At 31.9% G+C, this 245,839-nt stretch overlaps 6 protein-coding genes and 2 long non-coding RNA genes across 21 annotated transcripts; 3 read left to right on the forward strand and 5 right to left on the reverse strand.

Moving 5' to 3' along the window:
- Positions 1 to 3,545: 3,545 nt before the first annotated feature.
- LOC148620993 (semaphorin-1A-like) lies at positions 3,546 to 56,170 on the reverse strand. Of its 6 annotated transcripts, none has more exons than XM_088574957.1 (16): positions 56,149 to 56,170; positions 41,069 to 41,100; positions 35,601 to 35,719; positions 24,584 to 24,680; positions 22,893 to 22,941; positions 21,513 to 21,575; positions 16,178 to 16,288; positions 14,545 to 14,749; positions 14,065 to 14,153; positions 13,625 to 13,766; positions 13,084 to 13,447; positions 12,812 to 12,894; positions 10,780 to 11,106; positions 10,453 to 10,602; positions 9,741 to 9,821; positions 3,546 to 8,006 (listed from the first exon to the last, which is right to left on the reverse strand). In XM_088574957.1, exons 3-16 carry the CDS (start codon positions 35,695 to 35,697, stop codon positions 7,621 to 7,623), a joined length of 2,244 nt encoding a protein of 747 aa, XP_088431083.1. In that variant the 5' UTR covers positions 35,698 to 35,719; positions 41,069 to 41,100; positions 56,149 to 56,170; the 3' UTR covers positions 3,546 to 7,620. The 6 variants fall into 6 exon arrangements, with proteins under 6 accessions (XP_088431083.1, XP_088431082.1, XP_088431087.1 ...); XM_088574956.1 differs by lacking the exon at positions 56,149 to 56,170 and adding an exon at positions 41,931 to 42,058; XM_088574961.1 differs by lacking the exons at positions 9,741 to 9,821; positions 56,149 to 56,170 and adding an exon at positions 41,931 to 42,058.
- Positions 56,171 to 90,149: 33,979 nt separating this feature from the next.
- LOC148620994 (uncharacterized) lies at positions 90,150 to 93,079 on the reverse strand. The gene is made up of 2 exons (XR_015921053.1): positions 92,830 to 93,079; positions 90,150 to 92,632 (listed from the first exon to the last, which is right to left on the reverse strand). It is a non-coding gene; the product is annotated as an uncharacterized LOC148620994 (long non-coding RNA).
- Positions 93,080 to 95,868: 2,789 nt separating this feature from the next.
- Positions 95,869 to 104,977, forward strand: LOC148620995 (NADH dehydrogenase [ubiquinone] iron-sulfur protein 4, mitochondrial-like). Its single transcript, XM_088574964.1, has 5 exons — positions 95,869 to 96,014; positions 99,740 to 99,830; positions 100,279 to 100,454; positions 100,948 to 101,021; positions 104,822 to 104,977. Exons 1-5 carry the CDS (start codon positions 95,947 to 95,949, stop codon positions 104,923 to 104,925), a joined length of 513 nt encoding a protein of 170 aa, XP_088431090.1. The 5' UTR covers positions 95,869 to 95,946; the 3' UTR covers positions 104,926 to 104,977.
- A 3,453-nt stretch (positions 104,978 to 108,430) lies between these two features.
- On the reverse strand, positions 108,431 to 116,685 carry LOC148620996 (kxDL motif-containing protein 1-like). 3 transcript variants are annotated; one of them, XM_088574966.1, is made up of 4 exons: positions 116,539 to 116,685; positions 114,173 to 114,325; positions 111,122 to 111,168; positions 108,431 to 110,438 (listed from the first exon to the last, which is right to left on the reverse strand). In XM_088574966.1, exons 1-4 carry the CDS (start codon positions 116,646 to 116,648, stop codon positions 110,098 to 110,100), a joined length of 651 nt encoding a protein of 216 aa, XP_088431092.1. In that variant the 5' UTR covers positions 116,649 to 116,685; the 3' UTR covers positions 108,431 to 110,097. The 3 variants fall into 3 exon arrangements, with proteins under 3 accessions (XP_088431092.1, XP_088431091.1, XP_088431093.1); XM_088574965.1 differs by having other exon boundaries at positions 111,035 to 111,168; XM_088574967.1 differs by lacking the exon at positions 116,539 to 116,685 and adding an exon at positions 114,674 to 114,868 and having other exon boundaries at positions 111,035 to 111,168.
- Positions 116,686 to 116,902: 217 nt separating this feature from the next.
- On the forward strand, positions 116,903 to 147,204 carry LOC148620997 (putative ATP-dependent RNA helicase DHX34). Of its 4 annotated transcripts, none has more exons than XM_088574968.1 (27): positions 116,903 to 117,004; positions 119,219 to 119,708; positions 120,073 to 120,170; positions 121,759 to 121,887; positions 122,405 to 122,496; positions 122,800 to 122,937; positions 124,749 to 124,883; positions 126,576 to 126,630; positions 127,858 to 128,075; positions 128,585 to 128,704; positions 128,923 to 129,078; positions 129,579 to 129,686; positions 130,125 to 130,221; positions 132,008 to 132,155; positions 132,533 to 132,599; positions 133,453 to 133,560; positions 133,813 to 133,974; positions 134,861 to 134,971; positions 136,038 to 136,193; positions 136,824 to 136,919; positions 138,131 to 138,277; positions 139,386 to 139,531; positions 140,346 to 140,578; positions 141,529 to 141,696; positions 142,594 to 142,702; positions 144,550 to 144,701; positions 145,726 to 147,204. In XM_088574968.1, the coding sequence occupies exons 1-27, from the start codon at positions 116,956 to 116,958 to the stop codon at positions 145,878 to 145,880; spliced, it is 3,843 nt and encodes a 1,280-aa protein (XP_088431094.1). In that variant the 5' UTR covers positions 116,903 to 116,955; the 3' UTR covers positions 145,881 to 147,204. The 4 variants fall into 4 exon arrangements, 2 of the variants coding, with proteins under 2 accessions (XP_088431094.1, XP_088431095.1); XM_088574969.1 differs by having other exon boundaries at positions 141,529 to 141,609; XR_015921054.1 differs by lacking the exon at positions 145,726 to 147,204 and having other exon boundaries at positions 142,594 to 142,875; positions 144,550 to 144,699.
- LOC148620998 (peroxidasin-like) lies at positions 146,336 to 152,639 on the reverse strand. Of its 2 annotated transcripts, XM_088574970.1 has the most exons (8): positions 152,517 to 152,573; positions 152,179 to 152,228; positions 151,606 to 151,929; positions 150,137 to 150,367; positions 149,274 to 149,354; positions 148,281 to 148,589; positions 147,498 to 147,785; positions 146,336 to 146,477 (listed from the first exon to the last, which is right to left on the reverse strand). In XM_088574970.1, the coding sequence occupies exons 1-8, from the start codon at positions 152,531 to 152,533 to the stop codon at positions 146,386 to 146,388; spliced, it is 1,392 nt and encodes a 463-aa protein (XP_088431096.1). In that variant the 5' UTR covers positions 152,534 to 152,573; the 3' UTR covers positions 146,336 to 146,385. The 2 variants fall into 2 exon arrangements, with proteins under 2 accessions (XP_088431096.1, XP_088431097.1); XM_088574971.1 differs by lacking the exon at positions 152,179 to 152,228 and having other exon boundaries at positions 152,517 to 152,639.
- A 9,733-nt stretch (positions 152,640 to 162,372) lies between these two features.
- LOC148620999 (uncharacterized) lies at positions 162,373 to 205,824 on the reverse strand. Of its 2 annotated transcripts, XR_015920835.1 has the most exons (3): positions 205,747 to 205,824; positions 163,245 to 163,358; positions 162,373 to 162,721 (listed from the first exon to the last, which is right to left on the reverse strand). It is a non-coding gene; the product is annotated as an uncharacterized LOC148620999 (long non-coding RNA). The 2 variants fall into 2 exon arrangements; XR_015920834.1 differs by lacking the exon at positions 205,747 to 205,824 and having other exon boundaries at positions 163,245 to 163,601.
- Positions 205,825 to 211,765: 5,941 nt separating this feature from the next.
- LOC148621000 (peptidoglycan recognition protein 1-like) lies at positions 211,766 to 217,471 on the forward strand. 2 transcript variants are annotated; one of them, XM_088574974.1, is made up of 3 exons: positions 211,766 to 211,923; positions 213,933 to 214,133; positions 217,083 to 217,471. In XM_088574974.1, the coding sequence occupies exons 2-3, from the start codon at positions 213,944 to 213,946 to the stop codon at positions 217,442 to 217,444; spliced, it is 552 nt and encodes a 183-aa protein (XP_088431100.1). In that variant the 5' UTR covers positions 211,766 to 211,923; positions 213,933 to 213,943; the 3' UTR covers positions 217,445 to 217,471. The 2 variants fall into 2 exon arrangements, with proteins under 2 accessions (XP_088431100.1, XP_088431099.1); XM_088574973.1 differs by lacking the exon at positions 211,766 to 211,923 and adding an exon at positions 213,547 to 213,703.
- The last annotated feature ends 28,368 nt before the right edge of the window (positions 217,472 to 245,839 follow it).

Genomic DNA, 245,839 nt, shown 5'->3' on the forward strand with positions numbered 1-245,839 from the left:
TGGTTTTCATTATATCAATAATGTATCATATATGTGTATTGTGTACAATAATCCCTATAGGGTGGAGGGAGTATAATTATATTAATAATGTATCCTATGTATAATGTGTACAATAATCCCTGTAGGATGGAGGGAGTATAATTGCCCATAGTATTTTTTTCATAAAGATTCATTCACTTAATAGTCATTAGTGTTAATGTCCGGATATCATGAAAATGCTTGTTCTGGCCACTAATCCCTGAAATCCAATCCCAGCATCCTTTTGTGGTATAATGGCATAAATATCCATACACATATACTAAAATTATTGTTCGGACGTTACGGATGACGACGTCGAAAACGACGACAACGTGATACCATTATACGAACGCAAATGTTTTGCGGTCGTATTTTTTAAAGCTTACATTTATATTAAACAAAACAACAATCAAACCAAGCTTCATGAAATTTGCTTGAAAGATATTGTGCAAATATGTATGACTTAATTAAAAAAAAACCTCGGAAACGAAAAATCAAAGTGAAATGGAAGAAAATATGAAGTTCCGAAAATTTCCCCTTTTTCATTATCGTCACCTTGAAACTGAGAAATAAGCGCCTGGAACGAGCAGATATATCGACAATATTAAAAATTAAAATAATAGTTTCCAAATATGCCTTGTTTTTTTACATCGTTTATATGCTAAAAATTAACATTCGGTTCATGTCAATGGTATTTTCTTCTAGGGTAGGGGTTGCAATTTTTCACCAAATTGGTCTTAAACAACTCAAATATTTATGACTTGGGCACATTTGAAAGCTAAAATACTATATAAATGTATTGTATCATAGAAAATCTTGTTTGAACTACGGTATTAAGAAAAAATGATAAAGAGAGAAAATATGAAATTTTGAAAATCCCCTATTACCAATTTTATAAAAATTGTAATCTAATATAAGCACCTGAATTGAATAGGCATGTTGGACACATCATTGTCTTAATTGTGAATGCTTTATTATAAGTTTTATAGTGTCTGTATGCTGTGAATGAGAATTTTGTTTGGTGTTGAGACCAGTTTTCTAGGGGTAGGGGTAATACTTTATACTTTTTCAGAAAATATTTCATGAAAATTAGTTTTTCGTGGTTTTATTATGTAGGAAATTGAATTACCCATCAAATAATACCAAATTTGAGACGTTTGGTTGAGCAAGAACTTGTAGTCGAATTTATGCGACTTTTAGTGGCCGGGAGAATCGAAAATCCCATTTTAAGCTCACCTTGGCTAAAAGGCCATGTGTCAGAGTGGTGGCCGTTGTCCTTGTTGTTTGTCGTCCTTCGTGAACTTTTTTAAATCTTCTCTGAAAGCACTGAACAGCATTAATTTGATATAACTTGGTGACAATTATCCTTGGCAAGTCTGTTCCAAAAAATTACCCGTTATGGCCATCGCCAAAAAAACACTTGGTCGCTGTTACTAAAATTAGAACATAGAGGTATCACCATATATTTTGTTTATATCTCTAAAACCACAACAGATGGAAGACATCTGTGCCGTCTTAGGCTCTTTGGTTCTATCTTCCGTCTATCTTCCCTCAAAATTTCAAGAAAATCGATTTTACTGATTTTAGAGTTATTGCCCTTTTTTGCAAATTTTACCTTTTCCAGTTTTCACCTATTATTCAGAAAACAAAAGCAGATTGATGATTGATGTACATTGATAAAATGTTCCGTACTTTAATAATTATTTTCGGTGCTAATTTCAGAAAAATCTGTTGACCCTTCTTGGACTTATTGCCCCAGAAAGTGTCATTTTGACCATTTTCCTTGTTTTTCCCTGTTCTTAATAAAAACAATAGCAGATTGATGATTAATGTAATTGTAAAATATATATATGTAAAAGTATGTAGTATCTATGATTAGTGCAAATTTGAGGAAAATCTGTTTATTGCATTTTTTAATGAGTTTTTGTTTTTTGCACTTTTAGCCTGTTATTCAATTAACATAAGTAGAATGATGGTTAATGTTTAAATGTTCAGTATCATGACAAATATCATCTGTGCAAATTTGGACAAAGATGTTTGACCAATTAACAGGGTGAGCGATTCAGGCTCTTGAGAGTCTCATGTTGCAATTTTTGATTAATTCTGACTCGCCACAAGTCATCAAAGGAACCACAGAAGTATCAACAGTGAAAATACTAAACAGAAAATGCCAAAAAGCCATTTTTTTCACTGAAGCATAAATACTGCGGGGCTTTTGACACTGAAGAATTTGTCAATTCAAGCGGTTTTTCTGTGAGGTAGGTGTGCACATTTTTCATTTTACTCCACAACCCTAAGTGTTACCGCATCCTTTTTGGTTGTGGCAGACAGATTAGATTTACAAGGCATATGGACAGAAACAAGAGGCTCACAGGAGCCTGAATCGCCCTCCTGATTATTGTTTTGCTTTTCAAGGGCAATAACTCTAATAAGGAGTTGTCCGACAATTTTGACTCAAAGACATTGGTAGGACTTATCATTAGGATCATTTCAGCAATTGAATGTTTCTCTCATATCTATTAAGGTTTTCAAGATATTGGCTGAAAACTTAAAACAATAAGCCATTTTTCACCTTTCAAGGGCAATTACTTTAACAAGGAGTCGTAAGACAACTTTGGTCCATTATAGACCTGTGAATAGAACCTCAAGAAATATCGACACACATTGTGAATAGATCTACAGGACATATCAGCAGACATTGTGAATAGATCTACAGGACATATCGGCAGACATTGTGAATAGATCTACAGGACATGTCGACATTGTGAAAAGATCTATAGAGCATATAGGCAGACAAGAGATCTAAAGGGTATATTGGAAGATAATATGATTGGATCTACAGGGATACGGGCAGACAAGGAGAATAGACCTACAAGGCACATTGACAGACATTGTGAATGGACTTACGAGGCATATGTGAAAACAATGTGAATAGATATACAGGGATATGGGCAGACAAGACGAATAGATTTACAAAGCATATTGACAGACATTGTGAATAGATCTACAAGATATATAGGCAGACAAGGTGAATAGATCTACAAGGCATACTGACAGACATTATGAATTATAGATCTACAAGGCATATAGGCAGACAAGGTGAATAGATCTACAAGGCATATGGGTAGACCAGACATTGTGAATAGATCTACAAGGCATATGGGTAGACCAGACATTGTGAATAGATCTACAAGGCATGTAGGCAGACAAGGTGAATAGATCTACAAGGCATATAGGCAGACAAGGTGAATAAATCTACAAGGCATATAGGCAGACAAGGTGAATAGATCTACAAGGCATATTGGCAGACAATGCAAATAAATCTAAAAGTCATATGGGCAGACAAGGTGAATAGATCTACATGGCACATGGGCAGACAAGGTGAATAGAACTACAAGGCATTTAAGACAGACATAAGGTGAATGGAAAGACCAATTAGCAAAACAAAAAAAAAAAAAAACAAAAAGAGAAAATGGTGGGATTTTATTCTCTGAATTAAAATTCTCATTCAAATAAATGTCAACACATTAATTTTTCTTTATTTTATTAATTTTTAAATGTACTTTTTTTCAATTTTATAATAAGATATATACAAACATACACTGTATGGGTTGATGAATTACCTATAATACTTCAGATTTAATTTCCAGCTTTGATAGCACCTTTATGCATATAAAGAATGAATTGTCATCTCTTTTTCAGACTGGCATTAAAGATATTCATCAATAATTATCATTACTGAAATATTATACCTTATATATATGAAAAATTAACCCAATAGTTATGTCTAATTAAATTGGAAACTTATTCTAGATCTTTCCCTAGATGAACTTGTGACCCCTTTTCTCACTGCATATCAGTTTCAATGTTTAAAAAAAAAGTATGATTAGATGAAATTTATATATAATTTCATTCATTATTAATAACAAGTAACCAAAAAAGTTCTAAATATTAAAATTTTATTCATAAATTTAAAAAGAAGGTAAATGGTGTAGGTTTATATAAAATGAGTACTTTGTTTACACCACATGTTGGGAGTCATTTCACACTTTATATGTGACATAAATACTGCTTATGAAACAATAAAATCTATAACAATATAACAAGCATTACACTATAAAAATAAACATATTGTCTTATAACAACAGAATGATAAGAAATGAAATGAAAATTGTAACAAAATGAAATGGTGCATTAAAAATGAAGATTTACACAATCAGAAGAATATTCTAATTTTGTGTCAATAACATGCAGATCTGTTCATAACAAATGGGCAATGAAAATGTTCACATTACATTTTAGTTTATGCCTTTTTTTAAGAAGAATAAAAAAAAGTTGAACCAAAGGTATTGATACTTACAAAAAAGTGGAATATTTAAGTACCAGTTCATATAAAATTCAGACACTACCTATGGTAAGGTGATGATTCATGGTGTAGAAAAACCCATGGATCTGACGATGTTTTTTTGGTCTACATATACTTATCTTTATGTGACAATAGTCCTTTCTGTATAAAGATCTGTACTTTTGAGAAAATTACATTTTAATCTCCCAATAAAATTAAACCAAATCAAGATAGATAACTCTTGCAAAGTGCTTATTTCATGTACAATCTATAAAAATTGTATTTCAAAAGCACAACCCTCAAATGAAAAACTAAGACTGGTTATGTGATCTAAAATGCTTTCTGAAAAAGAAATAAAACTGAATCCGGTTGGTTTTTGACATGCATGAATCACCTGCTGTCTGATTTTTATAAAGATACTACTTAAATGTATAATAACACCTTTTACAAGTTCTGTGTCACCTACTGAATTAAAATATTCAAAAAGTTTTTTTTTCAAAATGAATTAAAAAATTGTCATAAAATATTGGTCACTTATCATAGTTATGAACTATCATATATAGAGACCTGCATACTGGTTTTGATTCAGACATAATTTAATCAGAGGGGTTCAGGGCAACAACACAGTACTCCCTTTTAATATTTTCTACATTTTCTAACTTATCAATATCATTCCAAAATCGAAACTACATGGCCCTTTAAGTTACACTACAAAATAACTCTTATATAAAGGCTGAGTAGTTCCAATTCTTTATTCACTGACAAGGAATGCATGCATTGAACTGTCAATGTAGAAAAGTGGTGGCCTATTACCTACGCTATCAGAGCAAAAAAGTCAAAAAGACCCTTCTGATGACAAGAGTTCTATTTGGACAGTGATGTCTAACTATTAACACAACAAAAAACATCTTGCCTTGTGATAAAAAAGATTTGATAGTAGAACATAAACTTGTCTTTTCTGCACCAAATGTACAACTCATGCTGTAAATGTCAGTAAATACTTATACATGGAAAAAAGAAAAAAAGAAAATATTGAACAATAAATTAAACACAGAGTACCGAATTCTTGCCCAAAGTGCCTGCTGACATCAACTGCACTTCATAGTTGTCAAGGAAATTGTCGGCTACTTGCATTGTCTAAACCCCAGGTCTGAATTGTCTTGAAAATCTAAGAATGTCTTAGATAGAAATTAGGAATACCATAGTAGCATATTCTCAATTACTGATGAGAAAATTTAAAAATTAAAACATGATTTTCAACTTTTAAATGGATATCATATTCAATACATTGTGCAATAAGTTTGATTGTATTTGTGTACGTACACATTTATAAATCTACATAAGATATATATACATAAATATATATAGCAATATGAATCCTTATCAATCGGTGAAAAAAAGATGGTCATTAAAACATTCATATTGCTGACAGAATTTTCCACCAATTCATTTGATTCTTAACATCATAACGTTAAATAAAATAGTCCTTTTTTTCTAAAAAATATAAATCTGTAAGAGTAATTAAGGGAACCAAGATTCTAGCGGAAATCAAAAGAACATAAAGTAGAAATCTATGCAAAAGAATTTTTAAATCAAATTGATAAATTATAATTTAAGAAAGTAATATACACATCAACATGAATTGAATGGGAAAAATGTAGTAACATATATCTTAGATAAATCAAAAGATAAAACAAAAGGGATGGATGAAACAGGTAGTTTTTTTTTCTTTGAAAAGATGGTTTCATAAGTGATTTGCAATAAAATATTCTACATGTAGTGATTGACACAGTCTTGGTTTGGCAGTATAATCCTATAATGTACATGTATTTACAGAATGGTGACAAAATTATGGTTTTAGAATTAGTTCACCTCAATAAGAGGTACCTAGCTGACCAAGTCTATTAAGCTCTATCTTTTTTTTGTTTTGTTTTGTTTAATAATTTTATTTCAATTGAACAATATGGTTGTTGACTGTTGTGACCAAGGGACAAGGCCATTCATTTTGTTGCTATTTCAGGACCAAAATAAATCAAATCTCAATTATTTTTTTTTTGGAAATTTTCAACTACTTTACTCTCATCCAGTATTATGGTTTGCAAGTCTGTTTCTAATATAATCTTCAATTAAGGAGTTTTTAGTACTACTGACTAATTAGTATATTGTAAAAAAAAAATTATCATACAATGTATAATATTATCTTTCATTTGTTAATAATCATAATAAAATAAAAAGCTCATAATTATTTTAACTAATCATTGTCCTTTTAAGTCCCTAGTAAACAACCACATAGCACATATTACACTTTACTATTATATACTACTAAATGTATGGTCAACCAGGCACCAGTCTGTAAAGGGAAATAATTGTTCCCAAATCAGATTAAAGACACAGCATAGTCACACTTTCTGTCACCATTTTAACCAATGATTCTTCAAGCTAGGATGCCTTCAAATCAGTGAGATCATATAGAAGCACATGGGTAAATACATAAACACACTATTATATAATGTAACTTGGTTACTCATCATTTTCACATCCCTCCTTTTATTTCAGGGTAGTGGCCAGAGAAAACCATGATCCTTGCGTTAGATAGCATTTTTCAAACTTAAGAAGATTTCATTTGCAAAATTGTATTCTACATTTGAATTAAGATCACCTTTATTATACCTGGCTACTACCCTGATAACAGTTAAATGTTAGATCTCATAATATCTATTTTTAGATACAAATGATTAAGTACATAAATCATGCTGCCCTATTGTGAATTTCATTCAACATATTTTGTTTTTTTTTCTTATACTGGCATTGCTTTCAAGAAAGTCATTGCTGAAACAAAAGTTATCAAGTTTCTTTGGCTCACATGTTTTGGCAATCAGATCAAGTGTTTACCTTTTTCTGATTTTCGCTATTCATTGTTTAAAGAATTAATCAGATTTTTTAAAATCTCCAAGCCTTATAGGTTTTCCATCACTACTGCATTTCTTCCTTTGGAAAACTGCTTTTATGTACATCTATGTACAAAAGTATGTACAAATAAAATAGCACTAATAAAAAAAAACTGGCAGTAAAATTTTGGAATGTGTATGTCTGTCTTTATCACAAACATTGAACACACTTAAACAACTGGTTCCAAAAAAAAGGCCATCAGTCATTGTAGCTGGTCCTTTTACCTGGTCCCTGTAAACTTCGAACACCATTATCACAGCACTTTGTGTGCAAAACTAATAACAATTAAAAATCCTAACTTTTCTTCACTATACGTAGGTTCGGTCAGGAAGTGGATTAGTTAAATTTACAACTGTCTTTGCAGGTGCACCTCCATTTGGAAGGTTAGCGTCTTTTGGTGTATAATTAACCAGTAAGTTTAATTGTTTTTGAGAATTATTTTTCTCAAGGTCAGCATGATTGACATAGCGTGGTTCCTTGTCCACAAGTTTATTGGTATGGTTTTTTGTGAGAGTTCCATAGATTTCTCCAACATCTGGAGGCGTTTGCTCCCTCTGACGACATGAATGAACTTTATACCCAGCAATGAAACTAAATATAGATGACAGTACAATAGCACAAACAATACCAATTGCTGATTCAGCAACTGAAATGGAAGGTCCTTCTCTTTCTTTCAATGCCTCCTTTGCTGGTGCTGAAAAATAAAGAAAAATCATATGGTTATGTAACCCTTTTTATAATAGCGTGTGAAAATATTCTCTTATTAGTTCTTGCATGCCCTATTTTCTTTTAATGATTCTTGTAATTTTGTGAATTATTTGGAGATAACCAAGATAACTTCACACTGATTTTTGTCTTTATATTCCATGCTTACTTTAAGGACACTCAAAATAAAATTGAAACTCAAGAGAAAATCTTTATAATTAAATAAAGAAAAATATCAATATAAATAAATAAATAAAAAGTAGTTTATATAGACCATATTGAGATCAAAATGAAATTAAACAGATATTGAAGGAGGTAGACCTAAGATAAGGGACATAACTCTTGAAATCAGTGATATGTTGTATCATATTCAATTTCACTATAGCCTATCAAGCTTTCATCTGAAACAGAAAGAAAATCAGTCCAAAACTTTTATGCTTACATGAGATTGATGTAAGATGCTGAATACAATCATTCCAATGATTTGTAAGAGTTGTGTTTCTTACCCTAGGTCTACCTCCTTAATTCATACAATCTAAAGCTTAGTACTAATTGTTAAATTGTAAAATAAACTAAGATGTGGGGGAAATGCCCATAAGAAAGCCAACAAAGTAATGTAATCAACATGAAAGCACAGTTAAGTTTCCAACTCAACTAAAGACTAGCACTTAACAATAAGTTTTTATTGGTTTCTTTAAACTGTTTACCAACTAAGATCAGTCAATATAGAAAATTATCACCATAAAAAAAAAACAAGAACATGGAAAACAACCAGTGAGCAATGAGACCTCATCTTAACATTGTGTTTCAGCACACACTAGTTATGGGAGATGCACAGAAAATCCTAGCAATTCCAGATACACATCCTTGAAAAAATTATAAATGAAACTTGGGCATTTCATCAGGTATTAGTATCTGTATATAATTCTTGATTAAATTTGTATTTCAAACAAGAAGTTATCTTAAATGTATGCATAAGAATTGAAAAGGAGAAAAATAAATATTGTAAGGCCAACAACACATCAAATAGACCCAGAAAGTGGGGACAAAGGTTAAACTAACAATTCCATGAATATATGTTTAACACATTAATTTTTGTCTACAATTTGTAGAAGAAAACATGACGTTGCATGAATTGCCTGGCAGAGATACCCAAACTTCTACTGGAAGTATATATTGGACTGCACCCAAAATAGCTTACAATGTTTGCTCCATCTATATTAAGCAACACACCAAATTTGAAACCTATCCATCCATTGGGAGCTGAGATAATTACAACGAAATTTGGACAGATGGAAGGACAGACAAACAAGTTAAAATTCTAATATACCAACTAATGGTTGAGTGGCGGTATAATAGAAGGTTCCCTACAACTTGTATAGACGACCTAACCTTACAAGTTGTACAATACAAACCAGGCTTTATTAAAAGCTAGCTTTACTAATATATACTGCTATCTTGACAAAATATATTTGAAATAAAACAAACTGCACAATAAGTAGGAAAAAGCAAGGTGCAAACAAAACATACATCTAGCAATAACAATACAAGGTGCAAACAAAACATACATCACAGTAAGCATTAACAATACAAGTGATAATGAATGCTTTATGTAAATAAGGCAGTAGGGGTTAAATTAAAAGACAAATGGATGATGAAATGTATGATTTTTATGAATTTGGTATTGGCTAGCAGTAAATGATTTGTTGTGCAGTATCCTTACCAATAGGTTTTTTGTCCTTATCACCTTTAAAAGTATCTTCATCAGGGGAGATAATAGGGTCATCTATAGTAAGTAGATCTCCTAATAAGTAAAAAAAAGGATTTTGAAAAAATGTATTGGGAGTTAAAATTGATAAAAAGTTTGTTTTTGAACAAAATTCCTAATTCTTCCAAAAAAAAAACTTATCCTCAAGAAGAATGGAGACTTGCATGCATTAATGCATAAATAATTATATGTATCATGCTTCATAGGGATTTCCTACGAAGATTACAGTTATAAAGTATAAGATTTAACAACATAAACTGAGATATACATAAACATATAAGAAAGGGTAAAATGCCTTCAAAACAGCTTCAGGCTGCTTCTATCAATGATTTTTAATAGAAAATTAGTGTACCACTATTTTTGTTATTTCACGTGAGTTGTACATTCAGTCATATTATTTTTTATTTATTGATTGATTGATTGAATATTGTATCTTCTGTTAGAAAGAAGCAATATATGGCATTATAACCTCTAATCTTATATGTCATAAACTCTACTTTTACAGAATATAGAAGCATGTACTTCAAGACTAGAAAGAAATAAAATAGGGCTATATAACACATAACTAATTCTAAACAAATGTTTTAGAACAGAAATATATATGAATTTAGTAGCATGGAACAATAATTTATATCAGTGGCAGCCATCATTGATAATCTCCACTAACCATTTGAAACAGAGTCATCCTTGTTTCCAGATGGATTGACATCAATTACTTGGGGTTTACACTTGCAATCGCAAGGTTGAGAAGAAGAAGGAGATGGAGCTACAGTCGAAGTTGTAGTAGACATGGTGGTAGTAGTTGTTGTAGTAGTGTCTGTTCAAAAATGAAAACCAAAACAAAATAAAAACAACATAATAATAACACAATTGTACGAGTATGAAATGAAAAATAAGCAAAATAATCTGTAGGTTAACAAAAATATTTACACTTAAAATATACAAACACATTCATAGAACAGACAGAAAGAACACAAGAGTTACAAAAACCTACCCTCTGCCCCACAATTTTCATGATGACCGGTCAGAATGCTCTCAATTCCTCGATCACTGGCAACACACTCATTGTTACTCCATGAGCAATATGGATCCTGCAGAGCTATACATGATCGACAAGACTTCCTCTCATGGCAACGCTGGAGTGGGATAGAGGCAACATCAGATCTAGATAGGACAATAAGCTTCTTCAAGCCTTTTTTGTTGTAAATCTGAAGGCTAGTGACTGGAGCTTTGTTATCAAAAACTTGGATATCTTCAATGACCACAGATTCAACATTAGCTCCATGGCCTTTGTTGACAGTTTTTAGCACTCTTCCATCATCTACAAAACATTTGTTTTTACTTTATAAGAAACTTCTAATACCCAAAAGAATATTTAAACCATGAATTGTTTATCACTAACTATATTATATGGACAGAGGTGATTTATCAAATCTTCCCAGTGTTCATAAAATTTGATTTTTCACATGAAATAATTTGTTCAGAGTATGTCACCCCAAAAAAGTCACAATTATTTTCTCTTGTGAAAACATATTATTTGACCTCACTGATGGTTTGGAATATTCATATTAAGCTAACTGTTTGAAATACAACATGTATAAACCAAAGATGGTAAAAAAAATATATTATTAAAATCATTATAATCAATAAATAGTCAATGCATAACAAAAATATGATCAATTGTGCAGAGAACCCTAGAAGATTTAACTAGCATGGCATCAATTCAGCACATTCTTTAAATTTTAGCATTATTTGCATTTCTGATCATATTTTGGTTCTTCACTATTCACAATTCATAGGGACAGAGTGTCAGCGAAGTCCTTTATACAAAGACACAGTGAAACATAAATGGATCAAAATCGTTCTGCCAGAAGTGACATGTTGATATATGCAGCTCTAGACTAACAACATATGTTATAGGGAGTCTCACCAAGTCATTATAGGGAGTCTCACCAAGTCCAATTGGTAATGACATAAGTTATCAGTACATTGTAAACTAGGTCAAAAAGTTCCTTCCCTTATAGACAAAGCCTAAAATCATATTCAATACACTTGTGGACCATATTAACTAATATTTTAATATTATTTGTTTTTTTTAGTTTATCTTATTTTTTTAAGTAATTGTATAGTTTATATCTACCTATTACTGCCAATCAGTTTAATCTCAGGTAGATTGTTTTGTTTTATATCAACAGTTGTTGAAATCAAAGGATTGATTTTCTAAGTAGCCTTAAACAATAAAATTTGGCACTCATTTGGTAAGTCTGTTTAGATAAAAAATAAGGATAAAAAAATTCATTAAGTGTATTAAAATATAAACTCATTGGACACTTTCCAATAAAAAAGATTTAATAATGATTTTTACATGGCAACTGTCCAAAGTGATTTTGAATTTCCTATGGATAAGAGTAATAGAAAATCTTTTTCCTTTCACTATGATAATATATATTCAAATATTGTGGTACATCTCCTTTATGTATTGGTCTTAAATTTAATTGAAGACATTTACTGAAGCATTCAATAGGCTTCATCTCCATTAACAAATAGGTAATACTGGACCTGTATTTACATCTTGTCTTTACACTTTGAAAACACCTGCATTCATATGATAATATATGGCTTCAGAGGTAAAAAATTGACATTCCAAAAACTAACAGGAATGATATATGTAGACCATGGAAAATGACTGGAATCTTTTATTGAGCTACCAGGTAAATTCTTTCCTTCAAGGAATGTAAAATGGACACTCCTTAACAATATTTCTACTTTTTTTAGTTCTAAATAACTTGAGTGTTAAATTCATACTAATAAGCTATCCTCACTTCTGTGTTACATAATATATTCAACAAATCTGAGACAATCTTGGTTAAGTCAGTTGAGAGGGAATCTGATTACAGATAAATCATCAAGCTTAGTAGGTTTCAGAAGTGTATGAAATTCAAATGTAATGTTTAATGAATCTTTCTGACCTTTACAAAACAAAAAAAACCCTCAAAAACGTTAAGAAATGATGAGTATCTACATACCAGTTCCAACAAATATAATATCATAATATCTCCTATCAGCAGCATGAACTTGCCAATCTACAGCAATAGCTGTAAACAATGCTCTGAAAAACATAAAAATCTATCATTCAAATAAATTCAACAGGAATATAATGTTTAATTATTATAAAAATAAATTTAAATAAATTGGTTAAAAAAAAAGATTGTAGAAGGAAATATTCGGTGATATTAAGAGTATAAAAATAAATTTAAGGTCCACCATATAATTATGACTAGAAGGTATTATATCTTACTTGATGCCATGCATTGTTAACATTGGGGCTCCACCTGCAGCTGGAACTGCTTTATCCATCAATGTATGACTCTTGATGAAATTCAAAGTCTTGTCACCCAGCTGGTGTGTATCATTAGCACATTCTTCAGGATGGGGAACTGGTGTCTCTTGCTTAGGAACTGACAACCAGTTGTGTGATGGAGAAGTTTGTCCCTTGAATTTTCCTTTAAAGGTGTTTACAATGTCAGAGAAGTGGAATGCACAAACTGCTGATCCTCTAACACTGTTTGGGTGGGTTTGGAAAACAGCATAAATCATGTCTGTTCTATTGGCACTGTGTGTTGTAGACATGTGGTTCCCTTGACCAAAGTTTGATGTTGATTCTGTAAATGGTAGATTGGAGTATTGGATGGAATTTTATAACTACTAAACATAACAAAGAAAATGTTCATAAAATATTTAATCCATGTGCTCTTTATTTTTTATATTTCCATTCACTTTTAAGAATTGTTACTATATAAAAATAACATTATAAAAGATTCAGTAAGAAATTTACTTACGGATAAGATCAAAATGGAAAGGGTATTCCCCTGGTATAGAGCAGTTCAGTCTAGCCTTGAAGAAAGAGGTCCACAGATTCTTCATCAAGTAGTTGCCTCCTTTGTCATTCTTACATACTCTTGCCACCCGAGAAAACACAGCCTACAATAGAAAAGTAGAAGAATTATCTTAAGAACTTCAGTACCAGTCCATATAAAATTCAGGCACAGTACATATTAAAGTGATTCATGGTGAAGCAATATTACTTAACTATTCAATGATCATTTGAAGTTAGCATGCAGTACCTGTCAACATGCATGATTACAATTAAAAATGCTTTAAACTTGAATAGTATTTTGATACATGTGTGAAAGCAACCATTTCTTTTCCTAACATACCAAAAAATCATTTAATATTGGAGAATCACATATATAATGCATAAATAGTTCAAGATATTTACTTTTCCACAATTAATATGTTCTACTGCAGTCTCTCTAAAGAAGAAATACACCTTGTCTCCAATGTTGAAAGAACTCACAAAATCGGGGTCTGAAATATATTAAACATGTATTCAGTAACAGAGTCAAATAAAGGTAGATAAATCTTCCATTAAATACCTAAATGGGTAATTTTTCATTCAAAACAACACATCATCTTCCATTATGAAAACTCCATAATGGTTTATAATTTTTTCCCTTTAACAACATGCCTTAACGACACTATACAGGATCATTTACAATGTGCAATGATATGCATCTTCAAATATTTATGACATTAAATGTCCCTAAGTGCCATTTTACTTAAAAAAATTTTAAAATCATAGCCATCTATGAATATTTCAAGTCCATTTAAACCATAAATCTCTACTTTTAGAATTATAAATGTGATCTTTACCACATAAAAGTCCCATTTATCATTTGAGATAATAACACATCCTTACCATTTACAACTTTGGAGTCGTGTTGTACTGTCCTCACCATATCTCCTTGGTGTATTTTTAGAATTAATGGGTCTCGCTCAGAAGCATCAGCAACAGTGCCAGAGAATAGTTGTCCATTGGTATAAACAGCAGTGCTGTTGTGCATTGGATCAAAAGGACATTTTCCTACCCCATCTTCCTCTGCAACCATCTTAAAATTATTGTTCTGAAAAAGTATATAGCATTTTGGAATGTTCAGATATATAGTTATATAAAGGTCTTTTCTTCTAATTATTATATTTTGAATATTTTTGTTGACTTTTCGGAGGCTTTGCTCATAATTTACACTGTACTGACATGTAAGCTGGTCCGAGTCAATGACACCACCTATTATAGAATTAAAAATACATATATGGTATATATAACATTTCCTTGTTCCTAGAAGGAAATGATATTCTTGGTAAAAAGTGAGGGTTGAGAAACACAATAGGAAATGTTTCAACATACAATTGGAATTGCTTCCCCATACCCTAAATGTGAACTTCATTCAATAAGTGACTTCCTTATCTGAATTAGGTCAATATTTTGCCATGACAAATATTTCAACTTTTAAGTGGGCTAACCTTTATTTTTTAAGTTAAAACAAGGTCATTAGTTTTTAACCCCTGAAATTATTGCTATCAGATAAATGATTAGACAAAATTTACCATTTAACATCTCAGAAAAAACATACATCTGTCAGGTGTCAAAACAAATGTCAACAGTTATCAGTTACTACCATCTGTACACAATACATAATCATTGCAATATATTTTTGTTGTTTTCATTATTGCAACATCTGGCACAACAGCATTGATTTAAAGTAATAGAGCTGCTTGTAGTATCAAGTACACTGTACACTAGTTTGTACTATAAGGCTGCTGTATACGAATACGAAAACTGTACTTAGATTCAGTACAAAAAATAACAGACAACAGAAACTTTGGAGGGATTTTAACTCAATGAAAATACTGTATAATACAACATGTACTTGACCATCTGGTACAATGTACACTAAACTGTACAAGCCAGATTTTAAAGAAATTTACAATTAGGTATAGCATGCACTGTAAAATAGCTTGTGCAATACTAAACCATCAGGTACACTGTACATTTGTTTACACAATACAACACCAGTATAATACTAGACCTTTATGTACAATGTACATTAAATTGAACATGTCAGATTTTTAAGTAAATAATAAGGTACACCACACACTGTACAGGTACTGTTGATAAAAATCATGATCTATTAAGTCAGCATGTAACTACTAGCAATTTACCTTCAGTGCACATAAATTTGTACTTCAACAGATAAACAAACTTTTAATCATGTCACACAGACCTTCATCCATTAATTCTGTTTGTATCATTAAGCTATACCTGGGGTATTCATTTTGTGTCTGTTATATCATTATATACAACTAAGTAAGATACCACAGTTTCTCCACACACATCTAGTCTACCTCCATGATGTTTAACCAGAGAATAAAGAATGAATCTCCTTATTACAATACTTGAAAACCTGCATAATTCAATTCCCAAAATTATTGATGAAAGCAAAATCCCAAATCACTTCTTTTTTTTTTTTTTTTAATTGATATACATTACCAACCTTCTGCTTGGTATAAACTCTACACCTTGGTTTGTAAGCATTGGTACCACACACATATACATCTCCATTATCTTTCTTTCCATATAACCTTATGTAGTTCTGACATTGATCCTAAAATCAGACAAAACATTTCAATAAAACAGATTAATTATTGGGTACAAATAGAAAGAAAATGGTTCTTCAACATCTAATCTATATTAGCTATAATATTCCATGTCATTTGATATAAATATAGATTAACTGCTATTTAGTTTCTAATTGAGTAATACAAGACATAAAAAATGCTGTAAAACAAATACTCAGGATAACCCCCCAGGTCATTTATAATGATGCAATTTCTGACTTTAAATAAGTAATTTATTATAATAGTTTCAACTAGAGCAAAATATGTTTGAGATTCCGAGAGTTCAATAAGAATAATTCAAACAACTTTCTTACATGAAATGACATGTAAATTCTATAAACCTAATGAGGCAGTTTATGATATAAAACACCAAATTTCTCTCTGCCAAATGAAGCACTTCTGACTGATTAATGTATTCATCTAAAACATATATGTAACCTTACTGAGGTTACTAAGCAATTAAGTACAAAAAACACCTTGATTAAGTGTTCAGTAATATGTGCATGGTGTCCACCCAATTAAAGTCCAGATACCAGTCTAATCAATACTTTATCTGGTAAAATAAGATTGGAGATATGACCAGGTACACAGGAAAAAAACAGGTGTTCCACAGGTGTAGAAAATAATCATGGATAGTATCAGAGTACTTCTTTAACTTATTTCAACTTCTATTCTTATAGAATGAAAGTTGCACTAGAAGAAAATTCATTGTAGGGTACAGCCTGATATGACCAAAGAGAGCAAACAGTGAACTATGGACACACCATTCAATCAAGATAGTCCTGAATTTTGTTTGCAATTAAGCATTTGACACAGGATAAGAATTAAATTAGAACTAGAATGGCCACCTTTTTGCCAAATATTTTATTACTAAATGGTAACAGTCACAAACTCTAAAATTAATCCAGCACAAAATGGTACAATTTTAAAGAGATCCATATACTTCAAGACAGATTGCATTTTAATTACTTAAGAAAATGACCAATTTCTTAACAGCCTTATCCAATAATAGTAAATTACTCCACCAGGTGGAGCTATAACTAGTAATATCTAGAAGATTCATTCTATTAATTGGCCTGATCAATTATTTTGAAGTAAATAAATCAATGAGAAAAGAATAAATAAAGACATTAACAATTGAGTTCCTGTCATCTCTGTGGATATGGTATTTCCTTCCAAACCTAACAGTTAAAACCCCAAAGGAAGATTGTAATATTATCAACACCAGAAAAATTAATGAAAGTAAAGACCTTTGCCTCTGATTTAAATTAATGGACCTATCACTTTGACCACTATGACAATAAAATCAAGCAGTGAACATGTAATTGAAAGTTGCTGTAATGAAAATGGCTTTCTTGTCCAGCAAAGGTTAGGATCAATAACTTAATGCTTTTAATATGGGTGTTTATTTGTTTTATGACTTAATATAAATGGCTTAGGAAATAACTTTTGTAATAAAGATCTGTGACTATGGAAGATTGTCTAATATGACAAGCAATGTTTTGGGAAGCATGAGATCTAGAGTTTTTTTTTCCATTTTATGCAATGGCAATATTCTTCCTAACATAGATTAACAAAATGTTGCAAATGTGATTGACCAAAACAAGACCACTATCAACATGTCAATGAAATTTTAACAGTTATTGCCAAAGTGGCTGTTGCTTCAATACCAGTATTCTCGATGCCAATATTTTTTATGTTAGTTATCGAAGAGGCAATGTACCAATGTAGCTTCTATTTATCAGCAAATCAACTTGATGCAGTTGTGATTTGCATCTGAGTTAAATACCCTTGAAATTAAAATCAAAGTTACATGGGTTGCTACTTCAATTCTACTAATGAGCAAAAGTACTACAGTAGGTCCCTTAACATAGAGATTACAGCAGGTCCCTTAACATAGAGATTACATGTAGAGAATTGACTGGTTCTTGTAGGTCCCTTAACATGAAGATTACATGTAGAGAATTGACTGGTTCTTGTAGGTCCCTTAACATAGAGATTACAGCAGGTCCCTTAACATAGAGATTACAGCAGGTCCCTTAACATAGAGATTACATGTAGAGAATTGACTGGTTCTTGTAGGTCCCTTAACATAGAGATTACATGCAGAGAATTGACTGGTTCTTGTAGGTCCCTTAACATGGAGATTACATGCAGAGAATTGACTGGTTCTTGTAGGTCCCTTAACATGGAGATTACATGCAGAGAATTGACTGGTTCTTGTAGGTCCCTTAACATAGAGATTACATGCAGAGAATTGACTGGTTCTTGTAGGTCCCTTAACATGGAGATTACATGTAGAGAATTGACTGGTTCTTGTAGGTCCCTTAACATGGAGATTACATGCAGAGAATTGACTGGTTCTTGTAGGTCCCTTAACATGGAGATTACATGCAGAGAATTGACTGGTTCTTGTAGGTCCCTTAACATGAAGATTACATGCAGAGAATTGACTGGTTCTTGTAGGTCCCTTAACATAGAGATTACATGCAGAGAATTGACTGGTTCTTGTAGGTCCCTTAACATGAAGATTACATGCAGAGAATTGACTGGTTCTTGTAGGTCCCTTAACATGAAGATTACATGCAGAGAATTGACTGGTTCTTGTGGGTCCCTTAACATGAAGATTACATGCAGAGAATTGACTGGTTCTTGTGGGTCCCTTAACATAGAGATTACATGCAGAGAATTGACTGGTTCTTGTAGGTCCCTTAACATGAAGATTACATGCAGAGAATTGACTGGTTCTTGTAGGTCCCTTAACATGAAGATTACATGCAGAGAATTGACTGGTTCTTGTAGGTCCCTTAACATGAAGATTACATGCAGAGAATTGACTGGTTCTTGTAGGTCCCTTAACATAGAGATTACATGCAGAGAATTGACTGGTTCTTGTAATGCATAATCTACCACTTCATTGTATTAACGATCAAACAACAAATGCTGAAAATTTTATGAATTTTAGTTTGCTGTTGTGGGCACTTGCAATCTTTTATGCCATTTTTTGCCAGTCTGGGCCAAGAAAAAATATCACCGTACAATACATGTCATAAGGATCAGGTATCAAAGATAGTTCAGTAAGGAATTTAGTTTCCAATATATTAGTTAAATGGACTTCATTTCCACCATATGACTTATATAGACACAGGTGGGACAATATCGAGTTACAAGGTACAGATGTCACATGATTTCATGTCAATAGTTAATAACATGGACAGATCACATGATTTCTGACATTTTAATTCTACTGCTCAGGTCAGTTGACTGTAATAAATGGCATATGTATACTAGAGGAACAAGTAGTGTGCAGTAGTCTTTTCACGGTTAGATATTAATGTGAGCAAATACAATTCATGTATTTTCCTCCTAAACCTGAAACAAAATATATTACTATCAATAGTCTATGTACTGCTACTAACCAATTAATCATGAAGTAATTTCAGGTTTTGATTTAAAATTTAGCACAAAAACTTAATTGACTTGCATATAAGGCAAATGCCTAAAACTCTCGTCTGAAATCATTTCATACAACATGCAAGTAAGAGACATCAAAAACATTGTATCACGATTATTGTTATCATTTCATAGATGTCATCAACAGCTCCCTATAGTTTGAAATCCTGAGAAGGTCATTAGCTGAGTTTGTCTTACTCAATCGCCATTGAAAACTTTTATATCATAAAATCGATGAAGTTTCTTGAGTGTTATAAAATAATGGAAAAAATTATTAGTCTTAGACAAAATTGAGGCAGTCATGAAAAAAGTAATACCATACAGAAGATGAGGAAAATGGATGTTTTATGCGCACATCAAAACCAAAAATGATTCACTTAAAGGTAATTAAAAACATCAAAAATTACTCTTCCTTCAATACATTTTTATTATTTTCCTTGAAAGTTTTAGTCTGGAAAACAGTAAAACAACAAACTAATCATCTAATTCAAGTAAAATATCGGCTGACAAGGAACTTTTTATAAAAAACTTCAATTGTGTACAGACATTGTCTGTCTATATGTGAAAACCATTACTTAAGTTTGATGACAAAACCTAGAGTTTTTATTAGAAATTTTTTCACGAAAATAAGAACTGCACCTTATTAATTCTCACAAAGAAAGCCATATGATTTAATTCATTTTTATATCTTAGTCAGCATGAATCCAATTAGAGCTCTGACGTCACACTGTTACATGAAGTGAATCCTTGTAACTTTTCCTAAGAAATTTGAATTGCATCTTGACATGTGTGCCCCCATATCAAGAAAACCCTTGAAATCAAGATCATAATATCATGTAATTTGATTGTGAACAACAGCACACCTATACCTGTTTACCAGGAAAATACTTTTTGTCAAAGGTGTCATGAGTTTAGCATCAGATAACAACTGCTATCAAGCTAATGAGTTCTGTATAGACTCTGCTTTGTATATCATTACATAATTTACAGGTATACTTTAGTAAACAGCTGTGAGGTTCAAAACTGGGGTGACTATTGATTTTGGATATAACAAATTTAAATATAAGTAACTTTCACTTTTAAAGTCTTACTAATATTAATAAAAAGTACAAAAGAAATTGTTATGAAACCAAAAAGCAATTAATATAATTCACAACAAATAATATTCTCTGTCTTCTTTCTGACTCCCTAAATACCCATATAACATCAACAATAGTCTGCCCTGAATTTTGGCAGTGTACAACTCAGGCAGAATATTACATAAGAAAGAGATTCAGAATGAATGGAACCGATACAGAATTAATTGTTTCTTACATCATTATGATAATTCATTGGTAAATAAAGATATTTCCATCCAGAATAAGTGATAAATGAAACTAAATGATTTATCAGCTGTATTTGTAGCCAGTAAACATCTTTCAGAATTACTGCATATTCCCGTACAAGTTAAAACACTTCCAATTTTTAACAGTACAGACAGAGTACTTCACTTCCAATTTTTAACAGTACAGACAGAGTACTTCGTGTACACAGGAGATTTATATAAGTGGAAGCTGTGCAATAACACAGTGACTTACTGCCCTATCCAGCTAACAATATCATGAAGTTTAGCATTTCTATTTTTAATGACATCAGTATGTTTTGTCCTGTGTGTTACCTGGTAAAAGTGTAGCACTGCCACTGAATTAAATGAATATATGCCCCTTTAGAGCATCAGCAAGTGATTACTTGAGTATTGTGATCATTACCATGACTCACCTCTGACTTCTTTCTCATTAAACAATAATCTTTATCATACTGTCTTGGATCCCATTCAATGCGCTGTAAAAAAAAAAAACAAGACAATCATTACAAATCTCTGATTGATCATCTTTTGAAGTTTAATTGCGCTATTATGTGAAGTTGTTTTTATAGACTATATGTGTTTTAAGTTCCTTTTTATAAGGAACATGGTATCACCTTCAAATAAAATGTCAACAGGTTAATGCCAGGCAGGAACACAATTATAATCCCAAAAGTCACAGTGCTGAGCTACTTAGTATATCAGTCAACCATTTTACATACTAGAAAACAAGTTCAGAAAACATTTTTTGTATTCCTTACAAATTTAATAAACAAATTGTTTAAGATTCAAAATCTAAACAAGTTTATTATCATCAATAACACATAAGGTATTTTTTTTGTTGAGGCAGCTTAATAACATTTTTATAAGTCTAATGACAGATCCTGAGTATCTGAATTGAAATGTAGATATGATTCCACACAAATACAACATACATTGTATATTGTATGTATTTATTACCAGGCATTGTGACAGTAACTCAATATACAACAGTTTCCGTCTTTTAAAGACTCTCTACATTGACATCTTAAAGAAATAATAACACAAAGTAATCAATGAAAATTATTTTGTCTTCCACATCAGTTATGACATGATGAAAGCAATAAGACAGCTAATCTTAATGAAAATTATGACTGCTTATCCCTGCAGAGTGAAAATATCAGCAAATAATGTCACAAGGAAAGCATACCTTTTTGTAATTAGCTCATACAAAACCTTCCAGAGTCTGATTGATGAAAGACTTTGTGATTATGACAGGCCGCCCATCCAAAGATTTTTGTAATAATTGTTAATGTATATTCACCATTGTTTTGTTTGATGAACCTTAACAGAATGAAATTAACATCATAATGAAATGCACACAACATGTGCTTGTTATCAACCCTTCCCAGAAAATATGTTTTCTTCCCAGTGTTAGTTAGGACAAATATAAAATTTTCTCAAGGATAGAGAGTGTTCTGTTTTAATAATAACAAGGAAATCTGTAAGTTAAAAGCAAGTACAATTTCATATAGTCGCCAAAAAAACCCATTAAAAATCACTAGAACAAGGATTCACAAAATGATCTTTAAAAAAAGGCATTCTATAATATCATAATGATGACTTCTGCACCAGACATTAAATAGAAGTGATATTTTATTCTATTTAGTAATAAATACTGCATTACTTTACCTTAAGGCAAATGACCAATGAGGTGCTCATTTTCTAGGTATAATTCTAAGAAAAATCTTTAAAAAGCCTTGTATTTGAGGTTGCCCCTTTTTTTCAAGAATGTTTATTTCTATACTTGTAATTACCTGTAGCTGTTCTTCTAACGTATTCATACTCAGGTTGTATATCTTGTTTCTGAAAAAAAAAAATAATGATTTAATCAAGAACAACTTAATTTCACAGCCTAATTATGGCTTAAAAGTGTCTTTACACTATCTTAAAGAGGTAGACCTAGGGTAAGGGATACAACTCTTAAAAATCATTGGAACATTTGTATTCAGCATTTACATCAATCTTATGTAATGGTCTAATTAACTTGGATGCATTTTATGCTGCTTCAAACGAAAGCTTGAGAGGCTTTGGTGAAATTGAATATAATACAAACATATCACTGATTTCATGAGTTATGTCCCTTACCCTAGGTTTACCTCCTTAAGCCAATCCTCATATTGTTCTTTTACAAAATGCCTTGTGTTACATGCCAACTGCTTCTGTCAAGTACATGGATCATACATCACACAGATTTAAAATTTCCTCATTAACCTTTGGTCTTATTATAATCATTATAGATCTTATCTTTCCAAAATTTAAATGTTGTAATAAATCAACTGCATGGTACCTGAGATATTATAAGAAGTCTATAGAGTGTCATGTCTGCATACTGGATAATAATCTGCAACCTTTGTAGTGCTTAAACCTGCTCTCAATTTATTCTTGGATAAATGCTTAGGTTTAAGTTATTTTTGTTAGATTATACATGTACATGGGATGCCAGCTGGCACTCACTGAGAATGTCTCATGTAAAATCATTAAGGGCCAGTACAATTTTTTTTTTGGGAGGAGAATCAGTGATGTATCAGAGTTCAAACAGTTCAAATACCAACAAAGAAAAACTCCATCTGACATTAGATATCCTACATAAATAATGAAACTTTGGTTAAAATATGGTTCAGACATGTTCTTCAAATGGCACATTATCATTATTCTAGTTTTATGACTTTATTTGTTTAGTAATTATTAGGGTTGAGTACACCTTACCCATGATATATACACAGTACAAAAGACTATATGAGGTAATATTAATGACGCAATACTTGTCAGTATAAAGAATACACTTGTTTACTCTTTACTATTCAATACTTTTATTGCTTTATCACTAGTTATTTAATGGTGTCCTCGTTCCATTTAAACAAGTTAAAACTTTGAGAAGAACAAATATCTTGTGTTGAACAATATGCAACCTAGCACATTCATAGTACACAGTGTGTTTAGTAATACCTACTAAACCAGCAAGTGCTGATGTTTTTTTTTTTTTGGTGATTCCTATAATACCACATGTGCTGATGGGTTTGGTGATTCCTACCATAGCAACATGTGCTGATGGTTTTTTTGGTGATTCCTATAATACCACATGTGCTGATGGGTTTGGTGATTCCTACCATAGCATCATGTGTTCATGTTTTTTGGTGATTCCTATAATACCAGATGTGCAGATGGGTCTGGTGATTCCTATCATACCAACATGCGTGGATGTTTTTTTGGTGATCCTTACCATACCACATGTGCTTTAGTTTTTTTTTTGGTGATTCCTACCATACTAACATGTACTGACTGTGCGGATATTTTTATTTGGTGATCCCTTCCATACCAGCATGTGTGAATATTTTTTTGGTGATCCCTATTTCTTTATCCCTGTTTTCTTTTTCCAGATTTTCTAAAATATGTGAAACTACATGTACATGTATTAACATGTGCATAAACAATAGTTTTTCCATACCTTCCTCCTAACAACATCCATTCTCCATTTGTGTCCAATACTTTAAAATGGTCAACAAAGTTAGGATCTCCTTCAAATATCTGTTTATCATTTAATTCTGCAACAAAAATATGAAGTTTGTTACTACATGTGACCAAGGTTTCATTAAAAAAAAACCAACAGATCAAATTCTGAACTAAAAAAGCTTCTGAGTGTATTTATCAGTACAATGTATACAAACATCCATCTTTTACATCATATTTGGTCAAAATCTTCTTGCAGTTGTATTTAAGGAGGTAGACCTAGGGTAAGGGACACGACTCTTACAAATCATTAAAACGTTTGTATTCAGCATTTCACATCGATCTCATGTAAGCATTAAAGTAACTTGGACTGATTTCATTCTGTTCCAAATGAAAGCTTGATAGGCTTTGGTGAAATTGAATATGATACTAACATCATAGATTTCAAGAGCTATGTCCCTTACCTTTTGCCTACCTCCTTCAGTACATTAAACATGTGTTTTCAAAAGCATTTCGTTGCTATGTTGCTAATTGTTATTAAGAAATGTACTTTTACCTGTCTTCTTTGAAAATCTAAGCTAATTCAATATTATATAGTTTTTCTTTTATCAATGCAACTCTATTTGCTTCCAATTATCCAAGTTCTATATCTTTTAGTTAAATATGCCGTATTCACATTGAGGTATTCATAAATTATAAATATCTAAAACCATGACGCTCCTTTAACAATGATGTTATAAATAAAACTTATCCTGAGTACAAGAATTTTATTTCATACCATGAAAATCAAGTCATAACTCAGGTAATTCAACAGGACTTGTTAAAATGCAGATCACGTACATCACTTGATCCTTGGATCATATTCCTAACTGGCAAGGGGCCAAACCTCTACTGAATAAAACTTATTTTGACAAAAAGTTGGGTCAACCTGTTTTTCTAATGTATTATTCATGACATCTTTAGAAAATCCACTAGCATAAAATCAAATTTGGTGAAAATCACTGAAACATCTGTGGATTCTTTCAGAAAGTTTTTATACTGTTATCAAATCATGGATACTGCAAGCTCAATGTTTTGTTTAATCATCTAGACACACACATTTATATGATTTCTTCAACAGAGTAAGATTTTAATGTGGGAAAAGCAGTACTTGACAGAGAATTACAAAAGGTAACAATCTCAATCTATTCAAATATGACCTTGGACATTGTGAAAAAAGTTTAAAGTGTGAATAAAACAAATCTGTTTTCATGTCAACCTAAAAAAGTGCTCAAAAATAATGAGCATTATGTAAAGCAATAAGGGAAAGTCAACTTAAGTAGAAAATGGACTCAGAAAATTTGTATGCTTGGAAAGTTCAGTTAATTAAACAGAAAACACTGGAATCACTCGTGCCCACCACCCATCAGAATTTCTGTATCTGCCATGTCTCTTTAGTAAACAATGTATTCATTCATAACAATAACGGATCTGGGGGTTGGCACCCCCTTTCTATTGGAAAATTTGCCATTTTCATGTGTAAAATTGACAAAAAATGGAAAATAATGTCCTAGCATCCTCCCTTCTGTGAGGAACCCCAGCTAGCACCCATTCTATTCAGAGTCTGGATCTGCCTCTGCTCTTTTGGTCTATATTCTTCATTCCAATGTTTACTATACATGAACTTCCTTTTATCTTTCATGACTTATCCACATGTGGACTTATCAAAATATGTGTGGGGTTGTAATTAAAATCTAGTTACATTTATATCTCTGAGAGATAGTAGAACCTTTCAATTTTACATAAATGTATGAATAATCCTTTGAATTTCATGATGACATTGCAAAATATGAAAAGAAATTATCTTTTTCTTATTTCAGTAATTTATTTAAATTGCTATATTTAAATCCTGAAATTTGTTAGCCCATCAATGTACAGGAGACACATACACTGTGTACTGTCAACCTGTTCAGACAGAAGTTTAAAATATCTTTTAATTGTATTGAAATTCCCTCAGTTTATGTTAAATTTTTCTTTAAATTTAAAATCATGACCAATCTCAATCTGTACTCAAAATGTACCAATTCCTTTTTACTATTCACATAAATAGTACCCATACAATTGTGGTGCAATTTTAAGTCCATCTTACTTTATGGATCGTGCCAATTTTGAATTATGAAGATTTATAGATGCATAAATAGATGTAAACAGTTTAGAAGTTACGCACAGACTTGTAAATAGCCTTCACCTACGTCATTTAGATTTTTTCCTAAATGTTGACAAACTTACAATTTCCTTAGCCACGATACAATGACTTCTAATTTACTTATAACATATGATTATAATACATCACAGCACACCTATGTTAATTCTGTGCTACATATAGAACCAGATAAAGGTTAAAAACATCATATTTTTAGTCATCAAAATTACTTCATGTTTTCTAACCATGCTTAATTACTGGTAGTATCAGAAACAGTGTAAATTAACTTTGATTTTGGATCCGTTAGTAAAAAGAAAGTATGCATATAGCTTTGAGAATAGGTTGATATCTTAACATAAGTTAGCAAAACTAACCATCTTTAAGCAGCTATTAGAAAAAATGAAACATCATCTCATCTTCCAAGTCCAAAATAATTTCAGATTCCGAAATACCTTGTCATTTAATAATCATTTTGTATGCAGTCTTCCATTGTGCAAATAGCAACATAAATTATACATTTTCAGGGTTATTTAACATCAGAAACAGTCTTTCTCTCCTTTTTTTTTGTTTTTATATAGAAACAATTTTTAAGTGCTTCACTTTTAATCAATTCAGCACACTAAGAGAATAAGGATTAGGAAACAGAAATAAAATATAAAGAAAATTTGATACACCTGTTTTATTTGTAACAATCAAAATGTTCCTGCATTAACAATCCCACATTTTAATTAAAAGCACAGCAATTATAAACCATAAGAAATGGCCCTTAATGAACGGAAGCTACTCTTGCATCAAAAGTACAACTTCCTGTCAGCTGAAAAACCAACAAGTATTCAACTACTTCTATTTGAATGAAAGAAGCATTAACAACATGTTCACCAGCATTGACACAGACATCAAAAAAATATGCTGACCTCCGAGAACATATATTTTCTAATTACTAAATTGTTACGATATCCCCAGGTAAGAATCACCTACAAGAGTTATACTATACTTGAGGCATATAATACTTTTTGATGTTTTATCATCAAAATCTGAAGTCATATCTTAGATAGAATCTCTTAATTAGCAAAGCTAAAACAAAAGAAGAACCCTAATTTTCCCCAGGCTGTGTTAATTGATACCATTGTTTTTTTTAATTGTACATTCAAATCAGAGATCAGCTGTTTTGTTGGAGGTTTGGTAATAGGACAGATGTTAATATGTAATTTAATATGAACATGCAATATGTCTGTACTCAGTTATCATGTAGTGACCCAATGATGGTTATCATTGGGGATTTTAATAATCTATCCAGGCTGTAATGTGATAAACCTCATAGTCAGGACTGTATCAAAATCACCATACAAATATACCAAAATTTGGCAGTCTTGACTTGAACAGTCATGGTTTTCAAAATTAATTGTGACTCATAAGATTAACAATAAAACTTAATCAGGTCTTTTTAAGTAACACTCCATCTAAGAATCATGCAAAATGTGATTCATTGGTTGGAAAGCCTACATATTTTTATTTTTTATATATTTTTATGTTGTAGAAAACAGAAATTGAATTGTGGCTTTTCATATAACCCTTGTTCTTAAGAAATAAAAATTTTATAGAATGTACTGTAGAACTCAAAATTAAGGGAGATAACTTCGTAAATGACACTAAAATACAGTAGAGACTGTCAGATTTTCAAAGTGGATTAACTCCTAAGAGCAGGCAGATTGGAATGAATAATTATATATTTCATCATATAGACCTATAAAGGAACTTAATAACAAAAATAAAATTGTGTAGCCTTTTTTGGGATGTATCACATATTACAGAATTTGCAAGATTCTTACAAAGACTACTACTGAAGTGTCTCCAAATTACTAGTATTCTGCACCATAAAACCTTGTAAACCAAAACTCTTCAGGACAACATATCAGCAACACACTTTCTTAACAAGTCAGTACAGTAGTAGATAAATTCCATTGTAACTAACAACTACCAAACATACACAGTAGCTCTTATATTGACATAAGGAACAAACATGGAAAACTTTAAACTTTTTATCTATTTTCGATATCCATCATAAATGCACCAGTTTAGAAAGAGCTTACTTTATAAGCTTGTACTAATCAAGGCCTTTATAGAAATCTAGATTCGAGCTTATCAAAAAAAGTGTTATCTTTAAGTGCATATAACTTGTCCAACCAAATGAAAAAGAAATACATTGAGCAAACTCACAAAAAGAATACCTCATGTTCTGAGTGGTTTAGGATGATGTTCAACATGTAAAAACCTTAGCTGGATTATCTCCTTTTGAATCACCAATCACTATTTATTTTTTCTTTATTCAAACCAATGTCTGATAACTATTCACCTTATAAATTTCTTCAAAAAATATACAGCAATTTAAGAGGAGTTGTGCTTAGGAGATATAACAACAGACAGATGGACAGATGTCCACAAAAACCTTAGAATATATGTACTTGCACACTTAATTAACATGTGTTTGTGAAAATAGTTAAAATAAAAACATTGTACCAGGTTCACTTCCTATTCCTTTTATTTTTACCAATCTAACAGCAATCTTCTATCATATAAACTCTGTGTATACATATGATAACATTCAGTATTTGGTTACTCATTGGTGCCCTTTAATTGGGATCAGGCTTTTGAATGAAGATAAAAGATATCAGAGGGCTATAATCTGTGATTACCAAAAAAAAAACTACAATAGTGCAGTAGACTTGACATCCTCAACCTCAATACCAAAACAAAGAGTGTAACTTATTTAACAACACACACATATTAAAGTTCCTATCCTATTTCATAAAAATAAAAGAAATTGGTCTCATAGATAAACCTTTCAAACTCAAGCATGAAGGAAAGTTCACAATACATATACATGTACGTACATGTTACACTGCCATAACCATATACACTTACACTGAACATACAAATGTACCACTCAAGTGCAGAAAAGAACATCCAGTGAATACATTTGCAATCCTAAGAACTCAATCACTCAAGGTACATCTAGTAAAAATCTCCCTAGTAACAAAATAGATACATACAGTACCATTACTTCACAAAATTAATTGCATTTATTACATAAGAATACATAATATTAGTGCATGCTCGTGGAAATCATAGTTGGTTTTAAACTTTATTTCTTTCAAAGTCTTTTTTATTGATCTTTTATATGGATTTTGCAAACATATGCCATAAATACATTTCTATACACGCATCATACTTTGTTAACTTTAAAGACTTCCTTCTCAAGGAATACTTCAGTATCTTTCAGTGTTATGCTTTTATCTGATAATGAAGAAATCTATTTAATTCACCTTAAAACCAATGATCTAGCTGACACAGCAATAAGAAGGATATTTATACAAGTTTTTAATGTCTTCTAACTACAGGTATTCCATCCTGTAATCATTCTGCATGTTACTGTATTGAGCAATCTATAGTTTACATCAATGGCTTTCAATGCACACCATGTAGTGTTTCTGTTTTAACAGTGGCAACTGCACAAAATAGTTCAATTGTGTATTGATTTAGAAACTTCAGTGGACTGAAAGGTATGCTGAAGATACCATTTGAAGACAATCGGGTGTCTGAGTATTTAACAAAAAGGTCATAGTAAACTAAACTCTGAACAGTTAAACAGGGTTTAAATATCATTTTATCTCCAAATCTTCATACTTTTGGTCATTTATCTATTCATCTTCTTTTGAAAAAAATTAAACAAATACTATCTACAATTGTATTCATTAGATAAAATAACTTTATTTCAAAGCTATGGTCATTTAAAAAAAAAACATTCCATATGAACTGTCTCACTTTATTCATGTATACAATTCAAGATATTTAATTTACAAGTAAGATCTACATGTATGCTATTTTGTATAATTTTTAATTTATTCAAATGGAGAATATCATAATGTTGTTTGTATAAATCAAAACATCTAAAAGATTTAAGAGATACAAAAAAAAATAATAAAATCATCACTTAAATTTTAACCACAGATAAAATTACGTAGGACTTGTGCTGGTTTTTGTGTATCTTAGCTGACTAACAATCATCCAATACACAAATAAACTAATGGAATTACATGTATTTGATTTTCCACCTGAACTTTAAATACAAGAGCTTTTCAAGTAAGGAATTACGTAATTATTTCCACAAATACTCATCTTACAAGGAAAAAGCATTTTGTCAGAATAGAAATTCTGTAATTAACTCTACTTTATAGAGAGTTGATAAAAACTTTTTAATAATTGAAGTCAAATATGGCCTCAAAAGGATTTTGCTGAACTTGCCAATAATTCTGTTTTCAATCCATCGAGTTTAAGTGGAGAGTAAACATGGCTTGACAATAAAGCTATTAATATGGGAATTGATTAATCGACTGTTTACCTTCTTCAGGTGAAAAAGGCACCTGCTGCCTCTTTGCATTGCAATTTGTAGAACATTAATTGACTTCAGTAACAGTAAGCATTAGGGAGGCATAAATTAGTTTTCATATTGGTTTAATGGTCAATTTAATGAGTGAACATAATTAAAAATTAATTAAATTGAGCTACATATTTTCAAATCAATAAATTCTGCAAAGAGACCAGTATTGAAATAAAGCGTTGCCTGAATCTAATCATTTAATGCATTTACATGTACATTATCCCACAAAAATATTTTTTTAAAACATCCTAATGACTATGCATTATTTAAACCTATGCACAATTGTGGTATAAGGAGAATATATTTTTTATTTATGTTTTCATACATGTAAATATCTATGTATACATGTATCCCATGTATATTTACATGTATCCAGTGCTCCAAATGACTGGCATTTAACTGAAATATTAAATAATTTGGCATCTTACATGTACTAATATAGTAAAATGTATATACATTGTAGTTGGATCACCTATATTAAATATATACAAATTTATACACAGCATTCAGATTAATTATCCACAAATAAATCATGGCAGACACTTGTCAAACAAAATGTCAGATTTTATAATGACAATGACTACCAATAGTCCATAGACCTACCAAAGGAAGACTGGTGCCACCAATCACATGCATCACTGGCACTGGCAATAATACACAATATATTCGTTGCACTCACTTTCGTAACTGATCTTAATCAAAGTTTGAGCAAGGACACCTCTACACATCTTTTGAATGATTAAATTGGCTCGCCTTGTCAATATTTAAAATAAAATTAGTCTATACAATAGTAAAGAACTTAATTTTCTACCCCCCAAGAAAGGACAATATTTTGTATGTTTACAAAGCCTTTGCTTTCCGTCTACATGGGGCCAACTAATGGATAAAATCCACATGTGCAGGAGACAGGTGACTACGGACATATAGTTCAATGAAGTTTATGGTCATGTTAAATAAAAGAAAAGATCAAGTAAAATAAAAAGATAATAAAGGTACAATATATGTATATGGCAGGATAGTTGGTTTCATAATCACCAACATCATTCCCAATATTGAATCTTTAAGATTCAGTATGTGAAATTGCCACTTCAAATTGTTGAGACCGTTCAAAGCATAATTTACAGGTATATTGTAATCTTTAAAAGTCATGAATTGCTTGTACAAAAATGAAAATATCAGGAAGTGCAATGAACACAAAGACTAAAATTGAAAAGACACCCATCAAACTGACACTTGGACAGTAATTGAACACTGGGGGCCATTAGACACATACAATACAGAAACCTGACTATTTTGACGCCTGACAAAGACAGGTATTACAGAATGGTATTAATTTTCTCTCACTTCAACCTGAACTTGTGACCTCTGGCTTGTCCAAGATGGTGTAATATTGCTTTCTATTAAATATAGTTGACAGTTTCTCTGTGTTCAATGACATTTCTGTTTTATAATATTACTGGCCTATCCAACAGATTCAGTATCAATGTCAGGTTATTTAAGTAAAGTCATTTAACTGAAAGTTATTTGTACAAACAAAACATACTTTGTACCATACTGTGTTATCTAACTGATGTTAATGCCTTATAGGATAGAATTTTCATTTCATAGTTCATGATTATAAAGTTTTCTGATAATTTCTGCAGAATTTCTGACTTCAGATGAAAAAATATCTATCAAATGAAATAAATTATCAAAACAGATAGAAATTTTAATCAATCATTAATCCATGTACATGTAATACAGATGTCATCCTAGACCTACTTATATTAACTGGTTAATTGGTGTTAGGGAACAAGTTATCTATTAAATCCAAAGGGCTCTAACAGGCTTAGAATTTCAAAGATAAAATTATAATATATTAACACATCTGTTTTCTAAGTCTTTTGTTTCCTGTATTACAAGTAGAAGTGGAAATGAATGTTTGAAAAGCTGTCCAAATAACCCACTGAAAAAGATTTCAATCAAATACAAAAACCATACACGGACTTCGTACTTCAAAATGATTTTTATTAAACAGAATATTCATGTAACAATAAATATATTGAATAGTACTTCATCTTCCTTATTTTGTATATCATAAGACATGTCCTTTTATTGTTTTAGTTTTTAATAATAACCACAACACAAAAACGGGGGAGTTAAACATGATTCTTATTTAGTTGCTAAAAATACCCACAATAACTTGTTGCATGTACAAATTCGCATTGTTTTCTGATATTTTAGTATCTTAAATATGTTAGAAGAAGCTGAAGTCCATTGAAGACCATCAGGTGACTGGTGGGGTTGTTGTCTCTTTGATATATACACTATAACTGTTCTCTTTATAGAAGATCATTTTGAATAATGTAAATGATATTGCTACTTTTATCACTCCTTAAAACAGTATATGTGACCTTTTACTAATCCTTAGCCAGTGGTCAGACCAATATATATAAAGAAATGTAATTAATGATGATGATAATAACATACCAGCAAAAGATCCACACTCATTGATCTTATCAAAATATTTGATGGTCAGTTAGTGGTCAGTCTGAGTGGGTTATCTCCACTAAATTATAAATTACATGGTCACTTAATGGTTTCTGCTGAGTTTAATCTTTGTTTTAGTAAGTGATCTAGTCTTAATCAGGTATTGATGGTCATAAAAGCTGTTTCATAAGAGTAGTTTTCCCCGGGGTATTTACCTTAAACCTCTCTCTATCATGTCTAGTATACTACATGTACATTCAACAACTGAAATGGTACTAACAAAGGAGAAAATTTCTAAATATGGCTTACATTACCAACTTCATACATGTATATGACATTATAAGTTAACTAAGTACACACACTGCTTTACGACAGAATTATTTGCTTTATTATAATAAAGTTCTGACATAGGTATTGAATATAATTTTTTTTTTCAAATGAAAATACTTATCAACAGCAGAATGTAAATGTACATTGTACATGTTCTAGTACGATTGAGTAATCCAGTTCCTAAGAAATTACAGTAAACTGATAACAAATCTTTACACACAGTATTTTGTACATGTATATTCTAGATTTCCAATTGAATACATGTACCTGTAGTTTGAACTAATTCATTCAATGTAATATTTGTAAGACAAGAGTGTTACAAAAACTACATCTCAATAAATTGTACATTACGAAAGATTGATGCATAAAAAGATCATCTACAATGTCTCATAAATACAATCCCACAATACATAAACATCATGAATCAAAAGCTAAACAGATGCTAAAAAAACATGTCATCTTTGTTAGGGTGACAAATGGGATATTTTGTCAACATGTCAGCAAAAGAAATCCAAAAGTGGTTAGAAAAGGTGTAAAAATGGGTAATATATAATGATATGCAAATGTGTATGGCAAAAAAAATAACTAACAGATATTTATCAAACCTATCCTTGGTCTTTATGGAGGTTACTTTAAACCGTTCTGCTTTAGATGTCAAGCTTAAAATATTCATATATTACTTGAGTCCTCAATTGGGTAGCCTTCAGCTTAAGATTTATTTAAGTAGTGGTTTATTAAATATCTTCCTTTTCACCTTAAGATGAGATTGTATGTATGGGGTGATCAGATTTTCCTAGTCAGAGTTTAATTATTATGAAAGGTATCCATAGCACAGACAAGAGAGTTTTAATGAAAGGTGAGCAATGACAAATTCTCTTGTATAGGGATTTTTTTCTGATCAATGTCCTCATTTATAATGTGTATGGTACAATGTACCATACAGTCATAGCAGATTAAAAATAGTCTTTTCACTCAAATCTATTTTTGGGATCTAATCCCTAATTAAGTAAAGCTGTGAAACCATTAGCACTTATTGTGTATAATAGAAAAATTGTTAAAAAAGTGTTATAATCATGTTTACTCTATACAAATAGTAATTATAATTCATATATCCTAATTTTTATCCAGTGAAATGACACATGAGCTCTTTCCCTACTTTTGTAACTATATGTAAATCTTCAGCAATTTTTTGATGGTATTATTATTTCATAACTGTTAATTCATCAACATTCAGTCACAAGTGTTCTCTATGTTTTATTGAACTCTATGTATATCTCTAGTGGCAACTTTGGAGTGCTTTTATCAAGCTAAGTTTAAGGTAGCTTTGGCCAATGGCACACCTGTGTAATTAAACTTGGTCCTTAAACACAAATGTTAGTAACTTTAAAATTACTGACCAATGAACTTTGATGTTCGTGTTTGTTTGTTTGTTTGATAGTGTTTTCTTTTCATTTTTAGATTATTAAGTATATGTTAATCTTTACCACTGAATCCATGAACTAAACTTCCTATGATATTAAATGTAATACAAGAAATGTATATTTATATCATACCCCAATATATACTAACATAATACAATGTACTAATAATACTTACCATTTGATTTTAAGAAGGAATTCGCAGAAGTGTCAAAAAATGCCACAGACAGTCCAAAAACTGCAGGTAAAACTGTCATTAAAATTAATAAATCCATCTTCTGTTAAAACTATTACACACTGAAAAATAGAATTGTCACAGTGTCAAAATAAAAAAAAGTTACTTATCCAGTGTTTCTCACTATTTACTGACAATGTATAAAATCCAACTGTTCAATCAGTAAATCACAAGAAAACACAAGTTAGCTGAAACAGCTTGTAAATATATTCCTATAGTATAATGTAAAATACAGGTATTGTATATGTTTCAATAGGTAAATATTCACAGAATGTTAAAACACACTTTGGTAGAAATGTAAATCCACTACAGTACACATTTCTTTGGTAAATAATGTATCCTGGAGCTTCTGGTCATAATATTAGTAGAAAAAAATACACATTGTAAAGTTTACAGCCAACTTTGTTGATTAAAGTATGAGCTGTTTTCCGATTGGTTGATCCTTAATCACAGTCATGAGGCAATCAAAGGGTGTAATCAAGTGTGAAAATGAATTAAAATACAACACAATAAGACAATAGGCATTATGATAAAGCAAAATCAATAGAATTATTAATTAGGCCAGACCCTGTTAAGGAACAATTAACAATAAGATCCTTCTCTTTGATCATAAATACTCTATAAATAAACTGTAACATATCCTAAGGGAACCTCTTCCCTTTTATATGATTGACAGACTAATATGGAGTTTTGTACTTATATATAAAATTTCATCTTGAAGTAACTATCTTATGATATTTATTAAGTGAACCTAATAAAGCTGAATTTAATCAGAATGCAGGATCTTAATAGTGAATCAATACAAGCATTTATCTGGTTTCAATTTTTGAATATGAGCTTGCTAGCACAAGATTTACTAAAAATTTTCTTTAAACATTTTCTAATCCTTTACTTAAACAAATCTTTTAAGAACTTAAGTCAACATGAAACTGGTAATTCCTCAGTGCTTGAACAAAATAAAGTATATCACACTTCACAGGGGTCAAATACAACAAGGGGGTCAAATTTCACTCCAGGAGACATCACACCTTACTAATTGTTTACAAAAATAATATACACAACAGTGTGGTTCATTTCACTTTCATTGTTTCAAGTGCAGAATATAATACAAGGCAGGAGACACAGAACTTTACAACAGATCTCCTTTGAAGTACTAAGCAATGACAATAAACTAGTTTATAATTAACACCAGTATCAACTGTCACAGGAGACACTAACACCTTGGATATAAGACAGGGCAAAATAACAAATAAAAACAAAAAATATTGGTAACACATTAAAAAAAGTATTTGTTTTTAATTATCATACAGGTACAAATGATTTGGTCAAACAAATAAATACCCTTCACCATGATGAACAATACAGAGAAGTGTTACAAACAAAAATGATTACATAAAGGATCACATTTTTGCTGCATTGAATATGCAGAAGTATGGGGGAACAATCCAAGAAAACTATAGAAATATTTGGCCCCAATCTTGTCAGCTTCCCAAAACTAAGAAATATTATTGATAGATTGAGGGTCCAAATCACTGATAACATGAACACTGGATCAATATCTTCACCACAAGACAGTTGATTGATATATAAAACAGTTAACAGACAGAGAGTTACAGGACAAAAAGTAAGTTTTGCTATGACAAAAAGTCTCAGGACAGAAAGTCACAGGACAGAAAGTCTCAGGACAGAAAGTCTCAGGACAGAAAGTCACAGGACAGAAAGTCTCAGGACAGAAAGTCACAGGACAGAAAGTCACAGGACAGAAAGTCTCAGGACAGAAAGTCACAGGACAGAAAGTCACAAATAACTATTTGATTATTAGCTAGGAAAAAAATTCAACAGAGTATATTTCAAAATTAATCATATTCTGATGTTTAGCTATTAACTTAAATGAATACAAAAATCAACATAGATGTTAAATTTGATAATTTCAAGCCAAAAATATCATAATTCATATGAAACCATTTAATAACCAAGGGCTTTTGACACTTTGTTTTCATATTACCGGTATGTTTTTAAATATTTTTTCTTGCAAATTTTTATTTTTATTATTAATTCGAAGTGCTTATACATAAAGACAGAAATAAATTTGTAAAATGAATGTATTTTAATGAGATCCTTTGCAAATAATTGTAAAATTATGATTGTGACAATTTGTCATGTGACCTTTTGTCCTATGACAATTTGTCTGTGACTTTTTGTCCAGCAACTTCCTGTCCTACATTTATATAAAACAACTTACCTGAGTTTCAAAATTAATCAATGTATAATTTCCATTACTCTTTGGTCTACTCCGGACTAGACTTTATGAGCAACTCGGCAGGAGTTTCTAGAAAAACTGAGGACACACTGCACCTGGTCCATGCCCCCAGTTTTTAGTGGAGTGTGAGTTGCTCATTTACTTTTGTTACTTTGTATGTATTATTTTAGTTAAATTATGTCCTTTGTTGTGTTTGTCTGTTTTCCATGTCTGGTCTTTGTCCCTGGATTACATTCTTTTAATTTCCACTAGAATCTTGGTTTCCATGGTTGCTCTTCCAAAATGCAATGTATTTTCAGGCAGAGAAATATGTAAGATGGTAATAGAATACGTTCTTAGAATAAAAACTGAGTGATATAATGCTGTTTTTTTGTTATCATTAAAATGGTACTGAAAATTACTGTATATACTAGCGTGTAAGTCAGATTTTTGGGAGTAAATTTTGAGTTGCTAAGAGGGGTTCTGACTTATAAGCGAGATCTTGGCTGTGGGTCAGAGCAAGTGGGAGAATCAAGGTAATGACACGAAAATGACACCTACCTTTAACAGTCAGATCAGTGCCATACTTGTATTGTAAAAGTCGACCTATACGGTATTGGCATAGGTCAGTGATCAGTATTTAAAGGAAAATACTTGCTAAATGCAAGTTGAAATTCAATTTTGCTAGTAGAAATTATTTCCACTCGCTAAAATTTGCACATGGAATTCTATAGGTTATAAAGGTAAAGTCCAGAAATAATCCCAAAACCTTATATTTAGTGAGTGTAAATTTTCAGTACATGCCAATTTTAGCTAGTGGAAAAATTTCAAATCCAAATTGGTAAAAATAAGAAACTACTGTATGATGGCAGTGGGTGTAACATTTGATGTTGAGTGTGACATGCATAGACTATTGTAACAACTATTCACAATTCACTATTGAAAACCACACGGGTTTTGAACACTAAATGATTGTGAATTTAGATATTAAACTTCATTTGGCAAAATAAAACAAAATTTAGGTAAAAGTTGTTTTTTTTTGCCTACTAAAACATATGTCTCTCCTGTTTAAAAGTTCAAAGGAGCATCATACAACAAACCCTCAATGTATGAAGAAGTTATTTCCCCCCACCTTCCAACAACACATGTAAACATTGGTGCTTGGAATGTTCACACTTTGTATCAAACAAGCAAAGCAGCACTGAATAGAAATGAAATGTTATAACGAATAAGTGAATATGGATGTGTATGTTCAAACAAACAAGGAAGAGGAAGAACAAAAAGATGAATTTATCAACAGTTATAAAGGTTCATATCACAGAATTGTCTACATGATATGACAGTGATGGGTGACTTCAATGCCAAACACTGGATATAAAATGTGCATGGGATGTCAAGGACTGGGTCAAATGGATGAAAATGGAGAGCCTTTTACTGATACATATACTAGTAAAACCATAAATATATAAAAAAAAAATATATATATATATATATCCTTTCTGAGCAGCTAGTTTCTTACTTATTCTTAGAGCTTCTGATGTTTATTTACCTAAATTCCAATGGAAATTCCAGGCAGTGCATTTAAAGCAACAAGCTGGACAATACAATGTTTGACTCCACTACCATGACTTTTTAATTATGAGCTTTAAAATCTCCTTTTCAAAGTGTCTGGATCTGCCCCTGCTTATTACCATATATGAATGCAATGAAGTTTTACACTTCATTCTTGGTAGAAGTGAAATGGTTACATGCATAGAAATCACCTAACAATACATCTAAGTGACCAACTCTTCAGTTAATGCAAAAAGGTGATTTCATAGCAACAAATCAGAGGAGAATATATCTAAGCTCCTGTTTATGTGGGAGTCCTCTACTGTTACCAACAAATCAGAGGAGAATATATCTCCTGTTTATGTGGGAGTCCTCTACTGTTACCAACAAATCAGAGGAGAATATATCTAAGCTCCAGTGGGAGTCCTCTACTGTTTGCAATAGATTTCAAATTCAAATAAAAACGAGCAGAAAATAAAATCTTAAAATCCAAACACTGAGTCGTGCTATTACTTCACACTGCACTTGATATTTTTACATTTAAATCCAGTATAGCCATTTATTACACGTGTGTATAAAATGATACCATAAGTCAACAATACAGCTGATAAACTCTAAACATACACAACAGGTAAAGCGAACAGAATAGTGCGTGGATATGAGTCACAAACGCGTCTCCCGGTTCTATTAGGAGATTGTAGTCCAAATGGATCAAGGTCAGGTAGACTTTGATCGCTGAAGTACAACATGCTAGTGTATTTAAATACAATCTCAACAAAAGTAAGGAACAGAACAAAAGGTGTCAACAAAAGAGATAATGACAGTGATTTACAAAAAAGCCTCTTCTTTTGAATATTATCAGCTAAAGTCCAAAAAGGGCAATCTTAATTGGTTTTTATATAAAGGTAGAATCTTGAATTACATATCCCACAAAAGACAACTGCATTGGTATTGTGCTGATGCCCTGCAGATCATAACGACAGCATAAATAGTGCAACCATAAATGTATATTGGACTTTTTATTGGTAGTTATAATCAGTTTATTAAAGAACTATAAGGATTATACCTTAATAAGCTTGAAGACAAAATGGACTTTAGTGGTACTAAAAGTACATACATGTAAAGTAATATGGTTCTTAAAATATGCTTTTTAGTAATTAACACCCAAAAAATCATAATTTAGTAAGTGAACTTGAACAGAAAATAAAAGTTGAATTTGAAACAGTACAAGCTATCAAGCCTTTGAAGTATAACCAGAACTAAACCATCACTGTACACCCAAACTCTGCAGGTATAGGGTACAAGAAACTGTACAGAACACACTTAAGAACACACTAGCTTAGGCCCTTAAATTCTTATTGAAGTCAGAATCTTACAACTTTTTGTTTTTACACCAGTATTTCAAAATATAAATATTTCTTCTTAGTGAATAAAGTATTATGTAAAGCATACCAGTATACCCATAGCACTGTGTGACCTACAGTCAAAATGAAATATCAATTATTTCCATTAAACATTTCAAATTCTTTCAAAAGTATAGAGACTAAATTACAGTTAGTATCATTATAAAGGATATATAAATATTAAAAGATGCACAGAGATATAATAAAATGTATCTTACCTTTTACCACATCTCAGGAATGTGACTCTAACCTGCAAGATATAGATTAAACAATTGTAGCATCAATGAATTCTCACTTTTCAGCCATGACAGGTAAATTAAGAAGCATCTTGCCAATATTCTATACTAGTAAGATCACTGTTAACAGCAAATAGGTTCTAGAGCAAAAAATAATCCTTAGTTTTCCTGTGTTTCATACTAGAATCATATTATAAAATCCTATGTATACACTACAAAAACAAAATTTTTAAGCACCTGACTAACATGATGCAAGTAAGACTTCCATTAATCATTTGGAATCTTGGTTGCATCAATTGATGAATTGAAACTTATGATAGAACAGTCCAAGCTCATTTATCAGACATATCAACTGATCATAAAAAATATCAATTTGCTTCTGCCAATCTACCAATGTTGTAAAATACATGCTGCATTTATCATTCTGACATTGAATCCTAATAAAAGATCAATGCATGCAGTCAAAAAGGATCTTAAGCATGTAATAAAAGGAGTAGCGATCGGTAATCAATTTTCTCATTAGGTTGGACATGTTGTAATCAGCCTCATTTGATGCTTTGCCTAAGTCTTAGCCTGCTCTACAAGCACCATAATGGTATTTTTGCATCAATAATTAAGTATGCACCTGATGACACATCAACATGCAACAAACTTCAATTGTTTGATTTTATGTGTAAAGGTATGCATTCATGGATGCATGGATGAACATGATAGTGATCTGAATAGGACAGGTTTGGTCATGGACACCTGAGTCAATATTATAACCCTGTTCTCATTTAAGAAAATACATAGTCAAAGTTCATGGTGGATTTACATAATTACTCCCTAAATCATATATTCCTACCTGCACTAATGACAAAGAAGCACTTATAATCCAATATTTTGCTACAATTTTACGCTGCACAAATAATACATAAACAAAATAGTAAACTATATAGTAAACAACGAATGCGCCACAACAGCCAATGAAAACAACCCTATCAGAAGTATCCCAGGAGCCACTTTTTCCGACAATTTAAATAAAAGCCAATCTTTACCCTCACCTTGGTTTAACAGATTGATTTTATTTTGGCAGGTGAACAGAAGACATAGATTCAAGACTTCTACCTATTTTTAAACTGTCAAACTGTGCTTGACCACAGGGCTATTTCTATTGAATTATTTCAGCTGTGTCATTATTACAAATCATATTAAGATTTTTATTCAGTCTATCGCTTCCATCAGATGTAAATAATCCTTGATTGAATATGGTGACATCTTCTCTTATACTAATACTAACATCATGATAGAGACATGTATGGTTACAATTCTGTGGAGGGAAAGGATTACATTAAGTTCTATTAAAGTAGTCATTCATGCATATTAGTAATTGCAAGACCATAAAAGTCTTGAAAAATTCATTTGTTTGGAAAAGTTTTTCATCCATCAAAAGAACAGCATACCTAATCAACTTAACCTCAACATATACAATAAGTTATACTACAATGGAGGAGAGTTGTTGCCATTGTAATGCAGCTGTATGTTTACAACACACATATTCTAAAGAAAGATTATCATTTCATGAATATACATGTACATGCATGGGCAGCAAGAGCATGACAGAGTCAAATTTACCACAACATAAAACAAAGCACAGTGACATCTGTTTACAATCCAATATTGTGTTATGATATATACAGGAATCATGCTTATTCAGTTTTTGTGTAATCTTTCACCATTTGTGCAAAAGTGACAGATTCTCTCAAACTGTTTAAATGGTTGATTGATTATATTGATTAAAATATTTTGATCTTTCTCAGTACCTTAACTGACACCCTAATGTAAGATTTCTACCATTTTACTCTGATGGAAGTTGCTGTAAAGTAACTTGGACAACAAGTCATCCAGTTATTATCTATATTCATCCTTCATGACTACATATAATGAGAATAGTTAAGGTGAATATTTCAAATAGACAACCCCTTCCCACCCCCACCCCCCCATATAAAATTGTCAGCTGAAGGACACCCATGGATCTTCAATAAATGACGATGAAACCCTCCATCACACCACAAAGCAGGCTACAGCTGGCCTCAAAGCATCATTATACAAAGATACAGTGAAATAGTTGCCCCTTTATACTCAAGTAACATGAAAATTAACTAATGGTAAAGGCAAAAATGAAACCATACATACAAAAGCCAGAAATTCCTGATATGGGACAGGCGCAAAAAAATGTGGCGGGGTTAAAGTACTTTGGCAAGATCACAACCCTCCATCTTTAAAACCCTGCCAATGAGGAAAAAATATTACACAATTAAACACACCTAAAAATCAGTCCTTTTTTTTTTTTACCAAAAGGCTTATGTTTTTTAGTTAAATTGTCTTCTGTATAGAGTAGAATTAAATGTATTGACCCCATGAAGAGAAATGTATTGACCCCATGAAGAGAAATGTTGATTCTGACATGATTTAATTGTACCAACTGATTAGAGAGAGAATATATAATAAACAGTAATGTGTTTTGTCTATATTTTACCCTCAGTTTCACAACATCAAACCAGACAAGATCTTTCTACAGTTTCTTGTTTTGAAATCCACAGGGTATAGTTTCCAATATTGATTGTTACTAAACACCATCTAATTCCTATTATGTATCATAATAAATCCACTTCAAATCCTTTATGGTGTTGACTTCTCTTCTTTCTAGAATTTAATACAATTAAGTCTGTATACAGTGTATTGTTGTAACGTAGAAATTAGGTTAACACTGGTTGGGTTTCAGTCACTTAGGTCAATTTTGCCAACCACTGCCTGCAAATAACAAAATTCCTATACAAAATAGGAGACACAACCCCAGAATCCCACTGGTTCCCCCTGGATCAACAAATGACAATCATTTTTAATTTCATACGAACATATGAATTCTTAAGATAAATGTTATTTTAGCTTTCATGATTGAGCTTTCATGGTAGTTATATATACTGATCTGCTTAGGGTACTGTATGATACACAGTCTGAACACTGATCTTCTAGGACACTAAGTTGATTTCTGGAAATCAAAAGATGAGAAGAGTTATTTTCCCCATTTTTTCACCTAACCCTTAATGTCATAAAACAAACTATAGTCTGATCAATTCTGCATATGTTTTGAATAATAAATCTTTTTTGTCAATTTTTGTAACAATATTCATGATAAAACTTGAAAAAGACATAATATTAATGCAGAAGCACAGCTTTAAATAGAGGGATAATATTGTAATACCTCTATTGACCAGGAAGAAATAATTCATGGTAATGCACTTCCTTTTCAAATGCTGCATTTGAGAGACTTTATTTTCATCAATAAATGAATTTTGATGAGTAACAATCAATAAAAGTTTGCTTTTTAAAACTAGTTCACTTTGGTTTTGTAAAAAGGGAAATTGATGTTGCTTCAGTTTGAAATCAAATTCAACCATTTGGTATATTTATATACAGTTTTTGTCAAAATACCAAGTAGCTGTGATAAATAGTTACAGAGAAAATGTAATGAAAATGTTGTAAACATAGATAACAGACAAAATGGGGGTATAAAAATAAAAAAAAAACACTGTAAAATTTTTCCTTCATGTTATGTAATTTAATGCAATTTTAAACCCAGCCATGAATTTATGCCCTCTTACATATGGGCTTGGGACAGAAGAACATACTGTACGAGTTGTGATGACTGGATGGAGAGACAGAGGAACATGCTGTAACTGATGTGATGACTGGATGAAGAGAGAGAGGAGCATACTGTCATTGTTGTGATGAGTCAGGACAGAGAAACATACTGTAACTGTTGTGATGACAGAGGAACAGACTGTAACTGTTGTGATGACTGAATGGAGAGACAGAGAAACATACTGTATCAGTTATGATGACTGGATGGAGGGACAGAGGAACATGCTGTAACTGTTGTGATGACTGGACTAAGGAACAGAAGAACATACTGTTATTGTTGTGATGACTCAGGGCAGAGGAACATACTTATTACAGTTTGCTTTATGGTAAGGGTTTTGCCCATCATTGAAGACTATCTGGTGACCTACAGGATTTTTTTTCATTGCTTGGCTTTTGGTGGATGCCTGTCCAAATTGGCAATCATACCACATCTCCTGTCTTCATATTCAACTGTTACCAGAATGATGATTGGACAGTGAAACATACTGTAACTAGATGGAGAAACAGAAGGAAAGATTTCAGAAAGACCTATATGTGAAAATGTGTAAATGAACTAAAATTAAAGACTGCCATAAATTACCAATTCTTAATGAATTGATTTAAAAAAAAATCATGTTATATTCCCTTTCATTCATAGGGAGGAACATGAAAATCATAAAATTTCATAAATCAGCTGAGGTCTCACTAACCACTTCCGGGTCAAATGGCCACCCCCTACGTAGTACCAAAAACACACTGAACCTAGACATATGCATTGTAAGTGTATTATTTGTGGGTATTATGATTAAAAGTAGTCAAAATAAAGCTGAGAATGTGTACTTTAAAATCATATATGTAATTAACTACAAAAGTGTGTGAATATTGTTTACATGTGTGAGTAATTTGCCTCCATGCTGTCAGTTAGCAGAACAGGTAAAAATGTGGATTTTCAGTATTATTTATTCAAGTAAATTTTGTGAAGAATTTCTACAATCATCGTACCATTACCATAATGATTTTAGAAGCCTTATTTTCCAAGCTTCGCAACGGTATGCAACTTTAAGATGTCCTGGGAATTCACAGTGAGACTTTGAAAATTACTTTTTTAACATGTAAAGTAATGGAAACGTTAGAAGTGGTTAGTGAGACCTGATATATACTGCCCATTTAAAGTAGCATGTCAATGACAAATAATAAGCTGTAAGTTATTTTGAAGAAAAGTAATCTTCTAGACAAACACACAGTCATTTTCACTATTTACTTATTCAAAGCATCATAAACTAGAGAGAAATGAAAACCTAAATTATTATATTGATTGTTTTGTCAAATTTTGATGGTCTGTCTTTATTGATTTCAATCTCAATCTGTCAAATTGTGACATCCAATTTTTATGTATGGGTCAACATTGTCAGAAGGATGTTTTACCTATTATGAATATTTCTGATGGTTATCTATGGGACAGTAGTAATCATATATGAACTGACTAGGTCAATAAAAACTAGCCTAGGTGTTGTCAACCTTTAATAGGAAGTGGAAATGGTTAAATGCGTTACACACAGACATATAGTCCGAGGACAAACAAACATAACAGGTCATAAAGATATTGAATTAAACTGATAGTATTTCTTTCTGGAGGCCTAAATCTTGGTATGGGCCATGTTCCTCAGGATTTGCGTCATAAATTAGATCATTATTGATCAATTTTCACCCAACCTTGATCCTCACAGTAAATTATATTTACTTTGTAAATGTTTGACTATCCATTTCAATGCTAAGTGGAGATTCCCTTTATCAAATTTTGAAAATAATAAATCAAGTATTTATTTTCTTTAATCCAAAGCTATCTCTGCATTTATCATGGTTTTCAAATAAATTGTATAGATAACTACTGTAATTCTAATATTTCAGCACTGGGTTTGCATTACTGAGCAGTAAATCTATGTGAATGCATTGCTGTTTTTGTTCAGTTTAGAGACAATAATATCACTAAGTTAGATGTACACTAACTCAGAAGAACATAAATGATATATTTATTTTGAACCTTGAATTATTGCAATTTCGTAAAAAAATTCAGGGGAATAGTCATTGGGAAATGATGGTACAGACTGATGCATATTGTTTAAAAATGTTAAAAGATTAAGAGCTGATAAACATACTTAGGGCTACATTATTATGCAGTTCAGAGATGTACCACTGTTACACAATCTCAGTTTGCACAAGCCTCTGACTGGAAGGTATATAAGTCTTGTCACATGACTCCATGGATCTTGGTCTACCATTCAAATGCATGAAGATTTGTCATTTACAGAGTTTGTAGTTCAGCATTTACAGTTTGTAGTTCAGCATTTAACACAAAACATCTTTGTATAAAAATACCAATAAAAAATGACAAATATCTAGTTCTACATGATCTAAATGTTAAAAAAAGGATAAAATAGAAGATTTTGCATTGTAATGCAGCATTTCAAGATCCCAGAAGTAATCAATGAAATGCAGACCAGTCTTCAGACTTCAATATGTTCTACATCAGAAAGTCCAGAAAGGAAACTTAAACTAGAACAATATTTACAAACCCTATTGACTATGATAATTAGACACCAGTTATTAGTCCAAAGTAATGATACATACAATATGATATTTGACTGTTAATTTACATAACATTTCAGATGACTATATATGGTCATTGTCCTTCATTGGACATTAAAGTTGGATAAATACTTATTTACTGACTTGATAAATTTGAAGCATATTGTTGTTTTAGTGCTTCATATCAGTCATTCAATGTTGTAACAAAAAAAAAACCTACATGAAACAGACTTCAAACTGTACTTTGGTCAATATATGCATACAGATTATTTGTCATTTCATCTACTGCCTGAGGGCAAACATCTAATGATTTACACATTTAATGCATTAACTGTTACAAGGGTCAATTGACATAGATTTATAACAGTATTTTTCAATAAGGGTTCTCTGGAGAGACGAAATTTATGTTTCTCAGTAGCAAAAAAAACTGTGATTTATATGCAAATCAAATTTCAGATGTCTATTACAGTTGTATAATATGGTACCTTAACTCCTTTCTTCAACTTAAAGCTAAATTTACAAGTGTATCATAAAACATAAATGAACCATGTCACTTTATAAGTATAAACTAAAAGAAAGTTTAAGGTAATCCAATATCCTGAGATATTGAAATGTACACAATATTTTTTTTTTTCAAATGTATACTGCTAAATCCTTCAATTCTCACGTTTATAAGTGTTAACTCTTTATGCTAGCTATTGACAAATATATTGGAAATACCAATCTCCTGAGTTTATGTTTAAAAAGTGTTCAGACAAACTTACAGGCATTTCCATACTCATATACCATTACTTTGCACAATTTTATGCCCTTTCGTTAACTAACTCTGTACTGAAACTTATGTCATACAGCAGTTTGTCAAATTTAGTAAATCTTTTAAGAAATAGAATTTATCAGTTTCTCTTCTTTATTTCCTTACAATAAACAGGATAGTAATGAATCAAGCTGTCTATATAGTTTGCTCTTTGCATGCAGGCTTCGTAAATTTGATTACAATCCTCACTTCAATTAAACACGAATAGAGCTTCCGGGGCCTTTATTGAATAAAAGAGACAATAAAACCTTTTATTTATTTTACCAAGAACCAAAATCATGGGAAAATTCCAAAGAATTAGAACACAATACTGCAATTGGAAAGCTTTAATTCAACTAAGGAGTTTATTATGTTATTTTACACCAGTGAGTGGAAGGAAAAGTACCATTATGGAAACATTTTCTACATTAAATCTTGTGACAGGAAAGACTGATAAGGAAATAGCCAAATGGCACATTTTAGGCTTAAACATAAAAAACAATTACTGTACTGAGCTTGAAAACTGATTAAAGAAATCAATATTGTACAAATTGAGAATTTAAAATACATTACATAATCAAGTAAAAAGATCCAAATGGATTTGGAAGATTTTCACAGACACTTAATGTTACACATCATGTATGTTGGGTCTTATGTTCTATGGTGTAAAAGTTTTTGTTCATTTATAAATCTTTCAAATATCATGTATAGCCAATTAATATAATGGATAGAGAGGTTTTATCTGTTTTCGCCCACTATCTTATATATAAGAGGATTACATTAAACTTGTGTTTATGCTATTATTTGACACTGACAAAGCAAGCAATGTACAATATCTCACCCAGTTATTTAGGATCGTTGGAAGTTTTGATGCCTTTCAGATTTATTTTGCCATCCTAAACAATAAATCAAATTATAAAAATTTTCAATTATTGAAAGCACAGACTGTTGGGCCTAAGGTGAATTAAACTTCAAAGCTTTCAAAATTTACTACAAGACAGAGCCAATTATGGAGAGAAGTCAGATGCAATTTGCACTGTAAACTAGCAGGTGATGAGATAATATTTTTAAGTGTAAACTCAAATGTGACTATCTTACCATGATCTGTGAGAAGGTTAATAACAAAATTACTGAACTGATAACTCAAGACAATAGTTAAACAGGAAAACCTGTCTAATAATTGGCAATAACAAGGTAAAAACCAAATAGGGAGAGTTCTTCCGAGGACTGTTGCAAGGAAAGAATCAAGAGGGTTTTTCTGATCATCAAGATGCATTGCATGGAAGGACAGTTCTTCTCATCAGAGGGCTGTTGCAAGGGAAGAATCAAGAGGGTTTTTCTGATCATCATGCATTGCATGGAAGGACAGTTCTTCTCATCAGAGGACTGTTGCAAGGGAAGAATCAAGAGGGTTTTTCTGATCATCAAGATGCATTGCATGGAAGGATAGTTCTTCTGATCAGCAAGATTTACTACGATCAAATACTGGTAAGATTCTACCTCCGAGGATTTATATGGAGATATACAAGACTTCATTTAGTTATTTTGTTTTTTTTATGTGGTCCTTCATTTCTGGGTTATCTAACGTGTGATAAAGAAAACATATCTTCCACATGAAGTGTTTAACCTTTAGAATGTATATTAATTTCAGGTAATACAAGAGTAATCTTCTAATTCTAGCTGATTGCAAGGATGAAGGAACTTTCAATATTATAAGCTGGCTGATTTGATTGAAGCCAATACAAGTACAACAGTATCACATCTACCAAAAGAAAACATTTTGTAATATATTCAAGACTGTCCTTTCACCTGGTATTAATTTTTAAGATATTTGTTTTCTAAATTCAATTAAACCTCAAAGAATGAAGACTAATTATTTCACTCTTTTCTATAAAAAAAATAATTTCAAAAGGCATTGTAATCATTAATTAAGAACACTTATTACCTTCAAGAACATTTGGCAGGAAACAGTAAATTTAGAAATTACTGCATCATTTTGGTTTTGTTAAAAATGTAACAGGGTTGTAATCAGAATCTCCAAAGTGTTTTTTAAGATTGCAAAATCAAAAAAAAGGAACAAAATAATTTCGGAGGAACTGACACAACAAAATCATTGACCCATGACAATATCAACAATGGACTAAATACAGCTTAATTAATGAGTAGAGGTAGATTATAATGGACAAGTATCACCTATTTTTGTGGATTAAAATATCTTACCCAACTGTCTGTAATTATTATTATAGCCAAAAACAGGATTACTTAATCTAATGTCGTCACACTGTGGGTATAACCCATTATATGCCCATGTGTCAAGTTGGTCTTATGAACTAAAGGCCCTATTAGTGTGCTGACAGGTTTGTTTTTATTTCAGAGCTACTCCTGTGTTATATAATAAAATGTTTTATTTTGAAAAAGAAGGAAGGTTAAGGAGGCTTAAGAAGTATTACCTAGTTTTCTTGCCAAAATTTTAAGGTGACCCTAACAAAAAACAGCTTGTAAACTGATAGGTTCAACTACTGCAGAAAGAGCCTACTAACAGACAGAAGAATTATTAAGTAGTAGTCTTTGTAAGAATTTGCAAATTCTGTAATATGTGATACATCGAAAAAAAGCTACACAATTTTATTTTTGTTATTAAGTTGCTTTATATGTATGTATGTTGAAATGTATCATTTTCCATTCCAATCTGTCTGCTCTTAGGAGATGTTATCCATTGAAAAACTAACAGTTTCTATTGTATTTTAGTGTAATTTACATAGTTATCTCCCTTAATATAGAATTCTACGGTACATTCTATATAATTTTTATCTCCTAAGAACAATGGTTTAATAGGAAAAGCCACATTTTAATTTTTGTTTTAATAAAACATCTTAATCTTAAAAAAAAATATCAAAAATGAAAATAGGTAGGCTTTCCAACCATGTATCATATTTTGCATGATTCTTATCTGGAGTGCTACTTTCAATTTCCAATAGACTGAATGGTCACACTGATGCATCTTCTTACAATCATCAATCAAAAATTTCTTCAATCAAATACAGTAAAATCTCTGGACTTTAAAATTGCTTCAATTTAGACAGCTGTTCAGTAATTAAGTACCTCTAAATCCAAGAATCAGGCAAAATATGTATAAGGTGTGGCACATGAAGGAAAATCACACAGAAATTCTATTGCATTGACCAAGTATTAACACTGGATAACCACCAGAAATGACCATCGAAGTGTTTTTAAAATTTGCCTTTTTAAGATACTGATAAGTTAAATTTAGTTATGCACTATGGAAAAATGGCAGGAAAATTTTCCTGTACTTTTTCCTTACATAAACAGTCAAAACATATCTATGTCACATATGCTTCAGGATAAATTTAAATACCTTTTCAGTTGTTTTCTAGATGTATTGAATATATTTGAGGCAAAAAAGACTGAATTGAGAAAGATGATGTGCCACCCATTGCCTGATTCTTACACAGCATTGTACTTAAATAGAGACTTTCATAAGCATCTAGTTTCAACAGGGTTTCAAATTATTTAGGATCGTTTTAGACAGGTTTCACTGTACCAAACTACTGTTTTAGTTTGAAGTTTTTTTTTTTTTGATTTATGAGTGAATCATCTTTTAATTTTATACAAAAACTTTTTCTAGATAGTTGTAAATATGTTAGTTTAACATGAACAAGTTGCATACAAAATGAGAATTTAAAACAATTTATAAATCATTGATGATTTATGTAAAATCCTACACCTTCACTTATTGTGTGAAACATATCACATCATATCAATGGATTTTTTTAGGATGAACTATACTTGTAGTTCAGAATCATGGTTACAGATAGATGTAGTTCAGAATAGTAATGGTACAACATATACATGTAGACCAGAATCATGGTTACAGATACATGTAGTTCAGAATAGTAATGGTACAACATATACATGTATACCAGAATCATGGTACAGATACATGTAGTTCAGAATAGTAATGGTACAACATATACATGTATACCAGAATCATGGTACAGATACATGTAGTTCAGAATAGTAATGGTACAACATATACATGTTGTATATGTATCCCAGAATCATGGTACATATTGAAGCTATTGGTCTTATACTGCTTATTTATAAAACAATGTCTTGGAAGAGTAATCAAGGGAACCAAGGTTATAGCGGTAATCAAAGAGTAATCAAGGGAACCAAGGTTATAGCGGTAATCAAAAGAATGTAATCCAGGGACAAAGACCAGACATGGAAAAAAGACATACACAACAAAGGACATAAAGTAACTAAAATCATACATACAAAGTAACAAAAGCAAATGATCAACTTGGACTCCACTTAAAACTGGGAGCATGGACCTGGTGATTAAACTAAAATTAAGATTAAACTAATTGTTGGTAAAATACTCTTTCAATCAAGAATGTTATAATAGAGGCTGATATCATATTACAGATGAATCTGGAAATATCATAAAAACATGAATAAAAAGTCATTTATAGGAAACCAAAATCATAAAAATGTAACAATCTTTGTGCCAAGTGTCAATATTTGGTACATAGACATGAGCTATAAATAGAAAATGTGATTTTTTTTCATAACTTTATGACAAACTGGCCAATAATTGTCAGTAAAGCATGTTTTCCTCCTCCTACAACCAGTATATAATTGACAAATAACATGGGATATATCAATGTTATAGAAATAATGTATGAATGGAAAAAGACATTTAACTTTTTAAAGTTATAACCAAGGCAATTGGTATGGTAACTCAGAATGAGTTGAGTAGTCTCATGGGTCAGGAGATCACAATCTTTATTTAAAATACTGTGAAAGTACTATTGTTCGTGGGGTACCAACTATCGTGGTTTTCGTGGGTAGGTGAAACCACTAAATTTGGTTCCCGATGAAAAGGAGACTTCCATTGATATGTGTACACTGATCACCACAAAACCACGAATTCAAGAATCCAAGAAATTGTGTTTCTTCCCTAATCCATGAGAATTAAAAAAACTTTCACAGTATAATTGGTCTTAAAGTAACAATTCATAACCAATGGTAAACTTTGGTAATGTTGGTAAATTTAGGGATGCCACACCTCCCAAAAAAAAGTCTACTTGCCAGGATACTTTATATATAAAAATAAAAAAAATGGGATTGAAATTTGAAAGATCATGTACATAAAATGATCTGATATTCATAAATGAAAAATTTCTAAGGAATTGAAGGTTTTCTGTTGAAATGTTTGTATGACTTTACTACATATCTTTGATTTAATCTTTGAAAGGTTTTCTTTACCGTTCAAGAGGAAAAATGATTTCCATAATGCATGAATTGGTTGGGTAAACATATTCTGGTCTACACATCTGTATATAAAAATGTACATTTGTTATGTTGGCTTTTTTTCCTGGACAATTTCAGGCATTAATACACATAAGGAGTATATAACTTTTAGGATTCCACAGATAAGCTATATACCAACAGGAATAAAATATTATTTTCTGTTTGGGCCTATAAGTAATGAACTTTAAAGGTACAGTATGCCTATTTTTAAGTTGAAAAAGAGCTTTCATGAACATACATATAGAATATCTAAAGTAAATTACAAAGAAGAGTCAAATCCAAAACAAATATTGAATGTCTCCATCATAAAAAAAAAAAAAAAAAAAAACGCCCTTATACAATAGTTTATCTAACTTTGATCAGGGTGTATTCAAATTTGTTCACAAAAAAATAGTCTCAAATTAGATCAATTAAAGACCATCAATCTAAATACCTCAATAACAAAATAGTTCACTTGATATCACTTGATTCTAAAATGTAAAGAAAGGAGACCTCATCTATTACTAATTTGGGTCCATAGAATAAATATTATATACACCCATGCTTATCAATAACATGTCCCATCAATCTCATCAACAATCATGGTTAGAAAAACATAAATATAGTCCAAATATATACCAAGCTCTCCTTTGAATAAAGAGAAAACAAAGGGTTTTATGACATGTGGTAGATTCTGTCAACATTTAATGGTCAACCAATGCCCTGTGGTCATCTTAACAAGTGGACGAAAAATATAAAATCCAGGTGTCACATGCTAACTGTACTGTGGGGGATATTGATAAGCTCAGTAATTAGTTGTACATCACTGTTAAATGAATTGATAATGTTTTTACAAGGATGATTATAGCCATTATTATGATCATTGCAGGTATTATTACCATATATGAAGACGGTTAAATGTGTTCTCCAGATTTAACTAATGTTTTATAAGAGCTATAAAGCCTAATTGTTCTTTGTTGGGGGTGTGTTTTACCCACATCCATGACACATTTATACTGTAATTTTATATATTATTGTCATTATTGAATGTGATATTTACAATGAAAAGAAAAACAGTATTTCTTATTTCTTTGACAACATATAACCTTTAAAATCATTACATGCATTTTACTTAAAAAACAAGATCTTTCTTCATTATTGTTGTACAGTGGAATAAATTGAGAAAGAAATTTCGTTTCTTATTTTAAATGATAGAATATAAAAGAAACATGATAGAATATGTTTCTTATTTCTAACAATGTCATGACTGCTTTAGTAAGATCTAATACTTCTTATCATGATAAACATTGTTTATGCTGAAAAATCACGACTGCCAAAAAAACCTATACAATATTATGTTATCATATTTACCACAGATAATCTCATTATCAAGTATGATATATGCCTAAAAAAGAAATTATCTAAAGCAGCTGATAATGTAATAAATCAAACCATACACCCACATCATTCCAGGTAAAAATAAAATGATGGTTTGGGGGTTATTAACATCCTCAGATAAATAATTAATACTCTTACACAATGAAATCAGAATCTGGAAGGTCTCTGTTAAACATTGCATCCAATGACACATTTTAGTATAACCTTCATCCAAACAAAAACATTCCCTATTTCTCAAAATCTGAATTGCTGAGTCTATAAGCTGAATCCCACAATCCAGCTTTTTTAGGTCAACATCAAGTAAAATCATCCAAAAAAAAAGTTTGAATGAAAAATATGGACCAATGGACTGACATTTGGACAGAATTATAACAATTATAACAACCCAGACTTCACCTTATGTCATGATAAGAATTTAACCTCACTTTGTTGATGAATAATGAAGTTTAATTTTTGATATAAAAATGAATAGGTATAAATTGAACTGTAGGATGGTGTTTATTAAGGTATAAAATAGCCCCAATCAATTTATGAGCTTAATATGTCTATTAACCAACATGATATATGAATTCAGGAACCTACATGTGTTTTGGTCACTTATCATGCATTTACATCCACACAAATGACCATCAGCCATAAACACATGTCATTACAATATGTGGTTAAATGTTGTTTTTTGATGGTCATCTTAATTTGGTAACATCAAAGGCCGAAGGCCAATCTGATATGTTTACAATGCATTTTATGGTTATCAATAAATGTAACTAATTGTCACAATACTGAGATAGATGTCTCTTACCCTGATAGCTTATTAAGATAAGAAACAAATAATAAACAAACAATTCATGAAGCAATCAAAAACATGTAAATCCTTTTATGAGAAATTATCCCCCTTTGATTACATAACTGAAGCCATAAATCCTCTTTTTATTACCAATATTGATCAGATAAAATTGAAATTAAATACTGCTAACTACATAGTAAATGAGTTGATTTAGAATTTTAGCTAATAAGGTGGTATGATCTTTTGAGGGGATTTCTCTTTGATACATAACTGGCTAATTCATGTTTACAACTTCATAAAACTTGCATTTGCCCTTGTCAAAGCAATATGACATTAAACTGCTTAGTAAAATCTTTGATTTGTTTGTGAAATTTGGAGTTTTGCAAAAATTGTTGAAAAAGAAACAGAATTATTTTTTCTTGATCCCCAACTTTCTACATTCACACTTAACAGCTATTATCAATCTGTTCAAGATAATTTCTACTACTTTACAATGTGATTAAACAATTACAAAATATTTACCATTCTTATTCCTTTTTTCTAGGAGCAGCATCCACTTCTCGTTATTTTATCCACAAAAATACCATTGTCACCTTAAAGAAAAAAACACAAAATCAATCTCAGTTTCACATTTCAAAACTACATTTTCGATATTTTTGGTTTTGAGTACTTCTTGCATACAACTGGTTTTTTGAGACTGAATGTTTGGTTCTTACACTACTGTTGAGAAGTTACTCCATTTAACATGTGTACTGAATAGTAAAATTTGCAATATATATTTTTTTTGTATTTGGAAACCAATGGGTCAATGATACTGCTAATTGATCATAGGTCCTCAATATCTGACCACAAGGTCTACTTCATATATCATTTACAGAAATTCGCCTTGGCACAAATTTTGAAAAACTTGAAATATTTGATCTAATGAGTCTCCTTTGACATACTCTGGTGGAACTTATCGTGCTGGATTTAGTTTCATATTTCAGTTTTTTTTGTTTTGACTACTTCTTGTATACAATTTATTTTTTGAATCTTGAACTTCTGAAGTATTTGGTTTTAATGCTGCTGATAAGAGGTTAAAACATGTGTACAGCATACTGAAATTTTCAATACTTATATGATAGGTTTTTTTTATATTAAATTAAGTTCAAAATGTTCTTTTCGCCTTTAAAAATTGAAAGACAAATAGTTCTTTCGTGTACATGGGAAGAATTTGAGACTCATTTAAATAAATAAGAATTCTGCATTAGAGAGTTTACAGAGCATCAAAGTATCACTAACATATGGACTTTTTTTCATTATTTCTAAGTGACCCTTAAATTCAAAATATTCCTTCCTTTACATCCAGGAAAATAAAACTTGAACGGTAAGTACTAAGTACATTCGGATATCCTACAAAGTACCTCCATGTACAGATTTAATCAAATGTTTGAATGAAAATAGATTGTTCTTTTCTCCTTGAACTTTGACCTTAATTGAATCATTATGACAAAGGTACTTAATCATTTCCTTGTATGTAACGGAAATCATGCAAAAATTGTAATATTTGATGTTCAGCATGCATATGTTGTAATGGAAAACTTTATTTTGAACTTTCCATCTTGCCTTTCAATGTGCATGTTGTATTAATGAAATGAACTAAATAAAATATCAAGAGATAGAAATCAGCTGGGGCAATAAAGTAATAGATGCATGCTGAGTGCAGCTTAAAATTTTCACCAAAAAAAATGTATACAGAGGTGTTGCATAAATCAATAATATAAGTAAGCTTGACTTATTTTCCATTAAACAAAATTGGTTTCCGCATACAGTGTAAAGCCAAATATTTCCACATGACCTGTTTTCCATATAAATGGGTCGATGGAGAGAGAATCAGTAAGACAGACAGACAGACAGACAGACAGACAAAAGGACATGGAAGTATACTTCCTGAGAAATTGACTAATTTGATATACTGACTACCGCCTCAATTCCTGTTGGTACATGTATCTTAAACATGATTATAAAACCAGTAATAAACACCTGAGCCTGTATACTTCTCATCAATCACCAAAGACAGAACACTTGGTTTCAGTTTTTTTTTTCAACCTGTTATGCCAAATCATTAACATTTTACATGTTACTACTACTAATGAATCAGATAATGATAAATCAGGATATCTGACTTTGTCTGATTCTGTATACACATCCAGTCAAGATTTTCTCTCATTCTAAGCTGGTAATAAAAGTAACCGCTGGCAGTGATTCAATACCTGAGTGATGATCCCCCATTTTACATTTTCCAAAAAGAAATCATGGGAGAAACTGATTCTCCTTCAGCCAATTTTTAATGTTTCTCCACTTTCTATAGTAAAATGCTAAAAATCTTAATTTTACCATCTTGAGTAGAGTAATAATTCAGACCTGACTCATTATTGTTAGTGAAGGAGAGAAATCTATGCTCACTCTTGGGACTACAAAGCTATGGAAATGATATGTTAAAGTTTCTCTGTACTAGCTTTCTGGTGGTTATGTGCTATGTCATGTCTCCCATTTTATGACACTGTGCCTGAAGTATATATGGCAAAAAAAACTTTTAAAAATGAAACAGTTTTATTCATTAAAACAATTTAAGTACCAGTCCATATAAAATTCAGATACTTCCCATGTCACTGAACAAACAATGCTTTTCCACTCTATATAAGCTCTACGTTCACACTACGATAATCTTTGCTGTATTAAAATCTGTATTTTGGAAAAACCATACATTCATCTCCCATTAAAATCAACCAAAATCAAACCAAATCAAACCAAATCAAGAAGGATAACTCTTGCAAATTGCCATGTTCATACATAATCTATATAACTTTTACTAATTCTAAAAGGTGAAAGAACCAAATGACAAAGTAAGACTGGAACTGTGGTCTGTAACCATCAATGATTTAGAAACTTAAGTGAATATGTTGGGTTTTTAAATGCATAAATCACCTCTTGTCTTATTTTTGATAAAGACTGCTACTTAATTGTTACATTTATAAAGTTGCAGGGACTTTGATTATATATCTTTAAGCAACAATATTTTTTTCCGGGGACTTTTATAGGGCATGTGAATTTTTATGCACAGCATTAATAGTTGGAAATATGTAAATATCATTAATGAACTCTTTAAGTATAAAGCATAATCAATGATAACATCAAGCAGTATGTAATGACCTTGGTTATTACCGGTGGTCTAATCTCAGTTTAGTTTGTCTTGGCTGCTGGGCTGTCATGGAAACATTGCATCAGACTGTTATTCATTCATAAGATCTTAATCAAGCAGTATAAGGGCTCTTATTCCAGGAAACTAATATGTTTTCAGAGCTTTTTTCAGACAAGTGGCAAAAAATTTGATTACACATCACAAGCTAGACAGTTCCAATTTTGATAAGTGCTTAAACATGAAAATACCATAATCTATGAAAGCACCATAAAAGTCAGTACAAATATCAGATTACATAACATTCTTCAAAACCAAAATGAGCAAAAAACAGGATACACTGCATACGATATCAATCTATAAAGAATTGCTGCATGGCTGAATGCAAAGATTATCAATTTTCTACTTGCCAGCATCTCTGAAATTGCAGAGATTGTAAATAATCCTAGAATCTTTCATCTTGCACTGTCAGTGCTACATACAATATTCTGTCACTCTATACATTAAAAAGAAGGATGAGACCAAATAGGATTTTTTAAATAAAAAAAAATGTAGAAGTATAGTCATTTACATAAAATAATGGCAACAATTCTTCATTACAGGTACCTAACATTATACAGTTTAATAGGAAGAAATGAATTGGTATCATTATGTAGTTTTTTTTCCATAGTGGCTTAGTTACCTTAGTTACAGTGAGCAATAACAAATATGAAAAAATGACCATGTGACATGTACATGTAGTATTATAATCTTATTTTGAAAATCAGTATTTCCCAAGTTCACATTTCTGAAGCACTAAGTGATATATACACAACACTAAGAAAGATCAAATGTTAAGATTAAAAAACAAGGAGTCAAAGATCAAGTTACCATAGTACGCAACACACCATCTCATGGTGATAAATTCATATATCATATCATTAGATTAAAAATACCTTTTTTGTATATGCATTATAAGCATTTGTTTGAACCCTATATCGGAACGCATCTCTAGACTTATATCACATACCCTATATGGAATCCCTTCAAGAACCATACTTAAAGTATAGTTAAAATATATGATATAATGAACCTGACATATCATCTTAAGCCCTATATCACTCCAGAGGCTAGTGTCCCTTGGGCTGATATAGGTATATTGGGTTGATACCACATGTGATACAGATTTTGACATGTAATATACAATTTATATCATATATTTATATACCTCTTTTTGTACATTCTATGGGACTGTTTAAATCCTTTATCATTTACCCTATATCCATATCCTTTATCACACACCTTGATCTATATTGCATACCCAGTATATCACACTCCTAGACCTATATGACATTCCCTATGAAGCACCACTATACAGAACACACTTGGAGTACATGTATAGTTAAAATATATGATACAATGTACATAAAATGTCGAAATCTGTATCATATACACTGTATCAACTCATCCCATGGGACGGTGGCTCTTTGGTTGACACAGGAGTCTCACATTGTATGTGATACAGATTTTGGCATGTAATATTCAGTATATATTGAAGGCCTCGGTAAAATGACTGAAATTTTATATACCAGACCATACAACAGTATATTAAATTGACCTTGAGAAGAAAGGTCAAAATCACTTAAAAGACATCACGTTAGATAACATACTCACTTACAGTGATTCATCCATATACAGGGGTAGATCCAGGATTTTAGGTTAGGGGTGTAAACAGAATTAAAGCTGTAGCAAAGTGAGGCAAGATAATTTTTGGAGGTAAAATCTACATAAAATTAAGGTTTCATGCTACTAAAAAAATGTAACATATCTTTAGAAGGCATACACCCATCACACCTTCCTAATGATCTGTGTAGAAAGTAGAATGGAGTGTTGTTAGATCTTACATGCAGTAACTGAATGGAACAATTGATAGGTCTAAGTTTAATTGACTGGAAGGTATTTATTGTCGGAGTTAGAAATAGTAGCCTGCCCTGCAGCCAGAGACTGGCTATTTTTTGGCAGGGCTGGCTAATTTTAGCAAAAATCTTTATAGCCATATAGTAAATATATTGAATAATTGTATTTAGGACTGGCTATAATTTGAGCGAATTTCCTACCCTGTATTACTGTTTACACTACTTCACACACCAAAGATCTGAAGAACAAGTATAAAGGACACACAAATAAGGTTATTGACAAAGTTTGGTATGAGAAGAATAAGTAGGAGATATAAATATTTAAACAAAATGTTCTCTGTTTTGAAGGGTAGACATAAATATTAAGATAATTACAAATCTCTAAAAAGATTATGTTGAGATGATTCTGGATTATATCAAAACTTAAACCTGAAGCTACACATGTTGCTATGCTAGGTCATATAATACCCCACTCCAAGTAGTTAAATTAAATTTAAAAACATTCCAATCAAAGGCTGGCAAGACAATTCTCATTTTCATAATTCAATGACTAATAAATTCCAACTTCTACCTGATTTTTTATTTGGAAGCAACCAAAATTTTGTGACAGCATTTTTTTCTAACTAACCTGGAATGTGATTTGAACTATAACATTCATTTGTTGAGAAGTGAAGGAATTATCCTTAGATAAGACTGGTTATCTAGAATTTTTCTTTGAAGGAATTCTGAATTTGCCATGGACAAACTTTAGAGGTCTAAATGAAATCTGCTTGGAGGATCACGTTCTACCATACAACATACAACATGACACATTTTGGATGCATTCACAGCTATTTATCAAACATCTACTTTAAAAAATTAGGTCTAAAAACAGGTCAGACATGAATGATGTTTGTTTCATGTGTAACTTTGGGCCATTGTCTAGATCTACTACATATAACCTTTAGTAAGTTATGTAGTCAAAAGATTAAAGATTAATGGAGAACACCAGCTATGAGGTCTGCCAAGATTGGGCTCGGGTGAAACATTTTCTTACTTTACCTATGTGCAATTTTTATCCCGTCAATACTACACATTCGTGGTTGTCTTGCAACCAGAAAAAAAGGAAAATATACCTCGATAACATGCTTGTATGCTTACAAAACAACATTTACATGTAAAAACAGTGACTTTACAGCTTTTGCACTAACAAGACATGTATTTCTCATCATGCAAATACCATTTTTTAACAAAATATAGCATCTTTATGAGGCACAGGTTAAAACTCCTCATTAATTACATGTCTAGAAGGACAATCCCTCCATATCTTGTCACCAGTAAGGTTAACCAACTAAAATGAGTAAAACTGAAAGTATATGTCTTTATTAACAGTCTTTATAAAAATCAGACAGGAGGTGATTCATGCATGTCAAAAACCCACCAAATTCATTTTTATTTCATATTTATTTCTTATTTAGAACCAGTAACAGACCACATAAACAATATTAGTTCTTCATTTGGATGTTGCCCTTCTGAGATAAAATTTGTGTAGATTGTACATGAAATCAGCATTTTGAATTAGTTAGTGTTCTTGATTTTGGTTGATTTGGTTGGTTTTCTCAAAAATACAGATCTAAATACAGAAAAAACTATCATCACATAAAAATATAGCATATATGTAGACCAAAATTTCATTGTTTTTTCCATGGATTTTTCTATATCATGAATCACCTTACCATAGGCAGGGTCTGAAATTTATATGGACTGGTACTTAAGTACACTAATCTTATTACATCACTGAATACATGTAATGGAAATTATTTGTTTCTGTCATATAAATCAAGTTAAGTTCAGAATACCAGTACATATTATGGTCCTAATAATCTGGCACAAGTTCAAGAAATTTCATAGTAAAATCAATTCCTACCTTTTGTATCATTAAGTTTAGTTACAGTATTGTGGGTAGTTTCATGAGTTTTTTTCAGAAGTAATACTTTAAAAGTTTAGTTGAAGAGCAAAATAAAGGTCACTAAATTTTTGACACAAAAATGCATACATTTCGTAAATTTCACCGTGAAAATGGAAAAGAGCACTAAACTTTAGTACCCTTCTCTATAGAACAAATGCCAAATTTGGTACCTCAAGAAAATAAAAGCTCACAAAGAGAATACACCAGCTTCAAATGAAGTTAAATATATAACCCACTAGTAAAATCTCCCTTTGGAGTCCTCTGACAGCAACTATATTTCTTTATGCACATATACATATGATGCCCAACATTCCTATAAAGTTTCATAAAAAATCTCTTTAGAAGTTTTGGAGAAGTTGCACTTATGAAATTTTAAACCGTTAAAACGTTAAACCCTGAAGTTGGATTATCTCTCTTAGAAGTCCTCTCAAGTAGTTAGATTCCTTCATGCATATCTACATATGATACCAAACATTCCTAATGAATTTTTATCAAAATCCCTCAAGCAGTTTAGAAGCAGTTGTTCTTATGAGGTATTATCATGTAAAACCCTTCAGGTGAATTATCTCCCTTTGGAGTACTCCAACATTAACTATATTCCTTCATGTACATCAACATAAGATGCCCAACATTCCTATAAAGTTTCATCTAACTCAGGTCTCACTAACCACTTCTAACGTTTCCATTACTTTACATGTTAAAAAAGTAATTTTCAAAGTCTCACTGTGAATTCCAAGGACAAATGACATCTTAAAGTTGCATACCGTTGCGAAGCTTGGAAAATAAGGCTTCCAAAATCATTATGCTAATGGTACGATGATTGTAGAAATTCTTCACAAAATTTACTTGAATAAATAATACTGAAAATCCACATTTTCACCTGTTCTGCTAACTGACAGCATGGAGGCAAATTACTCACACATGTAAACAATATTCATACACTTTTGTAGTTAATTACATATATGATTTTAAAGTACACATTCTCAGCTTTATTTTGACTACTTTTAATCATAATACACACAAATAATGCACTTACAATGCATATGTCTAGGTTCAGTGTGTTTTTGGTACTACATAGGGGGGTGGCCATTTGACCCGGAAGTGGTTAGTGAGACCTCACTTGAGTGGTTTTCAATGAAATGCACTTACGAGGTTTCAACATGTAAAACCATTAAGTTTTATTATCTTCCTTTGGAGTCTTTGACAATAAATGCATTCCTTCGTGAACATCTGGGTATAATGCCCAACCATCCTATAAAGTTTTATCCCAATACCATGAGTGGTTTAGGAGGAATTGCACATCTTTTTTAACATCTAAAAATTTGGAGTTGGATTATCTCCCTTTGGAGTTCACTATCAGTAACTTTATTCCTTCATAAACATCTTCAAATGATGTCCAACTTACATGTGAAATTTCATTAAAATCTACAGAGTGGTTTAGGAGGAGTTGCCCTTACAAGAAATGTGGACATATGGGGTGATTCCTATATCTACCCCCCCCCCAAAAAAAAAAAAAAAAACTGTTTGAAGTGGGGTATATTTAGGATGTAGCCATAAAAATTGCAAAGAAAATCAGAAAACAAAGAAAATGTCCTGGGTCATATACACTTCAAAAACAAGTACATATATATACATGTAATTACACATGTACTGGTTATTTGTGCATACATGTATAACTTCAGTAAACACAAACAAGGCCTGTTGTTAAACCATATTATCTTCTATACAACCAATATAAATTTCTGTTCTATTTCCAGGACTACTTTTCTTCACCTTTGCTTACGAAATGGTTGAAGATCAGTTGGGATTAAACCCAAAGCTAATTCAATAAACTGGCATTTACATTAATCTTAATCCACAGAAAGATCATTTGAAGCAATGAAACAAAAAAATATCATTAAGTTCATTTATTTCAATTAGACCACAAAAACTTCTGTAAATAAAGATCCAAAGAAGCTTTTAATTTAATCTTGCCATCAAGTGATGATTCCATTCACAGATAAGTTCTGAACTAATCAAACTGGTCATCGTACCTTACTAAATCCTGTATATTGTTTTAGTTTTGTTTTTTGAGTTGTAAAGAACAGGGAAAAAATTGGTAGCGCATTATTACATAAATACTTTATATTTGGTTGAATGCAGTGAATTAAAATATAAGTTAATTTCTCTTTTACCAGATACTGTTGGTATGTTAGTTAAGTAAAACATTGGAAGGAGTAATAAAGTGAACCAAGATTCCAGCGGAAATCAAAAGAATGTAATCAAGGGACCAAGACCAGACACTGAAAACAGACAAACACAACAAAGAACATAAAATAACCAAAATAATACATGTACCTACAAAGAAACAAAAGTAAATGAACAATTCAGACTCCACTAAAAACTGGGACCATGGACCAGGTGCACCGGTAGGGTAAGTTTCCTCTGCTTTTCTAGAAACACACACAGAGCTGCTCATAAAAAGTCAAACCCAGGGTAGATGAAAGAGGAAAGGAAAAGTATGACATGTTGAATAAACCAGTTGTCATAGTGCAGATGGATACACTAATAATCCAGGAATTCATGATGAGGACCATAAAACTTCTGTAGTGATGACTTCAATCTTGTAGCAACGTAAGTACCTACCAATAAACCTACCAATAAACAGTGAACCATTTTCACTAAATAAAGAAGAAAATACACTGTATAGATTTCAACTTAGGCCAAAATAATTTGCTTGTTGCCTGCTACCCTCTTTTTATAGCCTTACCACTAAGTTTTTGTGCAAAATAAAAGAACATTTTCTAAATACAAAACAAAAGCATCATTAAGAGTTGAACCCAAAAAAGACAGCACGCAGGTTTCCTATATTTTGTAAAACACTCTAAATTCCTTCCCAAAATGAACGCTGTCCAAACAAAATAAAACTAAACAAGTACATTGGTATATCAAGTAATACAGTTTCGACAGTTTGGCAAAATATGGTATGATTTCTAAAGAAAATTCCAATTATCTGGACCATTATCTGATTTAGAACACAGCAATGCCAAAATAAATGACTTTTTCCAATCTCTATATTACCACATTGCTGAGACAAAGTTTCCTATCAACGAAAATAATGAAGATTTACATAGAGAGAAAATTGTATTCATTTGATTAATGGTTAAATTAGCCACACTTTAGAAATACAAATATAATGTTATCAAAAAGTGTCACTGCTTCCTACTAAGAACGCAGTAGGAATTTATCGACACTAAATCTTCAATTTGCAGCTAATTGGAACAGCAGCTGCTTTGACAACATCATTGGTCCAATGGCTGTAGGGTGACAGAGTAGACATATTGCATTCTGGGAATTAAATGATGACAGATACATCACAATCAATATGATTGATTTGTTACCATGAGGTGTTGTTCACAAAGTCTTATATTTGAAAATTAAAAAAAGAACAAAAAAATTTCAATAAGTTATACTTGGCATTATTTACAAAATACATGTTAGTGATAAGTGGTCTGTAAATGGTATTGTTTGTATTACACATGTAATTTAAGTAATGTCCAAGGCTCAAAAGTTCAAAAAAAAATTGGCAGAGGCTTTTCCAAACTTCTTAAGGAAGCTTCTTTTTATTGACTGCTTAAGTAAGTCTGTAACTAAATATAAACATTGTACAGAAGCCAAAACAAAGTTAACATCAAATATAAAGCAAATAGTATTACAATGAAATTAAATCTTCTTATTGGCTCTCTCTAAAACGAGCCAACAAACTTCAGACAAATAGAAATGCTGGATGAAAAGGTGCTTAAAAAGATTTAAAACTTGGTCTTAAATCCACTGGTTGAAAGGAAACTGACCCAAAGGCGTTGAATGGATCTATAACACTAAGCACAATATAGTTACAACTTAACCAAATAGTCTAATACAAGATTTGGTTGCTAGATTTAGTCATTATCATACAGAACATGTATGGGTATTGTTTGAAAAGGAAATTATTAACCAGCTATATAAAATACAATTGAAATTGTCCATTCAATTCTATGTAATCATGACAAATCAGAATTAAAAACAGAATCAATAAGGAAAACTAGGAAAAATATGGAAAAACAAACACAATACGGGCAAAACAGGCTTAGGCCTAGTATGTGAATCATGGCCAAATATGTAATATATATGCCAAATAAAAAAGAACCTTTTTGACCTGGATTCATAGAAACATTACAGTAACAGTAGCACAAACATTAGCACAAACATTACAGTAACAGTAGCACAAACTACAGTAATAGTAGCACAAATATTACAGTAACAGTAGCACAAACAAGCTACTTTAAAACAACTATACTTGCGAAAACAGCCTTTCTGGAAAACATGAGAATTGAGCACATATGTTGGAATGACCATAAACCACAAAATTCAGCCAACCAGTACATTATGCCAACAAACTAACATAGGGATTGAAACCATGGATTCTCTCAACATCATTCAAACATTTCAAGTTATATTTCCTTTGAAAACATATTATTGGCAAAATATAGGTCTCACTAACCACTTCTAACGTTTCCATTACTTTACATGTTAAAAAAGTAATTTTCAAAGTCTCACTGTGAATTCCAAGGACAAATGACATCTTAAAGTTGCATACTGTTGCGAAGCTTGGAAAGTAAGGCATCCAAAATCATTATGCTAATGGTACGATGATAGTAGAAATTCTTCACAAAATTTACTTGAATAAATAATACTGAAAATCCACATTTTTACCTGTTCTGCTAACTGACAGCATGGAGGCAAATTACTCACACATGTAAACAATATTCATACACTTTTGTAGTTAATTACACATATGATTTTAAAGTACACATTCTCAGCTTTATTTTGACTACTTTTAATCATAATACACACAAATAATGCACTTACAATGCATATGTCTAGGTTCAGTGTGTTTTTGGTACTACATAGGGGGGTGGCCATTTGATCTGGAAGTGGTTAGTGAGACCTTGAAAACATTTTATGAGTTTTTATGTTTTTTTTTTTTTTTACATTTTATGAAAGCTTGTGGTATTGTGAGACTAATAAGACCAAAACTATTAAAATCAGACACAGGACTACAAAGAAATGGTCATTTTTATATCATGCCCCTCAGTGATATTTCCTCTAAATTACTAAAAAATTACAATTTTAACTAACTTGTCACACCAAATTGATACCTATGATAATTCAAGAAGTTGTAATAGTAAATATCATTTATCATTATGAAAAAAGAACAGATTTCAACAATTTATATGATACCTATTTCATTACTGTGTGATTCTAAGTCTGTGCTGTGCGACTATTTGAGTACTTTGAATATCCCAAGTAGTGACGTTGTGTATTTCATGGATGACGTCAAGTTATGAGTCACTGTTACTGATAATAATCTTGTTGCTATGTTGTTTTTTAAAATACCTTGCACAATGCACCTCTTTTTATATAGCCAGATTACCAATATCACAATACTGATTTTATGGGAAAATGGAAATAATGACCAGGAAAGGCAATTTTCCTCAAATTATGCATTTCTCTGAAATATGCCGTAATTTAATTTATGGTCCCACTAACCACTTCTAACGTTTCCATTACTTTACATGTTAAAAAAGTAATTTTCAAAGTCTCACTGTGAATTCCAAGGACAAATGACATCTTAAAGTTGCATACCGTTGCGAAGCTTGGAAAGTAAGGCATCCAAAATCATTATGCTAATGGTACGATGATTGTAGAAATTCTTCACAAAATTTACTTGAATAAATAATACTGAAAATCCACATTTTTACCTGTTCTGCTAACTGACAGCATGGAGGCAAATTACTCACACATGTAAACAATATTCATACACTTTTGTAGTTAATTACATATATGATTTTAAAGTACACATTCTCTGCTTTATTTTGACTACTTTTAATCATAACACACACAAATAATGCACTTACAATGCATATGTCTAGGTTCAGTGTGTTTTTGGTACTACATAGGGGGTGGCCATTTGACCCAGAAGTGGTTAGTGAGACCATATGGAAAACATGTGTTTCTTGCCCCTTTTTGGTCCCTCAATCCCAGCCTTCTTTCTGCAGTATACAATTTGACTTATAGTCAAGTTAATGTGTGGACATCAGGAAAATGCATGTTTGGTCCTTGTTTGGCCCATCATTCCTCCACATCTCAAGTCACATCCAAAAAATCAATCCTAGCCTTCCTTTAGTTGTCTTGCATTTAATGGTACAATTTCAAAGAGATCCATTTGCCAATGACAAGATATTGTCTGAACATTAGAAAAATGCCTGTTTCTGACATATTTGACCCCTCATTCCTAAACAATTAAAGTCATAACCCCCAAAATGGATCCCAGCTTTCCATTTGTGGTATGGCACCTTTCGGCACAATGTCATAAAGATCCATACACATACAATCAAGTTAATGTCCAGACATTAAATGTCTATAGGGGATTACCAAAAATTTAAGTTGTCACATAAAAAAACAAAGAAAATTACAACTGCAAATCAATCCATGTTTTTCAGTCTCCATAGAGCTGAGAAGGAGTGAACCTCTGATCAAATATAGTTTATTAATAAAATCATAACCAATATCTACACTAATGAGTTACATCTGACAGTATCCTATACTAAATTAAACAACTTAAGATGATAAGTGCAAGTCTACAATTGATTAAGAATTTTCACACAGATTGTGATTGGATTCTTCCTTGCATGTTCTTTGAAATATGAGCCTAATTTGGTGCAAATCCTTATATGTTTACTTTAAATCAACTTTGTATTCTTGTTCTCACAAATAGGGGTGTACTAAATAGTTCAAATACTTTCACAGTTTCTTTCATAATACAATCTGTCAAAATCCATCTTTTAAACTAAACTGTGCACTCCTGGTATTTTCAAAATAGAAAATCACAATGTCACAAATTTTGTAGCCAAGTTTTACTGTGTAATATTGACACTTTTTCATTTTTTAAGGTTCAGTGAACATGTCAACTTGAAGTGCTGCCAGCTTGATGAGACCAACTGTTGATAGGGGACAATAAGGCTTTACAAACCTCCAAATTTCCCCCCTGGTGCTCCACAATGGAGGTAAATTTCCATGTATTATCATATACCCATCTTATGTAAAGTAACTGGTGAGTGAGTATTGACATCTTATTTTAGAATGAATCAGATTTCATCTTAAAAACTATGGTACATCGATCAATGTCACAACCAAGTATCAAAACATTCTTTAAAAAACATTTATAAAAATTAAAAAGAATATCAAGTTTCTTTTTTTTTTCTCCAGTGCAATGTGTAAAACACTAATTCCAAACATTTTACAATATCATCTGAGGACATATCAATATCCAGTGTACCATTTTTTATTTTCTTCTTTTTGCTTTACAGTGTTAACTATGACATCTGTTGTATCTGATGCAGTGTGAAGGATTTTTGCCCCAAAATTTTTATTCCAGATGACAAATCTATGTAGGATAAAACCCTATCACTGAAATAACAGGCAATATCATAAAATAAAATTATTTGGCAGTTGAAAAGTAATTTTTCTCTTCAGTTGGATTCTGTCTAGACTTGCTACATGTCCCTCTTTATCATATATATATGACACAGAAAATCTATGTAATTAAACCTCTCTGATAACACCTCTACTAATTTGTAGGATTTTCTTTTAAATAAATTATAGGATTATTATTCTTGTTTTAAAATCTTGAACCAACATTAGTAGATTTGCTATCTGAGGGATACATGCAATACATGCAATCAATAAACTTTTCATATATTCTTTAATATAAAGAGGGGGACTTGTAGCAAGTCTAGGGTCAGTCCTTACTTACTGTTACAAACTGTCCAAAACAAAAAACAAAAAAAAAACCAAATAGAAACTTTTTTTAAATAAAAACAAATGATCAATCAACTTGCACAACAGTTCCACTATATCCTACATCAATTGGCAATCTTTAACCCACCATGGTTCTTTCCTACAATTAACTTTTATCTCAAATACTAGAGGCAATGACCCATAATTTATCAATTAATGGTTTAAGTGCATTTTCAAAAAAGTAAAGAAAGAGGTTTTAGAAGTAAACAAAGTGACAGCAAATGAACATGAATTAGTTTACTGACTTCTTAACAAAAAAGTATTGATTATGAAATAAATGAAATAATTATAATCATTGAGGTACCTACTAAGCATGGTTGTTGGTCAATTTCAAAAGCAAAGATCATAGTGTCATACACTTATTTAAGTATTAAATTATTAAAACCACATTGCATGTCTAGGTAGATCTCCAATAAATTTCCCTTGTACAGTTTCATACCATAAAATGAAAAAAAATAAGAAAAAGGAAGTCAACAGGATGTGACACATTTAAACTCAGTGAAATATATATTCCTAAACTAAAAAAGAGAATTAAATGAGAATAGAAACTAAATCAAATTTAGTTGCAGGAAATACATATAAAAAAATAAATTATGTTATACATTCTTGTACTGAGTACTATTGGTTCAGGAAAAAAGAACTATTATCTCACTGTAAATCTCTTGTCTCCTGTCTATATATGTACAGACACTGATATACTCACATGTGTAGCAATAATGATATCTTTGATACTTTATTTAAAACTTGTACCAATATGTAAAAATCCAAATGTTTACCAAACCTTTTATTTCAATGGAGAAATCATGGATGCATTTTATGTATATTCCACAGAAGGAGGGCACATAAAGTGAGAATAAATGTTGTACTTATCATAAGAGAATACTTGCTAATGTAACATGAAGTAAATACTTCTTAAAATGGTTTGTAAGAGAATCAACCATTTACCATACCATGGTTTTGGCCTAGTTATTAGTACAATACCATGCCATAAATGACACCAAACACTTTAATATGATATGAAAATATTCCTTTTTTTCAGATTACATATCATGCAGGTTCTTGTACCAGTATTTATGCTAATTATAGTGCATTGTAAATTTTTACTTTGTATTATCAACACAAATATATCATTCCAAAAAGAACCATCATTTATTCTATCTATCACCCTTCATATAATTTAAATCAATTTGCTAAATACTTATAAAGAGCCATTAGACAATTTCTGAATCATACAATATATGGTTAAGAAGGAAAAAAAAATGTTCCTAACGAATCATCACTAGTTCAAATCTATGATTTGTTAATAACATAATTACTGATCATAGATAGATTATCCTGACACCCCATTCATAGCAATCACCCAGAACCACTATTGGCCCTGCGTAGTAGTCAAAGTGGCGGCAAACCAAGTTGGTAAAGTCATTGTCATCTGCACTTTAAACACCCAGATTGAATTTCTCACATACAGATAGGATTCCCTATATCAAATATCATGAGTGTCAAATTTTCAAAAGACCTGGTAAAATATACATCCGATTTCATTTAGTAATGAAAGGGTGACAATACCTACGAAGTGTGTCTCAGTAAAGGAAGGTAACAGAGTTATAGAGTTGCGATTGTTTGCTTTCAATTACAATCTGTCATCAATCAATCACATCTAAGTTAAACTACACGTCCAAGAATATTTTTGCTCATAAAGAGTAATGTATGATTACAGTCAATTTCAATTTTTATACTGACGATAGTATGTAAAATATCTCAACAAGCACTAGAGCGCGAGTAGAGATATTCCACATACTATTGTCAGTATCAAAATCGAAAGTAACTATTATATTCTGTTTATAGGTAATTTTATTATTGTATTTTTAGTCGTTTAATCTTTTAGCATTTATACTACAAAATGTACTTTATCAGACAAAAAAGTGTGACACACACTGTTGTTGTGTGATGTTATATCTAAAGAAGTCCTGATGACATCCCAATTTATCGATATCTTGTCATATATGAGACAGAAATATATATGTCAACAAGATCAATGAAAAAAATCACAGATTACAGATAAACAGGCAATTTTTATCTTTTCATCAACTTAACTAATTCTTTGGAATCAGTGTTTTAAATAAATAAATATATTTGGTCAATAATTTGTTTAAAATAGCTTTGTCAATGTCTTCCATTATCTATAAGTATCAGGTGGTTGAATGGGTTAACTCTGGCATTCTACAAGCTGGGGTTGTCAGGCCATAATATGGAAACAAACTACAGTAGTGCACTATGTTGGAAAAGATGCCAAGTTCCTCGCATGTCTAAGAACTTTGCGGTATTCGACCGGAGTAGGTGCCGACCCTACCCACCTCTCCCTATTACCAGTGGCAATCAAAATTTGCTGACCCTATTATTCCTGTGTCCCATCCTATTTTCCATTTCATCATCATTTATGTTCCACCAGATATAACTGAAATATTGCTGCTTGGGCATTAAACACCAATCAATCAATCAATCAATCTATTAGCAAAAACAAATCAAGGGTTTAAAGTCAGCATAAATGTAGGATTCATATGATAAGGTTTTCTCTGAAGGAAAATATTTTCAAAATGGTTCCTATTATGACGAGAGAACTTTCATAAATAACAAAGGTAAATACGCCAAAATAATATATTTCAATTAAAAAGAAGATACATTTTTTATTCAGAAATAAAATGTCATGAGCCATTTTTCAATTTGACAAATCATTTGTACATGCCATATATAACTGTGTAGTACATTTTCCATATAAGATTGTAAATGTCCTTTAAAACACCAATTTTGAACAAAGTACTCTATACACACTGAATGTCATTTACAAAGCAAACATAAAAGGACCCACAAAATGTTAAATGCCATATGTGGCATACAAAGGCCGAAACGATTAATGATACAATAGATAGCCAGCAGATACACTTTCTGCTTTCTTACATGATATTATTGTGTTAATGAAATATTGGTATTATTGTTATAGATTGGCACATTAGCATTGCTTAGTTTCCATGAAGAAAATATTTACACAAGAGACAAAAATTGGTAGAATAGGAATTAAGTGTCACATGACAAAACAAGTATAAAAGACCATAATATGGAAAACCTGAACGCAAACTATAGTAGTGCACTGTGTTGGAAAAGATGCCACGTTCCTCACATGTTTAAGAACTCTGTGGTATTCGACAGGTTACAGACCACCAATTTAACCAATATGAGCATTTGGAACGTACACAAAAATAGTCCTACACAGAAATAACTTCCTGTTCCTGATAGTGCTGAGAAAAAAGTTCCCATTTAATTTCAAAAAGTAAAACTGTTTCTCAAAAAGAAAAACATTTCTGTACATTTCATAAGTGCATCTTTCTTCTAGTGCTGTAAAGCCTAATCTACATAATGATTTCTAAATATACCCTTATCTTGTGAAAATAAAGGAATTTCCCATGCTATTTATAGACCCTTCACTTCCAGTGACCAGTGCTGCACTGCAAGTCTACTAACCCCACATGCCGTTCTGAGGATTGTGAGCTGACATATGTAGGATCATGCTGATATATAGTCCTCTGCTGATTAAAGTTCAGGAATAGTCCAGAGAAGCCATTGCATGTTGTTAACTTATGGAAAGTGGAATTAATGGTTTCTAGCCTTAAATTTTGAATATTCCAAATGTGTCAATTTTGCTTTTACTTGAAAATCAACTTACAAACATGGAGGAATTCACAGCCATGTGCAAATTTACATATACATGTATATGTACATGTTTATATACATGTATATAAAATAATTGACAAATGAACAAATATTGTCATAAAAATGGAGCTTATACATATATCAACACTACCAACATTAATTTCTATTCAGGTCATCCATCTGGCATCAGTATGCCATAATAATCAGACTTGCCAAATCAACAAATCCCAGGTATATAAATTTTAACCACATCAGAAAAAACCTTGAAAGTTTTTATCACAAATTCAGCTTTCTAAAAGGAAAAAAATTATAATGGTTTTGAAATGGATGACTTGCTTATTTCAAAATATAATGCATCTTACATAAGACTTCAAAGAGAAAAAATAAATGACAACTGTATATATTAGAGAAAGTCAAGGCCATTTTTTATTTCTTCTCTCTTTCATTCATTTCATTGTATAATATATAAAGATACATGTATTGCTATTTAGGTCTTTTTTTTCATCACATGTTGATCAGTTTTTGTATATACTAGTATATTTCAAAACCTCATTTAATCACTGATACCTGCTTCACTTCAGCAAAAGTAACAGTTTTTTTTACAATTACATGCATTATAATTCATTTTGCAAGGTGAAGGTTCAGTTCTAAACATAACCCAATCTTTTGCAAATTGAAATGATTGAAGAGGTTCTAGGTAGTGTTTTAAGGTTCTAATTATCTTGATGACGTCTTGGTTGAGCCATAAGTTTAAGAGATTGATTGATTGATCGCTGGGGTTTAACGTCCGAGCAGCAATATTTCAGCTATATTCAGACGATGAACATGAAACGGATGATAAAATGAACATGAAATGATGATGAAATGAAAAACGGGATGGGACACAAGGACAGTAGGGTTGACAAATTTTGATTGCCACTAAAAAAAGGGAGGGATGGGTAAAGTCGAGCAATTTAGCCTCCTGTGGCGGAGCGCAAAGGTTCCTACTCCTATCGAATACCACAGAAAGGTTCTTGAACGTGCGAGGAACGTGGCATCTTTCCCAACACGGTGCACCACTATGGTTTGCGGTCAGGTTTTCCGTATTATAGCCAGCATGTAACATGCCAGGGGTACCCCATTCCACCACCTGGGGCACACATCCCAGTTGCTCTGTGGGCAGAGCGCCTAGCCCCCAGCTAGGTTTCTGAGCACTATTTAGTCGCCTTTAACGACAAGCTTAGCGCAGCTGCAGGCCTTTTCTTTTAACACCCGGACCTGCACGGGGCCATAAGTTTAAGAGGAACATGAAGTTGCATGTATTGTCCATAAGGAAGTTGATATCTGAGAGCAACCAAAATCACTTATATCTATTCTATATTAAGTCACAACCCAAATTTGAAATCAATCCATTTCTTGGGAGCCATGGACTGACAGAATGATGGATGGAAGGAAAAGGTAATTCCAATATTCCACCCACTCATTGAGTTGGGGTGAAATAATTATATGATAATGAATGACATTACACCTGTTTTGCAAATAAAGTTGGAAGGAGATGCTTGACCTCTTTGAAGCAGTTATTCAGCAAGCTTGATAGTCTATTGAAACATATACAATGAAAAAAAAACATATTTGATTCTAAATAAAACTTTTGCCATTTTACAAGTAACTAACACACACAGTATTTATAAACTCCATTGAGCATTTATTAGATGAGCCTACAAAATGACATTAGACAGATGGTCGTACAGGGTGATTTCTATATACCTTAGCAAAATTTGGTTTTCAACAGGCATATAATGCTGTCCACAGGCCAATTAAGTCACACAACTAAATGGACTTAAGATTCATATGAAATGGACGTCAGAAAAATGGATAAAGTTCTTATATTCAATTAAATGATAACAAGCATTCTTAGGGTATTGAATGGCAATACACAGTCCCCTACCAGAAGAAAAATTTGTTGAAGAGAATAATTTTGCAAACCTCATGCATTATTTGTTAATGAGAGTACTGGAACAAATTCAGATTTGATCTGTAACTTTTCATTGTAAAGAATGTACCAAACTTTAAATATATTTTTAAAAAATGCAGAAGACTGAGTTTTTGCATGAAATTTCTAAGTCCAAGGGCCATAACTGAGCAAAAAATTAATGGACTGGAACAAAATTAAAAAACTTAAAAAAGAACAGACCAAGTATAAAATGAAAATTTGCGAGCATGATGAAAAAATTATGAGTTACTGCATGAATTTTTCTTAAGTTAAGGACCATAACTCAAAATAAAATTAACAAACTGGAACAAAATTCTAGCTTGATCGTAACTTGTCTTGGTAAAGCAATGTACCATATATAAATTATAATGAGATTTGGTATGGTGTATACATCAAAGAGACGACAATAAAATGTCAGCCCATCAATTGTGTATCTGAATGCTTGACGACAAAAAAAAAACAGAGAACTGAGTTTGTTCATGAATTTTTTAAGTAAAGGACCATAACTTAGCAAAAAATTAACAAATTGGAACAAACTTGATCGTAACTTGTCATGGTAAAGCAGTCAATGTACCAAATATATATCTACATGCATAACGAAAAAAAAGTGCAGAAAACTGATTTGACAAATTGATGGACAGACTGAGTACAAACCTAAAGTTCACATCAGCAAAAGTCACCATTAGGGAACTAATAAAACATTTGCACAGCTTGATAATGACTGCAGAGGTCAAACCCTGAACAGTTGGGGCTAGTATGAACATAACATTTAAACTTAATGAAGGTCTTAATTTGGAAAGTGACTAAATGTTCAACAAGATTCTGACCAGAATGGAAATGGTCAAGGAACTCCAAAGTTTGTAGTTAGACATGAGAAATAAGCAATTAATACAATGTTGAAGACAATTCCTATCTCTTATTCCTTTAAAGAAATGTAAGGGTCATCATCTATTAATTCGATCAAATATAACGAGGATGGAAATGGTGAATGTGTCAGACAACAACTCCATCAAAATGAAAAATGGTATTAGATCCTACATGATCCAAACCTTATTATTTGCATTTGTTGTTTCCCTTTTAAGCTCTCATTCCTTCATGGATTTACCTTAGTAACCACAGTAAAAATCAATCACAGCCTGATTTTGGTGGTTATGAACTTTGTGTTACAATTTCATAGAGATCCATAAACAAATAAGAATTAAATTCTATAAAAAGCTTGATACTGGCCCCAAAGCCTGTTCCTAAATAGTTACAACCACAAAAACCTATCAAAATCTTCCTCTTGTGGAACATTATGGTACAATATCATAGAAATCCATACACTTTTACTAGTTCTATTGTTTGGAAACAAGAAAAACATTTGTTTCAGGATTTTTCTGTAAAGTACTGATCATAACCCCCAAAATCAATAGTAGTCTGACTCTTTCTGTATACTATAGAGAATGGTCTGACATTATAGGCAGTCTTATTGCTGAGGACAAGTAAAATTATCATTCACTCAAGTAGAAGTTAAATTACATTTCCCCGAAAGACAACAGAATTTTTATGTACGGTACTTTTCAACACACATTCATCTGAGGACAACCTAGTTTTCAATTTGGGCAAGTTAAATTTACATCCACTTGCAGTATAGGACAACGTTCACTAAAAGTTAATGTCAAACCCTACAGAGTAATGAGATACCATAGCACAGAGATCTATACACTTACACTTGAGTTGTACAATTAAATTTTAATGAACTGCTTGTTTTAGGCCATTTTTGGCCCATAATTCAAAATTGTCCAGGAGTTGGATCACACCTAAAATCAATTCCATCTTTCTTTTTATGATGTAATAAACTTTTATCAAGATTCACACCTAATATTCAACTTATAGCATAAAAATTTAGTGTCTAAGGACAGCAACAACACAGACAATGACACAGAAAACAACACAAACAATGACACAGACAACAACACACACAATGACACAAACAATGACACAGACAATGACAATGACACAGACAACAACACAAACAATGACACAGACAACAACACAGACAATGACACAAACAACAACACAGACAATGACACAGACAATGACAATGACACAGACAACAACACAAACAATGACACAAACAACACATTCAATGACACAGACAACACATTCAATGACACAGACAACAACACAATGGCAGATAACAACACTCAAAAACACAGACACAGACAACAACACAGACAATGACAGACAACAACAGAGACAATGACACAGATAACAACAGCAACAAAGACACAGACAACAACATCGACAACAACAAAATTTTTGTGGTCACATGAAATTGAGAAGATTCCCCAACACATTTTACAGATATTACTCTGATGTTTGAACATTTATTTTATCATGAGGAAGGTTTTTGTTTGATGAGATTTATCTGAACACCATACCTGCCATATCTAAAAAATCATTGTCCAAATGTTTTTAAGAAGTTAAGCAATATGTTACATGGACAGAAGACGATGGACAACATATGACCAATACTACTAGTATATTACTGGTCTTGCAGGATCTTAGATTAAAGTTAATTTCGTTTTAATAATGTTTACCTATTATAATAACACAGACTAGATCATCTGAACTTGATGACATGACCTAAACAAAACATTTACTATCTCACGTAACACACTTGTGTATCTAGGTCACTGACTTACTACATGTATCTGTGCATGTTATATCAATGAGAGGTCAAAAGAACAGAAACTTATTCTATATTTAAATAGAATATCATAGACTAAATTGATAATTGACACTATCAATTGATAATGTTATCATGCTTAAGTCTGGACCCTTTCAACTTAAAACACCAATCATAGCATGAACAGACTTTTAACTGACAGATTCATGAAAGGAAGCATGTAGTATCAGGATAGGTCATTAAAATCAGAAATTATTCTATTTTTGAATAAGAGATAATATTTCAACTGATATCTGAAGAAGGTTAGATCAATTTATGAAATTTAAGATGAACATTCCACTTACAATACTAACTGTAACAGTTTAATTATACCTGCATGAATACATGTATCTATATAGACATAACTTCATGAGTTGACACTGTAAAATAGAGGCGATGAAGTCAGTTTTTGCTAAATGTATTCCTACATATATAATTTTTTTTTAAATGTTCAATATTGTCCCATTACATAGCTCATTAAAGCATACTAACAAATGTGTGTATATTGAAATCTTATGCAAAACCATAAATCTATATGTAGGTTATGAAATAATTATGAAATAGTAAGTTATATTCAAGGTTAAGCAATAATCTACAGAGAGAGATGTAGGATATCTGGTTAAAAGATTGGCACGATCAGTCAGGCAGAATAAGGTGTGATATATGTTGGGGCATGATTAAAGAAAAATCTGTATTTTCATTTAAAAAACGACTTTCTAGTTATGGGAGTATAACGTGTAAAAACACTCCAGTCTATAAAAAAACCTAAGAAATATGTAGAACCAAAATTGTAATCTTTTTCATAGAAATTAACATCAGATTATGTATGAACACAAAGGTACCGATAATTAGGCACATGAAAATTATTATTTTGAATTTTAATTGCCAAATGACATGTCTGTGTCACCTTCATAAATGTGCTAGCAGGTAAGTATCTTCAATATATGCATAAGCACTTATACTAAGCAAGTTAAAAAATGTAGTATGGGGTACAAATTATCTGAATATGTACTAATATACTTGTGTAAGTATATATACTGCTGAAAAGTATGTTTTTCAACAGGTAAAAGGTGATTTTCAATATCTGTTCATTAATAAATAAATGGAGGCTCATATCTTCAACATGTATAGTGCAACATTATGCTAAGTTTGACTAATATTGGTTCAATACTTAGTAACTACTATACAAAATATGTAACCTTAGCATCATAAAGTGACCAAAAAACCTATAATTTCAACCTGCTAAAAAATACAAAAACATTTATCAAATGTGTCCATTATAAAGGTGCATATCTTCAATATAGTAAAGAATAATACTGGTTTTATTTATATATAATCAAATCTAAGCTATACCCCAACTCTAGAATTGATGCAAGGTTGCAAACTTGTGATGTAAATTTGGTCGCTTCCTCAGCAGGATTCGAACCCCTTCTCTTCTCTGACATCTATGGCAACACCGCCTGCACTAAGTCCAACACTCTAGACCACTCAGCCAACTTGGCTATATAAAAATATAGCTTTCGTTAATCGAGTGATACTTCCTCGTAAAGTAAATCTAGAGTGTGAACAATAGCACATGATGTAACTGAATAGGACAACCTCTGATGGTATCAAGTATAGATACGTGTATATAGATGGTGTGACAAAAAAACAGACAGACAGACTGAGAAAGTTGAGACATAATTATATTATTCTAGTTCTGTTTCCAGAGTTAATGATGCAGATAAAACATTAATATTTCAATATTATCAATAAAAACTAGAAGAGTTTTGAGCAAAGTTTAAAAAGATAATCCTCACTCCTGCTCCTCTGACACCCTTGCAACTGTATGGTCAAATATGAAAAGGTAAATAAACAGGAAGTTGAAATTGCTCAAGTCTGAGGTCAAATCCCATGATGTGGCATACTTATATAAAGCTTCTATCAAACTATCAAGTGCTATACTTGACAGGGTAGTATAAAAACCCCCTCAGTCAATCAAGCGGCTGATATAAGTATTTGAAAAGGAAACTTTAAAAAAAAAAAAAGTTGTGGACATATGAACATATTAACTTTATATGTGCTCGCTTTCAAAGCAAGGGGTAAATTATTTTTTTTAATCCCAGCTGGTCCTAGCTAAGATAAGATGACTGTCAGCCCTTCTTTCCCTTAGAATTAATTGGTTGTCCCTAATTTAAAGTTACTTTGTTGCATATTCACCTGGAAAACAGCTAATATTCCCTGTCTTGTTAGGTCACTGTCTGTTATATTCAGCTGTTTTGTATTTTTGTAAAAAATGAAGCTCTTCATGAAGTTGAATGCCAAAGTCTGTCAAGCTGTAGACTGATTCCACTGTGTGAGACTAAGCCTCAGTGATACCTGAAATGTAGTTCTTGGAATTAGGATAGTCAGATCATCTGTAAATTTGCTTGAAACAAAATCCTGTGGAAAAGTAATTTTGATGGAGAAGTTTTAATTTGGTGCATGCTGGTAATACATGATGAATATATGAAATCAAGTTCATGATGTACACATGTATAAATTAACATTTTGTGAAGTTATCTTTTTTTTTTCAAGAAAAAAAACTTCAATAAGAACCTTTGGCTGTCCATATGAAAGAAATGCTTAAAAGTTCTTGAAAGTGAAATCATTGAAATATCAAAATTTAATGCAAAAACTCCAATGATACTTATTAGGTCATCTGCTAGATTATCCAATTTAAATCTGTGCCTGATATCAAAAATATCATCCAACTGATAAACCCAATTTCTAATGGAAATGGTGGGTTAATTCAGGTTTTATAGTGTGCTCCATTATGGTTTATTGTTTCAAGTATTTTGCAATACAAATTAGCCACAAGGTAAAGTTGGTAAAATAAGCAGTCAAAACAGTGCAGATGATATATTGATGATATTATGAAAATCTATCGTCTAAGATCTTTTGTCAGAAACAGAATACTTCTCAACAAGATCTGGATATCTGAAATAAGTTTCATTTTTCAGACATCATATAAGACATATCTTTTTATAACCCTAGTCCAAAGCACAACCTATGCAAAACCAACTCTGTAGGCCACATTTTATAAGTGAAGGAAAAAACACTTAAATAAATCAATAATTTTGCATCTGTTCTAATAAAAAAATTTGCTCTAAAAATAGTGTTTAGTCTACCCCATGGTGTTTTCATTACTACAGACTTTAAAACCAATGTATTAACTTCAAATTTGTTGACAATATAACTTTACTTCACCAGTAACTTAATACAAAACAATAACTACAATACAAATAAAAAGTTGTAATTTAAGAATTTCATGCTTGACCAATATAAGTAGGGACGTAAATCTATTCTCTCAGTGACAATACCCAGACAGTTTATCTTGAGTCTCTGCCAAAACCTACTGTGGTTTATCTGGCGTCACCCTATCTAGTCCTTTACAATCAGGTTGAAGACACAGGTCCCCTATGCAGGGTTGTAACCATACACTTTACACTACCAATACTTCCATTGTGTGACGGCTATTGAAGTATTGTCTCCAGGTCTATTAATAAATGGAAATTCAGGTCAATAAAATATAGATGATAATGACCGGATCAGAACATGATTAAAAAAAATATGAATATTTAAATTTTAAATGCATTGTCATTATAAATTTGTCAAGCAGCTAGATCAGTTCTTTACAACAAAGAAAGTGAATTTGTTAATCTGGTTGAAAAATAATTTAGATTACATCAGTACACTTAAGATACCATAATAAAATAGGCTCGTTGACAGATAATGAACATGTACTGGAATTTTAAAGATGTGAATATAATGTATACCCCACAAAATTGTGTAAACTCATGGTCCTTATGTGTTTATATATAGAGTACAAAACTGATGTATTTTCTCACATAACATCTTAAGGAACTACATGAGTTATGCAGCTATACCTTACCCCATTTCTATGTGTAGAAACCAATTTGAGTGTAAGACATGATTTCTTGTATTAAGGATGAAAAAAGTAACTTGAGGAGTTATTTTTAACAAAATTTTAATTATGATTTATTGAAAATTTTTCATATTCCTGACTTTGACTTCTATTTTTTAATAATGAGCAAAGGGAAGTAACTCTCCAACCCTGACTCCAAGACTGGTTTACTGTCCTGCTGGAGCAAGGGATAGCAGTAGACTTCAAATTCAAGTATTTAACCTATTGGACTTGGATACTTTTAGATAATTTATTCAAACCATTTAGCTACAGTACAGAAAGAGACATACATGTACCATGACTAATCACCTTGATAGTGGTGTCGACATTGAATTACTTCTTTACTATTAGAGATGTTTTTGTATTTTTCAAGCATTCAGAGTGGTAGGGCATATTGATTTGAATACGAAAAAAGTTTAATGTATCTTTAGAAAGGTAAACAAATTTTAGCATTTACTACTTCAATGGTGAATAGTCATGTATTTCTCTTTCTATAATGCACTTACTGAAGTGAAAATAGTTCAAGTTTCCAAGAAAAATGTTTACAGTTGCTTTCTTTCCCTAATGAGACTGCCAACCAATGCAGACAGTGGACGGCCAAATCAGAGAACAACACTGGACACTGAATCTCAAAAGGGATCAAAAAGTGTTTTAGTAGCTAGGTCATGAATTTTAAAGGGGTCAAACCACAGACTAGTAATGGCTGCATACTGCCATGGATCCAAGGACTGATATACCCCGCATATGCCCCCCTAAATCAGTTAGAAAAAAAATTTTCACCACAAGTTTCACCCCATAATATTTTTTGTCTTGCTTTTCACAGAATTTAATTCAATTAACCCCGCCCCCCCCCCCCCCACCATATACGCCCCTGGCATATAATATGTAAATCTTTTTTTTTCTATACCACTGCCTACCCAAATTGTAAATAGAAGAAGATGTGTATACATGTGTACATGTATTTGTCGATCTGATCAAAGTAATCCAACAATCCGAATGGAACTCGAGTATTTTGAACCTGATAGAGCAGGCATTTTCCTTTGATCTATTGTTTTAAAACTTTCGCAAAATCTCATGCATTTGCATCTTGAAAGCTTAACAGTCTTCAGTCCTGATGCATTGCAACTGCTACCAGATGCAATATCTGCAGGAAATTCCATAATTTATTTACAGATATACGGGGAATTAATCGACCGGGGACAGTAACAGGTATGATGAAGAGCTGCGCCATGAGCGCATGATACGCCCTATGACAACGGATACAAATAATATCCTATAGTTTCTTTGTATTTGCTAAAAGTGTTTTAACAGTTAAAGCGAGTATCAGAAAAACAACCATTTTTTTAAATGCAAATAGTCATATACTTTGCAACACAAAACTTGATGTTCAAATTTAATGTAAAACATGGACATGTGTGCAAGTGACACTTTATTTCCAATAATAACCACGGGCATTGAGGTTATTCCAAATAGACCGAAAAAATATAACAGTCATTCCTTATGATTTGATTTTGTATCAAAATTCAACCAGTAAATCATCTAAAAAAAGTTGATGACTTCACGGTCACATTACAAAACTTGGTCTATGAAATCTAGGATTTTATATAGCAGACTAGCTATATTTTATCTATTAATATTTAACTCCTTGAGGAAATGATGGATATTTTTTATCCAATCAGGAATCGTGTTACTTCTGAAATTACAATTTTTCATTATACTTCACAGACGTCACTTTGAAATTACTTTTTATACATTGACTTGCAACTGTAATTACTTATATCGAAATGATTGAGGATAAACCATCTGCCTCATCATAAAAAAATGTAGCAAAGGACATAGTGAACTATCACAGACCTTTTACATAAGAACCAAAACAAAATTACGTATCTACAAAAGTCGAAATTCATCATCAGAGACCTATAATTACAGATCTATGTCATCATGCAGCACTGACAATTATATCAACCGATGACGTTGCTGGTCTGTTATGTTCAATTTAGCCACGTAATTGAGATACTGAATACAATAAACCAAACGTTGACGAGAAGGAGTTAAAGATTAATTCAAACTTGTGCTTAACTCCATTTTTTTTTAGAATAATAAAAAAAATTTTTTTAATAAAAAAAAATGAAACAGACACATGAAATCTTTACGGTTAATGAACAAAGCCACAACGGGTGGCATCCATCAAATCTAGTGGTGACATAAAACTAGGAAATATTAAGGAAAAACTACTGCATGCATGCATTGAAGCTTACTGCATCTATTTCATTTTTTTTTTGTCACAGTATCACAATGAACACATTCCCATGCATGTACGTGTATGTGTTGGTTTACTTTAGTAATGCTAATGGTTGTCTGGCAAGATATGTTCTGTCTTGGTATCATCCTAATTGGGGTATGGAGGAATGGAATTCGAATCTCTTACGTGGTGGGGGTAGGGTTGGTTGGCATGCGTTACGTGTGTACATCATGCGCTTTAATCAATCGATAGTTAATTGGTTATATATTATTTTGTTCCCAAAGTTAGGAATAATGCAGTATGTGCATGCATCGCATTAACATGTTTTGAAATTGAGTTGTGCTAAACACATTCTTTCCATGACAATATCGGAACGCGTGAGAGGTTTCTGTATTGAAGTTTTGTTAAACGCCGAAACACGCTTGGCTAATATAAGACATGGACATTAAATATATCTGGTATGTGTAGTCCAGTAAAACAAATCTAAGGAATTGCCCTTCAGCAAGAAACATGACAAATCTTTCTATATTATGAGCTGACTAGACCGATAGATTATTGAATTAGCTTACGCCATGCAAAAACCTTCCGATTTCCAGATAACAAAAGTTTGAAAATGGAAACACAATACATTCAAGGTTTATAAGAGCATAAATTAGCTCCTTATTCAAAAAATATTTAGTATGTGTTTCGGTTGGTAACAACATTTACATGTTAAATGTATCGAGTTTTTAACATTAACAAATATATTTACATATTTCAGAAGAATGCTCCATAATGAGGAACGTTGGAGTTACAAGTCTTGTTACGAGTTAGGCATAACCCCAATTATAGTATATCAAGCACTCCCGTGAATATAACATCTTAAGATACCTACCTTTTAAAAGGCTCGATTCCAATCCATGGTCAAGAAGCATATATACGAAAGCGCAAATATATAACACTTAAACATGTTGACCTCTATCGTTTTTTTTTTTTCATGTTGTATATGCTGTTTCTTAATTTTTTTCCCGGTGATCGCAGAAGTAAGGTATTTTCACAGGCACTTGGACCTAGGATTTTATTTTTAATTTTTATTTTTTCCCAAAAAAAATCAAAAATTCATCCCTTTTAACCAACAACCTTATGGCCGGGATATATTTTTGAGAGGATGGAATATAAGAGATCTGTCTCTCTAATCTTGCCAAGAAGTAAGACATTGATTGGGGTATACCAAAAGGATGGTGATTCAGGTTATGTTTATCAAATATTGCATGGTTCTTCTTAATAAATGTAGTATATGATCAGAAGGTTATATAAAACAATAAAGCAAGTAAAAGAGGAATAATTCAAGAATCTTGCGTTTGTTGCATCGCATATTCCTGTGCTCAAACATGAAGGCAAAAATATAGTGCGCTTACTTTTTGCCATTTCCTGTTTTTATTTATTTATTTATTTATTTTTTTTTTTTTTGGCAAGTGATTATCATTCTTCATCCAAAATACAAGGTAGATATCAAGCTATGAAACTTAAACTTGTTTTTGAGGAAAAACAGTATTTTCATGAAAAATAATGCCTCAGAAAAGGGATATATTTTAGGAACTAAAAGAATGAAAGTAGAAACGTCTATTTTTGGTTTTACCTGTTCTTCGTGCCTTTTTTCCTAAAATGCAACTAAAAATAATTTTTGACATTTCTGCATGGAAAATATGGTAAAAAATTAGATTGAAACTCCTTGCCTATTTTTTTATTATTAAATAATGGAAATTAATGTTTACTATTAGAAGTCTATGGGGCAAACAATACAAGTTTCAAGATAAAGTCAGAAAACATAAATTATGAATTGCAATCCATATAATCTTATAATAGAATGCACCACTTCTGATTGAAACAGAATTACATTTCATTATAATGATATGCAATAGCAACCGGATAACAACCAAATAAATTTATGCAGCGTAATATTATATTTACGATAAAAGGCATATATCATCTTCACAATAAAAATGTAAATCAAGGCATTTGAAAATGAATCGATGGAATGAACTCGGCTGTTTTCTCAAAAAGCTTTTTCATAAGCCATATTTAACTAATCAACAAGACTGAACTTAGTTATCTGAGTATGAAATGTCACCCATGATATAACTTGAACCTCATACCGTTACCATAAAATTATATGCAGTTTATAAAAAACGTGATAAAGTTCAGGCAGTTATCGAAGGTATAAACGTCATTTATACAAATTAGTCAGAAAAATGAATTTATGAAACATCCTCAACATACCCTGCCCAAGTAGCACGTATTTCACGGGGCTCTATATTTAAGAAATCAGCGATATGGTTACCATTCCTAAACTTGCATATACGCTGGAGCCATAGGCTTCGTCACGTTTTTTGTTTGTTAATTTGTTTGTTTTTTGGGTTTCTAAACTGTTTATAATTATTGTTCATACATTTACCCAATTCAATGTCGACTTCATTGTGAATGTAATTTATTTACCCCTAGCTGTTGTTATTGATTGTTTGTGTTTGTATTCCGCCAATGCCCTCTTACACATGTATATGTCTGATGATTCTTCCATGCAGCTATATTATTGTAGATATTTCTACATCATTGTAGTTATATCTTCCATACGGGCGCGTCCTGGTCTAACAACATACCATTCTTTACTCCCTGATCCGCGCTCCTTTGTGGCAGATTTACGACTCTCTCGAGAGTAAATTGTACTTAACAGGCACAAATATATCTGTAAAAGGTCAGCTATTTAACTCCAAAATGAACTGTTTGTTTACAACACACAAAAAAACAGAGTGCAATTGCATAACATTTTTGGTGCACTTTTGATGTTGTAATTTTGGTCCTTCAAAACAAGAATAAATTGTTTAAATCCTGCGTTTAAGAGCTATTTCGTTGATAAGGATGTTTGCAAAACACTGTTTTTTAAAGGAACTTACGAAAGTAAATAAAAGTTGTTTCATCATTTAAAAAAATGAAATGTACTTTTAATGGGTATGCAATCTTCTCGTAATGCGCGAAGTTAAACATTATGGACACTGAATGTCAAATTAAGAGCAGCCACTAGTATGTCGCCCCAAATAAACACTAAATTTCATGGGAACTAGTAGATAAAGATGAACGTAAGGCCAAGTTCATCACTACGCTGAAAAAAAATTGCATCTAGTTACCAAAGCTATACATGAAAAATACAAAATATTCCAAAATCAACAGAGATTCAAAACATGACAGACTTTCTATACATCCATCTGGGGTAATGGTTATTTTGATTTACTAGATTAATTTCGTTTGATTTTCTACTATTCTTAAATTAATTGATCAGGTTAAAAAAAATATACATATATATTTAACACTTATCACTAGTTTACATAGTACAATAATGTATTGATTTAAAAAAAAATCAAATTATGATAATAAAAATTATAAGTATGACAGCATGTTCTGAAGATTTTAAGAGTGCTGATACTGACCATATTTTAAACATGACAAACAACTACAGCACATGTCCGTCTCCTTTTGTTACTAGTGGGTGCTTGAACACTGCTGGTAACATAAAAGAAAATCTATGACACAAGACAACTTATAACAGTGGAGGAATTAGGGTGACTATAAATCTATCTCAGCATTGGTGACATAAAGATAAAATTTCTACCTTTAATTCGAAAGACGTAACCCCGAGAAGTAATCTAAGTACTATTTACTAGATTTAATGTGTATTTTTATGTGTCATGCGACACCCACCCTTTTACACGGACCATGCACAGTCGATTCCTGAATAAGACAGCAATGTTTTATGGAGAAATTCGAGTTAAATCCTTCTTGTTTGTGACGTGAGTACGATGGAATCAGCCAATTGTTTCTGGTCAATATTACTATAATAAAATTTGGTGTCTAACTAAATCAGTTACATCGAAATGGTTATAGAATAAATGCTTCCCAAAGGAAACATCTGAAGCGTTCATGCCATGCACTACTTAAATTAATTTGAACAAATGAATATACTCAAAGATCTAGTGGTCATCATGTATATATGTAAAATAACGGATTAAAAATCCAGCTACTTGTTTTCTCATACAGGAATTTGCACGGATATCACTACGAAAAACTGGAATAATACATATAGATTAGTTCTCTGGCCACTGCCAAGGAGAGGAACGACACATGCTGCCGAGTTGGCAGTATCTCGAATTATATATTTAGAATAGAATATAACTGACCAGCCCATATGTTTTCTAGAAACAACTTGAAAATTTAAAATCATGTTAAGTATATCTGAAAGTAAAGTATGAGTCTATATTTGAAGTAGGTATATTTTGTGTACATTTTACTTATAAATCGAAGTGTCGAACAAGGGGAAACCGTGGGGAAAACGACGAAACACAATTAACACAACAAAGAAACCAAAACCTACATACAGAAAGGAGAAGCAAGAACAAGAAACCCACGAAGTCGAAGCCGGGATTAACTGAGCAGAAGAGCAAGTGAAGAGGAGATAATACACTAACCCTGTCATGTCATATACAGGAGGAAATTTTGCAGTAGAAAAATCAAAGGACCATTAGGTTAAAATTTGAGAAAAAAAATCAAATTTTCAAATAAAATTGCGATAAGCCCATTTGTAAAAGATCTGGCTGTGCTGCATGATAACTCAGTAGAATATATTTTCAATAGTTATTAAAAGATCGGGGTAGGTATGGCTCTTTTTAAGTGTTTCCATAAAGGTTCCATAAATGTACCTTACAGTGAAATTTAAATTGCACGTTATTGAACCAATTTCCTATACCAGGTAAAATACAGAAAACCAGAAAACGGCATCGATATACTCATTATATTAAAAAAATGTAAACAGTTAAAATATCCGCAAAATTGTGCAGGCGAACAATTCAATATTCATATATGTAGTACCTCCTGTGATTTACAGAATGGAGTAATATATTTGTGGTTTTAATTTTGTAAGCGAGTCCCTACTCTGAACCCCTTAGATTGGGCCGTTTGTGAAATTCGGATAAAGGCAATATAACTTAACCTTTGCAGACAAAAGAAAACACAAGGCACTCAGAGATCTGCTGATTTTAATTAGTGAAAGGCAATTAATTTAAAACAAAATCAGTACAATAAATCTCTTGGCATGTTTAATGCCATTTGATTTCGTGTATTTTTTTTAAACCGATATCATTCGAATTTTTTGCTTACAGACGGTCTTCGATCACCTTGTTATACATTATATAAAGCTTTATAATATATCTTCGGTGTGAATCAAGCACACCCCGTACGTTCTGCTTGTATCGAATTTGTTTTGTTATCAACAAATTAAAACTGTAGAAAAAAATAATAGATAGAGTTTCCTATTTCATGATTGCACACCACTAATTAAACCAATGAACCTTTGCAAAAATGGTCCTACTCAATATTTACTTGTGTTATGTAACTGTGGAAAAAGTGCACATCTAATGCAAATCTGCACAAGTGAACTTGTTTTTTTTAGGTTTGTACATAAAATAGTTCCCGTAACTGACTGAATTGAAATATTTTTATGAACTCTGCATGAAGACCAATGGAACAAGACCCCTTTTTGAGTAATGTTAGGGAATTATCGTTCTATATTTAACACATTGACCTAACTGTAAACAAATTCAGAGTTATAAATGTATACTTGCAGCATTCAGGTCATAGGTTAAACTTAAGGTAGATCCATTAGGTAATACATTGAACTTAGTGACATTAGCATTAGAGCCTATTGGAAGTGACATTGGTAGTCTGTAGCCTTACTTTCTTATTATCTAAACTTTTAAAATAGGCAACTACATGGATATACTATAGGTAGTTCAGGCTACGGGGGCGTAAATTGAATTTAATGCCAAGCGAAAGGAGGCAAAAAATGGAGGTATAATTTGTATATGTTTATTTTCCAATTTTAGGTGGGGTACGCTTGGTACACCCGTCCTTGAATCCGAACCTGATATGCTTGTGCATTATTGCTTGTTTGAAAAAAAAATGTGTAATAACATCTATAACGGGGGTATAGTGTTGTCAAGTATACATATATTACGCATCTTCTAATAACTTGCCATAATTGTTTTTAATGCATAAATGGTCATTTCAATATACATAATTACATCATATACATAATTATTTATTAACAGTTTATTATATTCAACAGCGAAGATCACATGGAATATAAAAAGGAGAACAACCATTGCACAAAAATACCTATTAAGTCGCTAAAGTTGTTATTATTCAAGGATTATTCATGATTATATTGTATATTTGGACATTTTTCTAAAATCATTTTAATCATTGTATGAAATTTTTCTACCCGAGAGGGTCCATGATTGGTGAATAAAACTTCCGTGTCTTATGTATCTTATACTATCTCATAATAATCCCAAAACCCCAGAAAGGTGGCCTACAAATGAATGACACTGATAAATCATATCATTTTTGAAAATTATACATAACAGGTTATTTCCTTCAGAGAGAATGTCTCCGTCATGCTTAGTTCCTGTACTCTGTAACCCTTGAAAACACCAGTCTTATTATCATAGATGCACCACTTATCACTTCATATTGTGCTCATTATACTACGGACTACAAATACATTATAACAGGACCAAAACAAGTGTCAAACTTTTTAGCACATTTTGCTTCATGGTATGCATATCAATATTTTTATCTACTTAATATTAAAAAAGGTCGCGATTTTAAAGTTAATATCTTTGTTAGTATCAGTTTCAAACAATGCTTGGTTTGTAACCGAACCATGGTATACTGTATAGGAGAAGACATCTGATTCAACGCCCTTGGCTTATCACTACTATCAATCTAGTATCTTGTCCTCAGAATATCTTGGGCCAATAAGTTAAACGGTCCTTCTTTTGATAAGGTCAAATTGCCAATTTTAATATTTTTGAACATATTAATTGTTTTCGACATGAATACTGTAAGATTACACATTTGGCAATCAGCTTGCAGGGGCGATTCGGGAATTCAGAAAAAGGGCATAAATAGATATAAAGGTCGAGCAAAGCGCGGCACGAACGTTCTGACTTACTTGACTAAATATAACAAGAATGGTTATCATAGTGAATATGTCAATGAACGACGAGGAAACCCTCACATCTTAGGGCAGGCTGCTACTGGCCCTGAAACATCATTATACAAAGATACAGCGTAAGAGTTGCCCCTATATACTCAAAATACACTAAATCCTCCAACAACCATCCTAATCTGATTCTGAACAATCTCATGCCAATTGTAGCCTGCTTTTATCTTCTCTGTTATTGACGTCTACCCTATTGATCTCCCCGACGTCTATCTTATTGATCTCCCCGACGTCTACCCTATTGGTCGTTTTTCCTGCATAGTCCATAGAAATATCTTGTAATTGCACATACCTGGACTTTTCTATATGAGTATGACCTATTTCTATATGAGTATGACCTATTCAGATCCACGTTCGCTACGGAATCTGCATGGGAGGGGGATTCGTTCAGTAATCTGCCAGAGGTCATAAGGCAACCGTGGTTTTCCATGTTTCAGTTCTGTAAAAGAGAACGGGTTTTACATTGTGGAGTTAAATATCGTAATCTTGGTGGATTTTGAAATTTCTCTAGCATTCCATATTTTGTTTGGCATGTTGAAGGTTGTTCTGGCTTTGTCTATTCTCACTTTTATGTATCTCTTTGTGCCTCCTAGTGTACAAAACAAATACATCAACGACAATTCTTAGTTATGTTACCTCTTCCAGTACAACATCTTCTAGAACAATGGGCTCAATGCGGCTGGTTGCTATATGCATAAACAGAATACTCCATTCCAAATTTGTGAACTATAATGGCAAGTGACATCGGTTATTTTTTCAAGAAATGGTGTAAACCAATCACCCTACACCAAACATCCACTTTTTTGTTATACCTTTCTTAACCCTAGCCAAAACTTCAAAACTAAATGATTCGGCTGAGGTTGCTAGCTAACATACAACGACAGTCTAGTTCCGGTTCGTAACAATTATTTTACGTTCGTTTGTGACGTTCCGTTTCAACGACGACAACGAGAGGCGGGTTGCTCACTTTGACAAGGTAAATATCTGTTTACTTCTTCGTTTTTGTCAAGTTCTGTGTCTATTTGAGCAGTTGACACGAGTCAGAAATAGAAGCATCCAAGCATATTGTAGCCTTCATAAGTTTTGTCACTAATTCATAAGTTATTACTAATGAATATATGCACAATTTCTTACCACCACAATAACGGTCATGAAAGATATGATATTTTAAAAAAGTGAAGCACGCTAATATTGTGTACAAGTGTTGGTGTAAATTGGAATTCCGAGGGAATTTCTTGCCATATATGATCGCAAGCGGAGTACAAATATGGTAGTAGAAAGATGTGCTTAGAACTTTGAAAAGTAACCTGTAGTCTCTTCCTAAAAACAAGTGAAACCATTGGCAAGTCATCGTGTATGTGACAGAGATCTGTGCGTCTGACATCAAGGATGATTGTCTATTTACAGAACGTGTGGAGTTAAGGGACTTTCAGAGATATTGCTTCTGCATAAAAGTGTATTTGCAAAGGTTTCTTATTTTTTTACATTTGCAAAATAGTAAAAAAATTCCTATTTAATAATAGACTTATGATTTATTCAGTTGAAAGATTTATAGTTTGTTCTAGTCATTTCAACTATAAACGGTGAGCTGAAGTCAAGTGTTAACAACAAAAAGGCACTTCCGGAAGTACAGTGTTAAGTTCAACTCTCTCCGGATATCGTTGACCAATCAAAAAAGAGATACGTACATCAAACGTTTTAAAACCTCGTATTTCAGGGTGTACCATGATAATTGTTCCTGACTGAAATGACAGGTATAAATACAACTCAGGTTCTACTAAAATTAGCCAACCCGGTTTACGGGGATATTTTGCACTTTTATTTAGCTAGGTTATTTATTTTTATTTATTTTTTATTTTTTATTTTTGAAAATTTTGAGTTCTTAAATTTAATTCTTTAATTGACGTGTGATTGATAACTATTTTAATCGTGTATTTAAAGCCAAATTGCACACCACTGAATACTGCAAGGCTTGATTGCATTGTTCGTGCTTTTAGTCAGTGCCAAGTACATGTATTTTTTTTATATTTGTCACCTTACGGCCTGCAAAACCGAAAGGAAAATCGCTCAAATTTTAACAATGAAGCATAAGAAGTTAGTGTAGTAAAGACTTGTCTAGATTGCCTGTATAAGCCCAATGACTTCTTTAAAAAGCAAGTAAAATTTAATTTCTATCAATGTGAAAGATTTCAAGGCAAAGCTATCCGGTTCTGTTTGAAACACACGGTCTGGTGGCAACATTACTTTTTAAAAGTTCAAGAAGTACCATGAACTATATTCTTTAGCAACAATTACTGATGTACTGGCTAGGTGCAGGACAGATCCAAAAGTTTACGAAAAAAATTGTAAATCAGATTTAAGACTATAATTTGCTCATTTGGCAAAAGAAATAAAAGTACAATACAAGAGGGAGGGGATCTAACTTTAGATATATCCGTCTGCTGCATTCGTCACTGTCGTGTCTTTTTTCTCTGAAAAAAAAAAAAAAAATAGGCGCACTGTTTCGTACAGAAAATTGTTCCGGTCGAATTTAATTTTTAAACTTAAAACTAAAAATTAAATTATAGTGGACTTATTGATGAAATGTAGTTACGCGTTTGTACATACATAACTAGTGTATGTGAATAAGTGTAATTTAAATTGTTTCCCTCACGTATTAGGTTCCACTCTATAGGAGAGTTCTTCGTGATGTCATCACTTACCTGTGATTTGGTTTTGGTTGGCAAAAAATCCATTGAGTGGCATGGGGCATTAAGTTTAAATCATCATAACTTTTTTTTGAAGATAATTGAAAAATTCTTTTGGTTCCCTACACTGCCGATACAATTTTTTATCCATGTAATTTTTAAATAAATATTCAGTAATTAGACTATTTGAGCATAATTTCTTAAAAATAATTTAATTTGAAAATAATGGTTTACATATAAATATAATTTCATATTTATTTTTCAAGTAAATAAGTTATAAATTCACATACAAAATATGAATTCTTTTATCTAAATGAAACATTTTGCAGAACCAAAATTTGATTTAAATCAACAAAGCTATAAAGTTTTGTAAATTGGGATTCTAATCATGATACTGTTAATTGTTTATTTAGTTGTTTATTTGCCAACCAATTTGACACTTAATGATATGCAAATTAGTGAATATGACATCACTAATGAAATTGGCGAACTCTCCTAGATAGGTAGATAGGTTACTGCAGATAATTTGATGAATAGCTATATTGAGATACTAAAACAAGCTAATCCAAGAAATGTATATATTTTTCAATCAGTACACCAGTATAGTGCCAACAGACCATACGATTGAGGATTGAGGGGACATTTGCATCCTTTCTTAAATTGAAAACAATTCAAATTAGTTATACCTTGGTCTGCATGACGATCGAGTACATTTCCGACTCAGGATATTTTTCAACTCCACTTTGATGAAATAAAATCCCGAAAATTTTTACGGTCTTTATTTTAGTACCCTCTCTTTCTCCAGATGACATTTATGAGGACGAAAAAGATACGTTTGTTTTAACAACTGAAAATATAAGTTTCGAACTGATATCAACCGACAAATACTTTTATTTCATTACATATTTTACTAAATTTTACATATATATTTTATATTATCTTCTTGATATTATTCTTCCCTTTCCACCAATTCTCTTCGTATCCTCGCTCGACATCTCTTGTCGCATATTAGCGAAGCAAACGGGAAGGGCGATAATTCATAGTTTACTTCCGATTGTTTACAAAAATGACTTCGCTTGCCCTTGGTTTTCGTTCTGGCTTGCGAAAATGCATGAAAGTACCACAAAATTATAGGTATGATACAGTTGTGAGACTAAGTTTATTTAACAAACATTTTTCAATATTATCTGGCTTCTTTCAAAGTTCTTTAGAAATGGTGCTGTGCACCTAAAACTGTAGTCTGTACTGTCAGGAGCTTCTCTGGCGAACCCGTGTAATTTTAGAGTTTCATACAGCATTGTAAGGTTTCAAGCGCAGGCAACCGTATTGCCCTTGGTGATTGCTTTAGTTTGTCTTTTAGCATATAGACAACTGCCACATACCGCTAGGTTTCACCTTCAGATATCCCAGTACAATCTACATCATGTACATGTCTACCCTAGATAGGTGTTGGTTTACTTTCATTCACTTTCATGTGCATATGTAGGAAGAGTGGTTGAAATACATGGGACTAACACTTTTTTATTATTTCTACTGTGAAGAGTTAAATTGTGAAAAGTCAAAAAAAAAAAAAATTTCACATCAAGACATAACATCTTAAACTGCTTCAAGATGAAAAAAATATGAACGCTTTCGAGGTAGATACAGCTTGTTATTTTTTGTTAAAGTGTTTGTATTCTGTATTAATCTCAAGAATTAAATCCAAATTCAACAGATTTCTGTAGTTTTATTGTTATATTTTTCCACCATTGTCCCAGGTTAGGGGAAGGGTTGAGCACTCACAAACATGTTAAACCCTGCTACATATTTTATGTGCCTGTCCCAAGCCAGGAACCTGTAGTCCAGTGGTTGTTATTGTTTTTATGTTCATTGTTAATGGTTGAACATTTTTTCTGTAGATTTGGTTGATTTTCATCATTCATGAATAGTTTCACTACATTTATTTTAGGCAATTTAAAGCTTTTTTGCTTTATGGTATGGGTTTTGCCCATCATTATATCCTTCTGAATACTGGGAGGCTCTTCTGCTCAAAGGATGACCTATCGAATTTTAGTTTGCTCAATAATGTAGGCTGAAAACTATTTAAAGATTTTGACTTAAATCCAGGCTTTTATTTGTGCAAAAATGTACAATTCTTGATCTACAATATTTAAAAAATCTTTAGATTTTTTTCCCACTATTTATCAGAGAGCATTTTCCTTTGATCTAGTTGATGGATGTTTCTCTTTCTCTTATGCATGACTATTATTGGGAAACAGATGAAAATCTGTAATAAATCAATCAGTTGTCTGTCCAGTGCAGTTATCAATTAAAATCAGACTTACTGCTGGAATATTTAGGTCTTTAATAAAGATGTTCTAAATGCATAACCCTTTGTTGGCAAATAACTTTTAACATTGTTTACAGGTGGTTTTTGATCACAACAAGTATTGCAAGGCCATCTTTGTATTTTAATAAACTTGAAATATTTCAACATGACACATTTTTATTGCGTGGGTGGTCAAACAACTTTTGTTGTTGATTCACTGCCATCTAACTGGAGTCTAATTTGTCATTGAAGTGCTTTAATTGAGGAAAGAAATGGGTAACTTACAAGATACATACTGAAATGTGTAACCCATACCCGTACCAATTTCTTTCCTATACCCATATACTGTGATATTTCCAGCTGATAATTTGTACACATTTACAAAATGATATGATGGCTAGGCTATAATCAATGATTTTTAAAATTGTTTCCTGATTTTTATTCAATTTTCAGTTTTCAAAAGTACTGAATTGTGCAACCCAAAATTCCTGTTCCAAAAATTGAAGTCTGGTATTGTCTTTGGTATAGGCCTACTCCCAGACCCCACTTGGGTCCGAGAGCATTTCCCCACTCTTAACTGTTTTGGAGTATGTCAACGTGTAGGGTGAGAATGAATTATGATGATTGGGGGTTTTTAACGACCTTTAATACCAATACAGGCCTCTCACGGTCGATGTTAGTGGGTTAGTAGAATCAACTGGTGTTGGTGGCATAGCCCAGCCTTCGGGATACCTGACCGAAGAACTCGGTCAAAATATGTCCTACTAGAGGCTGGGCTGCTGTGTTGACGCTCTGGCATACTCCCTGACCCCACATGGATCCGAGAGCGTTTCCCCATTCTAACTGTTTGGGAGTACGTCAACATGAAGAGTGAGAATGAATTACTGATTGCAATTGCTCTTGTATGCCCAGGTCACGTGACTTTACCATATGACTTGACTAGTCTATTAACTCCAAAGGGATGTTCACAAATTATTGGCCATTCTAATGTATTGAAAACATTTAGTTCAGGCTTTAAATTGTAGAATTTGATTTATTGATTGATTATGGTTTGACGTCCTATGGCAGATATTTGGTGCAGATCAGGAAGAGAATGATTCAGCAATCAAACAGTCCCTGCTCTGTACTAGCCCAACATGCTATGCTAGATTTTTCAGTGTTAGCTCACAGAGGCAAAAGCCTACAGGTACATGTACATGTATGTATCTCATCCCTCTCAAACACATTATACTGACTAAAACCCAATCAGTCATCCCTCTGTCCCCTTAAGTACCTTGTGCTTGGCAGAGAAGCAGTGACTACCAATTTTAAAGTCTTTGGTATGACTCCATCAGAATGGAACCCATAACCTTTCACACTCAAGGCAAGCATGCTACTCAGAGACCACTGATGCTGTTGTTAATGGGTGTTTTAAGAAATGATAAATATATTGTATTTTAATTTTCGGGTTTGGCAAAGAATGTATGATTCCATGAGTAAGTTTTTGGAAAATGTCTGAGGAGTTCTAAACAAATAATATGTATGTCTTTGAAATGTTTTGCATAGTGGGTGTTTTGACTACAATTTGAAGCTTCAATATATAGAGATGTAGTGTTTTGCTTTGACAAAAATGTCTCAAGTTACTAAGTCAATATATGAATTTTTGGACGAATTTTTATATATTTAAGAATGAGATTTCCTTGCTCATTAATTAAAACACAGATCTTTTAGACATGTCAAACTGGTTTGCTTCTTCCTGAAAAAAAGTAATTAAAACTGAATATAAATGTCATACGTGTATACTTGTTTTATAGATTCATATTGTAGTTTAAATGAGCAGTTGGTGCTTAAAGTAATATAGCGTTATTTCATTTAGGTGAGTATTGTCCCAAGCATAGTATATTGCACAAGCTTACTAGTGCATTATTTTATTCTGTGAAGGATACCAGTAATATTCACCAATATAAACACAAAAACCAGTTTATTGCCGTGTTATGTAGTAATGAATATTTCAGAAATCCTTGTATTTATTGGGAAGCTTATTGTTTTTCCATTATTCTTATCTGCTTGATAATTTCTAACTCCGACTACTGTCATGATACTGAAAAATATTGGCTATTTACTATACATTTCCAGTCTGACATTACAAACATGTTACAATAAAGGCTTAGTGTGATATTTCCAGTCTTACATTATACACATGTTGCAAAAAATACTCAGTGTAATGTTTCCAGTTTTACATTACACACGTTACAGTAAGGGCTCAGTGTGATATTTCCAGTCTTACATTACACAAATGTTACAATAAAGGCTCAGTGTAATATTTCCAGTCTTACATTTCACATATGTTACAATATAGGCTCAGTGTAATATTTCCAGTCTTACATTACACATATGTTACAATATAGGCTAAGTGTGATATTTTAAATCTGATATCACACAAATGTTACAATAAAGTTTAAGTGATTATTAATTAATCTGTATTTGTGTACAAACTACATGAATGTTTGATCATTTATTACATGAATATACTTCTAATTTGTGAGCTATTTTTTTTCCTCTTCTTCTCCAGGGGCATACTTGTTCAAGCAGATGCTTATGATGAACCTAGTGAAACTTTAAGGAAAAGGAAAGATGTCCGTGAAATCGAGGTTGATGAAAAAGTAAGTTTTAATTGACAAGTTTTCCTCCAACTTAAGTAACTCGCTATCAGTTTATTGTCATCTTATTCTAAATTGAAATACGTAAACATTTTAGGAAGGAAAAAACAAAATTTATTGAATGTTGAAAAGAAAAACACTTATAGTCTGCTTCTCAGTTACAAAGTAAAAAATCTTAGTTTAAGATATAGCCTTATGTCACCAAAGCTAATGACCTACAAAGTGATGAAAGTAAGTAAAAGTAAGCTTCAGACTAATAATTCTTTTGACTTATAGACTTCTAACAAATGAACTTATGAACTCTGTTGAGCAGTCCCCCTCCTTATGAGGTAATCTTGTCCAATCAAAGTTTTCCGAACAGTTTGGAATAGTACATGTACACTTGTTCATTTTTTTTGTGGTTGTAACTGTTTGTAAAAAACTTAAACTAAAATTCACAACTTTTTTGTAGACTGACATTTCTTTTTTAACTGGGGTACCAGAGGAGCATTTAAAATCTCGTAGTGCAAGGATATTTCTTCCAGCAAAAAATGCAATGCAGTCAGGAACATTTGGTCAAAGAAGGTGGAAGTTAGAATTTGATACTCTTGAAAGATGGGAGAATCCTCTCATGGGATGGTCTTCTACGTAAGTTTTTATTGTTTTCATGGTACAATAGTTTGACCTTTTACATTTCAGAGTTTTTTTCATTCTTAAAAATAAAATCCAAGTGAAGTTAAAGTGAATCATTCAAATGTACGTTATCTATAGTAGGAAAGCAGCAAAAGCACAGAAAATCATTATATACACTAACCAAAATGATACGTTGGTGAATAAACAATATTATGGAATGGTTTCCAAAAATGGGAGACAGCACTCCAGTGTTTTCTTCACAATCAATCAAACCTTTTGAGAATAGACTGTGAAATCCCTCTTGTATCTGTCTGTGTAAAAATTTTGACTTGCAGGCCATACAGGGTCACATACTTTCTTTTATTTTGACATTCTTTCTTTTCATACATTTCAATTCTTTATAATACAAAACATATTGTCATCACTCCAAACTTAAATATTCAATGTTATTGTTTGACAATACAAAATATGTGCTACATTTGTGCATATGTTTACTATATTTCTCCAGGGGTGATCCTTTGTCTAACATGACTCTGAATTTCAACTCCAAAGATGATGCCATTGCCTATGTTGAGAAAAATGGTAAGTTGAATTACTGAAATGATCTGAACAACTTTATGGACTTGTTTTTATCATAAGGGGGTAGAATTATGGTAAAACAATCAATCTTAATCACTTCACTAGTACTACATTAATGGGAGTCCTTTAGTCGGGTTTCCACCACTTCTGTGCATTACTGGGAGTCCTTTGGTTGGGTCTCCACCACTTCCCTACATTACTGGGAGTCCTTTGGTTGGGTTTCCACCACTTCCCTACATTACTGGGAGTCCTTTGGTTGGGTTTCCACCACTTCCCAACATTACCGGGAGTCCTTTAGTCTGGTTTTCACCACTTCTCTACATTACTGGGAGTCCTTTGGTTGGTGAATTTTTCATCAATTCCCTACATTACTAGGAGTCCTTTGGTTGGTGAATTTTTCATCACTTCCCTACATTACTAGGAGTCCTTTGGTTGGTTTATCCCCACTTACCTACATTACTTGGAGTCTTTTGGTTGGTGAAATTTTATGACTTTCCTACATTACTGGGAGTCTTTTAGTTGGTTTTTCTTCTCTTTCATACATTACTGGGAGTCCTTTATTTGGTTTTCACCACTTCCCTACATTACTGGGAGTTCTTTGGTTTGGTTATTATCACTTCCCTACATTACTGGGAGTCCTTTGGTTGGGTTTTCACCACTTCCCGACATTACTGGGAGTTCTTTGGTTTGGTTATCATCACTTCCTACATTACTGGGAGTTTATCCCCTTTTACCTATGTTACTGGGAGTCTTTTGGTTGGCGAATATTTCATCTCTTCCCTACATTACTAGGAGTCCTTTGGTTGGTTTATCCCCACTTACCTACATTACTGGGAGTCTTTTGGTTGGTGAATTTTTATCACTCAAAAACGCTTTCACCAACTTTAATGAAACTTTGGTGAATTGTTCATATCTATTGATGTAAGCTCCCTTTCCATTTTTATAAATTTCAGAGTTTTCGTTTCTATTGTAATGAATTTTTTTCCTTAAAAATGGGTGGATTTTCAAATTTTTGAACAATAACTCAAAAACACTTTCCCACATCTGCATGAAACTTTGGTGCATTGTTCATATCTATTGATGTAAGCTCCCTTTTGATTTTTATAAATTTCAGATTTTTTGTTTCCGTGTTGTGAATTTTTATACTAAAAAAAGGGGAGATTTTCAAGTTTTCCTACAATACTCAAAGACAATTTCACTAACTTTTAGAAAACTTTGGTGAATTGTTCATATCTATTGAAGTAAGCTTCCTTCCGATTTGTATAAATGTCAAATTTTACGTTTCCATGTTACGAAGTTTTACTCTTAAAAAAAGCTGGAAACGGCAGAAGAAATTTTATTGGTTGAAAAATCGTTTTAAACAGACCATTTGTTATGATGATTGACTAATAAATATAAAAGGTACTTGGTTACCTTGCCATGTTTTAAACAAGATCGAAATGTATGGGTGAAAAATCAAGACAACAAACTTAGTTAAACTTGAGGTAGCCTTGATAGTGCCAAATTTTTTGTGCATTTTTTATTTCCTTTTTTTTTTTTGGGGGGGGGGTGGGGAGGTAGGGTATTTGACAGGGCTCACAGTATTTTTAGTTGATCATATAAATTCATTAAAAGCATAAGGACAATATGAAAGGGCAATAGGCATATCATGCGTTTTAAGCGCAGCTCTTTATTAATACTGCCCTACATTCCGTAACTGGGAGTCCTTTGGTTGTTTTTTTTACCACTCTCCTACATAACTGGGATTTCTTTAGTTGGTTTTTCATCTTTATCCAACATAAATAGGAGTCCCTTGGTTGTTTCTTTTTTTGTTAACAATCTCTTACATTACTGGGATTTCTTTGGTTGGTTTTGAATCACATTCCTACATTAATGGGAGTCCTTTGGTACATTTTTCATCACTTTTTTACATTGCTGGGAAACTTTGGTTGACTTTGCATGACTTTCCTACTTTACTGGGAGTCTTTTGGTCAGTTTTATGTATCTAATTCTTACATTGCTGGGTTCCTTTGGTTGACTCTTTATCACTTGTTATTACACCCCCCTCCAGAGATACATTTTGTATGCCCTTGTCTCTTGCTTCCGTCTGTAACAATTTTTTCTGTCACAGTTTTCTCAGCAGCTACTCATCACAGTAGCTTGAAATTTTAACACATTCTTTTTGTAGGTATGTTATATCATGGAAATCATTTTTGGAAAAAATCAACAATAACTACCTGTTTACTGAAGACTTTGTTTATTATTTTTATATTGTGATTGAAAGCTGGTGTATCACTAAAGAGCAATTGCTCACAGATTTCTTTTGGGTCTTGTCAATTCATGCCATTTTTGGGAGATGGATATACATATATCTCACTACTTGGGAAAAAATTTAGATTGATGGTAATCACAGTATGTAACTTAATCATCTGCACAACTCCGACATATTTTGAAGATTTAAGGAACTCCCTTTACACTGTAATAATGTGTAGCTTCATTTATTTTTTTTCTAACATTTATTGGTAGTTACAGTAAACTTACAAGCCCCTCTTGAGGGTCAAATGTATAGGGTATAATTTATGATAAAGTAGAGTTATTTTTTCCAAAGTTTGAAGGTTTTTATATAGTTTAAACATATTCATAGGTACAACATAGCAATTTCATTGATATTTGTAAATGACTAGGATTTGGTTACAAGCTCAGTTGAGCTTTTTTCAATACCATCTCTTGTAGAATTGTGTAATGATTGGGGGTTTTATGGTCTTGACTATCCTTACAGATCTCGCATGACCACCCCTTAGAGGGATTCTGTTAGTAGTTGGATGTAGCGGAGCTCACCCTTCGAGACACCTGACTGAAAAGCTCAGAGTATGTCTTACTAGTGCTTGGGGCCTGAAAGCTTTCCCCACTCCTAACCATTTGGGAGTACGTCAATGTGTAGAGTGAGTGTAGAATTGGAACATTCTCTCTCATTTTAGCTCACCTAGCCCACAGGGCCATGAGAGCTATTGCAATTACTTGGCATCTGTCGTCCGCATCATCATCAGTCTTCATTAACATTTTATTCCAACACCTCCTCCTCTTAAACCATAGAACATAATTCAATGAAATTTGGCATTATTGTTCTGTAGGATGTCCTGCACAAACAGATCTTTCGGATTTTTAATCCGTCCAAAAACATTGCTGCTGTTACTAAAAATAGAAGTCAGACAGAAGTTTTTCCTATATATCTCCAAAATTGTTTGGGCTTAGCCAAATTCTTACAGAAAGACCAACTCTAATTAGTGTGTGTCTAAAAATTCATAGAAGACAAGTTTGATTTACATTCTATCATTTAGACATAGGCGAGTTGAATAAAATATTTTTTAGGGTTGATAAATCATGATAGCATCCTCTATCAAAATCATTAATTGTTTTATTACATGAATCAATGTGCTTGTGAAACTACTTTTGGATTCTACTTTTAGATCAAAACCATACACTATTAAATTCTGCATGACCGCCATTGATCTATTTTTAGCCCCACTGTGCAAGCTGAAATAACTAATTGTATTTGAGCTAATTTGAACCACTGTCAAAATTGAGCATGACATGGAAGTAGTTTTTAGACCAATCATAAAACAGAAAAAAATTTATTCACATAATAGAAGTGATTGTTTAAACCCTATAATACAGCCATAGGTCTATGTTGCACTCCTACTTACTTAGAAAACATTGAAGTATAGTCTAAATAGGTAATATTCAGTATATATTTACAAGTGCATAATCATTACATTGTCAAAGATGAGAGAACATTTTAATGTTGATCTATCATTATATTTTAGGTTGGGATTACCATGTTGAAGAAAGGAAGGAAACCAAGTTTAAGCCTAAATCCTACGGAGCAAACTTCAGTTGGGATAAGAGATGTAGAGTTTCAACAAAATGAGACAAAGACTTTGTTATATTTTTTGTTTGTAGACAATAAATATGTATTCTTATTACAGATTTATGTTAAAATTTATAGTTTTTTGAAATGACATTTTAGACAGAGACAGGCAATTGCAGTACTCTAGTCTGCAATATAACCTCACTCAAATTATGTCTATGAATTTATTAGAAATACATGTATCATGACCAATGAAAATTAAATTGGAGGAAAGTTCATGTCAGGACAATAGTATAGATCTCTTTAAAATTATACTGCAAGGTGCCATGCTACCCAAGACTAGGATTGATTTTGGGCGGATGATTTAAACCAACTACAATGTAGGAATAAGGGACCAAAACAGGTACACTTAAATTATGGTCTAAGTCACCATGGCCTAACCATGTGTCAAACATTCATAGTCCTAATTATGAGCTGTGTGAAGTGTGAATGATGTGTCCATACTTGTTCTAATTTTCCTGGACTTCATTAGTCACCTCTGTGGTTATTTCTAGTATTGCCCCTGCAAAGCTTTTGTTTACACAAAGATATTTACTATAACCGAAAAATGTTTCTACTGATTGAGATTGAGATTGTGGCCCTAATAAAGTAAATTCTTGGGGAGCTGTCCAACCATTTTGACTCCAAGAAGACTGGTAAGACTTATCATAAGGGTCATTTCAGCAATTGAAAGTTTCTTTCGATCTATTATAGTTTTCAAGATATTGGATTTTTCATCTTTCAAGGCCAACAACTCTTACAAGGAATCGCTTGATAACTCTGATCTCTGAAGACTTTTGAAGGCATTATGATCAGGATCATTTCAGGAATTTAAAGAGTTTGGCTACACCTAACAGGTTTGGAGACATGTGATAAACTACTGTCTGACCCCTGTGTTCTATTTTTAGTAATGGCAGCCATGTTTTTAACAGATCAAAAATCAAAAAGATCAGATCTATGCAAGATACCCCATGGAATATTCATACCAAATTTGGTTTCAATTGGTCATGAAGTGTCAGAGAAGAAATTTTTTTTAAAGAAACAACATTAAAAATAACCCAAAAAAACCTCAAAAAGGGCAATAACTCCAACATGGCTCAACAAATAAAAATGAAAATTTGACTGCAGATAGATCTCATCATCCTGAACACTTATCACCCATATCAGAATAGCCTAAACCTCACAGTTTTGGAGATGTATGTGAAAAACTACCGGTACTGTCTGACCCCTATATTCTATTTTTAGCAATGGCGGCCATATTTTTGACAGATAAAAAATCCCCAAGTCAGTTTTATGCAGGATACCTAAGGAACATTCATACCAAGTTTGTTTCCAATTGGTCAAGTAGTGTCAGAGAAGAAGTTTTGAAAATTGTTAACGACGGACTGATAACTTCTCTGCAACCAAAGGTACCAATATTTTGATGCTTTATTGTCATAAAAATAGGAGATGTGGTATGACTGCCAGTAAGAAGTATAAAAATAGGAGATGTGGTATGATTGCCAGTGGGATACTCTTCCACCAAATGCCATGCAATGAACTATTTAACTTCTACAGGTCACCACACAGTATTCAATGATGGGCAAAACCAATACCATAAAGCAAGCTGTAAAAAGGCTCCAAAATAAATGATGTGAAAAACAACCTAATCTATAGAAAATGAATAACAATGAACATAAAAAGTGACAACCAATGGACTACAGGTTTCTTGCTTGAAACAGGCAAATAAAGTATGTGGCAGGGTTAAACATTTTTGTGAGCGCTCAACCCTCCCCTAACCTAGCTGAGACAGTGGTGGGAAAATACAACAACAAAACAAACTGTAAAAATCTGTTGAATTTGAATAGACCTAAATATTGTCTTCTGATTACCAGTAGTTGGTTGAAGTTCAAATTCTGGATGGATCAGTTAATATTGCCATTGTTTAATTGTGCAGCAAGTGAAGTATTCGGCATTGCTTTGTGCAGTACCCTTAAAATCTTTTTTTTAATGTACATTTTAATTGTAGAGATGTAGAGATATGCTGCGAGTTTTAAAATGATCCTGCTTCTTACACAAACCACACAGGTAAATGTAGTCCTCCGACATATACAATCTTTTTTTAACTTCTTTTATTAAACAAAACCTCCTAAGTACCAGTCCATATAAAATTCAGACGCTGCTTATGGTAAAGTGATTCATGGTGTAGAAAATCCCATGGATCAGATGATTTTTTGTTTTACATATGCTGTATTTTTATATGACAATAGTCCTTTCTGTATTTGGATATGTACTTTTGAGAAAACTACACTTTTACCTTCCCCCTAAAATCAACCAAATCAAACAAAATCAAGAAGGATAACTTGCAAAGTGCTTCTATATAAATTTCATCTCAAGAGCGCAACCTCCAAATGAAAAACTAAGAGTGGTTATGTGAAGTATAACGGTTTATAAACAAGAAATAAAAGTGAGTTCGGTGGGTTTTGACATGCATGAATCACCTCCTGTCTGATTTTTATAAGACGGCTACTTAATAACACATTTTGTCTAGTATTTATTGCACAATATCAAAACAAAATAAAGCAAAGTAAAATGATTTGCATGATGTAGCTTGATTTGACTGCATAGGTCAAACATGGAACAATGGGTCAGTTATTGATACAAATGCTTGATACAATGGAATTTGAATCGCGATTAAATATTTGACAGGATTAGATTTTGGCCTCAAAAGAAGTGGTTTAACAACTTAAAACTACAATAAAATTTTAACCTTATAAGAGACAATACCCAAAATTTAAATAAAGGTGTTACTTCATCCAATTTCTACAACTTGAATGATATCAAGACCTCTTTAATATAATGAGTATATCAAAGAACTCGATGATAATAAACAAAAAGTAACTCTGACCAATTTGATCAACTCGAGCACAAGTGGGAAAAACTAATGTCGTACTTGCATCAGTAAAGAACCTTTAGAATTAGTTTTCTTAAGGTAGAACTTAAAGAATTCAATAAGTATACTGCAGCTTTCAACATGAACTAAAATTAAGTTGCATGTTGCATGGTGTGTGTTAACTGAGTGATAATATGCATGTTAGCAATAAACCTTGGGAAGTTAAAGACAAAAAGAATGTCTGTTTCCTGCTTCCCTACCTACCATCATTTTCAAGCCTAGACGAACATTTTATTGCTATTTTGGCTCAAGCAAAGTTAAAGTCTAGATTGTTCTCCCAGTAACTCAACGTAAAATGTTTTTGTTAAAAATAAAATAATTTCCCTTCCTACCTCCCCATTTTTTTTCTTACTGGTAGCAGGAAACAAGACTACTATTTTCTTTTGCCTAAATCAGTAAAGGCAACCTCATTTGTCTTGAGGTCATATAAAATTGATAAAATTGACAAATATAAGTATCCATGTAGTAGACAAAAAACTTGCTATGTAAATAGAATATTTTGTTATTATGTATTGCAAGGGAAATAACTCAAATCAATTTCAGCATAACCTAAGACAAATATTGTTGAGATAATATTTTTTGAAAGAATATCTCTGGTACTAATTTTTTTATTTTCCAGATTACTTCTGGATTTATGGATACAAATACTTGATTCTTGTTTCTGTGAGCTAAAAAAATGTATACCATCAGGAATAGTCCACATTTCTATATTTTCATCACAAATTAAATTGTGTTTCCTTAGTCATAACCCTGTGATTTTTATATCAATGAAATATTTAACAATTTCATTTAATCTATTTGTAATACATAAAAGTAATAAAACTTTGGTTTATCTGAAATTATGGAAATCTAAAATTCTTTGTTCAATGTTTGGTCATCATAGCTGAAATTGTCAAAATTGTGGTATGAAAAATATTCCTAATACTTCAGAGTAAATTTTACTTAAAAACAGAAGACTTACATGTATAAGTATGCTTCATTCCTTGTCATGTACAATGTACATTAGTGATATGTACAATGTACATTAGTGATAATAAATATAAAATCTGCTTTAATGACACCACTCCATAACTATGTTCTGTTAAGGCAATGCAATGTAATCTTCCTGTATTAAATTGGTATTTGCATGTAAATAATACAACTGACTAGAAATAAAAATATCCATTAAATTTTTAAAAGGAAAAATATGCATAACAAGCTATAACTTGCTTTCATGTCACGAATTTTACAGAACAATACAATTTGTTTTTGTACTGACACAATAATAAATGTTAGTACCATCTAAACATTAAGTAATAGACCAATAATTAATTAATTACAGGTCTATAAATTGAAACTCACAAATATTTACATGTACCAGTGTAAATGGACAGACAAAAATAAGTACTGCTTATAACAAATCTCTGGCAGTAAAGTGCTACTTGATTTTTTACATGCTTAATTAAAATGTTGAAAAAAGTTAAAGAGCTTCAGCACTTATTAAACAAAGCATGTTGCTTGTAGATATATGGTAATACCTGTACAAATTACCTGTCTCATAATGGAATTTGAGTTTGGAATTTCAAAACTACTACCTTTAGTGCAGTTGCTTTATTTCCACATGTCGCTATGCCTTGCTACATGTAAAACCTGTGGGACAGCAAGTTTGACACTGTCATACTTGTCTCATGTTTTAACAAAGAATTCTCTAACAAATTTTCAGATTTACATCATGACCAAGTCATTTCCTTACAGAACCTATAGAAAATGTACACTGAAATAGGGTAATAAAGCCTTAAGCATAATGGGGATTATGAGATAGCAGTGATCTCTCTGTTGCAATCTTTTTTTACCAGGATGCTATCTGAAAACTTCCAATAGGGTCCAATACAAATGTGATGCTACAATTTTTAGATGCAAGATTAGTTACCAGGATGCAGACTATAAATCTTGAGGAAAACACTGGACAGTTCTTATGTTTGTAAATCTACACTCTCACAACCAAAATTTTCATGTATTTTTACTTGTAGGAAAACATTTTTGTTCTAAACAATGAATTAGACAGTAAAAAGATCACAATTTTCCCAAAAATTTTTCCTAATTTTTGGTACAAGACAAATACCATTTTTCTCTTTCTTTTAAAGAAATGTGATATTGAAAAAAAATATTGACACAATTATTCAACATTTGACAAATATAAATACTCATTACTCATAAAACAATTAACATGATCATAGTAAATAACAATAACAAATTAGAGAGTAAATATCAAATAATAATATCTATCCATTATCTGTCAGTTGACCATTTATACTGTTTTGTGATGAGTCTAAATCACCAGTCTCTAAATGAGTAAGTTTGTCTAATGACTCTGATATGATATTTTCCTTTACATAGAAATCCTGGTGGTTAGCATCTTTATAACAGTCGTTTTCTTCATGATGTTCGTTAACATTGTCAATCAACAAGTCATTCATGCCATCACCTTGATCCTTATGTTGTCTTTTGTCACTAGCTACTTTCATAGAGTTATTGTCTACTAGCTTTTTATCTTTTTTTGTCTTCTGGTCTATATGCTCACCGTCTTCATCTTCACTCATCACATTATACACATCACTACATACTACAAAGACATGAAAATTTATAGAAACTACACTAAAATCATAGGCATAAACAGGTCTGGGTTGGGTGCATTGTTACAGGTTTGTCCTAGATTACATGTTTTTATTTTATTTTAACTTTTTTTATGTACCTATCTGCACATGTGATCTACTTCTTGAAAATTTTCTACCTCTTGGTACAACCTCCAATTCTACCTTTATATACAACCCAATTGGCATTGTATCGAAAGGCAAAAATGATAAAATAGTGAATGTAACTCGGTCAGTCGGTGTGTAGTGTACTTCTTAAGGATGAAACAGTTCATTGCCATATCGATGTACATTGTATCACAATACTTTTGGTCATGATAAATACAATACATTTGACCGAGGTTTTGACACAGGTCAAAATACAACTTCCTTTTTTATCAAAAAATTCATGAAATTACTATGCAAATAATAAAGTAGGACATGTCTTGTGAGGAAAAATCCATCAATCTTTGTTGAGATCTAAGTTATTGACTCTAAGAATGAAACATGGCTTCAACAAAATTCATCATTTTAAAATCTGTTGAATATTTTTTATTCCATATTGAAGACAATATAAAGGACAACATACTGTTGTGTCTTGTATCGAAATGTATTGTATCATGAGGTAGGTGTATCATTAAAGCCCTAATACTTCTAGTATTCAGATTATTATCACCTGAGAAAGCCTCTGGATACATAGTACCTAGTCTTTGCTTCATTATTCTGAAAAGAGACAAACTAAATAAGTCACAATGTATGAAAAGTATTCACATTTTAAGACAGCCATAAAAAATGTATAAGATATAAGCTTTCTCCAATAGAGGCAAATAGATTCAATAATAATGCTAAATAAACATATCAACATAAGATTTACATGGATAGCTTGATTCTTTTCAATAATGACAAGGATTTTAAGTAGCTGTCTTTGTAAGAATCATGCAAAATCTGAAAAATGTGATACACCCAAAAAAGGCTACACATTTTTATTTTTGTAATTAAGTTGTTTTATAGGTCTTTATTGTGAGATGTGTAATTATTCATTAATATCTGCCTGCTATTAGGAGATAATCAACATTGAAAATCCAATAGATTCTATTGTATTTGAGAGTCATTTACAGATTAATCTCCCTTAATTTTGAAATCTACAGTGCATTCTATATAATTTTTATCTCCTATGATCATGGGTTATATGAAAAACCACATGTTACTTTCTGTTAACTATGACATTTTAAACAATATCAAAAATAAAATAATGTAAGCTTTCCAACCATGAATCACATTTTGCATGATTCTTAATTTCTTAGATTCTTAGTGCTACTAATAACAACCAAAATACCAACACAACATATTTGACTGACATATTTTCTTAAGCATATGGCAGTTGCTTCAATGAATGATAAGTTTAGAAATAATAGAAGCAAACATCATAAGACATCACAAAGCTTTTACGATAATATCAGTTTAATAATCAATGACAAAGCTTGTCATCCTTAAGCCAAGAAAAATACAAATTACCTACAGTTGGAAACTTGTCAGTATAATTTTTCAAGATAAATCCTCACTATGGTAATATTGGTTAAGTCATATGACTTTCTTTTACATTACATGAAATTAAGTTATATTAAGAAATTAGAATCTCTGTCAAAACTTTCACTAATCCCTAAATACACATAGCCAGCACTCCTCAGTATTGTAGAGCTGCCTAATTTTGGTCTTGTAATCTGATGTTTTGTAACATTTATCACTTTAAAAAATTGTCAAGCATCTGTAAATCTATATATCTAGAAATAGCTCAAGCCAAGGCCTTCAGGATGCAGTAAAAATTTTCTGGAAAAAAATTACCCACAGCATATAGGGTTACCATAGAAACCATGCAAAAATATGCGAAAATTTGCAAAAAAGTTCATAAAATCAGGTTTAAAAATATCAAATTTCCCGCAAAATATCTGAAATTTTTATTTCAATCCCTGAAACTGTTCAAACTTTTCCCTTCAAAAACCCCTTCCTCATATGGGCATCGCCGGTTAGATTTTGAGCTATTTCACTTTGTAATCCACTTATTAAATTTAGCATGGTAAAAAATTGACTTACTTTCACTTTCACAATGAAGTCAAATTGTCATTGAAAAAAAGCCCCTTCAACATTGAAAATATATAAAACATTGCAAAATACTTTTAAAAGTCCCCTTTTTTCAGAAAATGTTTTATCAACAATAGATTCTTCATTTTTAATCACTATAGCAACCACCGGTTTCCATTTATGTCATTTTTCATCCCTAGCCAAAAGTGCGAAACTAAACTAAACTGTGGAGTGCTGGCTTAAACAGAATGCAATATTAAATATTGTAATTTTCTAGATATTTCTTGAAAGCTTACCTTCTTACGAGTAAAATGATACCAAATTTATCATAATTGGACAATTGATAACAATTTTAGAGGCATTCTCATACTAGGCTATCTCCTCGTCATTAGTGGAGAACTTTCCTTATACCTAAGTGCAGATATGCATTTCACTGTTTTGCTATAATCATCTTTTAAATGAAAATTTCCACTTAAAACATACAAAATCACAACCCATATGTACTTATAAGCCCTAAATTTGGGGTTTTGTAAGCTTTTAACACAGGTTTTATGCCAAAATAGTGCATTTGAAGCTCATCACATGAAAAATCACAGAAATCTGAATGAACTGAAAACCAAATACTAAAAAGTCCACTCCAGGTCTAAGGTTATTAAACCTTTGCTTATTGTGCACTTAAAAGTTGCCCGGTTAACTGTTTTACATGTAACCTGCGCAAATATTTAGCTTTTAAAAATATATTTCATTCTTTGTGATGGCAAGAGCCATATTCACACATGAATCAGTTCAATGATTGTTTTGTTAACTTTGCAAAAAATCTGCATACTTGGTTGCTAGGGACTTATTAGCTAACAACAACATAGGCCCATACCATAAGTTACATTGTTTTAACCCTTGTATCAAAGCATTGCATAATAACACTAGTTTCTAAGATCTTAAGCAATGTTTTAAATGTGTAGGGGTATAGGCAGCTCCCTTTAAGCCAGCACTCCACAGTATTGTAGAGCTGCCTAATTTTGGTCTTGTAATCTGATGCTTTGTAACATTTATCACTTTAAAAAATTGTCAAGCATTTGTAAATCTATATATCTAGAAATAGCTCAAGCCAAGGCCTTCAGGATGCAGTAAAAATTTTCTGGAAAAAAATTACCCACAGCATATAGGGTTACCATAGAAACCATGCAAAAATATGCGAAAATTTGCAAAAAAGTTCATAAAATCAGGTTTAAAAATATCAAATTTCCCGCAAAATATCTGAAATTTTTATTTCAATCCCTGAAACTGTTCAAACTTTTCCCTTCAAAAACCCCTTCCTCAAATGGGCATCGCCGGTTAGATTTTGAGCTATTTCACTTTGTAATCCACTTATTAAATTTAGCATGGTAAAAAATTGACTTACTTTCACTTTCACAATGAAGTCAAATTGTCATTGAAAAAAAGCCCCTTCAACATTGAAAATATATAAAACATTGCAAAATACTTTTAAAAGTCCCCTTTTTTCAGAAAATGTTTTATCAACAATAGATTCTTCATTTTTAATCACTATAGCAACCACCGGTTTCCATTTATGTCATTTTTCATCCCTAGCCAAAAGTGCGAAACTAAACTAAACTGTGGAGTGCTGGCATACATATGTATCAATACAAACCTAATTCTTCTAAAAACATTGTCTAAATCCTTTTTCATTTCATACAATACTTGAGTATGTTTCTTAAACTCTTGGCTTGTAGCTTCATACCGTGACAATGACAGTAAATTAAAGTTGATAAGCATTTCATTTGTTTTTTCATAGCGTGACAACCTGCAAAGACATAAATAAAGCATATCAGATATGAAAAGGCAAGTTGGTGATACTCTTGTCACTCTTAGGTTGGCGTAGCCATACTCACAAACAGTTGGAGTGGGGAAATGCTCTTTGAGACTAAGACTCTTGTGGGGGCTTGGAGTAGGCCAGAACACCAACACAGCAGCCCAACTGCTTGTTAGTCATACTCTGACAGAGTTCTTCAGGTATTCTGAAAGCTGGGCTCCTCAACATCCAATGTTTGGTATTACAAACCCTAACACTGACTGTGCTAGACTTGAAAGGGTAGTCAAGATCATTTATAATACCCATAATAGTATACACTTGTCAATTTAAATTGTGTACCTGCATGGTTAAAAACTCTTTCAGGATGCCTCAAAGCACTCAAGTTGATGCTTTATATGGTTCTTGGAGAAAGTGATTGGTTCATATTAGCATACATGTGAATCCAGAAGTCTACTGCAATTTCGTCTGAAAAAAAAGCCTCCTGAAAGGGAACTCTCATTTCACAGATTTTAGGCAAAAACTGTCAAAAAAATAAATTTGCAGATTTTCATAGCATAGTGTTTGCAATATTTGCTATTTTGTGACACAAGCTATTTTTAATATCAATCATGTGACCAACATGTGGTATGCAATACGGCATACAGGTATGATATTTGACATGGTCTATAGATTTTGACAGCCACAATCAGCTGATTAAGTAGTTAAAGGTATGAAATCAGGTAAAATCACCTAAGTATTGAAGTACTGGTAAGGCTAGTGGTCGGGAGTGGCATTTTTACCTCCGATGAAGTTAGGGTTGAAATGAAAGACATTCAATGTGCCAGTAATGGAAAAGATAAATTCCATACACTTACTGAATTGGCATTGATTGAATTGAGCTTGCCTCACAGCAATGCTGATGCAGAGGGGTCATTTTCCATTTTAAGGGAAATTTGAGACTGACTTCAGAGGAAATCTGTCAAAACAGACTGCGAGATCTCTGATAAACTAAAAATCCAATGAGGAATCAGAACTACAACATTCAATTATCAAAGACTCTATTGTCAAATGCTACAAAAGCAAGTAGCATGTATACCGACTCCTTGAAACATGATAGTTACATGTACATGTTGTAACATGCACATATCATTCTTAATTGTCATTTAAATAAACTGTATATGAGTTTTGAAGGTATTTTATGTATAATACGGTACTAAACCATGTCAATAAAAAATCTCCCCGCTACACCTTATCTCCCCAGTTCTTGAACAAAATCTTCCTGATCAGAATAACCTTATCACAAGTATGTATTGGTGTTTGATTGTTAATTTCATCTAGTGACAGTGAGGCTACTCGTATTACAAACTACTTGGTAAATAAATCAAGATAACGATAAATTCTTCGTTTATTTTTTTCAAAACCTATGAAACTGGTGTAATGTCAGCTATTGGAAAACTTAACTAACTTTTGGAATGTCATTGTATAATATTTATTAGGTAATTCACATTCTCCCATACACTACAATCTTGTCAATTGCTTTTCCTAAAATTTCTACTGGTCAGAGACAGGGTTGGCAAAAGACTGGATTTTGCTAGCGAAAGCCTATCTTTGACTGAAAGATCAGTTCTTGCTAGTAGGCCAACCTTGCCACTGGAATTTGTTATTTGCTTCGTGTATAATAGGTTTGAACTACTTGACTGTGACAGACTTGGCAAAATTGGTTTCTGACCTATCTGCCCAAATGGCATATTTTGACATTTTCTCATCATGTTCAACAAATAGTCTAAAAATTTCTACTGGACCAAATATATTTTTTTTTTGACAATGACTTCAGTCAGACACATCTTGTTACTAAAATACATCATGGTGAGGCATGACTGCTACCTGGTGTAACAAAAGTGTAATGTACTTACATAGAACATATTTTAATGCCAATTAAGGGCCCACAGGGGCTACAAGAGTATAGTATACATACAAATAGGAAAAGAGCATTGATTCGTTACAGTGTCATGTTTTTACCTGTTCACAATAACATACTGAATCTACAAACAGTTATTTTTAAGGAGTGATATTTCTAATGTGTGTGGGAGAGGGGCATTGTATACAAGCAAAGTTGATTTCAAGCTCCTGTGGCAGTGATTGATACTGCCAGTATTCATAAGACATAACTGGTAGAGGATTAGAGTGTAACCCTATCCAGTACTAGGACACAAACAGGTTCTTACATATCGCGTTGCACTTGAACCATCGCTTCAATATCTGTTCTGTTAACTTGGTCTACGATAGACTGGGCAAATCTGGTGGAATTAATATCACTATCGTCCTCCTCTTCCATTTTTCTACTTAGGGTGTTTTAACACCCTGATGAAGTAGGAAATGTGAATATTTTCCGGATTCTTTTCAGGATTATTTTTGCCATCTTTTTGTACTTGACAAATTGGGAAACTTCCTTTCATGTGGGAAACTGTCTAATTAGCTTTGACATGAAAATATGATGGAGTATCGAGTTTTGAAATAGAACCATCCATTTGATACATAGGAGCTGTACACGAGTAGGACATTCTTGCATTCGTTTCATATATCGGTTTCGTTTCTCAGTTTGCCAGTACCGTTGAAAAAAAACAGGGTCGACAACCATATGCATGAGAATATTTATCAAAATACATGTAGGCTTGATCAGCATGCCCAAAGGTATAATTGTTAAAAATCTGTATTACAGATATTCATGAATGAGAATTTGCTTGATTAATTACAGATATGCCGATATAACATACGTTGTACAATTGAGAAATGTCTTTGACTTTGCATTCGGTTTACAAAATATAATTACAAACACAAGCATTTGTTTCACAGACATTTAATTGTTTCATTATAAAAAATGCTAGTCACCTCTGGTCTCACTAACCACTTCTAACGTTTCCATTACTTTACATGTTAAAATAGTAACTTTCAAAGTCGCACTGAATTCCCAGGACAAATGACACCTTAAAGTTGCATACCGTTGCGAAGCTTGGAAAGTAAGGCTTCCAAAATCATTATGCTAATGGTACGATGATTGTAGAAATTCTTCACAAAATTTACTTGAATAAATAATACTGAAAATCCACATTTTTACCTGTTCTGCTAACTGACAGCATGGAGGCAAATTACTCACACATGTAAACAATATTCATACACTTTTGTAGTTAACTACATATATGATTTTAAAGTACACATTCTCAGCTTTATTTTGACTACTTTTAATCATAATACACACAAATAATGCACTTACAATGGATATGTCTAGGTTCAGTGTGTTTTTGGTACTGCATAGGGGGGTGGCCATTTGTCCCGAAAGTGGTTAGTGAAACCTCCTCTTCCTTATATAATTACCCATGAGGAGGTGACCACCATTTTTTTTTTTCGTATTATGATATGAAACAAATGCCTGTGTTTACAAACACGATTTAGTGTATTTAATTTTTTTTAAATTAATTTATGAAATCATTAACTCCACCAGCTATTAATGCAAAGAGAGTCATGATAGTGAGTAAACTGGGTCAATATAAGTATAACTTTGTTTAAAAAACATAGATTTTATAATGAAGTACCATATTTTTCAAGTATTGTCTTCCAAGAACCAATGCTGGTTATAGTTGGCTAACCCAGGGATTGTATAAAACTGTATATTGCAGGGACTGATCACTCCTAATAAAGTCTATCTAATGTATCAAAATAACTGTGCCTGCCAGGTCTTTACATTGGTTAAACTCCAAGCCTATAAAGCGATAATTTCAAAGTTTTGATGAAAATACTGAGAAAGGGTGTGTTCTCAAAAGACTAAAATAAAATAAAAATGTCAAAATTTACCTGTATAGTCTGTAATTACTTATTATTTATTAGTAATTGCCCCAGGGAATATTGATGAATTTAGTCAATTTTTAACTGTTAACTAAGTATTTCAAACTCACTATTACGTAATAAAAATTATGTAATTTTAAAGAAGTTACTTTAATCTTTTAATTGGTAGTAAATTCATATGTTTAAACAAACAGAAAGCCACATTGATTAACAGCTTACTGGGGTACAGTCAATTCAAATGAAAATTTCGATATTTCTTTCCCATGCCATAGGTATACATTCATTTAGTCATCATTTTATTGTTATTCAAAACACATTAAAGTAGCCATAGTCATTCAGCAGATTTTTCTCTTTCATTTGATATTAATTTCATTTTAATAAATACGATAGTTTTCACAGTCAATGACAAATTATCCTTTATGAACCTGTAGAAGAGTTATGCTTTTGAGAATCATTCTTGATTTGGTTGATTTTAGGGGGATGTTATAGCGTAGTTTTCTCAAAAGTACAGATCTAAATATAGAAAGGACTATTGTCACATAAAAATATATAGCAAATGTAGACAGAAAAATCAGCATCTGATCCATGGGTTTTTCTAAACCATGAATCACCTTACCATAGGCAGTGTCTGAATTTTATATGGGCTGGTACTTAATTCATTAATGCTATGCACAGATTTTTGTAAATATTACCGGCAGATGAAAATTTGGACAGTGACATCATCTTGATGTTAACTTTATTTTATGACTATTTTTTTAAATGATAAATTATTAAGGAAATCTGTATAATAAAGAGTAAAATCAACTGGTTGTAATGAATTTAAATCAAATTTTAAATACTCATGCACAGATGTACATTTTTGTAGTTTGAGGTACACCTTTCATCTTGGGAACAATGATGATATTTTAGTTGTTTGCCACTTCAATTTAATAAGTTCCTTAATTGATTTGTTACATATAGATGAAAGTTTGGGAAAAAGGCAGATTGTAGAAAAGTTAATTTCCATTTGAAGCTTTCCCAAGGAGCCTATTTTTGTTTAAAAATTAGTAGTGTTTTTATTTACAGAACACTCTGAAAAGCATTACAAACACAAGAAACATAAAAGACATTATGACAGGGATGAAGATACTGAATCAGATATGTCTTGGTCTGTTTATAAAAAGAAGAAAAAAGACAAGCAACATTGTGACAAACAGGGCTGTTCAAAACAAGAAAGATTGGACTCAGGAAGTATCAGTGAAGCTGAATGTAGATTAAAATCTATATCAGCCTCAGAAAATGAAACAGATAATGGATATGAAAGATGTAAAAAACCAACAAGTAAAACAAAAATTGAAGGAAAAGATGACATGGACAGATATTATTACTCGCATAGACATCAATCAGATGACAAGTACTCCGCTGAATCAACCAGTAGAGGTAAAAGACAAAAGAGAGAAAAAGACATTGAAATTGATGAAGAAAAAGAAGACGACAAAGACTTTTCCTTTGATTTTACACAGTACAGATCTGATCTGAACAAAATTTTCTTCAGAGATGATGAATTTGTTAAAAGGTATTTCAATGAAATCATAAAGAGCCAAGTAATCAAATGTCCAAGTATGCATGTTGCAATTTCATTGCACCAATACTTCCCATTGTTACATGACTATATGAATAACCAAGACAGATTGATTAAATCACAACCTAACCTTCCTTCAGGAATTATGTCAATGACCTCACACAAGTGCATGTAAGATATTCATCATTGTCGAAATTTCAGCTTGTACCCAAATATAACATCAAGGAATATATCCATGCGTTTTGTTTTGTTTCATTTCATTTTCATGATAAAATTTTAAGATGTCATATGGTGATTAAGAATTTAGTACAATTGTACATTTCAGTTGCTTCTTATATTTACTGACTTATTTCCACAGGCCTTCCAAAGAATATGATGATTTCTGGACATTTTTGGTAAAATATCAGCAGTTTCAAAGGAAGAAATATTACAGGGAAAAGGAGAAAGACAAACAAGGTTTGACATAATACAGCAACAAATTGTTCTAAAGCTTTCTCATTACACTCTGCCACAAGGTGCATATACATGTATATGTGTAGGAAAAAGTATTATTGATCATAATACAGTAAATTGAAAATCATGTTATTCTGTTTACTAGACCAAAATTGATCTGATGTGTAACATTAGTTTTGTCAACTTAATAAGTAGTTTTTGCAATAGCTTTTTTTCACATGCTGATGTCACTTTGCTAAATAATTACATAAACCAGTTATCAACAATTTTTGACAGAATTGATTACATAACATTGCACTGACTTGACATAAAAGTGATATGAGAAACTGATAAATTTTCTTGCCATCTTTTTTTTTTGGTGTTATCAGTATTTAATTTACTTTCACACAGTTTTGAAGTTGCAATCATTCCTCAAATCAAGTTCTGATGTTTTATGAAGAAAATATTCATTGCTGTTTATTTTAGTCTGACCATAAAAATAGCGTAAATTTTACGGTTTAAAATGATGAGGCTAAGAACAATAGGAAAATGCAAGGCTGTTTTTGTTTGTAACAGAAAATTATAAGATAATAACTATTTAATCCAGAAAAAAACGTATTTTCAATGTGAAGCTGGTGATATCTTTGCAACCTCAAAACAATGTAATATTTGTGATGTCACCAAAAACAAAATTATATTCAAATTGTATATGCATGTTCCCCTGTTAAACCTTACATGAATATGTCAGATTGTCCATCCTTCCCCTGTTATACCTTTCATGTATCTGTCAGAGTGTCCATTGTTCCCCTGTTATACCTTACATGTATCTGTCAGAGTGTCCTTTGTTCCCATTATACCTTACATGTACATGTATCTGTCAGAGTGTCCAGTGTTCCCGTTATACCTTACATGTCTCTGTCACAGTGTCCTTCATTCTCCTGTTATACCTTACATGTAACTGTCAGATTGTCCATCGTTCCCCTGTTATACCTTTCATGTATCTGTCAGAGTGTCCATTGTTCCCCTGTTATACCTTACATGTATCTGTCAGAGTGTCCAATGTTCCCCTGTTATACCTTACATGTATCTGTCAGAGTGCACATCATTCTTCTGTTATACCTAACATGTATCTGTCAGAGTGTCCTCAGTTCCGCTGTTATGCCATACATGTATCTGTCAGAGTGCCCATCATTCTCCTGTTATACCTTACATGTATCTGCCAGAGTGTCCATCGTTCTCCTGTTATACCTTACATGTATCTGTCAGAGTGTCCATCGTTCCCATGTTATACCTTACATTTAACTGTCAAAGTGTCCATCTTTCCTCTGTTAATTTATTCCTTACATGTAACTGTCAGAGTGTCCATCTTTTCTCTGTGAATTTATTCCTCACATGTAACTGTCAGAGTGTCCATCTTTTCTCTGTTAATTTATTCCTTACATGTAACTGTCAGATTGTGGAACCATTTACAGTCTAGTAGTTTCCTGAAGGGGATAAGTTAACGTATGTGTTGCTACCTTATTGTCAAAAATATTGATGAAATCAGCTGGACTCATCAAAGTGATGTATGCGCTTCTTTAAAATCATGCTATGGTTTGTTTTGTTTTGCAAGGTGCTAAAATATGTAAAGAAGCCTCAGATGAATTAAATCTACCAACTCAATATGACAACAGATATAGAATTAACTTTGCAATCAAAAGTAGAAATGTAGAAGATTTTTTGAAGAAAGGAAGACTTGTTGGTATGTATTTTTATGTTTTTCAAATGATTTATTTTAAACTAGTAAATAATAATTTGGTAATAGATATATGCTTGATGAAAGAAAATACACTATCTGCTATGTGAAGTTCTCACATTGAAATGTTTCAATGTATCAGTACTCATACAAGGCCCAAAAATGCTAGAAAGCAAATTTTGGAAAGCAATGTCTGTATGACTTGTGGTTACATGTGAAAACTGAAGATTTATGTTATGTTGTTGTTAATTATGCATTTTTCATTCCTTTTTATATGAATTTTTAAAATCCGACTTAGGATTCTTTTGTCAAGAATTATAAATGACGTGTTTTGTAAATTATATGTAAATTTGTATTGAATTTTGTACTGCAAAGTCTGTTACAATAAATTGTAATCTTTTCTTCATTCACTAAAAAAGGAGAACTCCTACTGTTGGTAAATATAATATCACAAATTCTCATATGTAAAAGAAGATAGTGGTTGCCTTTTTTTGTCTATATTGATGATTGCCTACTCTTACAGATGCTGATGTTTCACCAAATTTAACTAAACATCGAGTAAAACAGTTCAAGAATATCTTGATCCACTATGTTGATTTTTTACAGAAACAAAAGGTATATTAGAAAACTGATATTTAAAGTGAAATATGAATGAGCATAGACAAGGTCTCTTATCTTAAGGAAACTCTTCAAAAGCTGATGTACATGTGTAACAAGTATCATTGTGGTCTTGATCTGCCTTCTTAAAAAAAAGATTTTTGACAAAAAATTATCATATGCCATGATGAATAATGAAAATTTTGTAAAATATGAGTGCCAAAATTGTGATTAGACAAAATTAATTTTAATAAATTCTTTGAATATCACTGTAACTTGATGATATGTTCATATTGACAATGTTTATGATTGATTTTTAAGTTTAGTAAATTGAAGAAGATAAAGACAGATCAAGAAAATTTACCTATCTTCCAATACAAACAGATGATACAGGGAATGGTGAAGAGACACCAAGTGGTTGTTGTGGCAGGAGATACTGGATGTGGTAAATCTACACAGGTTAGTACAATAAAAACAGCTGGAGATACAGGATGTGGCAAATCTACACAGGTTGGTACAATAAAAACAGCTGGAGATATAGGATGTGGTAAATCTACACAGGTTGGTACAATAAAAACAGCTGGAGATATAGGATGTGGTAAATCTACACAGGTTGGTACCATAAAAACAGCTGGAGATATAGGATGTGGTAAATCTACACAGTTTGGTACCATAAAAACAGTTGGAGATACAGGATTAGGTAAATCTACACAGATTGGTACCATAGAAACAGCTGGAGATGCAGGATGTGGTAAATCTACACAGGTTGGTACAATAAAAACAGCTGGAGATATAGGATGTGGTAAATCTACACAGGTTGGTACAATAAAAACAGCTGGAGATATAGGATGTGGTAAATCTACACAGGTTGGTACAATAAAAACAGCTGGAGATATAGGATGTGGTAAATCTACACAGTTTGGTACCATAAAAACAGCTGGAGATACAGGATGTGGTAAATCTACACAGGTTGGTACAATAAAAACAGCTGGAGATACAGGATTAGGTAAATCTACACAGGTTGGTACAATAAAAACTGCTGGAGATATAGGATGTGGCAAATCTACACAGGTTGGTACAATAAAAGCAGCAGGAGATACAGGATGTGGTAAATCTACACAGGTTGGTACAATAAAAACAGCTGGAGATACAGGATGAGGTATATCTACTCAGGTTGGTACCATAAAAACAGCAGGAGTTACAGTCCTTGAACCGATCCGCGCAATGAATTGACGGATCAATGACCGTTGACTGATTGATCGCTGACCGATGACCGGTGACCGATCTGATCAAAATTTTGTTATGTAAAATGATGTATGGTCTGTTTTAAATAAAAGAAATGTAAAATAAAAATATACATTGATGTTTAAATCTATAACGTTATATAAATATGTGTAAAATTGACAAAGAAAACAACAAAAACCGTAAAATACATTGACCACTCTGTGGTCATATGATGCGATCACCAGTTAAATGGATCAGTTTGACGGATCAATGACTGACCAGAAACTGGTCGCTGATCGATGACCGATCACAATTTTTGTGGCACGGAGTGGTTCAGGTACTGTACAGGATGTGGTAAATCTACACAGGTTGGTATCATAAAAGCAGATATGGAGATACAGGATGAGGTAAATCTACGCTTGTTGGTATTATAAAAACAGCCGGAGATATAAGAATGCACAGGGAATGGTCATTTACACAGGTTAGTACAATAAAAGATTCTGTTTGACACATTATAAGAATACATATGTTTCCTTTTATGTGGTATTAAATCTACTTGACTAATAGTGACAAATGAGTGAAATGAATGGGAAACTATTTTAACGTTAATTGGTCAATATTCAAAGGTTAACTCCTACTGCACCTGTAAAGAATTGTCCACAGCCTTGTTCACTACTTACTAGTAGTTTTTATGTAGCTATGTCTCAGTGGTTGCTTTAGCATCTATCAGGTCTCAAAGTTGTCATTAAAATCCGAAGAAAAAACTCATTTTAGTTAAAATGTCAGAAACTTAATTATCTATTGTTCCATTAAGATACAAGATACATTCAGGAGATTAAAAATCTCTTTGGAGCCTTTAGTATAATGTATAGTCTATATGCTTCAGTAATGTGAATAAGAAAAATTACTACTCCAATTCTGGTACATCCAGTTTTGTATAAAGGCAATTATGTTACATGTATATATTTTTTGTGTGTGTTTCAAGTTAAAAAATAGATCATCATTTCAATCTTTTATCTGGTTAGTATCTGCTTTATTTGTTTTAGACTCCTCAGTATTTATTAGAAGCAGGATTCACCAAGATAGCCTGTACCCAGCCTAGGAGAATTGCCTGCATTTCTTTGTCGAAAAGAGTTGGATTTGAAACTCTGAATGAATATGGATCTGATGTAGCCTATCAGGTATTTCTGCCAATATACATTTCAAGTCAAAAGATACCAAATGCTCTTCGTTGGTTATAGGGTTAAGTGCATTTTCCTTTTGCTGACAAATTCTATAGTTATAAACAATATTGTGACACAGAATACAATATTAAAAGACATAGAATGACTAAGTTTCAGAAATATTTCAGTAAGGTCATGCTTCAGTCTTAGAAGTAGTTTGGAAAGATATTAAATTTGTTAATTGTTTGGTAACAGATAGTAGATTAATCTTTACCACTGAGTCAACACCACAAGGCAGTATATTTAGTTCATTAAAACTAGACCATTTTTAATCAGATTGAGAATATTGTTCTTCCTACAAATCATGATTACATTATGATGGTTTAGTCATACAAGAATCTGTCCAATTTAGGCCAAGTAAACTTAAACCTTCATGAAAGATATTGGGCAGGTGGAAGGATTTTATTTTTTATTTTTTGTTCCTAACCTGATATTTGCTAGTCTAATTTTAGTTACTTGAAGTATAGATATGTTCTAAATCCATAGCCACACCAGTTTCAGAAAAGAAACATTATTTTAGTCACCAAGAAATGAAAGATTAGTGTGTTATGGTTACTCTATACTGAAAACTGATATTAAAAAATTCTGATTTTGAAAATCAGCTCCAATTTTTAAAAATATTTTTGTCATTTTTTTAGGAGTGAGATTATATTATTGCATCTGAAACTGTTGATGCAGTGAAACTTTATCAAATTTTGTATATAAATGTTTTAAGGTCAATGGATGATAACTTGTTTCCGAGGTTTTACTAAGAACTTGATTTATACCCAGAGGTGTGACTTAATATTGTGATAACTATACAGTTATATTCAGACATACTGTGAAAGTAGTTTTATTCGTGGATACCAATTTTTGTGGATCAAGGAAGAAACACAAGTTCATGAATTTTTGAATTCATAGTTTTGAAGTTTTCAGTATAACATCAATGAAAATCTACTCTTCATTGGTAACCAAATTTTGTTGTTTGACCTACCCATGAAAACCACAAAAACTGATACCCTATTAACAATGGTACTTTCACAGTGTACAATGTACCTATTACCAGCACGAAAGTTATCAATTAAATTTGTATTTTTCAACATTACTAGATACAATTAAATTCTTTACTTGTTACCTGTTAAGTACTTATCAAAAACTTAGCAAAAGTAGCTTGCATGTAAAATTTTATCAGATTTGGCAAATGGAAGAGAGAAAAAAATGATTTAGCCTGTAATGTGGACTCAGTAAATTAAATGTCTTCCAGTGTCAAGATACGTCATACAATGTCCTTAGTGAAATTATTCTAAAATCTTCATGTACAGATTCCCAGGCTTTTATTGACATGAATACTTATTTTTCACATTTTCATTAATTAAGTCAACAGCAGGGTCAGAATTGTTCAGTTGATTTAAGCCCATGCTTGTATTTTTTTTTCATTAATTTAGTAATTATCATCTGGAAAATTTTGTAGTGACGCACCCAAACATTTTGGGAACAATCCTGCGGTTTATACCTTTTAATTCAGTTATTTGTTTTTTTTTTAATTATGCATTTTTCACTCCTTTTTATATAAATTTTTAAACTCAGACTTAGGATTCTTTTATCAAGAAGGACAAATGACATGTTTTGTAAATTACATGTAAATTTGTATCGATTAAATTTTTTTCACAGGTTAGATTTGAAAAGACCAAAACCAGATTTACGAAAATTCTCTTCTTAACTGAAGGTATTATTACAGCCTGTAAAAATTCAGTATGACTGGCGTGTTGTTGCGTGAAAATGAGCTGAAAACAGACATCATACCTTATGATGAATGAAACCATCCAAAGATCAAATAGATGTATAAACATGTACCATCTTTCAAAAAAAAAATAGCCGACACAGTAAATTTTTTGATTTTTACTCATAATTTTCTACATTTTATTCAGGAAATGACACATGGCACACAGTTTTTTTTTTAATGCCACTAAGATATTAGTATATCGAGAATCAGAATTGCAATCAGGTGACTTGCATTTTCCATGGAAGAGTGTCTTTTAAGGTTAAAGGGTAAAAAGCAAAACTAAACTGACTGTGTCGGAAAAATTTATGTCACAATGTGTAGTTATATAAATTCCTGGTATTCGATTGGGTTCTTTGATATTTTGATATTTGGTATGACCTATATCTGTTGTATTCAATCTTTGGATGATTTTGATTAAGTTATATGATTGATATTTGTTATAGCCTATATCTATTGTATTCAATCTTTGGATAGATCAATTTATTATGAGGTATGATGTCTCTTAGTTTCCAGTCTATGCAGCTCACTTCACACAGTCACAATGCAACTGTAATACTGAATTTTTACAGGTTGTTAAACCATATTAAGATATGGAAAAAAATGTATTGATAGAAGAATGTCACAAATTATCATCACTATATATTTATACAAAGAATATTTACAGACATAGATTTTATATTGTGTCTCAACTTCACCAACTAAAATTCCATTTTATTTATTAAAGATACTTACTGGTATCTGACTTCACAAACTAAAAATCCATTTTACTTTTTAAAGATACTTACTGGTATCTTGACTTCATGAGTGGTCTACACATATAGAAATATCTGACACTTATCAAAGAGATCTCTGATCATGTAGTAATGATGATTGGTATTAAGTCTTACAACTTGATAATTAGCTTTTGCAGTATTTATTTAATTTTTATCTGTTAAGTAAATTCACTCTATAATAGAAGAAAAGCTTGATGGAAGAAACAATGCTATACTGGTATATACTTCATAATGTTACACTAAGAAATTTTTTTTATTTGTTTTATTTTAAAGCAATTTATAACATGCCATCATTAAAAAATATGTAAACTTGATGACTAGTTTGCTCATCTGTGGTAAATATCTACCATTCTAATCATATATGATTGGTTTTAGAATTGAAGTTTTAATGTTCTAGGATTATTGTTGAGGCAAATGTCAGAAGATCAACACCTGAAACAATACAATGTGATTGTAATTGATGAAGTTCATGAAAGACACATCCACACTGATTTCCTGTTAGGAGTTATAAAATGTCTATTACAACACAGGGAAGATCTCAAACTAGTTTTAATGTCAGCTACAATTAACATTGATTTGTTTAGTGGATATTTTGATGATGCCCCAGTTATTAAGGTTTGTCTGCTTGATGACCTGAAGACTAAGCAGTCTCAAGCACTGTTATATTTAAATAATTGCAGAAAAAAATTTTATACTATAGTATTTAATTTAGGTTTCAAATCATTTTAAATTTTTTAGTTTTTTTTACTCTTTGTAAACTTATTACTTCTTTACTTATTCTTGTTTTACTTGGGCAGTAGGATGGAAAATATTTTTGAATGGCAATGAATATTGCAAGTACCCACATTCGAGTTTTGAGTCCTGTGGTCTTTTGCTATCACTTAGCCTAATCTATGTATGCCATACATATAAACGAATGACTGATTGTGTGTTTGTAACTTTTTCTGGTTAAAATTAAAAGTGAATTTGGAGTGTTTTTTACATACATGTATCCTTCTCCTCTCTGTTATTATAAAAACTGCAATTAAAGGATGAGCAATTTATATGGTTTAAATGGTTATTTTGAATTTGTAGAGTTCATCAGAGCATGGTGTTTAAATTTCCATATTTTTTTTTTAATTTAGGTTCCAGGAAGACTTTACCCAATACAGCTGGAATATAAACCTATAACAAGAGATGATTCTAAATCCCAGAGATTAGATCCATCACCATATCTCAGGATCATGCAATTGATTGATAATAAGGTAAAATAGTATAGCGGAATCATGTTTTTGTATTTTTTGTAAAAAAACAATAAAAACATATTACAAATGTGAATCTTGAGGGTTTAAAGAACAACTAGGTAAACAGTTTTACAATGTTCTACTCAATCTAATCTGGGTGATTGATGATGAATTTGCTTGATATTAAAAAAAATCATTAACAGTGATTTGATGTGATAAACATTTTTTTTTTATTTTAGTATCCAAATAATGAAAGAGGGGATTTGCTAATTTTTTTGAGTGGTATGTCAGAAATCATGGCAATAACAGATGCAGCCAGAATATATGCTTCCAACACTAAACGCTGGATTATTCTCCCCCTACATAGTGCTTTGTCAGTTGATGAGCAGGATAAGGTAAGCTGCAGGTAGTTGACAAGTGTGAGAAGATCAGATGTCTGTTGATGAGTAGGATATGGTAAGCTGCAGGTAGTTGATGAGTGTGAGAAGATCTGATCTCTGTTGATGAGTAGGATATGGTAAGCTGCAGGTAGTTGACGAGTGTGAGAAGATCTGATCACTGCTGATGTCTGTTGATGTGTAGGATACAGTCAGCAAGTGATTTTTGATGAGTAGGATAATGTCTTTGTTGTCTTTTTTCATGAATATTTACTATTAAAGCCAAAGTAATAACATTTGTTTTCCACACTTTAAATTCTGAATGGAATATAAGCAGTTCTGTAAATGATACATTGATGAACATGGCAAATCTGACAGATGGGGTATTTGTTTGTAGTAGTCTTCCCATTTGTATTGCAAAACTTTTCATACCTGTCATATCTTAAAAAATAACCTGTCTTTTTTCATATTGCTGCAGGTACATATAGATAAAACTGTCCCATATTTATACTTTTTAGGTGTTTGATATTGCCCCAGAAGGTGTGAGGAAATGTATTGTGTCTACAAACATTGCTGAGACTTCAGTCACTATTGATGGAGTGAGATTCATTGTAGATTCAGGAAAGGTAATTCATAGTAGATTCTGGCAAGATAATTCATTTTAGATTCTGGCAAGGTAATTCTTTGTAGATTCTTGCAAGGTAATTCATTGTAGGTTCTGGCAAGGTAATTCATCATTATTGTAGAATGATTATGTCATAGAATTAGAAAATTAGCACTCAGGAGAGGAAATTATTAACAGTTCATGTGTTCATGACACTACATTTACAATAACTAATAAAGGAAATCTTGTTATGGCTTTGAATGCTATGAATCTTCTTATTTTTGTATACTTAAGTATTTATTTCATCCATAGGGATCATTTGTTTCCTAGGTTCTTGAATTTGTGGATCTCACTACTCACAAAATTAGGAAATTTGGAACTCCAGGAATAATAATGAAACCACAGTACATACAATGTAATTTGTTACAGATGCCTTCTTATACTTCCTCTACAATTTCAGGTAAAAGAAATGAGTTTTGATCCAAAGTATAAAATGCAGAGGTTACAGGAATTCTGGATTAGTAGAGCTAGTGCTGAGCAAAGGAAAGGCAGAGCAGGTTTGACATGGTTAAAATAGATAAACATTTTTTCAAAAAAAAATGAAGACATTTTAGGTTTCCAAGGTCAAATGACTTTTCTCCCCTGGTAGTGACAGTTGGGACCCTCCTCTTTTAGACATGATTTTTTTCTGCTTTTTAAGTGGAATGTTAACCTTGTAAAATCATCCTTGCTCTCTTCTCATTCAGCCTGAACAATTTGGGCCTCCCTTTCTTTTAAAATAAGTTTTATTTGTATTTTATTTGTACTAAGTTTTAGTTTAACTTTTTGACTGGCTTCTTTTAAATTATTTCTTAGTTATAAGATAGGGCTGTAAGGATACGCCTACCTCAGGATACAATACGTGTTGTGATACAAGAGTGATGATACGATACATTTGGATAAGATACACAACAGCATGTTACCGTTTATATTTTTTTTAAATTTTGACTAAAGAATATTCAACAGATTTCAAATTGATGAATCAAAACCTCAGTCAAATATATTGTATTGTATCATGACCAAAAGTATAGAGAAACATTGATATCACAATAAATCGTTTCATCCTTATCATAAAATTTGATGAACTGTTAGTCATGATAATGTTTTATTTTTTCAACTTTTGATAGGACATTGTAACTTGGAAAAAATCAATCTGGTTTTTTTTTTCACTGCGACAATGTATTTCCCTCTAGAATCAACATATTTAAATGGATTTTTATGAAACTTTAAATAAAGTGCTCAGGAAACATGACAGCATATTACTTGAACGAATTTTGACAAGAGAATGCTTAGCTATTGTGGCCCTTGTTTTCTCTTAAGATAATTGTACATCTAGCCTGTTGTGGCCCTTGTTTTCTCTTAAGATAATTGTACATGTAGCCTGTTAATGCCCTTGTTTTCTCTTAAGATAATTGTACATCTAGCCTGTTAATGCCCTTGTTTTCTCTTAAGATAATTGTACATCTAGCCTGTTGTGGCCCTTGTTTTCTCTTAAGTTAATTGTACATCTAGCCTGTTGTGGCCCTTGTTTTCTCTTAAGTTAATTGTACATCTAGCCTTTTAATGCCCTTGTTTTCTCTTAAGTTAATTGTACATCTAGCCTGTTGTGGCCCTTGTTTTCTCTTAAGATAATTGTACATCTAGCCTGTTGTGGCCCTTGTTTTCTCTTAAGATAATTGTACATCTAGCCTGTTGTGGCCCTTGTTTTCTCTTAAGATAATTGTACATCTAGCCTGTTGTGGCCCTTGTTTTCTCTTAAGATAATTGTACATCTAGCCTGTTGTGGCCCTTGTTTTCTCTTAAGATAATTGTACATCTAGCCTGTTGTGGCCCTTGTTTTCTCTTAAGTTAATTGTACATCTAGCCTGTTGTGGCCCTTGTTTTCTCTTAAGTTAATTGTACATCTAGCCTGTTGTGGCCCTTGTTTTCTCTTAAGTTAATTGTACATCTAGCCTTTTAATGCCCTTGTTTTCTCTTAAGTTAATTGTACATCTAGCCTGTTGTGGCCCTTGTTTTCTCTTAAGATAATTGTACACCTAGGCTGTTGTGGCCCTTGTTTTTTTTTGAGTGTAAGGGTCCTGATCTTCTTAATAGATGCCAGGCCCCCAATAAGCACACATACAGCCTTCCCTAAATTATGCAGCCTGAGGGTCCTAACCTTTATAATAGGTGTTTGGCCAACTGAATCATGTGTCTGTAACTGACTGAATGTCTAGAGCTGCACTTGTCCAGTTTTGTATTTATAAAAATGTGATATGCTTGAAAGACTTTACATGTATGAAAAGCAGCAATGCTATTTTGTAGGTAGAACAGGACCAGGTGTTTGTTACAGATTATATGACAGTTCTGATTATGATGCCTTCCAGGAATATGCCACGCCAGAGATACAGAGAGTTCCTTTAGATTCCCTCATACTTCAGATGGTATCGATGGGACTACCTGATGCCAGGAAGTAAGTTTTTCACAGTCTGTTGTTAGTTTCATTTAGGAAATGAAAGTTATATTTATGTTTTTACTAATTAAAGTAATGAATTTCTGCTTTTTTTTACTATCATGTGTTGCCGATGAGTTGTGAAAGGGGTGGGTCATATTATAAAATAGTTCTTTATACTTTTTAAGTTTATCTGTACATTTAGTTAAGTACATGAACAAATAACAACAACTTAATTTTATTGCAGAAACAAATTTTGATGGATAATTTAATAAATGACATTTTTTAAACTTCATAAATGCATTGCAATAGAAGTAAAAAAGTATTTTTTTCTTTGGCCATATGATATTTATTTTTTGAAGACATAGAACTTAGTGCTCATAAATGTTTGATTTCAGATTCCCATTTTTAGAATCACCAGATATAACAAGTATCGAAAATGCAATTATTTTCCTGAAAGAACAGGTATGTTTTTATTAATTTTTACTTAAAAATGTATTTTTAGATTTTAATTAATTTCCTATCATTACCTCTGTAGTGTTAAATGTTTTACTGATTTTGTACAAGTACTTCATAATCTCACCTTTATGTTTTACAAATGAATTTAATACATATACCTAGTAAGTTTCAAAATAAAGCTTCCAAAGGGAAAACATTGGTTATTAGTTAGTAGCTGAAGAGGGGTCCATACAATTACTTGTAAAGATTCTGTTCAAGTTTGGATGTTGTTTTGTGCAACAAAATAAGGTCAAGTTTGATTTTTACAAATATTGTTTTTATCATTTCCAAGTGGTGCCGTATTTGTTGCAAATAGAGGGACTTTGACCTTTGTCCATGCAATATCGAAAAGTATTTGGCAGTTACTTCTCAAGTTTGGATGTGTTGTTTTGTGCAACAAAATGAAGATCAAGTTTGATTTTAACAAATAGCGTTTTAGTTGTTTCCAAATGGTGCCATTTTTGTTGAGAAAAAGCGACTTTGATATTTTCGTGTTTCCATTGCAACCATTGCAAGTTATTTTTTGACTGGATAAAATGTTGTTTCTTTTTAATAATTATTAAAATTCCATTTCCAAAATAAAGACAAAAGGATGTGGGAAAATGAAACAAATGAATCAGCATCTACTACAAAAAGTTATTTTTGTTTTTGTTCAGACTTGTTTTCTTTGTACATGTATCTTCACAAGAACACTCAATAAAACTTCCTGCAGTTTTAATTTTAGTGTGGGAAAATCCGTTTTTTTGTCAATTCTCCATGTTATGGTTGTCATGCATTCAACTATGGAATGGTATAAAATACCAGTACTTTGAATATTTAGGGAGCTATGAAGGATGATGAAACCCTTACTCCAATAGGGCAGATGTTATCCAGGTTACCAGTGGATGTTGTCATTGGTAAAATGTTGATCATGGGAACCATATTTCATGTAAGCACAGTCATTTATTGAAACTGACTTAATTTCATTTTAAACAAATTTTTCTTAAATGACTAATCCTGTTAATCTTGTTTCATGAAACTTTCTATAAAAATATTTTTTGACTTTACTGATTTTTAAAGCTCATTTTTCACAGAGTTAATGAGTTACCTTAATGTAAATTATATGTAGGTATATTACTGGTGACAATACTGACAGGTGTGGTGCTTGGAAAGTTGGTTAATTTGTTTATCAATATTACAGATGATAGATGCTGTTCTATCAATTGCCGCAGCTATGAGTGTCCAGTCTCCCTTTACTAGCAGAGCTCACATAGACAGAGATGCCATGGAAGCAAGAAAACCTTTGGAATCTGATCATGGAGATCCGTTTACTCTACTTGAAACCTTTGATGAATGGATACAGGTAGGGTCAAAGAATATTTTATCCATTCATTACCAAATATATCAAACAAAAAATTAGATAAAGAAGATTTTATAGACAATCTCAATATTATTAAATTTTAAAATTCACATATGTGTAATTTGAATTATTATTTTAGGTTTCCTTTTTAATACTGCAGCAGTGTAGAATTTTTGGGACTTTGTTATTTTTTGTAAAATGAATTTGAATTCACCCTCCACACCATTGATACTTAAGATCACTTTCCATGGAAAACTAATAATTTTTTATTTACTCCATATTAGAGGTTAGTTCAAGCCCAATTGTATTGTTTTTACATCCATTCTATTCTCAATTTAGAGTTGTCTTTCTTTTTATTTGTTTTGCCTTTAATTTTTTTTTTTATTCTATGATGACAAAAAATATAAATTTTCATTATTGGAAAATAAACATTTGGTAGGAACAATATTAAACATTCAAAAGAATAATAAACTTAGAAATTTGGTTGTACATTAGGTTTTTGGTCAAATCTCTAAAAATCAAATATTGATTGTTAACAGAATCATGACCAATTTGACAGTGTAAACATTGAGATGCTAAGTTACTATGTCATCAGATTTGAATGATACAATTTTTAGGTAGAAGCTGTTTTATGATACAATCAAGGAGGTAGTTCTTAATAATTTTAAAATTGGTATGTTGCATTTGACTTATGATTGAGTTTTGTTTTTACTTCAAATTTTAATGGTCTAGACAAAATCTGAATTTTGAAACATCTGATACACTATATTAGGATTGATGTAAAACATACTTTTTTCCTATGTAGGTCACATATGTATTTGAAATATTGAAGTGTAAATGTATCAATTTGACCTATTTTATGTAATCATTTGCTATTTCTCTTATTTAGGTAAAAGCAGAAGGCAGAGGAACTAAGAAATGGTGTAAGAGAAGGGGACTAGAAGAACAACGATTTTATGAAATGATGAAACTAAGAAATCAGTTCAAGGAGTTGTTACAGGTTTGTATATTAAGTAGTACTCCAGCTAAGAATCATGCAACCTCTGTAATATGTGAAATACATGTAACTTAGGGAAGTTGTACTTAAAACCAACTCATAGAACTTTGGCAGTAGTGTCTTTCCATCTTCACCCCAAAAAAGGCTACACATTTTTATTTTTGTTATTATGTTTTATAGGGCCAATGTGATGCAATGTATAATCATTCATTCCAATCGGTCTGCTCTTGGGTGATAATTTACTTTAACAATCCAATGGTTTCTACCGTATTTAAGCATCATTTACAATTATCTCTCTTTATTTTGAATTCTACAGTACATTCTATATAGTTTATATCTCTTATGAACAAGGGTTCTATGAAAATCCACATGTTATTTTCTGTTTACTGAAGCATTTTTAACAAAAAATGTTAAAAATAGAAATATGTAGGTTTTCGAACCATCTATCACATTTTGAATGATTATTAGCTGGAGTACTTCTTAATACAACAGCAGCTTTGTTACTAGATGAAATGTAAATAAAGTCCTTAAAAAGTCTATCAAATAGTGTGTAATTAAGTTGATGACTTAATTCCAAGAGTACAATTATTTTTCTTTTGCTGCACAATTATGCAGGAGTGGATGCAGACACTTTGAAAAGGAGGGGTGCTAGCTGGGGTTCCTCAGAAAAAGAGTTGGTGCTACAACATTGTTTACTTTTTTTTGTGAATTTTACTTAGGAAAATGACAAATTTTTTAATAAGAAGATTTCCACCCCTACACCCCATGGATCTGCCACTGAATTATGTGTATGAATACATTTGTATCTTATAAAGTATTTTAAAAATAATTCCCAATTAAAATCCCTGATGAGGACCATTTCCTTTGTATTGAAGTATTGAAGGTGATCTCTATAGATTCCAAATTTGATACAGTAGAGTGAAGAGAGGATCTTACATGATCAAATCAAACTCACAGTTTGGAAATTTGGAGAATATTTCTCTTTAGGAATGTGGTTGCAACTTGGACCTAAAAGAAGGCTTCTAAATGCTGGGGTTTGAAATTAGAATTTGAATTTTTTATTATTAAGGACCATCACTTACTAGAAAAAGGTTCAGATCAGGAGAAAGTATTAACGAGTGATGAAAGAAGACAACAACATGGGGACAGAAGAAGACTTGGAGAACTGAAGAAAGAACAAAGGAAAGAGTCAAAGAAACGGAAAGTTCTTAAATTAGAAGATTCTGTGAGTTTTAATCATTATTTTCTATATAAAGATTTGAGTTGTAGAGAAATAAATTAGGGAACTTGTACTTATAACCAGCTCATAGAATTTTGAAAATAGTGTCATTCTGATTGGTTAAACTCTTCTGATATTGTAAACATAATAATTTCCGTGGTCGCTTATTTTTCCAGGATTTAATGTCAAGGAAACATGTTCACAGGTATCAATTTTTTTTAAGTACAATTAGTGTTATACATGGTGTTTGAAATCAATTTTGAGAGTACTATTTTTTGCCGTTATCTGTGTGCAGCAAAAATAGCGAAAAAATCTGTACACTGTGATTTTTGGTTTAAGTTATGGTCTTATGGTTAGGAAATTTGGTAAACATCATTACTACATGTAGGTCATTTTAAAGATTTATCATGTTTATTACATTCATATTGAGTAATAGAACACTTAATACTCCAACTTAACTCATCTATGATTTGGTACCTTTTATTAATATGTATACTATGAAATTCTTGATAATGAATCTGTCTTTGAAATGAAAAAAATATAATTGGAAACAAAGAGTATTTGAAATCTGACCGATCATTGTAAGTACACTTACATCTTATGTAGGTGACTTGTTTCATATCTCTGTTTATATAGGAATACAGATTGAGTGAAGGAGAAGAGGAAGATGATGAAGGAACAGATATCAAAGATTTAGAATTTAGGTTGTCACATGATCTCAACAAACTTCAGGTAAATATTGACAACCTTTAAAGGTTTCATCTACATTATTATGTAGTTGTCATAATTCTAGCAACACTGAAGTGACTGGTAGGAATATTACCCTAACTATATAATAACTTATAGACTACAAGATGAAATGACTGAGGGTTTTTTTTTAATGTCCTTGACTACACTGTCCGGTCTTGCACGGACGGACATTTGATGAATGTTCTTTATTATATAAATACATTATTTTCTGTAGATATGCTAGTGTGTAATAGATCATCAATGTAAAATTATTACATTGAATCTAAACATTGAAATGATTTTAAATTTGATGTATATATTTGACATGATGAATTGTAGGTTTTCTTGACACTGTTGATCATGGACATTTAGGAACAAATTTTTCTGGCTTCTACATGGCTGGAAGCATTTAGATTAAATACAAAGTTTTGACGTGATGACTTTTTTGATATTTTTTAATTTTTACATCACTTTCCAGATTGATGTATTAAATTATATGTGGAACAGCAGGGGATATCCTTTGCTAGATTATAATTAGAAAAAATGGAGAAAGCCATAGCTGGATTATAATTAAAAAGAGTTTGGATAGCCTTAGCTAGATTATAATTAGAAAGAGTTGGGATATCCTCAGCTAGATTATATTTAGAAAGAGTTGGGATACCTTAGCTAGATTATATTTAGAAAGAGTTGGGATACCTTAGCTAGATTATATTTAGAACGAGTTGGGATACCTTAGCTAGATTATATTTAGAACGAGTTGGGATACCTTAGCTAGATTATATTTAGAACGAGTTGGGATACCTTAGCTAGATTATATTTAGAAAGAGTTGGGATACCTTAGCTAGATTATATTTAGAACGAGTTGGGATACCTTAGCTAGATTATATTTAGAAAGAGTTGGGATACCTTAGCTAGATTATATTTAGAAAGAGTTGGGATACCTTAGCTAGATTATATTTAGAACGAGTTGGGATACCTTAGCTAGATTATATTTGGCAGAAGTAGAAATATCTTCAGATTATGATAGGAACAAGTGGTGATTTTCTTAGCCAGATTATGTTTCAATCAAATGGGGGTATTCTTGTGTAGGTTTTATTTAGAAAGTTTATCATGTTATTGTGTACAACCTCATGTTGCTGTCTGCAGTGACTCCTGTATAAATGAGAACATGTTGATCAAGTATTTTATATTGCTTGTCGTATATATACTTTCAGACAATATCTAACAAGAGTAGGAGTTTCAACCTAAAGGATATCAACCTGTTAAAAATAATTCTATGTAGTGGACTGTATCCCCAAGTGGCTATAGCTGATGATACTAACTCCTATAAATCAGACTCAGAACAATCATTTCATACAAAGGTAATTTGCCTCTTTATGTTTGTATTTCTTTTATGAGTACTTCTTATACACAATTAATTTTTTTATTTATATCTTATTATATATTTGATTCTAATTCAGAGATTACTCCTTGAAACATGTGAAGACATATTGAAATTTGCAATATATATGAATGATATTTTTGTATTTGATGATACTTCTAACTTTCATGGAGGAATTTATACATGTAAATTTTTATGAAACCTTTTTGTGCAGCTGATCTCTATCATATTCTCTCCATTCAAACACAAATTCTCTTTATGGAGTGAAATAGATAATCTTTTCACAAATCTGCAATATATATATCGAAGGAACAACTTTCTTTGTCAGTTGCAAATAAAAAAATGCCAAAGGATACAAAATGAAAACAATTTAAAGTCATAAACATGTATCCATGGTTATATTAAATTTATTTCTTATTGTATCCATTCACATTTTTTTTATCTTTAAATTCTTTTTTTTGTAGATGCAATGTGTAAAACCCCAAAATTTAGGATTATTTAAAAACGAAATTTCATCTTTATAGCAGAAACTGAGATCAAAGAATCTTGCTAAATGATGCTCCTTCTTTTTGGATAAGATCGACTAAAAAGTCAGCTAATAAGTGTGAAGAAATAGATCAGTGAGTAGCAGAGATACTCAGTTTGTTCCCATGAATACCTACTGACTGTTGACATAGTCTATAAAAGAATTCCTATTCCAATTAGAAGATGATTTCCAGTAGTTTTTTTTACATGGAAAATCTCTACCAAGTACTTGGTTATGTATCTAACTGTTCTATCTTTTTTTAGATGTAACAATAATGTGTAATGTTTTTAGTCAAGATTTCTACTGAGTATGGGAAAAAGAAGTATGCGGATTTGAATAATTATAGGCCTTGATGCTTTTAAATTTCAATATATCATTGAAGGTTTCCAGAAGATCTTTTGAATATTTTAGGATCCACATTGAACTGATAACACTACTGAAATTTATGGATTGTGGAAGCATCTGTGTCCTATGGAGGCATTTCTTGTAGTCTAGTTTTTAAATTTGAATAAAGTGTTATATATGAGCAGTAAAATTAAGGGTATTTTTTTTTTCTTATAAGAACAAGCCATTTTTACTGCTTCATCCTACATCAGTGTTTGCATGCCAACCGGAGCTTCTTCAGCCTCCACCTCCAGAGAAACAGAGTGTAGGACCAAGTGATCTTCGGGGTCAACTCAGTAATAAACATCAGTTACTTACATATGTGTAAGTATTAAGAATATGTAAATCTTAACTTAAGGTTTCTTTTAGCTTATCCATTTTTTCCATGAAGATGGAAGTATCATTTATAATTAATACACCATATTAAAAGATGTAAACCTTGATTATGCTGTTGTTAAGTAAGAATTTTGATTAGAATGTTTCCTTTTGACTGAGCCATAAATACTTAATTGGTAGTTAATTAAACTTACACAGATTCATGAAAATCATTCAGCATTCGTTTGTCAAAACAATATCTTTTGATGATTTTCAACGAAGCAAATTCCGAGGAACACTACCAATACTATCTTAGTTGGCTTTAAAACATAAACAAAGAATTTTTAACCAACTTATGTGACAAAATCTTGGAGACTGAATTGTAGATATTTAGATGCGAATTAATAAAGAAACTTTAAGTACCAGTCCTTGTAGGAATCATGCAAATTCTGTAATATGTGATACACCTCAGAAAAGGCTACTTATTTTCATTTTTATTAATAAGTTGTTTTGTGGGTCAATGTGATGGAATGTAGTATCATTCATTCCAATCTGTCTGCTCTTTTCAGATAATTCACATTGAAAATTCAATATTTTCTATTGTGTTTCAAAATCATTTACAGTGTTATCTCCCTTAATTTTGAATTCTATAGTACATTCTTTATAATTAATATCTGCAATGAACAGTTTAACTCTTTCTGAGTCTGTCAATGTTCTCATTGTTTTAGATATATACAGAAGTGTATATTGACCTATTCCGCATTAATGAATTATGAACTCAAACACAGACTTCTGTCAAAATTTCTTTTTTCCCATTTTAAAGCACATTGCTAGAGACTAATAAGCCATACTTAGTGAACACTATGAGGGTACCAGCTCTACAAACAGTAACTTTGTTTTCTAACTACCTGGATACCAATTCTGACTGTACCAGACTGATCTGTGATGGATGGTTAGAGATCAAGTTCCCTGATGCAGAAATAGCTCAGGATACACTATCTAGTGTGATAATGCTTAGAGCAACATGGCAGAATTTATTAAAACTGAGACTTCAAGGTAAACTTATTTTGGTATATATTTCATTGGTAAATTAAAATATGTCAAAATTTTAATTTCTATAATTCATTGACATCATAGGATGTTCATTGCTACTTCATGTTTTAAAGCTTAAATATATGATGAAAGGTCAAAGTTCATTTACCATACGAGATTTTTATTGTATTGTAAATACTATATTATGTACTTAGTAGCAAACTTTTATCAGTTTGTATACTCCTGTCTGTCTAGACAGGTATGATGGTATACCAGTGTGCATTCACACTTTGCACAATGTTAAATAAAAAATGCTTCTACCTATTCTTTGGAGACTTTGATGAATATATTTTTTTTATGTTGATGTCAGCTCCCTTTCAATTTTTACAAATTTCCCTTTTTTTCATTTTTGAGTTATGGGACTTTATTAGTTCAAAAATGGGGTGATTATATGTTTAACTGTAACTCAAAAAACCTTGCAGCAAAGTCAGTGAGACTAGTAAATTGTTTATCTATATTGACTTCAGCTCCCTTTTAAATTTTGTATATTCTTAACAGTTATGTCCATAAAAAGGGGGTGATCTCTCTGTTTTTGGACTACAATTTGTTAGTGGTTGCACACATTTTCATGAAACTTTTAAAAATGGTTTATTACTATTGATGGTAGGTTCCTCTTCAAATGTAATGAATTTCTGATTTTATGTTTTTGAGTTTTTGGACTTATCCATAAAAAATGGTGGGGGGGGGGCTTCCCCATAATTGCATAATAACTTCAAAAGGCTTTAAGCAGTTTTCATGACAAGATTTTTTTTTTTGTATGATGTAAACATCTTTTTGAATTTTGTGTCCACACTTGTCCATCTGTTCAGGGTTTGACATCTGCAGATGCATCTAGCTATAGAAGCATTTTATTGAATTTTTATTAAGAACTACAAGGCTAATGCACTTGTGAAATTTATGGTTACTTCCTATAGACACTTTTAAAAGCATGGAGACAGAGAAAAAGATTAATCCGAGAGCCAAGAAGCTTGAGAAGATACTAGCCAAAAAACTGAGTGAGTTTCTAAGTAGTGATGTTCTGTATGCTGTCAGGAGAGTGATGGCAGCTGAGATGAAGTATGTCTATAAAGGACCTGAAAGAGGTATTAAAGTGTATTGTAACTACATAGCATTGGGCTGGAGCACAAGCCAGTAAATATAGTATGGTTAGGAGAGTAGCATCACATTAAAAACTAACAAAACACTCACATATGGTTTTACTAGTATTAGAAATTAGTAATTTATATTTCTTTCCATTAGGAAAATTATGAATAGAAATGCAGGTCAATAGGTGTCCAAATCAAGTATTTTTTATAAGTAGGTAATGGTCTACTCTAGGTTATTTGATAAAAAAAATACTTGATTGGTTATCAGTGTTCTTGCTTGGTTTAAGAGGGTGTCCATATAAAAACCAAGCAGTGGGTGGCTCATGACACATTTTATTTTAAAAAAATATTTCATTTATTTCATATTGCAAGTGCCTCCATTCTCAAAGTTGAATGTTGGTTTTTGATTAACTGCAATAGTTAAGGAGAAATCAATTTCATAGAAATCATTGAAATTCATTAAAAAAGGGAGAAGACTCTTTCATTTTGTGCAAAATTTTGTGACTTTCTTAGGGAACTGTAAAATCATTTTTCTGAATCATCCATTATTGCTTATAAAAATCTTAGAACTATTGGACATATATATATGATATAAACATTACATTGGAACAAAATATTCTGTGGTACAAAATTTACAATGTGCCATGCATATCATAGGAGCTGCTTGGTTTCTAAATGGACAGTTTCTTAAATAAATAGAATTGAGACCACTTTATTCTTGTATGATAAGTCATTTCATAATTTTATTATAGCTTCCCAAGTAGTAAGATGACATAATTTTCAAGAATAAAACATGGCAGGACACTATATTGGAAACAATGTTGTGTTGAATAATTAAATCTAATTTCAATATCTTTTTTGTATAACTATTCTCTTCTGTTTTATATTTTGTAGATTCCGGGAGTGAAGAGTTGCCGAATGGTTTATTTCTGTCAGACATGAAGAATGATCCCCATCCAGTCAAAGGAGGAATTCTTATCAATGATTACCTTTGTCATAACTGGTAGGTCTGTCAAGCAGAATTCACATTATCAAGTACTGTATCAACAGTTGGGAGATATCTGTTGTGCCATATTTGCATCCTTCTGTACCAGTATATTATTTATACCATCCACCTGAAGAAAATTGAGTGATTCCCCTCCTTCTTTAACTTGGATGGGAAAAGGCAGTATCAGAGTGAGTCATTTTGATGAAAAAATTGATTTCTATCCTAAAAAAATCTTACAGTGTACCAATAAAGAGCTGTAACTTTTAACTCATTACAGACACATTTGACTTATTTCTTTGTATGTATATACTTGTTACATTTCTTACAAGAGAAAACTAAGTAAAGCCAAGTAAAAGAAAACCTTAAATATTCTAATTTTATTAAATCTATATACCAGTACATGTATTTTGAAAACATTTTTAATGGGACTTTTGTTTATATTAGTAATGACTAAATTGTTAAGCTGATGTGATACAGTGTTTTACTTGAAAAATTAGGACATAGGGTTACTATTATAGAAGAAGGGCACTTTTGAGCAGTTTATCAGAATCAGTCGGGCTTATTGAATAATTTTTTGTGAAATATTGATCATGCTATTGTACCTTGTATACACATTCTAAGTAAATCAAACAATTTGAAAGGGGACATATTCCATTTTCAACTGAAATACAAACAATAAAGGTATTGTAGGTGAACTGAGACACTGTGATACAGTACCATAACCGATCCATGCAACAAAAAATGTGATTGGTCATTGGTCACCGATCAGTTTCCGGTCAGTCATCGATCCGTCAAAATGATACATTAAACTGGTTGATTGAATCATGTGACCACAAAGCAGTCACTGTATATGAAGATTTTTACGATTTTCTTTGTCAATTTTACACAAATTTACATCATGTAATAGATTTAAACATCAAATAATGTACTTTTTTTCACATTTCTTTTATTTCAAACAGATATTACATTATTTTACATAACAAAACTGCGATGAGATCAGTCATTGGTCATCGATCCGTCAAAACGTTGCACGGATCGGTTCAAGGACTGTATGATACTGTAAAGTGCGTAATTTCATGGTGCTAATTTCGGTATATTTTAGCAGTCTGTGTAAAACGCAAAAATTAACACTACCGTAGCCAGAGGGGCTTAACTATTAAAGTCAAAGTTTTGTTTGATATGTAACTAAGTCAATAGCACCTCGCGGTACAAGATGTAGGACTGGCTATGGGAGTTTAAAGAACCCCCCTCTACAAGGTCCTGTCTGTGGGCCTGATTAATTCCACTAGATATTTACTCTGGACTTAAGTATTAGTCTTTATAAAAATCAGACAGGAGGTGATTCATGCATATCAAAAACCCACCGATTTCACTTTTATTTCTTATACAGAATCAGTTACAGATCACAGAAACAGTCTAAGTTGCACTTTTGAGATAAAATTTATATAGATTGAAATTAGCACCTTGTAAGAGTTATTGTTCTTGATTTTGTTTGATTTGGTTGATTTTAGTGGGAGATAAAGGTATGATTTTCTCAACAGTACAGATCTGAATATGGGAAGGACAACTGTTACACAAAAATATAGCATACGTAGATTAAAAAAAACATTATTTGTTCCTTGGGTTTTTTCTATGCCATGAATCACTTTAATATGGGCAGTTTCTGAATTTTTATGGACTGGTACATAAATGGTTAACAAATCCTTTCAAAAATTTAAATTTTTCTACTTGCCAAAGGAAAAGTGGAACATTATAAACAACTTCCACACCTAAAATGCACTAGCCCTGGCTGACGGGATACTCTGTCAAATTAGCATTCCTGAAATCAAAGAAAATACTAAATAAATATCTTTTGATTTTAGTTTGATAGATGAGGCATCAGCTACTGTATGGGGAGAGTATACATCCAGTATGCAGAAACACTGGACCTGTCCACGATGTAATGTCAGCTTAGTTGTAAATGTGTTAGAGAGATTACAACATGAATCAGAATGCCAAAGTCAAAATATCAATGGTTAGTTAATATAATGTCTTATAAAACACTGTAGACTGTCTTCAAAGAAATGATGTAAATCTGTTACCCATTAAATTTGATCTGCAGCAACAAGGAAGGCAATATAATCAGTGGCCTTAATACACTTACTAAGTCTTTTGAAATTGAAAATACAATTTCAATGAAACTTAAAGGACTGTTGTTGCTATTTTGACTCCACAGCAATTGTAGATGTTACAGGACTTAAATGGTTTTGATGATGTAAATTTTCTTATGAGTGCAACTTTCAAGAAACTAGCAGTCATTACAGGTAATTATTTGTTCTACAATTCAAAAATCCACTTAGTTGTGTATCTTCCCTAATCCATGAAAATTGGTATCCACGAAATAAAGTACTTTCACAGTACTTATTTTTTGCTAACATATATTTTTTTATTTAGTATTTTGGTTCTGATACTATGAAATCTTGAGAAAAGTAAAATACAAACGATAAACCATGTAGTTCCACAAGAAACAGTAAGGAGCAACCATTTGATTTTTTGAGGGCTAACAATTTTTTTTAGACAAACTTTGAGGGAAAATAATCTCTTTTTCAGGGCCAATCAAAAACAAATAATATTTTATACCATCTATAGAAAACAATATCTTTTTTTGTCATCTTACTACTAACATCTTTCACATGAACAGTATTGCTCTTGCTCTTTCAGGATGTCTAACTTTTTTTTCATTTTTTAGATTAGGCAACAATTTAAATTTTTTTTGGTAATTTTTTTTTAAACAAACTTTTATTTCTCTCCAGCGATAAATCAAGTTATTTTTTCCAACATTTGCCAGGAACAATTTTTTTTAAAATTTATAGCCCTCCCTTCCCCTCAGAAAATCAGATGGTTGCTGCCTAACTTCTTCTATTACTCTAGTAAGTCCAAGATGTAGGAGAATGGGCTTTCAGACACTAGCAATGACATCTTGAAATTACTGTCACTTTTGAATGAATCCTTGTTTAGCCCTCCCAAATTGATAAATAAAATTGTAAAATGCTTTTCAGCAACGAAAGAAGAAACACTGAACGAACAAGAAGAAGAGAAGAATGTACAGTTGAATCCACTGAGAAAATCTTATCATTGTGATAGATGTGACAAAGACTTTCAATTTACTAATACTGAGATTCTTAAACACAAAAAATCATGTTCTAATGTATGATATGAAAAAAAAAGAAATTTGATGACTAATTTAGTTCATTTTCTGTACATAATGTTACTCTGTTTCATTTGAAAAGGATGTACACTGATTTGGATTTATAAAGGTAATCAAAAATGCAATGATATTTTACTCATTACATGAGTGGAGATTAAAGTGCTTGTTACTTCCATGGAAACATATATATCTATGTTGTTCACTTTCCCAAGAGAGTGTGGCTGTTTCTGGAAACATAGTATAGAGTGAGGTCAAATTTCTTTTTGCCTTTGTTATGAATATGTCTATGACACTGCAACTTTTAAGATGTTTCATTGGTTAAGACAAGGAATTAAGACCAGCATGCATGATAACGTCTTGCACAGATAGTCTCAACTCACAAAGGGCCATTTCTGGAAGAATAATGTGAATTTCAGTGGTCAGTTGTCAGTAAAAGGACATGTTAATTGATTGCATAGAAATATTTTTCACATACCCTTTATTCCACTTTAAAAAGAATGAAATAAATGAATTACATGTAAGACAAGGGAAATAACATTAAGATCAATACAAAATCCACAGCAGTCAGTCCTGGACTCCCATTCTGTGCTAGATAATATGGCTCTGAAAAGTAACAAAATACATTTAAAAAAAAGCCTTCAGATAAATATTAGTCATCTCATGTCAAACACAAAGACGCATACACATAATATTGTCATTATTTCAATGAATTATGAACTGAAATGCTTGTATACAATACATATTTCTCTATATATTTCTTATTTTCACCAGAAGTATATTATAATATGTTTTTGGGATACATTCATTTGGGCAATATGAGATTTTTTTTTCAAACAAATTCACAGGCAAGAAATTGCATACTTTATAGCAAAATATATGTACACTCCTCTCTTGACATTATGTTAGATTGATAAAAATATTGCAGAAATATAAAATGTTTTGATTTTATGTTATTTCTCAGTCAATGACATGAGCTCCCTGTACAAAAAATCATTACCTTAAAATAGGGATGGGGTAATTGCAATTGTAATTGTAATTTAGTGTAAAGCATTACAATTTTTGATGAAATTGAATGTCATATGTAATTTGGCATTTTTTAATTACACATCATGGTAATTCAATTACTCTTAAAGAAAAGCATGTTGTGCTAAATTACTTTTCAATTACCTTTCAATTACATGCACTTTTTTGTGTAAATGTTAAAGTCATGTAATGGTGATATAAGTCTCCGGTTAATACAGTATATGATACAGATTTTGGCATGTAATATTCAGTATTTAACAATCATTTGTAATTAGATAACATTATAACAATAAAGTTGAAAATGATAGCACTTTCGGTATATCCGTTACACCCTTCATTTCGTGCAATATAAAACTAGGACATCATTGCTTCTAGCAGATAATTGAGTTGATAATTCTACTGTCTTTGTGGATATAAACCACTAAAATCCCCAAAAAATCTTTCGCAACACAGTTTTAGCTAATCATTTGCATGATATGAGAGACACTGACCATCAGCTGACTATTCCTACACTTGGTTTAATTTTTGTTTTTGTACAAATACAAAAAATATGTTTATTTTAATCTAAACAAACGCTTGTTTATATCAATCAAAACCTACCATAGTACTGAAGTGTAACAGTTCTATAATCAGTCCCCATCATTCCAGTCGAGTTAATGAAACATCCATACATTCCCTGATCTTCACTCACACTCACATTGGATATAACCAGAATAGAAAATCTTGGAATGTATCTAGCAATATGATATTTCCCTCCATGATGTATAAGTTGACCATCTTTAAACCAATAAATGTCTGGGAATGGATATCCACTGACATTACAGCTTATCTTCCATTCATTGAACTCTGATTCCAAGGCTGTTTTTAATGACAGTATTTCAGGAGTGGCTAAAGCATGAAAAGACAATACACAAGTGATGAAGTGAAGTTTTACTTGCATACTACAATACTAGCGAAGTTCTTCTATATATAAATATTTACTTTCTCTAGAACAATCCTTCAAAATGTTGTAAATTCCCATAGTACATGACCATATGCTTGTTACTGATTTTGTGCATTCTTATGGACACCAAATCGCTTCTGATTTGAATTAAGATTTGGCAGTTAAATTTATTTATTTATTAAAGTAATGTCTGTCTTTTATATAAGTTCCATTTACTTCAGTTTGAGGAATATAGGATGTTAGATAGATTGACACAACTAAGAGTTGTAATCTCAATTTGTTTAATTGGCTGGGACCTTTTCTGTTACAACAAGTACAATCTGATTAAAATCAGCTGTTAGGATACGCTACTTTGCCTTACGCTCCCCAACGTTAGGAAGAGTAAGGCAATGTAGCGTATCCTCGCAGCTGATTTTAATCAGATTGCATCAAGTACATACCTCTTTCATATACTGAAACTGTAACGGGTCTATCATCCCCATACTGATATACTGTTGATTCAGCATTACAGTGATAAACCCCATGATCTGTCAAGGTAGTATTTATAATCTGAAGTGTGGAACTAACCCGTCCAGCCTCACCCACCTCATTAGTGATCTGTATTCTATCGTTGCTTTGTAAAAACACCCGATCTTTTGTCCAGAATAAGTTGGGTCTTGGAAAACCCCTTGCATGACAATCAATGCTAATGGTCTGACCTACTTCTAAATCTTGTTGATTAAAGTAGTTTCTCATTATGACTGGTGGTGCTGACAAGATAAAACAGCGAACTAATTAGTCTTGGGTATAGCTATATATCATAATTTTTTCTTAAGCTCGACAGAATAACTGTAGCTATTTTACACGTTAAATCAAGCATGAATCAGTGGTTTAAAAGCTTGATATATTTACGCTTAAGGTAAGTTAGTCCGAATTTCCTCTGACTCTGCAACCCTCCTCTTTTTTGTTTGGATATTGATCCAAACAAAAAAGAGGAGGGTTGCAGGGTCAGAGGAAATTCGGACTAAAGGTAAGTTAAATACTGACATATATAGAAACTGCTTTTATGTTGAAAATTGGATGGCACGAATTTATTGAAGTATTGGGTCCTTCTCTTTAACAATGACTCAGTTTTTTTTAAAACGTCATCGAATTTTTCTTCCGTTTTTCGGACAGGTAAAGCAATTAATTCAGTGGTTGTGTCTCTAGAATCACGAGAATAACCTATAATGCTTACAATGCCATTTGCACCAGATACGGTCTCAGGTGCTGGTGAAGTGTAGGTTGCTGATATACCTGTAGTTTTTTGCGTGTGTCTGTTTCCGCTGTCTTTCCTGAGTCTGCTCCGAGGCCGTTTTGAATTTCAGATATTGTTTTGAACGTTGTTGCCTTTGAGTTTACTTTAATTAAAGGTGAAAATATTTTCTTTTGCACAAATACATGTTTCTATGTACCTTTTATCCAAACTGTTTTGTTTAACGTGTCCTTATTCTGGAAAGTAAACACACACTGATACTCCCCAATGTCTTCAAGATCTGTCACGAAAACATAAAAGTATTAGTATTGCAAATTTGACTTGAGTCTGGGATACAGAGTTTAGTACTCAGTCTTCAACAGATAATATTTGATGGATGTCATGTCTTTTACAGTTCTCTTGCAGTCTGTTCTTACTAAATTAAAACAATGTACCTTATGTTTGAGGCTTTATTCATGAGTGAATTAAAAATAGTTATTTAAATTTCAAAGTTGAAATGAAAAATCATCAGTTTAACGTCAGCACAGATCTCAATTTTTTCTTGTACACATGTACCATATTCAATCTTTGAATATAAATTTATCATAATAACTAAGAGACGAAATAAAACAAAAAACACTCAACCAACAAAACGCACAAATCCGGAGTTACTTTTACCTAGTAACTTTAATAAACTTGGTCAACGCAGCAATTTTTGTTTGTTTGAGAACCTCACATTTAGTTTTACCTTGCACCACCGATGATGATATTAGCCCGTACACCTCGGAGACAAATGGTTTCGGACATTTTTAACCAAGTCAACTAACTATTAACAACGATGCGAGTAGGGCGTTTTAAACTGCATCAGTGAAAATACAAGAATTTCACAATTGAGTCGACAGTTATTCTTAAATTCCATGGTTCCAAATATTTCATCATAAGAACTTTCTGAACATATAACATTATTACATGATACAACCATATAAATTATATCAAACTATTAGCATGATTTATAATGAAAGCGTATAATGAAAGGCAAGGAACGGCGTTCTATAGTTTTAGAGTCTTGTGTTTAAAACATACCTGCTTGAACAATGATCAACTGATTGCCTTTTGCTAAAACTCTGTTATTTGATAATTTTGTTTCTTGCCCTAAAAGTTTGTCTTTCCTAAACCACTTCAATGAGTATTGATTTGAGATGTTCGATTTGGGAAAACTTGGTGAACACTCTAATGTTAGGTTTTTCCATGTAGAATAGTAAACATAATGTCCATTATATCCTATAAGGACTTCAGCATCGTTGGTGAAAGAAACTAAAATCATAAACAAAACGTAACGTAATGACAAACAATGTACTGTCATGTACTGAAGCAGTATTATTCAAGGCTGTTAGGGCATGCATTTACATTTATTTATGTTGATGTTTGGTAATACCGATATAAGTGTATTTATGTCCTCGGGCATAAACGAATTTATGATGTAAAACAAATTATATCTGATGAATTTCATAATATCTTTATATTTATGGCCAAATAAGGAAGCGGAATTTTAATCTGTCAACAAATTATTATAGGAACCAGCCTCTGCCTTGACGATCAGTCGTCTGCAGGCACAAGCACCATTTTATCCACCAGCCCAGTCCCATTATTTTAGTACTCATTGACTTCGTCGGTTTGATTACGGAAGCATTGTGGCCCGATTCATAAATCCTATCTCCGCTGTTTCTTAAATTCATATTTTGAGTTTTGGGATTTTTTGGATAAATTCCGATTCCTCGTTAAAATTTGCAGAAAGTTAGTGCTTAATTTCAATTTAGTACAATGTATTCAAGTTAGCACAATTCCTATCATTGCAAAGCTTACAGTTTGTTTATCGTGTATATATTTTATATACAGTTTATCCTTCTGCGCCATGAAAACTGATTTGTTCAACATGTCATAGTTTTCCTTTCCTCTTTCGTCTACCCCGACTTGACTTTTTATGAGCAACTCGGCGGGTGTTTTTAAAAAGGCAGAGGACGATTACCCTACCGGTGCATCTGGTCCATGCTCCCAGTTTTTGGTGGAGTCCGATTTGCTCATTTGCTTTTGTTACGTTGTATAATTTTAGTTACTTTATGTTTTTATTGTGTATGCTGTTTTCCATGTCTGGTCTTTGTCGCTGGATTACATTCTTTTGATTACCGCTATAACCTTGGTTCCCTTGAATTGATTACTTTTGTAATTCATATTTTGTAAGAATTTCATTTTATTGAACAGTATTTAGATAAAGTGCTAATTTTCAACCAGTGTGTTATTAGATATACAGCAAACCAGCTTCGTATGCCTCATTTATCTAATAGAATTTGCCATTTGGGTGCAAATGGTATGCTGCTGTCAGATTCATCCTACCTAACACATGTAGGAGTTAAGTTGATAAGGTTTTTTTTACAAATAATAAAATACAAACCGTAACAGTAACTAAGATACGAACGTTTGGATGTTGTGTGTGTTTTTTTATTTTTATTCATGCGTTAAAATAGGTTGCCTTCGAATGTTAGTATGTCACTTACTTGCAATGATTTGTATGCGTATTTGATATTGCCATTCTGAATAACTACATCTATAGTATCCAGAATCGGCAATTTCAGCGCCATTGTCTTCTTTAGTATAAATGACAAGTGTAACTGTATCACCACTATGTTGTCTAATCGTTAGAAAGCGGTCAACTATTGGTGCTTCATCTTTGTAGAATACAAGGTTACTTGGTTTAACAGGAACAGTTTCATCATTGCTCTTGTAAATACAAGTAAGTTGCAGCTGATCTCCGACGGTCAGGCGATATGGTGTTGGTGATTTGGGTAATATTTCAATAGATGGTTTTGTAACAGCAAAAACTAAAGCACATTTATTGTAAAATTAAAAGGGTATCTAGTAAATGTCCCCTCTGTTTAGTATATTTTAACCTGTGTTTCTTGACACTAACAGTTATATATTTTTAATTTGTGTGCATGATATTAGGCCGACCTTAAAAAATGGTGGTATGCCTTTTATCGACCTACTCAATTTTTTTATCCTTTCTTAGGCACATTTTTAGCACATTGGCTTCACTTTTTGGCATTTTTTTAAAAGGAAAAATCACTTACCTAAGATGGCAAGTCGATAAACAGCAAACAAACACTTTTTTAAGGATGGCCTAAGAAGAACATAGTTTTGTACTACATTGAAAATGATTTTTGATGATTAAATTAAATATACTAGTTCTTTTATAAATTTAATTGTTTTAATTAGTTTACCTAGGCGTTTAATTGTCATTTCAAACTATTTATTCAACTGATAAAGTATTTTAAATGTAAAAAGAAAAAAATATCTTTACCATTACTTCATTATGATGACAAAATAGAAAATCAAATAAGACAGAAAAATCGTTTTGACTGGCTTCAATATCGCGACGTTCTATATATATATATGTTTGAATACTCACCATACGTGCGCAAACATGTTGCAGAAATTATTATTATTATTTTAATATTTATCCCCATCCTTTCTATACAAAACTTGAAATATCACTATACAAATATTTCAATTGAAACTCGTTGACTCAATTTCCGCAAGTTAAACGAAGTTGCATAGTTTTGCAACCGCAACCGGCCTATTTTGTTTAGGTATGTCATCTGCGTTTATAGTGAGTTTATCAGTATTATACTAATGTTAACTCCCGTGTGACCAGAAGCTTAGAATTCGGGACGTAGGTTCCCAAAAAATAAAGTACAAATCAAGTGTCCGACCAGAACTGAAGGTGATTGTGAATCAGCATGACAAGTATATCGTAAAACTAAATAAGAAAATTAAAACTGTAAACACCACTGAAAATAGCACGCAAATGCGAAACGCTGTAAAAAAAAAGAGAGAAAAATATGGATGAAAAACTACCTGTTTTATTGTAACAAACTTTCTATCAATAGAAATTATAACTTTAAAGTTCTTACGTTTCCGTGAAGGACTACGCAAGGAAATGGATAAAACGAGAACAAGGTGACATTGATTCTCAGTCAGACTGGGTAAAGGCCGTGAGGTCTTTAATTTTGAAATGAATGAAAGTTTTAAGAAGAGCGTCAATACTACATCTGTTTTCAAAGACATGAAACATGTAGCAAAAACATTGTCTATACTTGACAAATATGTTGTCGTACAACCAGACAAAGCCCAAAACAACACTGTTTTTGTCTGCAAAACATATTACATCCAATGTTTATTATCAAAGGTAGACGTAGAATTTAATAGCAGTGATAAACCTATACTGCCACTACACTCTCCAAAGAAGAGAAAATGGAAAATCATAAATCTGTGCTATCCTCTTTTGGTCTCTCTACCAAAGACGATAATTGTGATTTACAGTCTATGTACTGGATTCCTAAACTCCACAAGAATCCATACAAAGTTACATAGCTGAATCCGCAAAATGTACCACCAAATCTCTTTCAAAACTTTTAATTTCTATACTCATAGCTGTCAAAGGGGGTCTACAGTCTTACTACAACACTTGTTCCTCCCATAGTGGTATTATTTCAATGTAGATCCTGAAAAATTCGAAAGATCTTTTGGAGACCCTCAATTCAAAATTATTATCATTATATAGTAGTATTAAAACCAGTGATTTTTCAACATTGTATACTTCTATTCCCCATACTCAATTAAAATCCCGACTCAAAAACATACATCTTTGTTTCTCCAAAAAAAGATAGTACACCTAGATATAAATATGTAGTTCTTGGTAGAGATTCCTCATACTTTGTAAAAAATTACTCCAATTCATTTTCAAAATATACAGATGTTTTTAAAATTCTGGAATTCTTGATCGACGACATATTTGTCCAGTGTGGTGGACGCGTTTTTCAACAAACGGTAGGCATTCCAATGGGAACAAATTGTGCTCCTCTAGTTGCTGACCTATTCCTTCACTCGTATGAGACTGACTTCATGACTAATCTGATCAGAAGGAAAGAAGGTCGTTCAGCTAGACCCTTTAATCTCAGTTTCCGCTTTAAAGATGACGCATTATCGTTAAACAATCCTGGTTTCGGGGATTTGATGCATCGCATCTACCCCAAATACCTTGAGATAAAGGTTACTACAGACACTGTGAAATCAGCTTCATATTCCTTACCTACATATAGAGATCGATGGTAAAGGAAAAAAATATTAACCAAACTTTACGACAAACGTGATGACTTTTCATTCAGAATTGTCAACTTTCCTTTCATCTATGGCAACATCTCTTCAGCACCTGCGTTTGGAGTTTTCATATCACAACTCATACTTATGCCAGAACTTGCCGTATGCCGTAACTATGCAGAATTTTTGTATTGCGCTAGACTTCTTACAATTAGGCTTCTGGAACAGGGTTATGTTGCTATAAGATTGAAATCATCACTACAGAAAGTTTTATTGTCGTCATCATGAACTCGTGGATCGTTACGATGTATCCATCTGCACCATGAAAACTGATTTGTTCAACGTGTCATAGTTTTCCTTTCGTCTTTCGTCTACTCCGGACTTGATTTTTTTATGAGCAACTCGACGGGTGTCTCTAGAAATGCAGAGGACGCTTACCCTACCGGTGCACCTGGTCCATGCTCCCAGTTTTTAGTGCAGTTCGAGTTGCTCATTTTTACTTTGGTTACTTTGTATGTATTATTGTACTTTAAACATACTTATTAAGTAATTTGCATATTTTAACATCAAACCAAAAATAGAATGAAACAAACAATAGCAAATTAATCACAGGATTCAGAAACAAGACTTAAAGCTTATATCAATCCGTCTCCTGAAATCATGAATAATAATTATATCATATAGCACAGTTCAAGGAAGTAGTGCTCTAGTGCTCATAACGTGCATTTGGTGAGGTTGGTGCAAAATGAAGAGGTTGATATTTAATGCTCTATGTATTTACTCAGGTCATAAGGAATTATTAAAATTATTCAAAAGAAGTAACTGTGTAATTTAGGTTGTTAATTTAAGCGTTTGCTCTGTATCAAACAGTTTTGAATCTTGGTAGACATTTCAACGTTATAATCATCAGACATCTCATCTGATCCAAATAGAAGAAAATTTGAAGTCAGTTGATCAGGTAGTTGAAGTGCTGAGACATGTTGTCTCCTAAGTGATTGATATAATGGACAAAAGAGTAAGAAGTGATTCGCAGATTCTATTTCGCCGGATTGACATAATGGGAATGGAATAACGTTCTTGTCGAATAGATCTTTATTTAGCTCGCTACACTGAAGACAAAGTCTGGCATGTAGGATTTGACCTTTGCGTGATCCGCAATAGTAATATATATTATTATTTTAGTTACTTTATGAACTTCGTTTTGTTTGTCTGTCTTCATTGTCTAATCTTTGTCCCTTAATTACTTCCTTTTGATTTCCGATAGAATGTTGGTTCCCATGATTACTCTTTCTATTGATATAAAAATGCAGACAACCAAACAATTTATAAGAACGTTGGAAGGTTAATGACGTAACATCGGTATTAAGTAGCACTCAGCATAGGAATCATTGGTGATTCATGGTTGGAAAGCCTACATATTTTTATTATTGATATTTTTCTTAAAATGTCATAGTTAACAGAAAGTAACATGTGGCTTTTCATATCACCCTTGTTCATTATAGGAGATAAAAATTATAAAGAATGTAGTGTAGAAAATACAATAAAAACTATTGGATTTTCCATGTTGATTATCTCCCAAGAGCAGATAAATTGGATTGAATAGTTATTCATTTCCTCATATAGACATATAAAGCAAAAAATAAAAATATGTAGCTTTTTTTTTAGGTGTATCATATTTTACCTGATTTGCATGATTCTTACATAGACTGCTACATAATATTTACGACATTTATCCTTAAAATTAATACAAATGATGAGAACAATAGTATTAAAACCGAGGTTGAAAATCACGTGTTCGATTGTGCCAATGAAACGATAAATGAAAATATAACAGATGAATAAATTCATCGCTGTATACGGGGTGCTGAATGGGACTTGACCTTTTTGTAATCAAAATCAATTTTGTGTACATAAAATTGAATTCAGTCATAACAGAATAATTTTTCTCGTACAAACTATATTATAAAGACTTGTTTTACGATCACTTTAATTTCGTAAAGACAAAATTGAATAGGTATGCGAATAATAACTTATTTGCAGACAATTGACATTTGTTACCTGAAATGGAAATTAAATTACAAAAGTCATTTTTGTGAGATAATATTTAATTTTGGTCACAAAAGATTATTTTGTGAGAAAAAAGTCTATTTTAAGAGACAACAGTCTATTTTGTGTCACAAAAGTCAACTTAGATATGCAGATGAATAAGTTTAGGGATTATGAGGTCCTCAAAAGGGTTTCAGGGGCAGATTCAGGCGGGGGCGTGGCGGGAGTGCACCCCCCCCCCTTTGCAGAGCATGGGTTGTCAGGGATAGATATAAGCCGGTTTTAGGTTATAAACTTAATTTCTCGCTAATTTTACTACGATAGAAATATATTTTCCCGCGTTTAGCTAGTATAGCGAGAAAATATTGTATTGTCAATTCGAGGTTAATCCGGACCAATGGTAATTGGTTTTCAGATGGGTTTGTGTTGTCATTCTCTAGCCACCTTTCGCAGTGACAAGTTCAAATTTCGATAGTTTTATATAGAGGTATAACTTTACTTGAAAAATAAAGTTCACACATATTCAAGATGTCAGTGCAGGTTTTCACGCTGAACTCCTAGACGGTCTGTCGAAAGGTAATTTTTGCCATGAAAGCACCGGTTTCCAGAGAATTCTTTTTCCTAAAAAGGTTTTATCTCTGGTTGTTCCTGGGCGTGCCTTGGCCGTTGGAATGGGGTTGGAGAACTTTATTATTTTTTATTACATGAGTATATAAGATATTAATGATGTGACTGTTATTATATTAATAAAATCCGGCGTCCATCTTGTACGGCTGGCTGATCCGCAAATTAATATTGTCTTAATTTGGTTTTTAGCCCATTTATATATACGAGTATATACATGTAAAGAAATGGATTTTGATGCTGCTTTAGATTTGCATGTAAAGTTTTGGATTGGAGAACAGGGAATACATCAACATTTCACCCACTCTAGAAGAATATTTAAAAAATTTAACCTGCAAAAAATTTTCGCCTCGTTCTGCTCGGCGAAATTTTAACTTTATTTTTTAATAAAAAAATGCTGGATGATATTTTAAATGATTTCATTGACTAGAGACACAATAATAATAATAATAATAATAATAATAATAATAATAACAATGTAATATTTTTTATTTATTTTTTTTCTGTTTTTGCCAAAAAACAGTAGCATTTAAAAACGATAAATAATAAAAAATATATATATATTTCTATCTTTTTAAGGCAATTATTTGAATTCATCTTTAAAATTTGAATTCATCTTTAATGTTTAGGCAATATAATTTTATTAAAACTGTATACAATAATCATCAAATATATAAAGCTGATTATTATTAATTACATGTACAAGTTATTAATCCACTTGTTTCAATTTTCATGATCAGTGGACTTCAGCTTGTGTCATTATATTTAAAAAAAATATTTATCTAATTAGGATGATTTTCAGGAAATGTAGTCAATTGTAGCTAAAAAGTCAGCTTGTTCATAGCTCACATGAAAGATTGAGAAACAGTTCCAGTGGTTCCTTATTTTTTTTTAAATTTCTCATAAACCACATATTTGGTATAGAGACACATAACATATATACAATACATGCTATACAAAACTATTTACAGACAAGTTAGACACATAACAGTATAGATGAAGTTAGTGAGGAGGACTCACTCTTTGTTAATAATTTTGATAAATTCACCCAAATTGATCAGACTTTTTTTTTATCTTTCTGTGACATTATTGCCCTACATGTAAAACAAATAATAAATGGGTGCTTTATAAGCTCCTTGTTGATATACAGTTTCCTCTCTGTTGCAAGTGTTGGACATTTCATAATAAAATGTTATTCGTCCCCTATTTCTACGTTACATAGATTACAAAAACGACTTTCTCTACTGGCATTTTGCCAACGGTCTGTTTCTATTGGTAATCTATGGTTAACTGTTCTAAATCTACATACAGTGTAATATTAAAAAAGTTTTTTTTTCTCATCAAGAGTTTTAAAATATTCTTCAATACTAAGTGTTTCTTTTTACAGCTTACAGTCAAGATTGTACTGATCAGTAAGACATAGCTTAACCTTGCATTTTAACCATTCAATGTTCAAAACATTTTGCGTTAACCAAATATTTGAGAGCCCACCCTAATCTAAAGTTTTTTAATACTCTGTAACCACTTAAAGTTTACATTTTTCCTCATATACATATTCAGCATCAGTTTATAAGCGATACATGAAACGGTCTTGTCCCTTTCCTGTGCATGTAAGACGGATACTGGTGCATGCCAGTCAATTGATGAGAAATTTCAAAGGCCGAAAAAAATAAAGATACAATGAAAACCAAATATGCAAAGACCAAACATGTAATAGACTCAGTCCACAGCCTAATCCCTTTTGGGATTCGGCGCATTAGTAATTTTTTGTTTTGACGGAGGTGGTAAAACAAAAAAATATCTCAAGTGCCGAATTCCAAAAAGAGATTATCCACTACCAAGAGCACACTAATGGCATTTGTGTTTTCAGTTTTCTTCTTTTCTTCTGAAAGACAATCGACAGAATTTTTACGTTATTTTTTTCTTCAAAATTTCAAATAAAAACTTACAGTAGGGGTCTGAAGGAGGGTCAGTAGGGTGACCGGAAAACATTTTATTAGTTCTAAACGCATGAAATATTTATTATTCCAGTAGTGCTAGAGATTGTCAGGTAAGCTTTTTTTCTGACTTGGCTTATATATATATAAAGGTCTGAAAAATTCCCAACGATGTTAGAACTGTCAAATTTGCGATGCAAATTTTTGGTCGTTCCCTCCGCGGGACTCGAACTCGTACCGCTGTGACATCTATGGCAACACCGCCTGTACAAAGTCCAGCGCCCTAGACCACTCGGCCAGCTAGGCTATAAAAATATAGCTTTCGCTGGCCGGGTCATTCCTCCTCATAGGATTAATCTAGGGCTGTAACTTAGTACACGATGTATGGTAGTACGGGACAGTTATATAAAAAATATATATTTATATATAAAGGTCTGAAAAATTCCCAACGATGTTAGAACTGTCAAATATTATACAAACGTCTCAGAATGTGACGAATCTATTCACTACACTGCTTCATCGGATCAAATTGATACAGGGAAGATATGTATAAAAATATAGCTTTCGTTATAGACGTTTGTATAATATTGATTTGTTGTGACATGCATCATTAATTTGATCCTCTATCCTACATAATAACATCTAAACACCCCTACCATTTTAAAATTAGGGCCATCCATGTAACTGACAGAAACCACACTGTTGGTTTCTGTTGATCTAAAAAAAAAAGAAACTGAGAGCCCAGAATTTTACCAAGCAAACCCAAATAAAGTGAAATGTCTAATCCTTATTAACATGACATAGCAAGTTCAACACATCCATGCAAGTACACCTTAAAGGAAGAATATATATGACATGTCTTATGATTGCGGCAAGTCATTGTGGAATTTGTTCCCCATTTATTGATATCAGTAGATATTTAGCAACACATGTTAATATATATTTATAAACATGTGCATAATTCAATTATTGATTTCAGTAAATGGATGATGCAAACACGTTCACACTACCGGTACACCTGGGCCATGCTCCCGGTTTTAAGTGGAGTTTCTCATTTACTTTTGTTGCATCGTTTGTATTATTTTAGTTACTAAATATGTTCATTGTTGTGTTTGTCTGTTTCCAATATCTGGTCTTTGTCCCTGGATTACATTCCTTTGATTTCCGCTAGAATTTTAGTTCCACTGGTTACTCGTATGTATGTTCAAATTCGCTCTTTGGGTAATACCAGTCTGCATTCATACTTTCCCCTCGGGCAATACCAGTCTGTATCCATACTTGTTTTAGTCTAATAATTAAATGTTGGAGAAACGTGAATAAGCCTATATGTCCTTGCTCGAGGTAATCGGAAACCTGCCTCTGCGAGACCCGCGGTTACTCTATCCAATGAGAAAGCTTACAAAATCGTGGTGAGAGAATTCATTTGCATCCAAGGGATTCTGTAAACTACTTTGCATACAAAATAGATTTTTGTGACACAAAATAAACTTTTGTCTCAAAAAATTGATTTTTGTGACACAAAAGTGAATTTTGTTTTGACAGAATTCAATTTTGTAAACACAAGTTGAATTTTGTGAGAAAATTTAATTTTGTCATAATATTTCTCTGTTTTGTATGCAAATTAGTTCACATAATCCAAACTTAACTAATTTGCATACAAAATTGACTTTTGTTACCTAAAATTCAAATTAGGTTACAAAAGTAAAGTCTGTGATAAAAAAAAAGAATTTTGTCATGACAAAAGTAACTTTTGTCCACTGACAGATTACTTTGTATGACAAAATTCAAAATTGTAGTATGTTATAAATTTTGTTAAACTGCACTCATTTTTTGTTGACGAAAATTCCCTTTTGTCTGTGCAAAATTGAATTTTGAGTACAAAACCACAAGAGTCCCATTCGGCGCCCCGTACTGTATTTACGATCTAAAATAAATACAAGCCAGTGGAGAAGACAAAATTATAAATGCATACTTTAAATCAACAGCAAATTTAATATTTTTATTGACACCGGAATATTACCTAATACCTGGTTTAACTGCGTCATAAAATATGCTTGTTTACTTGTACTTTGTCTTCATTATTAAAGTTAAAAATGATGATTGGGGGTTTTTACGGTCTTGCCTATCCTTACGGATCTCGCACGACCGCCCCGTACGAGGATTCTGTTGACGTCTGTTAGTAGTTGAAGGTAGCGGAGCACAGCCCTCGGGATATTTGACCGAAGAACTCAGAGTGTGTCCTACTAGCGGCTGGGCTGCTCTGTTGACGCTCTAGCCTACTCCCAGACCCACGTGGGTCCGAGAACGTTTCCCCACTCCAACTATTTGGGAGTACGTCAACGTGTAGAGGGAAAGTTAAAAAATAGAATCACGATTTTTTATAATAGGCAATGAAAGTTAAACACGTGCATTATCCTGTTGACCAATTAACTTCGGGAAAATGAACCATATCACAAGTGTTATGTAAAACAATGTCAATGTGAATGGATTTCGAGCTTTAAAACCTCCCCATGAAGAAAATGAACTAAAATTGATGTTGACAGGCAAAGGTTGATCGCTAATGGCATTTTATTACTGTATTTACAAGTGTGGACACAGAGTTGCATTGCCCGAGGAGCAAGTATGGACGCAGACTGGTATTGCCCGAAAAGAAAATTTGAACATACATATGTGTTTGCATTGTCTAGAAAACTTCTCCATTTATTGATACCAATAATTGAATTATACACATGTTGATAAATATCCATTAAGATGTGTTACTAAACATCTAAATGGGGAACAAATTCCACTATGGATTGCATACATATTACAACGCTTCTTCCTTGAAGGTGTACTTGCATGGATGTGTTGAACTTGCTATGTCATGTTAAGAGATTGACCATTCCAATTTATACAGGTTAGCTTGATAAAATTCTGGACCCTCAGGTTTTTTTTCCATATAAACAGAAACCTACAGTGTGGTATCTGTCAGTTACATTTAAAATGGTAGGGGCCATAAACTCAAAATCAAATAAGAGCATTTCTTTAGTAGTTAGTAAAATCTTATAAAAAAATCATAACATTGGATCAATCATAACTATAAAGTCATCGCACGAAAACCAAGTGAATATGGACGACGACACGGACGCCGCCGACGGTGACTCCGCTGTCAGCACCATACCAATATACAATGTTTTGCGGTGACACTATTACATTAAATATATATACATGTATACATATATAGGCTAATTCGGGGTTTGGGAATGCTCCATTTTCAATTCCCTAAAAAGCCTGTCAGTTGCTCTTTCTCAGGACCAACTTGGTAGTGTGTGATTTGCTGAGAATTTACATCTATAAGGTCTTTGTTTTTTTACATTAGTCCTAGTTAAACAGTTCTCTAGCGAAAGAGAATAAAACTGCATAATGGAAAAAAATCCCACTTACAGTCATTGTACTCAACAGATAACATTCGCAATTCTTATGAAACAAAATTACCATACCGTTATGCGAAGGACTTTAACACTAAATCCATCGATACGGGCTCACAGTTAACACTTTAAAATCAATATTCCAACTAAATTTTGTTTCAAACAATTTTATTCAACTTCTAAATATAGTTATATAATTTGTAGCCTGAAAAATGTTTCCTTTGACAAAAACTGAATTGTTTTTTTTTTGCAGCTGTAGAAAATATATGCAGAGGCAGTGCCAGTATCGTTTGGTTTCAGCACCAATGTAACATGTATGTACATTCAGCATTTCAAACACTGTCATTGGCTTTTCTTTAGAATCCCTATTTCATTAAATCCTGTAAATCTTCACTATTTAATAAAACTTAGTTATTTTTACATGTGTAGTATTAATGTCTTGCTACTAAACAACGCCTTCATCCTTTAAACAGACAAGCGATTCATCCATATTTGTCTATCTGCAAATGTAAGAAAAGAAAAAGAGTAAACATTTATTTTTAATACTTTACAAAAATAATCAAAAATGTTTTTTTTTTTAACAAACATGTAGTTGTATATATATAAATGCCTGCATTTGTTGATTGAGTGTATGGTGTTACTCTACATCTATAATCATATCCAGTAAATCTAACTGTGCAATTCAAAATCAATGTCTATTGAATATTCTAAGAAAAATATCATCTGACTTCACTATGGCTATAAAACATTTTTAAAGAACATTGCATGTGCAATGTATGTTATCTTGCATGCACATATGTGTACGATATCAAAATAAAATGAGGTCAGACCACCGCCATCAAAACAAAAAATATCTCAAGCGGCGAATCCCAAAAGAGATTTGGCCGTGGACTAAGTCTAAAATTATTACAATGTAGTTGTTTAGTCTTTGCATATTTGGTTTTCATTGTATTCTGAGTTTGGTGTCACTACAATGACTTATTTCATTTCAAAAGGTTTAAATAAAAATAAATCCCTACTTACCGACCGCACAAAATTTCAGAATGGTGATCGGAAACATAACTTAATTTTTTTTCGGCCTTGAAGATTTCTCGTCAAGACTTGAAACATCATGCACTTGAAACTGTTGATTTTATCCTGAAAAGTATTTTTCTGGGTCAAAGATTCCGCACATGCTGTAGGCTGTACAATATAAGCGTGCAGATCACAAACTGGATTACTAGGTCACGGATCGACATCAAATCTTTAATGAATTGAACGAATGAACGTGGTCACATGACTACTATAATATCCCCGAATACACCATGACCCACATTCACGGGTATGACTATGCTCGGGGATTGTGTATACGCTTCGATGCTTTACACTGTCCGTAAGAGACCCAAAATGATAGCCAAGGGCGTTTAATAAGAAACTCCTCAGTGCGGAATTACAATTACAAATACCACGTAAGAGTGTTTGTTTTTTGGGGTTTAACGCCCAATATAGTGCAAACCGGGTCTAACAGTATTGAGTATATATGTTAGCACGAAAAAATTAAACCAAGTATAGGAACAGTCAGCTGATGGTCAGTGTCTCTCATATCGTGCAAATGATTGGCTAAAACTGTGTTACGAAAGATTTTTGGGGGATTTTAGTGGTTTATATCCACAAAGACAGTCGAATTATCAACTCAATTATCTGCTAGAAGCAACGATGTCCTAGCTTTATAATGCACGAAATGAAAGGTGTAACGGATATACGGAAAGTGCTATCATTTTCAGGTTACAGACCACCAATTCAACCAATGAGCATTTGGAACGTACGCAAAAATAGTCCTACGCAGAAATTACCCCTGTTCCTCATAGTGCTGTGAAAAAAGTTCTCATCTTATTTAAAAAATTTAAACAGTTTCTGAAAGGAAAAACATTTCTGTACATTTTATAGGTGCATTTTGCTTCTTGTGATGTGAAGCCTAATCTCCATAATGATTTTTAAATATACCCCTATCTTGTGAAAACACTGGGATTTCCCATGCTATTTATAGACCCTTCACTTCCGGTGACCAGTACTGCACTGCAAGTCTGCTAACCCCACATGCCATTCTGAGGATTGTGAGCTGACATATGTAGAATCATGCTGATATATAGTCCTCTGCAGGTTAAAGTTAAGGCAAAGTCCAGAGAAGCCATTGAATATTGTGAAATTAGCATAGAAGCCTATGGAAAGTGGAATTAGTGGTTTTTAGCCTTAAGTAGAAGCCATGGCAAAATGAAAAGTTTTTTGAAATAGCTTTAAACTACTTGAAGATCTTGTTAACTTTGCCATGAGAGGAATACACTACAAAAATCCTTCAAAATATGCATTTTTTTAAGTTATAGGTCCAAATTATTGAAAATTGGTCTTTTTGGCTGATTTTTATGTCCTATCTTGTAAAAAGTGTAGAAAATTAAGTAAAAATATCAAATATTAAACTTTGAGGGCTATATTTACCTAAATATGGTGGTAATAAGCACTTGAAATCAAGTTTTGTATAGATTTGAGCAAAAATTAGGTTAGAAATGAGGAAAAACTCACTTTCATTACTGCGGTTAAGGCCATATCAGCATTCCCCTATGGCAACATGGAAAATCCATTATTGAGTACTTTTTTTGCTTTAGGTGCCCTTTACTGGTCATGTTTTAATGTGAAAACACCGTATTTACAAATTTAAAGCCAAATATATCACCTTTTGTGAAAATTTAAAGATTTAGGATTTTTGACGTGATCAAGAAAAAGGGGGAGGCATGTCAGAAATAATTTTTTAAAAATAGACCAATTTCTCAGAAAATGATTACTTTTAAAACTATTTCTTCATTAATATTGTTAAAAAACAAGTTGTGATTGATATTTTTTATTTGAAAAGTCAGAAAAAGTTCTTTGCAAATATTTAATGCATTTAAGTATGGTAGAATATTGTCACTTTTTTGCTCGCACAACTTGGTTACCCTATATTTAAAAATCAAATATTTAAAAAAGTGCTTGTCACATTTCACTGAAACTTTGCAAATGCATTCAGTATGTGTGTAGGAAGATACCTGTATAGTTATTTATTTTTTCTAAGACAAAAAGTGACTCTTTAGGTTACAGACCACCAATTCAACCAATGAGCATTTGGAACGTACGCAAAAATAGTCCTACGCAGAAATTACCCCTGTTCCTCATAGTGCTGTGAAAAAAGTTCTCATCTTATTTAAAAAATTTAAACAGTTTCTGAAAGGAAAAACATTTCTGTACATTTTATAGGTGCATTTTGCTTCTTGTGATGTGAAGCCTAATCTCCATAATGATTTTTAAATATACCCCTATCTTGTGAAAACACTGGGATTTCCCATGCTATTTATAGACCCTTCACTTCCGGTGACCAGTACTGCACTGCAAGTCTGCTAACCCCACATGCCATTCTGAGGATTGTGAGCTGACATATGTAGAATCATGCTGATATATAGTCCTCTGCAGGTTAAAGTTAAGGCAAAGTCCAGAGAAGCCATTGAATATTGTGAAATTAGCATAGAAGCCTATGGAAAGTGGAATTAGTGGTTTTTAGCCTTAAGTAGAAGCCATGGCAAAATGAAAAGTTTTTTGAAATAGCTTTAAACTACTTGAAGATCTTGTTAACTTTGCCATGAGAGGAATGCACTACAAAAATCCTTCAAAATATGCATTTTTTTAAGTTATAGGTCCAAATTATTGAAAATTGGTCTTTTTGGCTGATTTTTATGTCCTATCTTGTAAAAAGTGTAGAAAATTAAGTAAAAATATCAAATATTAAACTTTGAGGGCTATATTTACCTAAATATGGTGGTAATAAGCACTTGAAATCAAGTTTTGTATAGATTTGAGCAAAAATTAGGTTAGAAATGAGGAAAAACTCACTTTCATTACTGCGGTTAAGGCCATATCAGCATTCCCCTATGGCAACATGGAAAATCCATTATTGAGTACTTTTTTTGCTTTAGGTGCCCTTTACTGGTCATGTTTTAATGTGAAAACACCGTATTTACAAATTTAAAGCCAAATATATCACCTTTTGTGAAAATTTAAAGATTTAGGATTTTTGACGTGATCAAGAAAAAGGGGGAGGCATGTCAGAAATAATTTTTTAAAAATAGACCAATTTCTCAGAAAATGATTACTTTTAAAACTATTTCTTCATTAATATTGTTAAAAAACAAGTTGTGATTGATATTTTTTATTTGAAAAGTCAGAAAAAGTTCTTTGCAAATATTTAATGCATTTAAGTATGGTAGAATATTGTCACTTTTTTGCTCGCACAACTTGGTTACCCTATATTTAAAAATCAAATATTTAAAAAAGTGCTTGTCACATTTCACTGAAACTTTGCAAATGCATTCAGTATGTGTGTAGGAAGATACCTGTATAGTTATTTATTTTTTCTAAGACAAAAAGTGACTCTTTAGGTTACAGACCACCAATTCAACCAATGAGCATTTGGAACGTACGCAAAAATAGTCCTACGCAGAAATTACCCCTGTTCCTCATAGTGCTGTGAAAAAAGTTCTCATCTTATTTAAAAAATTTAAACAGTTTCTGAAAGGAAAAACATTTCTGTACATTTTATAGGTGCATTTTGCTTCTTGTGATGTGAAGCCTAATCTCCATAATGATTTTTAAATATACCCCTATCTTGTGAAAACACTGGGATTTCCCATGCTATTTATAGACCCTTCACTTCCGGTGACCAGTACTGCACTGCAAGTCTGCTAACCCCACATGCCATTCTGAGGATTGTGAGCTGACATATGTAGAATCATGCTGATATATAGTCCTCTGCAGGTTAAAGTTAAGGCAAAGTCCAGAGAAGCCATTGAATATTGTGAAATTAGCATAGAAGCCTATGGAAAGTGGAATTAGTGGTTTTTAGCCTTAAGTAGAAGCCATGGCAAAATGAAAAGTTTTTTGAAATAGCTTTAAACTACTTGAAGATCTTGTTAACTTTGCCATGAGAGGAATACACTACAAAAATCCTTCAAAATATGCATTTTTTTAAGTTATAGGTCCAAATTATTGAAAATTGGTCTTTTTGGCTGATTTTTATGTCCTATCTTGTAAAAAGTGTAGAAAATTAAGTAAAAATATCAAATATTAAACTTTGAGGGCTATATTTACCTAAATATGGTGGTAATAAGCACTTGAAATCAAGTTTTGTATAGATTTGAGCAAAAATTAGGTTAGAAATGAGGAAAAACTCACTTTCATTACTGCGGTTAAGGCCATATCAGCATTCCCCTATGGCAACATGGAAAATCCATTATTGAGTACTTTTTTTGCTTTAGGTGCCCTTTACTGGTCATGTTTTAATGTGAAAACACCGTATTTACAAATTTAAAGCCAAATATATCACCTTTTGTGAAAATTTAAAGATTTAGGATTTTTGACGTGATCAAGAAAAAGGGGGAGGCATGTCAGAAATAATTTTTTAAAAATAGACCAATTTCTCAGAAAATGATTACTTTTAAAACTATTTCTTCATTAATATTGTTAAAAAACAAGTTGTGATTGATATTTTTTATTTGAAAAGTCAGAAAAAGTTCTTTGCAAATATTTAATGCATTTAAGTATGGTAGAATATTGTCACTTTTTTGCTCGCACAACTTGGTTACCCTATATTTAAAAATCAAATATTTAAAAAAGTGCTTGTCACATTTCACTGAAACTTTGCAAATGCATTCAGTATGTGTGTAGGAAGATACCTGTATAGTTATTTATTTTTTCTAAGACAAAAAGTGACTCTTTAGGTTACAGACCACCAATTCAACCAATGAGCATTTGGAACGTACGCAAAAATAGTCCTACGCAGAAATTACCCCTGTTCCTCATAGTGCTGTGAAAAAAGTTCTCATCTTATTTAAAAAATTTAAACAGTTTCTGAAAGGAAAAACATTTCTGTACATTTTATAGGTGCATTTTGCTTCTTGTGATGTGAAGCCTAATCTCCATAATGATTTTTAAATATACCCCTATCTTGTGAAAACACTGGGATTTCCCATGCTATTTATAGACCCTTCACTTCCGGTGACCAGTACTGCACTGCAAGTCTGCTAACCCCACATGCCATTCTGAGGATTGTGAGCTGACATATGTAGAATCATGCTGATATATAGTCCTCTGCAGGTTAAAGTTAAGGCAAAGTCCAGAGAAGCCATTGAATATTGTGAAATTAGCATAGAAGCCTATGGAAAGTGGAATTAGTGGTTTTTAGCCTTAAGTAGAAGCCATGGCAAAATGAAAAGTTTTTTGAAATAGCTTTAAACTACTTGAAGATCTTGTTAACTTTGCCATGAGAGGAATACACTACAAAAATCCTTCAAAATATGCATTTTTTTAAGTTATAGGTCCAAATTATTGAAAATTGGTCTTTTTGGCTGATTTTTATGTCCTATCTTGTAAAAAGTGTAGAAAATTAAGTAAAAATATCAAATATTAAACTTTGAGGGCTATATTTACCTAAATATGGTGGTAATAAGCACTTGAAATCAAGTTTTGTATAGATTTGAGCAAAAATTAGGTTAGAAATGAGGAAAAACTCACTTTCATTACTGCGGTTAAGGCCATATCAGCATTCCCCTATGGCAACATGGAAAATCCATTATTGAGTACTTTTTTTGCTTTAGGTGCCCTTTACTGGTCATGTTTTAATGTGAAAACACCGTATTTACAAATTTAAAGCCAAATATATCACCTTTTGTGAAAATTTAAAGATTTAGGATTTTTGACGTGATCAAGAAAAAGGGGGAGGCATGTCAGAAATAATTTTTTAAAAATAGACCAATTTCTCAGAAAATGATTACTTTTAAAACTATTTCTTCATTAATATTGTTAAAAAACAAGTTGTGATTGATATTTTTTATTTGAAAAGTCAGAAAAAGTTCTTTGCAAATATTTAATGCATTTAAGTATGGTAGAATATTGTCACTTTTTTGCTCGCACAACTTGGTTACCCTATATTTAAAAATCAAATATTTAAAAAAGTGCTTGTCACATTTCACTGAAACTTTGCAAATGCATTCAGTATGTGTGTAGGAAGATACCTGTATAGTTATTTATTTTTTCTAAGACAAAAAGTGACTCTTTAGGTTACAGACCACCAATTCAACCAATGAGCATTTGGAACGTACGCAAAAATAGTCCTACGCAGAAATTACCCCTGTTCCTCATAGTGCTGTGAAAAAAGTTCTCATCTTATTTAAAAAATTTAAACAGTTTCTGAAAGGAAAAACATTTCTGTACATTTTATAGGTGCATTTTGCTTCTTGTGATGTGAAGCCTAATCTCCATAATGATTTTTAAATATACCCCTATCTTGTGAAAACACTGGGATTTCCCATGCTATTTATAGACCCTTCACTTCCGGTGACCAGTACTGCACTGCAAGTCTGCTAACCCCACATGCCATTCTGAGGATTGTGAGCTGACATATGTAGAATCATGCTGATATATAGTCCTCTGCAGGTTAAAGTTAAGGCAAAGTCCAGAGAAGCCATTGAATATTGTGAAATTAGCATAGAAGCCTATGGAAAGTGGAATTAGTGGTTTTTAGCCTTAAGTAGAAGCCATGGCAAAATGAAAAGTTTTTTGAAATAGCTTTAAACTACTTGAAGATCTTGTTAACTTTGCCATGAGAGGAATACACTACAAAAATCCTTCAAAATATGCATTTTTTTAAGTTATAGGTCCAAATTATTGAAAATTGGTCTTTTTGGCTGATTTTTATGTCCTATCTTGTAAAAAGTGTAGAAAATTAAGTAAAAATATCAAATATTAAACTTTGAGGGCTATATTTACCTAAATATGGTGGTAATAAGCACTTGAAATCAAGTTTTGTATAGATTTGAGCAAAAATTAGGTTAGAAATGAGGAAAAACTCACTTTCATTACTGCGGTTAAGGCCATATCAGCATTCCCCTATGGCAACATGGAAAATCCATTATTGAGTACTTTTTTTGCTTTAGGTGCCCTTTACTGGTCATGTTTTAATGTGAAAACACCGTATTTACAAATTTAAAGCCAAATATATCACCTTTTGTGAAAATTTAAAGATTTAGGATTTTTGACGTGATCAAGAAAAAGGGGGAGGCATGTCAGAAATAATTTTTTAAAAATAGACCAATTTCTCAGAAAATGATTACTTTTAAAACTATTTCTTCATTAATATTGTTAAAAAACAAGTTGTGATTGATATTTTTTATTTGAAAAGTCAGAAAAAGTTCTTTGCAAATATTTAATGCATTTAAGTATGGTAGAATATTGTCACTTTTTTGCTCGCACAACTTGGTTACCCTATATTTAAAAATCAAATATTTAAAAAAGTGCTTGTCACATTTCACTGAAACTTTGCAAATGCATTCAGTATGTGTGTAGGAAGATACCTGTATAGTTATTTATTTTTTCTAAGACAAAAAGTGACTCTTTAGGTTACAGACCACCAATTCAACCAATGAGCATTTGGAACGTACGCAAAAATAGTCCTACGCAGAAATTACCCCTGTTCCTCATAGTGCTGTGAAAAAAGTTCTCATCTTATTTAAAAAATTTAAACAGTTTCTGAAAGGAAAAACATTTCTGTACATTTTATAGGTGCATTTTGCTTCTTGTGATGTGAAGCCGAATCTCCATAATGATTTTTAAATATACCCCTATCTTGTGAAAACACTGGGATTTCCCATGCTATTTATAGACCCTTCACTTCCGGTGACCAGTACTGCACTGCAAGTCTGCTAACCCCACATGCCATTCTGAGGATTGTGAGCTGACATATGTAGAATCATGCTGATATATAGTCCTCTGCAGGTTAAAGTTAAGGCAAAGTCCAGAGAAGCCATTGAATATTGTGAAATTAGCATAGAAGCCTATGGAAAGTGGAATTAGTGGTTTTTAGCCTTAAGTAGAAGCCATGGCAAAATGAAAAGTTTTTTGAAATAGCTTTAAACTACTTGAAGATCTTGTTAACTTTGCCATGAGAGGAATACACTACAAAAATCCTTCAAAATATGCATTTTTTTAAGTTATAGGTCCAAATTATTGAAAATTGGTCTTTTTGGCTGATTTTTATGTCCTATCTTGTAAAAAGTGTAGAAAATTAAGTAAAAATATCAAATATTAAACTTTGAGGGCTATATTTACCTAAATATGGTGGTAATAAGCACTTGAAATCAAGTTTTGTATAGATTTGAGCAAAAATTAGGTTAGAAATGAGGAAAAACTCACTTTCATTACTGCGGTTAAGGCCATATCAGCATTCCCCTATGGCAACATGGAAAATCCATTATTGAGTACTTTTTTTGCTTTAGGTGCCCTTTACTGGTCATGTTTTAATGTGAAAACACCGTATTTACAAATTTAAAGCCAAATATATCACCTTTTGTGAAAATTTAAAGATTTAGGATTTTTGACGTGATCAAGAAAAAGGGGGAGGCATGTCAGAAATAATTTTTTAAAAATAGACCAATTTCTCAGAAAATGATTACTTTTAAAACTATTTCTTCATTAATATTGTTAAAAAACAAGTTGTGATTGATATTTTTTATTTGAAAAGTCAGAAAAAGTTCTTTGCAAATATTTAATGCATTTAAGTATGGTAGAATATTGTCACTTTTTTGCTCGCACAACTTGGTTACCCTATATTTAAAAATCAAATATTTAAAAAAGTGCTTGTCACATTTCACTGAAACTTTGCAAATGCATTCAGTATGTGTGTAGGAAGATACCTGTATAGTTATTTATTTTTTCTAAGACAAAAAGTGACTCTTTAGGTTACAGACCACCAATTCAACCAATGAGCATTTGGAACGTACGCAAAAATAGTCCTACGCAGAAATTACCCCTGTTCCTCATAGTGCTGTGAAAAAAGTTCTCATCTTATTTAAAAAATTTAAACAGTTTCTGAAAGGAAAAACATTTCTGTACATTTTATAGGTGCATTTTGCTTCTTGTGATGTGAAGCCTAATCTCCATAATGATTTTTAAATATACCCCTATCTTGTGAAAACACTGGGATTTCCCATGCTATTTATAGACCCTTCACTTCCGGTGACCAGTACTGCACTGCAAGTCTGCTAACCCCACATGCCATTCTGAGGATTGTGAGCTGACATATGTAGAATCATGCTGATATATAGTCCTCTGCAGGTTAAAGTTAAGGCAAAGTCCAGAGAAGCCATTGAATATTGTGAAATTAGCATAGAAGCCTATGGAAAGTGGAATTAGTGGTTTTTAGCCTTAAGTAGAAGCCATGGCAAAATGAAAAGTTTTTTGAAATAGCTTTAAACTACTTGAAGATCTTGTTAACTTTGCCATGAGAGGAATACACTACAAAAATCCTTCAAAATATGCATTTTTTTAAGTTATAGGTCCAAATTATTGAAAATTGGTCTTTTTGGCTGATTTTTATGTCCTATCTTGTAAAAAGTGTAGAAAATTAAGTAAAAATATCAAATATTAAACTTTGAGGGCTATATTTACCTAAATATGGTGGTAATAAGCACTTGAAATCAAGTTTTGTATAGATTTGAGCAAAAATTAGGTTAGAAATGAGGAAAAACTCACTTTCATTACTGCGGTTAAGGCCATATCAGCATTCCCCTATGGCAACATGGAAAATCCATTATTGAGTACTTTTTTTGCTTTAGGTGCCCTTTACTGGTCATGTTTTAATGTGAAAACACCGTATTTACAAATTTAAAGCCAAATATATCACCTTTTGTGAAAATTTAAAGATTTAGGATTTTTGACGTGATCAAGAAAAAGGGGGAGGCATGTCAGAAATAATTTTTTAAAAATAGACCAATTTCTCAGAAAATGATTACTTTTAAAACTATTTCTTCATTAATATTGTTAAAAAACAAGTTGTGATTGATATTTTTTATTTGAAAAGTCAGAAAAAGTTCTTTGCAAATATTTAATGCATTTAAGTATGGTAGAATATTGTCACTTTTTTGCTCGCACAACTTGGTTACCCTATATTTAAAAATCAAATATTTAAAAAAGTGCTTGTCACATTTCACTGAAACTTTGCAAATGCATTCAGTATGTGTGTAGGAAGATACCTGTATAGTTATTTATTTTTTCTAAGACAAAAAGTGACTCTTTAGGTTACAGACCACCAATTCAACCAATGAGCATTTGGAACGTACGCAAAAATAGTCCTACGCAGAAATTACCCCTGTTCCTCATAGTGCTGTGAAAAAAGTTCTCATCTTATTTAAAAAATTTAAACAGTTTCTGAAAGGAAAAACATTTCTGTACATTTTATAGGTGCATTTTGCTTCTTGTGATGTGAAGCCTAATCTCCATAATGATTTTTAAATATACCCCTATCTTGTGAAAACACTGGGATTTCCCATGCTATTTATAGACCCTTCACTTCCGGTGACCAGTACTGCACTGCAAGTCTGCTAACCCCACATGCCATTCTGAGGATTGTGAGCTGACATATGTAGAATCATGCTGATATATAGTCCTCTGCAGGTTAAAGTTAAGGCAAAGTCCAGAGAAGCCATTGAATATTGTGAAATTAGCATAGAAGCCTATGGAAAGTGGAATTAGTGGTTTTTAGCCTTAAGTAGAAGCCATGGCAAAATGAAAAGTTTTTTGAAATAGCTTTAAACTACTTGAAGATCTTGTTAACTTTGCCATGAGAGGAATACACTACAAAAATCCTTCAAAATATGCATTTTTTTAAGTTATAGGTCCAAATTATTGAAAATTGGTCTTTTTGGCTGATTTTTATGTCCTATCTTGTAAAAAGTGTAGAAAATTAAGTAAAAATATCAAATATTAAACTTTGAGGGCTATATTTACCTAAATATGGTGGTAATAAGCACTTGAAATCAAGTTTTGTATAGATTTGAGCAAAAATTAGGTTAGAAATGAGGAAAAACTCACTTTCATTACTGCGGTTAAGGCCATATCAGCATTCCCCTATGGCAACATGGAAAATCCATTATTGAGTACTTTTTTTGCTTTAGGTGCCCTTTACTGGTCATGTTTTAATGTGAAAACACCGTATTTACAAATTTAAAGCCAAATATATCACCTTTTGTGAAAATTTAAAGATTTAGGATTTTTGACGTGATCAAGAAAAAGGGGGAGGCATGTCAGAAATAATTTTTTAAAAATAGACCAATTTCTCTGAAAATGATTACTTTTAAAACTATTTCTTCATTAATATTGTTAAAAAACAAGTTGTGATTGATATTTTTTATTTGAAAAGTCAGAAAAAGTTCTTTGCAAATATTTAATGCATTTAAGTATGGTAGAATATTGTCACTTTTTTGCTCGCACAACTTGGTTACCCTATATTTAAAAATCAAATATTTAAAAAAGTGCTTGTCACATTTCACTGAAACTTTGCAAATGCATTCAGTATGTGTGTAGGAAGATACCTGTATAGTTATTTATTTTTTCTAAGACAAAAAGTGACTCTTAAGTAGAAGCCATGGCAAAATGAAAAGTTTTTTGAAATAGCTTTAAACTACTTGAAGATCTTGTTAACTTTGCCATGAGAGGAATACACTACAAAAATCCTTCAAAATATGCATTTTTTTAAGTTATAGGTCCAAATTATTGAAAATTGGTCTTTTTGGCTGATTTTTATGTCCTATCTTGTAAAAAGTGTAGAAAATTAAGTAAAAATATCAAATATTAAACTTTGAGGGCTATATTTACCTAAATATGGTGGTAATAAGCACTTGAAATCAAGTTTTGTATAGATTTGAGCAAAAATTAGGTTAGAAATGAGGAAAAACTCACTTTCATTACTGCGGTTAAGGCCATATCAGCATTCCCCTATGGCAACATGGAAAATCCATTATTGAGTACTTTTTTTGCTTTAGGTGCCCTTTACTGGTCATGTTTTAATGTGAAAACACCGTATTTACAAATTTAAAGCCAAATATATCACCTTTTGTGAAAATTTAAAGATTTAGGATTTTTGACGTGATCAAGAAAAAGGGGGAGGCATGTCAGAAATAATTTTTTAAAAATAGACCAATTTCTCAGAAAATGATTACTTTTAAAACTATTTCTTCATTGATATTGTTAAAAAACAAGTTGTGATTGATATTTTTTATTTGAAAAGTCAGAAAAAGTTCTTTGCAAATATTTAATGCATTTAAGTATGGTAGAATATTGTCACTTTTTTGCTCGCACAACTTGGTTACCCTATATTTAAAAATCAAATATTTAAAAAAGTGCTTGTCACATTTCACTGAAACTTTGCAAATGCATTCAGTATGTGTGTAGGAAGATACCTGTATAGTTATTTATTTTTTCTAAGACAAAAAGTGACTCTTTAGGTTACAGACCACCAATTCAACCAATGAGCATTTGGAACGTACGCAAAAATAGTCCTACGCAGAAATTACCCCTGTTCCTCATAGTGCTGTGAAAAAAGTTCTCATCTTATTTAAAAAATTTAAACAGTTTCTGAAAGGAAAAACATTTCTGTACATTTTATAGGTGCATTTTGCTTCTTGTGATGTGAAGCCTAATCTCCATAATGATTTTTAAATATACCCCTATCTTGTGAAAACACTGGGATTTCCCATGCTATTTATAGACCCTTCACTTCCGGTGACCAGTACTGCACTGCAAGTCTGCTAACCCCACATGCCATTCTGAGGATTGTGAGCTGACATATGTAGAATCATGCTGATATATAGTCCTCTGCAGGTTAAAGTTAAGGCAAAGTCCAGAGAAGCCATTGAATATTGTGAAATTAGCATAGAAGCCTATGGAAAGTGGAATTAGTGGTTTTTAGCCTTAAGTAGAAGCCATGGCAAAATGAAAAGTTTTTTGAAATAGCTTTAAACTACTTGAAGATCTTGTTAACTTTGCCATGAGAGGAATACACTACAAAAATCCTTCAAAATATGCATTTTTTTAAGTTATAGGTCCAAATTATTGAAAATTGGTCTTTTTGGCTGATTTTTATGTCCTATCTTGTAAAAAGTGTAGAAAATTAAGTAAAAATATCAAATATTAAACTTTGAGGGCTATATTTACCTAAATATGGTGGTAATAAGCACTTGAAATCAAGTTTTGTATAGATTTGAGCAAAAATTAGGTTAGAAATGAGGAAAAACTCACTTTCATTACTGCGGTTAAGGCCATATCAGCATTCCCCTATGGCAACATGGAAAATCCATTATTGAGTACTTTTTTTGCTTTAGGTGCCCTTTACTGGTCATGTTTTAATGTGAAAACACCGTATTTACAAATTTAAAGCCAAATATATCACCTTTTGTGAAAATTTAAAGATTTAGGATTTTTGACGTGATCAAGAAAAAGGGGGAGGCATGTCAGAAATAATTTTTTAAAAATAGACCAATTTCTCAGAAAATGATTACTTTTAAAACTATTTCTTCATTAATATTGTTAAAAAACAAGTTGTGATTGATATTTTTTATTTGAAAAGTCAGAAAAAGTTCTTTGCAAATATTTAATGCATTTAAGTATGGTAGAATATTGTCACTTTTTTGCTCGCACAACTTGGTTACCCTATATTTAAAAATCAAATATTTAAAAAAGTGCTTGTCACATTTCACTGAAACTTTGCAAATGCATTCAGTATGTGTGTAGGAAGATACCTGTATAGTTATTTATTTTTTCTAAGACAAAAAGTGACTCTTTAGGTTACAGACCACCAATTCAACCAATGAGCATTTGGAACGTACGCAAAAATAGTCCTACGCAGAAATTACCCCTGTTCCTCATAGTGCTGTGAAAAAAGTTCTCATCTTATTTAAAAAATTTAAACAGTTTCTGAAAGGAAAAACATTTCTGTACATTTTATAGGTGCATTTTGCTTCTTGTGATGTGAAGCCTAATCTCCATAATGATTTTTAAATATACCCCTATCTTGTGAAAACACTGGGATTTCCCATGCTATTTATAGACCCTTCACTTCCGGTGACCAGTACTGCACTGCAAGTCTGCTAACCCCACATGCCATTCTGAGGATTGTGAGCTGACATATGTAGAATCATGCTGATATATAGTCCTCTGCAGGTTAAAGTTAAGGCAAAGTCCAGAGAAGCCATTGAATATTGTGAAATTAGCATAGAAGCCTATGGAAAGTGGAATTAGTGGTTTTTAGCCTTAAGTAGAAGCCATGGCAAAATGAAAAGTTTTTTGAAATAGCTTTAAACTACTTGAAGATCTTGTTAACTTTGCCATGAGAGGAATACACTACAAAAATCCTTCAAAATATGCATTTTTTTAAGTTATAGGTCCAAATTATTGAAAATTGGTCTTTTTGGCTGATTTTTATGTCCTATCTTGTAAAAAGTGTAGAAAATTAAGTAAAAATATCAAATATTAAACTTTGAGGGCTATATTTACCTAAATATGGTGGTAATAAGCACTTGAAATCAAGTTTTGTATAGATTTGAGCAAAAATTAGGTTAGAAATGAGGAAAAACTCACTTTCATTACTGCGGTTAAGGCCATATCAGCATTCCCCTATGGCAACATGGAAAATCCATTATTGAGTACTTTTTTTGCTTTAGGTGCCCTTTACTGGTCATGTTTTAATGTGAAAACACCGTATTTACAAATTTAAAGCCAAATATATCACCTTTTGTGAAAATTTAAAGATTTAGGATTTTTGACGTGATCAAGAAAAAGGGGGAGGCATGTCAGAAATAATTTTTTAAAAATAGACCAATTTCTCAGAAAATGATTACTTTTAAAACTATTTCTTCATTAATATTGTTAAAAAACAAGTTGTGATTGATATTTTTTATTTGAAAAGTCAGAAAAAGTTCTTTGCAAATATTTAATGCATTTAAGTATGGTAGAATATTGTCACTTTTTTGCTCGCACAACTTGGTTACCCTATATTTAAAAATCAAATATTTAAAAAAGTGCTTGTCACATTTCACTGAAACTTTGCAAATGCATTCAGTATGTGTGTAGGAAGATACCTGTATAGTTATTTATTTTTTCTAAGACAAAAAGTGACTCTTTAGGTTACAGACCACCAATTCAACCAATGAGCATTTGGAACGTACGCAAAAATAGTCCTACGCAGAAATTACCCCTGTTCCTCATAGTGCTGTGAAAAAAGTTCTCATCTTATTTAAAAAATTTAAACAGTTTCTGAAAGGAAAAACATTTCTGTACATTTTATAGGTGCATTTTGCTTCTTGTGATGTGAAGCCTAATCTCCATAATGATTTTTAAATATACCCCTATCTTGTGAAAACACTGGGATTTCCCATGCTATTTATAGACCCTTCACTTCCGGTGACCAGTACTGCACTGCAAGTCTGCTAACCCCACATGCCATTCTGAGGATTGTGAGCTGACATATGTAGAATCATGCTGATATATAGTCCTCTGCAGGTTAAAGTTAAGGCAAAGTCCAGAGAAGCCATTGAATATTGTGAAATTAGCATAGAAGCCTATGGAAAGTGGAATTAGTGGTTTTTAGCCTTAAGTAGAAGCCATGGCAAAATGAAAAGTTTTTTGAAATAGCTTTAAACTACTTGAAGATCTTGTTAACTTTGCCATGAGAGGAATACACTACAAAAATCCTTCAAAATATGCATTTTTTTAAGTTATAGGTCCAAATTATTGAAAATTGGTCTTTTTGGCTGATTTTTATGTCCTATCTTGTAAAAAGTGTAGAAAATTAAGTAAAAATATCAAATATTAAACTTTGAGGGCTATATTTACCTAAATATGGTGGTAATAAGCACTTGAAATCAAGTTTTGTATAGATTTGAGCAAAAATTAGGTTAGAAATGAGGAAAAACTCACTTTCATTACTGCGGTTAAGGCCATATCAGCATTCCCCTATGGCAACATGGAAAATCCATTATTGAGTACTTTTTTTGCTTTAGGTGCCCTTTACTGGTCATGTTTTAATGTGAAAACACCGTATTTACAAATTTAAAGCCAAATATATCACCTTTTGTGAAAATTTAAAGATTTAGGATTTTTGACGTGATCAAGAAAAAGGGGGAGGCATGTCAGAAATAATTTTTTAAAAATAGACCAATTTCTCAGAAAATGATTACTTTTAAAACTATTTCTTCATTAATATTGTTAAAAAACAAGTTGTGATTGATATTTTTTATTTGAAAAGTCAGAAAAAGTTCTTTGCAAATATTTAATGCATTTAAGTATGGTAGAATATTGTCACTTTTTTGCTCGCACAACTTGGTTACCCTATATTTAAAAATCAAATATTTAAAAAAGTGCTTGTCACATTTCACTGAAACTTTGCAAATGCATTCAGTATGTGTGTAGGAAGATACCTGTATAGTTATTTATTTTTTCTAAGACAAAAAGTGACTCTTTAGGTTACAGACCACCAATTCAACCAATGAGCATTTGGAACGTACGCAAAAATAGTCCTACGCAGAAATTACCCCTGTTCCTCATAGTGCTGTGAAAAAAGTTCTCATCTTATTTAAAAAATTTAAACAGTTTCTGAAAGGAAAAACATTTCTGTACATTTTATAGGTGCATTTTGCTTCTTGTGATGTGAAGCCTAATCTCCATAATGATTTTTAAATATACCCCTATCTTGTGAAAACACTGGGATTTCCCATGCTATTTATAGACCCTTCACTTCCGGTGACCAGTACTGCACTGCAAGTCTGCTAACCCCACATGCCATTCTGAGGATTGTGAGCTGACATATGTAGAATCATGCTGATATATAGTCCTCTGCAGGTTAAAGTTAAGGCAAAGTCCAGAGAAGCCATTGAATATTGTGAAATTAGCATAGAAGCCTATGGAAAGTGGAATTAGTGGTTTTTAGCCTTAAGTAGAAGCCATGGCAAAATGAAAAGTTTTTTGAAATAGCTTTAAACTACTTGAAGATCTTGTTAACTTTGCCATGAGAGGAATACACTACAAAAATCCTTCAAAATATGCATTTTTTTAAGTTATAGGTCCAAATTATTGAAAATTGGTCTTTTTGGCTGATTTTTATGTCCTATCTTGTAAAAAGTGTAGAAAATTAAGTAAAAATATCAAATATTAAACTTTGAGGGCTATATTTACCTAAATATGGTGGTAATAAGCACTTGAAATCAAGTTTTGTATAGATTTGAGCAAAAATTAGGTTAGAAATGAGGAAAAACTCACTTTCATTACTGCGGTTAAGGCCATATCAGCATTCCCCTATGGCAACATGGAAAATCCATTATTGAGTACTTTTTTTGCTTTAGGTGCCCTTTACTGGTCATGTTTTAATGTGAAAACACCGTATTTACAAATTTAAAGCCAAATATATCACCTTTTGTGAAAATTTAAAGATTTAGGATTTTTGACGTGATCAAGAAAAAGGGGGAGGCATGTCAGAAATAATTTTTTAAAAATAGACCAATTTCTCAGAAAATGATTACTTTTAAAACTATTTCTTCATTAATATTGTTAAAAAACAAGTTGTGATTGATATTTTTTATTTGAAAAGTCAGAAAAAGTTCTTTGCAAATATTTAATGCATTTAAGTATGGTAGAATATTGTCACTTTTTTGCTCGCACAACTTGGTTACCCTATATTTAAAAATCAAATATTTAAAAAAGTGCTTGTCACATTTCACTGAAACTTTGCAAATGCATTCAGTATGTGTGTAGGAAGATACCTGTATAGTTATTTATTTTTTCTAAGACAAAAAGTGACTCTTTAGGTTACAGACCACCAATTCAACCAATGAGCATTTGGAACGTACGCAAAAATAGTCCTACGCAGAAATTACCCCTGTTCCTCATAGTGCTGTGAAAAAAGTTCTCATCTTATTTAAAAAATTTAAACAGTTTCTGAAAGGAAAAACATTTCTGTACATTTTATAGGTGCATTTTGCTTCTTGTGATGTGAAGCCTAATCTCCATAATGATTTTTAAATATACCCCTATCTTGTGAAAACACTGGGATTTCCCATGCTATTTATAGACCCTTCACTTCCGGTGACCAGTACTGCACTGCAAGTCTGCTAACCCCACATGCCATTCTGAGGATTGTGAGCTGACATATGTAGAATCATGCTGATATATAGTCCTCTGCAGGTTAAAGTTAAGGCAAAGTCCAGAGAAGCCATTGAATATTGTGAAATTAGCATAGAAGCCTATGGAAAGTGGAATTAGTGGTTTTTAGCCTTAAGTAGAAGCCATGGCAAAATGAAAAGTTTTTTGAAATAGCTTTAAACTACTTGAAGATCTTGTTAACTTTGCCATGAGAGGAATACACTACAAAAATCCTTCAAAATATGCATTTTTTTAAGTTATAGGTCCAAATTATTGAAAATTGGTCTTTTTGGCTGATTTTTATGTCCTATCTTGTAAAAAGTGTAGAAAATTAAGTAAAAATATCAAATATTAAACTTTGAGGGCTATATTTACCTAAATATGGTGGTAATAAGCACTTGAAATCAAGTTTTGTATAGATTTGAGCAAAAATTAGGTTAGAAATGAGGAAAAACTCACTTTCATTACTGCGGTTAAGGCCATATCAGCATTCCCCTATGGCAACATGGAAAATCCATTATTGAGTACTTTTTTTGCTTTAGGTGCCCTTTACTGGTCATGTTTTAATGTGAAAACACCGTATTTACAAATTTAAAGCCAAATATATCACCTTTTGTGAAAATTTAAAGATTTAGGATTTTTGACGTGATCAAGAAAAAGGGGGAGGCATGTCAGAAATAATTTTTTAAAAATAGACCAATTTCTCAGAAAATGATTACTTTTAAAACTATTTCTTCATTAATATTGTTAAAAAACAAGTTGTGATTGATATTTTTTATTTGAAAAGTCAGAAAAAGTTCTTTGCAAATATTTAATGCATTTAAGTATGGTAGAATATTGTCACTTTTTTGCTCGCACAACTTGGTTACCCTATATTTAAAAATCAAATATTTAAAAAAGTGCTTGTCACATTTCACTGAAACTTTGCAAATGCATTCAGTATGTGTGTAGGAAGATACCTGTATAGTTATTTATTTTTTCTAAGACAAAAAGTGACTCTTAAGTAGAAGCCATGGCAAAATGAAAAGTTTTTTGAAATAGCTTTAAACTACTTGAAGATCTTGTTAACTTTGCCATGAGAGGAATACACTACAAAAATCCTTCAAAATATGCATTTTTTTAAGTTATAGGTCCAAATTATTGAAAATTGGTCTTTTTGGCTGATTTTTATGTCCTATCTTGTAAAAAGTGTAGAAAATTAAGTAAAAATATCAAATATTAAACTTTGAGGGCTATATTTACCTAAATATGGTGGTAATAAGCACTTGAAATCAAGTTTTGTATAGATTTGAGCAAAAATTAGGTTAGAAATGAGGAAAAACTCACTTTCATTACTGCGGTTAAGGCCATATCAGCATTCCCCTATGGCAACATGGAAAATCCATTATTGAGTACTTTTTTTGCTTTAGGTGCCCTTTACTGGTCATGTTTTAATGTGAAAACACCGTATTTACAAATTTAAAGCCAAATATATCACCTTTTGTGAAAATTTAAAGATTTAGGATTTTTGACGTGATCAAGAAAAAGGGGGAGGCATGTCAGAAATAATTTTTTAAAAATAGACCAATTTCTCAGAAAATGATTACTTTTAAAACTATTTCTTCATTAATATTGTTAAAAAACAAGTTGTGATTGATATTTTTTATTTGAAAAGTCAGAAAAAGTTCTTTGCAAATATTTAATGCATTTAAGTATGGTAGAATATTGTCACTTTTTTGCTCGCACAACTTGGTTACCCTATATTTAAAAATCAAATATTTAAAAAAGTGCTTGTCACATTTCACTGAAACTTTGCAAATGCATTCAGTATGTGTGTAGGAAGATACCTGTATAGTTATTTATTTTTTCTAAGACAAAAAGTGACTCTTTAGGTTACAGACCACCAATTCAACCAATGAGCATTTGGAACGTACGCAAAAATAGTCCTACGCAGAAATTACCCCTGTTCCTCATAGTGCTGTGAAAAAAGTTCTCATCTTATTTAAAAAATTTAAACAGTTTCTGAAAGGAAAAACATTTCTGTACATTTTATAGGTGCATTTTGCTTCTTGTGATGTGAAGCCTAATCTCCATAATGATTTTTAAATATACCCCTATCTTGTGAAAACACTGGGATTTCCCATGCTATTTATAGACCCTTCACTTCCGGTGACCAGTACTGCACTGCAAGTCTGCTAACCCCACATGCCATTCTGAGGATTGTGAGCTGACATATGTAGAATCATGCTGATATATAGTCCTCTGCAGGTTAAAGTTAAGGCAAAGTCCAGAGAAGCCATTGAATATTGTGAAATTAGCATAGAAGCCTATGGAAAGTGGAATTAGTGGTTTTTAGCCTTAAGTAGAAGCCATGGCAAAATGAAAAGTTTTTTGAAATAGCTTTAAACTACTTGAAGATCTTGTTAACTTTGCCATGAGAGGAATACACTACAAAAATCCTTCAAAATATGCATTTTTTTAAGTTATAGGTCCAAATTATTGAAAATTGGTCTTTTTGGCTGATTTTTATGTCCTATCTTGTAAAAAGTGTAGAAAATTAAGTAAAAATATCAAATATTAAACTTTGAGGGCTATATTTACCTAAATATGGTGGTAATAAGCACTTGAAATCAAGTTTTGTATAGATTTGAGCAAAAATTAGGTTAGAAATGAGGAAAAACTCACTTTCATTACTGCGGTTAAGGCCATATCAGCATTCCCCTATGGCAACATGGAAAATCCATTATTGAGTACTTTTTTTGCTTTAGGTGCCCTTTACTGGTCATGTTTTAATGTGAAAACACCGTATTTACAAATTTAAAGCCAAATATATCACCTTTTGTGAAAATTTAAAGATTTAGGATTTTTGACGTGATCAAGAAAAAGGGGGAGGCATGTCAGAAATAATTTTTTAAAAATAGACCAATTTCTCAGAAAATGATTACTTTTAAAACTATTTCTTCATTAATATTGTTAAAAAACAAGTTGTGATTGATATTTTTTATTTGAAAAGTCAGAAAAAGTTCTTTGCAAATATTTAATGCATTTAAGTATGGTAGAATATTGTCACTTTTTTGCTCGCACAACTTGGTTACCCTATATTTAAAAATCAAATATTTAAAAAAGTGCTTGTCACATTTCACTGAAACTTTGCAAATGCATTCAGTATGTGTGTAGGAAGATACCTGTATAGTTATTTATTTTTTCTAAGACAAAAAGTGACTCTTAAGTAGAAGCCATGGCAAAATGAAAAGTTTTTTGAAATAGCTTTAAACTACTTGAAGATCTTGTTAACTTTGCCATGAGAGGAATACACTACAAAAATCCTTCAAAATATGCATTTTTTTAAGTTATAGGTCCAAATTATTGAAAATTGGTCTTTTTGGCTGATTTTTATGTCCTATCTTGTAAAAAGTGTAGAAAATTAAGTAAAAATATCAAATATTAAACTTTGAGGGCTATATTTACCTAAATATGGTGGTAATAAGCACTTGAAATCAAGTTTTGTATAGATTTGAGCAAAAATTAGGTTAGAAATGAGGAAAAACTCACTTTCATTACTGCGGTTAAGGCCATATCAGCATTCCCCTATGGCAACATGGAAAATCCATTATTGAGTACTTTTTTTGCTTTAGGTGCCCTTTACTGGTCATGTTTTAATGTGAAAACACCGTATTTACAAATTTAAAGCCAAATATATCACCTTTTGTGAAAATTTAAAGATTTAGGATTTTTGACGTGATCAAGAAAAAGGGGGAGGCATGTCAGAAATAATTTTTTAAAAATAGACCAATTTCTCAGAAAATGATTACTTTTAAAACTATTTCTTCATTAATATTGTTAAAAAACAAGTTGTGATTGATATTTTTTATTTGAAAAGTCAGAAAAAGTTCTTTGCAAATATTTAATGCATTTAAGTATGGTAGAATATTGTCACTTTTTTGCTCGCACAACTTGGTTACCCTATATTTAAAAATCAAATATTTAAAAAAGTGCTTGTCACATTTCACTGAAACTTTGCAAATGCATTCAGTATGTGTGTAGGAAGATACCTGTATAGTTATTTATTTTTTCTAAGACAAAAAGTGACTCTTTAGGTTACAGACCACCAATTCAACCAATGAGCATTTGGAACGTACGCAAAAATAGTCCTACGCAGAAATTACCCCTGTTCCTCATAGTGCTGTGAAAAAAGTTCTCATCTTATTTAAAAAATTTAAACAGTTTCTGAAAGGAAAAACATTTCTGTACATTTTATAGGTGCATTTTGCTTCTTGTGATGTGAAGCCTAATCTCCATAATGATTTTTAAATATACCCCTATCTTGTGAAAACACTGGGATTTCCCATGCTATTTATAGACCCTTCACTTCCGGTGACCAGTACTGCACTGCAAGTCTGCTAACCCCACATGCCATTCTGAGGATTGTGAGCTGACATATGTAGAATCATGCTGATATATAGTCCTCTGCAGGTTAAAGTTAAGGCAAAGTCCAGAGAAGCCATTGAATATTGTGAAATTAGCATAGAAGCCTATGGAAAGTGGAATTAGTGGTTTTTAGCCTTAAGTAGAAGCCATGGCAAAATGAAAAGTTTTTTGAAATAGCTTTAAACTACTTGAAGATCTTGTTAACTTTGCCATGAGAGGAATACACTACAAAAATCCTTCAAAATATGCATTTTTTTAAGTTATAGGTCCAAATTATTGAAAATTGGTCTTTTTGGCTGATTTTTATGTCCTATCTTGTAAAAAGTGTAGAAAATTAAGTAAAAATATCAAATATTAAACTTTGAGGGCTATATTTACCTAAATATGGTGGTAATAAGCACTTGAAATCAAGTTTTGTATAGATTTGAGCAAAAATTAGGTTAGAAATGAGGAAAAACTCACTTTCATTACTGCGGTTAAGGCCATATCAGCATTCCCCTATGGCAACATGGAAAATCCATTATTGAGTACTTTTTTTGCTTTAGGTGCCCTTTACTGGTCATGTTTTAATGTGAAAACACCGTATTTACAAATTTAAAGCCAAATATATCACCTTTTGTGAAAATTTAAAGATTTAGGATTTTTGACGTGATCAAGAAAAAGGGGGAGGCATGTCAGAAATAATTTTTTAAAAATAGACCAATTTCTCAGAAAATGATTACTTTTAAAACTATTTCTTCATTAATATTGTTAAAAAACAAGTTGTGATTGATATTTTTTATTTGAAAAGTCAGAAAAAGTTCTTTGCAAATATTTAATGCATTTAAGTATGGTAGAATATTGTCACTTTTTTGCTCGCACAACTTGGTTACCCTATATTTAAAAATCAAATATTTAAAAAAGTGCTTGTCACATTTCACTGAAACTTTGCAAATGCATTCAGTATGTGTGTAGGAAGATACCTGTATAGTTATTTATTTTTTCTAAGACAAAAAGTGACTCTTTAGGTTACAGACCACCAATTCAACCAATGAGCATTTGGAACGTACGCAAAAATAGTCCTACGCAGAAATTACCCCTGTTCCTCATAGTGCTGTGAAAAAAGTTCTCATCTTATTTAAAAAATTTAAACAGTTTCTGAAAGGAAAAACATTTCTGTACATTTTATAGGTGCATTTTGCTTCTTGTGATGTGAAGCCTAATCTCCATAATGATTTTTAAATATACCCCTATCTTGTGAAAACACTGGGATTTCCCATGCTATTTATAGACCCTTCACTTCCGGTGACCAGTACTGCACTGCAAGTCTGCTAACCCCACATGCCATTCTGAGGATTGTGAGCTGACATATGTAGAATCATGCTGATATATAGTCCTCTGCAGGTTAAAGTTAAGGCAAAGTCCAGAGAAGCCATTGAATATTGTGAAATTAGCATAGAAGCCTATGGAAAGTGGAATTAGTGGTTTTTAGCCTTAAGTAGAAGCCATGGCAAAATGAAAAGTTTTTTGAAATAGCTTTAAACTACTTGAAGATCTTGTTAACTTTGCCATGAGAGGAATACACTACAAAAATCCTTCAAAATATGCATTTTTTTAAGTTATAGGTCCAAATTATTGAAAATTGGTCTTTTTGGCTGATTTTTATGTCCTATCTTGTAAAAAGTGTAGAAAATTAAGTAAAAATATCAAATATTAAACTTTGAGGGCTATATTTACCTAAATATGGTGGTAATAAGCACTTGAAATCAAGTTTTGTATAGATTTGAGCAAAAATTAGGTTAGAAATGAGGAAAAACTCACTTTCATTACTGCGGTTAAGGCCATATCAGCATTCCCCTATGGCAACATGGAAAATCCATTATTGAGTACTTTTTTTGCTTTAGGTGCCCTTTACTGGTCATGTTTTAATGTGAAAACACCGTATTTACAAATTTAAAGCCAAATATATCACCTTTTGTGAAAATTTAAAGATTTAGGATTTTTGACGTGATCAAGAAAAAGGGGGAGGCATGTCAGAAATAATTTTTTAAAAATAGACCAATTTCTCAGAAAATGATTACTTTTAAAACTATTTCTTCATTAATATTGTTAAAAAACAAGTTGTGATTGATATTTTTTATTTGAAAAGTCAGAAAAAGTTCTTTGCAAATATTTAATGCATTTAAGTATGGTAGAATATTGTCACTTTTTTGCTCGCACAACTTGGTTACCCTATATTTAAAAATCAAATATTTAAAAAAGTGCTTGTCACATTTCACTGAAACTTTGCAAATGCATTCAGTATGTGTGTAGAAAGATACCTGTATAGTTATTTATTTTTTCTAAGACAAAAAGTGACTCTTTAGGTTACAGACCACCAATTCAACCAATGAGCATTTGGAACGTACGCAAAAATAGTCCTACGCAGAAATTACCCCTGTTCCTCATAGTGCTGTGAAAAAAGTTCTCATCTTATTTAAAAAATTTAAACAGTTTCTGAAAGGAAAAACATTTCTGTACATTTTATAGGTGCATTTTGCTTCTTGTGATGTGAAGCCTAATCTCCATAATGATTTTTAAATATACCCCTATCTTGTGAAAACACTGGGATTTCCCATGCTATTTATAGACCCTTCACTTCCGGTGACCAGTACTGCACTGCAAGTCTGCTAACCCCACATGCCATTCTGAGGATTGTGAGCTGACATATGTAGAATCATGCTGATATATAGTCCTCTGCAGGTTAAAGTTAAGGCAAAGTCCAGAGAAGCCATTGAATATTGTGAAATTAGCATAGAAGCCTATGGAAAGTGGAATTAGTGGTTTTTAGCCTTAAGTAGAAGCCATGGCAAAATGAAAAGTTTTTTGAAATAGCTTTAAACTACTTGAAGATCTTGTTAACTTTGCCATGAGAGGAATACACTACAAAAATCCTTCAAAATATGCATTTTTTTAAGTTATAGGTCCAAATTATTGAAAATTGGTCTTTTTGGCTGATTTTTATGTCCTATCTTGTAAAAAGTGTAGAAAATTAAGTAAAAATATCAAATATTAAACTTTGAGGGCTATATTTACCTAAATATGGTGGTAATAAGCACTTGAAATCAAGTTTTGTATAGATTTGAGCAAAAATTAGGTTAGAAATGAGGAAAAACTCACTTTCATTACTGCGGTTAAGGCCATATCAGCATTCCCCTATGGCAACATGGAAAATCCATTATTGAGTACTTTTTTTGCTTTAGGTGCCCTTTACTGGTCATGTTTTAATGTGAAAACACCGTATTTACAAATTTAAAGCCAAATATATCACCTTTTGTGAAAATTTAAAGATTTAGGATTTTTGACGTGATCAAGAAAAAGGGGGAGGCATGTCAGAAATAATTTTTTAAAAATAGACCAATTTCTCAGAAAATGATTACTTTTAAAACTATTTCTTCATTAATATTGTTAAAAAACAAGTTGTGATTGATATTTTTTATTTGAAAAGTCAGAAAAAGTTCTTTGCAAATATTTAATGCATTTAAGTATGGTAGAATATTGTCACTTTTTTGCTCGCACAACTTGGTTACCCTATATTTAAAAATCAAATATTTAAAAAAGTGCTTGTCACATTTCACTGAAACTTTGCAAATGCATTCAGTATGTGTGTAGGAAGATACCTGTATAGTTATTTATTTTTTCTAAGACAAAAAGTGACTCTTTAGGTTACAGACCACCAATTCAACCAATGAGCATTTGGAACGTACGCAAAAATAGTCCTACGCAGAAATTACCCCTGTTCCTCATAGTGCTGTGAAAAAAGTTCTCATCTTATTTAAAAAATTTAAACAGTTTCTGAAAGGAAAAACATTTCTGTACATTTTATAGGTGCATTTTGCTTCTTGTGATGTGAAGCCTAATCTCCATAATGATTTTTAAATATACCCCTATCTTGTGAAAACACTGGGATTTCCCATGCTATTTATAGACCCTTCACTTCCGGTGACCAGTACTGCACTGCAAGTCTGCTAACCCCACATGCCATTCTGAGGATTGTGAGCTGACATATGTAGAATCATGCTGATATATAGTCCTCTGCAGGTTAAAGTTAAGGCAAAGTCCAGAGAAGCCATTGAATATTGTGAAATTAGCATAGAAGCCTATGGAAAGTGGAATTAGTGGTTTTTAGCCTTAAGTAGAAGCCATGGCAAAATGAAAAGTTTTTTGAAATAGCTTTAAACTACTTGAAGATCTTGTTAACTTTGCCATGAGAGGAATACACTACAAAAATCCTTCAAAATATGCATTTTTTTAAGTTATAGGTCCAAATTATTGAAAATTGGTCTTTTTGGCTGATTTTTATGTCCTATCTTGTAAAAAGTGTAGAAAATTAAGTAAAAATATCAAATATTAAACTTTGAGGGCTATATTTACCTAAATATGGTGGTAATAAGCACTTGAAATCAAGTTTTGTATAGATTTGAGCAAAAATTAGGTTAGAAATGAGGAAAAACTCACTTTCATTACTGCGGTTAAGGCCATATCAGCATTCCCCTATGGCAACATGGAAAATCCATTATTGAGTACTTTTTTTGCTTTAGGTGCCCTTTACTGGTCATGTTTTAATGTGAAAACACCGTATTTACAAATTTAAAGCCAAATATATCACCTTTTGTGAAAATTTAAAGATTTAGGATTTTTGACGTGATCAAGAAAAAGGGGGAGGCATGTCAGAAATAATTTTTTAAAAATAGACCAATTTCTCAGAAAATGATTACTTTTAAAACTATTTCTTCATTAATATTGTTAAAAAACAAGTTGTGATTGATATTTTTTATTTGAAAAGTCAGAAAAAGTTCTTTGCAAATATTTAATGCATTTAAGTATGGTAGAATATTGTCACTTTTTTGCTCGCACAACTTGGTTACCCTATATTTAAAAATCAAATATTTAAAAAAGTGCTTGTCACATTTCACTGAAACTTTGCAAATGCATTCAGTATGTGTGTAGGAAGATACCTGTATAGTTATTTATTTTTTCTAAGACAAAAAGTGACTCTTTAGGTTACAGACCACCAATTCAACCAATGAGCATTTGGAACGTACGCAAAAATAGTCCTACGCAGAAATTACCCCTGTTCCTCATAGTGCTGTGAAAAAAGTTCTCATCTTATTTAAAAAATTTAAACAGTTTCTGAAAGGAAAAACATTTCTGTACATTTTATAGGTGCATTTTGCTTCTTGTGATGTGAAGCCTAATCTCCATAATGATTTTTAAATATACCCCTATCTTGTGAAAACACTGGGATTTCCCATGCTATTTATAGACCCTTCACTTCCGGTGACCAGTACTGCACTGCAAGTCTGCTAACCCCACATGCCATTCTGAGGATTGTGAGCTGACATATGTAGAATCATGCTGATATATAGTCCTCTGCAGGTTAAAGTTAAGGCAAAGTCCAGAGAAGCCATTGAATATTGTGAAATTAGCATAGAAGCCTATGGAAAGTGGAATTAGTGGTTTTTAGCCTTAAGTAGAAGCCATGGCAAAATGAAAAGTTTTTTTGAAATAGCTTTAAACTACTTGAAGATCTTGTTAACTTTGCCATGAGAGGAATACACTACAAAAATCCTTCAAAATATGCATTTTTTTAAGTTATAGGTCCAAATTATTGAAAATTGGTCTTTTTGGCTGATTTTTATGTCCTATCTTGTAAAAAGTGTAGAAAATTAAGTAAAAATATCAAATATTAAACTTTGAGGGCTATATTTACCTAAATATGGTGGTAATAAGCACTTGAAATCAAGTTTTGTATAGATTTGAGCAAAAATTAGGTTAGAAATGAGGAAAAACTCACTTTCATTACTGCGGTTAAGGCCATATCAGCATTCCCCTATGGCAACATGGAAAATCCATTATTGAGTACTTTTTTTGCTTTAGGTGCCCTTTACTGGTCATGTTTTAATGTGAAAACACCGTATTTACAAATTTAAAGCCAAATATATCACCTTTTGTGAAAATTTAAAGATTTAGGATTTTTGACGTGATCAAGAAAAAGGGGGAGGCATGTCAGAAATAATTTTTTAAAAATAGACCAATTTCTCAGAAAATGATTACTTTTAAAACTATTTCTTCATTAATATTGTTAAAAAACAAGTTGTGATTGATATTTTTTATTTGAAAAGTCAGAAAAAGTTCTTTGCAAATATTTAATGCATTTAAGTATGGTAGAATATTGTCACTTTTTTGCTCGCACAACTTGGTTACCCTATATTTAAAAATCAAATATTTAAAAAAGTGCTTGTCACATTTCACTGAAACTTTGCAAATGCATTCAGTATGTGTGTAGGAAGATACCTGTATAGTTATTTATTTTTTCTAAGACAAAAAGTGACTCTTTAGGTTACAGACCACCAATTCAACCAATGAGCATTTGGAACGTACGCAAAAATAGTCCTACGCAGAAATTACCCCTGTTCCTCATAGTGCTGTGAAAAAAGTTCTCATCTTATTTAAAAAATTTAAACAGTTTCTGAAAGGAAAAACATTTCTGTACATTTTATAGGTGCATTTTGCTTCTTGTGATGTGAAGCCTAATCTCCATAATGATTTTTAAATATACCCCTATCTTGTGAAAACACTGGGATTTCCCATGCTATTTATAGACCCTTCACTTCCGGTGACCAGTACTGCACTGCAAGTCTGCTAACCCCACATGCCATTCTGAGGATTGTGAGCTGACATATGTAGAATCATGCTGATATATAGTCCTCTGCAGGTTAAAGTTAAGGCAAAGTCCAGAGAAGCCATTGAATATTGTGAAATTAGCATAGAAGCCTATGGAAAGTGGAATTAGTGGTTTTTAGCCTTAAGTAGAAGCCATGGCAAAATGAAAAGTTTTTTGAAATAGCTTTAAACTACTTGAAGATCTTGTTAACTTTGCCATGAGAGGAATACACTACAAAAATCCTTCAAAATATGCATTTTTTTAAGTTATAGGTCCAAATTATTGAAAATTGGTCTTTTTGGCTGATTTTTATGTCCTATCTTGTAAAAAGTGTAGAAAATTAAGTAAAAATATCAAATATTAAACTTTGAGGGCTATATTTACCTAAATATGGTGGTAATAAGCACTTGAAATCAAGTTTTGTATAGATTTGAGCAAAAATTAGGTTAGAAATGAGGAAAAACTCACTTTCATTACTGCGGTTAAGGCCATATCAGCATTCCCCTATGGCAACATGGAAAATCCATTATTGAGTACTTTTTTTGCTTTAGGTGCCCTTTACTGGTCATGTTTTAATGTGAAAACACCGTATTTACAAATTTAAAGCCAAATATATCACCTTTTGTGAAAATTTAAAGATTTAGGATTTTTGACGTGATCAAGAAAAAGGGGGAGGCATGTCAGAAATAATTTTTTAAAAATAGACCAATTTCTCAGAAAATGATTACTTTTAAAACTATTTCTTCATTAATATTGTTAAAAAACAAGTTGTGATTGATATTTTTTATTTGAAAAGTCAGAAAAAGTTCTTTGCAAATATTTAATGCATTTAAGTATGGTAGAATATTGTCACTTTTTTGCTCGCACAACTTGGTTACCCTATATTTAAAAATCAAATATTTAAAAAAGTGCTTGTCACATTTCGCTGAAACTTTGCAAATGCATTCAGTATGTGTGTAGGAAGATACCTGTATAGTTATTTATTTTTTCTAAGACAAAAAGTGACTCTTTAGATTACAGACCACCAATTCAACCAATGAGCATTTGGAACGTACGCAAAAATAGTCCTACGCAGAAATTACCCCTGTTCCTCATAGTGCTGTGAAAAAAGTTCTCATCTTATTTAAAAAATTTAAACAGTTTCTGAAAGGAAAAACATTTCTGTACATTTTATAGGTGCATTTTGCTTCTTGTGATGTGAAGCCGAATCTCCATAATGATTTTTAAATATACCCCTATCTTGTGAAAACACTGGGATTTCCCATGCTATTTATAGACCCTTCACTTCCGGTGACCAGTACTGCACTGCAAGTCTGCTAACCCCACATGCCATTCTGAGGATTGTGAGCTGACATATGTAGAATCATGCTGATATATAGTCCTCTGCAGGTTAAAGTTAAGGCAAAGTCCAGAGAAGCCATTGAATATTGTGAAATTAGCATAGAAGCCTATGGAAAGTGGAATTAGTGGTTTTTAGCCTTAAGTAGAAGCCATGGCAAAATGAAAAGTTTTTTGAAATAGCTTTAAACTACTTGAAGATCTTGTTAACTTTGCCATGAGAGGAATACACTACAAAAATCCTTCAAAATATGCATTTTTTTAAGTTATAGGTCCAAATTATTGAAAATTGGTCTTTTTGGCTGATTTTTATGTCCTATCTTGTAAAAAGTGTAGAAAATTAAGTAAAAATATCAAATATTAAACTTTGAGGGCTATATTTACCTAAATATGGTGGTAATAAGCACTTGAAATCAAGTTTTGTATAGATTTGAGCAAAAATTAGGTTAGAAATGAGGAAAAACTCACTTTCATTACTGCGGTTAAGGCCATATCAGCATTCCCCTATGGCAACATGGAAAATCCATTATTGAGTACTTTTTTTGCTTTAGGTGCCCTTTACTGGTCATGTTTTAATGTGAAAACACCGTATTTACAAATTTAAAGCCAAATATATCACCTTTTGTGAAAATTTAAAGATTTAGGATTTTTGACGTGATCAAGAAAAAGGGGGAGGCATGTCAGAAATAATTTTTTAAAAATAGACCAATTTCTCAGAAAATGATTACTTTTAAAACTATTTCTTCATTAATATTGTTAAAAAACAAGTTGTGATTGATATTTTTTATTTGAAAAGTCAGAAAAAGTTCTTTGCAAATATTTAATGCATTTAAGTATGGTAGAATATTGTCACTTTTTTGCTCGCACAACTTGGTTACCCTATATTTAAAAATCAAATATTTAAAAAAGTGCTTGTCACATTTCACTGAAACTTTGCAAATGCATTCAGTATGTGTGTAGGAAGATACCTGTATAGTTATTTATTTTTTCTAAGACAAAAAGTGACTCTTTAGGTTACAGACCACCAATTCAACCAATGAGCATTTGGAACGTACGCAAAAATAGTCCTACGCAGAAATTACCCCTGTTCCTCATAGTGCTGTGAAAAAAGTTCTCATCTTATTTAAAAAATTTAAACAGTTTCTGAAAGGAAAAACATTTCTGTACATTTTATAGGTGCATTTTGCTTCTTGTGATGTGAAGCCTAATCTCCATAATGATTTTTAAATATACCCCTATCTTGTGAAAACACTGGGATTTCCCATGCTATTTATAGACCCTTCACTTCCGGTGACCAGTACTGCACTGCAAGTCTGCTAACCCCACATGCCATTCTGAGGATTGTGAGCTGACATATGTAGAATCATGCTGATATATAGTCCTCTGCAGGTTAAAGTTAAGGCAAAGTCCAGAGAAGCCATTGAATATTGTGAAATTAGCATAGAAGCCTATGGAAAGTGGAATTAGTGGTTTTTAGCCTTAAGTAGAAGCCATGGCAAAATGAAAAGTTTTTTGAAATAGCTTTAAACTACTTGAAGATCTTGTTAACTTTGCCATGAGAGGAATACACTACAAAAATCCTTCAAAATATGCATTTTTTTAAGTTATAGGTCCAAATTATTGAAAATTGGTCTTTTTGGCTGATTTTTATGTCCTATCTTGTAAAAAGTGTAGAAAATTAAGTAAAAATATCAAATATTAAACTTTGAGGGCTATATTTACCTAAATATGGTGGTAATAAGCACTTGAAATCAAGTTTTGTATAGATTTGAGCAAAAATTAGGTTAGAAATGAGGAAAAACTCACTTTCATTACTGCGGTTAAGGCCATATCAGCATTCCCCTATGGCAACATGGAAAATCCATTATTGAGTACTTTTTTTGCTTTAGGTGCCCTTTACTGGTCATGTTTTAATGTGAAAACACCGTATTTACAAATTTAAAGCCAAATATATCACCTTTTGTGAAAATTTAAAGATTTAGGATTTTTGACGTGATCAAGAAAAAGGGGGAGGCATGTCAGAAATAATTTTTTAAAAATAGACCAATTTCTCAGAAAATGATTACTTTTAAAACTATTTCTTCATTAATATTGTTAAAAAACAAGTTGTGATTGATATTTTTTATTTGAAAAGTCAGAAAAAGTTCTTTGCAAATATTTAATGCATTTAAGTATGGTAGAATATTGTCACTTTTTTGCTCGCACAACTTGGTTACCCTATATTTAAAAATCAAATATTTAAAAAAGTGCTTGTCACATTTCACTGAAACTTTGCAAATGCATTCAGTATGTGTGTAGGAAGATACCTGTATAGTTATTTATTTTTTCTAAGACAAAAAGTGACTCTTTAGGTTACAGACCACCAATTCAACCAATGAGCATTTGGAACGTACGCAAAAATAGTCCTACGCAGAAATTACCCCTGTTCCTCATAGTGCTGTGAAAAAAGTTCTCATCTTATTTAAAAAATTTAAACAGTTTCTGAAAGGAAAAACATTTCTGTACATTTTATAGGTGCATTTTGCTTCTTGTGATGTGAAGCCTAATCTCCATAATGATTTTTAAATATACCCCTATCTTGTGAAAACACTGGGATTTCCCATGCTATTTATAGACCCTTCACTTCCGGTGACCAGTACTGCACTGCAAGTCTGCTAACCCCACATGCCATTCTGAGGATTGTGAGCTGACATATGTAGAATCATGCTGATATATAGTCCTCTGCAGGTTAAAGTTAAGGCAAAGTCCAGAGAAGCCATTGAATATTGTGAAATTAGCATAGAAGCCTATGGAAAGTGGAATTAGTGGTTTTTAGCCTTAAGTAGAAGCCATGGCAAAATGAAAAGTTTTTTGAAATAGCTTTAAACTACTTGAAGATCTTGTTAACTTTGCCATGAGAGGAATACACTACAAAAATCCTTCAAAATATGCATTTTTTTAAGTTATAGGTCCAAATTATTGAAAATTGGTCTTTTTGGCTGATTTTTATGTCCTATCTTGTAAAAAGTGTAGAAAATTAAGTAAAAATATCAAATATTAAACTTTGAGGGCTATATTTACCTAAATATGGTGGTAATAAGCACTTGAAATCAAGTTTTGTATAGATTTGAGCAAAAATTAGGTTAGAAATGAGGAAAAACTCACTTTCATTACTGCGGTTAAGGCCATATCAGCATTCCCCTATGGCAACATGGAAAATCCATTATTGAGTACTTTTTTTGCTTTAGGTGCCCTTTACTGGTCATGTTTTAATGTGAAAACACCGTATTTACAAATTTAAAGCCAAATATATCACCTTTTGTGAAAATTTAAAGATTTAGGATTTTTGACGTGATCAAGAAAAAGGGGGAGGCATGTCAGAAATAATTTTTTAAAAATAGACCAATTTCTCAGAAAATGATTACTTTTAAAACTATTTCTTCATTAATATTGTTAAAAAACAAGTTGTGATTGATATTTTTTATTTGAAAAGTCAGAAAAAGTTCTTTGCAAATATTTAATGCATTTAAGTATGGTAGAATATTGTCACTTTTTTGCTCGCACAACTTGGTTACCCTATATTTAAAAATCAAATATTTAAAAAAGTGCTTGTCACATTTCACTGAAACTTTGCAAATGCATTCAGTATGTGTGTAGGAAGATACCTGTATAGTTATTTATTTTTTCTAAGACAAAAAGTGACTCTTTAGGTTACAGACCACCAATTCAACCAATGAGCATTTGGAACGTACGCAAAAATAGTCCTACGCAGAAATTACCCCTGTTCCTCATAGTGCTGTGAAAAAAGTTCTCATCTTATTTAAAAAATTTAAACAGTTTCTGAAAGGAAAAACATTTCTGTACATTTTATAGGTGCATTTTGCTTCTTGTGATGTGAAGCCTAATCTCCATAATGATTTTTAAATATACCCCTATCTTGTGAAAACACTGGGATTTCCCATGCTATTTATAGACCCTTCACTTCCGGTGACCAGTACTGCACTGCAAGTCTGCTAACCCCACATGCCATTCTGAGGATTGTGAGCTGACATATGTAGAATCATGCTGATATATAGTCCTCTGCAGGTTAAAGTTAAGGCAAAGTCCAGAGAAGCCATTGAATATTGTGAAATTAGCATAGAAGCCTATGGAAAGTGGAATTAGTGGTTTTTAGCCTTAAGTAGAAGCCATGGCAAAATGAAAAGTTTTTTGAAATAGCTTTAAACTACTTGAAGATCTTGTTAACTTTGCCATGAGAGGAATACACTACAAAAATCCTTCAAAATATGCATTTTTTTAAGTTATAGGTCCAAATTATTGAAAATTGGTCTTTTTGGCTGATTTTTATGTCCTATCTTGTAAAAAGTGTAGAAAATTAAGTAAAAATATCAAATATTAAACTTTGAGGGCTATATTTACCTAAATATGGTGGTAATAAGCACTTGAAATCAAGTTTTGTATAGATTTGAGCAAAAATTAGGTTAGAAATGAGGAAAAACTCACTTTCATTACTGCGGTTAAGGCCATATCAGCATTCCCCTATGGCAACATGGAAAATCCATTATTGAGTACTTTTTTTGCTTTAGGTGCCCTTTACTGGTCATGTTTTAATGTGAAAACACCGTATTTACAAATTTAAAGCCAAATATATCACCTTTTGTGAAAATTTAAAGATTTAGGATTTTTGACGTGATCAAGAAAAAGGGGGAGGCATGTCAGAAATAATTTTTTAAAAATAGACCAATTTCTCAGAAAATGATTACTTTTAAAACTATTTCTTCATTAATATTGTTAAAAAACAAGTTGTGATTGATATTTTTTATTTGAAAAGTCAGAAAAAGTTCTTTGCAAATATTTAATGCATTTAAGTATGGTAGAATATTGTCACTTTTTTGCTCGCACAACTTGGTTACCCTATATTTAAAAATCAAATATTTAAAAAAGTGCTTGTCACATTTCACTGAAACTTTGCAAATGCATTCAGTATGTGTGTAGGAAGATACCTGTATAGTTATTTATTTTTTCTAAGACAAAAAGTGACTCTTTAGGTTACAGACCACCAATTCAACCAATGAGCATTTGGAACGTACGCAAAAATAGTCCTACGCAGAAATTACCCCTGTTCCTCATAGTGCTGTGAAAAAAGTTCTCATCTTATTTAAAAAATTTAAACAGTTTCTGAAAGGAAAAACATTTCTGTACATTTTATAGGTGCATTTTGCTTCTTGTGATGTGAAGCCTAATCTCCATAATGATTTTTAAATATACCCCTATCTTGTGAAAACACTGGGATTTCCCATGCTATTTATAGACCCTTCACTTCCGGTGACCAGTACTGCACTGCAAGTCTGCTAACCCCACATGCCATTCTGAGGATTGTGAGCTGACATATGTAGAATCATGCTGATATATAGTCCTCTGCAGGTTAAAGTTAAGGCAAAGTCCAGAGAAGCCATTGAATATTGTGAAATTAGCATAGAAGCCTATGGAAAGTGGAATTAGTGGTTTTTAGCCTTAAGTAGAAGCCATGGCAAAATGAAAAGTTTTTTGAAATAGCTTTAAACTACTTGAAGATCTTGTTAACTTTGCCATGAGAGGAATACACTACAAAAATCCTTCAAAATATGCATTTTTTTAAGTTATAGGTCCAAATTATTGAAAATTGGTCTTTTTGGCTGATTTTTATGTCCTATCTTGTAAAAAGTGTAGAAAATTAAGTAAAAATATCAAATATTAAACTTTGAGGGCTATATTTACCTAAATATGGTGGTAATAAGCACTTGAAATCAAGTTTTGTATAGATTTGAGCAAAAATTAGGTTAGAAATGAGGAAAAACTCACTTTCATTACTGCGGTTAAGGCCATATCAGCATTCCCCTATGGCAACATGGAAAATCCATTATTGAGTACTTTTTTTGCTTTAGGTGCCCTTTACTGGTCATGTTTTAATGTGAAAACACCGTATTTACAAATTTAAAGCCAAATATATCACCTTTTGTGAAAATTTAAAGATTTAGGATTTTTGACGTGATCAAGAAAAAGGGGGAGGCATGTCAGAAATAATTTTTTAAAAATAGACCAATTTCTCAGAAAATGATTACTTTTAAAACTATTTCTTCATTAATATTGTTAAAAAACAAGTTGTGATTGATATTTTTTATTTGAAAAGTCAGAAAAAGTTCTTTGCAAATATTTAATGCATTTAAGTATGGTAGAATATTGTCACTTTTTTGCTCGCACAACTTGGTTACCCTATATTTAAAAATCAAATATTTAAAAAAGTGCTTGTCACATTTCACTGAAACTTTGCAAATGCATTCAGTATGTGTGTAGGAAGATACCTGTATAGTTATTTATTTTTTCTAAGACAAAAAGTGACTCTTTAGTAGAAGCCATGGCAAAATGAAAAGTTTTTTGAAATAGCTTTAAACTACTTGAAGATCTTGTTAACTTTGCCATGAGAGGAATACACTACAAAAATCCTTCAAAATATGCATTTTTTTAAGTTATAGGTCCAAATTATTGAAAATTGGTCTTTTTGGCTGATTTTTATGTCCTATCTTGTAAAAAGTGTAGAAAATTAAGTAAAAATATCAAATATTAAACTTTGAGGGCTATATTTACCTAAATATGGTGGTAATAAGCACTTGAAATCAAGTTTTGTATAGATTTGAGCAAAAATTAGGTTAGAAATGAGGAAAAACTCACTTTCATTACTGCGGTTAAGGCCATATCAGCATTCCCCTATGGCAACATGGAAAATCCATTATTGAGTACTTTTTTTGCTTTAGGTGCCCTTTACTGGTCATGTTTTAATGTGAAAACACCGTATTTACAAATTTAAAGCCAAATATATCACCTTTTGTGAAAATTTAAAGATTTAGGATTTTTGACGTGATCAAGAAAAAGGGGGAGGCATGTCAGAAATAATTTTTTAAAAATAGACCAATTTCTCAGAAAATGATTACTTTTAAAACTATTTCTTCATTAATATTGTTAAAAAACAAGTTGTGATTGATATTTTTTATTTGAAAAGTCAGAAAAAGTTCTTTGCAAATATTTAATGCATTTAAGTATGGTAGAATATTGTCACTTTTTTGCTCGCACAACTTGGTTACCCTATATTTAAAAATCAAATATTTAAAAAAGTGCTTGTCACATTTCACTGAAACTTTGCAAATGCATTCAGTATGTGTGTAGGAAGATACCTGTATAGTTATTTATTTTTTCTAAGACAAAAAGTGACTCTTTAGGTTACAGACCACCAATTCAACCAATGAGCATTTGGAACGTACGCAAAAATAGTCCTACGCAGAAATTACCCCTGTTCCTCATAGTGCTGTGAAAAAAGTTCTCATCTTATTTAAAAAATTTAAACAGTTTCTGAAAGGAAAAACATTTCTGTACATTTTATAGGTGCATTTTGCTTCTTGTGATGTGAAGCCTAATCTCCATAATGATTTTTAAATATACCCCTATCTTGTGAAAACACTGGGATTTCCCATGCTATTTATAGACCCTTCACTTCCGGTGACCAGTACTGCACTGCAAGTCTGCTAACCCCACATGCCATTCTGAGGATTGTGAGCTGACATATGTAGAATCATGCTGATATATAGTCCTCTGCAGGTTAAAGTTAAGGCAAAGTCCAGAGAAGCCATTGAATATTGTGAAATTAGCATAGAAGCCTATGGAAAGTGGAATTAGTGGTTTTTAGCCTTAAGTAGAAGCCATGGCAAAATGAAAAGTTTTTTGAAATAGCTTTAAACTACTTGAAGATCTTGTTAACTTTGCCATGAGAGGAATACACTACAAAAATCCTTCAAAATATGCATTTTTTTAAGTTATAGGTCCAAATTATTGAAAATTGGTCTTTTTGGCTGATTTTTATGTCCTATCTTGTAAAAAGTGTAGAAAATTAAGTAAAAATATCAAATATTAAACTTTGAGGGCTATATTTACCTAAATATGGTGGTAATAAGCACTTGAAATCAAGTTTTGTATAGATTTGAGCAAAAATTAGGTTAGAAATGAGGAAAAACTCACTTTCATTACTGCGGTTAAGGCCATATCAGCATTCCCCTATGGCAACATGGAAAATCCATTATTGAGTACTTTTTTTGCTTTAGGTGCCCTTTACTGGTCATGTTTTAATGTGAAAACACCGTATTTACAAATTTAAAGCCAAATATATCACCTTTTGTGAAAATTTAAAGATTTAGGATTTTTGACGTGATCAAGAAAAAGGGGGAGGCATGTCAGAAATAATTTTTTAAAAATAGACCAATTTCTCAGAAAATGATTACTTTTAAAACTATTTCTTCATTAATATTGTTAAAAAACAAGTTGTGATTGATATTTTTTATTTGAAAAGTCAGAAAAAGTTCTTTGCAAATATTTAATGCATTTAAGTATGGTAGAATATTGTCACTTTTTTGCTCGCACAACTTGGTTACCCTATATTTAAAAATCAAATATTTAAAAAAGTGCTTGTCACATTTCACTGAAACTTTGCAAATGCATTCAGTATGTGTGTAGGAAGATACCTGTATAGTTATTTATTTTTTCTAAGACAAAAAGTGACTCTTTAGGTTACAGACCACCAATTCAACCAATGAGCATTTGGAACGTACGCAAAAATAGTCCTACGCAGAAATTACCCCTGTTCCTCATAGTGCTGTGAAAAAAGTTCTCATCTTATTTAAAAAATTTAAACAGTTTCTGAAAGGAAAAACATTTCTGTACATTTTATAGGTGCATTTTGCTTCTTGTGATGTGAAGCCTAATCTCCATAATGATTTTTAAATATACCCCTATCTTGTGAAAACACTGGGATTTCCCATGCTATTTATAGACCCTTCACTTCCGGTGACCAGTACTGCACTGCAAGTCTGCTAACCCCACATGCCATTCTGAGGATTGTGAGCTGACATATGTAGAATCATGCTGATATATAGTCTTCTGCAGGTTAAAGTTAAGGCAAAGTCCAGAGAAGCCATTGAATATTGTGAAATTAGCATAGAAGCCTATGGAAAGTGGAATTAGTGGTTTTTAGCCTTAAGTAGAAGCCATGGCAAAATGAAAAGTTTTTTGAAATAGCTTTAAACTACTTGAAGATCTTGTTAACTTTGCCATGAGAGGAATACACTACAAAAATCCTTCAAAATATGCATTTTTTTAAGTTATAGGTCCAAATTATTGAAAATTGGTCTTTTTGGCTGATTTTTATGTCCTATCTTGTAAAAAGTGTAGAAAATTAAGTAAAAATATCAAATATTAAACTTTGAGGGCTATATTTACCTAAATATGGTGGTAATAAGCACTTGAAATCAAGTTTTGTATAGATTTGAGCAAAAATTAGGTTAGAAATGAGGAAAAACTCACTTTCATTACTGCGGTTAAGGCCATATCAGCATTCCCCTATGGCAACATGGAAAATCCATTATTGAGTACTTTTTTTGCTTTAGGTGCCCTTTACTGGTCATGTTTTAATGTGAAAACACCGTATTTACAAATTTAAAGCCAAATATATCACCTTTTGTGAAAATTTAAAGATTTAGGATTTTTGACGTGATCAAGAAAAAGGGGGAGGCATGTCAGAAATAATTTTTTAAAAATAGACCAATTTCTCAGAAAATGATTACTTTTAAAACTATTTCTTCATTAATATTGTTAAAAAACAAGTTGTGATTGATATTTTTTATTTGAAAAGTCAGAAAAAGTTCTTTGCAAATATTTAATGCATTTAAGTATGGTAGAATATTGTCACTTTTTTGCTCGCACAACTTGGTTACCCTATATTTAAAAATCAAATATTTAAAAAAGTGCTTGTCACATTTCACTGAAACTTTGCAAATGCATTCAGTATGTGTGTAGGAAGATACCTGTATAGTTATTTATTTTTTCTAAGACAAAAAGTGACTCTTTAGGTTACAGACCACCAATTCAACCAATGAGCATTTGGAACGTACGCAAAAATAGTCCTACGCAGAAATTACCCCTGTTCCTCATAGTGCTGTGAAAAAAGTTCTCATCTTATTTAAAAAATTTAAACAGTTTCTGAAAGGAAAAACATTTCTGTACATTTTATAGGTGCATTTTGCTTCTTGTGATGTGAAGCCTAATCTCCATAATGATTTTTAAATATACCCCTATCTTGTGAAAACACTGGGATTTCCCATGCTATTTATAGACCCTTCACTTCCGGTGACCAGTACTGCACTGCAAGTCTGCTAACCCCACATGCCATTCTGAGGATTGTGAGCTGACATATGTAGAATCATGCTGATATATAGTCCTCTGCAGGTTAAAGTTAAGGCAAAGTCCAGAGAAGCCATTGAATATTGTGAAATTAGCATAGAAGCCTATGGAAAGTGGAATTAGTGGTTTTTAGCCTTAAGTAGAAGCCATGGCAAAATGAAAAGTTTTTTGAAATAGCTTTAAACTACTTGAAGATCTTGTTAACTTTGCCATGAGAGGAATACACTACAAAAATCCTTCAAAATATGCATTTTTTTAAGTTATAGGTCCAAATTATTGAAAATTGGTCTTTTTGGCTGATTTTTATGTCCTATCTTGTAAAAAGTGTAGAAAATTAAGTAAAAATATCAAATATTAAACTTTGAGGGCTATATTTACCTAAATATGGTGGTAATAAGCACTTGAAATCAAGTTTTGTATAGATTTGAGCAAAAATTAGGTTAGAAATGAGGAAAAACTCACTTTCATTACTGCGGTTAAGGCCATATCAGCATTCCCCTATGGCAACATGGAAAATCCATTATTGAGTACTTTTTTTGCTTTAGGTGCCCTTTACTGGTCATGTTTTAATGTGAAAACACCGTATTTACAAATTTAAAGCCAAATATATCACCTTTTGTGAAAATTTAAAGATTTAGGATTTTTGACGTGATCAAGAAAAAGGGGGAGGCATGTCAGAAATAATTTTTTAAAAATAGACCAATTTCTCAGAAAATGATTACTTTTAAAACTATTTCTTCATTAATATTGTTAAAAAACAAGTTGTGATTGATATTTTTTATTTGAAAAGTCAGAAAAAGTTCTTTGCAAATATTTAATGCATTTAAGTATGGTAGAATATTGTCACTTTTTTGCTCGCACAACTTGGTTACCCTATATTTAAAAATCAAATATTTAAAAAAGTGCTTGTCACATTTCACTGAAACTTTGCAAATGCATTCAGTATGTGTGTAGGAAGATACCTGTATAGTTATTTATTTTTTCTAAGACAAAAAGTGACTCTTTAGGTTACAGACCACCAATTCAACCAATGAGCATTTGGAACGTACGCAAAAATAGTCCTACGCAGAAATTACCCCTGTTCCTCATAGTGCTGTGAAAAAAGTTCTCATCTTATTTAAAAAATTTAAACAGTTTCTGAAAGGAAAAACATTTCTGTACATTTTATAGGTGCATTTTGCTTCTTGTGATGTGAAGCCTAATCTCCATAATGATTTTTAAATATACCCCTATCTTGTGAAAACACTGGGATTTCCCATGCTATTTATAGACCCTTCACTTCCGGTGACCAGTACTGCACTGCAAGTCTGCTAACCCCACATGCCATTCTGAGGATTGTGAGCTGACATATGTAGAATCATGCTGATATATAGTCCTCTGCAGGTTAAAGTTAAGGCAAAGTCCAGAGAAGCCATTGAATATTGTGAAATTAGCATAGAAGCCTATGGAAAGTGGAATTAGTGGTTTTTAGCCTTTCAACTTCACTGTTATAGTGTTATTTAAGAATTGGCTATGATAAAAATTTTGTCTATTGAAAAAATAACATAAATTTTCCATGTGCATATTGTTAATTGCACGTGAAAAATTTATGTAATTTTTCAATAGACAAAATTTTTTCATGGTCAATTCTTATAAAGTAATTTTAAAACATATTTTTATCTTTAAACATGAGAAAAGTAGCTCTGAATTTAACTGTCAATATTTTTTATCCATTGAGATATAACAAAATTATTTTAACCAATCAAATTACAGTATTTATCTTAAATTAATTTATTTAACAATAACAATAATATTTCAGTGAATTATGAAAAAAAGAAAAATAGGTAGAATAATTACTGTATAAACTGTTTATGTACAGATGACTATGCATTTTGGTTCATTGTGGCTTACTTCGTTTCCGGTCGCATTTTTTTTCTGAAAAATCAAAATTAAAGAAAACTAAAAACAAATATATTGATATTGACTTAAATCATTTAAACCAAAATAAGCTGTTATTTCTTTAAATCCACATTTATAAATTTTCCACTTTCGGAACAAGATTATTATTTATATTAATCAAAGAATCAATTGTTTGGCTTATAAAAATTCAAGAAACAATATAAATGGCTAATAACGGCCACAGCTCACTGCAAGAGAGGAATTGACAAGATAGGGAAACAGAATGCCAAACGCAGGGGTATACGGACAACTCTGTGCACCATTGGTAAACAATGGATGCTCACATTCCTCAAGGTACCTTGAGAGAACGAGGGACACGATTTTCCAGTACGCCAGCCCATACCATTTGTCACCCCATGGTAGCAACCACTTTTTTCATTTAATATTTATAAAAACATGGGAGTGAGTTTATTATTTATTTTGATTATTTATTTGTATTTAGAATACCCTGGCCAAATTCAATCTGGTGATCAGAAAAGAACCGACCACTCATGGAGGCATGAGATGGTCTAGACCAACTTCCAACGGTAAAGCGTAGGAAAGTTTTATTGATATGACCCGACGTACAATTAAGGAAAGGATAGTGTCCCCTTATCTTGCCAGATTCCGCCAAATGGGCGTGTCTATACACGTTCAAATATCTACCCCCCCCTCGCGGCCCTACCGCTTCAAATAATAAATCATTTATATTCCTTTCAACATTTGATAACATATATTAACGAATGTGACAATCCTAAGGGAATGAACGAACATCGGGTGAGGATAAAAAGGTTTCCAAAGCACCTTCAAAGTTGTTTAGAAGTACGTCATTTCCGAGATCGGTCAAGTGAACCCCATCAAACCGGTAGAGGTCGATCTCAGATGCTCTAATATTCGGGTGTCTTATCTCGGCAAGGCCCTCAGTTAAATAGAAATTTTTTATTGCAGTGTTTATGCGTTTTCGGACCTTCTCTAAGCGAGTGCCACTTTTTGTTGCGCTATGCCAGTACCGTCTCATCAGAAGTTCACTCCAAATGACTCTGGTATTAGGAAATAATAATTTAAATCTAAGGGTGTCTGTTTTGATATCATCTATTATATCAGAACAAGGCCGTAAACCAATATCATTAGACCCAAGGTGTATTACGATCATAGCGGGAAGTGGATATTTCTCTCTAGCACGCGAGACTGTGGCCGACAACTCACTCCATTTCATTCCTCTTTCCCCGAACCATCTAACAACATATCCTAGCCTTTGCAGTCCAAGGTGGATCCCCCCAGTGCGAGAGTCAGCTCGTCTACGGGCCCAATAAACAATCGATGAGCCAAAAATCCAAACAGATTTTGAACCTAAAAATTAGGAAATTGTAATAAAAATGAATCAGTCAGAAGTACATGTAAACTCGCAAAACAGATCGAATTTAAAGACGAATATATCTCTCAAAACAACTAGATTTCCAGCGACCCAATTTTTTAATTGCCTCGTCGTCTATGCCCTCTTTAGCTAGATCGGACGCACGGCCTATTCTGAAAGAATGTGAGCGAATGTGTAATGGTATCTCGCAAAACTTTAGAGATTTCTCCAGCATAGCACAAAACTGATATTTTGTCAAAGGCTTGCCGTTAAAATGAACAAAAAGTTTTTCAGAACCATTTTGACCCGAGAAACGGATAGACAAATAACGATGTAACAGAAAAATTGGACAAACTGATACATTTTCCTGCTTTGTTAATATAAGCTTAATTGAGGATCGCTTTTGATCTGTTTTAGAACTGCGAATATTGTTTTGATGTGGTGTTTCAAAAAATATGGCAGCGTTAGACGTAAATATAAAATCGGGATACATCCGGAACGGATTCCGGTTTAACGTTGTGAAAGAACAGATTAATTTCTCTTTTATTAAATTGGTTTACCTTTTACTTAGATAAACCCGATTAACTACGTGGAAATTGAATCATCATTCCCGTCTCGCATGCGAGATAAATAATTGAAAGCTAAACTCTGGAACCCGTCGCTTTACAAGGGTAACAGTCAAGGAAACAACGGTTGCTGATTGGGCAAGTCGCTTGTTTGGCTGAAATGAGAATGAGAATCTGCACTCGGCACGGGATGGCGTCTCTGAAACTGGGTAAACCAGAACAATAGAAACTATAAGAAGACACGCAAAAAAAAATAATGTTCTTAAGAGACAAATATTACTTAGAGTAAGTTAGATAAACATAATTATCTTGCGTGTGTTTACATTGTCGATGAAAAAAATATAGAAACATGTTACGGAAATATGCGGAATCTACCGAAAACACACGATACAGCCATATTTCGCGCGCTTTTCACACTTCTCATACATGTAAGTCATCTTTACTGCTGCACAACTTAAACGAAACTTTACATTAAAGATGCCCATGAAATTAAACTTATTCTCAAATATAACTTTTAACGTTTTGGTCATAATTTCTCTTTGGCCAAAGTCCTTTTATACCTTTGGGTTTAAATGAAACTTTACTGAATTAAACAACACTATATAATAATATGCATGAATAAATATGATTCCAAAACAAATATATTATTAGAATTTAATAGTTTTGTTCCACATTTATCGTAAGCATATCTCGTATACAACTTCATGGATTTGAATAAAAATTAACGCAAATTTTTGAAAGCCAAAACATCATTAACAGATGTGTTAAAAGGAATATATCAGCTGTCTTATTGTGCCCTCGCCGACAAAATTGCGATGGGATATAGTAACGCAACCGCCCGTCCATAATATATTTGTGAACACTAATTACAATTAACGTCCTTCAAAAGCTCCACACAGGAACTGATGTTCATTTCCTCTCTCACTAACCGCTGCAGACAGGCCTTTCAAAATTCTCCGACATAACCCCAACCAAACTCGTTTTACAATTTGATAATGATGGACACTTTTAAAAAAAAACTGGACATAATTCTTGTACAAAAATAATAATTTTGATTTCCAATTATCATATTTGCTGACGTAAACATTTGTATCTTCGCACTAACACAATTAATCCAACTTATCAGTTTAGTAAGTAACCTGTAATGTTGAATATTTACTTTACTCCTTTTCTAGGAGGAATTTCGTTCAGGAGATTACCAATTCTCATTGAGCAGTTATAGTTGTGACTCATACATTTATCCAAGTATCTACCACAACAAAAGAAAAATAAGTATCTTTTGTTACCGCTTGATTAATTCATTCATTTCTTCACTTGATCAATTTAAGTTTGGTTTTTGACGACTATAATAACATTTTCATCTCCAAATACATAGCAAGTATGTAACCAACAGAAATATTATTTCAATATCGTAAAAGTCAATATACGAAGTATCTTAAACTACAATTAAAGCTCATGCATTTCCCTAAAATTATATATAACATTATATTTTCATGTTTGTACTGAACAAAGTTTTGGAAAAAAAAATATAAAATTCTCAAGACCAAGTTGATCTTTTGATATTTGGCTAGTAGTTTGTAAATCAGACTGTTAAGAAGTCCAAATTTCCTTAAAAAACAAATATATAGCACGGAGTTAACTTTAAGAGGTCAATTATTCGGTTATTCCATTTTTAATGTACTTTCAATTACAAAATAAGTGCAAACCCATCGAGAGTTATGATTTTGTTATTCTGTAATACTGTGCCCACACCAATTCTTCTAATTAGTTGGCACTTATATTAACATTGGAAAAACACTACAAATATGGTATCACATCAACGTCAATATACTTTTAACTTTAAACGTCATATAATATCTACTTGTTATTTATAAAAGACAAACAACTATGACAGAACCAACGAGCATTGATTATGTAGAAGGTGGTAAACATATGCTGTATACGTCACACATACGTAACCAGGTCGTGTGTTGGAGATTAACTTCACAATGTGTTATAAAATCATTATACATACATATATACTTAAAGGAGTTGGTTTTCATCTTTGACATATTGTTTTTGTTTTGCTGCAACACTTAAATGAAAATCAGACGTTGTATATTTTAGCACAAAGGGCTTTGGGATCAAACAGCAAATATTACTTTATTTACATATACATTCTATTCTTCCCTATCGAAAATGATTTAAAATTTTATTCAATAGTTCACTTCTAATGACAAATCATACAATACTGAGGATGTAAAATGATTTGATTGTAATAACACATACTTGCATACATTACTTGTTTCATAAAAATTTAATATAACCATCGTTCATGTTGGAACCTTTTCACAGAAAAGGTATGATAAACAATGATAAATCTCAGAAGCGTATTGGTGCAAATGTGACCGGGTGGAAGTGGTCGTTTCTAGTCAACGAACAAGACGGACAATAGTTCCGATCTTAACCTTTATTTTCCGCAGTCTGGGGAATCCGAACTAAAGTCATAAACTAAAACACAAATCGACAAGACATATAAATAGTACAGACAATTAAAGGATTAACACATTTCAAACGGAGTTGCTCATTTGCATTTGTTACTTTGTATGTTTGATTTTAGTTACTTTATGTTCTTTGTCTGTTTTCCATGTCTGGTATTTGTCCCTGGATTGCATTCTTTTGATTACCGCTATAACCTTGGTTCCCTTGATTACTCTTTCAAACAAATGACAAATGAATTGAGTGAGTATTATGTCTGTGGCAGATTAAGGCAGGTTGAAATGAGTAATAACAATTTTACAACAAAGTGAAACTTAACAGTAAATATGTTAATGTAATTAATGACATAAGGGATAATTATAATAGAATTATTTCCAAGTCTTAAACTAATATACATTAAATGTGAAAGTTCAGATTATAAAAATGTCCAAATACATGTATAAATTCCCCGATCTACTTCCATATGGTGATACAAATTAGGCAACCACGCGAAATGCGATATTATTAGACGGATGTGCACTCTTCCATTTGACAGTCTTTTTTGTATCATTTTGATGGGTTTTTGGGGGATCAAAAACTGTCATGACACGTCTTCAGTTTGTGCCCCACAGCTAAGAATTCAAAGACCCAACCTTGAGGCTATGTTCTCCACTCATTTTAATGTACATATATTCAACTAAATATTTAGAAATGGTTCAACATCTAATTGTCTGTAACATAGCATTATACTATCATTTCTCTTTTTTAAACCAGATTATAAAAAAAATAATATAGTGTAAATTTATATACCGTAACTTGTATTGCAATGGCCACCAGGATCACCTTTGTTGTATTCAACAGTTTAAAGGAGTATCTATAAACTGAACACGTGTGTAGAAAGTATTTAACGTTGTAAATTCTTCTATAGAGAGGCGGATCCTTAGAATTACAAAAAGGGACGACTATTTTTTATTATGAAAAATATAATACAAATAAGCATTTAATTTATTTTTCCCTGATATTGCCATTTGTTATATGTACTTCCCTTTGACTATTTCTTATGACTTCTGCCTAGATTTTAAGTTATTTTAAAAGAATGCTTGATTATTTATTGCACTATACTATTATCTGAGTTTTTTTTTAAACTGTTTTGTAATAAAAATTTCAAACATTAAAAAATATCAATTTTATTAAGCACCTTTTGATTTTAACATTTATTATATCCAAGTTAGTTTATTGAACTTTTTACCACAAAATATATATTTTATTGAACAAATATCGCCAGACACATCAGGATGTCAGTGTCCGTTATCAAACTGTCATGCATTGTTGACCTTGTATTACTAAATGTAAATTATTTAGAGAATTAGAAACGTAATATGTTTCAAGGACCAATCGCCAACCATATACCAGATTAAGTGTATTTTAAGTACATTTTAATAATGGCATGTGACCTTTATTCACTTTCCAAATTTTGGCCTATTATTATTAAATTGTTCCCTTTTTTTCCAGTTACTTTAAATAAATCCGGGAAATTTTAGCTGACGTTAAAGGGTATACCATTTAAACCACTTGTTTAGTGATTGATATATTTAGGAAGTAAATAGTTGTACTATGTAACGGTCCACATAAGGATTTACCTACATATAAATACAGTATATAGGTCTGTTTACTTCACTGATTTGATCACGAAATGTCAACACAATTTTATGTACTAAGGTAAGTGAAGTTTTATTTTTATCAATAAAATCCTGAAATATACTTTGAACCAAAGCATGCGGTTGGTATTGGTTCAAGCATATATGAGGTAGACATTTAATTGAATATACATTTGCATATGTATACGGCTTGTAGTTTATATTAGGACTGTATATATTATAAAAGTACGATAGAAAGCTATCTGTAAAATAAACAATGCATATATTTCAAATGCTTTTAAGTACAGGTAAATAAAATGTGTTTTGTTTAAGAGATGACTAACGAAGAACAATGACAGTATTTATCATTTGAATGGTAAAATATTTCCGTAAATCCGGTATAATATTTCATTTTCTTTAAGACGAAATATTAGAACACTAAAATCCTTGCATTTAAAGTTATAGACCATAATCTTTCCACACTCATATATGGGACGATAGATCTAATGTAAAATGAAATGGCTGTGTTGAAAGCATTAATGTACCATGAAACAAGGGTTTAAAGGACTTTCATATTGAATTATTTTGCGATGTCTTTTATAAACGATTTAATAGAGATAAATTCATTATAATTTACATGTCAATTGTTCGTCATGTAAAACATTTATTTATTAGTGCTATTTATTTGTTAACTTTTTAAAATTGTGTAAAATTGTAAAACAGTTTTGAAAACATTCAAAGATGATCGTCTACATTAGGCCACAGAGCTTCATAATAGTATTGTCATGCAGAATACTTAAAGAAATACATTAAGCCGTTATAGTTATAGCAAGGCAGAAATAAAATAAATTTATATTGGATAAGCAGGTAACCATACAAATTCAAATACAGATATAGCTGCAGTAACTAAAATGCATTATGACAAACAATTAACGTTAAATCTCTTTTTCACATATCGAAGCATATGCTTACATACATGTAAGAGTAATCAAGGGGACCAAGACTAGCGGAAATCAATAGAATGCAATCCAGGGACAAAGACCAGACATGGAAAACAGACACACACAACAAAGGACATAAAATAATCAAAATAATACATACAAAGTAACAAAAGTAAATGAGCAACTCGGACTCCATTTGGATCTTTTGAGTTGCGCTTTTCATATCCTCTGAAATTTTGAAGAACAATTTATCATGACAACAGCATTCATACTATCGTCCTATAATATGGAAATGACAACGCTATTTCGATGATGATTATAGTAAATGATGATGAACGAATGTTACTAAAACATTAAGCTGTTAAAGTTATAGCAAGGCTGAAGTAAAAAAAAGTTTCGATTTCTAACTTCGGCAAGTTGACCTGATTAGACTTATCCTAAAATATAAAAGACAATCAGTTTTTCAGTTCAACTCTAGTGTAAAACTGAGTAAGAGTTCAACTGCGTAAAACATTTTTCATTTCAAGCTTTTCACCAATGACATTGTGTGTATTTAAAGAAGGTGAAGTTTAAGACGAGAACGTAAATAGCGATCAAATTCAAAACGCTTTAAAAAGTTTTTATTTCTCACTTCGTGTTTACCATTTACGTTTTCTTTTTTTTTCTCTGTATCTGTCTGGTTGAATCTCCGGTTAAGCAAATTAGTCCTAGTAGTAGTTACTCAGTGTTACTCAAAAGCAATTACATGCTCTTAACATCTGCGACCCAAAATAACAATAAAAACTTTGCTTCCCAAACAGAGGCCTCATATCTCGTGTCGTCACAGGAAATCCAAATTTTTCTTATCAGCCTGTTCTCCTTGTCTGCTTAGGAGAACCGCCATGGAGTATGTGGCCATCATTTTAATGTCTTTAGTTGGAGGTAAGGTGACTATTTCTGTCATCCTGTATTGTAGTGTTTTAAGTGATTCAAGCATTGGTCGGAAATGAATGTGGGTTTTATATGGTGTTTCACCTCAATAGGATTATACATATAAGTGTATGTACTTGAAACGTTAGAATCGTCAGAGATTCACAGATTAACTAATACACCTGTCACACTATGAACGTTGTTCATGGCTTATCGTCATTTTTTAAATGGTTTATTGCAGTTGTTATTGGTATGTCTTGTGACAATGTAACCATAGTAACCAGACAAGAATGGGGTGCCAGACCACCTAAAAATACCGCTACAATGTCAACTCCAGTAGGTTTTGTATTTGTTCATCACACTGCCATGTCAGAATGTCATAACGAGAACGAATGTTCTAAAGAACTCAGGATTATACAAGATTTCCACATGGATAACAGAAGTAAGTTATTTATTTTAGTATTTTGTCTCTTGAATTTCAGACTTACTCATAATTAGCCATTGAAGTTTCTGGGTAAACATGAATTGCTCGTTTTCAATTTGGTGTCATTAAACCATTATCAAATAATTCAATTTCAGAAGTAACAGGCTTTCTGAATAGATAAAAAAATCGTCCATCATATCATAGACCGAATTTTGTAAAATGTCTATGACGGCATCAATATTTTTTATAGACTTACTCGTGGAATTTTGATACAAAAATTGAATTATAAGGAATGACTATTATATTTATCTAAAATACGTTCAATGCTCGTGATTGAGGTTATTTCTTCATATAAAAATATACCGAAAAATATAACTTGGGTGAAGTCATTCCTTAAATATTTGATTGAAGAATTATTGATAAATAGATATCTTTAATGAGAAAAATAAAACAAAAGGACAGAAAGTTCGTACATTTTGTAAGATCAACGATTCACTCTAAATAAAATGCTTTTTAATAGATAGGTAGAATGTAGGAAACATCTGAGCTCAAATTCGTTGAAATTGATACACTACTGATTGATATTAAAATAATATTATATGAAAGCTTATTCATTTTTTGATATAAATTAAATCTTTCTTTCATCACTGTTTATCTTCTTCTTTTATGTTGTTATGATGAAATTGTAACACAAACATATAAACAGGATGTGTACCCTCCTATAAGTTGATTCGATCTCGAATACGGCAACATTGAAATTTTGTTTTTAATATCGTGTGAAATTGTTTACGTAAAATGGCGTGACACATAATATATATTAGAAACCAATAAACGAAAGCCCGCCCCTGATATTTTTACAGTGTACTTAAAAGTAAAACTTTGTCTTCGAGTATTCGGTTTTGCTAATACTTTAGTTCAGCGAAGGTAAAAGTAAGTTTCGTTGTATAGTGATATACCACTCATTCAAGACATAATTAAACTGATTTATTGGATGATTTATATCAATATGAAGTGTTCAATGCAAACAATTTACAACATATGATTTAGACAGACAAAATCAAGATTATGAAAGTAGAAGAATATATGCCGTCCCCTTTTACCATTTTGATTTTTGCATTTATTTGCCCCCTGTCCGTCAGCTTTCCTTTCATCTTTGGCAACATCCTTTCAGCACCTGCGTATGGATTTTTCATATCACAACTCATTCGTTATGTCAGAGCTTGCTGTAACTATGTAGACTTTTTGTATCGCGTTAGACTTCTTACAATTAGGCTTCTGGAAGAGGGTTATGTTGCTATAAGATTGAAGTCATCAATACAGAAGTTTTATGGTCGTCATCATGAACTCTTGGATTGTCACGGTGTGCCATCTGCACCATCAAAACTGATTTGTTCAATGTGGCATAGTTTTCCTTTCCTATTTCTTCTACCCCGGATTTGACTTTTTATGAGCAACTTGGCGGTTGTTTCTAGAAGAGCAGAGCACGCTTACCCTACCAGTGTACCTGGTCCATGCTCCCAAGGTTTTAGTGGAGTACGAGTTGCTCATTTCCTTTTGTTACTTTGTATGTATTATTTTAGTTACTTTATGTTCTTTGTCGCGTTTGTCTGTTCTCATGCCTGGTCGTTGTCCCTGGATTACATTGTTTTGATTTCCGCTAGAGTCTTTGTTTCCCTTGATTCCTTTTCCAAATGTTATTGGCAAATATTTGATAACTATATTACTAAAATATGAGCTACATTTCCCTTCTCATTTGATTCAAAATATGCAAAAAAATGATTAATTGATAAAAAGAACATAATCCGTTTTCATTCTCTAATTTATATCATACCAATGTAAAATACAGATAGAAAACAGTGTATTATGTATTTTGACACTTAAGCTGCAGATGGTGCATCATCATTCAAAGGGAACATATCCCTCTAAATAAATTCATTGGGACATGCAAAGAACAATTAGGTACCAGTATCGTATTGCATATCCCTGAGCAGGTGTACGTCAAAACATGGATGCTATAAAAATATAGTGCATTTTCTTTTTGCCTCTCTACAAACTAATATTTTGTCAAAAGATATGAACAATGACTTAGAAAGTAGAGCAAACATCACACTGTAAGATGAAGAACTTTTTTAAAAGAAAATCTAACATAATATCATAAAAATGTTCCACTGAAAAGGTTGGTTTGGTGAGTACAAAACGAAAGTGAAAGTAGGGAAAATGGCTATTTATAGTTCGAGACTACTTTCCTGTCCGATCTTCGTGGACTCACCCTATTTTCTTTGCGGGAAATTATTTTTTCACATGTCCTTAGAAATGCTACATAAGTGAAAGTTTTATTGAATCAATTTACATATTTTTTTAAAAAATCCTAAAAATATGCACTTCACTATAGAAGTCTATGGGAAAATTAATACGATACTGAGACCATTAAGTTTTATCATTTAAGAAATAAGCGAAAAACCTGAGAAAAGGAGGTTTTTGAGAAAGTAGTAAGAACAGTAATAAATATGACTTTAAGAGGAGACAAGCACTTCTTTAAGAAAAAGGTATAACGAAGCACATCACACACGGGGCTTTATAAGGAAAAAAAGATGAATTATTTAGGAAAAATCGAATGGAGGTTGATAGTGTCTTTCGTATAAAATGTGGTAAAATAATAAATATAAAGCCATTTACGCTTAACGAATGCAATAAAGGCATTGAAGAGCAATCATGATTATGAAATCATTTAGAAAAATAGCAAAACAAATAAAAGAGAGTTCATAAACTCTTCAGTGCTGTAAAAGGGGAAACAATTGAGACTATCATGACACATTGAACCCAGGAATACCATTACGTCAATCGTTTAGCTCATTCATTAATCGTTTACAATACTGTTATGTCAGTCTTCTAGCTCATTCAATAACTTTAAGCAACAGGTAATTCAAAACTAATCAAAGATTTTTAAGATTTTCATTTCTATAACAGCATGGGACGATATTGGTTACAATTTCCTTATTGGAGAAGATGGTAAAGTGTACGAAGCACGAGGATGGGACAGAGTTGGTGCACATACATACGGGTGGAATGACATCGCCGTAGCGTTTTCTATCATGGGAAATTTTAATGACCGTTTGCCAAATGAACGTGCCCTTACGGCGTTAAAAAATATTATTGCATGTGGCATAAAATTAGGAAAAATAACAAGTAATTACAAAATGTATGGACATCGGGATGTGCGATCAACAGAATGCCCAGGAAATCAATTGTATGACTATATCAAAACGATGGAACATTTCGGTCCTTTACCACCGGTAAAGCCAACGAAAAGCACAAGCGCGTTGTCTTGATACAATAAAAATTAAAATTGTGTTTAACTATGCCTCATTATCAGAAAGAAAATAATATTTTCTATTCCTTCCGTGGCTGGAACGAGATTTCAATTTATTAACACATTGTAATCGGTGAGTTAAATGTAGTACTGAAAGAGTAATCAAGGGAACCAATGTTAAAACGGTAATCAAAAGAATGTAATTCAGGGACAAAGACCAGACATGGAAAACAGACATACACAACAAAGAACATAAAGTAACTAAAATCATACATACAAAATAACAAAAGCAAATGATTAACTAGGACTCCACTAAAAACTGGGAGCATGGACCAGGTGCACCGGTAGGGTAAGCGTCCTGTGCTTTTCTAGAAACAACCGCCGAGTTGCTCATAAAAAGTAAAGTCCGGGTAACTGTCATCATATTTAATTTCATTTCAGCGGAATTCATAAAAGATAATTACAACTAGAATCAAAGAAAAAAATAAAACAAAACAAAAACTTAAATGAAGCAAATTAGAAAAAAAAGATAAAAACATGCCCCTGGAGTTACGATAATAATACTATAATTTGGACATCGAAAATTATAAAATTCAAACTTCTCATACTGGAGAAGGGGGCGTTGAATAATGTATATATTACCCATGTTAAAAATACTTTGAAAGTAGACTTCGGTGGACAAGGATAACTATCATACAATGTGTAAATACCATATCAAAGAAATTGTTTTAAAAAATCGAAAGTTAATATTCTAGAAACTTGTGAAAACCACACAAATTCTCAATTTGTAAACAGTAAACGACTAGAAACTTTAACCTACACTCCAAGCAACATAAGTACAAACACTACATAAAAAATATTAAGGCATCTATTACAGAATATTGGTTTGTTTGGGTTGTTCTACAGCACTATCTGAGTTGCTTTGGGATATTTCATTTGAATAGGTGCGAGATAATTAGGCGCCTAATGTGTAATTTATGAATCTAATAAGGAAGAACGTGCAGTTCTAAAACTTTTATGTACAATCATTTTGATTGTTGCCACATTGATTATCTGTATAATCTGCATCGGCGATTAGTATTATTACTAAATTTTAAATGCTATATTACGACAATATAAATCAAACCTATGAAAAGTTTGTTGTACCTTATCCAACGGAATTTCGTATGTCCCAAGACCAGTCAACAGTGAATAGATCAATCAGATCAATTTCAACTGCTCTCTGCCACAACTATGGATTCTTGTAAATAACTCGACAACGGCATTTAACCCTGACTTGACTTATCAGAAGTTAACTTATTCTTCAATAATTCCTGAATCTTTGAACTATATCTAATGACGATAAGTTGGTATTTCTGTTTTTTTTTAATTATAATACATCGACATGAAATGTTAAACATATACAGTTACACATTTAACTATTTAAATTGAAAATGCGTCATCTTCCTCATAATGTATCCTTAAATTTGTAAATATATGTATGTTGCAGGTTATATTTACGTCTTTGTATTTTTGGTAACCATTGCACTATTTTGATTGTAAGTTTAAATACGGACTCTGTCATTGAAATTAAGAGGTCTGATCACACCTACTTGTCCTTAATATTTTATTCATATGATATACATATATTAAATATTCTTTTTTTATTCCATGTTTTTTCAAATATGATACCTGAATACATGACCTTTGTCGTGTTATACATTTAAAATGATATACAGGAAGTAGACTGTAGACTACAAAGTACATATATAAGTGTGATCATTTGATTCCGCGATTTATATTATATACAATTGATCTGATTAGTTAGAAGATTTCTTCCTGGTTGACGAAATGTGTTCTTCATTTTGAACCATGACTTCCGCCATCTCAATTCGTACAAAGAATGGACCGAATATTTTTACAAAAAGATATAAGAATTGAATAGGAAGGTAAAAATCAGGGTATTCACCAACCCAGTAGTCAGACTTGTCTGACCCCGAATAATATCACATTTTATCTACCCTATTTATAAAATCTTACAGTATTCCAAATTTAAAAATACGTTAAACACCGAGGCTTCATTCCTTGCATTGCATATGGTAGAACCTCTGGGTGGTGGATTTAGCTTCCTCTTTCGATAGTTTTGGTTATGCTGATGAGAGGTTACTACTTCAAACACGTGAACAGCATATCGAAATTTACAATATATAAAACTGGTATTGTTTGTAAATTATTTATCTGAAAAGGTTATATTCTTTCTTTTATTACTCATTAATTAATCCTTATTAGTATCTTGTATCTTATTCGATACCTCCTGCTCGATGACTAACACCACTTTCCTTAAAATAATCGAAAATCATTAACAAGGGTAAGCCTAACATTCGAATAAAAAACGCATTGGTAGCAAATAAGTTACAGAGTAACAGTGGCGCTTTTAAAATTGACATATGTTCATTAGTAAACATGTTTATTTCGCCCCCCCCCCAAAAAAAAAAAAATGAAAAACTACCATCAGAGAATATCAAAATAAATAATGTGCTATTTACACTAAAAATGGTGTTGAGAGCAACCCATTTAGTTACATAAAACTAAATGATGTCAATTTCGTTATTTGTTGTGTGTAAAATTGTCTCCTCCGAATCATATATTATCACATATCCTTAAAGTTAGTCGGTATTGTGAGGTCCATCCAAAATGCCTACGGGAAGAAAAACAAACAGAAAAAATGGGATTCAGAAAAAAAAAATAACGATTCAGTAACACCCAGGGAATAAGTATAAACAGATAAAAACAATTCGTTAATTTTGACGAACATTTTGAAATATTCAAACATATAATACTTTTGAAGTTCAATGTACGGGAAAATCTATTCCGTCCTATCGGACTTTCTGTTTGTTTTTATTTACGTTCCTATACAAGTCAACAATCTTCACACGAGTTATTTTAATGATTTAACATTTTAACAAAACTTAACCAACATGGACAGATAGACAGTGTCATGATCGAATAGGAAATGTCCTAGTTGTTGGATATTCATAAAGGTATTGTATATGGTAAACAAAATGAAACATAAATAAAGCCTGTGAGTAGGATCTTCCGTCTTGATCAGTAGAGTTTTTTAGGTAAAATAACTTTTCCGTTGTAAAACCAACATTTATACTAATAAAATTTGGTTCGCGTAATATTTGTTGGCAACCATCTGCACTTTTCTTACATATACATTATGGGTAAAATTCCAATTTCACTATGTATGGATAACGATCAAATATAAGCATAAAGGTAAAGTAAAATGTCATCAAGAAGGAGTAATCAAGGGAAACAAAGTTATAGGGTAATCAAAAGAATGCAATCCATTGGCAAAGACCAGACATGGATAACAGATATACAAAACAAAGAACACAAAGTAACTAAAATCATACACGCAAATGAACAAAAGTAAATGAGCAACGCGGACTAATTAGTAATTATACAGCAGAAATAAATATTCGTGCTTTCAGTTTATACCACTGTGACTTTAATCAGCATTATTAGACATACTTAACACTAAGAAATTAGCCGTGGTACTGTTCCTCATAATTTCTTTATTATTTCATTGGTTATATATCAAACGCATTGTTCTATTCAATCCTTCCATTGTTAACATGTAAATGGCTTCCCGGACTTTAATTTTCATTTGTTAGAGATGAAGGTACAATCAACAAAGCTTTCTCTATCCGAAGCACTTGTTTATTTAAGCACTTGTCCTTAGTTCTAAAGACTGTTGAAAAGTTTTCAACGATAAGTTAAGTGTGTATTTCTTAAGTACAATCAACAAAGCTTTCCTTAAAGTTACAGATATACATGTTTTACATTTTGAAACGTTCAATGTGACATCAATTATATTTTTTTAACTAGTGGTACTTACACTTTATTCTTACATTCCAATGACCTTATATAACACAATATCATTAAGAGGTCATTGACCGGACAGAGAAGAAGTTCAATTGCATAAAAGCCCTCTAAATTTCCATTTGTACTTTAGCGTAGGATTTACCGTTTGTTATCAAAACCTTGATTACACAAGAAAGTTTTTGTATAATTATTATCTAAATGTGCCGAGACAAGTTCATTTTGTAGCCTCATTTTTTATTAATAATTCAAGTTCTATTACAGAAGACAAACATATCCAGAGAAATTCCTCAACACTCTCAGTGTAATTGGCTTTCTCTAAATGAAGCTTTGTTCCAATTTTTGTGGCGGAATACAGAAATTGATTTGCATTATATAGTATCATGTGGTAACACAGATACTATGTGAACTATTGATATCCTCCAACTTTCTACCAATGAATAAGAAAATAATATGGAAACCAGCGAAGAGAGAGAATGTTGGATCACTTACTAAACCATGCTTCATGGTTATTTCATCATAATCATAACATTTATCATGAATAAGAGATTTTTTTAAAAATCTGATTATTATACATTTAAGAGTAAATACGTGAGTTTTTAATATCTGATATAGTTTCAAATGTTAAAACTTTTACCACACCTTTGTATCTCATGGCTAATCTTTATCACAACCCTTTATCGCACAACGACTCGTAATTCTCTAACATTTATCTGGCGGTGTCTCTCGGACAGTTTTATTATTTTTTTACAGTAATACACTTTACATTTATGATAAAGTATATAATACATAGAATAATCTGTATCTATTGTCGTATAACCCTCGGTCAGCATGAGCTTTCGGGCTGTAGGCACTCGTTTTGATATTGATATCTCGAGATGATACAGATTTTGTTATGTTTTATTCGCTATATGTAGAATTCGTCGTAGTTAAGAGTAAATATGTAAATAGTCGAACGATGCTTATGCCATCCTCTTGTTTTAAAGTTTTCCGACTGCTGCCAGCCAGGGGGTGTTTACTGAAAAGAGCTATACGAAAAAACAGTTAAAGATAATGCGTATTAATTAAATGTATTATCCCCACACAGAAACTCGTTAAGAGAAATTTGAAAGAATAAGCAATGGAATCAAGATTCTATCGGAAATCCAAATAATGTAATTCAGGGACAAAGACCAGACACGAAAACACACACCACAAAGAACATAAAATAACCAAAACAAAACATATAAAGTAATAAAAGTAAATGAGCAACTCGGACTCCACTAAACTGGGAGCATGGTCCAGGTACACTGTTAAGGTAAGCATCCTGTGCTTTTTTATAAACACCTGCCGAATAGCTCATAAAAGGTCAAGTCCAGAGTAAACGAAAGAGGAAAGGAAAACTATGACACGTTGAACATTTCAGTTTTCATGATGCAGATGGATACACAGTAACCATTCACGAGTTCATGATGACGACCATAAAACTTATGTAGTGATGTACAATCTTGTAACAACATAACCCTGTTCCAGAACCCTAATTGTAAGAAGTCTAGCGCGATACAAAAAGTCTGTGTAGTTACGGCAAGCTCTGGCAAAAAGTATGAGTTGTGATATGAAAACCCCATACAAAGATGCTGAAGGGATGTTGCCACAGATGAATAGAAAGTTTACAATGCGGAATGAAAAGTTATCGCGATTGTCGTATAGTTTGGTCAGTGGTTTTTCTTTATCATCGATCTCTTAGTGCATGTCAAGATATGAGGCTGACTTCATGTTGTCTGTAGAATCCCTTATCTCTGTGTAGATGTGATGTATCAAATCCCCGGAACTAGAATTGTATAACAATAATATGCCATCTATATAGCGGAAACTGAGATTAAAGGATCTTGCTAAACGCTGTTTATACTCTTGGATCAGATCAACTATAAGTATAAAGTTAGCCCCATATGTGTAAAGGAATTAGTCAAAAACAACCAAAAAACAAGATTTTTTTATCCAAAAAACTACAATATAAGTTATTTGTAGATTAGGATAAAACTGAATCAAAAGTAAGAAACTACCGGAAGTCCACCATTCGTTTAAAGCAGTAACATTTATCAAGAACAGAATATGACGTCAATTCTTTAAACAAAAACAAACGAAGACGAAACTATATGCTATACTTTCAATGCTCTAGACTGTTTGTTTTGATACACAATTTCTTCTATTACCATTAATTGGTTTTAAAATGCTACATAATTTGGATAATATTTTATACTTATCTAATAAGAAACATTGCAAATCGATTAAAAAAAAGAAAAGAAACAAAAACAAAACAAAATAAATAAAAAAAAAACAATAGGAAGTGTAAGTATTTTCAAATGGGATGATTAACTGGAAAGAGTGGATTACCAAAATATGATCACATGCGTCGAAAGATGTTCATATAGTATCTGTGTTACAACATGATACTATAGAGTGAGCAGATTTTATTCTGTGCCCGATTTAAATGTCTAAAAGTTCTGTTCCAGGGTACCAATTATTCCATTTTATTCTTTCGCACCGATTAGTTAATCTATTTATTATATAATTTTATATAAAAAAAGAGGCATTCATTTAAAAATAATAAAATAGTTTGATCAAAGTAATGACGTCAAACAAGGGTAAAGCATTATGATGTGTTTTTTGGGGGGAGAGAGTCCGAGAGGCCATAATTCATTTCCCATGTGAATCATAAAATTCATAACGCATAGAACATTCGATAGTTCATGGCCATCTATATGAAAGAAAGGCATTCCCCAGAAATTAAGGCAGTGTATGGCTGAACATAAGTAAACCTTATTTAAGAAAAATCTTAATTTTGCAAACACGATTATGTCATTCTCGGAATGTAAACATCTATTGATGAATACAACATCAATTGTTTGACAGGTAAACCAGACAAACAGCAAACACACTTGATACAAACTGATTATAGGATTTACATATAAAACAGAATGTAATTAACAATATTAGTGATACCGTCATACCTACAGACTACATAACATATATGTGATTAAAGGACATTGCATAAGGCACGTTTTTTTCAATATATAGATCTGCTTAGATTTAATGTAGGACCATAATTTAGGACTTATCTTATTTGTATTGGATTCAAAAACTGCATAAAAATCCATACAAGCAAATGTATATAGCAGAATCATCTATTTGATCAACAAAATAGCTACCTGTACGGCTTACCAAAATTTTGTCGGCAGTGACAGAAGGTCAACAAAAATACTGTGAAATCGTTCACTCGTGTAGTGGTATTAAGCATAAGTGGATAGTGAAAAACTCTAAATATCTTTTAGATAATTTTAAATATCACTATTTCGCTGAAGTTACCTCTATTAAAATTTTGACTTTTCAACATTCTATATAACCTTGCCCTACGATCAATTGAAACCAGTTTAAATGAAATTATCCACAAAGCATTTAACTTCAAGAATGGTAATTCTCACAAATTTGTTCTTCGATTCTACATATTTTATCAGTACAGAACAAAAATATTACTACATTAAGCAACAGGGTAATCGGTATGCTTTTAGAGGGACCATTTTTAACAAAGTATCGGCATTCCAATGGGCACTTATTGTGCGCCTCTACAAGATGAAGTTTTTTCTTCATTCTTATATGTATAAAACGGAATTCCTTCAAACTCTTGTGAAAGACAAAAAGATTAAACAGGATAGACCCTTTAATTCAATTTGGCTTCCGTTCATTAATCAACCACGACTTGAAATGAAAGATATTGATATTGATATCTCGGGATGATACAGATTTTGTCATGTATCATTATCTATAAGGAAGACTCATTGTGGTTAAGTGTGCTAATGCCATATTAGTGTTTAAAGTTTTCCTATAACTGCCAGTCAGGAGTGTTTACTTAAAAAAGGGATACTTAAAAAGGGTTACAGAGTACATGTATGTGTTTTAATCAAAATTAATTTAAGAATTTTTCCCACACGGAAACCAATTTCGAACAAACTTTGAATTCAAACTTTAGACGTTGTTTTTGTTAGAAACTACAGGAAGTCTATTATTTTTTTTAAAGTACAAATGACACTCAATTTCACTTGTCGATATAATGACGATATTCTCCATTTATAATCATAAAATTTGAAAATGACTTCTGTTTATTTATCCATCGGAACCTGAAAATTAAAAGAAAAACTGGTACCGTTTCCTCTGTGTTATTTTCAGACCTTCACCTCGAGTCATCTAAGTACAACAATATATGACAAACGATTTTAAAATGAGAAATATTTTCCTATATTTTGCAATAATATTAGCTACTCCCTTGCATATGGTGTTTATGATTCTACGTTGTTAAGGTATGTCAGATCTGGTAGAGACTATTCTGACTTCTTAAGACGCAATCGTTAACTCAGAAACAAGCTTTTGGACCAAGATTATATGAAAATACGTTTCATGCCTGGCATAAAAAGTTTTATTTACGATTTCCATATCTGATTGAAAAAAAAATGTTAAGTTTCTGAAAAACAGATAATATATGATGAATAATTAATTACCGGTTTTGACTGGTGCCAATTTAACGCTTCCCATTAGTGTTAAAATATACCGGAAATAATGAACCTTAATGGAAGCGGGAGGTTTTGTGGCCTGGTTTTACCAACCTTTCATTTTGAAATACTTGTACCTAGACGTACCTAGACAAGACCAATGAGTTGGTTCAAACTGCCCGATTTGTACCCTGATATTGTTATTGACTGTACGGAATTTCCTTTTGACTATTCCCTTATACTACAGCCTAGATTTTGTCAGTTCGGTAATTTCGTTATTACCCTTCATTTATTTTGTAATAAAAGTTCAGTGCAGCTGTACATGTAAGTGTGTCATTATGAAAGCTATGTACTTAAAATTCGGGCTGTTATTATGTGACTTTCACGCAGCTCACATCTTAGTTGTATGTAAAGCGTAATTAGTTCATTCATCTTCAAACATTCTAGAAAGAAATAATTGAGACTAGTCAACATTAGGTATTGAATAATTGTTTGTTCTGTGGAATGTATATGCAGACTTTCATTTTTTTCAAATGTTTTTGTAATTAAAATAAAAAAGAGATTCAAGTCGGTATTGTAACTGTTTTTATAACTAGATATTTGTTTAGCTAAAGGCGATACTGATTGGCGTGGAATTACATATATATCTTTCCTACTGACAAATTAGGCAAATAAAGCTGTGAATTGTTTGTCTGATCTTCCACCAAGTAACAAAAAAGGAGGTGTATTAAATGTATTACTAGAAACTGTAAATTATACCAATGTCTGTGTGTTCTCCATAATTATTATCGATAATGAACGGATAGTCGTTCTTTCCTGTTGTCTTATCTCAACTGTAGACAGAACATCGTACGTGTAAGATTGTTTAGTCTAGTTCTCCTACAAAGTTGTAATAGTTTGGACAATAATACTTGAGATAAAGTAAATCAATGTGAACTGCTGATCATATATTTTGTTCAGTTTACTATGAAACACTACTAGTAGACGGGACAAATATTATGTAAAAAGGGACACGTATTAAACGTATTAATTTTTGCGAGTTCTGACAAATGAAAATATTCGCGGGCATCAGTTTTCGCGGATTACAAAATGATAAGCCTTATAAAGTATTAAAACTCAATGTCGCGAGTACTATGTTCAAGATTCAATGTTCACCCCGAAAATAATGAAAATTAGTTCACCGCGAAAATTAAAACTTTTGCAGTAGTTTATAATAATTTTTTTTTTTTAGTTTAACTGTTTTACCCTGATGCGATACACTTGTGTTGTTTGAAAGTTTTCTGACCAGTTTTTTCGTTCAGTTACCATTGAAAAAAAAACTTAGTGTAGATAATAGGTACTTAGTATATATTCTTTTTCTTCTTTCATTTGTTCTACGTTTGGATCTTGTGACTTAAAAACGACGAATACTACACTGTATACAATTAAAGCAAATGTAAGAAACAATTTCAATGTCTTTATTAATATTCATCAATAAATATATATTCCACAAGTTTTGATAAGATAAATTGTTGGTACAAATCAGTCAATTATTGATATACAAAGCTCTAATGATTTCTATTTCCATATTCATATATTTGATGAAAAAGTCTGATTTGTTCATTTTACATTGTATGTGATGTCAGTTCCAATTATAAGCCAAAGGTCTTTGTTATACCTCAAAATTAGATATCTGATGGAAATCAACATTTTTATCTTCGGACAATATTTTTTGACGTACTATTTTCTGTCAGATCTGAGTTGTCGTTCTTTGCTTTTGTGTAAAATTCTTTAATAAAGATTACTGTAATAGAGAGTTTACTTTTATGGAGACAACGGTCATTAAGCATAATCCGTAATATATTGCTTATTGATAATAAAACCCCCCATGCTAACAGCAGGATTCTGAAAAAATATTTTTTGATTTCAAAAACATAAAACAAGATCTTTTAATGAGAATTTGATAAATAACAATGTTTATGGCACCGTGAATTATAATCACGTCGTTGGAAGTATCTGGGAAACATAATGAGAGTAGAAAGTGATTGCATCAATGCTATCAAATAATAATCGTCCTGGATAAGGACATTCGTCTACTTGATGGTTTTATCGACTTTAAGGCTGAACTTAGTGACAGCACATTGGTTTACCATAAAACTGTTTTCACAGAACTGCACAGTGTTCGTCAGATGAAGACTTCAATATATGGGAAGTGCAAATAATAACTTTAAGAAACTGCTGCGTTTTTAGTTATTTAGGTTTCTTCTTTTATTTCGATAAACATTAACAGCAAGAACAATGTTAACGTTCATAATATAATTCTGATATGTTCACGTCAGTTGTGATATACAAAAAAAAAACATATGAATTCTGTTTATATCATCTCTTACAAAAATTTCGAGATTTAGTTGTAACAATTACTCGAGCGTTTATATAGGTCGAAGTGTTTGTTATGGAATGTTATATGGAAAACCCCATGTCATATTTTTGTTTTTGTTTTAGTTTATCATACATACTAGATGTTTTTCGTTGTCATTATATGGGTTGTGTTAATGGATTTTTTTCCAGGCTGTTTATGGATGCTTGAATATAGCTGCACCATTTGTACAATAAATCCATACTAAGTAGTAAATCTAAGATAGAACCGATTTGTGGTTATATCTTCTCGAAGAAAACTTATGAAATTAACATAACATACTTTAATTTATTGGGTGTAACTGTAATAAGTCGTAACAACAATGTAAAAACTTTTCAATGTACCACTTAATGTATCTCAAAGAGGCCTTAATAATACATGATCATACTTAAAGGTATGACAATCCCTAGGTCATCAATAATTATATACAAATAGGAATATTATATACTCTGTCTAAAGATCAGGCAAGATGAGTATAAAGTGTAGCACATGCAGGAAAAAACGCAAAGATTTTATTACAATATCCAAGTATTTTTACATCATTACCTCCAGAAATAAGTGTTTGTAAAGTTTGCCATTTTAATATATTGTTATGTCAAGTTTACCTAAGCAGCTAGGTGTATTTTTTTAATTGTACTATTACCATAATGGATATCTTGATATAGTTTTAAGTGGTTTGCTGCAGAAAAGGTGATGTGACAGTATTCCCAAAGATGTTGTCAATTTTTTTTTTATCTATTGGAAAAGCGCTATCTTGGTGTTTTTCTGGTGCTTAATTTAAGCCAGTTATGTACATTATGGTAATAAAAATTTATTGGTTCGTAGTTTGTGCTAAAATGGTGCCAACATATATATAACGGCTTGTAATATAGTTCTGAAAACTGTTTTAGGTCTTGGTACATAGAGTTTATACATTCTAAAAGGAGAATAAATAAATCTAGTTATAAGGCGCAGATATGCTTGTATTATATACAGGATCTGAGTATGTTAGTCAAAGGAAAGCTAGGGAATGGATGTTAGTCATATAAGAGCAATAAATAGTTTTACTAATCTTTACTTGATTTAATGAGGTAGACATAGGGAAAGGGACACAAGTCTTACTTATCATCGGAAAGTTTGTATTCAGCATTTTACATCAATCTCATGTAAGCATTAAAATAACTTAGATTGATTTCATTCTGTTTCAAGTGAAAGCTTGGTAGGCTTTTTTGAAGTTGAATATGAAACAAACATATCTCTGATTTAAAGATTTATCACCCTTACTGAAGGTCTACCTCCTTGACAGGAACTTACTTCGTTTTAGACGACAATTTGATGTTGTGGATGGTATTAACAAAGTGATGTCCATAAACAAGAGGTTATACTATTTTCCTTTTATGAAACATTAATCTGATTAATCCGTCATTAAAACATTTTGCTTTGGGACGTGAATTGTTCAGTTAGAAACACCTATATTATTTTACTCATCTTCTGTTTAAGATATAATTTTTACTTTGTTTAATTGTCATTTACGTTGCCTAAATTTTCATTAAAAACTGATGACTAATGAAATTGTTCACCAGCCTACATGCAAAACCAACATGACGGAAGTCAAAATAACCACAAATAGTTCCACTTTCTATACCAGCATGGATGCATGATCAACTTAGCTGAAGTCGTCAACGTAATAAGCAAAGGATTTTGAAAGAGTAATCAAGGGAACCAAGGTTCTAGCGGTAATCAACAGAATGTAATCCAATGACAAAGACCAGAGATGGAAAACAGACATACACAACAAAGAACATAAAGTAACTAAAGAACTTATCTGGCTATTTGTCTACAGCTCTTTTGACAAGTTTAAAGCTTGCAATTGCAAGTTCCATGAAATATCAAATCGATGTATATACAAACTTACAAAAGAATGGAAATAAGGTCTTATCCGCAAATGTGCATTAAACTTGTAAGTACAGCCCCATGATAAATTTATGTATTTATTATATCTATATGAAAGATATATATCATATTTTTATGTACATAGATTGTACTATGTGATCGCAAAAGAAGATTATATAACTTTGTTTTTGCTATACGTGTATTCAAAGCATTAAAGCTTAAATTCACCTAACTACTCAAATGATTTAAATAAATCAACATGTATCTTTGAAGAAAGATATACATTTTGTCAAATTTTAGCTTAATTTATATTTAAAGCAGTTTGCAGTGCTTCATTATTCCCATGCATGTTTGAAAACTAAGTTCAGTAGTGATACTCCTTTTGCGCTCTTCTCTGTATGGCAGATTAAAAGTGAATAAATTACCGTGTAGAATTACACATCTTCTTACACAAAAATTAATTTACAACAACTTGTTGCAAGTTTACGCCAATAAAGAGGGTCACGTAGCTTTTCCATTTTCTTTTTTAATATTCAACCAATATCCGTACTTTTTTAATTAATTTCTAGCCCGTGATGTGATTTCGTAAAAGATTATTTTCGTTTGTGGTAGATTTCACACTTGTGCATGTAACTCTTTTTTTATATACTTTTTTAAATCTCTAAATAACCACTTAGAACAAATTAAACGGATTTCTTGCAAAATAAATCTATCGAATTTCTAATAATTAATTTCGTTTGCCGTCTATCATTTCCTGAAACATATCATGTCTTTGAATATTTGGTTCCTTTTAATCAAGCATTATAAGAACTCTTTTAATCACTCAACGCCAAGAGAATTTTCTTTTTCAAAACAAAAACTCAAATAAAATAGACGAAAAATGATATCAAAATTAGACGAAGACTGACGCCTGAAATTTGTTTCGAAACTTTCCAAAACAACGGTAGGTAACAAAACAAACGGACGAAAGGCTCCGTCTTTTACTGCAATGGATGTAAAGTGCAAAGTCACAAATACAAATACAAAAAAAAAATAAATGTACATTTAACTTTATAACCAGTTATAATTCTTCTATAAACGTTATATGAATTTTAAGTTGATTTGTTTATTTTCCTCCTTTAAGTTTTCGTCGAAAATTTCCAGTCCTTGAAATAATTATGCAACATTATTACAGAAAACAGCTGCTAATCGAACTTTTCAATTGAGTCTTGATTTAATTATACTGTCTTAATTCAGAAAGGCATTATTGTGTGTTGTCTACAACAATAACACGAAATCTTTAGTAAATTGTTAGTTCAAGTTAAGAGATGAGAGAGAATAATGATCAAGTAATATCAATTTTATTCATATTCCATTTTATACACCAAAAATGTTATTCAGGGCATTGTGTGTTTTCCTTATTATCAATTGTTATTTGGATCCATTTGATATTGTTTAAAGACATTTAGTATATGCACATATACAAACAATTTACGTGTGGATTAATGCTACATTTCACCCCCAAATTTAGGAATAGTCGCCACGTCTTTGAATAATACCATGAACAATAGCTTAAAAAAGCATCTGAAGTATTATGAACGGTGCTCAGTGTAGTATCTACCTATTTTCTCATATCTAAACCATATTCAATTGAACCACAAAATCCTGAATCCTGTATAATATTTTTACATTAAAAAAAACTTATAATGCAGCTTTGAAGTCTTTTTATGGCTTCTTATTTTCCAAAGTCACAATTTCTGAGATTTCGCCATATTTGCAGCGACCATCAACCTTTCATGTTCCGTTGGTTTTTACATACTATCCTCACAACGATGCAATCTAAAATATTTTGCGTTTGTCGTAAATTTTGGTAAATAGTTTTCCTTTACCATCGATTTCTAAGTGTAGGTCAAAATATGAGGCTGACTTCAGAGTGTCTTAGTATCCCTTATTTCAAGTTCTTTGTTGTACATGCGATGTAGCTAAACGATATTCTTTCTTTCGGATCAGATCAACTACGAAATCAGCCTTATAAGAGTGAAGGAATAGGTCAGCAAGGAGAGGTGCACACTTTGTCCCAATTGGAATGCCGACGTTTTGTTGAAAAACGTGTCCACCACACTGAGCAAATATGTAAAAATTGCAACATTTTGAAAACATTTTCTTCTGTATATTTGGAAGATGATTTGGAATTATTTCTTACGAAGTGTGAGAAATTTCTACCAATAACTATATATTTGTATCTAGGTGTACCATCTCTTTTGGAGAAACAACAATGTATAACGTTTTTGAGTCGGAATTTTAAATAAGTATGGGGAATAGAAGTATACAATGTTGAAAAATCATAGGATTTAATGCTATTATATTTTGATGATAATATTTAATTGATGGTCTCCAGAAGTTCTCTCAAATTTTTCAGCATCCTCATTGAATTAATACCACTACGGGAGTAACAAGTGTTGTGGTAGGTCTGCAGACCCTCTTTGACAGCTGTGTGTATAGAAGTGAAAAGTTTTGTCGGTGCATTTTGAAGATCAAGCTATGTAACTTTGTTTATATAGATTCTTGTAGAGTTTAGGAATCCAGTACATAGACGGTAAATCACAATCATCGACTTTGATAGAGACCAAAAGAAGATAGCACAGATTTATGGTTTTCCACTATCTCTTCTTTGGAAAGTAAGAGTGTAGCTTATCACTTCCATTATTTTCTACGTCTACCTCTGATATAAAACGTTTTGCAGACAAAAACTATGTTGTTTTGGTCTTTGTCTGATTTTACGACAACGTACTTGTCATGCATAGTAGACAATGTTTTTTGCTACGTCAGTGTCTTTGAAAACTGATGTAACAATGGCACTCATTGGCCTACTTAACACTTTCATTCGTTTTAAAATTAAAGATCCCACGGCCTTTACACATAATGACAGAGAATTCATGTCTTCTTATTCTCGTTTTATCCATTTGAAGTCTACGTATGCCATATTTTCACAAGACGATAATCGATTCTGAATTAAGATCTGCACTGTCAAAAAGTAATACATTTATATTCCACTAAAATCAATCAAATCTGATAAAACCAAGAACGAAAACTCTTGTAACGTGCCAATTTCGCGTGCAATCTATATATATTTTTTATCTAAAAAGCGCAACCCCAAAATGAAAAAAAAACTAAGACTGGTTATGTGATCTATAGCGGTTTCTTAACAACAATTGAATTAGGTGGGTTTTTGACATACAAGAATTACTTCCTGTCTAATTTTTTTTTATAAAGACTGCTACTTAAACAGGAAAAGCATGTGGAAGTAATCAATATTATTTATTTATATATTTTATTTATTTTACATATTTATTGATTCATACATCAAAATAAAAAAATCAAAGAATTAAAAGTCAACATTTCATTTAAAATTGATTCTGTATTAGTGCTATAAATAAATTAATTGCATTTAGTAAAGTGTCAAATGATAAGTTTGCTACGATATTCATAAAAAATTTTTTTATCTGTGGTTGCTTCACTTGGTCTTCATTCTTAATTTATTTCTTTATACAAATTTGTCAGTTATTACAAATGCAACAACCTTATATGCATTCACCTGGTAAACAAAAAAAAGGAAAAAAAGATCAAAGGATTAAGGAGCGGCTTTGTGAAAAGACAGAGAGTATATAGCATGTTGGAATTAATTCATGCAAAAATGCCAAAAAAAAACAACAACATATGTCTGCTGTACTTCAGAACGACCCAAAATCTTCAATCTATATGTAAATCAACATTGACAGACAACCTAATTATTAGTTCCTTGTTACGAGATGAAACTTTCAATGAATGAAGAATTGTACCTCGTTACTAGCAAAGTTAAGCTAACTTGTGTATTGAGGATACACATCGCTTACAATATAAATGGCAAGGCATGCTATTTTAAAAGTAATTTTAAGATACAACAGCAGTTGTCAATAGATCGTATAAATAATTCATTGTGCACATTATTTTTTTTACAATTAATCATTCGAAAACTATACGCTTACAATCACGATATGATAAAGTTCGTTTTAAATAATAATAAAAAAATACTGCCCATCCTAAGGTTTTGTTTAGATTTATCATATTAAAAAAACGTTATACATTACACCCAAAAAATTATGGAACCCGCAAGGTTTTTCATATATTTCTATATTATTATTAGCTTAGCCGACCGGTGCACCTGGACAATGCTCCCAGTTTTTAGTGGATCCGAGTTTACTTCTGTTGTTTTATTTTTGTTTTTGTTTTTGTATTTGTTTTTGTTATTGTATGTTCTTTGTTGTGTTTATCTGTTTTCCATGTCTGGTCTTTGTTCATGGATTACTTTTATTTCCGCTTGAGTCTTGGTTCCCATGATGACTCTTTTTAAGTTTGTAAATAAGTGAATTTATACTAACATGAAACTCACTAATTGTTTTTATTAGAATTCTGATACTCTCTTTTAAGAAGATTGTTAATACCTGTAATGAATTTAGCCACTGAGAGAAATTAAATTTCAACTAAATAATTCAAACTAAATAAAAATAATTTGCAGGAGTTATTATTCATATTTCTTTCTTATCAAACATAGTCAAGTTTTATTGGGCTAATACGATGAACTTAGACACTTCAATTTAGTTGTGGTTGAGCAATTTTTCTGAAATTTTGATATGATTTCACGAACAACTAAAGGAAAGTTCCTATTCTATTTGGACTTTGTGGCCTCTACCATGTTAGAAAAAGGGGGCAAAAAATGGTTAAAGTTGGTGTTTTTTTAATTCACCTTTCTTTGTTTTGTTTTGTTTTCATTATAATTATTCTTTTTTGTTCCTTATTTGAATCTGGTAAACAAATGAATAAGCAGATTTTATGTGGTTCGGACCGATTTCAAGTTATGGGGGTCAAAGTTGGGCAACGACAAAAAAAAATCATTTTTTTTTTAAATTTGGTCCGATTTCGTTTTTTTTTTATTGTATTCCTCCTAAATATTCATATCTGCGGTTTGAATCAAATTTCAGAAATCTCTTACTGTTCTCGAGTTATAAGGGGTCAAAAAGACCTCACCCGAAAAAAAATCGATTTTTTTTTTATCTTTTGTCCCCATTTATTTATTTTTTATATTTTTTTATTCATAACATTTCTGCCTTCAGTTTTAATCAGGTCTTAGATATCTCTTGCCGTTTGCCAGTTGTCATGGGTCAAAGGGGTCACATCCGAAAAGAAAATCGACTTTTATTTTTAGTCTGACTTTGAAGATTTTTAATTGAATTTTTAATTTTTGTGCAATATAGTGTCAAAATAATTTGTTGTGTCCATAATAAATTGTAAGTCCTTATGTTTAAGGTGTCAAAAACTAAAATTGCGGTCACATTTGCCCCAAATGTTCAGTGTTTGACCAATATGCTCGGCAAAACTTTTATTATATAAATAGTTTTAGTTATATACCGAAGATAAGAACTAACTCAAACGGGAACTTAAGATCAGTCGGTAATGTTTCAATCAGCTGAAATAGTCACGATGAACAATATCTTTTTAATGCTAAAGGGCTAAAAATAGATCTTGAAGTTCAAAACAAGATATTTCAGTCAAATGTGTAATGTCTTCTGCTGGAAAAAGAAATGTAATGATTCATTTTGATAAGCTGCAAGTCAGACTTTCGATAAAAGACGTTTCATCTCTTTTTGGATACAGCTTTTTTTGCCAGCCAATTAAAATCCACTAAGACTAAGGTAATAATAGCTGGGTTTGATTGACAATGAGTTGTATGTGACATAAGTTCAATATCCTTTACACGAAAGTATTCGGTCTGTCTGTTTTATCAAGTAAGGAGAGACCAACTGTTTAAGTTGGTCGTATTACTGTATCCACATTCCGCATATAAATGTCACCATGCATTTGTTCTTACAATAAAAAAGGGGATCCTAAGAACGACACTTTAGGGAAAAGCCATTTTCCAGTAATTACTTGGCAACCACACCATTCTCCTATTTTCATATACTATACAATCTTAAATCTCTTGTATAGAGTCAATACAATGTTCTTATGTTTACAAATGGAAAATTTCGCGTTATGTCTTCTTCAAAAACTGGGATTTTTTTTTAGCGTAATCTAATTTTCGTGGCAGACAAACAGTTCAATCAATACCGTATTTTTCCGTGCATTCCGCACATTCGTGTAAAATCCTTTTTGGCAAAGGAGATTGAAGAGAAAAAAAACTGGTTTCCATGTAATTTGTAAAAGCAAGGAAAAATAACCAGCAGAAGACCACATTGAGATGTAGAAAATGCTTATCCTTTCTTTATTAATCTTTTCAAAAAAAGTATTGTTTTATGTTTCCCTGAGTTTGAAAGCCATTTATTGATTAAAATATTGCGATGTATTGAATCCATTCGTAATTTATGAATCTGATCTGTTTCGAAAGAAAGAATATCGTTTAGCTAGATCCTTTTATCTCAGTTTCCGCTATATCGATGACGTGTTATCTTTAAACAATGCTAATATTTGGGATTTGATACAATGCATCTACCCCAAAGAACTTGAGATAAAGGATACTACAGACATTGTGAAGTCAGCCCCATATCTTGACCTCAACATAGACATAGATGGTAAAGGAAAACTATTGACCAAACTTTACGTGGATCGTTATGATGTATCCATCTACGCCCTGAAAACTGATTTGTTCAAAGTGTCATATTTTTCCTTTCCTCTTTCGTCTACCCCGGACTTGACTTTTTATGAGCAACTCGGTGGGTGTCTCTAGAAAAGCAGAGGACACTTACCCTTCCGGTGCACCTGGTCCATGCTCCCAGTTTTTAGTGGAGTTCGAGGTGTTCATTTGCTTTTGCTACTTTGTATGTATAATTTTAGTTACTTTATGTTCTTTGTTGTGTATGTCTGTTTTCCATGTCTGGTCTTTGTCTCTGGATCACATTCTTTTGATTACCGCTATAACCTTGGTTCCCTTGATTACTCTTTATGTCCATGATTCAACAAGTCAGCTAAAAAATTTACATTTCCTGCGCGTATTCAAACCAGGGGTATCACTGAAACAATGGTGTCAACTCCGACATTTTATAAAAAAATGTTTAGATTTGCCAAACTTTTTTCACCTTTGTAATTGATCTTTTATTATTTGATAATAAAATGACAATGGACCCAGGGACAGGTTGGCACTCCCGTTATTATGTATTTGACTCTCCAACGAGCACAGATAACAGTAATTAAGACGGCACGTTTTGAAAATAAAATAAGAAGCTAATCATGTTTTTTTTTTTTGGTACAAACCATGAAATGCAAGAACAAACGGCATATATCCATAGTTTGACATGAAGGAACAAAGGAAAGTGACTAAGCATTAATGACCAACGGGATGACTTAGATTTCCCTATTGTCAACTTTCTTTGACTATGTTGTAACATTCTCTGCTTTAGAGTATGCACCAATTTCCCTTTGTTTCCGTTTGTTTTTAACTTCCATACTTCAATTATTACAAGGGTTTTACATTATATTTAACATATATCATCAAACAATTACTCTGTTTCATTTCTAGGTTATGGCTATTCGTATACACGTAATTTGAAATGCAGCCATTTTGTATGGTGAGTTTTGCATCATTTTCCAGTTTCTAAAGCAGAAGGGAATAACTAAGAATATATATATATACCGTCTCAGAATTATATATATTTACCGTCTCAGAATGTGACGACTATATTCGCTACACTGCTCCATCGGATCAAATTGATACAAGGAAGATAACGTAAACTTATAGAAGGGTCTGAAAAATTCCCAACGATGTTAGAACTGTCAAATTTGCGAAGCAAATTTTTGGTCGTTCCCTCCGCAGGACTCGAACTCGTACCGCTGTGACATCTATGGCAACACCGCCTGCACCAAGTCCATATTTATATATATAAGCGGGACAAATGTAATCAATTTTGTATGGCTGGTTAGTGAAGACGGTATGTGATGTATCACCCCAGCCAATGGACCAAAAATTATTCAGTAATTTAGCTTCCACATGCTGTTTGTTTTTTTTTTATTATCTGTTATAGGCTGTGTTTTTGTCTTTTGATATTTGTTATTTGAATTTTTAGTTCATTAATAGTGAGTAATTGAATCAATGTAGTTCTGTAGATCGGATACAATTACTGTTATGAGAGTAATGCAAAAACAATGTTTGTGGTGCCAAAGTCCACAGCGACATATTGTATAATGTGTATCAACGTTGACGGCTGGTATAATCAGAACTCCCTTGGTAAGAGATAACATACTTATTGAATGTAATTACTAATCCATTATTCTTGTACCTTATGATCACATTAATAATACAAACTTGTGTATTGGGGAAATAACTTTGCTAACAATCTAATAAACAGACATAGAACTGACTTAATCAGTTATTATTAGGACAATAAAGACGGGATGTAAACAGATAATCAGAACAATCCATTTTAGAATATGATTTTCGAAGCTGTCAGTCAGTAAACACTTGGGACTGACAATAACAGCTCAATGTCCTCACAAAAGTTGTCTAATAGAAATAAATAAGTCGAATTAAAAGAAAGTAGAAGACCTTTGATAGCCGCGTTCGGAAGTAATATCCTTGGGAACTTTATAAGAACACTCAAGAAAACTTATTTATCACCCTTCAATATGAATATAAAATTGTGTGTAGCATGCTGTATTTATTCTTTATATTTCTTTTCAGAAATTTCGAATTTTTATTTGACTAAGAATGCACTTTGTGTAAGAGAGAAAACTTGTGTCGGGTCAATAGTGTGTGAATATTCTTTGCAAGAAACTTTTATGTAGAAGAAAACACACATTATTTGATGCGGATTTGCTCAGCTCATATACTTAAACTAATTTCTATCTTGGTACATATTAGACTAAGACCGTTCTGCTCTTTTAAGGCCTGATCGAGCATCCTAAGTATTTGTTTCTAATGCCGCTCAAGTGGGGTTACTCTTTAAAACACGTGTACGGCATTCCCGATTTTCAATATTCATCTGAATAGTATTTTCATTAGTAGATATTCATTCCAAATAAAGCAATAGGAGACAATGTTGGAAGAGATTTATTCATATATATATTTACAAAAACATACAAATTGTTGGGTTTTAAAGTTTAAATTTCAGATCAATGTTTATTATAACTTTAATTCTTTTATAAAATAATATCAATACTTCATTTACATTTTTAAAACCATACTTTGTTACCCATCCTTACATGTTTGATTATACTTAAAGACCACAAGAGCATTTTGTTTCTTTCCATAAGGTCAGTCAGAGCAACAACGTTCATAAATTGTCAAACGACAAAAACAAAAACTGTTATTAATTACTTTCTGTGAATAAAAAATAATTTTTGAGCAGGTAATTTTATATTTGGAGTCTAACATTTACTATTTTTATTGTTCTAATTTTACATTTCAACGCCCAAAAAACTGAGATAATCTTTAGAAAAAAAAGAATTACTTCATTTATTGCAAATTGTACTTCATGTTTGTTGATCGAACCAAAGAAAATTTGCATTATTTCGTCGATTAGAAATTTGAACAGTAAGAAATTCAAAACATGAAACCCTTTAGTCATATAATATAATTACAAGTCTTGTGCATATGAAGGTGCAAAAATTGATTTAAGGAAGGCAAATGTCTATTTAAACATGTTCGAATAGCGTAAAATCTTTTTCGTGAATATGTATAAAAGAGGTACAATTATCACCAGCGATGCATGTTGTTTGAAATACAAAGTCTTGCTTGAAATTCTGTGTAGTCTTAAGTGTTAAGTATGAAATGTTACCTCTGGTTTTCCATATGATTATTAGACCTACCCCAATCTTAATAAATGATATTGATACATATATACATAGATTAAAACTTTCTTGGTCTCACAATCTCTAACGTTATAACATGACTTATAACATGATTAATTATTTACCTATCAGCTGCCATATTATTTGTCAATTGTTGCAAGAGTTTAATATTTCCGTTGTTGTGAGACAATAAGATGAGAACATATCTGAGCAATCAAGGTTTGCTTCCGCAAATACATTCTTTTCTTTTCCCTTATAACTATCAAAATGATAAAAAAAACTGTTGTGAGAGTTATGAAAAAAAAACAAAAAAAAAAAAACAGGGTAAATCATTATTGGAATTTAAAAAAAGTAAGATCCATTGACTAATAATATGTTATTTTTATGATTTTGGTAATGTTTCTAGTGGTTTCTTTATATAAAGTCAGTTTAATTGGACGAAATAACGAGTCTTATATGTTTCGAGATGTATTAAGCTGAAAAGTTTGTGATTATTATCTTAAGAACTTTATTTCAACTAAATTTCAACCATTCCAGGTTATTTGTGTTTTGTGGTGTATAAAATTCATAGAACAAACGATTGCTTTAGGTCTTCATATACCATATTGTAACATAACGATTGTTCTTTCTGTAATTAAATCTTTATTTTTGAGAAAACCATACCTCTCCCACTAAAATCAATCGAATCATAAAATCCGAAAACAATAACTCTTGCAAAGTGTTGATTTCATACACAATCTAAATACTTTAGATACTTGTGATTATTTCCACTCTTGACTAGTTATGTGGTCTGTGATTATTTCTACTCTAGATTGGTTATGTGGTCTGTGACTATATCTATTCTAGATTGGTTACGTGGTCTGTGACTATTTTTACTCTAGACTGGTTATGTGGTCTGTGACTATTTCTATGTTCGAAATAAAAGTGAACTTGTGCTTCTGATATACATGAATCATCTCTTGTCTGATTGTTATAGAGACTGCTACATAAACTGAGTTTCATGTACCCACAATGTTGTTGGATAATCTAAATATTTTTCTGATTTTTTTTTATTATTATGCAATAATTCATACCATGTCAACAAATAGTAGTATATACTTACAAGAATGGATATTCATTTTAGTTAAGCATCGTGAATAAGAATTTTACCAGTTTAAGTTACACCTCAAAAGCAAAAAACTATCTCGGCTTGAAACCGATATTAATTTCTCCTCTTGTACTTCGTAATGAAATTCAATTATTCCGTTCTATACATGTACTAAGTTGAATCTAACTCCTAAAAGACCAATGTTTTAGAAATGAAAGTGTGACTTTCTTTTGATTGAATTAAGAATTCCAATAGAATCGCTGATACAAGAACAAAATTCCTTAATTCAAACGTGTCTTTTTTGTCAACGCATCTTCGATGGATTAAATTTAAAAAGATAGAATTAAATCATTTGAGTAATTGACATCTTCATTGACAGTTTGGAAGGATGCATTGGATTTTGTATCAGTCTGTTTGACGCAGGGATTATGTCACTGATTTATTCTGATATATAAATGCAAATAAGATCACAAAATGGAAATTTGGGATATTTTGTTGGTTCTTAATTTTGTTTCCTGTTGTATGTGTTTGATGATTTATTTCTTCTAAATTAAGTTTAAGCCTGAATAAAGAAACTTAAGGATAATCAAAACGAGTGGATGACGAATGCTCTATTTTATGCGGTTCACACAAATACAAATGATTCAAACATGAAAGAGTAATCAAGGGAACCAACGTGATAGCGGTAATCAAGAGAATGTAATCCAGGGACAAAGACCAGACATGGAAAACAGGCATACACAACAAAGAACATAAAGTAATTAAAATCATACATACAAAGTAACAAAAGTAAATGAGCAATTCGGACTCCACTAAAAACTGGGAGCATGGACCTGGTGCACCGGTAGGGTAAGCGTCCTCTGCTTTTCTAGAAACACCCGCCGAGTTGCTCATAAAAAGTCAAGTCCGGGGTGGACAAACGAGGAAAGGAAAACTATGACCCGTTGAATAAATCAGTTTTCATGGTGCTGATGGATACACCATAACGATCCACGAGTTCATGATGACGACCATAACACTTCTGTAGTGATGACTTGAAAAACGTGAAATAATTTTCTCTTCTGTTCGTGTTAGTGTTTTCTACTTATTCTATTAGCTCCGCCCGGTAGATTTTGCCATTAAGAGTATTTTTATGCCAATGATTTTGGCTCTCTTAGGCAAATGTAGGTTCAATGTCTTATTTTCAAGTGCCCATCTAAGGAATGCATTGGTTTTAATTGATTCGTGTATACCGCAACCATCAAAGACGCCTTTTTAAATCCATGATAGAAAAAATTTGTCTTATTTCTTTTTCGTTATTATATCATGCCTACTGATGTGGGCAGTACTGGGGAAATATCAAAGTGTTCTTTTGTCCCCATGTCACATAATAGTTCAATAAAGTGTTTTATATTATTTAACACTTCATTTTTTTGTGGTTTTGCTTTTTGTTTTTGCTTTTTATTTGTTTGTTTGTTTTTTTTTGTTGTTTGTTTTTTTTTTTAATTTCTAAAACGGCATTGGTTTATGAAAGGTTGGTTTTGCCTGTGTTTGGCTCAAATTCCTTTTCTTTGTTGATTTGTTTTGTATATTTTTTCGTCATGGCTTTAATTTTGTCTTGACTCAATAATTTATCAGATAATTGTTCGATAGTTTTTGTTTACCCTTATTTTCACTGGCAACAATCTTAGTCTTGTTTGATTTAACATAATGCGCTGATTCACATTTGTTCTGTTTTCGTCGTGTTAAAGCCACATAAAATAATGGTTTGTTTCTCGAAAGTAGTCATACGAGTAAATGTCAAAAAATTATTATACTCAGTGAAACACATATTCATTACAGTTGTAGCTTTTCTTGCATTGCGTAAGTCCTCTTAGAAAAATATTAGAAAGAAAACACAACTTTGTCTTATTCCCGAGTTAACAAAAGAACTAATCAATCTTTATATGGCGTTCACAAATTTGCAAATTCAAGTATAATTAATGTCTTTTCTGGCACTCATAATGATCTGGATATAAATTTTAAAAATCTATACCATTGACTTATAAAAGTATTGTTACAAATATCACCTCATATTAGTAATTCTAATTTCTAAACCATGCTTGATCTTTTAATCAGATATTTGTAAGTCAGTTGAGGGGCTTATATTTAAAACTAAACTTGAGGGTTAAGGTTATACCTCTCCACTTATGCATTCTAGGATTACCATTCATTGGTACTAACCAATAAGACACTTTGACCATTTTTTGGGAATGAATTTTTCTTTCCAGATGACGTCTTTGCATGTTTTCTTACCTATCTTTCATTTCAATGACTATTTCTACTTTAAATGACAAGGCATCCCTAATAATAAATTTGCACTGTACGTTGTGATTGGTTCTTTTCAATTTAATACATAGTTGAAATGTGCGAATCATGGCGAAGGATTTTTAATAAGATGTTACTATTTTACAAATCATAACATGAATAGGTGATATGAGGTTGGCTTTTGATCGTCGTTTATATGCAGATTTAGAAATAATCCTTTTAAATATGTAAAATTACAATTACGTCATATCTAAATCCGTTTTATATTTTATCTATGATAATAAGATAATTTGTACATGCTAGTGAGTTATAAATTAGAAAAATATTTAATTTTGACCAATACAGGACGCTTGGTGATATTTGATTATGTATCAAATAACATTGGTTTCTTCTTTATTTTATTATCAGACTACTGTTATCATTTGTATCCTCATTATACCCCACAAAATTGTTTTTACTATCACGCCTTTCTGATGAAAATGTCGAATCTTATTGAAAAAAGTTGAATGGGAAATGACAGAAAATGGTTTCGAAATACAAAGTCTATAACCTTTTTGCATTTTTAAAAAGCGGAATATTTCTACGACTTTCAATAAAGACTAGTTTTAAATCCCATTACTACAGGAAAACTTAGGCAATTTATTTTTAGTCAGCGAGAACAGCGTCACTATTTCCTATAACTATCAAAGTGATATTTCGTCGTCCAAGTTCAAACAGTCTGCGAAGTTGTCGTAGCAATTTGAAACATGCTTAAACGCAGTCTATAAAGCAAATGCAACATTCCTGTCTCATGAATGGGTAGGATCAAGCTCAACAAAATGCACTATTACCTTCAACTGATACACACGAACAGCATCAAGTGTTTTAACTTGGGGTTTTATCAAAAAAGTCGTTTAAGAACTTACAACAAAAGAATCAAACACCGACATCAAGACCTAGAAGTGCTTTTCTAAATCACATAAAATCGTGCACATTGGTGCCTGAATTTTTCTAACTTGCAATATCTGCCAATGTTGACTGACTCTGTTCCTTTATATCTTGAAAGGTACATATTCATTAATTTCTGAAACTCTTATATGCCAAATAACTCGAAAATTTAATCGATGTCTCATAACAAGTCGGGGAGAGTTTCATGTAAAGTAGAGGACGATTACTCTGTCGGTGCACCCGGTCCATGCTCCCAGATTGTATTGGAGTCCGAGTTGCCTATTTGCTTGCTTTTTCATTCTTTGTGCTTGTTATTTTGGTTAATTCATGCTCAATGTTTTGTGTGTGTTTTTTCCCTGTCTAGTCTTTATCGCTGGATTGCATTATTCTTATTTTGATAGTTTGGAAAGCACCTTGACATAGTATACGGAGAACAACCTATTATTAGATCTGGTATATGAAATACATAGACCAACATACATATTTGAGGCTTTATTTCATTGTGACGCTCAGTTTCCGCTATATAGATGACGTATTATTCTTAAACAATCCTAATTTCGGGGATTTGATACATCGCATCTACCCCAAAGAACTTGAGATAAAGGATACTACAGATACTGTGAAGTCAGCCTCATATCTTGACCTACACTTAGAAATCGATGGTAAAGGAAAACTATTTACCAAAATTTACGACAAACGTGATGACTTTTCATTCAAAATTGTCAACTTTCCTTTCATCTGTGGCAACATCCCTTCAGCACCTGTGTATGGAGTGTTCATATCACAACTCATACGTTATGCCAGAGCTTGCCGAAACTACGCAGACTTTTTGTATCGCGCTAGAACTCTAACAAATAGGCTTCTGGAACAGGGTTATGTTGCTACAAGATTGAAGTCATCACTACAGAAGTTTAATGGTCGTCATCATGAACTCGTGGATCGTTATGGTGTATCCATCTGCACCATGAAAACTGATTTATTCAACGGTTCAGTTTTTCTTTCCTCGTTTGTTTACCCCGGACTTGACTTTTTATGAGCAACTTGGCGGGTGTTTCTAGAAAAGCAGAGGACGCTTACCTTACCGATGCACCTGGTCCATGCTCCCAGTTTTTAGTGGAGTCCGAGTTGCTCATTTGCTTTTGTTACTTTGTATGTATGATTTTAGTTGTTTTATGTTCTTTGTTGTGTATGTCTGTTTTCCATGTCGGGTCTTTGTCCCTGGATTACATTTTTTAAAATTACCGCTATAATCTTGGTTCCCTTGATTACTCTTTGTTGAGATCAGTGTTGATTCAATGCATACCTATATTCATTTAACAGTCTATTACACCTCTATATATTATATACATAGAACATTCATGTCATCGATAACGAAATAAAAACTCTGTTATACTACAAACACAAAGTTTATTAAGAAAATAATAGTCAGATGTTATTACACTAATGCAATAAAAAAAACCGATCTTTCTGATTTTTCTTCTGTGTACTTGACCGGAATAAGTACGACAATTGCTCAGACTTGTTCTCTATTATCAACAGTTGTTATCACAAGATTGGTCTAAAGAAACAGAGTTAGAATGTAACCTGACTGAGTACACTGACAGGTCAAACTTTATCGATTTTACCCTGTAGGATGTCTTGAAGGACATTAGGAAATCCTTG

The sequence above is a fragment of the Perna viridis genome, chromosome 3 (assembly GCF_037379345.1).
Source record: "Perna viridis isolate PV_CMFRI_1.1 ecotype Kerala chromosome 3, ASM3737934v1, whole genome shotgun sequence".
Taxonomy (NCBI): domain Eukaryota; kingdom Metazoa; phylum Mollusca; class Bivalvia; order Mytilida; family Mytilidae; genus Perna; species Perna viridis.

Excerpts from the sequence above, each read along its gene's own strand:
- LOC148620993 (XM_088574957.1), bottom strand. The coding sequence starts at position 35,697 with ATGGATTTATTAATTTTAATGACAGTTTTACCTGCAGTTTTTGGACTG. Across the intron at positions 14,154-14,544 it reads CGACTCCAAAGTTGTAAATG|ACCCCGATTTTGTGAGTTCT; the intron begins GTAAGGATGTGT and ends AATATATTTCAG. Across the intron at positions 11,107-12,811 it reads TATTATATTTGTTGGAACTG|ATGATGGAAGAGTGCTAAAA; the intron begins GTATGTAGATAC and ends AATGTTTTGTAG.
- LOC148620995 (XM_088574964.1), top strand. The coding sequence starts at position 95,947 with ATGACTTCGCTTGCCCTTGGTTTTCGTTCTGGCTTGCGAAAATGCATG. Across the intron at positions 96,015-99,739 it reads AAAGTACCACAAAATTATAG|GGGCATACTTGTTCAAGCAG; the intron begins GTATGATACAGT and ends CTTCTTCTCCAG. Across the intron at positions 101,022-104,821 it reads TGCCTATGTTGAGAAAAATG|GTTGGGATTACCATGTTGAA; the intron begins GTAAGTTGAATT and ends ATTATATTTTAG.
- LOC148620996 (XM_088574965.1), bottom strand. The coding sequence starts at position 116,648 with ATGGAAGAGGAGGACGATAGTGATATTAATTCCACCAGATTTGCCCAG. Across the intron at positions 114,326-116,538 it reads GTTCAAGTGCAACGCGATAT|GTTGTCACGCTATGAAAAAA; the intron begins GTAAGAACCTGT and ends ATGTCTTTGCAG. Across the intron at positions 110,439-111,034 it reads TTTCGATACAAGACACAACA|TATGTAGTGATGTGTATAAT; the intron begins GTATGTTGTCCT and ends ATGTCTTTGTAG.
- LOC148620997 (XM_088574968.1), top strand. The coding sequence starts at position 116,956 with ATGAGAATATTTATCAAAATACATGTAGGCTTGATCAGCATGCCCAAA. Across the intron at positions 128,705-128,922 it reads TGCAATTGATTGATAATAAG|TATCCAAATAATGAAAGAGG; the intron begins GTAAAATAGTAT and ends TTTTTATTTTAG. Across the intron at positions 142,703-144,549 it reads GATTACCTTTGTCATAACTG|TTTGATAGATGAGGCATCAG; the intron begins GTAGGTCTGTCA and ends TTTTGATTTTAG.
- LOC148620998 (XM_088574970.1), bottom strand. Across the intron at positions 149,355-150,136 it reads GTTGATCATTGTTCAAGCAG|ATCTTGAAGACATTGGGGAG; the intron begins GTATGTTTTAAA and ends TTTTCGTGACAG. Across the intron at positions 147,786-148,280 it reads AGTTTCAGTATATGAAAGAG|CCACTCCTGAAATACTGTCA; the intron begins GTATGTACTTGA and ends TTCATGCTTTAG.
- LOC148621000 (XM_088574973.1), top strand. The coding sequence starts at position 213,664 with ATGGAGTATGTGGCCATCATTTTAATGTCTTTAGTTGGAG. Across the intron at positions 213,704-213,932 it reads TTTAATGTCTTTAGTTGGAG|TTGTTATTGGTATGTCTTGT; the intron begins GTAAGGTGACTA and ends GGTTTATTGCAG. Across the intron at positions 214,134-217,082 it reads TTTCCACATGGATAACAGAA|CATGGGACGATATTGGTTAC; the intron begins GTAAGTTATTTA and ends TTTCTATAACAG.